The sequence below is a fragment of the Diadema antillarum genome, unplaced genomic scaffold (assembly GCF_040938485.1).
Source record: "Diadema antillarum isolate AM-2024a unplaced genomic scaffold, OU_Dant_1.0 scf00000120, whole genome shotgun sequence".
Lineage (NCBI taxonomy): Eukaryota > Metazoa > Echinodermata > Echinoidea > Diadematoida > Diadematidae > Diadema > Diadema antillarum.
Window position 1 is genome coordinate 181,937 of NW_027271009.1, and position 273,064 is coordinate 455,000.

At 39.4% G+C, this 273,064-nt stretch overlaps 7 protein-coding genes, 1 long non-coding RNA gene and 1 pseudogene across 8 annotated transcripts; 5 read left to right on the top strand and 4 right to left on the bottom strand.

Annotated features, from left to right (window-relative positions):
* The first annotated feature begins 68,204 nt into the window (after positions 1 to 68,204).
* LOC139720059 (protein CBFA2T3-like) lies at positions 68,205 to 107,086 on the top strand. The gene is made up of 10 exons (XM_071631431.1): positions 68,205 to 69,359; positions 91,432 to 91,563; positions 93,172 to 93,413; positions 94,712 to 94,801; positions 97,074 to 97,255; positions 101,160 to 101,455; positions 103,625 to 103,707; positions 104,100 to 104,331; positions 105,018 to 105,208; positions 105,976 to 107,086. Exons 1-10 carry the CDS (start codon positions 69,263 to 69,265, stop codon positions 106,366 to 106,368), a joined length of 1,938 nt encoding a protein of 645 aa, XP_071487532.1. The 5' UTR covers positions 68,205 to 69,262; the 3' UTR covers positions 106,369 to 107,086.
* Positions 107,087 to 117,435: 10,349 nt separating this feature from the next.
* On the bottom strand, positions 117,436 to 138,801 carry LOC139720060 (DDB1- and CUL4-associated factor 11-like). Its single transcript, XM_071631433.1, has 15 exons — positions 138,619 to 138,801; positions 135,006 to 135,091; positions 133,567 to 133,598; positions 133,053 to 133,148; positions 132,113 to 132,177; positions 131,407 to 131,610; positions 130,470 to 130,513; positions 126,382 to 126,508; positions 125,566 to 125,623; positions 124,630 to 124,815; positions 123,049 to 123,202; positions 120,687 to 120,799; positions 119,957 to 119,996; positions 118,861 to 118,967; positions 117,436 to 117,873 (listed from the first exon to the last, which is right to left on the bottom strand). The coding sequence occupies exons 1-15, from the start codon at positions 138,732 to 138,734 to the stop codon at positions 117,655 to 117,657; spliced, it is 1,647 nt and encodes a 548-aa protein (XP_071487534.1). The 5' UTR covers positions 138,735 to 138,801; the 3' UTR covers positions 117,436 to 117,654.
* Positions 138,802 to 143,687: 4,886 nt separating this feature from the next.
* On the bottom strand, positions 143,688 to 166,284 carry LOC139720063 (DDB1- and CUL4-associated factor 11-like). The gene is made up of 15 exons (XM_071631436.1): positions 166,169 to 166,284; positions 160,229 to 160,281; positions 158,858 to 158,889; positions 158,180 to 158,275; positions 156,671 to 156,735; positions 154,942 to 155,145; positions 153,274 to 153,317; positions 152,419 to 152,545; positions 151,111 to 151,168; positions 150,118 to 150,303; positions 149,586 to 149,739; positions 148,158 to 148,270; positions 147,298 to 147,337; positions 146,082 to 146,188; positions 143,688 to 145,164 (listed from the first exon to the last, which is right to left on the bottom strand). The coding sequence occupies exons 1-15, from the start codon at positions 166,282 to 166,284 to the stop codon at positions 144,931 to 144,933; spliced, it is 1,629 nt and encodes a 542-aa protein (XP_071487537.1). The 3' UTR covers positions 143,688 to 144,930.
* A 7,915-nt stretch (positions 166,285 to 174,199) lies between these two features.
* Positions 174,200 to 174,599, bottom strand: LOC139720029 (histone H4). The gene has a single exon (XM_071631404.1). The coding sequence runs from the start codon at positions 174,575 to 174,577 to the stop codon at positions 174,266 to 174,268; it is 312 nt and encodes a 103-aa protein (XP_071487505.1). The 5' UTR covers positions 174,578 to 174,599; the 3' UTR covers positions 174,200 to 174,265.
* Positions 174,600 to 175,277: 678 nt separating this feature from the next.
* Positions 175,278 to 175,701, top strand: LOC139720027 (histone H3, embryonic). Its single transcript, XM_071631403.1, has one exon. The coding sequence runs from the start codon at positions 175,283 to 175,285 to the stop codon at positions 175,691 to 175,693; it is 411 nt and encodes a 136-aa protein (XP_071487504.1). The 5' UTR covers positions 175,278 to 175,282; the 3' UTR covers positions 175,694 to 175,701.
* Positions 175,702 to 191,482: 15,781 nt separating this feature from the next.
* LOC139720031 (uncharacterized) lies at positions 191,483 to 194,233 on the top strand. The gene is made up of 3 exons (XR_011710144.1): positions 191,483 to 191,600; positions 192,363 to 192,419; positions 193,986 to 194,233. It is a non-coding gene; the product is annotated as an uncharacterized lncRNA (long non-coding RNA).
* A 1,125-nt stretch (positions 194,234 to 195,358) lies between these two features.
* Positions 195,359 to 199,043, bottom strand: LOC139720064 (zinc finger MYM-type protein 1-like; annotated as a pseudogene).
* A 1,262-nt stretch (positions 199,044 to 200,305) lies between these two features.
* Positions 200,306 to 201,556, top strand: LOC139720065 (uncharacterized). The gene is made up of 2 exons (XM_071631437.1): positions 200,306 to 200,484; positions 201,244 to 201,556. The coding sequence occupies exons 1-2, from the start codon at positions 200,306 to 200,308 to the stop codon at positions 201,554 to 201,556; spliced, it is 492 nt and encodes a 163-aa protein (XP_071487538.1).
* A 1,402-nt stretch (positions 201,557 to 202,958) lies between these two features.
* Positions 202,959 to 231,768, top strand: LOC139720030 (uncharacterized). Its single transcript, XM_071631405.1, has 6 exons — positions 202,959 to 203,004; positions 224,637 to 224,997; positions 227,782 to 227,940; positions 228,888 to 228,978; positions 230,315 to 230,435; positions 230,667 to 231,768. Exons 1-6 carry the CDS (start codon positions 202,999 to 203,001, stop codon positions 230,847 to 230,849), a joined length of 921 nt encoding a protein of 306 aa, XP_071487506.1. The 5' UTR covers positions 202,959 to 202,998; the 3' UTR covers positions 230,850 to 231,768.
* The last annotated feature ends 41,296 nt before the right edge of the window (positions 231,769 to 273,064 follow it).

A 273,064-nucleotide genomic window follows, 5' to 3' on the forward strand; every position in this document is an offset into this window, starting at 1 on the left:
TCATTGATTTGAAATTGTAACACGACATATCCATATAGAATAATGTAAACCTAAATATAGAATCATATAAAATGTCTTTCAGGGTGTCTTACTAAAAATTGTTTGATTAAAACATTGTTGATTTCTCCGTACCGAAACTTTTATTGATCATCACATCGCCTCCAATGTATACGTTGTTTATAACAAACGCTCAGTAAGATTTGTGTAATATGAACCATGACTCCATTCTGTCAATATATTTCGAGTTTTGCAGTCGAATTTCACTGTGGGGTGTTTGAGAGATGTACATCATGATAACTGCTAGGGAGTTGAATGTTCCAGCATGATCCTGTCGAATTTACTTGTATTATAAGTTTATGATCGGAGCTCTATTGTAGCTCGATCCACTAAACATGGGCAAGTCAGTTTGCATGCTATGCACAGTGAAATCAGTGAAATTTCGGCCACTATAATTATACTGAACAAAACATACGATCCCATCGCTGACAAAAACCTGACAATTGATATTATATATAGCATTCTAACTAGAAGTTTCCATGAAGTATAATACAACATAAATATGTAGTCAAGTCACTGCCAGGGGGTCTTACCAAAAACAATTCTCAGTAAAATATTTTTGATTCAATGATTCATCACAACGCGTTCGGTACGTGTTTACTTATTTTGTTTACACGCGCTAAGCAGAATAAAGCAGAATGAACCATTTGTCAAGCAGGTAAGTCATATTATTCATGACGTGATTGACAATACAGACTTTGCCACAATAGTTCCGTAACGGTAAATAAATAACACAAAATCTATAATCATCGTTTGATGATAAGAAACCAAGTGTTGTCTTTATTATATTCCTTGAATACTTCACGTATAAAACGTTGTGATACTATACGTACGATACCTGCCCGTAATATGGATCATTCACGTAAACAAATCCCCGCTCTTATTATTTTTTTTTTTTTTTGGCAGTTGTAACGGGGAAGTGACTGTATGTGTATCAGACACAGCTATTAAAAAAAAAGGTGATTTCATTCATGCAAACGTGTATTATTACTATTTTGTCGCATGATTTCGGACATGAATTTCATACAGTTCAGAAGCAGCAGTGAGATTGAAATATTAACATACCTATAGAGATGACCCTTGGTTGCTAAACATACCGATTTGGCAGTCCAAATCAAGGAACCAGCCAATAAATGGTACATGTATATATTTTCCTTCTCTAATTCAATTCAATGTATTAATTTCTTTATTTCCATCTTTGAAAAGACATGATTAAGAAAAAACTTTGAATTTCAGAAACTCAAGTCCTACAGGCCTACCGGTAATTGCAGTGTCGTTGATTTTCAATTGACAATTACAAATGTATGTCGCATAACTCACATTATTATCAAACATAACTCTCTAAAAAAAAAAGAGATCGAGTGAAAATATTCACTCTCGAAGGAGTGAATACAAAAAAAAAGAGTGAATTTCGAGTGAAATTGGAATGAATTTCGAGTGAACATGTTCATTTTCACTCATTTTGGAGTGACCGCAGGGATCACTCGAAGATTTTGGACTTTGCCACAATAGTTCCGTACAGTAAATTAACACAAAATCTATAATCATCGTTTGATGATAAGAAACCAAGTGTTGTCTTTATCATATTCTATAAATACTTCACGTATACGTTGTGATACCAAGGAGGTACTACGTACGATACCTGCCCGTAATATGGGTCATTCACGTAAACAAAAATCTCGGCCTCGAATTATACGATTGGTAACAAAAGCTATCATTGATTTGAAATTGTAACACGACATTTCCATAAAGAATAATAAATAAACCTAAATAAAATGTCTTTCAGGGGGTCTTACTAAAAATTATTTGATTAAAACATTGTTGATTCCTCCGTACCGAAACTTGTGTATGGTTCTATCACATCGCCTCCAACGTATACATTGTTTATAACAATATAACGCTCAGTAAGACTCAATAGGCGCTTTCACATCAGCCCGATGTTTCGAAATAGCGCGCTATTTTCTGACTTGGGAAATTACAAAAAAATATCTCGAGCTTGGATTTTTATCGGGCTGATGTAAAAACGCCTATTGTGAACCATATAACTCCATTCTGTCAATATCACCGGTGGAGCTCTATTGTAGCTCGATCCATGGCATGGGCAAGTCAGTTTGTATGCTATGCACAGTGAAATCAGTGAAATCTCGACCACTATAATTATACTGAACAAAACATTCGATCCCATCGGTGACAAAAACCCGACAATTGATAGTATATATATAGCATTCTAACTAGAAGTTTCCATGAAGTATATACAACATAAATATGTAATCAAGTCACTGCCAGGGGGTCTTACTTAAAATAATTCTGATCAAAATATTTTTGATTCAAATGATTCATCACATCGCGTTCGGTACGTGTTTACTTATTTTGTTTACACGCGCTAAGCAGAATAAAGCAGAATGAACCATTTGTCAAGCAGGTAAGTCATAATCATGACGCGATTGACAATACAGACTTTGCCACAATAGTTCCGTAACAGTAAATTAACACAAAATCTATAATCATCGTTCGATGATAAGAAACCAAGTATTGTCTCTATTATATTCTATAAATACTTCACGTACAAAACGTTGTGATACCAAGGAAGTACTCCGTGATACCTGCCCGTAATAATGGGTCATTCACGTAAACAAATCTCTGCTCGTTATCTTTTTTTTCGGCAGTTGTAACGGGAAGTGACTGTATGCGGTAAATTTTGATTTAAAAAATGATAATAAATGACCGGACGATAGATTGCCTGAATTTCACCCCAGCAATTTTTTTTTTTTTGAGGGGGGGGGGGGGGCTGTAACTTCACAATTAATTTCTCTAAAATGTAGTGTCTATACTAATGTATTTTGGCTCATTAGGAGGTTGAAATCTTGATGCAAACTTCTTTTGTTTCATGCAGGTGTGTGAAGCTGCAGCCTGCAATATAGGTGTAGCGTTTCAAATATTGACGTCGTCTATCTGTTTGGATACTTTCTGAAATGTCTCGACAAAAAAAGAAAAAAAATATCGGAAGTTACCAATCGAGTTTTTTTCCTACTTTTGGGAATTGTGAGGGTGGCTAGTCGCGATTATTCAATAGTGCCTCACATGCGCTGATCAAGCCTGTGTCAAGCAGTCATGAACATATCTCTGAGCTGGCGGTTTGAACATCAAAAATTCAATCGAAATCCATCTAGGATCTTTTTTTTCTGCGTGTGTGTAGTAGCTAGTACACGTGTGTCTAGTCTTCAAACGTTCATGTTCGAATAGATGATAAAATCGTTGATGCCGGTGGTTCTCAAGTACAGACATACGTGAAATATCTACAGTCGGTGCCATAATCATTCAATTACTTTCTTCGGACTCACAAAGTTTAGTACCCAACGGCACAACCTTGGATACATAGTATTCAATGGATGGAGCTGTACATTACTAGACACTCTGATCATTTCCATAACCAGGTAGGTAGGGATACTGGTATCGGCGACCCAACACGTTCAATGGGGTTACGATACCGGTGTGTGTTCCACCGTACACCAAATGAAGCAAGTGGCTGGGCATTGGCTTTGTGTGTGCTTCTCTGGTGTGTGTTTCTCTGGTGTGTGTAGGCCTGTACGGCGAGAGTTGGGAGAAGGGGATAGAGATTCTGCCGAGAGTCCTTGGGGAGCTCGCAGAGTGATAGGAAAGCCTAAAAATAGATGTGCTTCGGTCAAGGGGTCAGGAGGGCCTGTCGCTTGGTGGAATGGAAGGCGTGGAAGGTGGCTGGAGTTTGGCTCGCAAAACGCAGAGACAGTATCGTATTGCAATGGAAACGGCAGGTGGCGCTCTGTAGGTAACGGTCATCCTGATAGATGTTTGAAAGATTTTGCCTTCTTGCAGCAAATTACTATGTACTAAATTCGTAATTTTCTCATCTATTTTACCCTGTAATGTGAAACGAACCATCGTGGATGTTGATACTATCCTTCCTCAACACAATTTCATCAAGTATTCTGCAAATACTAGCAAATAGCATTCTGATACGCCACATAAACAGGAACAGGACCATTCCTTTAAGCACTCGATGCTGGAACAGAGGATATGAAGAACAGAAAAATTGCTGATTTCTTGTGATTTTTAAAACAAGAGAAGCATTGTTTGGTTCTCTCTTTTATTGCTTTGATTTTTCCTGCTAAAATGTTTCAAAATCCAAATACCAAATTCATGTGAAAAGCCTGACCTTGAGGCCCACAAATCCCCAGCAACGAGGGGCGAAATTTTTGAGCAAGAGGCTCAACCATATCTCTGGGCTTTCCGTGCGCAGGAGAGCCTGTGAAAACAATCAGCCACCCACTCAAAACCTATCGTTGCAGCATTGGAAAATAATCGTTCATAAGGGGGGGGGGGGGGGAGGGAGGGTTTAGCAGCGAGGTGAGACACAGAGTTGCGATGCTAGGAGAACACATGTTTTACCCATTGCTGCATTAATTAAGCTGGAATTACCTTTGCAATCAGTCAAGGACTGCGCATGCAGCCCGCAAAGTGCAACCACCAAGCGCCACAATGTTGGCGAGACGAAAAAGAAGGAAAACCAAAAAAATAAAAATAACGCATGCAAAACAAGAGAAAGAACGGGGAAAGCGACGCAAAAAAACTCTGCACGGAATTTCCGCTTCTCCGTGCAGGTGATGCGTTCGCCAGATGCGGGGCGGCATACGGTGGGCTCATCAGTGCTGCAACCTTTCAACACAGCTCGTTGATTTCCTGCTCGCTGTGTCAGAAACCATTGCATCTGCTTCCTCCTGATTTCGCGTGTATTTCCCGCCTTTTCCCCCCCCTCTTCCTGTTTCCATCGGTCGCGGCAAAATTGTTCTCATCGGAAGACAGAAAACTTCCGTGTATACCTATAGCTCCTCTGCAAAGGTAAACACAGTGCGTCGTTCCCGCCCCGAACTCGTGCATCTGTATTTGAAAGAGGTACCTGTGGTATCCTACCCAGTACTTAGCATGTAGTACAGTTTCGTGATATACCCGAAGCTCGCCTCCATCTGTTTGGATGGTGGGAGAAGCAGAAAATCTGCAGAAATACTTGCACAGACCTTGCCTCCTCACGAGCGAGCTGACGTCACACTTAGAACAGACCCAGTCACTTATTAACTTTGCAGGGAAAGTCGAAAAACACGCCCGCGTCCAATTTTGCCATGGAAAGATACCAGCGAGCCCAGATGGTTAGGTCCTTCCCACTTTCTCTTTCTTTCCCCAGCAGCCTTTTTAATGTTGTTCCCTGTTACAAAGCACTGTTTGCCACTGATAAGATTGTTCAGTTCTGATCCTCTGTGAGATATATATATATATATAAAACTCGTGGGATGAGGAGAGAAAAAAACCATGTGTGATTTTCCAGAACTGTAGAAGTGCATGATCCTTGAAAGCATTATGCTTCTCCATGCTGTTTCCACTTTAAGGCTCTTTAATATCTTGCCTTTCTGAAAGGAAATGATAATGCCAGAAATCATATTGATATAGAATAGGTAAATCATAATCTTGAAAACACCCATTGTGCTCCCAGGAAAGATTAAAAAGAAATGTATTTCTGGAACATATATAATTTCTGTTGCTCCCATTGAGCAGTTTGATCTGGAATGGCTGTACTGCTTGTGGGAGCATCTGCATATCTGGTAGCTTTTGCCATGTTCAGATAAAACTTTGCAAAGAGTAGAATTTTGAAAGCTTGCAGAATAACTTAATGCTCTTTGCTCTAATCGTTTTGATAAGAAAAAGATTAATTCATGACATCTCTATCATCATTGAAATACATTTGATTATCTTGTGTAAGAGTTTTCAATTATTTATGTTCATAAAAATGAAAAGAGCAGTCAGTATGGGGATATTCTTACCAATTGAAGCCTCTTTAGGATAATCTTCCATTCTCCCAGGTACTTTGTAAGTAGGTCTCCCGGGTTCCCTCTAAAGGGTTGCTGCTACTATTCATGCCAAAGCATTAATTGCCAGACAACCAATCACACACCTTGGTCGAAATGGGCAAAGTGGACCTGAAACGTCCTTACCACCTGCCTCATCCTCTCCATCTACCCAATCCTCCCCATTAACCCCATCCTTCTGATTTACCCCCATCCTTCCCATCAACACACATCCTCCCCATGTACACCATCCTCCCCATCCTCATCCTCATCATCTAGGCCATCCCTCCCCAGCCTCCCCACCTTTTTCCCATCCACCCCACGTTTCTCATCCTACCCCATATACAGACACTCTCCTTATCCTCCCAGTCTCTCCCATCTACCCATCCTCCCAATCTACCCCATTCTCTCCAACTTTCCCATCTTCCCCATCTATCCCATCTTCTCCGAACTGCTCCACCCTCTTGATCTACCCCCATCCCTCACCATCCACCCCTTCCCCATCATTAATCCATCCTCCCCATCTACTCCATTCTCCCCAGCTGCCCCATCCTCTTTAACTACCCTGTCTTTCCCCTATACCTTATGTATACCCATCCTACACATCTACCCCATCCTCCTCATCTGCACCCATCCTCCCTAACTAAGCTACCCCATCCTCCCCATCTACCCATCTATACGTACACCTGATCCTCCCTCAGCTATCCCATCCCCCCACCTTTAAACTGTCTTCCCCATCTAACCCATCTACTTCATCCTCCCATCTTCCCCAACCTACTCAGACCCCCATCTACCCTACCCTCTAATCTATCTTCCCCACCTACCCCACCCTCCCCATCTACCCCATTCTCCACAATTCTCTTTTTAAGTTTATCTATACCTATACTTCCCCATCTCCAATCTTCCAACATCCTCCCAGTGTACCCCTACCAACCCCATCCTGGTATATATCCAGGTGTACATAAGTCTCATGATTGAGTCTGTGAACCGACACAATCAAGAGCATGCCATGTCCACCTTTACGGACCAAAATTATTCCGTGTTTCCCATCAAATTTGAATTGTGGCTACTTCAACCTTACCAGGCCCTTATTTCAAGGATTACATTTTGTAAGTTCACTCATTCACCACTCATAAGTAGGTCTCCACTTCAGAGCGTTTTGCCTCTCTGACGTTGTTTTGTAAAGGCTTGAAAAATTCTCCGGCAAGTCGCGTGTGTGCAGCAGTGGAAGCAGGTGCCCAGCCCACATGACAGTTTTCCTGTGAGAACTGGCTCAGCTGGCGAGGCTTAGCCATGCAAATTGAGAGTATAATGAGCACGTAGCTCAGCGACTGAACAGTGTGTGTAGTGTGTGTGCTGGTCAGCTTGGGAGATGCCTGTTTTTATTTGCTCGGACAGTTGTATTTCCCACCGAGGATGAAAATTTGGTGATGATGTCCACCCCCCCCCTTTCCTTTCAGTAATTCTAGAGTAAGAAAAGATTTGTTTGCAGGATTGACCTATTTTTTAGTCATTTTGATATGAGGAATATTCTGCATGAAGCAAATGTGAAAACAATTCAAAAATATTTGAAGAAAGGAGGAAAAAATCTACATCCCTCATACTGTACTGTGTATGCCATTTATTGTGGGGTGTGTTTCTATTCCCTAATATTGAAAGTTGACTGAAAAATAATACATTGATATGCAATGTATTAAATCATGTCTAAGGTAGGTATTATCATTTCTCATGAGAAGGGATTTAACTTTTATTCTCATCTAATCATTGTTATTCTCTATATTGCAAATGCAAACACTCTCAAAATTGCCTTTCGAGTCTTGATTTGTAAAATATTATGTTCACAGCATATGTAGCATATAGGCCTACAGTATCTGACACAATCAGAATATGATGCCATATGAACGGAAGCTCTTAAATGCTCTGAGCCAACACTTTTGTGCATAGTGTGTAAGATCACCCTCTTCTTGTTGTAAAGCATTAGTGTAAGTTATTAATTTTTCTTGTTTACCTGGCAGAGATGATGTTTCAATGTTCTTTTAAAAATTCTAGATTTTTTTTTCTTTGCAGTTCTATTAGCACAAATTAAATCATGATAGTTTATTCTGGCAGACAAGTATATAAGCAAACTTGAAGCTCACTTGTGAGCTAGTAACCTTTTTTTACCCCAGGTCTGCCAGTCATGTCTTTTTTTTCCCCGAGCAAATCTCTGATTTACTGATTCCATGTTCAAGTGAACAATATGATTTGATCCAGAGGAAGTGTAATAAATTGTGTACATTGGAGGATTTTTCAGTTGGCATCTTTCACCAAGTTCTCAGGTCATTGGCTGGCGGACCATGCTAAAAGTCTAGAACATATAGAAATGTATTTATATTTCCTGCCCACGTAAATGCTCCTTAGGATCTTATCTTCTGTGTATTGCTCAATGACACGCTGACCCGATTTCGGTGATTGTCCAAGCCAGGCATCGACACAGTTACCCGCTGCAGCTGTTCTTCATTCCCCCTGACCACTTCCATCCAAGCTATGCATTGCCCAGATGTGACTGTGACCAGTATGATGTCATACTTCCTCGTGTATGATGTAAGGCCCGTTCACACACAAGGGAAAAAGTGAGATTTAAAGATCGATTTTCTTATCGCGATCAAAATTTCGAAATTTTTTCCTGTGTGGACAGAAAAATCTCACTAATTTTCGCGATCCTAATCACTATCCAACTCGCACTATTAGTGCGATTTTTCAGAAAAATCACGATTATTTTGCCAACCGTCATGTGTGTGAGCGCGATCGAGATACAGAAATCGGTATTTTGAATCCCATCATTCGTAGCGCGTGAACGTCAACATTATTGGGACCGCGGGGTCAGTCTTCGGTCATGCAAGTTTCGCTCATGCGCAATTTGGCCACTGATCATTCTTTCCTTGCTGTGAAGTGCGATTTTTCTCTGTGTGTGAACCGTCGAAAAAAAAAAAATCGAAATTTGGATCGCCATTGTAATATCAATTTTTTTGTTGTGTGTGAACGGGCCTAATGACAAAGTCCTGTGCAGCAATGGGCAACACCACCAAATCCGTCCTGCGTCATTAACTCACTCCTGTCACTCATTCCAAGCATGTCATGCCCAAGTGAAAAAGCATTGTTTTGTCTCTGTGCCAATTATGAAATAATGTCTCTCGCTTCAAGCCATTACCCAGAAAGAACAAATAAACAAGGCACATCATGTTTGTGGATTAAAAAAAAAAAAAACAGGATCCAAACTGGCAAAGTGCCATGATCATTTGCCACATAAAGTAGAGGAAAATCACAGTCAATATCCGTGCTAATGTACTGCTTTTGATAGTGAATACTTGCTATTTAGAAACACTATTATAATTGTAGTCATGCATGCACAGGACTTTTTTTTATGGAAAAGATTCCTTTAGAGAAGTGCCACATTTGTAATTGCTAAGAAGCTGAACTTTCGAGAATCATGTGTTTTCTGAGGAGATAAATCAAAAGAATTAGCAAAGGCCTCGTATACATCGTGCATTCTCTGTGCGTTTTCATCTGCATCGATGTGAGTGATGTTTGTGCATGCAGTGTCGGGTGTGACAATTCGGATGTGAACAGCCCCTCAATTAATTAGTTCTGTATCAGCAGATTTGATTGAATGAAGGCAGCCAATGCACCTGTGGCCTAAGGGGCTGATGTGAATGAGACAGATAGACAGAGGGATAGACAGATGCAGAAAAATGAGAGAGGGAGAGATGAAATGAGGTAGATAGGTTGGATGGATTTGCACTGAAAAAAAGGGAGAAATAGACAGAGAGAGAGAGATATATAGCGTGAGGTAGATAGGTTTGACAGATATATTGAAAAGGGGAGAAATAGAAAGAGAGCGATATGAAATTAGATGGATATACAGATTGGAGATAAAAAGAAATGAGATATGAAAGAAAAATACGTAATTAAAGAAAGGATATGATCAATGTTTTGGAATTATAATTCTTTTTGTTGTTGTTGTTGTTGTGCAGTGGTGCACTCAAATCAATATTATATTTAGGTCTACTTTGTTGAATGTGAAAAAGAGTCATTTCCCCCAAATAGTCCAGTAGCTAATGTCATCTACTCATTTGCCTCTTGTAGCACAATTAAAGGGTAGAATGGATGCTTTTTATGGTAGTCTGAAGGAGAGGAAGTTAACAATCCAAGGAGGGCAAGGAAAATAAAGAAACAGAGAACACTAAGTCTTCCAAGGCACTGAAGATGTATCAGTATATGGTTAACTCATACTACTGCTCATAATGTGTATACTGTCATTATGTGCTAGTTTGCATTCATAATGTGAAATTACAGTTCATTATTGTATATGTGTTAAATTTTCATTACCAAATGATTGGTTAATACTGTGATAAGAAATAGAAGGATTCACTTGTTTCTCCTTTTTTGTTGTTGTCATATTTGCTTGAGGCATAAAGTTTATTGAATGAGTAAATGCAATAGAGAGCAATCCTGTAAGCATTAGATAAACACTGTGATTAGGATGACTCAGTCCCCATGTATCCTGAAGGGGAGGCAGTTCCTGCACGTCGAATCAAAAATTTGTCACAATTCTCACCGTTTCTCTCTGTACCTTTCATCAAAGATGCTCTCTGTGTGTCTGCTTTTCCCTCTCTCATTCACCCCTCCCCTGGGAAAGGGGAAGGGGGGGGGGGGATGGGATGAGGGGAATGGAACAATGAGATGATGTCATGCTGGGTGAAGTAAGATAAATTCTGCATGTCTTTGATATTAGTATTGATATGTTACTAGTTAGTGTGTGAAACCTTGGAGGCTAACACTCTTTAGGCCCATTCACACACACTGAGAAAGCATGATTCAAATCACAATTCAAGTCACACTTTTTTGTGTGTGTGCTCTTGTTCGCATGTACACAGGCATATAAAAAGAATTCTTAACCCGTTGAGGACGGACTGATTTTGCTACAACACATATTTCCCAGAGACATCTGCCCGAGTAGACTCGGGACTCGTCCTCAATGGGTTAATGTTCTCCTTCTATCAGGAGGTTAAATGACACATAGCATGCTTACATCATACCTGCAAATCATATTTGCTGTGATAGGTCAGTGAAACACTCTTTCGTTATCTTCTTGAAAATTAATTTTTGTGCATTTCTGGATAAATTTCCTTCATATTATTCCATCAGTGTTACATCGCAAATTGTAGCAAAGTCCTATCTAGAGAGCATCAGTGGCATTTAGAATTAACCCACGCTTTCTAAGTATATAATTTTTTAATGGAATTTCTGAGTTTTCTCCAATACTAAATGAGTAATTGACTAATCTCTAAATTGAATTCAGTGTGCATTGATGTATGTTTGAGAACTCTTCAGTTTGAGTTTGAGTTTGAGCATTGTTTTGGCATACTTGGCCTCTAAAGAAACAGTTGAATGCAGAAAGCTATGACATCATTATTACCAATCAATTTCACCTTTCCTTCATAGAAATAACTCCAAGGTAATTTGAAAGGCCTCCCTAAAAAAAAAAAAGGATAGAAAAGAAAGCAGAAATGATAATTACTAAAGGGAAAGAAAAACGAATGATTAATATCAGACACACAAATTGGTGAACATTAGAGACACAAATTGGTGAACCTCATAGCAACAGATATGAACAAATAACATACATAGCACATAGATGGAGTTGTTCTTTTTCTTGATGTACTGGCTGTGTTATCGGGGGGGGGGGGGGGGGGGGGGGGGGGGGGTGGAAGGAGGGTAGATAGTGAGTGAAGATTGAAGAAGAGTCTCATGTTACCTCATCATGACCCCAAATCCAATAGCTTGATTTTTCTATTTCTTTGTTTCCGGTATACCCAACCCAAATCAATAACCAGACCCCAGAGCATATCGCCTGCATCGTGGGTATCACTTTCTCCCTAGTTCGGGGGGCAAAACCCCCGACGATGACCTAGCAACACTGACGACGGCCTAGCAACACCGGTGACGAGAACGAGTCGCACATTCCGCAGGCACAGAAAAGCGGCGGCGACGCTATTTGCACTTGGCCCCATGGAGCTGCCTTGGAGGGCCACAGGTGTACAAACTTTGCAGTGGATTGGTGGTGGTGGGGGGGGGGGGAGGATGGTAGGGAGAGGGGGCTCAGCTCGCCCCCTTGTGAGAGCTGGATGCATGTCGGCGAATTAAGGTCCTGAATAGAGTGTGAGAGACGGGATGAGATGGAGGGAAAAAGGTCTGAGGGGAAAGACAGAACGAGAGAATGGAGAGAGTGAAGGTGAGAGGAGAGAGAAATGAGAGATGGAGTTAAAAAATTTAACTGTGTATCATGCAACAAAGAGAGAGGGAGAAAGACATTCTGAGAGTGGGGGATGGATTGGGAGAAATGAGGAAATGAGAAATGAAGAAGAAAGAAAGGGAAAATGGGAAAGAGAGATAGGCAGAATCATGACAGGAGCTGATAAAGACAACAGAGAGATTTTTGCTGAACACAATAGCAGGAAAAGAAAGAAGAAGAGAAGATAAATGGTGAAGGAAGCGAAAGCAGCGCAATTATTTGTAAGACTGACAGTAACCAATAACATTGCACATGTATAATGATTCCCTGAACAAGAGAAATCATAAGTTTGACTAATGATAACAAAATGACTTGCAGTCATAAATGTCAGCTCATATGAGCATAAACACCTATTTTGCACTGATTCAAGGAGGAATCCAGGGGAAGTATTGTTTCTCTATAGCAAGAGACATATCAAGAGATAAATCGAGAGTGAAAGTCAAGAGTAAAAATATGAGAGATACAAGTGACAACACAAAATTCTCACACTCTTTATTTCAAGATATCATTCTTCAGAAATTACTGAACGATGCAGTTTTTGTAATCAGTGAGAAGTGAAATGAGTGTCATTTCCACCACAAAGATATCCAAGGAGCCCACCTGAATGAGGTCTTGTTGATCTCAATGTCAATAACTTAAGTGACTTGTTTGTCTCATCTGAAGGAGTGTAATTATGATAAACTTTGAACAAATATGTTTTTCTGCCTCATGTTTTTGTTACAGTTTGATATTTTTCACATCATGTACTTCTCACTAAAATTGTAGGTAAAGGTGGGTGGAATACCTGGTGTTTATATATATTTTTGTATGTAAATGAACCCATTTTTACTCCAGACCTCTTAATGTGTTTTGCACATCAAGGTTTTCTCTTTATTATTGACAGTGCGATTTCTTCCATGGTGAGGATACCATATAGGCCCTATGCCTTAATCAATCCAGGGCTAGACCTTTATATCAATATGATCACAAGTCTCAATAGTCTGGTGATGAGATATTTTGCAAACAAGATGTTTGCTCTTCATTAAGAGGATGTTTTGATTTTGTTTGCCCAAGGTTGGGATGTCATTTATGTAACTAACTGAAACTGGGGTAAACTCTCTCATCTAAAGTTTCACAAGTCTTCAGATTCTTCAGATGGGAATTTGTGTCATTTCTCATAAGAATGCTATGCTATCCCCCCCCCCCCCCCCCCCCCCGAGAGGAGAACCACTCACGATTCTATGTTCTACATGCCATGTCAGTTCCACCCCCTCTCTGTTAGATCCCTTCATCTTAGACCATATATGTCAATTTCTATTCTGTTTGTCTGTTTACTTGTTACAGTTGGAGTGCACAAAGATGAGAACATGAGGAAAAACCATGGTAAGTACAAATAATTCTCACCACAGCCTATATCACAGATAAAAGTGCCCTTAGAGTTTAAATGAAAAAAAAAACCAGATATATCAATTTCTATCAGTATGAGGCATTTGAGATTGAGCTGCTGAAAAGCAGCTTGTGCACTTTGTATTGTGTATTGCTGTTTGCTTGATAGAAATAAAGTAATTGAATTGAATTGAAACAAGAATATAATGAAAATGCCACATAAGTTCAATAGTACCTTCAAAAACATTCATTGTTATGTAACAAGTGCAGTGTTATTGAAAAGATTTTATTCTCTATTTGATGATGGTCCTGCTTAAAACATTGAAAATGGTGTTTATCTGTCTTTGCATTTAACTCTTCAATTGTACCCTGACATCTGATGAGCATTTCTTTAGTGACGCTTCAAAAACAGAAGTGTAAAAAATAAGAATTGAGTGCAGTTCATTTCCACTGTTGCTTCTTAGTCTGCAAAGACAGTGTTTCTTATGTATATTAATTTCAATGCCTTTTAATTCTTATGCCTCTTCTCCTCATTAAGAAATATTAACATCCATTCAGGCATTCATCCAAATCTAAAAACCACTCCGCATAGTGTTTATGATATGAGTGCTGAGTATGTGCGTATTTATGAATTTATATGTATATTAGTATGTATGTATGTGTGTGTGTCTGTTTGTCTGTACATATGTATGTTTGTATGTAGTATGAAGGTATGTGATAAGTACAGTTGCATAATTCACATACCGCAGTTCATAAGCTTGTGGTGATTAATGATATTTGAAGGGCTGTAATTATGGATATGATGCCATCCATAATAAGGATCAATGCTTGCTCAACAATCTCTATAGTTACAGGTCCTTAAGATGAGTGTACACAAAAACTGAACTCAAGAATGTTTACTGTGCAATAGCCATTGCTGAGTACATTTAGAGAGAAGGAGGTTCTTTTTTTCTGTTTGAGGGGCATCCTTGTACCCATGGTGTAGGCTTCACTTGCATCGGATAATAGTTTTGTTCTGTAAGGACATCACCAACAGATCAACAGTATAACAGATATCATCAGTTGAGAAGCAGAAAGACTGTATTTATCATATAGGGCCTATATGACTGGCCCTCAGCTTATGGCATACATTCTAATATTATGATTATGTTTAAATTCCTTATTATACTGTATAAACAGTTATTTTTGTGAGCAGATAATTTTGCAAATGAGGAAGTCATAGACATTTCTTGGGAGATGGTTTTTCGTGAATTGATGCCATGCTATTTTATAAATGCACAATTAGCCTAGCCCATGGTGACATTTTTGCATGTTGTTAAATTTGCGATCTGACAGTGATTTGCAAAATTCGTGAAAATCAAATCCTAGCCAAAATAACACCGTATTCAGTAATCTGTATATCATTTTTAGCATTTTTAAGCTAGCCATATGTGTGTGTGTGTGAGAGAGAGAGAGAGATGGAGAGAGAGGGAGAGAGATAGAAAGAGTGAGTGAGAGAGGTAGAGGGAAAGGTGTTTGTATGTGTTTACCTATGCTCATGTTTTTACCCCCTCGCTCCTGGGGTTGAGTGTGGATGCGGGGGCCTCCGCCTGCTCGCATCCACCACATCCACCACCAGGGGAGAGAGAGCTGTCTTTGGAGTGTCATCCCGAGCCAACGCAAGGACCTTGGCAGAGTGTGTGCACAGCCTGCCAGCTGCACACTCTTGAAATGTATATGATCCAACTCTCAAACAAATGCCACAACCAGGAGGAGAAGAGATGGGGAGAGAGGGGGAAGAGAGGGAGGGAGGGGGTAGAGCGTGGTAGAAGGAGGATGAGAGAGAGAGATAATATATAAAGAGAAAGACTCGCATGGAGTATATAGAGAGACATGGAGAGGGAGGGGGAGGCAGAGATATGTGCTGGAAGAGATGGTGAGTATGTGTGTGACGTAGGAAGAGATTCACGGATGCAAGAAAGAGATGAGGAAGAGGGAGGAGAAAGGGAAAACATATATACTTTGATGAAATGAAGAGACAGGTAATCAGATAGAAAAGAAAGATACATATTGGGAACCAGAAAAGATAGAGAGAGAGAGAGAGGCCAGCTGGGTTAACCCTTTCTCTGCCAGGATTGTATGTACAATAATTCTGTGGATTTTACTGTGTCAGTTGGCACTCAAGGCACTTAAAGGGTTAAAGAGACTGAACAATGAAGAGATTCATGAATACATAGAACAGATGGGCATTAAGATGTGGCCAAAAAAGAGTAAATTGGTACTCTGCAAGAATGAAAAGAATACAGGGGTAGGGGGCAGTGATAGATAAAAAGGAAAAGAGATACCAAAATAGAAAACAGAATCATTAAAAAAAAAGTTGGTTGTGAGTAGGAGAGAGAAGAGAAGGCAGAAAATCATAGAGAGGGAAAACAGCAATGAGAGAGAGATAACAGGCTATTATGTTTGTGTTTCTGTGTGTATGTATGTCAGAGAGGAAGAGACAGACAGACAGATGAATAAAAGGAGAGAGAGATAGATAGGTAGATTATACTGACAAAAAAACCCTAGAAATTGGCCGTCTTAAAAGATGTGAGCATTAGTTAGGTGATGTGAAGCAAACAAACTCAAATTAGGAGAAACAGTGATAAATACTTGAGACATATATAGCAGAGAAGAGAGAAAATGAAAGATACTTAAGGTCGAATTTGAAGTAGCCACAAGGAGATACAAGTTAATTGACAGAGAGTGACGAATTCAAAAGCAAAACTCTCGCTGTTCTTGCTAAGCTGGACAGAGAAACTGAAAATGAAGATGAAGTGGAGATGGCAGATGAGAGGCAAAGATGTGGTTGTAACTGAATCAAGTTTACCACAACACCTGTTTGTGTGACAGTGATGAGAAGACAGATTTTGCTGTGATTGTTTACAGGATGCATCATTTGCTTCACCAAACCACAATCTTTGTGTCTTCTTTTCCTCCTGGGAACACCCCTCCATCCCCCCCCCCCCCCGGAAAAAAAGGGACAACCAAACCAAGTTTAGATTGATGGAACTATTCCATTTTAGATGGAATTTCTTCATTTGTTGACCATGATGCTGAATCTTAATGGACCAGTTGTTGGATTAGGTGTATTTGATGAAGGTATTGATGACAATATTTCCCTCTCACCCTCCTAATCCATGTTTGGCTCTACCTCGCGTTCCGTCTTCTGTCATCTCTCAAGGAAACATTGTGGCACAGATCAATACAATTAGGGTACGCGGCTGAATAAACCTGGCAAAAGCAGCCTGAATTTGTACCGTGGTGGAAAACAAGACGACATAACCTGCCCTAGAAAAATGTGTAAATTCGCTTATTTTGATAATTGCTGAATTACTGGGTGACAATTCTAGTATCCATAAACTGTCATCTAACAGAATTTGTTACATTTTGATTAGGTTTTGTATCACATAAAAGCTTGACTCAATGTGTGCCATGGTGTAAACTCCCTGTGTACCACATCGTTCACAAACTGCAGAGCACAAACATTTTTTTTGAAAACATTCTGTTTTTCAAAGCCCTGTAACTTTTTTATGGAAGCTTTTATGCTAGACACGCAAATGAGCAAAGTTGGAGAAATAATTCCAAGCTTTGCTGTGATGTAAATTTAATGACAAGGGTATGATTGTTTTGTGTGTGTGTGTGTGTGTGTGTGTGTGTGTGTGTGCAAATGGTCAGTAGCTATATCATTGTCATTGAATATAATACAGAAATTTGCCCCTTTCAGACAGAACCTTCACCTTCTAAAGTGTGTTTTAGGGGCTTGATGGGTTAAACCAGATGAATGTTTGACTGTTTGTCATGAAATGTTGCTTAACTTGTTGAAGACGGACTGATTTTGCTACAACATGCATTTCCCATAGACATTTGCCCAAGTATACTTGGGATTCGTCCTCGACGGGTTAAAGTTTGATGAAATTTAATGAGGAACACATAAGTCAACAGTGGTTGTTGTATATGCGACGTTCTGATTTTCCTTCATCAACACATTGTAATTCATTACTTTTGTGATGTTACACATAGTCACAGTAATGCATACATTTGCAAGTCAATGATAATTGTGATTAACAGTATCAGTCTGTAATGCATATTTGCCGATTGTTTGCCACCTATAATTTTGTCATACATAAATGAAAGATTTACCTGTGATTTTCCAGGATCAAAATGAATTTTACATGACACTAATATAATATAACAATGATGGGGCTAGAAAAAGTACATGCAGAGTGCAAAGGCATTCAGGAATGCATGAATGCACTTATCATTGCAAGCACGTGCATTCCTCAGATCAGAGTCCATCTCCCAGATGTGACACTAGAGGGCTCACTTTCACAATTTCACCTGGGCTTCTGTTTCTTCAGAACAGATTGGCTTCTGAAGGGCTAAGGTACAGGGTCAGCAAATTCACAAGTATTACGCTTGAGGAAGGGTGCACATATTGAACATGTCCATTGCCTCATCTATCTATCTCTCACTCTCTCCTCATCCCTCTCTCCCTTCTGTTGTTGTTGTTTTATAGAAAGAAAGAAGAGAGAGAAAAATGGGGCCCTATACAAATAATTTGTCCCAGACAGCACTTAACATTAAACAGACATTATAAATCTTAGAAAAATATAAACAAGATTATTAAATATATATGTACCAAGTCTCCACGAGGGAGCTCATATTGTCTCCACAAAGGAGCTCCCCCTTCTGTCTTTTCATTCTTCTTCCTCTCCCTCTGTTTCCCTTTATCTTTCTACATCACTTTTATTCCTTTCTTCTGTGTCCATTACTTTCTTCTCACTCTTTCTCACTCTCCTTGTCCCTCTCTCCTTCAGTCTTTCTCTTCTTTTCTTCCTATCCATCTCTTGTATATAATCTGTATCTCCCTCTTTTTTTCTTCTATCCGTATCTGTTCTTCTCTCCCTCCTTCTGTGTTTCCTTGTATCTCTCTGCATCACTTTCCATCCCTTCTGTATCTCTCTCTCTCTTTCCCCGTCCCTCTCCCCTCCTGTCACTCTCTTCTTTTTTTTTCTTTCTCTCCCTATCATACACAAGCTGTCTATCTCACACACTCTCTCTCCCCTTCCTTCCATCAATATCTGTTCTTCTCTCCCTCTCCCTTCCCCTCATCTACATATCATTTGCTGAGAGCCAGAGGGGTGCTCTTGCAATTTTGGGAGAATTGAGTTAGTGGTATTACATGGTAGAGCTTGATCTCCTTCACTACATTATGGTGTCAATTCTAAATTATTTTCAGTATCAGTAAAATGTTGAAAATGACAACCACAAGGACGCCATTTTACCGGATATTTGGAACAATGCTTTGATCTACCCACTTTTGATTAAATAAAGTTTTTCTTTCATGAAAATTGATTGCTTCAATTTTATTTATGCTCAAATCTTAGAATGCTATAGTGCCCTTATGGTTCTCATCCGACGATATGCTCCTCATTCCTCACATGTGTTTCCTGTATCTCTCTGGAACTCTTTCCATTCTTTTCTTCTATGGGTACGGTTGTCTGAAAATTTTAGAGGCAGAATCACAATCTTAAACACCTTTTTAGGCATTTTCAGGCAATAGATAGACACAAAATGTTTTCAAACGCGTTTAGATATGCAGATTTGAATTCCGTTTGAGACTGTGATTGCCTTTCTGTGAGTAGATAAACGCAGTGCCGTTTTGATACACATTTCTCCGAGCGGTCAAGGTCAACTTCCAGTATGCTGTATACACCATCAGTTACAAAAAAGGGTGCTTCAGTTGACCTCTACTTTCCTGGTCAAATGGTGTAAAGCAGCTCCTTAGAGACAACACACTAATTACCACTATATGTTAGATACACACAGCATCCTGAGAATCGTGTTTCAAACCAAGTTTGTAAACAGCATTCAAAATGCGTTTTGAAATGTGATTCTCTCTCTTGAGGTAGATAAATGCAGCTTAAATCTGTCACATTTTCTATTTCTCTGTCTCTCCCTTTATTCCTCTACATCTCTTTCCATCATTGTACTTCTCTCTGTATCTGTGTCTGTCTGTGTGTGTGTGTGATTGTGTGTATGTGTATGTCTGTCTCTCCCTCTCCCTCTCCATCCCTCCCGCTCCTTCTCTCGCGCTCCGCGAATCCACCACTCTCCCCGTCAGGCTCGCGTCTTCGAACATGGCTTCGGTGTCTGGTGTAGGTGGGGCGCGTGTTTGGGCAGGGGGAGGTGACATGCATTATGGATGCGAGAGGCGCAATGTGTGGGAAAGTTATCAGCTGTAGAGTTTATTATTCATTTGTCATTGTATTAGTGTAAAAGCAATTTGTCGCTGGGGATTAAGAAGAAGAAAAAACAGAGAGAGAGGGGGAGAGAGGAAAAAAAAATTGTCCCTCAGCATTCTCGATGTTCTTCCCATCTCATAACTGGAAAGAAAATGTATATGCTGTGAAATGTCAAAGCTGTTTAAACTAAAATCCACTGTGTTGGGGGAGGACATAATTGAGATATATTGCGCATACTTTCTACGTCATCACTGCCTGTTTATATTGCACCCTTCTCTTTGACATCATTAATATGTATATATATATATTTCTTTTATGGCATCTCTGATACATATAGCATATGTATGAACAAGCACTGCAAGATGCATAACTGGGCAAGTTTCCTGTTTTATTAACCCATCTACTTTTAATCGACCTCATGTTAGCTTGCATATTGCTGATAATTAACCAGGATGAGACAATAGTTCAGTGTAGTCTAATCAAGAAGAAATTTATGATAAGATGAAATATATCCATTATTTTTTTTTTGCCCTAAGAAAGAAAAATAACAGTAGAAAACATGAATTATATTTTGCATCTATGATTTTTATCTCCAATATAGGATGTGTGATGTCTAGTTTGTAAATGTTCATGCTTGCATCAATTACAGTTCAGTTGATGCATGTAACACAAACATTATTCGTCTTGCTTCCCTACTGTAATGAAGACCCTGAACTCGTGGTGCCTGTAAAAAACTTTGAATGTTTAATTGCTTTATATTGGTGCAGTATTGTGTGTATTCATACTTGATACATTTCCACACTAATCTTTATTTTTTATTTTCTATATTTTTATGTAATTTTCCTTCTCTGCTCTCTTTCCATTAAAACATCCATATTGCATGTGTCCCATTCTGTCCATCCATAATACATTGTATATATCTCCCCTTCTCTCCCTCTCTACGGGTATATATCTGTATCTATCTCTTATCCAGGCGATCTGATAAGCTATTACTGTTTGACATGGCAAAGCAGCTTAGCAATAACTCTACCTGCCCAGCTCCAGAAATTATTATTGAATTTTAATATTGCAGCAGCTCCATACAGCCGCCCTGGTGCATCTGTTCCCGGTTTTGTGGGACTGAAGCAGGTGCCAGGGTTAGGCAGTGTGTTTGTGTGTGTGTGGGGATGTTTGTATGTTTGTTTGTGTGTGTGTGTGTGTGTGTGTTTGTGTGTGTTTATGCATGAAATGTACCAATGTGGTACATGTATGCATGGGTGCTCACTAAGCCAGTGTGTTGGTTCAGTGCTGCATCCACGCTGTTATTTAAAGAAACAAAAAATATATAGAGATATAAATTTGTGGGGTTAGGCACAGTATGTACAAGTAGGTGGGGTTATCACTTACTGAACAGTATTATTTGAGTAGCCCTCAATGATCTTGTGATTGTTTGTCAGATGATAAAGTAGTTGTAGTACTGGTAGTAGCAGTAGTAGTTGTAGTAGTAGTAGTAATAATAGTAGTAGTAGTAGTAGTAGTAGTAGTAGTAGTAGTAGAAGTAATAGTAGAAGTAGTAGTAGTAGTAGTAGAAGTAGTAGTAGTAATTTTGATAACTATATCTCTAAGCCCGCAAGGTGAAATACAAAATGGTACAAAACTAATTCATGACATTGACTCAGAGTTGAACCCCTCTGAATGATAGAAGTCCTGATGTGTTAAATCCTTCTTTTTTTGAAGGGGGGGGGGGGGGGGGGGGGGGGGGGGGAGGGGAAGCGAGAACCCTTCTTAATAATTAGTTGTGAAATCATACTTTGTGATAGTCTAAAAGATATCAAGTATTGACCGAAAACAATTGTTTCAATGTTCAATATATTGTCATGATGAGACATAGTTTGAAAATGTTATATTTTATGTTCAGGTGATTCCATCCCTCCCCCCGCCCGAAGGGTGCTGGAGGCATTATTATTATTATTATTATTATTGTTGTTATTATTATTATTATTATTGTTATTATCATTATTATTATTATTATTATTATTATTATCATTATTATTATTATTATTATTATTATTATTATTATTATTATTATTATCATTATTATTATTATTATTATTATTATTATTATTATTATTATTATTATTATTATTTTGATGATTGCCCATTGATCGGGATCGGGGAAAGTGAAAGTGGGACTGACATGTCACCAGCCCAACACACCCAACCTACATCGTAGTTTGAGGTCAAAGTGGCCAAGTATATATGAGCAAGTATTTAGACCAAGTAAGACGTAGCCATGGTTTAATAGCATAACTTGTGTGTGAGATATCCCCTCCTCATCCCCCTGTGACAAATCAACTACATGTAAACTTTCTGGAATGTAAGTAGGTAAAGTGATCAAAAATAGCCATAAGAGATTGTGATGTCATTTTTTTTTAATGTATTTTTATTGCTTGTTACCAAAGTGGACGAGTCTTACTTTATCATTCATACATTCACACAGTATTCCACATAATGATGAGATGATTTTTTTTTTTTTATTGGGTACGATACAGGAATGTTCCCCCCCCCCCCCAAAAAAAAGGTCTTTACCCCCATCAGAAAGTGGTATCCACTAAGCCTGACTGTCAAATTCTTTTGATGAGATATGTGTAATGTAGGCCTATAATGATAACCTGATAGTCATACATTGGTGCGTGTGTGTGTATGTGTGTATGTGTGCATGTGTATGTATGTTTGCTTGTTTGTTTGTTTATGTGTGTATTTGTATGAAAGAGGTGCCTGTTAGAATGTCGCAACACACCCTCGAAAACTGACGAACCTGCATCCGAAAGTAAAGCATAGGTCTCCTGCCGCTGCCACCACTTTTTTTTTTTTTATCATGCTGGCAATCGATATGGGGCTGTTCCACCTGGCACTTTTATGTGGGATCCTGCCACATGCTGCAGGGAACCGCTCTGTATGTATTGGTGTTTGCATCGCCGTGAAAAGCAATCCATCAATTTGTTTTACCCTGTTTAATTAATTACCCCCCTCCCCTCTTTTGCGAATTTTACTGCCATCAAGCATGTTTCTCCATTTGCTGTCTTTTACTCTTTTTTTTTTTTGTGCTGGTCTTATGCCATTTCTACCTGCATGTTTGATGTGAAGGACAACATGATTTATCATGAGGAAAAATTATAATATTTAGATACCTATAAATATTACTCTAAAGGTATAGGCTTGATAGATACTTGTTTTGAAGTCTGTGAAATGTGTAAATCAAGTGACATACATTGTATGTTTAAGGTAATGAATTCACCCAGCTTATCTTTAGCCGTCAGACTGCCACTGAAAAATAAAAAGGCTCACTGCGTGGAGAGTTTTGTACATTTTGTGCTTTTCTGCTGGCACGAATATAAAGATACACTGATGACACTGATATCTGCAGGGGATATTGAAATATATTCAAAAATAATCTCTGCAAGCAAGTATCACTGAAACTGATTGCTCTCTCAAAAATCCATATTTCATATTTTTGAGCCTCTGTTTGAGATGTTTACTTTATATATGTGGAGTTGTGCCCAAGACATTTTTCATGTATTTGATTATGACCGTAACATACTTTAAAAAAAAATTTAATTTGTTGCTGACATGTATTGTAATTTTTGTTGGAAAAAGGGAAAAAGAATCAAATCTTGTTTAGATTTTATTCAGTATACACTGCCCTCATCATTTTTACAGTCTTGGGGCACGTGACCGTCGACCTTGAATGTGAACTTGTCGATCTCGAAATGCAATAATTCAGCGATTCGTGCTGGTAGGAGAGACTAGGCAATGTGTTTGCGTGAGTAAACCTCGCGCGGTGGTGTTGAACATATGCTGGTGGAATCTAGATACAAGGCTGTTTGGAACAGGTGTTTTCCAAAGCCGTGTTTGCCCTTATCCTCTTCCATCATCCTAAAATAAGGGAGAGGAAAAGAGAGAGAGAGGGATAGAATGAGAGAGAGAGAGAAAGAGAAAGAGAGAAAAGAGATGGGGAGTTGTCGGTGGAGACTGTGGCAAAATGCAGAAATACACAAAAAAAAGGAAGGGGGGGGGGCATGGCTATGAATGCATCCTTATGGCATTTTAAACACGTACAATTCATCATCAAAAAGGCATAATGTGACTCTTTTATGGTTTTATACCACTCAAGCAGCTACTGCATAAATGTTGGCTGATGTGAAAACTGCCAGTTGCCGCTTCGTTTGTTTGTTTTTATTATTTTTCCTCTGCCTCGTACATTTCATCAAGCGGAAGGCAAGACACAACAACATGTGAACTGTATTGAATTTCTTGATCCCAATATTTGTTGATAAAGGGGGACAGATGTGGAAGGTTACCTAGTTATTCTGACGGGCGCTAGGAGTGCTGCTTTCAAAAGGCTTCATGTTGGTATTGACTTGCTACCTTGTTGATTCTGGAAGTAAAAGCCGATGTAAACTCATACAAGGAAGAAAACTGTGCATTGTGATTAACTTCTATCATGAATTCATGTGTATCTTTTTTTCATATACTGTATACGCAGTTATTTTCGCGTACAGATATTTTCGCGAATGACAAGGTCATAGACATTTTTGCGAGGTGTTGTTTTCGTGAATTGACCCCAACGCTTACGTTAATGCTCTATCAACAAAGCGCATGGAGATAATTTCGCGTGTTGTTAAATTCGCGATCCAACTGCAATTCGCGAAATTCACGAAAATTAAACCCTCGTGAAAATAACGGCGTATACAGTAGTGTATGTATCATTACATATCAATGATGAATTGTAGGAATGTGGGACATAGCTTTGTTTCACACAAGAAATAGAAGAATTTCCATATGGTTCCTGTTAATACAGATACATGGCATCAGTATTATCAATGTAACATTTGCTTTGTGCTGGTTCCCCAGAATCATTTTAGCTCAAAAATCATTAAAACACAATGGACCAGATATTTGGAATTCTTTACCCCCTAATTTAAAACAATGTACGTCGTTGAACATTTTCAAACGAGAACTAAAAAACACCCTCATAATCCAGTATACTTCTGACACATAAATATTCATACCACCTGGTCAACAAACACCCTAAACAATGAGTTCACGGCCATAACTGAAGTAACATTCACCTCATCACACTGATACACAAAATAACACTCAACGTACAAACCAAGATTCATCCCAACACAATGCACACCGCACTGCACCGCACTTCCTTCGCACAATTACTTCCCACTCAGTGAGTGGCAAGATTTTCTTTATGTATCTCTTCGTTGTGCTCTTTGCACAATTACCCCCCACTCAGTGAGTGGCAAGATTTTCTTTATGTACCTCTTTACCTGGGGCCATCTTCCTAGTCAAGCTTAGCTTATGATGATGGTCCCCTGCATTTCATTTTTATCATTTCCTATTGCTTCCTTTCATATATGATATTCGTTCTTGAAAAAAAGAAAATGTATGTAAGATCCAAATGTTACGAATATTAGCTGTGTAAATGACTATGTAAGTATTTTGTTGATTTGTTGATTTGTATTGATTTTGAAATGCAGAATAAAAACTGAACTGAACTGAACTGAACTTACTACAGTGATAATCTATGTCCCATATTGCAAAGAATTATAACGCATTTATACAACAAATGATGATGAATTAGATACCACCATTGGTTCCTGGCAGAGTTTTCCTGGCACTGAGATGAGTGACATCAAAACAAAACAAAGCAAGGAAGGAAATGTGCAGAATATAAAAGTTGTCATCTGGGTTTCGCAACATCATAAATATTTAGCGCTGGATTTGATGTTGCTTCCCTCATTCCAGCTGTCGTTTAGAGGTACTCTTTTGGGTGGAATTTGGAACAGTTAACAAATTGCAAGACCTTCACCTCAATAAATGGCATTTTGAAAAGTGCATGTTTGTGCATGTGTGTGTCTGTATGTCATTACCAAACTGCAATTGTACATGCATGAGATATGGTGTTGGAGCTGAGAACTTTGTTTTTACAGATTATCATTCCCCAGCAATGAGAATCTGATTAGGTTTACATGAGTCTAGATATTTGTGATAATTGATGTCAGAATTGATGGAATGCAAACTGTTAAAGCTGTGCATTTTTTTCACCTGCATGGATTTTCCCATGTAACATGTGAATCATGTTGATTTGTTCGCCCTCTGTCATGGTGTAACCTTGCTTGCCTGCTTACTCACCTCGCTGCTCATTTACTGACAAATGGTCTTGTTTGGGGTTGATAAACTTTGGGAAACTTGAGCTGTATTCGAGAGCTGTTTTTTTTGGCTAATACAGCTATCTGATGATATGATCTGAAAGTAATCTTGGAATTGATACAATTGAATTGAATTGAATTGAATTGAATTTGTCTTTCCTATTTCACAACAAAATGCTGTAACTACTGGGCAAAACAAACAAACAAACAAACAAACAAACAAATTATGAAAGCATGAGTCAAAGTATACAAATTAATTACAAAGTAGATGCCGTGATACATGCATAGGTACATAGCGAAAAGCGTATACTTCAATGAACTAGAAAAGCACTCGGAGAGCACCGGCCTCTTCTAACAGCTCATTTCCACCCATATACACACATGTGCTAAGAATAACCTGATTTCTCATACACAATGGTAAAGAACCCTTTTTAGTGGCTGTACCTTAGCTTCTTACTGTACCTCGTGCATGTGCTCAGTGCGCTCATATGCACACCTCAAATACATGCAGCCTGAATTCCCTCATTTATTGGCCCTATTTCCCTGTGACAGTCCTTCAAAAAAATTCAATGAAATTCCTGGGTCTAGACAGTGTGTTCTGAATCACTACCAAAATTTGGTCATATGTTCTTTGTGTCACTATCAACTTTTCCTGAAAATTTCATTCCAGTGAATGACTTTTTGAGTTATTTTTCAAACTGACTGACAGACGAACAGACAGACGAACAGACAAACATACCAATGCTGACAAAAACATAACCCTCCTACTGGAGAAAATATGGAACTAAAGCTCTTTGTCTAATAATGGCTTTCATTCTTTTTATCAATATCAATTTTCACAGTGGAGGTCACACCTCCAAGAGAATAAGTGAGTTAAACTGGAACTTGAGTGAGACCTAGAATCAAGAGAAATTTGGACCTAAAACCTATGTAGGAAAGTGACTATTTAGTGTCAGTAGGATATCTACAGTGCCATGCCATCTTCTGGAGATGTTAACATAGCCAGTACTAAGGCCGTGTAGCCACAACAGTCCTGTCCATGGATCTGGGCATGCATACATGTAGAAAGCAGGTTGTGTGTCTGTGCTGCAGAGTCACAAAGAAGTGTGAAATTTTATAAAAGATTACCTTTGCAATGTGTTGAGGGAGGAGCGGTTGCATGCTGATCTACTGTAAAACATGATATTTTCGCAGCATGAAATTTTTGCAAATTGGAGCCGACGGCCTTTTTTGTGGCATGAAATATTTGCGAGTTGCCTCTGACATTTAGTGCATTTAGTGTAGACAAGAACTTTCGCATGCATTTTAACTTCGCGAATCTTGGCTCTCGCGAAATTTGCAAAATTAAAATGCACGTGCACATTCCTTGTTTTACAGTAGTTGGTTTTGTAGGTCAGAAAGCAGACATGAAGCATGTGTTTTCCTGAACACACTTCTCGAGTCCTGCTCTGCCTTTCCTTATCAAGGAGTGTGTCTCTGCTGAGTTTTGCTCCATTCTGGATGTATGTCTGCAGCATGAACGGTCTGACCGCTAAGAACGCAGTTGAGGAGGTGGAACCGAGGCCGCTTTCCCGGGTCGGGAAAGATAATTGCAATGCTGAATTACAATTACTGTACGATTCAAATTCATCGTCCATACACACGACCGAGGAAGGCCTCCCGGATTCAGTGGTTTTGAATTTCAGAGTGAGGAGAGAAAGTTTGGTTTCTTTCCGAGTTTCCATCAATCACATTTGAGCTGTAAGTAGTGCGCACGTTGATTGCAGTGTGAGCATTTGAGGAGCGCTGCTTTTCTGAGGAAGTGGTTGAAAGGACACTGTAAGCTCTGCCCCCCCCAAAAAAACCAAACAAACAAACAACAACCACAATTTGGAGGTCAATCCCTATGCACAACTATTCCTTTCCATAATTCTGGAGAATGTCGATTGGAAAACACCTTTGGACTGTCATTTCAATCATGATCAGAATTATTATTCAAATCGCCTGCCACAATTCCACTTTGCATACACACAGCCAAAATGCGTAATTTGAATCGTGATTCTAATAATGCATCACTACAATCCTGATTCAAATTACACTCTTTCAGTTTGTCTGAAAGCAGTTTTAGTCATATCTCATATTCTCTTCTGCTATGTTGTTTTTATTTACACTATTTACTTACTCTTGCATGCAAGTGTATCAAAAGTTGTACTTTTAACTCTCTTTGTGCCCCATTCGCACTCCCAACTCAGTCGACAGTTTGTCGAGTTCATATATTTTGTTGAAATGTACAAATGATAACGATGCGCTCAAATCAATTAATCGCAAAATGCCATAGTATATTGAAAACGTCATAGCTGTTAGCTTTGTCATAAATTGATATCACAGTAAAGCCTGTAGTGTTCTGTGTAATTTGCTGCACTGCATTTCTAACAGGTTTGTGCTTCTACAAAAGTTACACGGCTGTGTACAACATAATTTACTCCAAAAGCACTTGTGCGCTTTGGTCTCAGATCAATGTAGGAATAACACCATGGCATGCAAGAGTTAATTGATAAGTCATTAACTTTGTGACACTGCTGTTGTATAAAACATCTTTTGCAGCTAGTGCTGAGCAGGAAAATTCATCTGAATGTCTGCACACTCTATACACATTTCATGTCAGAAATAAAGCTGTAGACAATTTATTTCTATAAGTCTAAACCCCCGTGCCCTATCTCTTGAAGGGGATACATTGAAACATGCTATTATAGATATGTCTGTTTAAGGATTAGGAACAGAATAGGCCTTGTTATTGAGCTTGACATTCACTGTACAGAGGCATTATCTATTTCACCTTTTTGTTGTGTCAACAAATTGCAGAATGTAACTTGAAGGAGAATATATGAGAGCTTCTGCATTATGCGGGCAGAAATAAGGATTCTGCTATCAGGTAAGTATGTCATGGAGTAGATGGTAGTATTGGGGTGAAATAAGCACATTTTTTTCCCCTTCATTTCTTATATCCTCAGCTTTCAGATTGGAACCCAATGCAGCTATTTATGTCTCAACAAGAGATAGCATGATGTAACAAAGATTGAGACAAAGCTATTTAAGCCCTTCAAGAGGTATAAGTTGTTGTGACAAATATATCCTGTCGTGGGAAAGCATCTTAAATCCCCGACATTTACGAGCATCATCCGGACACATACATCATCATCGGCAGGAAATACCTTTTGTCTCCGGGCATTTTTAGGTGGCTGTGAGGAGAAATATATTCAAGGTCTTTCAAATGGGAAAAAATCCCGTGCATAGATCTTCATTCAACCTTTTTCCACTTGTACAGTCACATGAAATCTGATTACTCATGTTGGCAAGTCACAACAGCTGCCCAATCATCCTCAGACCCGTCTCGAACAAGCCCGCCTTGATTGAGGGGCCTACCCCTGCGAAGTCTGAACTTGGTGGAGTTTTCCCCCTCGCCCAACGGCCGACCGACCGACCGACCGACCGACCAAGGGGGCGACGCAACCGACTCCGAGGAAGGGAACCTCACCAGGAATTAGACAGAAACCACCTGTCAGTGTGTACCGGTCCCTTCCCCAATCCCATTTCCATCACGAAATCAAATCGAACATCAGGTTTCCTGTCCAATCGGATTCCAAACTTCCTCCCTGCAGACAGGCATAAAGAGAAATGATAGGGAGAGAGAGGGGGGGCCTGGGATTTCTTTCCAAGCAACACCTGCCTTCTGCTGCTTCGTGCTCAGAAGAGTAGAAACTCAATTAATTTTTTTTTTTCTCGCTCTCGCTATTTCTTAATTTCACCTTTTCTTCATTTTCCGTTTGTGTTCGATGCAAGGCATGTGCGCACAAATAATGGCGGATGTTGCTGGTCTTTGGAGAGATGAAAGGATGAGGAAGTCAGCTTTCTCTCACGCAGGTGAAAATTGTCTGACTCAATTTGTAAGCCACCAATAGAATCCAATATTTTGTATCTGGTTTTTGGTGTGTCTTTTTTTTTCTCTATCTCTCTTTCTTTCTGTCAAGTTTTGCATCGGATGTGACACAACATTTTGTTTGCAGAAGCAATCTGAATTAACAATTCAAATTGATCGGTACGGAATACTCTTGAGGTTGCGTTGGTGGGAAATTTCCTGTGGTACACTTGTGACAATGGTTTCACTGGAATTGGCTGAAGGGATTTTCAGGTCCTTTCTACAAGCCATGACAACTTCTTTAGAGATTTCACATGAGAATGGTACATGGTATCAAATAGGTATTCACCAGATTTGAGCTCTATATTCTGCCTTGAAACACCACTGTGCAAAATGGGGGGGGGGGGGGGAAACATTGCTTGAATTCCCTTTGATTTTGTTTGAATGCTTTAGATGCTCTCCTTGATTGCAGATTAGACTGAGGAGATCACATCAGCTGCGTTTGTCTTACTTGAGAGAGAATCACAGTTCAAAACGTGTTTCGAATGGCGTTTACGAACATATTGGTTTGAATCGTGATTCTCAGGTGCCACGTTAATCTAAATGTATAATCATGATTTGAGTGTAGTCACTGCCTAGCTGCTTTGTGCCATTCACCCTGGGTATTAGAGGTCAACTGAGTTCAACTGTTTTTTGGTAATCAATGGCATGTAGACATGAAGTTGATTCTGCCCACTCTGAGATATAAACATGTTTCAAAAGAGCATTGCGTTTATCTACTTAAAGAAAGGCGATCATGGTCTCAAATGCATTTCAAATTGCCCTTTGAATGGTGTTTCAAATCGGCGTTTCTAAATATGTTTGAAAGCACTCTTGCATTATGCCTCATACTCGTTTAGAATCATTTTTCTGCCTCTGAAAATTTTTAGATAAATGCATCCCAAATGATAAATTCTTACAGTGGTGCAATATTTGATATTACAAGAAGTGTGTGAGTAATTGAACTGTATCAGCGATCATGTCGTGTTGCAGTGTCATGATTTGAATTTAAAGTGGATTGTGTGCAGCAGCAGGGATAATTGAACAATTTGCCGAGTCTTAAACAAAATACTTGTTGTTTTATGCAAGTAAGTCTTCGTGAAAATAACAGCTGAACAGCTGAATAGTCTTGTCAAGAAGTTATAGCTGTATAAGAATGTACCTGATAAAGACACACTGCTGGAGGTTACAGCAGCACACACTGACCAATGTACATGTGGCTGCATACTGTATCTGGCTGATGACATCGCCAAATGCAGCAATCTCAATCTTCCGCTGGTGTGTGTAAAGATATTGCATAAATATTGTTATATAATGCAGCAAATAATTGCTGTAAGCTTGTTATGCATAGACTGTGCAGGTGTCAGGAACCACATGAAATCAACAACTCTTTGTTAGACCAAAAAGAAAAGAGAGAAGAAAAATATGTTGGCATTTGTTAAAGGTCACTGTCACGAGCCAGCCTCACAGGAATATGAAAAGGTGAAGAAAGAGTTAGTTATGGTATAAGCAAAATAGATGCAAAAGGAAGAGTTTCTATTCTGTTTCGTCCCTCTATGGAAGCGGGCAAACAAGCGACTGGGGAGGAGAGGGGGAAGGGGAAACCGTGCACCTGTCGTGGAGTGCGGCTCGGAGCCCCTCGCGCTATCGACGAGAACAGAATAACTTGACACTCGCAGCTCTCTTCGGAGGGTGCTAGTCCTCCCTCGGGGGGAGATGGGTATTAGCACCCACCCACCACCCCCACAGCTCCCCTGTAGATGCACGGGCAGCACCTGTCCCAGCATCCTCTGCATTGATCAGCCAGGATGATTCCACTTCCTGCACGGTCTCCGCTTCTATACCTGGCCAGCTGCCATCAGATAATGAACTTGGGAAATGGGCAGGTGGTTTGGTTAAGCGCTTATGGATTTGCTGAAGAGGGGGAATACAAATCTCTCTATATTTTTGTTTTTCGCTGTTCCTCTTTTTTTTTCTTTTGGTCCCTCCTGGTCTCCCGTTCTCTGCTAGTCTGTTTAAGAGATGGCAACAACACAAACAAGAACAGCAAAAGAGCTTGTCCTACACATAAACAAGGTTTGACTTATCAAAAAGAAGTTTTGCCATGATGAAATCAGCTTCATATGATTTTCACTTTGTGGTTTTTCACTTTGAATTAAAAGGTTCATCAGACGACTGCAGAAAGTGTTGTTGTTTTGTCTTTTTCAGAGGAGGAGGGGTAGGGGAGGGGGATGAATGGTAAGGATGCTGCAGTTGAAGGAAATGGTGTGAAGTGGACTGCTCTGTAGTGATGAGATTGACTAAGAACAGAAGGGCAACAAACTGTGATGGTTAGCCATTTCTACAGCTTGTCTGATTGCTTGTTCAGTTGCTGGGAAGAGGGCGATTCTCCCAACACCTGTCCCATAGTCTTACTTGCAGGCATTTACAAAAGCCTTGTTCATACACTAAAAGAATACTGATACAAAGCAAAGTCTGATTGATCTTCTTCAGTTATAATGTGTGTGTAATGTGAAAGTGCCATCATGAAGTCTTGATCTTGTTGCAATCCTGCTGTCTAGTTTCAAGTGTGAACTGGGCATAAGTTGGCATTTTCTATCTCAAGGTGGATTGCATGATGCAAGTGTAACACTTTGCCTCATCCACATATTTCATAGCCAATATTTGAGACAATCACAAGACATCTTGTTCAAGATTGTGCTCCCTGTAGAATCATCTTGTGCTGCCAATTTGGGGATTTGCTCAGCAAGATCACAGATTCAGTGGAGTGTTCTGAGGTTACAATAATTTCTAATTCTATCGAGGCACATTCTCCAGAGGCAAGAGTAAGAGGTTGGTGTCATTTAAACAAACCCATGCATATGGTGATTGATGCTGTTGTTCTTATGTCTCTGGAAGGTATCTATGGAAGATATGGAACCATGGAGGTAGCACTGTTGTAACTGGATAGCTGGCTTTGCCCTGATTTGCACAATCTATGTAGCTATATGTGTACAGGTACACCATGATGGATGCAAGAAAACTAGTTTTGATTGCCACATAATCTGAGGCTTGTTTTGCAAACTCGTGCTTCTTGACATGACAGAGGTCTTAATTCCTCACCTCTCACCTCCGTGATTGTGATATATGTGTGAGTGTGTGTTTGATCAGGGTCCCGTTTCATAAAATTTGTTATCAGTAACAACTGCTACATTTCTATGACAAATTTGCTCTCAGCCATCAGATGCAAGGATTTCGGTAGCTTGTTACAACTATTTTAACTTATATTGATAACAAGTTTTATAAGATGGGGCCTCGATCTGTGCAACTTCATGGATCACAACATTTGAAAAAAAGTATTTATGAATCAAGTACCCAGAAGAGCTTGTTCCAATTACAGTAAGTTTCAGTGTGGTGCATCCTTGTGCTCCAAAGGATGCCTGCGGTATGACAAATGGACCGAAATGAGCAATTATCCATTCCATTCAAATTTGGTAACATCATGAAAGAACCATCCGTGACTGGAAGAGCATTCCGGAAAATCACATCTGCTTCATTTGCCAGCTAGCTCCGGTAACAGCCTAGGAACTTGGTGAGCAATGCCAATGAAATAACCCTGTGTATGTTTTTGTGTGTGAGGTCAATGGAGGTCATCTAGTGGTTGCTGTGTAGGGTCAACTGCGCGTTGCAATTTGGACGTGTGACTAGCCTTCTCAGTGAATTCTTCCATACGTCTTAGAGAGAAACTTCTTGACATAGCTATATGAAAGACTTGCCATCAGGGTATGCTTTCAGATGCATGGACAGAAATTTGGTTGAGTATTTAGAAAATGCCTCCAAAGTTTTGAATGCAGGACGCAGCTGAACAAGCCAGCAGTTATGTTATGTTCTATACTCAGTAGGTGGCAAATGGTAATCAACATCACTGTTTTACCATCTTTGTTAAGGAGATATCCTCATGGAAGAACTTGCACTCTTTTGCAACCTCTTTTTTTTTCTGAATAGCCATCTTTTACAAGTTTATGTCTTAGAGCACAAATAAAGGCTTGATTTTTTTTGTAATTATTTGTTCAAAATATCCTTCTCCTGTGGGCATTCTGCAATAAAAAAAAATAAACAGAAATATTTAAAAAAAAAGATATTCAATGAGAATTTCACCATAACTTTGTTTGCTTAGACCATGGAGGTTTTTTTTAACATTCTGCGACATTTCATCTCGTCGTCACAATGATTACATGAAGATAATTAGCCAATTTTCTCATTTCCAAATAAATACAGAAGAGAGAACATATAGACAAAGAACATCTTCATTACAGCAATGAAACAGCAAGCATTACTTTCTGACCATTGAGTTACCAAATGAAGATATCACTTTTTGAGAAAACTATGAAATAATGTTCTAAAGTCTTGTCAACATGGATACTTTCATACATCATAGCCTTTATGGAGCAATTGCAATTTCTGCATATTCATTGAGGGCCAATTTCTGAAAACAGATGTGGGAATGATGGACTTTTTATTGCACTTTTGTGTGTGTGTGTTTTTTTATAACCAATACATTTGGGTTTTTTATGGAGATTTGCCCATTTTTATTTCATTTATGGCCAACCAAAGGATACTGTCATTCAGTTGTAAAATTTCCACACAAGTTATAATACAATATTGGATCAAATTGCGCGACTGGGATGTAAAGTAGCTTCAACGTCTATGATTGACGAGCCAGGAATATTCAGGGGGGTTCGACATCCTGAAAACCTCAGGAGAATGTGATAAGGATATGTGTGCTATCAAATTAGGCCAAGATATTTGTCATGCAGAACAGCCAGTAAAACATCTGAGAATATCTAGGACATTTTATGCAGCCAATTCATTCCTTACTCTCTATGATAAAGGAAAGCATAGATATCTGTCCTTCCCCTAGCTATTTCCACATTTACAACACATATTGTCAACATGTGTTCTTAGAATATATATATATTGCATAACCCTTGTTGGCATAGTTTGGTGCTGGAATCTGTATACTGCCACCTGTGGTGAACTTTTGCACATTGTATGTGGCAGGACATTAAGTGGTCTGCTTAGGATGCAAGGCATAATGTGAAGTTTATTTTGAGCCCGATCATTCATTATTTGTGATTTGTACAGTGTGCTGGGGTTGGTTCAAATCCAATGGGGTCATTGACCCCGTGCAAGTTAGCTGCCTGGGTCTATTGATTGCCATCACAAACCCATTGGAAGAGATTGTATTGCATTCAGGAAAGCCACCAACTTTTCTGTACCTGTTTTTTTTTTCTTCTTCTTCTTTTTGAGATCACTTTTCTGATGAACAGCTGCATTTTTTTTGGGACAGAAATGACCTTTCGCTGGATGTTTCTGTTCCATTCCACTTGAAGAGTGATATCTGGATACAAATCCAGAGAACCCATACCTTGCATATTCCTCAAGTTTATTGCATTCGTCAAGACATTCAGTCCAAACACAACTTCATGTTGGGAAGCAATATTCAACTTAGAAATTATCACCATTTTAGAGTTTTGGGTGCAGTCCAGTTTAATTCTAGAGTGATAATCCCATTCTTCTGATGGGCTTTTTGAAGACAGAGAAACAAAATGCCCGACTTCCTGACAAGACAGAATGCAATATCACTGATTTACAAACGTTCTGTGTGCATTAATGTAGAATTTCGCGCAATGGCTTTGTGAGAGGGCAAAGCCATATAAGATGAAATGGAGAGAGCGAGAAATGATGTCGCAAGCATTTCATCAGCCTAAAACTTGTTTGAGACAAGTAACAGTCACTGATGACAGATGCTAGGACAGGTGAGAGATAGAGAGGAATTCTATTATCTTTCCTGAAGTGAGGAAATAGGACATCCTCCATTGCTGGCATTGTCGGTCCACCTGTCTAGCATTAGTTAGGACATACTTGTGATGATGTCATTCCAAGGAATATTTTGTTTTGTTTTGTTTTGTTTTGTTTATAATGTTCTTCTCATGAAGAGAGTAGAAGAGGTGACTGACCTCGTAGGAGACAAACTTCATCTCGTAGGCAAAAATACAAGTAATGCTCATAATACAAATAAGAAAAGCGCATTCTGGAACTTGTGCATCGGAAATGAGGATCAGAATTCTTAGTGTGTGGGTCACAAACTTATCATATTCCTCATTATAGTGTGGTGTAGTCTTTTCCTCACATAGAGTACCTGACATAGCAGCCATGGGCAGGCAGCCATAGGCAGATCTCAATAGTCTTAGTGATGAATCAAAGGTGATCAGCACAATGGCATATTGTAGGAATGCGGGGGGGGGGGGGGGGGCATCCAGAAATCATGAGGGGGTAAGGGAAAGAAACCACCTGAGGTAGATCGGGGTGGATGTGTTATGTAACGAGCCAGGAAGTTACCTCCCACATTTCTGCATTATGATATTTATCCTCGCAGACATCTGTTATTGATGCTGTTTTATTGGGAGGGGATGAACAGATAGCCAACTTGTTGCCTATGTGTGATAATGCGTTTAGTTATTTCATCCTCTTTAGATGTCTCCCCCATGCAAAAATGTTTACTCTCTGAGGTCAAAAATCTCTGGGGCACATGGCAGGACGGTTCGGTTCTGTCTGATACTGCGACTAATTGTGCCGGAAGGGTTGACATGTGTGCCTTTCACAGGCAATTGGGCTTAGACCTTAACACTGCCAGCAAACTCGACAGCTAGCACACAACATTGATCACTGGAGCCTGTCAAGATTAGAAGTGTTTGGTGCAGCATCAGTGAAAATTGTTTCCCACCATACTACATGAAGCTGGAAGCATTTTACTACATTATTGCTAATCCTTCTCCACTATTTATTGTCGTCTATTGAGCTGATATCTGTGTATTATTATTAATATTATTTTGTTCATTTTCTGGGAACAGAAAAAAGAAAGAGAACTTTTTGAAATCAGATGCCACTCCTCTGGACGCTGCCAGTGACTGAAATCTGTGAAGACTGGGATGTCCGTCAGTGTCAGATAGCCAAAAAGTGGAATCATAGTATCTTGTGGACAGAGTTTTCCTCTCAGTTGTCAGTTTGAGGGCGTGGCAGCGGGAACGACCTAGTACCAACTCTGAAGATGATGATGGTAGGATTGGGGCAACAATCACACACCATCCACATCCAGACTGTCCCACCCGTTGGTTTCTATGTCTGCAGAGCTGGTGAGTGGGATGAAGGCCTTACATGCCGTCCGAACAAATTGGTTGTAAGAGCAGTTGGTGTAGCAGAGATAGATAAATAGAGAGAGAGAGAGAGAAACACCCTTTACAAAAGCTTGTTTCAGGTAAGAAGTCTTGATTATGTTTTTCAATATTAACTTTATATGTTTGATTGATTTTATTGGTCAGGTTTAAAAAAAAAAAAACTTGAATATATGTTAACACAAAATGAATAGAAAGGTGACAATAATTAAAAAAAAACTACACAAGCAAACAACGTAATAAGGCAAAAGTGTGCATCATGATTTTGAAAAATTGTATGGGGTGTATCAGCAAAAAACCTACACTGTATGTGGCCAGAAAGACAAGGGCGCGTTAGGATACAACACAGCCATGCTCACAAGTGTTCATGTTTAAGTTTGATACTTTTTCTTTTTTTAATCATTTTAGAACTCATTACACAGACTGTAATCTGTAATCTCGTGGGCAAATAATTTGATGTTGTAGATTATGTTTCCACATGTTTCTCCTGCTTAGCACACACAAGACCTGATATTTGCCAGTGTGACATAAGGGTAAATTCAGATATTCCAGGAGCTGTATGCTGGATTGCAAGCATCCTCATCATTTTTATCCATTTTTTTTTTCTGGAGTTTTCTCACACAGTTCATTGGTTAATGCTGTCCTTCTTTCCTCAAAAATCAATCCCCCAAAAAATCATTCCCGTGCTTGAGCAGTTTTGGATCAAATACCCCTGAGAGATGTTTCTAACTTCATCTGTGGGGAATATGTGACCGTGCACCTCAAAACGAACATAAAGTCGCACACACTGATTTTGCACGAGGACCTGAGAAATAAGTGAAATGGGTCAACCCAGCCGAACTTGACTTTTTCATATTTTCTGAAAGAGCTGGTCTTCTCTTTAACATTATGCTAAAATTTGGTATCATAAAACGGGCAGGAAAGTGTGTTTCTTTAGCAGTTTATCTCGAACATTTTTGGTAGAAAAGTGTGATTAGGTGTGTCTTTAGAATCCCTTTCTCATTCTCTGAAAAACCTTGTCCACAGTCTTCACTTTCAACTCTAATAACTTTTGAAAGGATACTGCTACTGCTTTGAAAGTTGGCATTAATTATGGACAGAATGTGTTAATGAGGCATGCTTAATTTCAGTTTAATTTGATAATCCCTTCATTGTGTTACTCTGGTGGTTTACTTCCTATTTTTTGTCCCATTCATCGCACAGCCAGCACGGTTCGGTAAAGATTAAGCGCTTGAATAGACACTGTACTTCAGAGCCTCTTTTCTCAGTTAACACTTTCCTGAGTTTGTGCTTTCTTTCCAATATTTAGATAGGTTAGGAGAGTCCATTTGATTTGAGTTATACATCATTTTAAAGCTTAAAGTCTGTTCTTTCAGAATATGGTCTTAACTATAATTCATGTCTGGCGACTTTTTGTTTGTTTTGAGGTGCAGGGTCACATATATGTGATTAATGTGTTATTTTGAAATTCTTCCAGAAAACAGTGAAAAAAAACCAAAGTGTTGAATGAGATGACATCTGTGACAGCATTGCTGTGTAGCAGAAAGCATTGAGCCAGGCCTCTGTGAATGGTTAATCTAAATTATTTGGTAGCCCTGAATATGGACAGTGTGAATCCAGTTACTATAGCTGCAAGTGTAGTTGGCCTATAAGTTTCACACCCTAAGTGAGGCTGTACATGTACAATGTTACATTGGTCTCAAACTGATAAAGGATTCTCCACATAGATATGTCTTTGAAATAGGATTGAAAAGTTAATAAAAAACCACATATTATGAAACCTATGAAAGATTCAGTATTTCATATCCAACTTACAAACAACTTGTTTCACTGTGGTCCTCAAATTTGGAGATAAATCTAGAGAAGATTATGTTTTGTAAATCAAAACTTCCAACACTGTACATTGTAGGTGTGTCTGCCAAACAAGTACAATCCCTCTAAATTCAAAGGAAGGTGTGTCGAGTCACTCGTATTCCCTTCACATTTGCCGCTTGCAATTTCTTTCCTCACAAGTGTTCTTTGAAAAGTTCTTAAATCAGTGAATTAGCAGGTAATGTGCATAGTCCCACCGGTTGATTCGGTGATGTGTGTGTTTCTCCATCTTGCTGGTAGTGACAGATAGGATTTCATGTGAGCAGGATATTAGAGGAAATCATCTTTTTTGTTTGTCAAAAGAAGAAGAAGAAGAAGAAGAGAAGAGAGAAGAAGAAGAAGAAGAAGAAGAAGAGGAAGGAAATGACCAATAAGTATAGGGAAATTTCTGCTTTACCAAAGCTCAGGTCTGTAGCATATACCAGATGGGTTCTTCAAGCATAATATTTAGTTTTGATGAAGGAAGAGTCATATGAAAATGTCAAATAATAGTGACACCTTTCTTTCAGCGTGGCATTATTCTGTCCCAAGCTCACACACACATTAGATTTGGATTTGATAAACGATCAATACATATTATTTTGTTGTTGTTGTTGAAGCTGTCAAGAGACAGCTACCTGATCTTTAAATTGGGTACCTGCATTTTCTAACAGTATACCTTGGGGGATCATATTGGTTTCAACCGTATCGATGCCCTCGAAAAAGACGTCATTGGGAAAGAGGAAAATCCTGCTCCAGAAACAAATCCGCCCAACCCAGTGACAAACCCAAATAAATATGATTGGACAGTTTGCAATCCTTGCTGTAAGCTGGTCCTGCTTGTGCTAGAATATCTGCTTCATCATGTTCAAATTGTTAAATTTTTGCCTCATGAGAGCAAGCTTGTTGAAGGGACTGGCACGGTACTGGTTGAGGTGAGGATTCAGGTTTATAACATTTTTGGTGAGATAATGAGAAACCTCTTATGAGAGTATGAAAGAGCATGTCATTTCAAAAAGATTTCAACATTTATTTAATGAAAATTGGCCTTGAAATGGCTGAGGTATCCAAAAAAGTGATTCTGATAAAATTGACAGGCCATGACTTTATTAGAATCTCTTTGATTTACCTTGTTTTTAGATAGTCCCAGTCATTTCAAAACCAATTTTCATCAATAAACTTTTGATTCCCCTTAGAATTGTATGCTCTCTAACATTTAATAGAGTGGTTTCTAAATATCTCGCAAAACGTTAAAAGCTGAATCCTCACCTTAACCAGCACTGTACAGTCCCCTTTGAGGTCATTGCATGAAGGTAGATGACAGAAATTTGGAATGGCCACTGAGATCTGTCCAAGTCTGTCTCAAAGTTGTTGTTGTTGGGTTTATTTTTCAATTATCCTGAATTATTTCATGCAGTTTTTTAGTTTCACTTTTTGTTTCTCATTTTTGTGGTTCAATCAATAAAGCAGGATTGCTAAATTATTTGGGATATATTTACTTTGCACCCATAGAAAATACTGGAAAGATTGTGATGCATGCTGTTTACCCAGTACAGAATGATCTGGATAGAGACAGTAGTTGAGGATGAACAATCATCATTGAAAATGCCTGATACAAATCATTGCATATCATGTTCAGAATGGAGTTTGTTTCTTGAAATGGCACCCCTTCTCTGATCCAATTTATTTGAAGCAGTGATACAATCTGAATAAGGTACAGTATGTATGAACGAGGAGGTACTAGCCTTGTACCTTCTTGGATTAAGTAAATAATGATATGTATGTAAATATAGGGGTGAATGTTTCAGAATGTACACCCAAGTCACATGAGAGAATGAAATGAATGCCATGGAGAAACATATTCCAGAATTATTTAGAAGATGGGGCCTTGGGTAGCTGTTTCTTGACAGCTTCGACAACAAAAAATAAATATGTATTTGATATAAATATTTAATATGTTTAAAGTATTTAATATAATCATTTCCCATCTAATATGTGTGTGAGATTGGACAGAATAATGCCAGGAATGCTGTCATTATCATTTGACATGATTAGGAATCCTGCTTTACTGATTGAACCCCCCCCCCCCCCCCCCAAAAAAAAAAAAAAAGAAAAGAAAAGAAAAATGAAGAAACAAAAAGTGGAACAAAAAACTGCATGAAATAATTCAGGATAACTAGATGTTAGATGGCCATTGAGCAACGCTGTCGCCAAGTGAAATAAATTGTGAATGGTATAACCTGACACCCTGTGCAGTGCGGAGTGAAGAAGTGAATAGTCATATGTCATCACATCAGCTGAAAATGTGGCATATTTTTCCTGTCAGTAGCAATAGAAAACACTTGTCTCATCTTCTGTGCAAGGGTTGCTGTACATGTTATTTGTTTTCTAGCCGTTATTTGTTTTCTAGCCGGAAAGGGCTCTAGAAGGGAAGGGGCATGGCTGGTTAAAAAAATTGTTTGACAGTTGTTTCTAATCGGACGACGACCAAAACTGGCCATGCTCCAAATCAAGGGATCAGATTTGCATCAGCTGACTTGCAGGCAAATATGAGGGTAGGCTTGTGTTCTTCTGCAGAGATGTGATGGCACCAAGACAAAAGAATCGCCTGCTCGGCAATAATAGACATAAAAAAAACAAAAACAAAAAACAAAAATAAACCGACCACAAACATTCTCAAGAACATCTGTTTTTTTGGGAGGAAGTGATGCGGAGTGACGCGTTGTTGCGCTCATCGTGAAATTTCGTATTGTCAGCATCATCGTCACAAACTTAATGGGAGTCACATATGGGACGTTCTTTCCTTCCTTTCAGATCTGCCTCCATGTGGCTCGATTGCCGTCACCATCCATAATGCTTTGAAAGCCTGACACAGTGAAAAAAAGATATGGAAGAAAAATACTAGTTATAATAGGCAATTTCTTATTTGTTTGAAAGTGCCTGTTAGTCAGCTTAAAAACAAACAAACAAACAAACAAACAAACAACAAGCAACTAATGAATCATTGCAGGATGGGAGATGCAAATATTCCGGATGGAAACAAAGCTGAATAATGACTTGTAGCAAGGATTTCAGTTGAATGAATGGAAAGCATACGTATTGTTTGTATATTACTCAAAATGGTGTATGTTCTTTGATGCACGAGACTTGGCTTTGAAATGAACACTTTAGACTTTAGATGCATTATGAGCCAAAGTGAGTTTTATTTCAGGATGGAGAAGTGGTGTATGACTGTATGATCTTGTATTTATGCATTCATTTATGTGCATTTGCAGCTGCTGAGCATATATGGTGTAGTATGGCATTAGTATGGTGTCACTGCCATATCATGGGCTGTAATAAAAACAGTGCAAAGTGAGAGTCGGGGGGGGGGGGGGGGGGTCCCAATCATATTGTGAATATTTAGATGATAGAGGTAGGCATTTGATTGGTCAAATCAAGGGGCCAACTTCTGAAACCATGTTTGAAAAGAAATGCAGTTTGCTGGAAGGGGGGGGGGGCAGCATGAACGAATGTGCTCGGTCACTCACCCGTGATGATTACAAACCCAAGTTGATGCCAACTAATAGCTAAGAGGGAAAACTAAATGGATGTTTTTTTTTTTTTTTTTTTTAATACTCGAGGTTACATGCAAGTTCCTTAACCCTTCCGGTATCAGAGATTTTGAACAGTGCGTAAAACACTGAGGTTTTCTGTGCCAAGTGGCAACCCAACCTCACTAGGGGGTTTAGGATGTTATGTGCATCTACTGTAATTTTTGTATTAATTATCAAAACATAATCTGCCTGCTGGCGTATACTGTATGTTGATAATAAAGACAAAGTTTGACAGTGGCAGGGTACATTGATTACACATGTGAGCACTTAATATTACTCAAAATATAAACATATTCAGGCATTTAGTGTATTTCTGACAAGCAGATTCTATATATTGGTCCCAATGATGCTCAGTCATAACTCTGGGAATGGGCGTGTTTTATGGCCTTTTCGAGTGATTCCTACTACAGCTGTATTTCTACAAAATGTGCAGCTTTCCTGTATTTTCAGTGAGTTGTGAACAAACAAGATGCAAATGGTTGGCTGACTGAAAACTTGGACATCAATTAGCATTTTTTTTTGTTTTACTTTTTTTCTTCCCTTTTTCAAGTAGGTTAGAAAGTGAAGAAGAAAGTCGTGCATTGAATAACTGAAACCTCGGACAATGTACTGTTGGTCAAGCCAGCACTGACGAGGTCTTCATCCCGTATCTTTCACTGCAAACATGACCTTAACGTGCCATGTGTTCCACCCAGAATTATACTGGTACTACTTCTGATGTGTCCTTTTATCTCTTTTTTTCCTCATTTAACTTTAACTGCATCTTCAGCCACTGGTCTACCCTCACTTTTCACCAAGATGATGTTGCCTTTCTTGTTATATTCCCCTTTTCCACCCAGGGAAGTTTACTAACTGATCTGTTTCCAAGCTCAAGTTGACTGGCCCTAAACATAAGACGATAATAAATGTATCACTCCAAATTGAATATTTCCAATAATGAACATCTTTCTTTTTATTCCCCAGAGTCAAGGGAAAGATGCTGAAAATCCATGGATATCAGATACAGGCCATATTTTTAATGTCGTTTGGTATCAAATTTCCAACTTCTGAAACTGTCATCGCCAATATCCGGCCGTTTGCTCTGTCTTGAACATAATTTCTTCAGTCACTTGTCCAAATGAAATACACATACATACGTGCTGTGTGGGGCCGTCAGTCAAGCAACCACAAATAGCTGTAATGATTATCTTCCTTAGTTTTTTTTCTAACCATATGGGTGGTTTTATCCGTGCCCTTTTCATGTGTGGTTTGCTTTCAGGTCAGCCAAGTGTCCTTTGCAAGCCCAAGAGTGCAATATTTTTGATTCGCACATGCTACAGGGATCAGCATACTCTCTCAATTTAAGTGTTCATATCTAGTCAACTTTGCCTGAGTCTTCTTGGCGCAAGTCAAAAAATTGGCTAAGTCCAAATAGAATTCTACCCAGATGGATATGAATATGTGTGAGTGGTATTCTGTAAGTCAAATTCATGTAAATCAAAGAATTTTCTTTGGTCCCTTTGTTGATATGACTCAGGCAAGCTTGACTGTATTTAAACATTTTAAGCTACAACTTGGAGTAATGATGTCATTTTATAAGTGTGTGTATCCATTTGATGACCCAGCTAAATTTTGTAACTTATGCAGAACTATTTAAAGAAGCTTAATATGCATAGCCTATGCATTTCTCACTGATGGCCAAATGTTTAATCTGGCCATTTTATTGATCACAGTGACCAATGGAGTTATTATTCTTTGACTGAATTAAGAAATAGGAGTGGTATCCACTGGTTGAACTTTCATGAATAATAAGTGATCTCACAAAAAAGCCCTGATTCTGATGAATAATAAGTGATCTCACAAAAACACCCTGATTCTGATGCGCTAAGCTTTGGAGCTTTGCTAATGATCATTATAATGCAAACAACAGGGTCTTTGTAGAAGTCTTATAATGTCTGAGAGGCCTGTGACTCCAAACATCATCCAGGACTGCATATGAAATATTTCATTGCCAAACTGAGAAATTTACGTGGACTGAAAACTTTACAAATGCACGCCTCCGAGTTTGATGAATCTCACTAAAAGGGGGATAGGCTGGAAGAGGGTAGCGGATCCGAGTGATAAACTTGCTGCAGATGAGCTCTGTGTTAACAGAGTTTACTGGTACTGTTCCAGCTAGAGCTTGAACTCCGTTGTTGTCATTAAGTGGTTGCTCTTTTTTTCTTTGCATTTTTTTCTCTCCTTTTTTTCTTTTTACCACAACAGTAGTATCGTTGCCCCATTGGGTTCACATGATCGTCATCTCACAAGACTTGCTGGCAGTTGCGTAGAAATCCGTTGCCAAAGGTGCGGGCGGCCCGTTATTAAATGTTTTGGTTTGGATACTCAGTGATGATTGTGTGTTCTCTCTTTTCACTTGCCACGCATGCATTTTCTTTGCCTATCTGCTCAGATTGTTGTAACCTAAGCATAAATGTATCAAAAGAAAAGAAGACTGTACATGGGGTGCAATGTCTTTGGCATGAAAACTGATGCTTGGCCAGACGCATCAATTCTGATTTTGAAAAAAGACAAGACATATGTGAAGAGGATATGTTTACATCTTAAGAAGATAAATGTAGTCAAGGCACAGATATAGTTTTGTTGGTGTATGTCAGAGTGAGGTTTCGACAAGGATGATTTTGGTAGTATCTGGAATATTGGTGCTTGGGACCTTATAGTCGGTATTCCCGAGTACTGTAGTCAGGCTACAAATATATTAGATTTTGTGGGGGTAAATTTTGTGGGGTTTATTTTGGTGTGTGTCCTTGTGTGTTTTTTAAGTCCAGTTTTATCATCCACAAATCTCATATACAATGTACATGCTCTGCAAATGGATTTGTGTGTGTGTGTGTGTGGGGGGTGTTTGTTTATCATGGTTATTGCAAGCAGTCAAAACTACAACATGGAAAATTAAAATGTAAAAGTGAATATTTCGCGCTTGGCCGGGTAAAAAGAGTTTCGCGTGTTTTTAATTCCACGGAATCAAGACATCACACTGAGGAACATATGGCAAGCAAATATATTCGCGTGCTTTTATTTTCGCGGTAGTTTCTGGTTTGCGCGAAATGCGCGAAAATTTCACCACCACGAAAATTTCCACTTTTACAGTAGTCGGCACCCTTTTGTGGTTTGTTTCATTTTGTTTTGTATTTTTGGTTTAGATTAGGAGCATGGTCTGTGTAAGGTTTGCTGCATGTTTGGGTCAATTCCAGCTCCAGGTCTATTTCTGTCAGGATCATTTACTCTTAAGTGGATTTTCACATTTGCCTTTGTGAGGTAAAAATAAACACAAAATCTTAATTTTGAGGTAAAAATAACACAAAATCTTAATTTTCAGGTAAAATTAAACACAAGATCTTAATTTTGCTGGACAGTGTAAGAGTGATATCAAAATAACTGTTGAGTGGTGTAAAGGTCTAGATTGTGTATAAGCAGATGGAGTGGCTGTGAAGCGATCTGGGGTAGATTTGTAGATTCAGGGGTGCTCCTAAAGCGCTTGAACTCTTGCATACACAGTCATCGATGTTTAGAATGCTCCAGAAGTGATACCTGCAGTCTGTGCTGTGCATGTATTTAAAATTCCTGTGAGTGCAATGATTACCATGACAGCCGCACCTCTCTTTGCCACTCTATGCATGATCTTGTCGGGCATTGACTTTACATTTTCATAAACAAACTCAGTATAAGAGACACAAGTCACAGCACTTCAAGAGCCATCCTGTGTTGGATTTTGTTTACAAATTGGTATAACTTTCCCTCCCCCCACCCCCCTCTGGAAAATCTCCAAGAGTAAGAGAGAAAGATGAACCTGAAAGTATTTCGCTGTATCTGTGCACATGCCAATCTGCCTTGTGAGAATGGCATTATGTCACCATGGTATGATGATTTTGAATGTGCATGAACACAGTGAGTGTTTGCTGAAATCCCTGAGGTGGACAAGCCAAAGTAATAGATAGGCACACATGGCTGATAATGAATACCTTCAGCAATGTCTTAGCAGGTATGAATAATTAACGAACCGTGAGCCAGTTATTTTCTTCAATTCTTAGCTATTTAAAACATACAGCTATTGTGCAGGCTTCACAAAATGATTTTATCACATTTATTTTTCTTTGACACCCTATGCATGCGTACCAGCAGATCCTAACAGTGTACTAAATTTTAAGGCTTTTGTGTCACATGTATTAGATTGATAGCATATCAAGGAAATGCGGGTAGTCATATGAGGGCAATCAGTGACGTGTACCTCAAGGCGGTATTGTTGAACTTTCCTTTCCATCGACTTCACGTCTGTATGGGATTTTTTTTCTTCACTCATTTCGTCTATTGCCAACGTAGCAAACCACAAGAGGCTGTTCCGCCGTTTTTGCGCTTAGAAATATCTCGGGTCGTTTCTGCAACTGTAATGGAGTCATAAAGACAGGGCATTCTGCACACCAATATCTGCATTGTGGTGAGCTTATTAGCTTTGGATTGACTATTACAAGATACACAAAAGTAGTTCATAACTTTTTTTTTTTTTGTAGTAAGCCATTATGTCCCAAGAACCACTTTGTACCGTGTGTGTGTGTTTGGTTTTACCATATCCCCTGATCATAATTTTATACTTGTTTAATTGTGTTTCATTTCAGATCAAACAAATTCTTTTATTTGAACCCTCGTATCATATATATATCATATCATTTTGTGAGTCTTTTACTTAATCTTCAAAAGCCATTTAATTGTTAATTCTTAAATTTGTTCTTAAATTGGCAACAAATTTTTAAAGAAAAGACTGTCTGTTGCTCAGCTAAATCAGCACCTATTTATTATGCAAATGGAGGAAGTGGTTAGGGAAGGAGGAATAGTTGTGGCATTTGTCCCTGGGTGCAAAAGACCTTAGACTATCCATCACAAAGTCCTAGGTTCAAGTCCCCTGGCAGCAGAGGGTATGCCTCCAGGTGAGGGACTTTGTCGTCATTGCTAAGACCATATACCACAGGATTTCAAGCCGTCGGCCCAGTGGATGCTCACATACCAAGCAACCATTGCTTTCCTGGCGGTCACCAGGCAGAAGTCGGGTCAAATCCCTTCAATCAAATTTAGTTTCCTGCCTATTTTTGCCCATCGGGGTTTCAGTTTTCAGTCAACTTGATGAAATGACCGAGCAATGCAGTTTTGCCCGTCTTTCAGGATGTGTTTAGCATTGATGTTTCAGCCATGTATGAGTGAGTTTTTCTGGGCAACTTCTCCTGACAAACAATGTGATCTAAATCTGTGTATAGCTAATATCTTTCATAATTGAATTAATGTTGGAATGGTGAAAACTCCCTGTCTTCATCAAACTGAAGTTTTAAAAAAAGCGTGCTGTTTTGCAGTTAGGAAATAGTAGCCCAATGTTGAATTAACCTGTTATTTGTGCAATGAATACTCAAGTAGCTTTTATCCCTTTTCCCTACAGCTTTGATTTAGTGCATTTTCAATCCAGAATAGAAACTTGGCACCAACTTTGATTGATGATATAGCAATCATCTTAACGCAAAAATGCTTCTGAAGAACTTGTTGTCCTGTCATGTTGAATACTATAATATATCACTTCAACAGCCCCTTAGACTCCTTAAATATAGCAGTTTTCTCCATTTTTTCTTCCTTTTTTTTTGGAGATTTTGAGTTTAGATATTGAATTTGAACTTTGCATATACCATGTCATGAATCAAATACAATACATACATATACCATGTGTCAGTGGACAAAGCAGTTCTCGAAATCATCAAAATACAATTTGAAACATAAAAACTAGCTGCGAAAATGAATGTGTAAAAAGTTTGAAGTGTGATTACAATTCATAACCACTTTGGCTAATTTAGGCCAGGGTCACATGGAAATTTCCCCACTCACGTGAGTATACTGCGACCTTGTCATTGCAGAGAGTTTTTGTGCTCGATGATGTTACTTACACCTGCAGCATGCAAGGCACGGCAGCTGTAGCAGCTATACCATCACTTCTAGTAGATTTTTACTGAGGAAAGCAGCTCTCAAAAGTCTGAAGATGGCAATAATGTTTTAGTACTCTGTTGATTGCCCACTTCACAGAAAAATCCACAAAAGTTTCTTGAGCAGACAGAGAACATGCATGAGTATGGCTTTTTGCACATGATGCGTGATATGTTGTGGGAGCAGGGCACCTGTGAATGTTTCTAGAGATAAATGGGGCCATATAATGCTGTTTCATCATCATCATCATTATCATCACCACCATCATCATCATCATCATCATCATGTACAGGTTGCAATCAACATAAGGGATACAATGTGACCTTCTTAAAAGAAGGATGAGTTCATCGGAGCTAGGAATGACAAATGTTGTGGTAGACGAATCACTGGTGCTTAATAAGATGGATGCATCTTTTTTTCCTCACAGTTTGGTAGTGAAAAGAGTCATCAAATACTACCAAAGAACCAGCAAAATTGTCCCGTTATGATCGCTTCATTGTGGCATGTGGTGTGTGATGCATGTAGAGTCAATTTCCGAGGCTCTTTAGGCATGACTGCATGGATAGTACCATCAAGACCAGAAGATATGAAGCCAGCCTCTTGCATGGCATGGTCACTATGCAAAAATGACCCGAATAAAGTCTCTCCATAGTATATCTTTCATTTCTATCCATGTTAAGTAAGAGGAATAATGCAAATTCAATGGGAAAATTTCCAGAGGGAAAGAAATCAAAATGCTTTATGTGCCTGGATGGAATTTTAAGACCAAAAGTTTATGGAAGGAGAAGGAGTTGGCAAAAATGCAAACATTAGGCCCATTTACACTTGCTTGGAAAAATTTTGATTTTTCAAAAATCGCAACATTTGGGTGCAAGTTGCTAAGCAACTACACCCAAACACCCTCGAAACATTGCCAGAAAAATTGCCAGCCGGAGTGCGATTTTTTGAAACATCGCGATGTTTGAGGCGACGTTTGGCGAGTGTAAACCCAAGCCACAGAAATATCGCGATTTTTCATCTTGTGACTTTCGGTGTCGGATTGCTCCGGGCGTTTACGCGCGCTCCCGATCCTTCTGTGGAACATGTAGAGAGTGGCCGGTGGTCAGAGTACAGGGTGCATGCTGTATATACAGGTAAACGGCCGATCCTCGGCTGGTTTCTCACCTCCTTGATGAAACTATATTGTATATGAAAACTAATAACAAACCTGAAGTTCTCCAACCACACAGGGCCTATCATCACCCCGTAACGACTTAAACAATTAATGCTCTCCCAGAAATGCGTTGATTTTGGGAGTGCCCATACTGCTTTCGGTATACGTTGACTTTGTGGAATACAGCGGTATGTAACAAACTTAATGTCGGTAAAACAATGGTGAATTCTTGCTGTCGCCTGATGAAATACCAGTCCTAACTTCAAGTCCTACTTCTCATTTTCGTCATATCGGCGAAATGTCATGATCCTCCTGAATGCTACTTTCATCAACTTTCCTATACTAAGCTGAAGTTTTACACAGCTGCTAGTGCTACGTATGTCATCTATTACAGCAAGCTATATAGTTTTACTGTAAATTTACACTCTCGAGAAACACAAATTTACGTGTGCATTGGACTGATAAAAAGCCCTGGCACAGCGTTCCAACCAGCTTGCTAGCTGTGAGCAAAACTGACTGCACTGCAGTGAATACGAACAGCCCGCGCTTCCACTCGTCTACCGTGTTGAAGAGAGGTAAATTACACATGCGCACTGCTGACCAAATAATCGCGATGTTTCGTGAAGCTCAAACTTGGCGTGCTTTTACGCAAGTGTAAACGGTGGTCCCAAAATATCGCGATTTTAAAAATCGTGATGTTAGTAGGTGTAAATGCGGCTTATGCTACTTCATCAAACCTGTTTCTAGTTGATCTGGTGACTACATCAAAGATGTGAAGTGATTATTCACTCTCATCATACAATGACAACTTTGAGTATTCCAGCACAGAATAGTTTCTGCACAACTGAAATGGCAACCATTTTCTTGATATTCTGTAGTAAAATGAATATATGAGTGAATATAATTACAAAAGTTCTCAACCAACCAAACAAACTGTTTTTTGTTGTTGTTGCAGCCACCGATCTTCTCTATCAAACCAAGCAGAGCACTACCTGAGGATTGTTAAACAAAAGTTGTGTGTGTGTGTGGGGGGGGGGGGGGGGGCGGGAGACAGAATTATTTTGGGTCTCACCTGGCTGTTTAAACATACGTTCAAAAGTCTTGAGATTGTGCACAGCTCTTTCCTTATGGATGTGGCATGATTGAAGCAGCCAGAAGAGAGCTTGAATGTGGAAATGAGATTTGAAAGAATTATGGTCCTGGAATTGCCCCCAAAAGTGAAAATATATGAACACAAGTCTGGTCCTCAACAGAACATACAAAATAAGGTTCTGTTGCTTTATATTATCCGTGCTTGTAATTTATCTCAACTCCTTCCATTACTCCAAACAAAGATCAATTGCATGCTGTATGGTATGGAGTCTTCAGTTGATTCTGCCAAAGTGGCATATGGAATAATCTGCCCACCCCCCCCCCCCCCCACACACACACATATACACACTCTTTTATTTCTATGTTGCATGTAAGATACATTGTATGTTGTAAAGTTTGATTTAGTGTGAATGTGATGAGGAAAGTGTGTGACTCAGTAGAGAATAACACAGGTAAGTCAATAGTTTGGGGAAAAAATGAAATGAAAAGGATAACAAAAAAATATGACACCACCACAGGAATACCAGCAACTATATAGAAAGGTAATCATAGTATACCATGTGGAAGCCAAGCAGTACCAACCAACCCTATTGAGTTAGAAAATAAATCTGTACTTCACAGCTGGGAATAAACCTGCTGGATATAGAGAACTAACATTCAAACACAAATGAAAACAAAACAAAACATAACAAAACAAAACAAAAAACAAAGCTGAATAGAAACTGCAGACTTTTACTGCATTAAAAATGCAAAACTACAGTACTCTTTTAACACATGTCCATAGGCCTTTACTGTCAAAGTTAAACTGACACAAAAGAGAAGGTTAATTGTTGTTCTACTCTATTCTTTCTTAATATTCATAATGATTACACACTTTTGACAAATCAATGAATATCATTTTTGTAGTAATAGCATATATAACACAGCTTTATGAACCTTAGAGTATGCTAAGTAATTGCATTGGTTCCTTAGTACTGTAATTCAGCATTCCAGTGGTGCCCAAAACAAAAACTAGCCAAACTTTCACTTGATCTCTACCTGTAGTTGGTTGACAAAGTTTGGAATATACGGAATAGTGTAAAAATGAGGTCAGATGCATAGGCAGAGGGAACAGGAAAGTGAGAGAGGGGAGTGATTTGTTCATGACGAAGGAGCACTTGCCACAAAATTGTGTTGACTTGTATTCATGGCATATCCCTTTCTCCTGGAACATAGTGTGCCTGTTCAAACAGCGCAAAAAAAAAAGAAGAAAAAAAAAAACCAAAAAAAAAAAAGTGAGCTATGACCTTAATCAGGGGTTCATTACCAGCACTGAAATACTGTATGGATGGAACATTAGCTGAAATCAGTAGGCTACTTAGTTAGGTTCACAAGGTGCTAGATTTGACTTCATGCAGTGGCGGATCCAGAGGGGGGCGCAACCGGCGCACGCCCCCCCCCCCTTTATTTTTCGTAAAAAACAAAAGAAATAAAAAGGAAAACAATGAAATGAAACCCGGAAGTGGCACCAGAAATATTAGTCACAGTCACAATATCAGTCCCCCTTTACAGAATTCCAGGATCTGCCCCTGCTTCATGTAAACTTGAAGTTCACTATTGAACTTTGATGACTGCAAAGCCCTGAAGAAACTGAACCTGAGAGCGGAACTGCTGAATATGTATTTCGTGGGGTTTGTGTTTTTGCGATTTTTTGTTGGATTGAGTGCTGTTCGCAAATTCAACAACTCATGAAAATTTTAACTGCGATCCTGACATGAATGGAGGTGCATGCCCACATTTTTCCTTTCGTTTCTCTACTCCAAGATTATGAATTTAACCACTTCCGATATTATCCGGAAGGTCCAATTCACGCACACGAAAAATTTACTCCCTAAATATATAGTGTATAGGCCTACAGTATGTGAACACTTGTGCAGCTAGCTAACTGTGTGTTATCTACACAGTGTATGCTGCTAACCACAAGATACATGTAATATGGTGAAATTGTGGTCAGGTGGCTGATAAGAGCACAGATAATGTATTGAGCAAACTCGTGTGTACGCAAATATCAATGAGCACATGGTTATAAGCATGACTGCTGCAAGTGTTAGCTATTATTTCTAGTAAATAGACCCACACACCTCAAATGTTTGAACATGATAATCAACCAGAATCTAACATAGAATGCATATTTCAGTGTTCTCTGTCCAAAATAGCTAATAATTGCTAAATATTTAAATTTATTAGTGGAAAATTGAGCAAAGAAAATGGGATTCCATCAGGATTCGAACCCGAGACCTCCGGATTGCTAGCCCTGTGCTCTACTGACTGAGCTATAGAAAGCCCTAGTTCAGTGTTCATCCCAGAAACCCTAAATTCTTTATGCTCAATGGTCAGAAGCTATAGCAGTGTGTTTGTGTGTTACACACACATACACACTTGAACCTGGCGTAAACCTGAAGGATAATTCAACTTGGGGATAAATGTGAGGGATCACAGAAGTGATGCAGCTTTTTGACTATGTAACAAAGGCAAAAAGAAAAACTGACCAGAAATAGATATTATTTATTAGTGAAAATATTTAAATTATCACCACACACACTATGCTTCTTTTTTGAATTTTGAAAGTGCAGTTTTTAGTGGCTAACCTATTATTGAAGATATTAGGTGCACGTGTGAACTTGGCTATTGTATGCTATAACTCTGGCCTGAGATGACTAAGATTTTACAAGAAGAATCTTCGACGGATTGTAATTTAAAGGGATGGTATAGTATTGGTAGAGATGAGGATTGGGCTTCTAACTTTTTTTGCGAGATACCAAGAAACCAATTCTGAAATAGCACCGAGCATACCATTCTAATAGGAATTCAAAGTCTATTAGATGAAAATCAATTTTGGAATGGATGAGACATAAAAAACCCCCAAAGTACAACAAAGCCATCTGAATAAAAGGTGGGTCCCACCTTTTACTAGGATCGCTCTATTTTGGATATCTCAGCCATTTCAAAACCAATTTTCATCAAATAAATGATGAATCCCTCTTGGAATTCTATGCTCTTTCACATTTTATGAGAGTTTTTTTTTTTATAGCTCACCCAAAAATGTTAGAAACCTGAAGTTAGGTTTGACCAAAAGTAAACAATCCCTTTAACCAAGACAGAAAATACACTGTAAATGGTCTGCTGAAGAAGAAGACAAGTAGGTTGAGGTGTAATTGTGTCTTTCGTTGTCATGGCAATCTAAAGCAATGTATTACTGTTGGTAGGAAGACTGTATGCACCATGGCATATGAAGGGAAATACTTTTGTGCTTACTGCTCCTACGAAGTGGAACTTAGTTGACATAACCTTTGTCTGCATCCTTTTACAGATGTTTGATGAGTGGGATGAGTTGATAGTGTTTGCCTGACACAAAGAAAACTGAGCCGTAAAGATAATTCGATTTGATTCAATTTTATTTTTGCATTTTATTTCTGAAATTGGAATACGATCAATAAATTATCTAAATGAAATACATGATTCAATTTCTACCATCATGGAGACCTACCTGGTCACAAATAAATAAATCAGTTACAAGGAGGAGCTAATGATTACATAATTAGCAAAGGGATGAAGAAAAGATCAATGTTGGAGACCACTAGTGTAAGCAGAAATGTTGACGGTATATGCAGAAATGTTGACAGTTTATGAAGAAAATACACATAAGGGAGAAATTCAAATTTCTCCGTGACACAACTTATTAGAGGATTCAGTGTCATAATTATTGCAGATCAAAATCTTTTTGAATGTATGATTTGTCTTATCTTTGAAAAGATTATAGAATTCATGGAAGAAGGGGTGGGGGTAATGGAGATGTAGATGCAGAGAGACGTACATGTACCTCCATAACCTGATGACTGTATCCGGTAAGAGTTGGAGCGGAAGTAAAAGAGAGCAAGGATGTGCTCACTAACTGCTGTGGGACGCTGCTGCTATGTATCGACCGATTGTTTGATCACCGGTGCAGGCTGTGTGTGGGTCTCTGGTTTCATTGCGTGTTTAGGGAGCTGAGGGTCCGCGGCACATGCCACAGAGCCGCCTCGCTCGCTGCACCGGCCGTGGTTTCACTGGGCCACCTGAGTCAACAGATCTCAGCCGGGGAGATCCGAGGGATAGGGGACGGTGTGTTTTTTAATGCGCCCGCAATGTGTAGGGGAACAAGAGCAAACTTGTTTCACTACACATTTTTCCTCGTAACAGACATATTTTTCTTTTCAACTCCCTCTTTCTTCTTCTTCTTCTTCTTCTTCTCCTTCTCCTCCCCTATCATCATTGTTTTCTTCTTTTTCTTATTCATCATTTGATCGTTTTCTCTTTCTTCTTCATTCATTTATTCATCTTCTATATCTTCATCTTTTTCCTTCGTCATTGTCTTTTTCATCATCTTCTTCATCTTCTTCTTTATCTCTTCTTCTCCATCATCCTCATCTTTTGTCTTCTCTCCATCATTGTTTTCTTTTTTTGTTTGTTTGCTTGTTTGTAGTTTTTGTATCTTTCTTTTTTTCATTCAATTGCTGATTCAGACCCGACCATAATTATTATATGTAATGACAAATATCAACTCTGTTCATTCTTATTGGTGCACACTGTGGTAATCTGAGTCAATTCCTTTGGATGTTTTACCTTCCCCAAGTCCATCAAGTCTTTGTCAAATAAGACATCTTTAAAGGTCCTGGTTACCTTTGGGAACAGTGATTTAATAATTTTTTCAAGATATGACATTTTATGTGTATGTCTAGGTCTGTTGTACCACTAAACATCTTATCATATAAAATTTTCGCGATAAAGCCTAAAATATAAGAAGATATCTGTATTTTTCTCAATAAACAGTAACTATAGACAGTTTAGTCTGGAAACATTTTTATCATAACTATTGTCCTGTCACATTTTGTATATCTAACAATACTTAACATCGATTTTACCGAGTAAAATTTTTACACTGGTTGTTTCTATCCCAAACTCACATTTTAGAACTACTTTAAAGCACTAATGCTGGGTTTTTGTTTCGTATGCAAATGGTAAATTATGCCTTTAAGATGTATCTGGAGTGTTTGTGTATACTGGATGTAAAAAGGTAAGACACTCTTGAGCTGACTAACTTGCAAAGACAGAGGCGAATAAAAGCTTAATTGGTTGTGATGAACTGGGCGAGAGAGGAAGGGCCGACATCAATTAAAAGGGATCACTGTTGATTACCCATCCAACAGGCAAAATTTGTTAGACGAAGAAGCATGTAGGCCTATTGTTCAGTGGCAGGGAATCAAGCACATCTAAGGAAGTATAGTCACGGAGTTCCACACATACACATCATGCATATTCTACTTCCCAAAGCTAACTTTACACTTTTACTGTAGCTAGTATTTATATATATTTTTCCTCATAGATATTCCTGTAAGTGTGTGTGCGTGTGGGGGGGGGGGGGGGGTATGTTTGCAGCAGAACCAGCTGGTCAGATACTCTGAGAAGTGAGGTGATTTCATGTTAAGCCAAGTTAGTTGAGCTAGGAGCTCTCCAATGTTCATATTTGCATTCGAATTGTGGCATAGTGCAAACATGTAGATCAAACTAGGAAGGGGGGGGGGGGGCGGGATGGGTTACCCCAAAGCGTATAGATACTCGTTTTTATGTTTATGACTTCATAGTTGGCTGTGCTTCAGTGAGTTGAATAACATACCACTGATGTCTTCTCTCTCTGAGTATTGAATGTAAGCTACTACAACTTTATACACAACCTCATTTGCTCTGTGAATTCATTAGAACATAGGTAGGAACAGCACTTTTAGTGCGTTAAAGGTAAAGGTGAGATTGTCATTTTAAACTGAATTACTAATTGTTGTGTGGACAAGTGCTTTAAGTGATATTTGCCTTTGAAATAGAGGTAAATGAATGAATATAGGGCATTCATGAAAATTTGGTTGTTGAAGTGTCAATAGTGTTTACTTACCGAGTAAACAGAAAACATGATGTAAATTAGTAATTATAGGAACTTTTTTTTCCTCAAGAATTTTTTAAGCAACAGTTATTCTCTTTATGGATTTGTTGTGGATATTTAACAGGAAAAAGAAAGAGCAGCAATATCTATTTTGTTGATTGTCATACAATATGCAGCATTTGATTTTACCTTGATATAGAATATATCATGATATGACTAATAAGTGAGATGAAGGATTTAGCAAAAGCTTTGTCAAGCAGCAGCTGCGATCTGACTACACAGTTTGTTTACATCCATCCCCAGATCCCCCTGTTGTCACATGATTCTCAAACATTTATAGCTACCTGTAACCGCAAGAGCAGCATGTTTTATGAGCTATATGATGCGTCTGCAGGGCTTTGGCGAATAAGTTACAGTCTGTATTGGCAGTACAAAGTATAGGCCTACTCATCAAAATTCACAATTCACGATACAAGATACAAAATACCCAATACAAAATACTCTGATGTTGCCATGAGCTCATTCAGAGCAAAGATGTGACCGAATTGTCAGAAGTAAAAGGTCACAGTTGTCTTGTTGGTTACTCCTCTGTGTCATGATGATCCTAAGATATCACGATCAGCGATGGCGGTAGCAGGGCTGAAGGTGATACCATTACTGTGCTCCAATTTCTCATGGTGCATGCAGGATGTGTTTTATACCTCTCATGACCTCCAGTTGCATATCTACCCCAAATGGGTATCCCAAAGGTGCACCTGTACTTCCAAGCTGTGGCCGACCTTGTTCCCTGTGTTCCCTCGCATAGATACCATCACCTGTGTGTGTTGCAAAAAAGAGAGAAAAAAAGAAAGAAAGTGGAATGTTAGTTTGGCCTTGGTCAGGAAACTGAGTCACATGATCCCACAATTCCACACCAGCTGATCAACAAACAAATACGTGGAGAAGCAAAACAAAGTCAATATGCACGTTGTGAAAAACTTGCCAGCAAAGGGCTTTTTACACTCGTAAAATTTTGCTTAGCCCCGGACCAACAGTGGGGCTAAGGGGGGGGCCTTAGCCCCACCGTTGGTACGGGACTATCCTTAGCCCACTTTCTGTTTACACTCGTTTTTGCCAAAGTGGGCTAGCCCCACCGATAGTACGGTACTATCTGGCCCTGCAAAATAGCAGGGGTTAGCACCGCAATTGCGGTGCCAAGCAAGTGAGTGTAAACAGAACGAAAAAATAATCCTGGGCTAAGCGACGGAGACGAAGTCCAACCCTCACTGACCAATCAGAAACGAGGTAATCAAGTGCTGCCGGTGCGTGCGTGTGCGTGTACAGTACACAGCGTAATTATGAATATTCATGTGGTTTGGAAAGTCCGGGGCTAAGAAATACGAGTGTAAAAAGGTCAGTTTTCTCCTTAGCCCCGGACAAGAGATAGTACGGGACTAATTGGCGAGTGTAAAAAGCTGAAAAATTGGTACAGGACTAACGATAGTCCTGGGTCAGAGAAAGTCCGGGGTTAAGAAACACAAGTGTAAAAAGCCCTCAAGTGTGTTTAAGTAAGTGGAAGGTATAGTTGGCACCCATGTGTAACTCAGATTATAAAGATGTATTCTTAATTCAAATGTTTGCACTCTTGTCAACTTCATATTTGATAATCCTGCCATAGGCAAAAAGAATGATTGGGTTACTATTATTCTCAGAAAAAAAAAAAAGGTCTTATGTAAGTTATCACCATGCAACCAGGACATTGGCTCATGCTACTCACCATATCCTTTTGTTTTCTTGTTTTTGTTTCTTTTAAACCTCTTCATCTGTTGAGGAAGATTCTCTTGTAGTGACCAACAGTTTCATGTTGGATAGCTACGAAAAGATATGACCACATTTAATGTTTGTCATTTATCATATAATAGCAGATTTTTTTTTTTTTTAAATAGCCAGATGCCACCAATGGAAGACTCCAATTGTGTCTTGTAAATTTTGTCGTGTACACAATATGTTACTAATGCAACACTGCCAACCAGTATGTTTGAACAATGTTGAATATTTGTGTGTTTGATATGTTCTTTGAAAAAAAAAAGTTTTTTATCAGACATCATGATGCTTAGAATGTGCAATATTTCCGCTTTTTGATCTGCATAGGTTAAGCATTCTTTCAGATATTACATGTGGGTACAAAGAAGGTTTGTTTTTCTTGGTGGTGGTACTTTATGAGTAGCTTTCTTAGTAGGCAGCATGAATTATCAAAAATCCAAAATTCAATTTAAAGACTTGCAGTTTTCAATGTAATGCACACACACGCCACCTGTTTGCGTGTCCGCATCTATGCAAAGCTCACAGGGAACAACGAATAATCTGCTGTCAGTTTCTGACTACTCGGCTGGATACATTGTATAGGTGTGCATCTCGATTGTGTATAAAAAATATAGTTCTACTGGGCTCACAATCTCCACAACAAATTATGTACAGTCTTATATACAGCCCAAGAATCCTGTTCAACTGGAGTTGACCGCTGCTGATACGCATACGTTCTGGTGCACATATTCGCACTGATAACAGGCAATTCTTTTCTAGCAGCAGTGGTGATTTTGAAATTTACCATGGTGGGCAGTGAACTAATATAAATTCAGTTGAAAAACCAAAACATCTGATGACTTACTCCCTCTAAAGGCATAATTTACCATTTGCAGATGAAACAAAACCCAGCATTAGTGCTTTAAAATAGTTCTAAAATGTGAGTTATGTATAAAAACAACCACTGTAAAAAGTTTAATCCGTATAATCGAAAGGCATAATTTACCATTTGCAGATGAAACAAAACCCAGCATTAGTGCTTTCAAATAGTTCTAAGATGTGAGTTACATATAAAAACAACCACTGTAATTGTAAAGGGTTTAATCTGTATAATCAATGTTAAGTATTGTTAAATACACAAAATATGAGCAATAGGTATAATAAAAATGTTTCCAGACTAAACCGTCAACAGTTATGGTTTATTGAGATAAATACAGATATCTCTTAAATATTTTAGGCTTTATTGCAAAATTTCTATATTGGAGGATGTTTTGTGATACGACAGACCTATCTTAAATTTTTGTAAATGACTGCTCCCAAAGGTAAACAAGACCTTGAAGTTCATCATAGCTTCTTCTCTCTCTCTCTTGCTTTATTTCTTTGCAAGGAAAACAATAACGGCAACAACAAAATGTTTGAGAAGAAAAAGAAGCAAAAGTGGATAGCACAGTGGTTGTTCTGTGTTTGCCAGAATTTGACCTGTGACTTTCCCCCCAGCCTGGAAGGCTAAGTTGTCTGCCAGAAGAGATGATGAGTTTGACAGAGGCGGTAGAGATCTCTTTGTCTGCCTTACACACATACACACACGCACACACACACTCTTTGTACCAGGAAACCAACTATGCAAGGCCCAACTCCATCTCTGCGGATGAGACACAGCTCAATATTGCATCCATCTTTCTTTTTTTTTCTAAGATAATTTTTCATCTGTCATCACGGACATTGAAATCCTTACTATGGAGCGATCGCACATCATGTGTGCTGTATAAATGTGAACTTGCATACAAGCACCACAGGATGGCCTCAACCTTGGGCTTAACGAGGAGTTGGTTCTGGTCAATACATGCGCAATGAGATATTGACCTTGGGAGACGAAATGGTAGCTCCTGGTGACCCCAGAGAGGGAACAGATTCAATCATTCAAATATGTATATATATACACACACACACATATGGATAAATAGATTAGATTTCAGCATTACACAGGACTTTTTTATACCCCCGCCACACATAGTTTTATTTGAATTTGAAGACAGTATGAGGAATGTTATGATCAAAGTTTAGACCACTTGGCTGTGTTCAAAGCACTTAGCAGCTCGGGTTTCGTTGCCAGCAGGTGTGAGGGGGGAAAAAAAGAGAAAGAAATATGAAAATATGTTTCTATTGTAACATATTTGGTACCTGGATATGATGATACCAGGGTTAGGCCTTCTCAAATTGGCAACCATACACTCGGCTTGCACCTGTGCAATCCTATCGATCGGCAGCCCATCTGACGATGGCACATATTCAATGCTGACCATATGCCGCCGAGGTGTGTGGACATGGCCGCATGTGTGTCGATGTAATATCTCCCATCTCCGAATCAATCAGCACTGAATGATGAAATTGTCCTATCAGTTCCGGGGGCCTCTTTTGACATTCGAGAAGGCATTGGCAATATGTGGGAGGGGCTGAATGCTATGCTCTATAAAAACAAAACAAAACAGATGAATGCAAAACTCAGTAATTTCTCTCTGCCACAACATACATCTATATCAACAGAGGGCAAAAGCATCATGAAGAAATGGCGAAGGATTCTGAAATAAGATCTCTCTTTCCCAGAAGACACTGAGCTCCTGCAGTGCTCCAAGGTTTATATCTTGTATTCTCTCATGAAAAGCCAAATTTTACCCTCCCAACACCAGTGTACTGTTGCCTCAATACCTACCATTTGTGGTTTAGGCAAAGGTAATGATGACACCTTGCATCGTGTGTGAAGCAGTGAACTTCTGCTGCGTGAGTTGGCAGCCACTGCTTGGTTGGTAGTGAAGTAACAGGAATACTAGGTTGTCATTGTCACACAGTTGTCAGTGTTTTCTTGCACATAGGGCCTATCTCACTAGTGCAACTCACTGCTCAGACTGCTCAGACTTGGCATTACACTTGGCAACTCGACAGACTCGAAAGTGAATAAAATGGCTTATGCTCTCACCAAGAAGGCTCACCAAGACTCAAGGGTGATGTCTGAGACGTCTCTAAACAAGGTAATAATAACTTGTTTACCCAGAAACTGCGGGAACGCCACCTTGACTTCCCAGCAGTGGAAGAGACATCTCCATAACATCTTCACATCATTAGCTGGTACGTCGTTTTGGGCCTTTGCAACTGTGGGTCTCTTCGAGGTTTTAGAAACATTTCAGAGATGCCAAAGACAAAATTAGTCTAGCTACAACGTGGCTACAACTGATGGAGACATCATGGAGACATCGCAGAGACGTCTCCATTAGTCTCCACAGTATGGCCGCAACTCATGAAGGCATTACATAGATATTGCAGTGACGTCTCCAAGACCAGCTGGAGACTGGAAAGAGTCTCAGAGAGAGAGAAAAAAATCAAACATTGTGACTCTCCCCTGACTTTCTGGAGACCCCAGCTTGTCTCCAGGAAGATGTCACAGAGATGTCGTGGAGACGTCTCTACAACCACCAGAGACTTGAGTCACCACCAGGTTGCCACCTACAGAACGTATTCGGTATTCATTACTACCCACAGCATGGATGTGGTGCAAAGTTTTCCTGTTATTGGCAGTTTATTCAAGGTGACACCATTTAATGTCTTATATTTGTAGTTTGGAGAAAAGTATGGCTGACACAAGATTGGGTTGCTAGGTGTTCGACCGTCGTTATACGCCACCAGAAGAGCATAAAGTGGTACACTTCATTGTATGCTCTACACCGTGTATTCATGGTGTCACTGTTCAACAAAAATGATTGCAAATTTTTGCATGTTCAATGTATATAGGCCAATTCAGTAAGAAAAGACAAATGGGGGTGGTGAGGGGGAGTAAATTGCAAGCTATTCCAAATGAAAGACAAAATAGTTTTTAGCGATATATTCCTACCAGGAAACTGGGATCCGCATGGTGGTAGAGTTGAGATGCTGGGTGGTGGCTGAAAGTCAGGTTGGGATGGAAAGGGTTAAGGGTAGGGGAGAGTTTACTCTCTCACGCGACCTCATTGAAGAGCAATGTGTTGAGCAGATGTGGGCTGTGTTAATACTGCTCGTTATTCTGCACATCTGGCGGGGAGCGATGCCTGTTTTTCCATTTCACTCTCTGTCGCTTATGGGGTAAAGTGATTAGGTGCATCAGACAACGCGATAACAAGCCTTGCACCCGGGGCACGCACGGAGAAGGACTTGCACATCAATTACATGTGTGACGAAGCTAACTCACAGGCTGCAGTTTACAGAGAGGTAGAGAGGACACTACTTTGCCGAGAGGTATTGGGCAACCAACTAAAGTAAGGTTAAGCAGTATTCCCATAGTCCCATAGACTTACACCCTATCCATGATATTGCTTAAAGTCATGAACATTAATCTTGCCATTCTCTTTTTAATTCCTCTAGTTCCTGAGACCTCATGTTGTTGTAGATGTGTGGCAAGGTCACCAGGCAGAACATGCTTCTTGATTCAAGGAAAACTTCTTCATGGCGTGACGATTTCATCAAATAATGTTAACTCTTTTGTGGGAAGGAGAACTAAACTTTTATGAGTCAATTCTTTTAATAGAACATGTCGAGAGAATCCAGCGATCTCATTGGTCGAGAGCCATGTATCAAATTTTTTTACTGGCAGCACGCTTGATCACTGGCAATAGACACAGTAAACATGTCGCACGTACTTGTAACAAAGAGTTCACATACTTCGCAAGAGATGGCTTGCTGTTCATACAGTAAGAACAAGTAGCCCGTGTTCGCGCACTTGGCAAGAGATGGCTAGCCGTGCATCAGTACCATGCATCAGTGAAAATTTCATGCATCAGTAATATAACCGGTGCATGGTTTCATCTAAAGCAAGCCAAACAGAAAGACTTACAAATTGTCAGAAATCTGATTAAATAAAAATGAATTTCGGGCAAAATTTGTCACAGTTCTATAAAATAAATGATGTATGTGTTTTTTGTGTGTCAGAAGGAATAGTGTGCATGCGGTAACTATGGAATTTAGCTTCGCCTCATGGGTTAAGCATTCCATAGTTATGTTGTGCACACAATTCCTACTGACACACTCAGACTCATGCATCAATTGTATAATGTAGGTGGCTAACCCTACAATTGCCTCTCAGCAGTTTCAATTGCACCTTAGTTTCCTCGCAGAATATAATATCACAAATCAATGTTAATTAGATAATGGGAGAGCCAAACTTTCTACATTTTCTGTAGAAGTGAACACATACCGGAAATAGTTTTTACTGTTACCAGGTGATTTTTCTTTTTTAAGTCCACCTGTTTTCAAGCTCTTTTGTTTTGATTGTTTATGTTGTCCATGTCCCTGGGAAGAAATAGGAAGACCTCAATTCAAGAAGGGACCTTGGTCTTGGATGATGACCCAGAAACGTTAAAAGGAGGCACAAGCGAGAAAAGTGCAGGTGGTTGCAAGTTGACCCCTTTCCGTTCTCCCTCCCGCTTCATTTTTTTTTCTTTTCTCTTCTGCAGATAGGAATGAAATTCACCCTTATGTTGGATTACCATTACATTTCATTGAAATTGTTATGGTTCCTACACATTTGATCAAGATCTGTGCACATGTGATAGGCACCCCTTCCTATTCCTCCTTTCTCCTCCTACTGTACCAGCAAGTATAACAGATAGCATTTCACTGAAACTATATTTCTTTTTTTCTCTCTTCTACATTGTAACGGTATAACAACAGATGTACCATCACGTCCCAATGTACCTTGAAATATTACTTTTGTGCGGTTGTATTGTCCTCCCACCATCCTCCAGTATATGTGTAAGTGGTGATGTAAACCAGGCGTAGGTCTTGATCATTCTCCATTTTTGCTGGCAGGAGCACAGAGGTCCGTCCCTCTAAAGACCGTGCTATTTTATGAGCAATGATTTGTTCGAGTTGCAGGTAGCTGGAGAATACAGGTGATGGTTGCATTTTCTTCATACTTTGCTTTTTTCCTTTTATCCTATCTCACTCTCTCTCTCTCTCTTTCTATAGATGTATATGTCTCTCTCTTTCTGTCTCACCAGTATATCTTAAATTTCTCATGTTCCTCAACCAACCAGTACCAGCAGTACCTACTAGCATCTTGCACATCTCATAACAGGATTAATATGAGGGAAATGTCGCCTCGTCATTCGTTTTCCCTCACTTTGCTTCGATCAGGTCTGTCTGGTTTTCCTTAGCTTTACCTTGTCTCTATTTCTATCTTCTCTGAGCCTATTTTAACATTTCTCTTCTATTGTTCACTGTATAACAGTGACCTGCTTCTATTTCGAGATTTAGAGGATATTGCCTGTGAGCTTGTATAAATGCCTTCAAGCAAGGAGAAAATTTGTTCTGTGAATATGTTGAGAGAAATCATTCAGATCAAGTTCCTTGAAAGCAAAGTTGCATAACGTTCCTGCCGAATGTGTTTCTCAATTCATGTTTTGCCAAATAAGAGTTCCATTTACACACAAGTTACTGGTTGTTAGATCACGATGCAAAAATTCATTTTGTTTGCCACCATTCACACTGCAAGCGAAGGGATATTCAATCTCCAAACTGTGCATGCCTTTGCAATGACTTGACAACCCCACTTCAAGGCCTCATGCCCAGAGTTCCATTGTGGGAATAAAAAAAAGAAAGTCAACTTTTGTGTGCCATTGACAAACACTGTTTGAGGTGAACTATCATGAAGGGATTTTTAAAAAATCAAAAAAACTAACTTTTGCATCATTGACACTGATGCATATTGCAATAGCTTCTATTTGTGTGTGTGTGTCCATGCACGTGAAGCTTTGTTTTTGTGTCGTGTTACCAAAACTTTTATTTTTTTTTTTTTTTGGTGTTTGTGTGAATTGGCCTGTCATCTAAAGGCTTTTTTTCCAGTACAGTAGGGTCTTCCTTGGGTTTGGATATACCTATGTAATCTCGAATAAATTGACCGCAAAGACACTTTGAAGGAGAAGCATAGCTGGACCTTCATTTACTTCCACTGACAAACCTTTTGCTAACTGTATAGTGCTTGCATGCGTAGGCCTAGTAAACTAACATGCATTTGTGCTGTGAGCTATGTGTTTTATTTGACAGACCATGGGGCCTGCAACACAGCTGTTGTGAGAAATGTAGTTTACACTACAGGGAGATTCGTTTCAGTGTCTGTGAACAGTTTGAGAATCCAAACACAAATAATTGAAGCATTTGAAAAAAGTGATTACGAGTGACAATTTTTCACCAAGCATTTACACTATGCTGAAACCTTCTCATGTTTAATTTATGTGCGGAACAACCAAAAAAAAAAAAAGGAAAAAGAAAAGAGGAAATGAAAATGGTTTGTTTGAGAATTGAGCATGTTATTGTCAGCTGCTCGCCTGTTGTCAATAAACTGGAGGCGCTGTGAGTAATATGGTGATAAGGTTATCCCTGCTACCATGTGAGAAAGTGACACCTGTTAGCACAGGCAGTTGAGATGATGAGGAGATAAATGTCTCCATGACTCAAGGGCCTTTGAGATAGCCACTTTCTTAACGCTCCAAAATGGAAATGACGTGAGTGGGCCAAATTCACCTCCTGGTTTGCTCCCTGAGTGGAAGGGAGAAACGCCAGCAACCATTCGGACACGGGGGACATGACAGAAATGATGTTGAACCTAGCCAAACAAGTTATTGTAGCCCAGTTTCGATATCACTGCATGCTGCTAGCCAGTTTTGAGAACCAAAATGGAACCAAAAGTGGAAAGTCACTTCAGTTGAGGCAAATGATGTTTTCAAAGTTTTTTTTTAATTCATTTTTTTTGTATCTCCTGTGGGCTACCAACAAAATGATCATCATTCTTGATCTTCTCAATGTTCATTTTCATGTTTTGAGCATAGGATTTCATATTCTTTCATTAGATATATTTCCTGCATGACAAGGGCAAGTTGTAAATCAAATCTGTACTATGATCATATGTGTGTAAATTGAGTAAGAGGTGATATGTCCAACAAAAGGAGAGAATGATGTTTTTTTTTTTTTTTTTTTTTTGGGGGGGGGGGGGGGGGGGGGAGGGGGTGTCATGATTGACTTACTTCACCCATTGAAGACAAGCTGATTTTACTATAATAGGCATTGCCCATTGATTCCTGACTGGGTACACTGTAAAACTAGTGGTGTTTGCGTACATTTCAATGTTGCAAACATTTTGATTTTGAGAATCTTGCGATTGCCAAGATTCAGGAAATGTAAAATGCACATGAAAATTCTTGGTTACATTGCATGCATTGAATGCCAGTGGCAATTTTTGTTAGATTCATGCTGTGAAAAAGGCTGTCGACTCCAATTCAGAAAATTTCATGCCACAAAAATATTTTGCCGTGCAGTAGGTAGGTTTTAGGCTTCAGTGGGTTAAAGAAAAGAGGTAGGTGGTGAGTAATGAGGATAGTTGAGGGTTCCTGGACTACAGGAAAAACAACAGATAGTCTGTCCCTGCGGAGATCACATCTTCTCTGCTCTGCTTAGAAATTAAGATTTTACTTATCTCTTTGGAATGCATAAGTAAGGTGTAACAATAAATGTTTCTTCCCATTTTTTCTCTGTTGTTGCAGTCACGATATGTATTGATTTTGTTGTCTAAAATAAATTGAAAGGATTACTAGAGCACTGAGTTATATATAGGAAACCAGAGTGCATAGCTGGGTCATGGAAATCGTGTATAGGATTTGATTTAATGGGGGGGGGGGGAGGGTTTAAGGAGGGGTGTCATCAAATCAATCACATTGACTAAGCTCATCTAACTGTCTACAGCTACTCCAGGGCCACTTTAATGGGATTTAGGGTTTGTCAACATCATTACTCATGTAATTAGCACTTTGGGCTTATAAAGCTCAAGTTACAATGGACTGGGATTATAGCTACCTGTTGGAGTGGGTATTCACATTTGCACACAGCTTACTAGAGTCAAGTGCTATGGGGTCAGAGAGAGAGGGGGAGAGAGAGGGGAGGGGAAAGGGGGGGGGGGGTAGGGAGAGACTGACCTGATGACATAGTAATTACTCATTTTTGGCAGCCAAGCGCAGTTGAATGCCCCTCCTTGAGGCTAGGTTCTGCCCACCCCTGTTAAACTGAATGGGAACTGCCCACTATTTGCATATGACTAACAAAGCCCTCTGCTATGCTGACTGCCCTGTGGGGCTGTACCATTTGGTTTGTTTGAAAAGGAGTAAATTTTGCTGGTTTTTCCTCTCTTACTCCACTGCAAATCCTGAGCACTTGGTGTTGATCTTCACCACCCATTGTGCTTTGTATGTGTATGCGTGCCATGTGTATGTGAGTGTGTGTGTGTGTGTCCAATCATAGGAAACTGCGTAGAGATGTGAGGAAAGGCGAAGAGTTAAAATAACTAGCCTTCTGTTTTCTGCGCTGAATAGAAACTGCGGCCTGAACGTGTGTGTTCCGGAGGAGTGAGGGACTACAGTGGCGAGGTTATTAGCTAAGTAGTCAGATAGGCAGACGGGAGAGATAGAGGGAGAGAGAGGTGGAGAGAGAGAGAGAAGAAAAAAAGAGATAGAGTGGTAGGACAACAAAAGCAGTTTGTGTCTGTATGTGTGCGTGTGTGTGCATGTGCATGTGTTTGCGTGCACACAGAAGCACACAACTTTACGTGATAACAAGACGGGGAGGATTTGCTGGTAGTTGATGGAGGGAAAAGACCTCTAGTGGGTAAATCGGAAAATTAACAAAACAGAGAGAGAGGAGAGAGACGTGAGACTTGCAGTGAAAGGATCTATTGGTGCAGGGGCTGTCGTCAGTCCACCACACGTCCTGCCCCCAGCTTCGTTGGATCGTGGAAGTGACATGATTAGTCACGGATTCCTGCTTGGCCCGTGTGGACGTAGCTTGTCACTCGCTCTGGCGCTCTCCACTTCCTTTCCTTCCCGCATTTCGCACGTGCTGTTGTATCTCGAATGACTTACCCCAATTCTTCAACCCAGCTACCTCTGCTCTGACTGGTGAGCAGGACTTGTGGGAAGAGAGCGGGAGAGAAGAAGGGAGAAAGAGAGATAGAAGAACGTAGGCATCTGCCCGACTCGTGTTTGGAAATAACCACCCAGGTTGCCACGGCAGCATAAGATGATACGGATTGCTGTGACCACTATTTCTACTGCCGAGCGTACAGTGTGACAGCACCCAGGAATATACCTCGTTCTGTAAGCGTCGTCAGACACCATACTCTGCCGTTGGTCTGCATCGTTTCTCGAGAGTGCAGCGGCAAGACAGCCGAGACTATGTGACGGGCTTCGCAGGTGTGGAGTGTGAAGTGTAGGTGCAGCTGACGAGGTACTCACGTTGTGTGCCGTCCGTCAATGGTGTTCCGGAGTTGTGCTCTTCAGTGTACAACACAAGCAGGAGTGGATCTTGGGAGGAACATTTCACGAGGACATACACCTACAAGAATGTTGACAAGCGTTGCTGTGTTAGTTACCAGTGGATCCCCTGCAATGAATACTGATTGTTGAACCCCACACGCTCCCACCCCACCGAACTTTCCTTTGGGATCTAGGAGTCAAATTGCCTCGGATATTTACAGACATATATATATATATATATATACACATATATATTCCCGTATAAATTTGCGACCAATGCTCCTGAGCGAGGCAACGCTCATGCAATCGTCATCCCTCTTACTGCGGCCCGTCCCCGAGGTTACCATCACCACACCAATGGGCATTCTGAATGGTACGCATCACCCCCCCTGCTTTATTAGTCACTCAACCCCTTCTGTGGCCTTATTGTGAGCCTCACACAGTCGTGAGCATCTGTCCATCTATCTCTCACTCTCCTCTTTTTCTGATTCCTCAATCTCTTTTTCCTTCTCTCTTTTCATCGCTCCTCGACGTGTATCAACTTAGACTCATTTTCTACTTTCCTCGCCATAATTTGTAGCATTCAGAGCATGCAGTGGTTGGTCTTCAGCAGTGTTCTATGGCCGCGTTCATGCGAATTTCGTAGCCAGAATCACAAACATGAATCATGATTCAAAACGGCGTTTCAAATCACGGTCTCAGCGGAAGAGCGTTCATGCGGGCTTTCGCAACGCTGATTCTGGCTCTGCTCATCCTTTGCCATTGCGCAGCGCACTGCGCAGTTTCTGCAACTCGAGCCAGACCTCCTAAATGCCAACTGATCAGTCAGTTTATTATAGGCCTTTACGTTTTAATTTCGGTGAATACTTTCCAGTACTAAGGTGTAACATTTTGGCTCTTCCCACAGAAGGGAATAATCCTAATTCTTCGTCTCTCCAATTGTTTCCTTAGGTAGACACAGCGCTGCAGCCATTACTTTTATCAACTCAATCGGAGAGTAATTACATGTATTATTTTACACAGCTAACGTTAGATACTAGCATAGAATCGGTGTATGGCGTTGATGTAAACAAATAAGTGCAAGTATGGTACCGAAACACACGATTCATAAGACGTACACAAGCGCGCGAACAGAGCAAGAAGCTGTGGGATACCACTCGAGACACGCATGCGCACAACGCACAATGACGTCATAGAATCATGATTGAAATCATGGTTGCGTTCATGCGGTTTCTGCGATCGTGATTCTGGCAGAATCATGATTCAAAACGCCCCTTTTTCCGCGTTTCAGATCGGCGTTTTGAAACGCGTTTAAATGGAAAAATCGCATGAACGCAACGCAACTAAACACGTTTAGCGACTAAACGTGTTTAGAAACGCAATTCTAGTTTCGCATGAACGCAGCCTTAAAAAGGATATTGTGTTCACTTTTCCTGTCATTCATGTAAGATTGGCTTGCACAGTTAACTTGCACAGTACACCTACCACCTGAGCTGTGTGAAGCATGTTTTGTGTGACAAGATGCTTGTAAGTGCTTTGGAGCATCCATGCTAATATATCAACATTCGCTGGCTTGGGCCTCATAAATGTGCAGTGACCATTCACATTGTATATAGCAGAGCTATGGACTGTCACTATTGCTGATAATGAAGGCAGTACTCCATTTCTCAAAATTATGCTGTTATGGTCTGTAGTATTGGCTGATTCCAGGGGATTTTAATTACCTTATCATGTTAGAGACTCATTTCATGCCACTATGTTTGTATTGTCAGATATATTCTTCCAAAGTCTTGTTTGTATATCATGTACATTGTATGTTGTAGTGCAATACAACATTCATTCGATCTCATATTCAGTTTGTGTGTCTCTCATATCTTGCCATCAGTATATGTGGTAGATGTAGATAGTATATTTTCAATGACAATGTAATTCTGTCATTAGGTTTGTGTTATTGCCTCGTGTAGGGATATTGTATGCATCACATACCCATAAGGGCTGACGTGTGTGACCTATTGAAGACATAAATGTTTGATATTACATTCTTTTTGAGCAGTCCACGGTATATCTTAGCTTGTTGGACCTGATGGCTAGGGGCAGCATATTAACAGATGAATGCCATTTCTTTTTTTTCTCAGCTGCATTCAGTTTTATCTTTAAACAGGTAATCACTCTTTCTGTAGTCTTGTATATTTATTCATTTTTATGTTCCTAATGTTCTAAGGTGTTATATATATGTCACTCTCATCATGTAAAAGGCCAAATTTGAGTGGTTGAATATTACAGTGTGAACGTAAATTCATGGAGAATTCTACACAGTCAGGTCAAATGCCAACTGAAGATTGTGTGAGCTAAGTTCTGTTGGAGATGCCAGGCTGTGTTTGGCAAAGGAGGCCTCGACTACTGGCTTGTTGACATACTCAATGCCTTGGCTGTAGAGTTGTACTTCCATGGTATTGCTGCTGTTGTTCAGTAAATGATAGAAGGCTAGTAGCTTCTTAATTCTTACCACAATTTTCCACGGGCAAGGATTTGGACTGTGTTTCATTTTACCGTAACTGAACGTTTGGCAATGAGATATAAAGGGGACTTGTACAGTTCTGTAAAGGTGTCTGTGTAGAATCCATTCATCTTTTCATCATGTATGGAAATTAGGGAAATCGTGAATAATTGCTGTGGAATGGCCACATCACAAGATCAAATTCTACAATGTGTGATGCATAATCAGGATTAAAAGTCAGGATTTGTTGTTGCGGTTTCAGTTTAATGTAAACCATAAGTAAGAAGAGTAACAGACTGCAGCTTGTCTCCTGCACTGCTGTAGTCAGCTTTTCAAGAAACGCAAATTTCGACAACAATACCACAAAGCTGAAATCAGTGGGTGCGAGGTAATTACTCACAGAAAGCTTACAGAGTCTGCGAAGGCGAAAAGGAGAGTGGTTAATGGGTCGATGTTCTGCCCTGAAAAGATAGGCCTTGCTCTGATAGAAGGCAATTACGTGTTGACAATGAGTTATCCTCACTTTCTTTAAGACTGGTCTTTGTGCCGGGGACCCCGCTGGATTGCCGAGAGTGGGCTGCCAAGCCTAGAGTTGAATGGCGGGATCTGAATAGGGGAGGCTTGTAATTCATGGTAGGGGCTTCATGGGCTTCAATCTCTGGTTTAGCTCTCTCTTTTGTCTCCGGGAGAGGAGGGCAGTTAGGGGGCTTCTGGTGGCCCTCTTTTCTTGTTCTTCTTTGATCATGCTCTCTCACACACACACCAACCCCCCCTTTCCCCTTTGGCCGATGAATGCCCCCTCTGCATCATCTTTTTACCTCAGCGTTCTTCGTGAGTAAAGCCTGGTTAAGACCTTGTTTGGTTTGGCACGACAATTCTTCGTCTATCCCACTCTGCTCATTCTCAAGGTGGTTTCTCTTTCCATATCTTCAACTTCTTTTATTTTTCCCCGCTGTCTCCAGGCACAGATTATTGATTGTTTACGTTTTTAACTCATGTCCTCCCTTCTTCACGTCCACTATAGTAATGATGACGATAATAGGTAAACTCTACAATTATGCCATTTGCCTTTTGCCAGCATCATACCACACTATGGCTTTGTTCTCTGGCTTGTTAGCCACTGGAGGCCGCCACTTCTGCTCACGTCCAAGACGACTTAAGTGGTTGTACGTGCTCTAGCATGCTGTGTAATACTTGCCTCTTCATCACCAAAACAGGGCAGAGAAGAAGTGGCAGATGTAATATGACTGATATCACAAATTGTAATGTCAGAGGTTAATGCGATTGCTGCTCTTCATTTGGTGACCTCAATGGACTAAAACAGACACCATCATAACATCACAGAACTGATGGCAATACCATGGAGATAGGAATAGAAATTATGTACAAATACACTAGATAGCAGAGATTGATAGTGAATTGGACATGTAGCAACACTGTTGGAGTGCAAGTGACAGAGCACTGAACATTATAAAGACATACCCTTGTATTCATGACATATTCTGTGTGTAGTACAAACTTTAGTGTAATATGTTATGTTTGCGTTGTCCAGTGGATTTTTTCTTTTGCAGGTACTGAGGACATGGTCTGTAAATTGTGCTGTGTTAGGACACAGTCGTGAAATCAGTCCCACCGTTTTGGCCTGTAGGTAGCAGCTCCTTCAGTTCAGGAAGTGGCGTCCAATTTGCCCAACATACAGGACTTGCTTCTCTGAAGCAGAAATTGAAAAAGTTCAGCCAAGTCGTCCAGACAAGGGAGGCCAGTGTCTGGTTCTCTTGACTAGAGATACTAGAGCGATGCACAAGGATTTTTGTGGACCTTCCTTCTCCAGAAGACGAAATCCAAATGTTCCCTTGTTCTCTGCAGTGCCTTTGCCCTTTGCCCCGGCAGTGGAGTGGAGTGCTGCCAGGCCCCAGCTTCCCCACGTTGGCACATGCCCACCAGATGTTGTTTACAAAACACATGAAAACATTTCCCATGTTATGGCACAGCTGGCAGGAATAGGCAGTGAGGGTACTTCATTAGGCTCCCTAAAGGGCTTTTTACACTTGTAAATTTTTGCTTAGCCCCGGACCAACGGTGGGGCTAAGGGAGGGCCTTAGCCCCACCGTTGGTACGGGACTATCCTTAGCCCACTTTCTGTTTACACTCGTTTTTGCCAAAGTGGGCTAGCCCCACCGATAGTACGGTACTATCTGGCCCTGCAAAATAGCAGGGGTTAGCACCGCAATTGCGGTGCCAAGCAAGTGAGTGTAAACAGAACGAAAAAATAATCCTGGGCTAAGCGACGGAGACGAAGTCCGACCCTCACTGACCAATCAGAAACGAGGTAATCAAGTGCTGCCGGTGCGTGCGTGTACGTGTACAGTACACAGCGTAATTATGAATATTCATGTGGTTTGGAAAGTCCGGGGCTAAGAAATACGAGTGTAAAAAGGTCAGTTTTCTCCTTAGCCCCGGACAAGAGATAGTACGGGACTAATTGGCGAGTGTAACAAGCTGAAAAAATTGGTACGGGACTAACGATAGTCCTGGGTCAGAGAAAGTCCGGGGTTAAGAAACACAAGTGTAAAAAGCCCTTAAGAAGGGGGGGGGGGGGGGTGGAGGGGGCGTGATGGATGTTGTCACTATTATGGGGTTGCTTCAGCTCTTTTTATGGGGGTAGGGGAGAAAGTTATCGTACGTATGTGTGAATCTCTTTTTTCGGTAACATAAGCTTTATTGCAGTTTTGATTCAACTTTGTCTTCTCTCTAAAAGAAGTGCCTGTGATTATCATGACAGCTAATTAGCTGATTGTTAAGGAGGGTGGGAAGAACTATACTTTCTTGGATGGTGATTTCAGCCAACAATACCAACATGGACTGTCATTGTTCAAGTTTTTGTAGTAAGAGTGATTTTCCTACAGCTTCAGAGGAGTCAGGACGGATAGGAAAAGATGTGTATACATGGAACATTTAGAATATCATTGTCCAGATGCCTATTATTGAAGAAGTATTGATATACAGAAATGAAGCCTTAGTTTATCTGAGTGGAATGAATCCAACAAGAACAGAAAAGCACAATGAAAAAGTAAGTGAAGCAGATTACTCTAAGAAGAGTGAAAAAAACTCAGAATGCTTATTTGGTTGGCAAGTATAGCATACCATGAACATGGTAGTGATTAGCTGTGTTGATTGACTGATTAGATGTGACAGTTGCTGTAGGATTCCTTATAATTATTGAGTGACCTCTGCGGTGCAAGGAGTTTCATGGAACGTGACACTTGACTAATGGTATCCTCTTTCTTCTGCATGCATGCTACAGTTTCATTTCCCCGAATAAGTGCTTAGTTTGATGCACAACGAGTGAAAAGGTAGAAGGTGGGTTTACATTATATGGGCTTACATGGAACATGAACCTATCCAGCACACATTTAATTGTTATGTCAACCTTTCACAAAATACTCCCTCTTGTCATATTGATATAGATTTGGATTCATCCAGGTAGTTCAATGAAAGTGTGCAAATTAAATCTGTTCGACTGTACTTGCTTGTGACAATAAAGGCAGTAACAGGGCCTATTCACCCATCAGGGGTGAATAATTGCCTGCTACAAGTGTAGACAGAGCTGAAGGAGTGACACGGACGAGTCTCACAAAACTATTCTCTCCGGGATTGTCACAAGTAAGTGCAGTGGAAGAGATTCAATTTACACACTCCCTCTCATCCTTGTGCTGTTTTGACATTTGCCTAATTAGTGATGATCATGCTGTCTTGTTGCAGAGCAAAGCTCGGCAGATTTCTAGTTCATGTAGACATTGTGCTGTTACAAACACAGTCCTATTGACTTCTACAGGAATAGGACAGCAAGGACAACGTAGATGAAGCCGTGCTTGAATGTTAATTGGTTTGCAACAAATGTCGTAAATGAAGCCATGCTGGAGTGGTTGTTGACGTGCAACAAATTTCAAGTAGGAGTTTCATTTTAGAAATAGTCTGTAAGAAAGGACAGCGATTCATTTTGATGGTGACCTTTTCAGAATTTGGATTCCTTTCCTTATTTCTAGATCTTGTGCATTAAGTAAGCCTCTTTTGAAGCTTTTCTGTATAAGACCTGGTAGTGGTGGGGTGCTGTGGAGCAGAAAGGCTAGCCCAACTCAGATATATGTATATTTGAGAAACCGGGAACCGAATGTGTACAGCTTTATCGCTGATCTATATGTAAGTGCACACACAGCCGAAGAATCCTGGCTTGAGTCAAGTATTACTGATGCACGTATCTTTCGTACAGCAAGTAAACTTCCATGAATACCAGTAATATCTCGTTCTCATAAAGAGTTTGTTTGTTCAGTTTATTGAAGGCCTGTTCCATTTGTCCATATGTGTAAAGGAAGAAGATAAATTCTTCGTCCACCACAAATGAATCCCATGAAGATAAAATAAGTATTTATTGCGTGAAGCTCTTAAAGAAAAAGGCAAAGCTTTGGCTTGGTCGTTTTTCCTCCCCCCCCCCCCCCCCCTCCATCTCTTCTGTTCCTCATACACCATGGCACAAGAGACAGACTGACTGACCAACATACATTTTGACAATGCCAAGAAGCCAAGAAATTGGAAAGACTTTAATGCCCTCCCTGTTAGAGTATTTTCAGCGATGCAATTTGCCTTTCATTTCTTCCTGACGTCAGGAAAAGTAACTGGTCGCTGCGATCAAGCATGGCATTGAGTGGCAAAATATCAAAGTTCATTGCAGCACACACTGAGATGAATGAATCTGTTGCCAGGAATTATATATTTGTTTGCTGAAGTAAAAATATGTTCAAACCACTGACTATTTGCTCCATAATCCATCAAAGTGCATTGTATGGTGAGTGTTTAAGTAGGCCAGTGTGAATAGTTCCATTTCTGCAGGCCTGGAAACATTTTTGTTCCTTTCATTCTTTCTTCAATATCCATGTAGGAAATATGTCTTATCCAAGTAAGACAGGAACATAGAGACTGCACTTGGGGAGCAGGAAAATCAGCAAGTCACACCAGGTGTAGATGGAGACTTTTGATAGCTTAAGGTCTTCATGTCAAAAGGAAAAATGAATTTTGGTTCGTCTCTATGAGAACTTCATACATATGTGTTCTTACCCAGGTAGCCAAATATTGACTGTTCTGGTGGCATTTACTGACAAGCCAGAGGCATCAGTGAGCAAATAATTTTCATTATCCTGTAATAAGTATAACTAAGAGAGAGAAAAAAAATGGAACTGGTGGAAGTCCTGTCTTTTTCTAGAGAGCCCATGATATCCAACAACTGTATCATATTTGCTTATTGGTATGGTATGTGTAGGACCTGTATATTAATAAATTATAACATACACATACCAATATACACAATATATGTTGTGTAATGTCTCCCAGTATTTGGGTAAAGTTTTGTGTTGGTATGAAAAGATTGAATGGTGCATGAAATTAGAATGGGAAGGCACACGTTTCATCACATCTGACCTGGACAGCTTGCAGACAGATCAGCTATTGTCACTCTCTTGTTCGTTGCGACTGTAGTTTGTATAGAGCAAGCCCATGTCGTCAGAATGCACCTCTGCTACTAGCAAAACAAACTTACCAAATTATGCCTCGGTCGTGGAGAATGTCGCTCACTATTGAATCAATGGGGAGTCCGTTAGGGGACCTGTGAATGAGCAATTTGCATTCAATTTTGGCCCTGTTCAATGAGGTGTGGCCCGCCTGTGGAACAATTTGCTCAACAAGCGGTATGGCATCTCTTTTGCCATTTAGGCATGGGCACTTTCATCTTGTGTATTAGTGATTGGTTTTATACCTACAAAAAAACTCATTATAATTGTGTTTCTGTACACGTGCCATGATAGGTGAGGCTACTTACATGCAGGCTTGAATCACATTTCTTCCAAGCACTTTCAAAGCACTTCTGGTAAGATGTGAGCCAGAGGTGTCTTTGATTCAGATTTGCTGGATTCTGGGTGTAGGAAATTACGTCATTGGTTGGCAGGCCACAGAGGTTGTGACATAGCTGCTGTAAGCTGTGTTTTAATGGTCATTAATGGTCTCAGTGGCATTTAACTTGTACACATGATTAGAAACATGTTTCACAAACTTGATTACAAACAAGGACATTTTTATAGGCTAAAATGTCTATTTGCCCCATGAATTGTACTCATGTTTCAACTTTGTTCCATCTCTCTTCTGTGTTCAGTTGCACCTAAAATGATTTATGATCATTTTAGTTTACTCAAAGTCAAAAGTGTTGTAACATCAATCATAAACTATGCACGTATGCCACAATAAAGGAGATTTATTGGGGGGGGGGGGGGGGACCTTGCTTCTTTTCTTTTTACAAGAGAGTAAGGCAAAAAAAAAATTACAGTTTGATTAAAAATCAAGAAAAACCACTCGTTTTTAGAATGTTTTGAGCTAGTGAATGTCATATCAGGTGAAATGATGTCCTTCGATTTTTGTCTTACCGAATATTAGATGATGTACCTTAATTTCTTTCATTTCAAAATGGTTGCCATGGTCATGGGATTGTGTTATAAATCATGTAGAACTCACATTTTTCTTTTCAAAATGATCTCTGAAGAAACAATATCACTTTATCTTTTCCCCAAGACCATTTAAATGTCTACATTTTTGCAAATTTAAGAATTAACAATCTATATATGAGTTTGTCTAAAAGGCAAGTGGCATGTTGTCTAGAAGTGATGAATTGTAATGTGAGTTTTTTTTTCCCCCTTTTGATTACTTCATTATGATTTCGAGTGTTTGAGTAGAAATAATTTAAACGAAGTTGAATAGGAGTTTGATAAAAAGAGACAGTTTCTTTTCAACAAAATGCCTCACTCTAGCATCTGAGAGTACAGGGGGAACCATAGGCTTCGTCGTAGTGAGTGGAGAAGGAGGAGAAGGGGAGGGTAGTTTGAGGGGTACAATGTTAACCCTAATGCACATATTGGTTTTGCCTCCACACATAATAGAGGTAGTAGATGTACTAATAGACAAGAAACCAACCTCCCTGTTAAAAGAATTGGGAAGAGAAGGGTGGTGGGGGTGGGGGGTTGGAAAGGGAGGGAATTACCATTACTCAGTACAAGGCAAGAGGGCGGTGGAGGGGTGAAAAAATTCTATTGCTTTTGTCCTCTTTCCCCCTTCGAGCCCGAGTGGCAGATGTACCAATAAACCCATCTGGGGACAGGAGTGGTATTCTCCTCCCCCGTATTACAGCTTGAGCACCAGTGGTGCGGGGGCTCTTGAACCCAGCCAGCCAGCCAGCCGGTTGGGCCAGCCGGCCGGCTGTGCAAGCTGGGACGTCATTGTACAGCTGCTCTGTCAGCTTGCAAGGCACTGGTAATTCCCCCCCCCCCCCTCCTCCACCCTTTCCTCTCCCTCTCATGTACCCCCTTCATCATCTCTCACTGATGTTGTTCTTTGGCCCATCAAGACATTTTCTCTCATTTACCCCTTCCTCTCTCTGTCTGTCTCTTTCTCTCTCTCTCTCTCTCTCTCTGGCTCTTCGCCTGCCCGCTAACTAGCCATCTTCACAGGCCACCTGCGGGTCCATAGATGTCTGGTGGATTGCTGCCCCTCCCTGGAAAAATGTGTCCTCCTTGGTCTCAAATGAACCCTTTCCAGTTGTGTCATCATTGAGGGTATCCCGAGTGGGAATCCAATAAACAAGCGTATTTGAATGTGTAGTGTTGAGCTTGATACAGGCTAACCCTTTCAGCACCATGCTCTTTCTCAATCAGGTTGCTAAAGGGATGACAGAGTTCATGTACCAGTTGAAAGGCCTTCCATGGCCTTGTTTTAATGATTTTGCATTTGATATCAAAATGAATAGTCCTGTTTTGCCTTTCCTGTTGGCAATATGGAAACACAATAATTTTTGCTGCCTTACGCATGAAATCAAATTTTCTTAATTATCTCTGTTCATTTACTGCATATATTATATATTTCACAAGTTGTTTATCTTTGCTAAGTTCACAAGTAGGGTTCTGTTCGTTGTTCATGATTTAAAGAACATGCAAAACTATTAATTCTGATCCCGTAATGAATGTGACATTGCACGAATAAATTTCCCTGTTCAGTGCTGATCTCCACGATCGCAAATTTAACCTCTCACAAAATTGTCTGGAAGTCCCAATTTGCAAAAAATAATCATGACTAGCTAAATATATGGCGTCTTACATTATTCCAGTCTTGAACAAAAAAATGACTTTGCGGTTATTTTTTAGAAATTTCATCATGAAACATGTATGTCATTACACTGTATATCATTACACTGTATATACTTCAAATATATTAGTTTATATGCTATACCTTTTGTTATGTGGTAGATTTTTCTGTAAGTCATGCTGATATGTATTATCCTCACATGCTCAGTTTGCTATTTATAAAAGTCACTTCATTAATTGGTAAAATTCATGTTCTTTTATGCTGCCTTTATGGCACCCAAGTCCATATATAGGCTTGTGATCACGTGACCTTTTGGCTTTTGGCATAAAGCTTGCTCTACAGTACATGCTTATCATAGCCAGGAAAAGGAAGGGACAAGTTTTACCCAGGGCAGTCGCTATTTTGGGTGACGTGTATATTAATAACACAGCAGCCCTCGTGTGCCGTACTGTGTCTGTAGCGGTCCCCATTGTGTGGGAACACAAAAACATAGAGGGGGGAAAAAAGAGTTTCCCTTCTCTGGCTCTCTGCTGTCTTTCAGAGCAGGATGAGGCCCGTACGTTGTCATCATTTCTGTGCCAAAAACGATAGATTTACACTCAAAAGTACTCTAATTAAGCCTATTCAAAAAGACAAAACTTGAATAATTCTAATTTGTTATCAGCTACAAGCATTTTTTTTTTTTTTGGGGGGGGGGGGCAAAATTTACCACTAATTCATTATGATATCTACAGGGAGGGAGGGGAAAAAAGATAAGACAGAAATGTGTATATTAAAAAAAAAATGAAATTTAGGGCAAAATTGTTCTCATGAAGAAAACAAACAGAACGCCCCCACATCTACATTCTAAACTCACCTATGGTCACATACTATATTCATGAAGACATACATACATGTGTACATACATATTTATATAACTTCGAAAAATATTAGTGGTTCATTCGTTTATATGTTTATGTATTCGCATCACATTTCACCCAGCATACCAACACTCTTATGTATGTATGAATATTATCTATACAATGTAAAGAGAGATAAACTTATTGTCCTCTCAATATCTGAGAAATCTAAAGGTGCAGTCGTTTCAGGAACCAATAGTTCCCAGGAGAATTGAAGGTTTTTGAAAGGATGATTCTTTTACTTGCTGAAGTCAGTGGGAGAAAGTTGCCGTGTGACACACATTTTGGCTTTACTGTCATGTGGGAGTGTGGTAGACATAGTGTATACTTGTCTGACATTTAACTGTGAACTTAGCACTACTCCACCGTGATTCTGAGTTGTCTTCCCTCTGTCAGCACTCAAATGTCAGCAACATTAGGACAGTGTTTCTCAATCGGACAAAAGACAAACTGAAACACTGGTCAATGGAATTGATCAGCAAGCTGCTGGTTTGTTTGCTGGGCATAATATTCCTCAGACATTTCCACCCCCATCCCCCTTTGTTGCCGAGAGAAAGATGAAATATTAGCTATATGATTTGTTTAAATGATTGTCCCATTGAGCATTTCATTTTGTGCAATTTTTTAGGAAAGGCAGTTTATGATTCGTTTGAAAAGTTTGCCATTGTTGTTCTTTTCATTTAGAACCAATATGTGCCCGGATTGTATATCGAAAGGCAGGCCAATATGACTTTTGACCTTTTCAGAATTACGTTCTGTAATCAACTGCACTCGACATTTGCAATGATGAGTAGAAAAGTCCAGGGATACATTTATCTCTCTAGAGCTGTCATTGATGAATCTTTCACCAAGGGAATGCTCACAATGCCTCCCAAGCACATTTATCACACAGTCTGCAAAATTAATGTTATTGATGTTTTTTTTTAGAGGAGACAAGAGGAGGGAGAAGGTTACCAGAAGAGTATGTATTCATGATTTGAAATCATGAAAATAATGATAACAGACTTTGTGACATTTGGGAGGAAAGAAGGGTTTTGAAGATATTCAAATCAAGAAAGAAGAAGAAAAAAAGAAGATTCCATTTAGTGACATGCTAGTAGCTCCAACCTCCCTGTCTACAAACCTCCTTCTCTCTTGCTTTACTCCATTCTCCATTGGTATCTTCGTCTCCATCACTTCATGAATTCTCTCCTTAGAATGGTAGATTACAGGTTTATAATTATTTGTCAGCTGTTGAGCAATTAGCAAATCTTGATTTCATTTTTTTAGATGAAAAAAAAACAGCAAAGATTTGGGATGGGGGAAAAGTGTCATGAGTTTGTAATATTGCTAGTTGTAAAGCAGTCAGCAGTTACGACATGAGAGGGAAAAAAGAGAGAGAGATGATAGCGTATACTTGAATATTATCAGTGGCATAAAAACTACTCTCTTCCATACAATTCTGCTTCTTGAAATTGGTCATATTGCTAAGATTCATCCTTGTATTACTCCCCCCCCCCCCCCCCCTTGACTTCCTGGCAGCTGGAAGAAGGGGGGGGGGGGGAAGAGGAGGGGAGGGGGTAGATGATGGCAGCTGCCTTTTTCTCACTGAGGCATGTTTCCATAGCACTGTCCCCTAAACTGTCAATGAAGATGTGAGTGTGTGTGTGTGTGTGTGTGTTTGTGTGTAAAGGTTGCTCGTGCATGGTGGTATTGCTACCGTTCTGTATCCGTGTGCAATCCATACACATTAATTGATGGCTAATCGTGGAGCCATGTGTGCCCTAAAAAGCCGGACTGGCGCTTAAACAGGAGTCATTCATATTGTGGGAGATGTTTGCACAGTGACCACAGAAAAAGGATTAGAACTGTCTGACTCTACCAATATCCTGCAGGCCAGTGTATTTTGCCTAAGACAAGTTCTGAGTGAAACAAAACAGAAGAAGAAGAATAGAATAAAATGATACCTCATAGTCATTGCTATCATATTCATTGTACATGTGCATGCTATGTGGCTGTTCTGCATTTCGTTGTATGCAAATTGTCGCAGTGACCTCCAAGAGGAGACAGGTGAGCATAAGAGGTTGCCATGGTAACAGGGGACTGTAATGAAGCATCCTTTCTAGTCACTAGTGCATGAACGCTTTGCTAACAAGCAACCCTTTCTTGCTGCCACATAGTGATGGGATAGCGCATGTGTAGATGTGATTTCACAGTAAAGCGATGCTGGTCAATTTTTATTATGTCTCTAATTTTACTCCCTATGCCCGCTCGGGTCTTTATCTTTATTCTTTCTGGCTAATCATCATCATCAAAAAAAAAAAAAAAAATCCAGAATGGATATATTTAAATCCATTTCATGGCTGGTGTCAGCCCCGAACTCCTGATGAAATAGAAAGGTGAATATTTGGAGGAAAATGAGCACATTCTGTGAGGCAGAAAAGGGGAAAGCCCTGATGAAATGAGACACCAGATGGGGAGCAATATCTTTAATGGATGACGATAGGTCTCCCCTCTTCGCTCTCAGCACCAGTCCCCTTCATCAGGCAGTCTGCTGAGAGCCCACCAATGAGATGTGATAGAGAGTGGTACTACAAGCAGGGGGGGGGGGGGGGGGTGCTAATTTTTTTTCTTCTGCTCTGCATAATGCCTGTTTCATTGTGGTCTGCTCACTTCTGACTGAAACATGAGATCGTGGATGTCTCCATGAATAAGAATCTATTTGTCCTTCATGAATGATTGAATATACGTAGTGTAACATTTTACTTCTGCTTAAAAGTATATATTTATTATTTTTTTTTAATTTTTTTCCTGTTTTGTGGGATATTTAATGAAATTTTCTGGTAATTTTTGGTGGACATGTGTATTCATGCAAGATAGGAAGGCATAATAAAATGTCCTGTCATTAAGACTTGAGTACATTATTGGTTTCATAACTGGAAGTTTCATGGATTTCACTTTCATTGGATAAGATGGAACAATCAAAGTAATTTAGTCAGGGTCTATCTCCAGGATACGTGACTGTCTGATTTCCTATTTGACAATTTCTTTTTAGAATAAATTGTGTTATTTAACAGTTGTATTGGGGCTGGGCATTACCCCGATGCTCTACCTGGGAATCCTGGGCCCTGTTGCATAAAAAGATACAATCAAACATAAATCAGAAAATCAGACATAAGCCACTTATCAGCCAATCAGAACTGAGCATTAAGGGACTTATGTTTGCTCTTCTGACTTAACCATTTGATCTCTACTTTTATGCAACAGAGCCCAGATGAGAGAAATTATGCTGGGGTTATCCTCCCATCTGTCTATGTAGTACTGACATCTGTTACAATGTAACCATGTAGCTCTGTAAAGTGTAATACAACCTTCTGCCATGTACACACATAACCAGCTTGTCTCTGCTTGTCAATGGGGGGAGAGGGGGCATTGGATAAAATCTGGAACAAACCATTCCTTTCATGTTCAGAGATAGCTGTGTGGGTTTGTTTGTCTTTTTATATGCTTTCTGTGTCTCCGTATCTCCCATTTTCATTTTCTGTTTCTTGGCCTGGTCACATCTGTCACTGAATCTCTTTTGAATAGAGTGCACTTTCATGTCTTCAATGCCTTGCACAAATCTTTTTTTTTTTTCTGCAATGCCTCTTGTCTTCCACACATAGAAGAGAGAAGGCTTTAAAGCCTTGCATTCATCTGTAGATACCGTTCTGGTAAATGGTAGAGGATAATGATAATGATAATGATAATGATAATTATTATTATTTCATACATCGGGATGAAGATGTGCTGTGGTTGATTTTTCATGAATTGTCACTGTCATCCTCTATACAAATGTATTTGTAAGATCACACCTGGTGATCTTCATTTTAACAATCACGTACAATATGTAGGGGAAAAAAGGAACCAGTAGGATTCAAACCTGTCATCTACTGCTTTCTGGGCAAATACATTCATACAGAGGGTAATAAGGGATGAAAAAATATCAGCCTACGATGTGAAATAAAACTGCTTGCATGTACCATAGAAAATAGATGTCAATTATCCCACTGAGTGTATGGCAAGTTATCTGCTTTAGTCATTTTTAATGGCTACCTTGTTTAAACCTTACCTGCCTTCATGCTTAGTTGATGCCCATGAAAATGTGAGTTTGTGGCTCTCAAAACTGTACCTTGGCTTTAACAGTAACTCCTCAGTGTGAAGCATGTCACATAAATCTTTTGCTTGAATAGGTATATTTGCTGCTCGCATGATGAGAATAGTAATAAAGTAAGTCTAGATCAATGTAATGAATGTACTGTTCATCGTTTGAGTATTTTGTTTTCATTGGTTTGCATGACAACATAAATAACAAGAGTCTGTAGGATATACGGTGTGTTTGGTTAGTTATGGAATACAGACGGACATCAGCCATTATCCCCAAATGAAAGGGAGAGATACCCCATACCCAAATGACAGGCCTGGGTTGTCACCATGTAGCAGCTGGTGACGACTCTTCACCTCATTATATATCCCACTTCACTCTGGGCTCCATTTCCCCATCCATCTGATGCTCCTGAATCGCCATGGTAACCAGTGAGGGACTGGTGTGATGAAGTTGAAAACAGCTCTCTTGCCTGTGTGTTAATGCTGACATTCATCATTCTTATTCATATCTATCCATCTCAATTGGTGTCCCCTTTTGACTTCCAGTTCTTCCCTATGTTTCATATTTAAAGCGAAGATGACTTCAGTTATCAGCACAGACCATCTCATGTCAATCAGCAACTGCATCCTCTCTCATCATCACCATGGCAACATGAATACCCCCCTCCCCCAACATCCTGCTGATTTATGTGTTATGAAAGCAATGCCCCTTACACCCAATATTTTTCCTCGCTCTGACTCTACCGTTTTAAATTCTGGAGGCCATACATGATGAGAGGGTTTCAAGGTTTATGTCAGTAGGGGGTTTGCTCTGCTCTTGATTGGTGATGAATGTGTGAATGTCATAAACATATCTTGCAGTGGAAATGGGTTCTGCTGCTAGCTGTGTTCGAACACGGCGCAGAACAGCTGTCGACATTCTACTGTCACTACAGCAACCTCCGGGTGATGGATAGCTCTAGCTACCTGTTAGCCCAATGTCAACATGAGCAGATGTTTTGTGATGGGCGTAGCAATGGTGCATCCAGCCCCTGTCACTTTATGTGGCTGAATGATGACCGGATGGCTAGTCCATATGTCTTCAACCAATTCCTGTAGTTTCAACCTTTACTTACTTGCACATGTGGGTGACACTGATGATGTGCTGTTGCCACCTTGCATCACATATTTCTTTCTTTTTTTCCTCGTCTCTTTTTCACCATCAAAGCGACTACGTAGATTTGTTTTAGTTTTCATCCAGTCATTGGGTGTCCATATTTACTTTTTAATGTTATCAGGCTGTTATGATTCCTCTGTCTGTCAATGGCTATCATATTGCAGGCTGAATCTGTGAAGAAAATGAAAATGTGCATTTCGTAGGCTCATGGTATATTACTCCGAGAGAAAATGTAGGTCTCTTTTATTCTACTTCTCATGCAAGTGTGTCACAAATAGACGATTTATATAGTTTACAATACTTGTCTGTCTGTCGTTTCTATTGCAGTAGGTCTTTTCATCACTTCAATCCAATCCATTTTTCTTTTTAGACCGAAAAAATAATCATACACCTGCTCCGTTTTGTCGGCTGCAAGATCTCTACCTTAGGCACCAAAAGATTACTTCGATACAATTCGATATGTGGTTGGGAATTATTCCAAGAAGTGTATTTGCTGGAGAGAGACAAGCCCGATGCTTGTCGTTGCTGTTTTGTCCTTTACTCTCCCTCTCATCCTGCCAACGCTGGTTTCACGCAGCATCCATCCCAGTGTCTGATGTCCATCAATCAGACCATCTACATCATTCTTCATCATCATCATCAGTCTGGTTGCCGTGGCAACTGTGATTGGATTGCATCCTTGCATCCCTGTCCACCTCGGCTCCAACAACTCCACACTCAGAGGCCGCTTTGTCTTCCTCCCCAGCATCGATTCGAGGACATGGACACTCAGCCCATTGGACCTACCAATCAGCCCTTGAAGGGGCAAGGGGTCCTCCCCCCCCCCCCCCCCCCTGCCAACCTGTGGCAATTCCATTATCAATGTACACATCCACTTCTCATTCAAGTGGACGTATGTTTTAAAAGAGAGTAAACCCAAACACAAGCTGGTAGACGTTTTATTAAGATTGGCCGTGTGATATGAAAATTGTGGAATTTTATTAAACTTTCACGTGGAGCGATATTGGTTGCAATCATAATGCAAGTTTGACGAGGTGATGATGTCATTACCATTTCTACAGGTATCGAATCAACTTGAGCATGGCATGGCGCTGTGCTTTGAGGAAAAATTGGCTCTTCATGCGAATGGCAGTCAGTGCAAAAGTTTATCACACTGAAACGTGATGAGAAAAGGTGCAACTGGTTGTATGCTGGCTGCCTTGTTCATTTGAATGAATTTATGAAGTAGCCCTTATCTCTTTGCATATATCTTGGACCATTTGAATGACAGTTGTTATATGACATGGTTCTTCAGGATATTTGCCTCGATCAGAACACAGTAATTATGAAGTGATTTTTTTTTTGGCTAACTTGACATACTTTCTGACACAAAGATGGACTTAACATTTCATGATAAGAGCATCAAGAATAATTATAAAGAAGAAAGAATGTTGATTTTTTATTTTTCTTTCATCTTCTATTCATGTTCATTTCAACCATCTGTCTCGATGTATGCATCAAAAAGAAACTTGTTTGAGTGGGGGGGGGGGGGGGGAGGACAATTCAGTTATTTTTGAATAACCAACATGTCAAATTCAAATTGTCCTATAAACCACTCTTTGTTAGTGAGAAGAATTGCCCATTAAACAGGAGATGAGAGAATGATGACAGTTTATTTAACTCCCACAGACTGATTCCATTTTTGTTTAAAATGATATTTTTCTAAAAAGGACCACCAGGAGGATGAAGTGGGAAAAAAAACCAAACCACCCTGCAATAACAGTGGATTTATCTATGAATGCAGACTGCTGTAGCAAACATGCAAACTTTCATCCATCAAAGGATTGAACACTTCCTCCCCCCTCCCAACATGCTCCACTGACCATCTGTCATCTCCTTAAACCACTCATTCATTATGATACACCCTCATTCTCTCACCCCCTCTGCCCTCTCCGCCAGCAGAGCCCAGACCCAGTCCCACATGTGCAATTTTGTAGATTGATGTAACTCGGACGAATAAAATGAATTTGGTTCATCTGTTTGCCACACTTGGGTGCTCCCCCCCCCCCCCCCCCTCCTCCACTCCACGAGATGGACAAGAGATATGTCATCTCTGACGATCTTATCTCGGTCGTTAGCTGATTACCTCCTCTCCTCCCCCCCCCCCCCATTCCCACCCCCCAACTCTCTCTCTCTCTCTCTCTCTCTGTCATCCGTGCTCTCAAGAGTATAGACACATTCACTCGCTGCATCAAGCATATGACTGCACTCCCCAGTGGAGTGACCATCTGCTCCACAATTTCTGCCCTTACAACAAGAGGTGTTACGTACTTGTTTCCGTCCTACCGTGGATGCTGAGGACACGTTTTCATATGAACCCATCCCCTCTTCTCCCGCTGCACCATTAACCTGGTTGCTTTGATACCAGTCTCTTTCTGGTAAAACATTCAGTAACAGTTAAAAGTCAAAAGAGGACAGCAGATAACATATTGACAAGAATAGATAGAGTGTGTTTAGGAGTGCCATGGCACACCATGTTAAAGTTGACTTCAATCAAGCAGGCAGAGTGGTAGAAAAGTCAGTAAAATTGGACATAAGATATAAAGAAAGTCATAGAATATCACAGCTGCCACATTTTTCACAGGGACAGTGATGTTCAATGCCACCACATATGCAAATTTTAAGAGATGGGGATGTCATTACTTCGCAGGTCATCTCCGGGTCTGTACACAAAAACGATTTGAATCTTGATCTTGGTCAATGGTGCAGTAACTATAACCCCTTTCCCCCCTTGACATTCATAATTTCTGGATAACAACAATCTTATTGTAATTTGATATGAACAATTCAAGTATTTGTGCCTTCATCTTTTTATATGAATACAAAATAAGGAAATTTAGTGCAGGTGTGTGCTTTGATCAATGCAAGATTTGTTAGGTGCTGATACTGGCATCAGTCTTCATAAGTTGTTTGGACCATTATCATCACTCTTTTTGTTGGAAAAAATGTGACTCTTTTAACTACCACATCTTTTTTTATTTCATATCTGATTCTCGTGATAATTCTGCCATTTCGTTCAGCCAATCCTCACTACATAGATGCGGAAGTCAAGTTAGAGGTACAGTGGCAATGCACTTTTTGTGCCCGTCTACTACTAAACTTGCACCCCTCTCCTCCCCCTCAAGGCTTCACTGCACTGCCTATCACATCTAATGGTATTGGATATTTTGCTGGAGATCATCCAGGGTTAGGATGAAATTGATGCCATAGTTTGTGCCGTCAGGTTGTTTTTTGGGTATACATCTTTGTCTCTACTACATGACTATAGTGTCTGTTTGTTTGGATGATATTTACGCTGCAAGAGGACTGGCAGTATACTTACCATATCATCACCCATTCACCTCTCTGAAATCAGGTGCATTTTGTATATCTTTGCAGAAGAAAAGAGTATCATATCTGTGATCCAGGGAGTAGATGTGTCACATCTACACCTATCATGATATATTCAACTCAACTTTGTAAAGACTTCAATGTATTGTGGTGTAGGTCTGGTTTTATTCATACATGTTCAGTTCAATGCCTTTGCTCACATTTCATGCATTATTTGCAGAGATTACTCGGTATTCAAAATAGTTTCTGACTGATTGATCAGAGCTTGTATCGCAGTGCTAAGTATCAACTACCGATACTGCAAGCTGAATATCTCAGCAACGTCTCGTCTCCCTTCTTTATGCTACTGTCTCTCAAAGGCTATCGCTTCAAGTTTGCATGCTTTGTATTTCCTGGCATATCGATCACATTTTCTCTATCTTTATGCCTACACAATTGCTGTTCCTTCTGTCTCTCTCTGTCTTTTCTGGCTGTCTGTCTGTCCATCTGTTTGTTTGTCCGTCTCTTTCTCTCAGGTAACATTTCCTCTGTGAGTCCAAAGTCTTGAGATTCTAAGCTTATTAATCTACAGTTAATGATATAATATGATCCTACTCTCTCTCTCTCTCCTCTTCATATCCTTCGCTTGGCTGCTGTGATCTCTCCTCCCTCATCTCTCCCACCCCTCCCCTCCCCCTATCCATCCTCCTCTTCCTCCACCTCCTCTCTGCATCACCGATCATCCTTGTCATCTCCTGCAGCCTGTTTGTCATCATCTCGTCCCCCGCGCCAGCCGAGCCGTGAAAACTGTCTGTAATGATAGCAACTCAATTAGGATGATTGCTAATTTGTGCTTGTTGCACCCATTCACGCCTGTGTTACCCCAATCCATCATATTAGCAGTGGTGTCCACAGAAAAAGGGGAGAAAGGAAAAAAATAAAATAAAAGAGAAAAAAGGGGAGAGAGAGAGAGATCAGATGGGTGGGGGGAAATAATGAAGCAATAGTTGCTTTGCAGCTCATTCGGCTCATGTGTGCTGTCTTATGGGTTGTAGTAAGAGAGAGAGAAAAAAAAATGACCCTGGTTTATTTGTGAACACATTTTGACATCTCCTGCACATGTCATGGCTGAATTTACGGCAACAAAACCCTGATGGAGGAACAAACACGTCACGCCGATTGACAACCGATTGAGCATCATTGTGGGATGGGGAACAATATGTCCAACTGCTGCCGTGGCCCGCTGCGTTAATATTGGTCGAGCAATTTACACCCGTCTTTAATAATGATTATTAGATCGGAACTCGGTGCATAATGTATGTGAATAGGAACCAAGGAGTAAAAAGGGAATGGATCCCAACATATTTTGTCAAAGTCTATAACCATTATCGCCTCCCCCCCCCCCCAATGGTTGGCACTCTGCTCCCTGTCCCCTGAATATTGCCCCTACACATACAATATACCAATCATTGCATTACATACTCATTTTATCCAATCAATTAACTAGATGATTAAAACAAAAAGTAATCATTTTAATGCATCACTTACCGGGTTCTGTAATTACCATTCAATTAATTGTGATAAAGTACTTTACCCTCTCTTTTCCCACTCGACCTCCAGAGAGAAAGAAAAACAATAGAACAGCACTGTGTAGTCTCTGAGAAAAGGGGGTGCAAATGTTATGTACCCATGACTTTGCAAATACCAATCCAACAACAAATGCAAAGCTTTCTGCCAGTGAAAAGGCTATGAGTATGTGAGATTTCCAAGGGGTACATTAGTTTGTATGCAGTTGAACAAGTTTTATATATTTGGTACAAATAATCCCTTTGCCATGAAAAGTGTGACAAGAAAGAAATCCTAATCATGTGTAATGAATTATCATATTAACCCGTTGAGGACGGACTGATTTTGCTACAACACGCATTTCCCATAGACACCTGCCCGAGTATACTCGGGACTCGTCTTCAATGGGTTAATATGTTGATGAGTGTTATTCAGTTTTTACAATTTCTCCTGTTTGCGTGTACCCTTTCATTGTAGCAGTCACATGCTGATGGGATATTTGTAACACAAAAGGAAACACAAACACACACATAAATACGTGCACATGCACATGCACACAGAGCAGTGTAATTTTGAAGGGTACATTACATGATTTGAGCTCTGCTAGAAAGCTGATATTGAGAATATTCCAGTGAATGACAGCTTGTCTCTTTATTTCTCTTCTCTTACCTCTATGCAGATCACAGTGAAGCCAAGATGCCAGAGTCGCCCATTGAGCAAACCCTGAGTAAGTCGGCTTCCCAGCCCACCGGTCTGGCCGGGGCAAACCTTGTAGCTCACTCTAGGTCCCACTCCACCAGTTCATCGACAGGTGAGGAGGACGACATTCATCTGTGGTCATTCTCTTCCCCCTGTCCTTCCTTCCTCCTTCTCCTCCTCCTCCTTCTCCTCCTCCTCCTCCTCTTCCTCCTCCTCTTCCTCCTCCTCTCCTCCTCCTCCTCCTCCTCCTCCTCCTCCTACCTCTGTTCCGCATCTTCTACATTCTCATCTCAACAGTCTCTTTTTCCTCTGCCTCCTCCTCTTCCTCCTCATCTTCTTCTTCTTCCTTCTCCTCTTCCTCTTCCTCTTCTTCTTCCTCCTCCTCTTCCTCCTCCTCCTCATCTTCTTCTTCTTCCTCCTCCTCGTCTTCCTCCTCATCTTCTTCCTCCTCCCCCTCTTTCTCCTCCTCCTCCATTTCTTCTTCTTCCTCCTCCTCCTCTCCCTCCTCCTCCTCCTCCGCTTCTTCCTCCTCCTCTTCCTCCTCCTCCTCCTCCTCCTACCTCTGTTCCGCATCTTCTACATTCTCATCTCAACAGTCTCTTTTTCCTCTACCTCCTCCTCTTCCTCCTCATCTTCTTCTTCTTCCTTCTCCTCTTCCTCTTCTTCTTCCTCCTCCTCCTCGTCTTCCTCCTCATCTTCTTCCTCCTCCCCCTCTTTCTCCTCCTCCTCCATTTCTTCTTCTTCCTCCTCCTCCTCCTCCGCCGCTTCCTCCTCCTCTTCCTCCTCCTCCTCCTCTTCCTCTTCCTCCTCCTCTTTCTCCTCTCTCTCTTCCTCCTCTTCCTTCTCTCCCTCTTCTTCCTCCTCTTCCTTCTCCTCTACCTCCTCTTCTTCCTCCTCTTCTTCCTCCTCACACTCATCTCTTCTTCCTCTTTCTTTCTTGCCCTTTGTACTGCTTTTTCTCCTTCTCCATCTCACAGTCACCACAACCATCATCACCATTTTCTCCTCCTCTTCCTCATGGCTTTCCTCCCCATCCTTCTACTGTGCCCCATCCCTCCTCATCTCTCTTCTTCATACTGCTTGTCCTCCTTCACTTCCTACTACTCCTCCACCTTACCATCATCGAATTATCACCAAACCCACATCATCATCATCCTACTCCTCTTCCTCCTCTTTGCTTTTTCTCTCCCTCTTACTGCTTCTTCCTTCTCCTCCACCCCTCCTCCCCTTCTCCCCCTCTTCCACCCCATCCCCCTCTTCTCTACCACCCCTTCTTCCTCCTACACCCTTTACTCTTCTTCCCTCTCATCTTCTTTTTCCTGTATTGACATCATCCTTATTGAATGATGAACCTGCAATTCGTGTATTCTTATTTTCTTTAATAAGTTTCCCCCTACATTGTATCAGAGCCCCATGTATTTTTGGTTTGAAGTGAGTTTTACATTAACACAACTGGAAACCAAAACAACTAACTAGACATTGTGAGTTTAATGTTTTCACTTTTGTACAAGTGAATGTTATTAAAACAAATACATTATATATTTTTGTAATACCACAAGAATTTTTAAATGAAACAGAATTGAAGTGCAAACACCATCACATGGGATTTTTCAACAGAAAGTTTGTATAGCAGGATCCGTTAAATGCTAGTCCTTAATGAAATTCATAAGCCTTCTTTTTTTTTTTTAATCCTTCTTTCCTCTACCCCTTTCCACATTAGGGTCTCTAGTAAATGGGCTTCACTCGCCTCGCAGCATGAATGGCACCCCGTCCCCGCCGTCTGGCCTTGGGGGTGGGGCCGTTGCCATCCAGGGCATCCCGGCCAATCAGGAGGTCCCGGCGGCATGCGGGGCGCGTCAGCTGAGCAAGCTGAAGCGCTTCCTGACAACGCTGCAGCAGTTTGGGTCCGACATCTCGCCAGAGATCGGGGAGAGAGTGCGCGGTCTTGTCATGGGTCTCGTGGTATGTTTGGTCTTTCCAGTCCGTTGTCTTTGCCTGATTTATGGAGTGATTAAACATTCCATAATGACATCATACAATTCATTTCCAATATAGATTGATTGTAACAGGTTTTAGTCCTTGAAACTTTAGTCCTTGAAACAAAAAGTCAATGTCCCCTAATTTAGTTGAATTATATCTTTTCTCCTTACACGTTAGGATCTCATTGGAAATGGAGAGAATACACACTCATACACACATACACAGCCAAACACGTACCCGTATGCTTAGTCAGTTACCATTTGTACATATATGCGAGCATTAGATTTTTCAAAGGCTCCCATAATAACTCCTTATGAAATAAAGATGTTTGCCATTGCATTGTTCCATTCTTTCTCTGCCATAAACTGTCCATAAAATTCTGCTTTGGATGCCATTAGCAACAGATGCTGGGTAGTGCAGACCAATTTCTGACAAATAATGATACAGTACAGAAGCCAGATGATTTTGTTTACTCTGCTCACGTCTGTGAATTCTTATGTGATCATGTCAAGAGAAATAAAGCTTTCTTGTTCAATCCAACCTGACCAATATGCTCTATATGGCATTTTAACGGTGCAGTTGAAAAACAGATATCTTTGTCCGCTTGATTCTTTTTGTGTGTGCAATATCAGAGTATATATTGTGCAAAGTGGCTGTACAATAATACACCATATTTTCTTCTTCTTCTTCTTCTTCTTCTGATTAAGTCTGCCTCCTTCAATAGACTGAAGATTCTTGCAGACTGGTGCTATTTACATTATAATACAATTTATTTACAGATATTTACAAGCACATAGAAAATTTGACGAAAATACTAGCCACTGTGATCAACCGTTAGACGGTTTCGAAATGATCCCACAGATGGCGCTGAAACAATTTCTGACGACAGGGAATTCCAGTTCCTTACAGTTCTTGGGAAGAACGAATGGCGATGCGGTTACGTGATCACTTGCTAAGTGTGCAAATTGTTGTAGCAAGTTGAGTTTAGGTCATTTTTTATTTTAGTGCAGTCAACGTGAAATTGCTCTTTACAGTTTATGCCTTCTCTTGATAATGATTGCATCTCTAGATAAATGATTATAGAAAACAGTGATTTTATTGGATGGTTTGTTTCGTCGAAAACCAGGGAATATTGCACTCGTTAGGGCTAAATATTCCCTGATACCCCATTTATTGCCATCCAATACAATATAAGTATGACATAGTTTATGTTGCTCACTGTGCTCATGAAGATCCACACACTCACTCACACACACACACTTTCTCTCTCTCTTTCACAGAATAATGCTCTGACTGTGGAGGATTTTCACAACAAGCTGCAAGAAGCCACCAACTTTCCCCTGAGACCATTCGTCATACCCTTTTTAAAGGTGAGTACCGAGTCCGTAAGACAAGGCGAAGAGTTATTTCGGTCATATCATCCCCCCCACAGCGTCGGAAGCCATCATACTCCTCCTCTGCCTGAGAATTCCTGCACCTGCATGCATTGTCAATACCAGTCAAGAGGCATAATGTATTCAAATTTATGGATGTTTCTCTCCAAGCCACCACACCACGGGTGTGGTGGCGAGTATGTCAGAGAACGTGTAGCATACAGTTGGCATTTCTTTGGATAGTATGCAGGTAGCATCTATCAATACTCGCTTTGTTGTACAAGCCTGTGGGGGAAAGAAAAAAAACAGAAGGAGAAAAGAAGAGGAAAAAACTCCCCGCACAGAATCGTCATAGCTGTTTGCAGGAGGCCGTTTAAATGGAAGTGTGTGCATATCATTTGGCAGAGTGACAGGAAAAACGGTGCTGCTTGCAAATCGGCTGGCCTAGATGTCTTCTCCTCTGTGGCTAGCTGACTTTCTCTTACACACTGCTTGTATTATTATTATTTTATTTTATTTTTTTTTTTGGGGGGGGGGGGGGGGGAACCTGCCTGATTATTTCAATGTTTGATTTAGTCGTGATTCTGACAGGGTCTTCTTGTAATTGCTCAGGGGGCTATCCCAGTCGATCCCACCGCCCCAGGAAAAGGTCACGAGAGACACGTTGGGGTATTCACATTTACATTTGGATCTATATTTCATTTTGCCGAGATCTTTTTTTTTTCCTCTCCCTTCTTTCTATGACACAACTTGTCAGTGAATCTGTCCCACTATTTCTTGTCTTTCTGATCCAGGCAAAAGAACAAGGAAAATAACAATGAAAAGAAACAAATATGTGTGGCACCAGAGTTTGCTTGTGGGCAGATAGAATTTGATCTTTCGTCGCTTGTTCCCTTTTCTTCCTTCCTCTTGAATGTGATGGGTGTACCCGATGCCAACTTCTACTTTTCCATCTCTTCCCTCAGCTTTTTGTAATATCCCCCCCCCCCCCCCCCCGTGTCCGACCATCCCTCCATCTCTTTCTGTCCTTCCCATCTACCACCATCCTCGCCTTTTCCTCATCCTTGTCACGATGTGGTTCCCCCTCGCCTTTTTCCCCCCTGTGCAGGTCTGGGGGTGAATGTCAATAACTGTAGTAACGCCCTGCCTCCCATGGCTGCACATAATTATCACATACCACAAATGTCTAAAAATTGTACTCACGGACTACTACTACTACTACCACTACTACCACCACCACCACTACTACTACTACTACTACTACCACTAGTACCACCACCACCACCACTACTACTACTACTACCACTAGTACCACCACCACCACTACTACTACTACTACTACTACCACTAGTACCACCACCACCACTACTACTCTACTACTATTACTACCACCACCACCACCACCACCACCACCACCACTACTACTACTACTACTACTACTACTACTACTACTACTACTACTCTACTACTATTACTACTACCACCACCACCACCACTACTACTACTACTACTACTTCTGCTATTGAAAGGGCAGAAATCTCTGTACTTCGGGTCGTTAGTGGTAGTCTTATCGCATAGCTGCAGGCAATATATGAGATTATATACCTCATATATAGAATCCTCTCATCTGATTGGTTAAAAGTGGAGTCATGAAAATAGCTGTGCCCCATTTTTGATTTACTGTGCCCGGGGCAGGGGCACAGTAAATCAACTGTGCCCTGTAAATAGGTTTGGAGACAGTCGCGACCCTGTATACATAGACCGCTCACATGTACGCACCAATCATACGACCGCCGGGCATTCGATCAGCATGCTGTAAAAGAGACTAGCGGTCACTGTGCCCTTTAAATAGGTTTTGAGACAGTCGCAACCCTGTCGTACACATAGATGATCACTCATATGTACGCACCAATGATGCTACCGCCACGCTGTCGATCAGTGTTGATTATTAGTGCTGTAAAAGAGACTAGAATCTATATTTTCGGTATCTATATTTCGGAATCTATATTTTTGGTATATAAAACAAATAATGACAGCTTGATATTTGGGGCACAGTTAAAATTATGTAGGCCCTCGGTGATGTGAAAACCATAACTATGCCCTCAGCTTCGCTTCGAGCATATATATAGTTATGGTTTTCACATCACCTTGGGCCCATAATTTTAACTGTGCCCCTCATAGCAGTCATTATTTGTATAATATTGACCATATGTTTTGTAACAGAGGCAGAGGCAGTCAATATTTGTTTTATATTTTCCTCTGGAAACAGGCAAATCTGCCCCTCCTCCAGCGAGAACTGATGCACTCAGCTCGCCTGGCCAAGCTCAGCCCCCAACAGTACTACCTGCAGCACGAGCACCAACTCTTGGAGGCCAAGACCGGTGCTGTGGACCCCTCCGACCACCTCATCGAGGTCAACGAGAACGGCAAGAGGAAGACACCGGAAGAGCGGTGAGTCAACTAGGAGTCAATTAGGAGTCAATTAGGAGTCAACTACCCTACTAATCACTTACGTAGTTACTACATAGTTATTGTGGTTGCTATTATTGACATTATTATCATAATTGTTCGTACCATTGTTGTTGCTTTTGTTGATGATAGTTTTATTACCTCTGTCAAGGAGGTTATATTTTTGACGGCATTGCTTTGTTTGTTTGTTTTTGTTTGTTTGTTCTTGTTTGTTTGTTTGTTTGTCTGTTTGCAAAATAACTCAGAATGTAATTGACAGATTTGGATGAAACTTACAGGAAAAGTTGACGATGACACAAGGAACAGATGATCAGATTTATGTAGTGATCTGGGAATTTGTACGAATTACTAAAGGATTTGTTTGTCTTTTGGCAAATAGGGTCAGGGAACATGGGAGTTGAAGCTGCATGTATTTGAGGTTTGCATACGCACACTAAAGCGCGTGCTCTGCTCGAGGCGCTGCGCTGCAGGAAGCTTGATGAGGTAAACACAAGGCCTCTTTATTGGGAAATGGGGTGATTTTCAGCATGTGTGTATGGGTGGAAATGAGCTGCTTGGCAGAGGTCTGTGATCTCCGATTGCTTTTCCAGTTATTATTGTTATCATTATTATCATGATCATTCTTGTTCTCAGTCATCAGTATCATTGTTAGGGTAGGCCCTTTTCAGGGCCACAAAAGGGCCATATACATACCCAAGAAAAAGTATGTGGTGCACCGTTAGGCCTTCTACCACCCAAAGTATCATTGTTCTAATTGTGCATTGTACTTGTAACATTACCGTCCAAAATTTGAACTTAAATTTAAAAAAAGGACTTTTTGAAAAATGTCTCAAAATGGAAGGATCAGTTCTGCATATAGCCACTATAGCTTGATACCACAAGGTTTAATTGAGTGCATTATACCCCAGATACATTGGTGGATATATTGAAAACATGTGGGTTTGGCTTATGAAGGCTGTAATGCAAGGAGAAATGCTCGACATTTAACCCTAACTAGGCCGGGCTATTTAGGTAGATGATAGAGCCGGGAGGGGGGGCCTCCCAGGCCCCCCCTCCAGATCTCGGCCGTCGACCACGCTATCGCGACGAAAATTGGCACACACATTGCCTATGATGTAATCTAAAGTACCATGAAGTAAATTTTTGCAAAAATTATCATTTTCACTAAATTATGCTAACTCATGCATAATGATGCATGAAATCAGACAATTTGGTATAAATCACTAAATAAAGCTCAAAACAGGCACATTTTTTGTGTAAATATTCTTTTTAGTGTCCTTAGCAAATGTAAGAGAAAAAAATTACGCAATCAGAAAAAAATTTCCTAAGTATTTTATTGTTTTTTGAATTATGTATTTCTTTGTTTTTTCGACTTTATGTTTTCCATTGTTTTTTCAATGAAATTTGTCCGCGATATCGTTCCGAACAAAAAAATATGTTATCAATTGATTTGAATCAATAAAACCCCAAAATAATCATGCTTTTATGAAATTTGCCTGTAAACACAGTTTGCATTGAAATTGTACACAAATTCACGTTTTTGAGCAATTTTTGGTCTGACATGCTCGTGCATATTTATGCGCAACTTCGGAACCGCGCGCCCGGGTATCGCAAATTTGGTGTCAAAAGATGCGGGAGACTCAAAAGAAAAAAGTCATGAAAGGTCGCGGCAATAGCTTCTCGCGATAGCGATAAATAGTGCGAAACGTCGAGGGAGGGCCCCCCCCCCCCCCCCGGCCTAGTTAGGGTTAAACAAGTTGAAATCATTAACAGAAGGGGGGGAAGGTGCAAATTTTTGTATGAATGGCCCTAAAATAAATTAGTTGAACAAGGCTCTGTGTCATCTTTTCCTCTTTGAATATCCTCAACCCCCCCCCCCCCCCCCCAACTTTGACCATGCCACATACCACGATGAGTCAGAGATGTGGTGGCTATGCATTCATTAGCCATCCCCTATTTGTTCACCTGTACACCCTGGGGTCATTCTCATTTGTGCGCAATGCCGTTCATCTGCCTCTTTAACCCCCCCCCCCCCCCCCCCCCCATTTCTCCCTCTCTCTCTCTCTCCCTCCTGTATGAACAGTCCTCTGCTATCTGCCCGATGCGACCAAAGTAGCAAAAAGTAATTTGTTCGGTGGCATTCATATGAATTATTTTCAGCATGTATTCCAAGTATACCGCTGCATTGCAGACTGAAAAAATACAAGGGCAGAGGGGGAGACAGAGCTAGGCTTGGAGAGAAAGAGAAGGAGGGGGGGGGGGGGGGGGGGGGGCAAGGAAAATCAATTTGATTTGATTTGTTTTGCCGTGTGTCTTCATACTCGAAGTACCGGTGTACAAACAAAGAGTCCCTTATTGAATCGTCTGTGCAGTATTTAGGCTTTATTTCCTGTGTGCTGTATTCTACCCTCCTCATAGGCAAAGGGTACTTTATCATTTTTCTATTGAGCTCTGGCAGTATTCTGCCAAGGGCCATATATGATTCATTAGGAAAAAAGATTAGTTCAATATCTCTCTCGCAGCATACCACTTTATTAATTGTAAAAATCCATACATCTGATTATATTGGCAATTTAGAGAAAAGAGTGATGAAGGAGAGAAATATTTTCATAGAATTTTTATTTCTCCTACACTTCATATACTAATATTTTTTATAGCCGATGAGCAAAATGCCCGCTTTTAGAATAAAAAGTAATTTACTTGCCTCTTTATAGCTCTCTCCATTTGAACTAAAAGTGTGTGTATATCTTGCAAATATTGCATATTGTGTATAATTATATTCGGTAGGAATTCATATTCATTTGGATTAGTTTATAGTGATGACTCTAGATGCTTTCAAAATGAGTATGTTGTGAGACCAGAAAGTTTGTGGTTCCTAAGCAGGAGTAAATTGGAGTAATTGATATTCTCATACTATCATAATTACTTCCGTGGCAGGAGTAAAATGTGCACACTACAATTTCCAAGAACTCATAGTTGTCGGTGATGACTATTAGTATACCTTTTGAGACTCCTCTGTCTTGCATTGAGTTGTTTGTGTATGATAAGCACTGATACATCAAGTTCTCACAGCCTGTCTGTAACACAGGTTGCCCTTGTTATATGGCCTCTCTGGTATTTCTATTTCCTCATAATTCATCGTATTTCTTCTGAAATTACAGGACAGCAAATAAACAAACTATAATATATGCCATGTATTTTGCGAGTATAATATTTTGTGCAGTGGTACTTTTAAGACAATCTGTGAGTAATTGAACCAACTGGTGATCGTGGTGATTGAGAACCACAGTGATGAAATGAGAAATAAGTCTTATCCCTTTTTAACAGGAGAATTAGTGATTTCCCACCTTAATGATAGTATACAGAGCATTTGTATTATTACATAAGGCAATAGTTTTGTGAGTTCTTAACCCGTTCAATACTGATTTCTGAAATGCCCTTCAACTTAACACGCAGCCGCAAGGTTCCAGTTCGGAACGGGTTAATTTGGCAAATGTCATTGGACTTGCAAAAGTTGCGAAGATAAAAACACTGCGAAATATACCATGGATACAGTAGTGAGTGTATGTTGATGTTAAAAAAGGAAGAAAATTTTTAGATGGTTCCTCTTCTTCTTGTGTGGCACCACTTGCCTGGTTGACACCATTAGCTGACTATTCATTGCTATTTACCTGGGGCAATAATCATGAGGGGTCAGCATCACCCTCCTGTTTTTTTTTTTTGGTGTATTTTGGGCTGACTATGAGATCTTGAAAAACTAAATATCTTCTCTCTAAATGTATGTTTTGATAGGTGTATATTGTATACAACCATACTAGGAAGTTGGTTGACACTCCAGCCATTTCACTACGTTCCCCTCTTTGCCTCTCCCACCACCTGTCTGCAGAATGATGGTGAGACCAAAGGAGAATGGCTCCAGCGGCGGGGAGCGGGGCGAGGGACCCCACCCCAAGCGGCACTGCGGGATGGGGTCGCCCACCAACCCGTCCCAGGTGTACCCGCCCCTCAACCACTTCCCTCCGGGGCTTTCCCACCACGCCTTCCGTATGGAGGAGCTGGGCAGCCAGGGGGGACGGGACTCCCGGGACCTGAGGGAGATGCGGGAGATGAGGGAGATGCGTGAACGCCTGGAACGGGAACGGGAACGGGAGCGGGACAGGCACACGCCACACGGTAAGGAAGGTGAATATGACAAAAACTTCTTTCTACTCTTTTTATCAACCCAGCATATTTCCGAATTTCTGTCACTCGAGTCTGCAGTCAAGTTTGCATCTAAGGTTGATCATTATCTGTGAATAATAGATAAAATAGGCATTATGTTTTGATGTTGAAAGTGCATTATGTTCTAAAAGGTATTGACATATTCTCATGAGTGAATTAGCAAAATCATGTGTATTCTTGACATGTGGGAAGGACAATGCACCCTATTGTTGTTTCACTTGCCAAATACTAGCTTTCTTTAGCAGTAGCATATTTGTTTGTGGGACTAACATTTTTTCAGAAAATAAATTAGACATTTGATTACAGTACACTTTCATTATTATGTAATTTTCCTAGCTCTTCTTGTAAATTCCTGAGGTGTATAATTGTTACGTGAAGTTTTCTGTCATGAAACCATAATTTCCAAACAACTGAGTCCAAAATTCATCAGACTTCCAGTCCTACAGTCGGGATTAAGCAGACATACATGTACATTGTGGTGTGATAATGAAGGTATAAATTATTGGAGGCCAGTTTGCCCCTCCTCAATACAGGTATTGGATAAAACACCTGCAAATATATTAGATGAGTAAACTGTCTAGAACACAGCTGATTTGGAAGACTTTCCACAGCTTAAGCTGCAGTCAGTGGGTCATCATCGTGTTTTCTAGATTAGCACTCTTATCCTGTTTGGGATAATGATGTTGATTTTATGTGATAGAGCAACTGATTGAACCCTATAGTATACTAAGTATTTTGATTATATCAGCATTTTTTTTCCACAAATTAGCAATTCAGAAAACAAGTGCAGTGTGCCAATTCTGCAGGGTTGTTAAGTTAGTGACACCGTGGCTTCAAACGCTCGTCACGAAAATGATCAGAACAGACTGTGGCCCCGACCAAGGTTTCATTGTCATGCAAATTACCGCACTGTGGTTGTTTCCTTTCTTAATGAATATGCCATGGCACAAAAACATCCCTCCACACCCCAGAAAGGCAACAAATATTTCCTGTTTTCCCAGAGGTGCTCTCATGGTGGGACAACAAAAAAGTTCATTGCACACTTTTTTTTTCTTTTAGGGGGGGGGGGGGGGGAGCATATAAGCAGTGTGTATAAAGCAGATTTAGTTACAATCTGCTGTGTTAGCTGATATGCTGACTCAACGTCAAATGATGTCATTAACAGGAGAAAATAAACTCTCTTACTTTGATGCATATTTTTTGTGTGAGTAATATTTCTTCTAACTCTGGCATTGATAAGGTTGTGGAATGATATAATTATGTACATATATGCAACAGTGGCTGTGGAATATATTGTGAGCCTGATCACAGATTCCCAAACATGTAACACAAAGGGAGTGGACACTGAAGCTACAGATCTGAGGAGAGTGTGGTGAAAAATCAGACAAAATAATCCAAAAGAGTAGTGACACTACTGTCCATAAGATATTTACCATAGTATTCAATAGACACTGTAACATAGTTGCCAGATCTCCTCATTAGTGTTGTTGATTACAGAATACTCACTTGTGTTATGGAAATAATCAAGACTTCCATATTTTCTCACAGACATTATTGTCTACCAAAAAACTTAAATCAAGTATATTATGGTATTGCACATTTTTTGGAGAAAGTAAGAATGTTGATCCTGTCATACAACCAATGATGGAAAAATAAATAAATTTAGATTTTCTGTCTATCTAGGTAACACCATGGTCACAGGACCAAGAGGGTTACGTTTTAATGGTTTTTTTTATTAGGTTCTAACCTCACGTCAAATTATCTTCTTGCTGTCCAGTTGGGTGTAACTGTCATACTGTGGAAGGGATTTACCTCAAACCTTTGTTACTGGTACTTTGATTTTTCATATTTTATTTTGTGATCTTACTTCAGGAGATGACTTCTTTCCAAAAGTTCATAGGAGGTGTATTTAGGATTTGCCTTTAGAATTTGTCAGCTCTGACATTATGTGAGCCAAGTCCAGAGACAGAAATTAGGAAGGAGGTGATGATAAGTGGCCCTTTGCCCAGCCCTTAGTCGAAAAACACCCATCTTTTTGTCTCATTAGTTAGCTGTATCTTTTGTGATGACTTGGGTAGGATGAGTGACAATTTTCTCTTTCCATCCTTTCTCCCGCCGCTCCACCCCCAGCATTCCCACCATTTAGGGAGATGTACAGTGACCCCATGCTGTTTGAAGACCGGGTAGAGGATGACTGGAAGCACGTTGAGACGGTGAGTGGCTCAAGACTTTGTTCTTTGTTTGTGGTCACGATTCATCGGGAAATGGATTCACCATTGTCACAAAATTGCTATCAGTATTTGTTAATCACTTAGGCGCTGAAAAGTAATAAGTAGGTGCCCAAATCCATGGATATATGGCAGTGTGAGGACCATTGGTCTACCAATATTCATGAGAAGCATTGGGTTGATTGGATAGGGTGAACCAAGATCAGTGAATCTTATCATTGGATGTCTTAATAGACAAACCACAATTTTGCTTAGAAAATGGAGTTAAAGACAAAACACAAGTCTGACTGCCTAACATTAACAGCATCAGGAATTAACAGCCAGGAAGTTCATAATATCACTTGAGATTATTGTTTTGTCTCCGGTTTGTTGCATAGATGCTTCAGTGCATCATTGGCATGGTGGAGAAGACGAAGCGGGCGTTGGCCGTCCTCCACCAGCGCAGCATCCAAGACAGGGAGGAGCTGGCCATGTGGGCGCGGCGGCAGTCCTCCCAGGCCGGCGGGCCAGGGGCCGCCGAGCCCGGGTCCAAGAAGCGGTCCGAGGAAATGATGGCCCAGACCCTCCGACAGACGGAGGACCGGGTGACCGAAGTGAAGAGAAGAGCAGGTGAGGAGGTGCTCCAGGCGAAGGAAATGATTGGATGGGTGGGGCAGTGGGGTGGGAGGACTATATGGGAGGAGCAACACAACACTGTAGACAGGTTTTGAAACAGAAGACATGCATATATATATATATATATATATATATATATATATATATAGTGAACCACAACCAAATAATTAAATGTATGTAATGGTAAAGAGAACATCCAGAATAACAAAGTGGTAGTGACAGATTAAAAGAATGAGGGTGAGAAGTATGGAAGAAATATATATCTAGCAAACCACAAACAAACAGTTAAAGAGATGTGATGGCAAAGAACATGTCAAGAATATCAAAGAGATAGTGAGCAGAATGAAAGAATGCTGTGCCCAAGAATGCCTGTATTAACCTGTCCTCTTCTGAAACCTAGTGCATTGATCTTGTGTGATGGTATGATTTTTTTTCTTCAGAAATTCACAGGACAGTTTAAGTTTTGCAGAAAGAAAAATGAGTCAGCAGAGATGTGGCAGAATAGGACTTGTCACGGAAGAAGATGTGAAAAAGTACTCTATATTTGTGAAGAAGACAAAGAATTTTAGTTTTGGCATTTTGTTGAAGAAAAAACCTGGATGAAGCTTTAGCCTGTAGGATATGTAGAAACCAATCAACAAACACATTCAGCTTATGTTCACTCTTTCTGTGCGTTGCAGAGGAGGCGGTGAACGAGGTGAAGCGGCAGGCAGTCTCCGAGCTGCAGAAGGCGGTGTCGGCCGCAGAGCGCAAGGCCAACGAGATGGTGAGCGCCGAGAGGACCAAGCTGGAGAGGGCCATTCTGGAGGCGAGGCAGCAGGCGTCGGAAGAGGCCATGGTACTCCTCAACCACCAGGAGGATTCCAGCGAGGTGAGACGAGAGGAAAACGAAGTAGTATTGAGTCCCATATAGCTAACAAGCTCTCTGCGAGTCACTCCCATGTGATGGATAATGCTACGGCCTGATTTTTGTAATCACTGTAATTATAAAACATCACGTACATTTGTAGTAACCACGATCAGGGTCAAACCTGCTATCAGTAACAACTGCCACATTTCTATGGCAAATTTGCTCTCAGCCAATCAGATGCAAGAATTTCGGTAGCTTATAACAACTGTTGTAACTTGATATTCATAACAAATTTTATGAAATGGGGGCCCAGGTATGCTCTGAGATGGTAATACTGCCGGAGTACCTTTTTGGGGTAATATTTAGCATTTTCATCACTACCCAACCAAAATTGTGTCATCTCAGCTTTGTTTCACACATTTCTTTTGCATTTGTCTCCATTTTGAAGCAAAAATCAACAGTTTCTGCAGTCATGTGGGAACTGGGATTTACCTTTGAATTGAAAGGAACAGCTAGGGTTCAAGCCCCGCTCCAGCACTGGCGTCCTTGAGCCGCACTGTTTATCTGCACTACCCCTGTCTTTAACTAGGGCTATTGATGGGTAGTGGATGGAAGTTGGATGCGAGTGTTTACCATGTGTCGAGGCTGCCATACTCTCAAAGAAATGATGATTTTCCCAGATCGTTATGATTTCAGTAGCATTTGGCGTAATTATCATTTGTAGCTACTACAAATTGTATACCTCACAGAAGTGACATTGTTGTGTATCACTTGTGCTTTCTGTGCAGAGCTGCTGGAACTGTGGGCGTAAGGCCAGTGAGACGTGCAGCGGCTGCAACACAGCGCGTTACTGCGGTGCCTTCTGCCAGCACAAAGACTGGGAAAACCACCACCGGATGTGCAGTCAGTACGCCACATCCCAACAGTTCCCCATGCCTGGCCGAGCTACCCCCAGCCAGCTACCACCTCCTCCCATAGCCTCCGATGTCGTATCATCCCCCGCTGCCCCCGCCACGAGTAGCTCCGCCCCCGCCACCGTCGTGACAACAGCCTCAGCATCATCGGTCGTCGCCACACCAACATCAGCGGCCAGCCCAGCGGGTTCACATCACTCTACCGCCTCAAACCGATCAGGATCACCACCTGGCACGGCACTGACTGCTGTTACACAAGAATCGTAGGAGCTAGTGGAGACATTGATGGCATAAGAGGGGATCAAAATGAACCTTGATGCGATCCCTCGTAGATTGTGATATTTGTTGCTGCCTGGTCTGCCGGACCTTGAGTTCACCCCTCGAATGAAGTCTTTGCAAGTTCCTGGAGTAAGTGCTCATCTCCCTGCAGTGTGAGCTGCTAAAATGTGCTCTCTAATCTACCATAAAGTTTGTTCAGAGCACCAAAGACTGAATGTTCAGAACAGAGATATAGAACAAACACTGAGAATTCTTCTGCACTATTGCATCTGAGCAGGTGAAATTGGTGGGAATCGGTCTTTGAGCAGCAAAATATCCCGATGGAATTTCATCAATTGATTGACCAATCCCCCATGTTACATTTTTACATTCTAAGGCCAGTGAGGGATTACAGCAACAGAGGTAGACAACTTACTAGTTGTACTTTTTTTTTTCTTTTGATGAGAGCATTCTTGATGAGTAGATATTTTCCTGCTTAGTAGAGAGCAGTTGTTGATACTCTTGGTATTTGGAGTGTTTAAAAGGCAAGGGTTATTTTTACTCATTTTTTCTTGCTCATAAATCTTGAGTGTATGTGACATAACATAAAGATCTCCCATGCACTAAGACATTTTTCTTTTTGCCACTCTTCTCGGATTTTGATCAGTGTTATGCGTAGCATTTAATCATAGCCCTTGCAATGTGTCAAAGAAAGTTGAGCAGTGAGGCTCGGTATACACACACACACCCATTACCCCCCACCCCCCCCCCCCCAATATTTTTCCCCCCTGTTGGCTTAACTTAAAGACTACATCAGTCAGAGTATAGGGCTACAGTGCATGGTATAAGGAAAAGGTGGAAGTAGTCACAAACCATGACTGAAGTTTGGAGTGAAAATTCACCTAGGGTGCATTCGAGCGCTCCTTAAGTGTGCCGTACTGTACTATAGCAAACCAAAAGTAGACCACCACCTGATGTACTCCAAAAGCGTACCATAGTCTTACCAGAAAATGGTATGACAAGAATGCGCGTAACATGCACATATGTTATAACACAAAGAGTTCATTCCTTTGTTCAGGTCATCTGTAAGTATCTTATGCACACCAGGGTGAATGGCCTTGTTGTTATAAAATGTGTGACCCCCTCTAAAAATAACTTGTGAAGTACGCCTTCTCCGCAGAATGCTCAAACACTCCAAATCTGGCACAGTATGGTACAGCACGCATTGAATTGGTTCTCTGTGGTTCACTTTTGAGCACTCAAATGCAGCCTTACACATTGTCATCATCTCCAGCTTCATTTAATTTTTTTAAAGTGGTCCTGACAACATTTGATATCATGTGACACAAGGGTCATCCCTGTCATCCCAATATCAGACCTAACAATTCTGAATTTGGAGGAAAGAATCTGAATTTTGACCATTTCCAGCTCTTGTTTCAATTGGAGCTTCCTGTGTTTCTTGATCACCTAAATACACTCTCCTGTGGAAGCTGATATTCCTTTCCTACTTTTGAGCCAAATCATCCCTGTTTTTCAGTCAGAAAGGATGGAAAGTCTGTAATCTTCTCTCATCCAAAACAGTTTTCAATGTGGGTTAGTAGTACTGGGGGAAACTGAGCCATGTTGTTCGCACATTTCCTCTTATTTACAGAAATTTATAGCATTACTTGACCTTTCTCTATTGCAGAGGGTCCGATTTTTTGTAATGATGCCTAATTTGATTTTTTTTTTTACACTCACAATCAACTTCAGCATAAAGGAGATGGTAGCATTTGAATTTTTGAGGATGAACTGTAGGTTATCGGATTGAAAAATGCTGAAGAAGAGCCTTTGGAAGTGTACTTCTTTTTTGCATTGAAAAATGACATTCCTCACAGCCAACTTTTGTTTCAAATATACAATTGTATGAGAGTAGAGATGGCCATTTGTAGTCTGAGGAATTATTTGATCTGGAGTAGCAAATGTGTGTACTGAAGGCTTATGAGTAGATATTTCAGGAAGAGACACCCTCATTCCTGGATGAGTGGACTCCAAGAAGACCGATCAAGGCATGCCAGCTTGAAGGAAGTTCAACATCTGCACAAATTTCTGTTCGAGCCATACGCTGGGCGAATAAAAACATCAGGACTTCAGGGTTGTTGTCGGCTGATATTCAAGGTGCAACGTTTTGCCTGTGACCGAATTGTATCCACCTATGATGCAAGAAGGGTGCCCCCTCTTCTGATCACGCTTAACATTCCATCCTCGGGGAAGAGAAGCACCTGCAGTTCAAGATGTGTAACAAGTGGGGACTAAAGCAGGGAACCGTTCAATTTAAGGGATGGGAAATTTCCTACAAATTCTGGTACTTTGTGGTGTTTTTCAGGTTTCGTTGAAACTTACCTGGTATTGATGGTAATAATCTGTGAATTGTGCACAACTCTCCTCCCTTTTTTATTATTTTTTTTTCCTTTGTGAAGAGTGACTGAAAAGAAAAGAAAAGAATTGTGCATATATTTCACAGGCTCTCTTCATCAGCCATGGGGAATTCCTTTGCGTTGATATTTGTTTGATCATGGGATCCGTTTTTGTTTGTTTGTGTGTGTGTGTGTGTGTGTGTGTGTGTGTGTGGTTTTGCTTCACACCTGTTTAAGCATTTGTACATCCTGCTTTGTCACTTGATTTGACAAGTGATTGTTTTCTGTGCAGTTTTCAGGCTCTGCTTTAATGTTAAAGAAAGAGTGCCACAGTTTTCATAGAATTTGTAAGGTACAAAACATAAAATTGTAGGTACATAAGCTTCTCTGTTCCTTCTACGACCTTGTATTTTCATGGCATGACCAGCTCTAAAGAACCTGCCCGTACACTTCCAAGCACAATGTTGAAATCTCACCTTTTTTTTTTTTTTCATCTATTATTGATATTTTTACTGGTTCTTTTCACTGCCAACTGTTAGATATCAGACATCATGCTTAGGCATCACTTCAACTTATTTCTGCTATAAATTGTTGAGTCAAGTGTTGTATTATCCTATGGCACGTTCTTTCTTGTAGCACTCTGATTGAGCGAGAGCGAGTTACTCTTTACAAAATTGGTCTCCATGTGCGCACAAAATGCAATGTTGAAAATGTGTGCCTGTGTGTTACACATTTCACTGTAGTGAATGTATCTCAAATCACTGCCACTTCTCAAGTGCCACATGTTTAGTGTATGAAAGTACTATAGCTTTTTTCTTTCAATTTTTGTCTTCAGTCAAACTAAACCCTTTGCAAAATTTCATCCACCATGTGTAGGCAATCAGCAAGGTCACTTTGAGTTAGCCAAGCATAATTTGATGACACAAGACAAATGCACCTTTGGTATTTTTTTCCGCTTAGAGAAGGCAATTATCATATTTGTTTTGTCTTGATCTTAAAAAGAGGCTGTGTGTGTATCAAGGGGGGGGGGGGTGACTGGTGTGTGCCCTAATTTATGAGGTAATACCTAAAATGGAGGAATTTCCCTCCCAAAATTAATGTTACTTTATCAAACATAACAACCAGGACCTCCAGCTTCACAGTCTTGTTAATTTTCACCCAGGCAATGCATCATAGGGGTGTGTGTTTGTGTGTGTGTGATCTCGTTTTGAAAATGGTTCTATTGAAATGCAATCATTTTGAAGCAGCCTACCTGCTCTAGTTTTTTGTACTCCCGAGCTCATTTCATGGTGAATTGGATGTGGAGGCCCTTTTGCAGAAGGGTTGCATGCCATATGACTGAAGTGTACAGTGGTCTTTAAAGTGTGTTCCCCCAATGTTTGTGAAGCAATTTTTTCACGTGTAGATTAAAGGGCAAATGCAAGTTCAGTCCACTACAATTGTGACCAAATATACAACTCAGGCCTCGCAATGAAACAGAAGATGTTTATTTTACTACCATGAACAGTATTGTTAGGTGATTTTTTTTCCCCTGTAGGTGGTATATTCAATGCTGTTTCTGTACTTTCTAGAAAAAGAAAAAGAAACCAAGTTTCCATTTGTGATATGGAGAAAATAGATATTCCCACATGTTGCAGAAAGAGATTTCTCTCTCCTTTTCCAAGTCCAATTACTTCATAATTTTCCCCCAGCTTAGTGTTACATTTTCAATATGTACATCACCTTTTTTCTTTTCTCTCGCTTTTTTTCTGGGAGCACCTATATTGTGGTGTTTATATTTAATTCTTGTTTGTATCTTTATACCAAGGGTACAGGAGGAGCCATTTCCTATTATGTAACACATTAACTGTTGAACAGAATACAGAAGGTTGTATTTTGGGGGCCACTTCCTAGAAATGTATGAGTTCATTTGTGTTGTTTGAGTGTTTCATGAGCATCACTAGGAGTTATGTATGACATATTGTTGAAAGCTGTGGTATACTGAGATTTTTCTGTTTTTTGTTACATGTATGTGGTTTGCATTGTAAGACACTCGTGTGAGGGGGAAACACATTCCCCTGTGAAATTTCCACGTACATTTCTGTACCATTTTTTTTTTCCTCCTGGAAATTCACTCTGACTCTGGTAATAAATGTAAATTATTGTGAAGATGAACCTGCAGGCTTTGTTCAAGTGTGGTCTTTTTGAATTGGTAGAATAGTAGAAATACCCTGTGTGTGTGTTTGCATCACACTGTGTTTCTGTGTGTGTTTGTGTCTCTCTGTCTGCCTGTGTATGGCATTTGTTACAGTGCATATGTGTGCTTAGTATGAGTATGGTTAGCATAGCTTTTGTGACAAGTGATTATGAAGAATTTCTTTCAAATAGCCAGTTTATTGCTGGACAGCAGAATGTAGGTTGGACAATATAGATTCTGACTTTTGCCATCAATTGCTTATTATATTTAAGTGCATATCACTTTTAGTCAGTCTACCTCGATGTACGAAGTAATGAAATAATGGCATGTAGAAATCTTGGGGTGTATTGCATCAACACTCATAAATTTGATTTTCATGACAATCGACCTTTATAAATACCTCCAGTTGCCATTGAATTACGCCCAAACTGACCATTTGCCATCATTATACATGTACCATACCAATGCGTCAAGATGTTGTTTTTTTTTAAATTGTCAAATACAGACATAATTTCGCTTTCTAGACAGCAAAATATGAGAACTTGATAACTGGCCCTGATTATTTTTGTCGAGCCCACTGGAGGTAAGGTGCGGGGAGACTAAGGGATCGCCTGCGGCATCCGTCTGTCTGTCTGTCTGTAACCTTACAAAAACTTGAATAACTCTCTACTTGGGATTTCAATTTCAATTAAACTTGGAGGGAAGAGTGGTTATACAAAGTTACACATTTTGCCAAAAATGAAGGTCACCTCAAGGTTAAAGGTCACAGGCAGGGGTCAATGAACTTTAGGGCCCAATGTTATGTTTTACGGTGCGTTTCGATTTTGGCTCATAACTTTTGATGTATAGGTCCGTTTGTGACCAAACTTGGATGGTAGATTGGGGAGTTGAAGGTCACCACAAGGTCAGAGGTCACAGACAGGGGTCAAAGAACTTGAGGGCCCAATGTCAAGTTTTTACGGCGGGTTTTGATTATGGCTCATAACTTTTGATCCCTATGTCCGTTTGTGACCAAACTTGGATGGTAGATGTCCCTTGGGGAGTTGAAGGTCACCACAAGTTCAAAGGTCACAGACAGGATTCAACAAACTTTTAGGGCCCAATGTTAAGTTTTTATGGCGCGTTTCGAATATGGCTCATATTTTTGATCCCTATGTCGGTTTGTGACCAAACTTGGATGGTAGATGTCCCTTGGGGAGTCAAAGTTCATCACAAGGTCAAAGGTCACAGACAGGGGTCAACGAACTTTTAGGGCCCAATGTTAAGTTTTTTCGGTGCGTTTTGATTATGGCTCAGAACTTTTGATCCCTAGGCCTATGTCTGTTTGTGACCAAACTTGGATGGTAGATGTCCCTTGTAGAGTTGAAGTTCATCACAAGGTCAAAGGTCACAGACAGGGGTCAACAAACTTTTAGGGCCCAATGTTCAGATTTTACGGCGCGTTTCGATTATGGCTCATAACTTTTGATCCCTATGTCCATTTGTGACCAAACATGGATGGTAAATGTCCCTTGGGGAGTTGAAGGTCACCAGGAGGTCAAAGGTCATAGGCGGGGTCAATGAACTTCTGGAAGTTAGAAAAAATATTAATTTCTTTTGCGCGAATGGGCGAGACACATGATGGCACTTGCCTTGTTTAAAACTTTGGAACTGAATTTGCCCAACATAGAGTGTACTTAATAGCTGTATACTGTTAGATGAATCTCTGATCTGTGCCTCCATAAGAAAATGTAAGAAAATTCCCACTGGATTGAGATGTGCATTACATACACTGTATACATATATATATATATATATATATATATATATATGCATTAGATTACATATGCAAGACTAAATGCATAATTAGCCCATGTGAAGTTTTATTTTACTGAGGCTAATGCCAAGGTGAAATAGAATTGCAAAATGGCTAAACATGCTTTTGCAGTGTAGGTAATGCATACGCCGTATATTTTTCTATGTTTTTATTTTTCTAGGTTTTTATTTTTGCGAATTTCGCAAGTCAGGTGCTATTCGCGAAATTAAAGACACACAAAAATAATGACTCTGATCCCGATATGAATGTGACGCACACATATACATTTCTCCGTTCAGTACAGTACTCCATGATCGCGAATTTAACCACTCACGAAATTGTCGGAAAGTCCCGATTCGCAAAAAGACTCGCTAAATATATGGCGTATACAGTATTGGCTAGAATAGTGCATGAAAGAGCATGTAACATTCGCTATAGTAAATAAAGTATCTATTACACTGATTTGTCTAGGGTAGGGGGATTCCCGTCCTAGAACTGAAAGAACAGTTTAAGACCATGAACTATATGTAACAAAATCAATGAATCTCACATGGTACCAATTCAACCAATCACAAATCTTGTTATGAATACACTATTGAATATATATATATATAATGTATATTATATATATATATATATATATATACACACACATATACATGTATATATATACATATATATATATAATAATATATATAAATATATATATAAATATATAATGTATATTTTATATATATATATATATATATATATATATATCCAAAAGATGCTAAATCCAGCAAGATCCAATCAGAAACCAATGTGCATGCTTGACTGCACTTTGACCCCAAATTAAGGTCAGGATGGCTGGCTTTCCTGCCTGTGTAACTTTTTAGAAGACCCACATATTACTTGATCATTAGCTGTGACATGTTTCATTTTTATGCATTAATATTCCTCGGAGAGATGGAGGAAACAGGAGAAGAATGTGTAGAGATAACAAATCTTCCCTGAAAAATACATCATGTCAAGAAACTAGTCACTAAAACAACATTTATGTGTCGTACATCACTGAGCTAAATTTTTTGTTCCAAAACTTGATAAATCTACAAAATCAAAATAAATATTCTTTAAAAATCAGTGGATGCATAGATTTATCAAAGGCACATTTTTTTACATCCCATCATGGGTTACTATTATGGGCCATTTAAGACACAGCATGAAAACATTTGGATTTTACTTCTCTAGATGGCTACATATGAACAACTTTGGCCATTCTGAGATTTATGTAAAGATTTTTTACGTGATGACTTAAGTACAATGATCCAGGTTTTCTCCTTACAAGCAAAAGTGGATTTAGTACCTTTTGGAAGGGAACTCTTTGTATGTGTACTTGTGTGTTAAGAGTAATGACATTGTTACACTGAAAACTGATAACTGTATGAAAAGATAAACTCAACTTCCATATTAGATGATCATAGCAAAGAGGCCTCTGTGATATTTATTAAAAATTCGATCATCATAAATAGTGTGAACGTCGCAGAGACTCATGACTTCATAATACATCTTATGTACATGGTATGAACACGATACACCAGGTTCTGTCATCTCAATAAAAGGAGATCAAACTATTTTCAACAATATGGTACATCAAATGGAAGGAAAAACTCGAGTGCAAATGCGGTTGTACTATAACAACACTCCTATGAACATGCATAGTACAATAGCTGAGGTGAATGTTGAGAAAGCTACATCATATAACCAGAAATCTGCTTAACAAGATAATGATATCGTTGACATGATTAATTTAGGGAAAAGACTGGAGTACATATCCTAGGAGTAAATGCCTCAGTAAGCCCCAAGACACAAAACAAACACCATGCTGAGAAAAACGATGATGAACCTAAGACCTCTCAGTAATCAGTCGAATATATTCCGAGAAAAGAGTGCTTGGTAAATAAATCTCAATCTATTTACGCTGCCCACCTTGTTACAGCACATCCCATCTCCGGTTTTTTTATAGTGTGACCCAAGTGATGGGCCATGCAACAAATATCAAAGTTTGCACTTATTTTCTATCTTAGGGGGAAAACACACAAATATAATGCCTCAGGCACTGCCAAACAGCAAAATGCACAGAAAAGCAAAGGAGGAAAATACAATATACCTTTAGTTATCATATATATATATATATATATATATATATATATATATATACACATATATTCCACAGGGTCTACCAAATCTCATTATAGATAGCTCAATTTGTGAGAAATGATCAAAAAGAAAATGTCCTATGTATGACTGTGCTCGCACAATCTGCAGCACAAACTTATCTTTGGTATGAAACTGAACGGCTAAAAAAAGTAGTAAAAACAAATTATCTTTTTGCAGGCCTCCTGCAGACCTTCAAAAGGTTGAATAAAGAGGGGTTAATCAAAAACATGCTGGAGTTAACATAACAAATTTGTCTTTTAAAACTAAAATCTCATATGCACCTTCTAATTTTACTCAAAGATCTCATCGTCCACTTTGTAGTGTGAACTTTGCATAAATGACCGTGGCCAGAATGTTGCCAGGACTCAGTGATCAAATTTCTGTCAAACAATGCAAATGCACAGTTTGCATATTACAGCCTGCTGTTTGAGAATTTAGGAGAGCTTTGCCAGTGGGTTGTCACATCTCTTGGGAAGAGAGATTGCTGTATGGCACATATCTCACACATTCACTCTAATGCATACATGATTACGAAGTACTGATAGAGAAAAGAAGACCTTGTCAATGCATGCAAGGTTTAAAATACTGTCAAAGATGTGTGAGTCACTGCCCACACAGTGATGTAGTGAGTGAAGAGAAACCATTAACTTTTCATGCAAAAGTCCACTTCATTAAAGGTATGTGTGACTTCTAAAAGGAAGAAGAAAAAAAAGTCTGTATGGAAAGTGCAAGTGTCAAATGTGGGGCCAAGCATGACTTCATGCATGTATTGATATCAACTTCTCAGAGCAAACAGACATATATCTCAGAGCTTCCATTAAATTCATTGCACTTCTCATCACAAAAAAGAAAAAGAAATAGTAAAAGAAATATAAAAATACAGACACATACACACAAACTCTGTCACTTGCAGAAAACAGCATATTGAATCAGGATATGCAAACCCTTTCAAGTTTGATTTATAAGCAAGTAAAGATTATTTTTGGTACTTTGAAAAGAAAGGATGTACTCTAAAATATGACAGTGTGAGAATTTGTCTCACATAATTATCAACAGGATATTTGCTACCCTGAAGAGCAGTGACAAAGACCATATATCTTGAGCATTTGAATCATTCACTACAAGCAATGAGGCTCTGTAATTTGATGTTCATCTACATCATGCTTCTTACCTTGATGAAATCCTCCAAAATAAGCATCTTTTGGTAGTTTGGATCTGAGTGAAGAAATACTCTATGCGATATCTCTTTGTCACAAAAGCTTTAAAATCTTGTCTATAGCAAGAAAGTATGTGCAATGCTTACATATGTTCATTGGAAGACCAGTCTAGGATGTCAAAATGGTTAACTTCAATCTCACCTAAAAATGTTCACCCTCGAGAAAAAACAAAACAAGATTTTACCTCTTCAATCCTCAATACAAAAATGAAGAGAAGTAAGTAATCTAGTCAATAGGGTATAATATGCATGCCATATTTTACAAAGTAGACAAGTAGACTGCTGATTACTGTATAAGGTGTTATTCTCGCGAGGGTTCGATTTTTGGGAATCTCGTGCACCACAGTCGGATCGCAAACTAAACAGCACACAAAAATTTTGTGTTACGATACCACTGGTGTCAACACAACACCTCACGAAAACAACGTCTCACGAAAATGTCTCTGACCTCCTCATTCACAAAAATATCTGTATGCGAAAATAAGAGCTTATACAGTATTGAATTGTTGAAATATCTTTCATGAAATTATACACCCACGTATATGTAACTACCATATAGGGACGGGAAAGCCAAGATCAGCCACATGGCAGCCATCTGGTGTCTTGCAACCAGAGGTTGCTGCCATTTGCCTGCCACACGAGACTCATGTGACTAGTATGTTGCCACTACAATGTCAAAAGGCAGCAAGTGACAAAATCATTTAAACCTGAGCTAATCATGTTTTCACGTGGAGTGGACAAAAACCTGTTCAACAAGGACGCCAAAGTTTTGAGTGGGAACACTCGCACTTCTCAGAGATGTCTGATTCAGGATGTTGTTTCATTACGCTGTTGTCTTTCAGAATGACAGATATATAAAGTTAGATGCACTTTTGTCACTTGTTTCCTTTTTCCACAGTAGAACAGTAATGGTCTCATGCTGCTAGAGTGAAAGCCCCCTCCCCTGCTTCTGAAGATAATTCTGATCACACCATGATGGCAATATACAGTCGAAGCTTCAATATGCATTGACATCAAAAAAAGAGATTCTAACCACCAATCCACCCCTCCCCAATAAAAACAAACGACCTTTATAGCAAGCAAGAGCTTTGATTAGCATCATGTACTGTCTCGTAGTACTACCCTGTATCAAAAGGCCCTCATCAGGGTGGACTCATAGCAGGCAATATTGCAGTTGATGGGGTGACTCTTTACATGACGAAGTTTGGAGAGAAGTGCTGAACTTTATTCTCTAAGCTCACTGTTTGCACCAAATGAACCTAGCTATATCAGGTAGCCATGTTATATCTGTTATCAGCAAAAATTAATCCCCTGCACTGGTCTTCTTACTAGGAAATACAAAGAAGTGTAATCATTGCAGGCTATTTAATAAAACCTACGGCTCAAAGACCATGCATCTCTCCCATCATAATCTCTGTCCCTCTACCTGCTCCTCCCTTTTGAGTAATTTTCTGGAGTATTGCATCAAGTTTTTACGAGGCGGTGTTTAAGAGTACATGTAGGTTTCGCTCTCCTATCAGAAGAAGCTGATGGGAGAGTGTGACCTCCGCTCCGCCCGACGACGCCTCTGCATCCGCCGCCCCACGGTCCGTATAGACCGAAAGATGTCCCCGCCTTCCTCATCGTCCTCATCGTCGCTGCTGGACTCCAGGAAGGGGTCGTCATCATCGGAATTGTCCTCATCATCTGGGTCTCGCTCCCTGCGGTACGAGTGCATCACGTGGCAGCCGTCCCACTGCAGCAGGCATGGGATTGAACAAACCAGCATTGGAGAGTGAAGTTATGGAAAGAAAAATCTTTTGCGTGCAAGATCTAAAGCACCTGCACACTACACGATCAGACCAGCCGCATGACCTTATGACTGGAAGTGTGACATCACCAGCCCTGCTAGTTTCCAGCTGTACGACTGGGTCTTAGTGTAAGTTGCAGAGATTTGGTATGTCGAATTTTCACGACTGGTCGTGGGCTTTCAGCCAATCAGGATGCAGTATAATGCAATGACGGTTATGAAAATTTGACATGCCAAGTCTCTACGACTGGCACTAAGACCCAGTCGCACGACTGAAAACTGGTGGTAAATCGTGTAGTGTGTGGCAGGCTTTAGTCACTTCAGTCACAAGACAAAAAAGATGATGAAATCTGAATCTTCATGAAAATTTTTCACCAAATGCAACTTACTACATGAATTGGACATTTTGTAAAAAGCATTTGTAAGAAAGTAGGCAACTTATTCAATGGCATATTTCAACTCAATCATCTGTGCTTTATAACACATGCATATGAATGTGCAAAGTTTGTGGAATCAACAATTTCACTAGACACACACAAATAAAAGAAACCCTAAACATGCAATAATCAAGACTTCAACATACAGTATGTTTATATTCTGATAAAAATAAGAAGAAAGAAACAAATGATAATAACACAAACAAAGTATTAATAATGGAATACTATACGCTATATATTTTGCAAGGTCTTTATTTTTCGCAAATTTTGCAAGTTGGGTGCTGTTTGCGAATTCAATAACACGCACGCACATCATTAATCATTTTATTAATGCGACGTGCACACATGCACTTCGCCATCTACACTGGAATTATATTACTGTATTCCACGATCGCGAATTGAACAAAATGTTTGGGAAGTCCCAATTCAAGAACAATTAGACTCGATAAATATATAGCATATACAGTAAGAGGATGTGTACATCCCACAGGCTCACCCCCGAACTGATTATCCTGTTCTCATAAGGATGCCAGGACACATCACGCACACACTGCCTGTGGCCACCAAGCTTCTTGATCACTTTGCCTGTCAGGACATCATAGACTGTGGGGAGAAAGATGGGAGAATTACTACGCTCACTACTGTATACTAGGAGCGCATGAAGTTGCATGCTATCAAGCATCAGAAACAGAATTCTTAGAGGTTGTTGGAATTTCGTCCATGGATTGTGCAAATTCTGATTGTTTATACACGTGCCAGTATATATGCCACGGACACCAATTGACATCCAATAATGAATGCAAGGTGCATGACATCAGGGGGTGTTTCATCAAGTTAGTCAGCGCTGACAAGTTATCAGTCTCTGACAATCACCATAGTAACAGTCAGTGACCAGAGCATCTCAGCCAATCAAAACCAAGGATTTCACTGGAAGTGTCCCTGACAACTTGTCAACGCTGACTAAATTGGTGAAACACCACCCTGTACATTGTACTCTATGGACTAAATCTAACCCATGGATTTGATTAAAATTTCTCCTGCGAATTCATACCCATATTTCCAGATTTACAACTCAATTAATAATGGCTCAAAGTGAGACAGCATACTTTGTGCATACTGAGGAGAGGACATCATAAGACTACAGCAAAATCAGAATGGAGATGCAAGTGAATTACCAGTATATTGAAACATCATAAAGCTAGAAACAAACTCCCACACTGAGAAGTATAAAGAACTTAAAACATACATATGGGAATTGGCAAAGGCATGTGAAGTCTCCCCTTTCCTGTCAAAGTATTGTCATTCATTATAATTACATTGTTTTTTCTGAGATTGCCGACACATCATTGATAACAGGATCTGGAAAAACAGGGCCTAAAGCAATACAACCACCACTCTAGTCAAGATAACACCACTGCCATGTGATTGACTATTGTTTCCAATCCAAATACCAGTACTGTTTGTTATCCACGTCCACTTTTCCTTTGCCTTCAGACTAGACTTTGTCTTGCATTTGACAAGTCTATTGCATGCTTCCTACAATATCTCTGTGGAGAGAGATGATTCTCTGGTCAAGATAATGGGGTACTTACTAACAACGGCCCCTGTAGCACAGGCTGCATAGATGTACCTCTGCACATTTGGAAAGGAAAGGAGGAGGGGAAGGAAAATAAAAAAGACAAGACAGAATTACACAGATGGAAATAGGCAATGGTAGAGTGGGAATTCAAAGCAGTCCAAATATAAGGATATACCTATCTGGTACAGTGGAATCACATTATAACAAGTTTGGATATATAGTGAGATACCTCATTGAAGAGGTCACTTTGCAGGTCACATTCCTATATCATTCTATATTTACCCCAATACAACAACATAACTGATACAAGGACAAAATTTTGATGGTCCAAAGCACCATATCATTACGAGGATCCCCTTTAATATCTTATGCACTAATACTTGTGTAGACCACTTTTGATGTTTTGGTTTGGGTAAGGTTCTTGCGATCGTCTGTCGACTCCGTGACAGCAAAAGATAAATAATGTCTGATACAGACCTGCTTTTACTGGACAGGCATATGAGAAAATGGAGTCGTTATTTTTGTCCTGAAGTGTGCCTCATCAAGCAAATGAATCTCTTTGCACAGGACTCAAGGAGGCACTCTCATTGGCTACATGCAGTAAACAATACTTACGGCTGTACAAATTTTCCAAATCTTGATACTCCTTGAGATGAAAATAGAAAGAAAGAAAGAAAAAAAAGGGATATCCTGGTATCAACAAACTTTTCTGAGAGAAACGACGGTAAAGTTTCTGTTTTTACCTGGCCAGTTGAAAACTGTGGAGAGAAGCGACACCTGAGGAGTGTGTGTAGCACACCATGGCCTCGGTATGTCATCAGGGAAGTCTCCCCCTTGATGAAGCGTTTTCTCTTTGCTGCAAGAACAAATACAAATAAAAAGAAAAAAATAAATCAAGCTAAAAAAAAATGCCCAGTTCTGGTGCAAGAGTGGAATCAAACTACCTTTTGATGGGAAGATGTTCTCAACCTTTCAAGACTCCGATCTGGCCCACTAACAAAAAGAGTCAATTTGGACTATAATGATTTGATTAAAGCCCTTGCATTGTACCAGTCATCTGCTTGTTGATCCTTGCACTCTCGCTATCAGACTTTAAAAATGGTTTGCACACAGCTTACAGTACAGTATATGTGTGCCTCACTGACCTCTGTGATGTATGTCTCTAGTGATACAACATTTAGACATGCACAGACCTACATTATTGAGTATGCCATATATTTCACGAGCATAAAATTTGGTGAGCTGGGACCTGTAAGGCAGTTTCTTGGGTGGTTGAATTCAGAATGGAGAACCACAGTGAGAGAATGAGGTATGAGAATGCTCCCTTTTCAGTAGAAAATTTGGTAATTTCCCACCTTGAAGACAATCCAAAGCGCAGTTGTGTTAAGGGTTACAATATTCTAGCCAGCACTTTTAAATTTGCAGTATCAGTCAACTTGCAAAATAGATAAATTGACCAAACTAGAATTATCACTGAAGGTGATTAATACCCCCGCCCCTACTGTTGCTTTATAGTATGTGATGTCATGAGGGCAATGACGTTAATACCAAGTTTGTGCACTTGTCGAATTGAAAACAGGATAATTTTAGTTTACTGTACGATTACAGAGTTGACACGGGGTATAAAACTTACAGCAAATGGAAACATGCTTTCCCCCAGCATCACTACACTTAAAGACCACCATGCACACCAAATTTGACCCTCATAGCTTGAATGGTTTATTTTGATACAAAAATGAGTAGTTACCATGGCAATACATTTTCCTTAAACTAACACATTGGTGTCTTGCAAAACTACACTTCTAGATCATGATACATACTAAATTTGACTTTAATTGCTTGAATGATGGAAAAGTTATTCGATCTGCAAGGTTTTGGTAAAATTGTGGTTACCATGGAAACGGTTTGTGTGACAAACACAAAAATTAGGTGTTCCACATCTATACCTCAGGGCCATAATGCCTACCATATTTGGTTTCAATTGCTTGAAAACTGTGGAAGAAGTTCACTCCACAGGATTTAAAAAAAAACAAAAAACATGCGGTTACCATGGCAACGCATTGTCTGATACAAGTACAAAGGACATTTTGCAAAACTACACTTAAAGAGCATCATACACACCAAATTTCATCTTCATAGATTAAACGGTTCAATTTGATACAAAAATGAGTGGTTACCATGGCAACACATTTTTCTTATATTAACACATTGGTGTCTTGCATAACTATACCTCCCGATCATCATACATACTAAATTTGACCTTAATTGCTAGAATGATGTGGAAGTTATTCAATCCACAAGGTTTTGGTAAAATTATGGTTACCATGGCAACGCTTTCTCTGACAAACACAAAAATTCCACATCTATGTCTTAAGGCCATAATGCCTACCAAATTTGATTTCAATTGCTTCAAAAGTGTGGAAGTTGTTCACTCCACAAGATTTCGAAGAAAACATGCGGTTACCATGGCAACGCTTTGTCAATTACAAACACAAAGAGTGTCTTGCATAACTACACCTATAGATCATCACAGATACCAATTTTGAAATTGATTGCTTAAATACTATGGAAGTTATTCAATCCACAAGGTTTTGGTAAAATTATGGTTACCAAGGCAACGCATTGTCCGACAAACACAAAAAACATGTCTTGAACATCTATACCTCAATATCATAATTTACCCTAAGTTTCATTTAAATTGCTTCAAAACTGTAGGAGGAGTTCGCGATGCAAGATTTTGCAACAGACCGACCAACCGCCCGCCCGACCAACATCACGGTGATTCCTATATACCCCCGTCACACTGTGTGGCGGGGGTATAAATATACCACACTTGCAGCAGATAAAAGTATGCCCTCAAGATCAGAATTGCTTCCAGCATTACTGCCCATAAATAACATTTTATCCAGCCTCCACATTAACAGCAGGTCCAACTGCCTTTCTGAACATTTCAAATTTCATTTTGTCCACACCATCAGTGCCATCCTCAAAGAACGTACCATCCCTGGGGTGACAGGCCTCATATCTCAACAATTTTATTGCTGTTGTTGTTGTTTGTTTGTGTGTTTTGTTTTTGTTGTTGCTGTTGTTGTTGCTTTGACTCACATCTCTTTGGTGCCTGCTGCCACCTGTAGTCCCAGTGCTGCTGGGCCACAACCCGCCTACTGGCCTCTATCACGTGGTCCGGAGAGAACTTCCTCATGTCCCACAGCTTGATGGACTGGTCCTTGGAGTTTGTGATCAAGTGTCTCCCATCACCCTGGCAACCAACACAATGATGGGCGAAATATTGTACTCACATTTCATTTCATTTCTGAGCCATTTGATTTATGAAACATGACAACACCATGCAAATATTCATAGTATTGTACCCTTGGTATACTCCCAACAGAACGTGCATAGGAAGTGAAATTTTTAGGAACGTGCATACATATAAAGTGCCATTTTTAGCACATCTCTCCTATCTGGCCCGATTACTATCTACTCCTAGCAGCGAATCTACTGACAACTCCTTTGATCAAATGCGATGGAATACTTGATGGGACTGATCAGCTGACGAATCATACATCAGTTCATCTGACTTGCCTTGTTTAATCACCTGACTGTAATTACAGAGGTTCACCTCTTTATGATGACCTTTTCTGTCAAAACACCTGACTCTCCATGTCAGATCACTTGACTTGCTGTGTCAGATCACCTGACCTGACCTTGTCCAGACCACAGTTATAAGAGATCCCCCTTAGGTTTTCCCACAAAAGCAGAGCAAAATTAACATAAACAACCAGCACTCTTGGCAAAGATTCAGAAAAGATTTACCCTTAACTTGTGTATTCCATCCCCTCTCAGATCTCAGAGGAACAAATTAAACAAACAAAACTACAACAAAACAACATATTAAAGTGCAACCATTGTCAAAAACATGCAGGATCCCAAACTATAAGTATTTGAACTTTTCAAGTCTGTAAATGTATATTCATCATATTTTTCCCATATTCTAAATGTTGATCCCATCAATTGTCATACTATAATTGACTGTCATGACTGTTACTAGCTACCTAAGCTATAATGCTGGAGCTATGAATGGTTATTTTTCATTTAATATTCTGATTACTTTACAACAGTATCATTTTTATTGTTTTTTTTTCAATTTCCCCATTGACACACCAGAACATTTCTACCAACACATTTCTAGTAACTGATTAAAAAAAAAACCCTTCATGTATTTTTTTTTTAATCCTTTAAAATTTTCAGTTATCAAAAAAAAAAAAAAATTGCACTACTACAGCAGAGCATGAAATGAGTGAAAATTTTACACTTGAAAATGCCCAAGTATTTCAAAGATTTCTAGCTGGCTACTCGTCTGCACCAGAAGTTTTATGTCTCAAACTGTTTGTTGTAAAATGTTCTTTGTTTAAAATGCTGCATGACTTGTAATAATAATCACAGTGAAACAAAACGACAAACAAAATGACAAAATGATGATGATGATGCAGATATGACGCCAACAACAGTATTAACCCATCGAGGACGAATCCAGAGTATACTCGGGCAAGTGTCTATGGGAAATGTGTGTTGTAGCAAAATCACACTGTTCTCAACGGGTTAAATAAAGATTTTTATAAAGACATTAAAGATAACAAAAGATAACAAAGATATAACAAAAAGAACTGATCAATATGTACGCACCTTGGAGTCAATGAATGTAATGCCATCCATGTGACCTGCTAGGACCCCGACAGGCTTAGCATTGGAGTCACTCAGCATCCTTCGGTCCCACACCTTGCAAAGACCGTCATCTGCCCCAGAAAACAGAATCTGGGAGCTGCTATCGGCAAAGCACACGGCACTGACGTCGTCTTCATGCGACTCTATCTGCACAATGGGATTGGGGCACGTACAAAATAGCAGGCATAAATTTCTGGCAGAGTCTGACTAACACTACATCCAGAGCGGACAACTATTCTGTCAAGGAGCAATGCATCACAATAAGCATGCATCAAAAAATGGGAAGGTTTCTGTATCGAAAACAAACTAAAGTTTGATTTAGTGACCGACCAGGTTGTGATTACAAAAACTTAACATTTGGAGGTTTGAGGTTCCAGTCAGACATACAATAAACTAAAAATAAAACAAAACAGATGAAAACAATACCCTTTGCATCCTTGAGGTGGAGGCATAAAAAAGAGCTGACATTCTATCAACCCCCAGCATAGACAAGAACACACTGGGAAATGTGTAAAATTATTGTTTTTTTCTTGCTTTGTTTCATTTTTCTTTTTCATTTAGTTGTTGTCTGACCAGTAAGGATACGATATCAATTTGATTTCAGTAACTTTGATCTCATATGGATGTCTTGCTCAGCAATAAAATCATAGATCTAAGATGTATCACACATCTTCCTGAAGAGAATGGTGAAACAATGAAACAAAACTGAAAGAATAATGTGAGATTTTTTTTCCCCACTTTCTTTTCAATGGTGGTTTTTAAATAACTGGAGGATGTTTGGATGTACATACACATACACATCCACCAATACAATAAATACATAAATACATAAATGTACACATACATGTATGTATACACATACACACTTCAATTTGGATTTGTCAAATGATCACTTACTCTCATTACTCTGTCATTCTTCTCTCGGTCATAGATGTATATACACCCATCGTTGGCTCTGTTAAACAGGAAGACAGCCAAATAAAAAGGAACAACATAATATTCATTATTCCAAAACAGAGAGTTGGATGGTCTCTTGTCAATATCATGCCAATAAAAGAACATACTGTAAAGCAAAATATTTTTACAGTATGAAATTTTCTAGAATTGGAGTCGATGGCCTTTCTCGCGGCATAGAATTTGTGTAAATTGCCACAGGCATTCAATGCATATAGTGTAGACAAGAACTTTCACGTACACTTATATTTTGCGAATCTTGGCTCTCCCTAAATTCGTGAAACCAAAATGCAAGCAAAAATATCTGCTTCTACAGTATCATGTCATAAGATCATTACTATTCTACACATTGATTTAAAACACAAGCACTGGTCCACTACAGATTTGTTACATCACTTCAGCCAAGACTACTTGGATTGTAAGACATGATCTTGTGCCACAGCTAATAATACTTTGGGTAATGAGCTGCACATCAAAGTATCTAAGACATACTTATGAATTTGGGGGGTCCTTTTCTTTCAAAACCATGAGATACACAGACTTTTGCAACATTTTTCCTGCACCTGTACAGCAAACATAACTTTATGTTTGTACTGCATAACTGCTTCAGTGGCTTAGTCCAGCCTCCAACAAGATTTGCCTTCACTGTGAGTGTTATTCATGATTGATTCCATGGCACAGTACAAACTGCCAACCTGACCTCAAGCCAGTGTCTGAGATGGTAGGGGATGCTGCTGCTATAAATTCTGTCATTCTCACCCTGCTAGGATCTCCTTGTTGTCGTTGGAGAAGCGGATGGAGAAGGCACAAAAGTGACCCTCGATGTACGGCTGTAGGTTGAGGGCAGTGTGTGTGTCGTAGTCACCGTAGATATTGCATATGTGAACTGGGCAGGAAAAATAAATGATCAGGCAAATGAACAAATGATAGTGTACCCACATTTGTGCTTCTCTTAACCTCACAAAGTAATGATGAGCTGACTTCTACAGCACATGTTACAAATGTATTCAAAGTTGTATAAATTTACATAACATGGTTGCCATGGTAAGGCTTGAGACTTGCCCATCCGAACACAACATGGTGAGTGTTCATGACACACAACATACAATGATGAAGGCACAGTTGAAATAAAAAGAGAAAAATGCAACTAATATTCATTGTCTCTGATCTATTTCTTTGCCTAAAACAGTGTTCTTAACCTTTTCTAACCTGAGCCCCACTTTGGCTCCTGCAATTTTATTAGGAGTCCCAATTAGATCCAATTAGACGAATGACAACACAGAGAAGTTGCGCGCGTGTCTCGATTGTACAGATTGGAATCTATTTCTGGACAACGGACAGTCACTAGATGAGCAAGCAGATGTTATATCAGAGTACATAAATTTTTGTGTTGAATTGAATATCCCACGGAGAGCACTGAGAGTGTTTCCCAACAATAAACCCTGGTTCACGATAGAGTTGAAGAATCTTATTAATCAAAAGAAAATCGCAGTGGTTCAAGGCAACAAAATTGCAAAAGAAAAGTTGCAAAAGCAGATTGATAAGAAAATTGTAGAATGCAAAAAAGATCAAAGATTAAGAATTGAAAAGGGTTTCCAAAACAATGATCCAAAGTTAGCCTGGAAAACATTGCAAGATTTGACTGGGTACAGAAACCATAGGAAAACGCCAATACATGACCAAACAAGTGAATTTGTGGAAGGTCTCAATGAGTATTATTGCAGGTTTGATGATGACTTCAGTTATGAGAATGAGAAAGCCGTAGACATGATACAAACCATGTTACATGATTCTCGAGGTGTGTCAAAACTGACTATCGAAGAACATGAAGTGAGGAGATTGTTCGGTAGCTTATCACCACATAAAGCCCCAGGCCCGGACAGAGTATGTAACAAAGTGTTGAAATGTTGTAAGGACCAGCTCTCATACGTTTATACAAAACTATTCCAAAATTCTGTTGACCAGGTGTCGGTGCCAACCCTGTGGAAAACCTCCACAATTGTGCCTATTCCTAAAAGTAGCAAACATGCTGAGTTCATGGATTACAGGCCGATATCCCTTACATGCAGTGTTATGAAATGTCTAGAAAGACTCATGTTAAAACTCCTCATGAACCACGCTGGCAGTCATCTTGATAATCTGCAATTTGCCTACCGCCAAAACAGAGGAGTAGATGATGCCGTTTTAGTTTTTCTTCATGGTATATATCAGCATCTGGACGTTAATAAGAATTTTGTGAGAACTCTGTTTGTAGATTTTTCAAGCGCATTTGATACAATCAAACCGCACCTCCTTGCAACTCAACTCGTAGAAATGAATGTACCCCCACAAATTGTGCTGTGGACGCATAACTTTTTGTTAAACAGACCACAGTCGGTCAAGATGGGAGTCACTGAGTCAAGCACGAGAATAAGTAGCACAGGCGCACCACAAGGGTGTGTGTTATCCCCCGCATTGTTTTCTTTGTACATTAGCAAATGTGTAAGCAACAATGAAAACTCTACCACAATCAAATATGCTGATGATACTGCAATCACAGGATTTTTGACAGATGAGAACTCCCATGAGTACGTGTCAGCCGTCAGGGTTTTCTCTGAATGGTGCGACTCACACTTCCTACGTCTAAACACGTCAAAAACCAAGGAAGTGGTGTTCGACTTTCGAAAGAAAAGGGGACAACATACGCCTCTCGTTATAAATGGTAGGGAGATTGAACAAGTGGAGGAATACACATACTTAGGAACAAAACTCACGGGCACCCTTGATTGGTCTGATAATGTCACAACATTGTGTAAAAAGGGAAATCAGAGGCTTTACTTTCTGAGAATGTTAAATAATCTGCATGTTGACCGATCAATCCTGAAATCATTTTACCAGGCCCTCATCCAGAGTGTACTTATTTACAATTTGATCTGTTACTATGGAAACACAACACAAAAGAACCAGAATCGCATTGATCGCATAAGACGGGTGGCACAAAGGGTAATAGGCAGGGAACTGCCTGCAATGAAAGACACTTTTGAACAAAGGCTTTTGTCAAAAATCAAAAAGATCGTTGGGGACAAAACGCACCCTCTCAATGTGCACTATGTGTACAATCGCTCCGGAATCAGACTGCGCGTGCCTCGCACCAATCGTGCACGTTTTCGCCAGTCATTCGTGCCAAATTCCATACACACGTTTAATCGCCATGCCATCAGGGAATTCCGTTCATGAATGAATATTCCAGGTTTGTTCGTTTGTTTTTCGTTCGTGGATTGAATAACTCTCATAGTATTTAAGTAATTAATTTTTAAAATTGGTATTTATGATGATTCATAGGTGTAGTCATGTAAGACACTCTTTGTGTTTGTATTTGCCAAAGCGTTGCCATGGTAACCGCATCTTGTGGAGTGAACAACTTCCACAGTTTTGAAGCAATTGAAATTAAGTTTGGTAGGCATTATGGTTTTGAGGTATAGATATGGAACACATCATTTTTGCCGGGTGTTTGTCGGATAAAGCATTGCCATGGTAATCATAATTTCATCATAATTTTGTGGATTGAATAATTTTTATAGTATTTCAGTAATTATTGAAATTGGTATTTATGATGATTTATAGGTGTAGTTATGTTAGATTTTTTCTCAGTTTTGAAGTAATTGAAATTATATTTGGTAGGTATTATGGTTTTGAGGCATATGTGAAAAAAAAAAATTGATTAGAAGTGAAAGATTTGTTGAAAGTTGAATTTTTGATAATAAGTATAATAATTATAGAATTTATTTAAATGAATGAATTGAATGAGATATATGTAATATGTACTATGAATATAATGGTTATTATTTTATTTTTCTGTAAAACAAGTAATGCAAAACATTTATGGTTTATCTTATTAGTAATCTGTGACGTACGTGTTCAATGAACAATTGTTATCTGTTTGTATCTCTTGTGTGTAACGCTGGTGGTAGGCGCATTTCCACTTTCGCATTGTGGACAACAAAGCAATCAATTCAATTCAATTCAATTAATTCATTTTCGGCCAACACTGCGGCCAACATGAGAGAGCTTCACCGCCCACCAGTGGGCTGTGGCCCACTGGTTGAAAAGCGTTGGCCCAAAACATCCCTGTATCCACACAATCGACAAAAATCATCCTTTTTCTCTAGCAGAAAATGATTTGAATATTAATATTTGCTCAGCAGGTGATACTCCTGCAAGATTAATGTTTACCATACACAATTTTTTGTAAAGCAACCATACGTGTTGTGGTGTATGCTGTATAGTTTGACACTCGCCATATGATACATGTTGTTTGAGTATAATACTTATACACACCAGCATCTTTTACATTCAGTAACAGTTGAAAACAAGTTGCTGGTATTACACAATGAAGAAGGAGAGATTCCTTGCATGTGCCTGTATCAGTGCTGATTTGGCTCATTAGATGGCAAACAATCTTGAACACCGAAATCATGTAAACACACATAAAAATATTTGATGCAAAAAAAAAAAAAAAAAAAAAAATCAGTATTATAAGTATATGAATATACTTTTGAAATTCATACAGCAATATGGACACTGTCGTGTGTTGCAATAATCCATGTCTTCCTCTAAAAAAAAAATAAAGAAGAAGAGTGATCCTTTTTGAATCATTGGTGATGACTTGAATATATGTATAAAATTAATATTGTACAAGGATTCAAACTTAAACATTGTTAGGAAGTCAATCTGCTGGGATTCAACTGTAATTAGTTCATTTAGGGTGGGGCTTCGTTTTTTAATCGGAGGGTTGTTGTTGTTGTTTTAGGGCTAATATTGTTATGACTATCACTGTTTGAGAATTAGACCAAGAGTGGCGCTCTTACCAGACTGTGACCAACTGGAGTAGATGAGGTACTGGCCATCAGGACTACAGTAAGAAATAGCAAGCAGACATGAAGTGATCAGTGTCAAATTTATCAAGGTATCATTTCTTATTGCAACTGCAGTGACACTATGATAAACATGACAGTTCTTGTAGATGGTAGCAACTGCCTTTGATGTCCTTTGCATGTGCAAGTCTGCTGCCCAGTATCATAACAGTGTTCTTGAGCTCCAAGAGCATATCTAACATGATAGGTTGTTGAGAATACACACACACAAGCACAAACCATACATGCATGAATATATATACATATCGATACATACATACAGACAGACATACATTAAACTAGCAATTGAACCATAAATAATACAAGATTATACAGAAATTAAATGTCTTTATCTTGTGTGGATACTACACAGTGTATTGAAAGAATTTAATCAAAAAATAAAATTAGACCAGATATTAATGGGGTTAGAAGATTAAGATTTATCACTCATGGGGAAGGCAGGTTTGCAGCCTACCATGCCCTGGTCAAACATGCTAACAATAAGATATCAACCAGTTTGACACATGTTCAAAACTATCCCTCTAACCCTTGCTTCATCTCCTACTGCTACCCACCGTGTTGACTTTATGCTGTATACACCAATAATGTTGCACAGAAAGGTTTCATATTCAAGAAATCTAGAGAGTTGACTGAAATAAACATGCTACCATACTGCCTCCCGAGACACAATTGCTGGGAGGGGGGGTTGTAAGGGGTAGGGATATTGCTTGTAGCAGGGGTAAAGGGGTAGTGCTTTCTTGCCCCCTGATAAGATGTTGGGGTGGAACCCTTGGCCAGTCATACATGTAGGTTCACTTTTAAGTATATTTTTCTTCTTTTTCTTCTTCTTGGGTGGTGGGGGGGGGGGGGGGGGGGGGGAGAATGTCTTTACCTGAATGCTGTGTCCAGGACACTCCAGCCTACGTCCCTGGCCCGAATCTCCTTGAACTTCTTGAAGCGGTTGTTCCTCACGTCGTATATCCTCAGGTTCTGGTCCTGGCAGGCGGAGAGGAAGATGGAGCCATCCATGGAGAACGTCCCACAGAAGACCTTGGCCTGATGCTGGCACAGGGTGCGGTGGTAGTTTGGGAGAAAGCTGCATGCATTGAGAGCGAATTTCAAAGAACTATGTAATGCAAATGCACGACGATTTAAAAACATCCATAAAGAATTGCAGCCTGCAGCAAGTACTGCAGGTCTGACTAGTTACCGGTAACCCCCTCCCTACTTGAATGGCCATAATACATGTACACTATGCATTCCGTAGCCTGAAATTATATACACCTGTACATTCGCTGTTGCTTACAGATTTCCGACCTTGTAAACAGCATTTTAGATTTCTGAAGGCTGAGTAGGCTTTCTTTTTCTTTTCATTTTCTCATTTTTTTTTTTTTCTGCAAAGAGTATTTTTACCTCTTCTGCAATAGACATGAGTAGTAATAAAATTTGGGAAAAACAGCATTCTCCATGAAACATGCAATATTTTGGGTAAAGAAAAAAAAAAGAAAAGCAGGACAAAATACTGCACACACAAAAAAGGAAGTTTACGTCTGGCTGCTTGAGACTCGTAAGGAAAATTGGTGCTTTGGGATACTCACACTGCCCCGACCTCACAGCGATCGTTTGGGGAGAACCCTCTCCTGTGGCAGCTTCCAATCTGCCTCTGGGGGACGAGAACATGAGAGGAAGAGGGTCTTGAGTTGTCCTTTTGTAAGTACGGTGGGGTAGTCATTTGTCATTGTGGATATCTATACCATGCCCATTCTCATATCCATGCAGTGATATCTGAACTCTAGGGCCACAAATCCTGACACACTTGAATGAACAACGGGGTAATGAGCATTTTAAAATGAGGGAGGTGTGAGAAAGAACACTCTCACATCATGACACCTTAAAACTTTTAACACTTGTTCTGAAATGCATTAGTGGCACCCTGAAACTTCATAGCATTTGCTCTGGAAATGTTTTGACTATTTATATGCATCAAAAATAAGTCCGTGCCAAATTATAAATAATAACTGGCAGTTGAGATAAAACAAAGTCACATAACTCTCACAATTGTAAAACCCAATTGAAAAGTTTTGTGGTGTATTTCACTTGGATGAGTTTATATTGTTCAGTTGTCCATTCTGTTGAATAAACTATAAATTCTAAATGATCCAACGTTCTTTGTTTTTTGAAACTACATGGGCAACTGTTCCTGTGTTCCAACAAGAATATGGAATGAAAAACAAAGTATATTCCACTGTGATAAAGCTTCATAAAAGCTCCACTCTATTCCAAAAGAGTTGATGATTTGCATAAAACTTTTTAAATTTTGTACCACATTTCGATAGTGGAATTTCATATCTATCAACCAGCAATTTTCACACAAAACTTACAGCTGATGAACAGGCTAACATTTGTAAGAACCCATGCATGTTGTTAATGAAGTCAACATACTGGTAAACACATCTTCCCCCGGCAAACGAAAAACAAACAAACGAGCAAACACATAACTTCATTTTTCCCTCGGAATTGACATCTTTGTGTGCATACCTTGTGTAGCATTTGAGGGACCGTCGCCCCCATTGACAGCGAGGCATTGTGGGTAGCGCCAGCATTAGTCAGCAGTTCCTGCTTCAGGTCACTCACCTAATGCAAAGATCAAACAAACGAGCATCTAGTTCTCTGCTGAGGGGAGCAAAGGTCCATTAAACATTGCATTGTCTTCAAATGAGAGTTAAACCCTTCATGTTTGCTCTTGATATACATGCCCTCTTTCTTCTATCTACCTTTTTCTCTTGTCCATCTCTCATTCTCTTATTCTATGCATCATTTTAATATCCATCCACTAATTCATCTATAGATCCAACTATATATCCTTCTTTTTTTCTTTCCTTTTCTGTTATCTATTTTTTAAAACTCTATATCTATTTATATATCTCTCTGTCTATCTAGCTATTCAATCTACTTATAAATAAATGTATATTTCATCTGTCACTCTGTTTATTTATCTTTCCATCTTTGATTAAGTCATAAAGAATATACACCAATATGTGCATCAACTTACATCGATTTTACTGGTATCAGGAAATGGGTCACCTGAAAAATAAAGACAAGTAAAGATGTTAAACAGTGCCCAAGAACTAATAAAAATCAACGGATGTTAAAAGTGACAACCACAGTTCTTCTAAGCATTAGAATACGCAGAATACATTACTCAATGGTGATGAAAATGACCAAATATGATACCATAACATGCAATGAAGAATTGCAAAATAATGCAGTATGATGCAACAAAGTTTGATATGTACACTCGTAGTGCCGTCTCAGAAATTCTACTTTTATGCTTTGCCTTGATTTTTTTTTTTTCTGATACCCAGACTTCTGGATAGTAAATAGTGCATCATGATCATGGGAGATAATTCTTTATAAGAACTTTGTTGTGCTGAATCTTAAGATTATTTTGGAGCTTAATTATTTGTGTACTAAATACACATATTAAACTTAAAATCACTATCTATCATTTGCAGAGAAAAAAAAACAGCTTTAGTGCTTCAAAATAGTTCTAAAATGTGAGTTACGGATAGAAACAACCAATGCAAAAATAATAATAAGAATCAATATTGTTAAATATATTAAATAATAAGAGCAATAGTTTCATTAAACTTGTTTCTAAAATAAACCATCTACAGTTGTAGTTTATTGTGATATTAGTGATATCTCCTTATCTTTGTGGCTTTACTGCAAAATTATCACATGGTAGGATGTTTTGTGACACAAGTGAACTACTAAGTATACATATGTATCAAACTTGAAAATTTTTTTTTATCACTAGCTGCTCCTAACAGGATTTAAACCATGCCAAAATTTAAACATATCAAATGACATATATCACTTGTGTTGACATGTGTGTGAAATATTTTGTTATCCCAATAGCACCAGCATGAACAAATCAAGCAACCTCATCAAATGCACATTTATTTCTGCTGGCCAAAGGCCGGCAGACACATAGTACTGTAAAAGTGGTTTCTTTTGCGGTGGTTTTATTTTCGCGCTTTTCGCGCTTTGAGGTTGAACCGCGAATTTAACATCTCGCGAAAATGTTTTGAACTCACCGCTTGTTGCAACGCTATTGCGCACATGCACACATGAAGATTCCGTGCATTGAGTGTATTGATGGTCAACACACACAGCGATACGGCGCAATGTAGGTACAAGCATGTTAAAGTACTAGAGAGACGGGATTTCAGGTAAGCCTGCACTTAATTTGAATGTCTATTTAGTAAATAAAAGAATAATTGGATTATAGTTTGGGTTTTCATGTGCAAAATAAAAGTTTTTGCTGACTGTGAATTCACAGATTTAGCCGACCGCGAATTTAAACACTTGCGAAAAAGTTGGCACTGATGGAAACCGCGAAAGTATCTGTACGCGAAAGAAACCACTTTTACAGTAATGTAAGAGTCTGTAGCAAGCAAACGGAGAAACCAAAACCTGCAAACGTACTCTCTGGACAGCATTCGATGAAGTCATCTTCGTCACTGTCATCCAGGAAATCAGCAGAATGTGGTGAGAGCAGTCGAATCTGACCACTGTAGCAAGAGGGTAGATTGAGAAAGGGCATGGGAAAAAAGCACTTTAATTGAAACATTACACATGGTCATTCTAATTTTCCATTCAAAGTGAAAATGTGCCTGAAAATGTTAAAAGAAACATGGTAAAATCACTGACTGCTCCACCGATTAAGATACTTTTCATTCCATGATAATATATCAAAATTACAAAATGGCATCCATCCTTAGCAGCTTGAATACCAAAGAAGATATGATGGGTATGCAAGACAAATAATGACAATAATTAAAATACTAACAATCATCAGCAGCACCAGACGAAGACGAAGAATCATAATCATAATGATAACAATAAAGGACATTTATCGGGCAACTACCATAAGAATACTCTACTGGACAATACAAAATAACCGTCATAACATACACAATTGAAACTAAGGTGAGTTTTATGGAGATATACATTTGTAAATATACTATTATGATGTAGTATGCAGTCACTGTAATCTCTCCTGAAGGCATTCAATGTTTCCCTTTATCAGCCAGTTTTCTTGTGTTATACTTCATTCAGTTCAGTAGTGCTGGGGCCTGTCTTATAAAGACTTGTGATAGAAATCAATCACAAGTTTTTTGTGTGCTGCAATGCAAGTTGCGATTAATTTGGGGACTTGTAATTGATTTGAAGGCTTTATAAGACGGAGCCCAGATCAACAAGTTATAAAATTACACAAGTGTACATCTTCAATTGTTAGCCTACAGAAGTGTACATTGTTATATAAAAGATAAAAATTCTACACATAATTTTTTTTCCTTTTTCCCCCTTTTTCTTATTTCTTTCTGACTCTGGAAAAAAAGACAGAACCAGTAAAAAACAATTATGCATTATGGCACTTGATATTGTCATGTACCGCCCATCAATCTTTACACTTACAAATGACAATACTGTACTTACTACCTTTGTATCATACTATCAAATGTTATTTCAAAAGCTTCCTTGAAAGTTTCTGTACCATTTCATCTTGTGCTTCCACTTTATGGGTGGCAGTCATATTGATAGCAGATTGTATTAGATTCCATGCAAACTGTGTTTGATGCAATGCATGCTTAATTCCCTACATTCCAAGCTGGTTATCAAGATGGCTTTAAAAAAGAAAAAAAATGACACCCTCCCCAAAGCGAATTATATAAAATTTAGCTGAATGAACATAGTACACGTATGATAAAGTCACTCTATCTCAAGATAATCATTTTGTTTATAGCCATTTGATTTACACATCAGGGCCCTTATTTGTTACTATATAACACTAACATTTGCAACTATAGTAGTTGAATATGTTCACTGTTTGTATATATACCTCTTTGACGAGACTCGTAGCATTTAAAAAAAAAAAGTTTAAGGAAAGTTTGGGAGGATGACAGGCTTACAAATATTTTACCTGTATATAAAATCTCCGAACAGCATATCAATATCATCATGGCCATGGGAATGTGGCTTTCACATGTAGTGTATGCATGGTACAGCTGTAGCTAGGTCACCATAAACATAAAACACATCGCCACGGAACACTGAAATGGACACCCCTCTATTTACAACATTACCACTATGTGTAAAGAACAATGCAAAAATGCATGCATGGGACCTTGTGCAGTGGTTTTTCATTCTTCACTTGGGATTTGAATACTGTAAAAGTGCAAATTTTTGCAGTGTTGAAATTTTCGCGCAACCAGAAACAAGCGCGAAAATAAAAGCACGCGAATATTTTTGCTTGCCGTATGTTCCTATACTTAGTGTCTTGATTCCGCGGAATTAAAAACAAGCGAAACTCTTCTCACCTGGCCAAGCACAAAAAATTAATCGCGCGAAAATATCCACAAATACAGTATCCAAAATTTACTAAAAAAAAAATGAAAATAAATAAGAAGGGTAACATCCCCAGTATTCGGTCACTTAAGCTTTTTTGCAATATTTTTCAAACTAAAATAATACATACATACATCATATCTACAGCAATGTATGTGAAATATATCAAATTTCTTTATTCTCAATTTTCATTTTGTTTATCATCACACAGAATTTCACAAAATCCCAAAATATATCACCTTGAAAATTCCCCAGAATACGGTCACCGCGACCAGTATACAGTCACGCGATATACGCGTCCAAAGTCAATGCGTGTTCAAGGCAGCAGAAAAATGCGCATGCGCGCTACCTTGTTGGCGCAAAATTGCATCGGGGACGTTGCGGCGCCTGTTGGTGACCGAATACTGGGGCCTCAGCACTTGCACTCAACCCTTGTACATTGAGACACTCTATCAGCACGTACGGAAATTTTGTTTTTCTTTTGCGTTTTTGAGGATACCATCACACTCCAAGTTTGTGATAAGCAAAAAATCCCGTGAGAGAAGGGCCCATTTCTCGATTTTTATCGCTTTTTCGGCAACCCATACTCTTAAACCTGGGCCTTATCCGTGCGCGCTTTTGGAACGTAGTGCTGATTCTGCGCTTTTGACGGTAAAATTTGGGATTTTGGATGGATTTTTGGAGGGGGCTAAGGGAGTTTCCTGTTGTGAATGAGTGTGCAAGTATGTGAATTGATGTGATTTGCGTGTGTTGTGACAGTTGAACTTACTGTCTGGTGACTAGTGATAAGTGACCGAATACCAGGAGCTGACCGAATACTGGGACTCTTACCCAACAGCAAATTAAAATGATACCATGAATTATAGAAATATGCTAAAAAATCTTTAAGATATGTGCACTTCACATGCATTGGCAATTTATAGTAACGTTAGAGGTGTCAGTTTCAAAGTAGATCTCGATCTACAGCGCAACTGAGTGTGGGAAGATAACACCCCACGGGTTTGAAGCTGCCGTCTCGGAATGGGTACCCTAGCTAGCATTCAAAGTAGCAAGGGCTCCTAACGGTACCTCACATGCACCCCATTTTCAATATATGGCTTGTGAGTTTAGAGTATTTTCTCCACAAAACACATGTGAGTAATATTTCTGGCAAATTGTTAGATACAATGACAATGTATTAAGTATTCTATAAGTTTCTATTGATATTGTATAACCAAATGTTAACGTTAGAAAAAATGTTAGGGCATATCTGAGGTATAAAACACCAAACGATGCATGCATACAGAATTTCAAAATGCCTTTGAAGTTGGTAACGTTAGGGGCATAATCGTGATGTGGTAGGTTGAATTTGATTGAAACACTAGAGTGTCTAGCTAATTTATAGCTATGTAAGCTAACGCTAGACCTTTTGGCATTTTTAGGCACTGTTATGACCTTGACTGCCTATTGCTAGGCCTACCACCTGTCTAAACTGATTACAGCATATAAGTGTCTACCAGCCCTATTGTGGTGCAAAGTACCGATAACCCGGTGGCACAAATAGCACACAAGGCTCATGTTTACGTAGCCGTCATCCTGGACCCCGGGTACCGGTTGCCTCGATGGACCATGGGAAAACTGGGCAATAGGCCTAACCGTGGTTACACAGTGAGATACAACTTACAAGAGCACTACATTCTCTACATAATACCTTCTCAATAAGTAAGCGAGAACAGCGGTATAGTCATCGGAGTCTTGAGACATGGCAGCGTTTCTGTCGCTGGACGAAGAGTATGATGAAGATCTTCTGGATAGGCTGGAACCCATTGGGGTAAATCGAGACAATCCGGACGTTGATTGTTTGGCGTTACATCATCGCACGTTTAACGTCGTTTACCTTTCCCCCGTGCTCATAAATGCCTGCCTATTATAAATACAGGGCTTGCCTTCGTCAGTCGTCAGCGTGCAAAACAACAACAGTGTTTGGGCTACCACACACGCACCACGCACTACATTACCCACCAGTACGATTCACAGGCAGCTTTTCGCGAGTGGTACGGTGCGTGCATGGGGCCCCCGGGCGCGAAATGTAAACAATTACCAGGCCAAAGCTCGCGGGGGGGGGGGGGGGGGGGGGGGGTGGAGCGTATGTCCCCTTTCTCATATTGGAATTAGAAATTGTATGATTTTGATTGCATGATTCTCTGCCCTCATCTATTTTTTATGTAAGATGGTTCTGCAAGATGTTATTTTAAGCATCCCCCAAAACTCAGGCCAACTCAAGGGGGGGGGGGGGGGATTAGCTGACATGACATATCCTCAGAGACCTCTTTAGAGTTTACAAAGGATAAATATAGCTAATATAGATCCATGCCATCTATAGGTATCCTCTGACAAACAAAAACAATTTCCTGTGACCTAACAGCATATTGAGTGAGCTTCTTATCCAATTTTTATGACTGATGTAGTGTACCCGACACTTTTTCTTTTCTTTCTTTTTTCTTTTGTGGTTTAAGCTTTGAAGTAACGAATAACTCAATTCAAATGGGCTCTCCCAACAAACGTACATGTATCTTGAAGGGGACATTCCAGTCCAAATATAAGTTAGTCTGATAAGAATGAGTAAAATATGACAAGTTCAATGGTATCATTTTGATCAAAATCTGATGAAAATAAGGAAGTTATGACATTTTGAAGTTTCACAATTTTTTCGGGGAAACGGTTCTTGAACAGTCAATATGAATACGCAAATGGAAAAGTGAGCATGCCATTCCCTCACAACTTACCACATAGTTTGTACATAGATTTTTGAAATTTCCAGTTATTCATTCAAATGCAATTATGCCAGAAGCTCAAATCCTCATATACAAAATGTATATCTAAGGCTGCGTTCACATAGAAGTATTCGGTATTCGGTATTCGGTAACCAAGTACACTACCACCCACACCGTCAACTCACCATCCCATGCAGTGAGGATTTCTTCCTCCTACATCCCAGCAAATCTTATTAACAATTTCTAAACTGCATCAGAATGTCAGTCTACATGCTTATTTTTGCTAAAGGGCAAATCCAGACCAAAAGTGTCATTATTTCATAAACGAGAGACGGTATACGCTGCATGAAAATCGAACAAGCTCGATTCCCACTTTGCTATACTTTTCGCAGCTATTCGGTTCTTTCGAATAGTGCCCTCCTATGTGAACCGGTGTGAGGAAATCCTATCGTTCGATTCAAGCTATTCGCATGCCCTCGAAAAACGAGCCCGAATACCCGAATAGTATACTTCTATGTGAACGCAGCCTAACTGATCACTATTGTGAAGTTACTCAACCAGGAATAACATGTTTCAGACTTCAATGACAGAAATAATGAATTTTCGTCATTTTCTTTGTACACGATCAATGGAAAATTGTGTAGGTTATGACATGGGTAGCTCACTCATTTGCATATCCATATTCACTGTACAATAACTATTTTGCAGAAATTAGCAAAACTTCAAAATGTCATAACTTTCTCATACATGTATTAGATCCAATTTCAGTAAGAATTTTTACCCTTGAACTTGTAGGATTTTACTCTATTTTATCAGACTATAACTTAAATTTGGACTGGATTTCCCCTTTAATATTGGAAAGAATGCACACTCTGGAAAAGCATGTACATTGTTTTTCTTCTTCTTCTTCATCTTCACCGGCCTGCTCCTTCTTCTTCTTCTCCTCCTTCTCCTTCTCCTTCTCCCTCTCTCTCTCTCTCTTCTTTTTCTTTTTCTTCTTTCTCTTCTTCTTCTTCATACTCACTTGCAGTGGACAGCTACCAGCGGACAATCTTTGCTTTTTCATCTTTTCTTGCGGAAATATTTTCACATTATACATAGAAAGATGTGAAGAGTATTGCTGCAACACAAAATATATGAACAGCTACAGCACACAAAACACAATAACTTTTTATTTTCATATATTTGGTAGTCTCAATATATATTCTACATTCAGTACATAATATGTACAATAATGATTTAGAGATCATACGCATACAACATGTATGACACAGTCTTCATGGTCGTCAGAGATCTGCTTGCCAACCTCGTCAAACGTATGTCTTTACATGACTGACTCTTTCTGTGGATATAGTATAATGTGTACACAACAAAATTATCAAATCCTTGTGGTACAAAAAATTACAACAAAAAGAAGACAAAATGCCTTTATTGCACCTACATGGTTGCTGTGTAAAGTAGAAGTCTAGAATATCGGTGGATAAGGCGACAGCATGCTTGTGAACAAATGGGTCAATTTGTTAAAGAAACCTCTCTGCATGAAACTTTAAGGCCCGAATTCACGAGGGTGATACAGATGAAAAACCATGGAGTGCCAAGTGTCGCATGGAATATTTCGTTACGAAATCAGTCATTTCGTCAATGAAATTATCATTTTGTGACGAAATGACAACATTTTGTAACTAAATAAATATTTTGTCCATGAAATGATAATTTTGTTAACAAAACGGTCATTTTGTTGACGAAATGACCAATTTCGTAACAAAATATTCCGTGCCACACTTGGCACTCCATGGTTTCATTTCTACCACCTTCTTGAATTCGGGCCCTAGTGTATCAAAACCCTGGAAATCAAATTTGTATACAGGTAGAATACACAAAAAAGAGCCAAAATTCACCTGTGATAGTCCCTGAAAGTACAATGTATGCACATTTCAATAAATCAGATCATGGCCCCATTTCATAAAGAGTTTATCTGATGACAACTCTTTGCTGGAATGACTATTGTCATGGTAACGACAAAAATACAGCTTCCTGATTGGCTGTTTGCTGTGGAAAGTTGTCATTCCAGCAAGAGTTGTCATCCTAACATCTTTTATGAAATGGGGCCCATATCTCTAGAACAATTTGGCACTTGTGCTCCGCTAGTTTAAGTTCTGTACTGCAAGTGCCAGTACTGATGTGTGTGCGTTCTAGCTATACGTGCACGCTCTTATGAATGATACTGAGATTCCAAGATGACTGGTTAGCGATTGCGAGCACGCATTCCTCATCACTATTCTCCAAAGACTATTTTGGAAAAAGATATCGATAGTGCAATCATTTGATTGAAAGAATCTAGTGATCGACTAGTCTATTTCAAGTCTTTTTTTGTGTGTGTACTTTCTAAAATTTTAATAAAAATTGGAGTGACGGAAAAATTCTATTTGCAGAGGGCATGTCTCAAGCATATTCTACAAATATTGCAAACATAATACTCGGGGTATTGGTATGCTTCAATGGCCTCCAAGGAGAAATGCTAAAGGGGTAAGGAGAGAAGGAAAAGCAAACTCTTTATCACTATATACAGCCTCACTTGACAGGAGGAAAACTATACAAATGTATTTACCAAAGGCACTGAGATAAGCTCCCCTTTCTTAAAATTCAAAAGGTGGACACACGGCAACATCGGGAGGTGATTCTCGCCTCTTGAGTCCTAATTGAGGATCAGAATCAGATCTGGCCAACAAAAATGAAGTCCCCACTGCATGAATGTGTGACATTAGGGAGTATAACATTTGTCCCAATTAACTGGCAATTATAGCAGGTCAAAGACTTGGCAAAAGGCTAGGTCTTGCGTTGCTGCACAGTGTACAGGAATGGTATGGTTGTGGTTGGGATGGGGACTTCAAATTTTAACTTTTTGTAAGATAATTAGAAACCATTTATAAAATATCAAAGAGCAGACATTTCAAAGAGGAATTCAAAGTTTGTCAAACAACAAAGTGGCCCTAGTTGGGTGGGTCCCACCTTTCACCATGTTTTAACCCTGTTTTAACTGGGGGGGGGGGGGGTCAAATTGACCCCCCCTCGACATTATGCGCCATGATTCTGAAACGCGCCAAGAATTTTGCTGCGTCGTTTCATGACTTTTTTCATTGAAGTCTCCCGCATATTTTGAGACCAAATTTGCGACGTCCGGGTACACCGTTCTGAAGTTACGCAATGTTTTGCATATGCATGTCAACCCGAAAACAGCTCAAATTCATGATTTCGTGTGCAAATCCAATGCAAATTGGGTTTTTCCGTTTGATATAAATTAGACTATTTCAACTTTTGAACATTGAAATTAATCCATTTTAATGTAGATAAGCTTGAAAAAGTGCCTGCAACAAATTTTGGCAAAAAAACAATAGAAAACAAAAGGTCTAAAAAACTTAATACATAAGAAATTAACAAAACAATAAAAAACAAAAGAAATGGATTTTGATTGCGCTATTTTTTTACAAGAAAATTGTTTGATGTGTCTTGAGGAACTCTGACACAAAAATTTAGCAATCCTTCATTCTTTTTGATGGAGTTATAGGTGAAAATATGATTTCATGCATAAATTTGCATGATTAATTCATTAAAAAAATATAAAATCAACATTTTTCTATTGTATGACCATGTAATCTTTTAGTTGACATCCGGCTCTATGTTCAGGTAAAATTGACCCCCCCGGTAAAAACTTGGTCTCAAATAGCCCAGTTAAAATAGGGTTAAACGTTATAATTTGAACTTGCTTCTGGATTCAATTAACTTCTTTGCTACTCATATATTTTCAGAATCTATGGGGGCAGTTAAGTATCTGTGTGTGTGTGTGTGTGACACAATGAGAAACCTCTTATGAAATATGAAAAAGCAGATCTTTCTAAGAGGAATTCAAAGTTAATTTGATGAAAATTGGTTTTGAAGTGGCTGAGATATCCAGAACAAAGCGATGCTAATATGGCAACGAAAAAATTATCAAATTCCCTTTGTTTTATTTCTTTTGATATCTCAACCATTTCAAAACCAATTTTCATGAAATAAACTTTGAATTTGAGGGTATTTACATAAGGTACTTAACGGCAATATACTTTGTGTGAGATATTCAGTGATCTCTGCAGTGTAGTCGATAGATAACCACATAATTACAACTGATTCCTTCTGCTGAGACATCTTAACTGCGGCCATTCAAGCTATCTCACTATTTACACTCATTAGTCCAACCAATACACAGGTGTGCTTGCTACAGTGTCTCATAACAAATTTGAGTGCTGTGGTCTCTATAAAGTTAAAAGATTTACTTGATAAAACAGTATCAAGGTTAGAGATGATAAGACATGACTTATTTCTGTTGTGATAACTGTCCTCATTTAGATATGTTCTTTTTCTCAGCAAAATACTCATTTTTTAAATAAGTTTGCATAGACCAGCATCAGAAAGACTTCACAATTCGAGTGAACATTTTTTTCCCCACAGAAAAAAAAAAAAAAAAAATGTTTGTTCCAAGGATTTGACGATAATGCTTGCAGTAAAACATATGGATGCCATTTTGAAAGAAACATGCCTAGAACTTAAAACAGCAACAACAAAACACACACACACACACACACAAATCATATCTCAATCATATCTCGGTTGTGACTCTATTTTTCATTATCACTTGTCTCTCCTTTCATTCATGACAGTAATGACCTTTCATGTTAATCAACCACACCCCATCATCATCTTCATCATCATCATCATCATTATGGTCTTTGAAAAAAGTGCAGAAATCATGAAGCATTAACATGTTTCTACACTGCAGTGATGACCTAGCTGCAGTGTCAAAGTGATGAAGTAACTTACAACTAAACTTTGAACTGAGCTTTGACTCAAGATGCATGTGTACACCAAGCTCACACAGGCATCAATGAACTTCTCATTTCATTCTGTTATGACGATAAATAGAACAGGCCCCCTAAGTCTCAATGTGTTATCAATGAGACTCTGGTTTAATCTTGTCTAGGGTGGAAGACTTGCATATTTTGAGGACTTGACGAAAGCACATAACTGCAAATCTGTGTTTTTGATTGCCAATCATTACCGCTTCTGCATACAGAGTACACAATGCGAACAGAAGTGTCACACAAGGTTCTAACATCGCAGAGAAGACTGATCGCTGATGTTTAACCATCACACAGCCACAATCGATTTGAATGCAGTTCACTTTAGACTGGGCATGATGCCATCTGTTTTCCTCATCATGGGCAGCCATGTGCGGACCTGAGACGTCTCTGCGCTGCGATGCGACGGCTGCGACGCCGCCTCTGGGTACTCCGCACAAACTCAAAGACGTCCATCAGGTAATCATCATCGTATTGGTCGTCGTCGTCTTCCTCACTGCTGCTCTCTGGAAAGTAGTCCTCGTCTGAAGAGTCATCGTCATCCAGGTCCCTGGGCCTTTTGTAGTAGTGCAGTATTTGGCTGCCATCCCACTGCATGAGCAACGAAGACATTATTCACATATTTGATTTCTTGCTTTGGTCAAGGGAAACTGCAATAGACACTACTAGTATAGTTAGCAGCGGTTAAATTGTACAATTTAACTGACTAAAAGTGAAAATTTGTATTGACAAACTACCGATGCAAAAAATTATGTAGATTAACAGGTCATTTGTAAACCCATATAACCATGGGCAAAAAGATTAAGGGATTGTGTCTACTTTATCCTGTCTTTCACAGATCTCAATACTGATAATTCTATTGACTACAAATGAAAATTTGTGGTGACAAACTAGTATGGATGCACAAATTTTATATGTAGATTAACAGTTTATTTGTAGAGCCATATAACCATAGGAAAAAATTTCAAGGAATTGTTTCAACCTTACCCTGCCTTTCACAGATCTCAAGACTGATAACCTATCTTTCTTCTTATTCCGCAGAGTAAATTTTCTGTGGTACGTTGTACAGGAATACACTCAAAATATTCAAAGGCACCCAGAGATAAATGAGTGACTGATTGATGCATAGTGACATAAACTTAAAATCCCATACAGTCAACCTTGCGTAAGTCAACCTCGCCTAAGTTGAATAATCACCTAAGTTGAAGGTCTATTCAAGTCCTCTTCTCTTTATATTCTATTGATCTTAATACCTCTCACAAGTCAATTTTTCTCTATGCCAAAGTATTTCTTCAGTCCAAAAAGATTCAACTTTAGGCAAAGTTGACTGTACATACAATCATCACTGCTCATTCTGATATTGAACACAACAGACATCCCATCTTTTCCTGTAAGTGATGGGTTTAAACTGGAGAAACTGATCTTCCACTATACAAACAACTAGTCTGAAGCTCCTCCACATTAACCCTTTGAGACTCAATCCCATCTTCCCATGATTGAATACATACCCCTGAGCTGATGAGCTTGTTTTCGAATGGATGCCAAGACACATCCCTGACACAATCATCGTGACCAGGGAGCCTGCTGACAATCTTCCCCGTCAGTATGTCATAGACTGTAAACGAGAAAAGGACATGCATCAAACGCTACAACAATACAATAGTAGGCTCCTGCCCCCAGGAACGGCATAACCTTGTAAAGTGGTACAGGAGTAGGCAGGCGACATCTGTTTTCCATAAAACCTATCCACTTTATTTCCTGTAGTCATTTGATATATGAATATTAATGTTAAATATAACAAATATTAGTTCTTATTAATATATAGTATTGTAGGTTTGGCATTTGAATTTACTTAATTAGACTAATGGATTGTATTTTTTTGAGGAAATTGCTCATCCGGAAGGGCTTCATTGAAATAAAAAAAGCAACAATAACATCAAAGATTCAGTATTTCAATTGAATTGTACTCAGTATTGTATTGAATTTAATTTAATCTAATTTTCATATTGAAGGGACGTGAAAACTCATCCCTGTTATCATCCCTTCCTTCATATTACAAGCATAAATAGTGCAATTTCATTAGTAGTGTCACTACTGAATAAAATATGGTTAGGACACATTACTCGCACAGATGTACCATCAGTGATCCATAAAGTGTTAAAAAGAATAGATTCAAAAGACCTCTAATTGCAAATATCAGAGAAACCATAAAACATGACTTTAAAGGTAGCACATAATTCTTTATGACGCAAGTGTTCATGACATGTGAATATGCTACTAAAGCAGTCTGTATGACAATTCTGTGCCAATAATAGCATGGGATATCCCAACTTTCAAAAACAAACATTGCGTCTTTGTAGAGGACTTAATCAAAATGGTTTGTGTGCAAAACTACAGAAAAAAAAAAATTTAACGGTAATCAAGAGATTGTTGGTCCGAATCCAACTCAACTATGCATGCCCATGATTTTTTTATAATGGCTGTTATCATGCCTATTAAAACACAGCATAGTTGGTGCTTATTTACATCAATAGAGGGCATGTCGTCAGTCAGTTGCAATAAACATCTATTTGTCTAATATGCATTAAAAATGGATCTCTACTTAATTCTTACAACAAAACACTGAAAAATGTTGAAAAAAAAAATCTTTGTCATTTGGAAAAAAAAAATCTTATCTCTATGCATAACAATCAAAGTGCATCACAGGACACACTTTGGACTTACCTACAACGGCACCTGTAGCACAGGCAGCATAAATGTACCTCTGTAAAAGATAACAAAGATTACGGATAAGGTAGGTTGACAAAGTGCGGTAACTGTGCCCAGTCCTGCCCTCAATATGCTTCATACCATTAAGTGTACACCTTTTTAGCATGAATCATACAAAGCATACATGTGTATTATCTAATATAAAATACTATATCAAGATGTCATATTTTGCGTCAATTCAGAGAACTCTGTATTGACAACTCTGGAGATAACCCCCTCCCCCCCCCCAAAAAAAAAAAAAAAACACTAAACAAACAAACAAACAAAAAATCTTGAATGCTTCTATTCATGGTGAATGTCAAATTCATTATAAATATTTCTTTTGCATTAACATGCTGAGGATGGTTTGATTTTACTACAACATGCCTTTCCCATAGACACCTGCCCGAGTATACTCAGGACTCCGCGTTAATAGAGCTTCAATGTTTTTCTATTTTAGTTTTTTGGCCCTCTTGGGGGGGGGGGGGGGGGGGGGGGGGGTGGGGAGCTGTTGGATTGGGGGAAAATTGTTTTTTATTCTACAGTGTGTTTTTCCTGAAAGGTATTGCACAATGCAGTACAAAACAGAAGGTATATTTTTGGATGATATCTTTCTTCATTTCTGGCATTAAAGTGACATAAAAACATGTGTACCATGGTATCCACAGCTCCTTCAAATCGCATTGTCATGTTACAACTCCAAGCCAACAAGCAATAGATTATCATTGCTACGTACCATTGTATTGGGGTGGAATATTTTGTACTTTGATTATTCTAAATCAAGATATCGGTAGCTCTAAGAATGCAGGAGGAAGGAAAGTTGAACCAGTGCTCACCTGCCCGGTGGTAAACTGTGGAGAGAAGCGACACCTCAGCAGTGTGTGGAGCACACCATGACCCCGGTACGTCATCAGGGAGGTGTCTCCTTTTACGCCCTTCTTCCGCTTAGCTGAAGCAAAACCACAACACAGATCAAATCTTACCACTCAAAACTGAAATGACTTCAGTTATTAAGAACTGAACCTGTGCTTGGCCAATACTCTCATGGTAATCAATCCACATCTACAACTTATCTGTATATAGAAACCCCATTCCTGAGTATCTGCAGACACACAAAAATTTTTAAAAATATATCAAAAATATATTCAGGCAACCCCCGCTATAACAAAGTACTCTGCAGTTTCTGTTTGTTAGTTGTTGTTTTTTTGTTATATTGAAATAAACAAATTTGTATAACGCAGCTACTATGTAAATATACTCTACTGCGCTGTGATGTAACAGAGCTCCTGACATTGTTACTGATTAGACACATGAAAAATAGATATCAAATTAATCAAAGGCTTCTGAAAAAGGTAAGTCTTCAATAAAGATTTGAAGACAGCAAGTGATGAGGCCTTCCTCATTTTCTCAGGTAATTTATTCAAAAGTTTTGGAGCAGCACAGCTGAAGGCACAATCCCCAAGAGTTACTTTTTATATGCAGATAATCATTTTGGTACCTGAATTTTTACTTTGCTATAACCAAAATTTCATTATAATTGTGCATGTTTTAAAGAAAATGCACCACAAATGAAGAGAAGTATATCTCAATAGTGATAGATTTAAAATCAAAACAATGTAACAAGTTAAATCAATGAAGGTATGAAATATTTAAGTTGCACAATGGCTAGAAATTCTGTGACCCAGGACATATACAATGGGCTACATTTGTTTTGCGAACATCTGCACAGTGACTGCCACAACAAGTTCAACAAGTTTCATTTTGATGTTAACATGTTTTCTTCTTCTTCTCCTTCTTTTTCCTCTTTTCCTTTCTCAGGGGTGCATGCGAGCACTCTCAAGCAAACCACAGTAAACTGAACTAAAGCGTACCACACTGAACTGTGCCAGATTTGAAGCATTCAAGCGTTCTGTTGAGAAAGCGTAGCTCATTAGTTATTTTTAGAAAAGGTCACACATTTTGCAGCAAGAGGGTCATTCACCTGGTGCACGAAAACTACTTACAGCTGTCTCAAACAAAGAGAATTAACCCTTTGCATTATGATGTATGTGCATGTGACACACATTCTTCACATGCAAACTTTTGGTATACTTTTGGTACCCTTTTGGAGCACATCGCAAAGTGGTCCACTTTTGGCTCAGTTCAGCTTGGTACGGTACACTTTAGGAGTGTTCGAGCGCTCCTCTGGCGCGGAGACAGAACGGTTCGATTTGCTTTAGGAGAGTGCTTGGAAGCACCCCTAGACCAGGATAACTAAAACTTACTTCTTTTGGGAGCCCGATCACACCGGTAGTCCCAGTGCTGCTGTGCCACCACGCGCCGACCGTCCTCAATGGCATCGTTGCGTGAAAAGCACCTGATGTCCCACAATTTGATGGACTGGTCCTTGGAGTTGGTGATCAGATGTCGGCCATCCCCCTGTACGACAGACGGACAGGTGACATGGAGATGACCAAGAGGGAAAAATGTTGAAAAGTTTGGAGAAGGGGGGTGGGGGTGGTGGTGGTGGAGGCTACAGCATATTAATTGAGTTCATATTCAATATGGCAAACATGTATCCCTGTAATGAAGCATTGTCATGTACATAGATATGTGACCCTGCATCACAAAACCACCTTTTTTTTCTTTTCTTTTTTGAAATGCTTTCTGCTCCAGAGACTATGGAGAGTCTGTACAATGTTATGGGTTTGTTTGTTTTTGTGCCAATCAGCACTCAAAGCACACATAAGGTTAAGCCTTACGATAACAGGGACATTACATTTGATTTGAATCCTGATATCAAATAGGAGAGATTACCTTGGTATCGATGAAAGTGATGCCATCCATGTGACCAGCCAGGGTGCCCACGGGAGCTGTGTTGGTCTCACTCAGCATCCTTCGGTCCCACACCTTGCACATCCCGTCGTCACCCCCTGAGAAGAGGATCTGGGAGCTGCTGTCTGCAAAGCACACAGCGTTCACGTCATCCTCATGCGCCTCTACCTGTGAAGGTTTTTTTGGGGAAACGACTTGTAATACTTTATCCCTTTGAGTGTTGCAGTGTCCATGCACTTGCCTGTAACTTGCCATGCTTTATCATCAGCACTCGTTTAGTTCAATCACACTTGACCTCATTAGTAAGTTAAGCCCGCCACACACTATTCGACTCACGACCTTACGACTGACAGACTTTGGATCTGAAATAAATCATTCTGAGGATACTGTGATTTATTTCGGATCCAAAGTCTGTCAGTCGTAAGGTCGTGAGGTGTTTAGTGTGCGGCGGGCTTAAGTCAGCCTACTCAGGCATCGTGTTGTGGCTCAATTCAACGGGAAGGCTATCATGACACACACAGGATTAATGGGGAAAAGGTCATCTTTATTTTTTTTTGCAATTAGTTTCCAGACGTCAGTACTAACCAGAGAAGAAACACTCCAAAATACAGTTTGTGCTAAAGGGTGACAAAATTAAAGCACAGCAAGGGTTAAACAAAAGGACTCATCTTTATTGCAACTTTACATACTCACTGATGAAAATACATAAGTTTCTTGAATTTCAGGTCAGAAAATTGCTAAAGTCTACCCACATTTCACATTATTAAACAGCCTTGCACATACTGGTACACTCATCCGGATTACATAGAAGATCATCTCCTAATATAACAATCTATGCATGATAGTTTCCTTTAAAGCAGAATGAAACTCATGAAACAGATTGCTCAGATGGATCATCTTGTGATCTACATACATAATTATCCAAAAGTCAAAAAGAGCATTACTTTTGCACAGATCAGCCATCTGCCTGCTTACCCTCAAGGTTCGCCCATTGTTTTCTCGATCATAGATATACAGACATCCACCATTCGCTCTGTAGTATGTTTTTAAGCAATGCAGCGTTCAGGAGGAAAACGAGAAGGAATGGCGAGAGATTAAGCATGTTTGAACACACAAGGATATCAGATATTGCAGTATTAATAAATGACAACTCACTACAGAAAATTACACAAGTGCTGTCAAAATGGAAATCTTAACTGAACACAAAACCAACAAAAAAAAGCATGCACTTTTTGGGAGTATCATATGTCACAGCACTTCAGATCTCTGATTTCAAGGTAGGTATAGCATTGTAGGGGTGTCTATTACAATATTTGTAGTTTTCTTCATTTTTACTAGTCCGGCAGTGTGATTAGATTTGCTGTCATAATACGGACCAATTACCTTTCACTGTAGTATGTGCTGCTTAAGTTCTGAACCACTGTGGCAGCAATAAACTCTTTAAAGTGCTTGCTCAGCTGTCATGACCATCAGAAGAATTCATCTTACCCAACCTGGCACAAAAACTTACTCGCACAAAAATTTATGCTTTTACAGTACTTTGACTGATGCATTTATTTGAGAGCTATTACAAGAACAAACGTACATAGCATCGGCGGACTGCTTTACAGAAAGTCTCCAATGGGGTCAAAGGGGTGCATTTTCTGATCCTTGATATGCGTAAGATCAAATAACTGCAGGGCACAGGGAGACAACATCCTACAACACTTTTGCCGATCAGAAGTTCATATGACTACAATATCACTTCCAGAGTGCTCTGCCTACTAAATATGAGGGCTATCAACTGCATTCATCAAGCACAACTAATACCAATGTTACTATAACATAAAATAACTGACATGATGAAAAGAAATACAACATTAACCTTGTATTAAGAAACATACAACACACCAAAACACATCATGAGTTAGGTTTCTGTCTTGCAGCAAAAGATAAGAACATTGATGCATTTCTTAAGGAGTCTTCTAGCTCATGGGGGGGGGGGGGGGGGGGGGGGCAGCAATGGCAGCAATACATCACTGTGAAACCAGAAACATTCGTGGCATACAAATTTCGAAAACGGGTACTGGCGACCTTTTTCACAGCTTGATTCCTGAATCCCCAGTGGCATTTGATGCCTTGTGTGAACAAACACTTCTGTGGACATCCTACTTTCGTGAAACATTGTTCCTCGCAAAATTCATGAATGTTTTTTACACAAAAAAATTTCTGATTTGTGTCCTTCCTTTCTCTGTTAATGTTCTTTATGGTTTATTTATTATATTTTCATTAATGACGACTCACCCTGCTAGGATCTCCTTGTTGTCATTGGAGAACTGTATGGAGAAGGCACACATGTGGCCCCCTGCTAACGGCTGCAGGTCCAGGGCAGTGTGGGTCTCATAGTCCCCATAGATGTTGCAAAGATGAACTGGAGAAAAGATTAACCATTAAGTAAACGCATTTATTCACTCATCTGCTTACAGACCATGTCATAAAAATAGTATACCTACATTGTGCAAAGCAAGCCACATGGGAGACGAAACAGCTGCGAAATAGAAAGAGTCAAAAACTGCCCAAAGGATTTTACACTACAACATCTGAGAAAGTCTACATGGATGTAACTGGAGCTCTGACTCACATGACCACAAGAAGTAGTTAATGTCAAGCTTTGAATGCAAAAGTTCTCACTCAGTTCAACACATCCTAACTTGGTGCCTCCAACACATACTATCCTTTCTTGCACATTAGCGCAATAACCTTTTTTTTTTTTTTTTTTTTTTTTAATTAAATTGATGTATCTATCTCTTGATGCAGATGCCTTTGGAAGAGATCCCTTCTCACAACACATACACTAAAGTAAACTATTTCTTATCTCTTTCAAATGAGTCAGATTTTGATTGAATTCATGGATATCAACAAGGCACCCTTCCTGATAACTTTCTCTTTTTTTTACCTTTTTACCTGACAGTGCTAAATCATAAGAAAGCTTAATGAAAACTTTGAAAAGAGTTCATAAATGACTTAAATTCATCAAAAGTAGGGTATCACGGAAGGAATGACATCAACATAACTATTCCCTGTTAGCTGAGATTTATGCAGAAAAATAATGAAAGAAAATGTCCAGGATTAGGATTACTCTTTTTACACAATACTCACTATAGTCAGACCAACTGGAATATATCAGGTAGTTTCCATCAGGGCTGTATAAGAGATAGAATTCTCAGATTTATTTGAACGTTACTACGATGGATGAACACTTTAGCACAGGTAATATATACTGCTTTATACCAACATCAAATGAAAGAAAGAGAATCAAAGAAACAATCAAAATACATGTGAAGTATTATGAACTTTGTTACATATTCACAGCACATACATGGTAATAAGCCACCGCTGACAGTCCCTGTATGCTGCACATGAGCATTGCACGATCAACTGGCGTTGGAACCATACCATAAGAATGAGCAGATGTGTCTTCTTGGTGTTGTATTTTATCCCGTTTTATATTAAGCAAAAAGGGGGTTCTGAATCCTCTTTGAGCAGCCTCCAGCAGCCTTTCAGCTCAGTATAAATAGACAGAATTCAGAAAAGGAAATCCCATTAGATGGGGTCCTGAAACCATCTACAGCTTTGAAGGGCCTTGGCTGCAGTATAAACACTTCAGTTTTCGAGAAGCGGCTTTTTTTGCTGATTTGGAAGTTAACCCTAACTAGGCCGGGCTATTTAGGTAGATGATGGGGGGGCCTCCCAGGCCCCCCTCCAGATCTCGGCCGTCGACTGCGCCATCGCGACAAAAATTGGCACACACATTGCCTATGATGTAATCTAAAGTACCATGAAGTTAATTTTGCAAAAATTATCATTTACACTAAATTATGCTAATTTATGCATAATGGTGCATGCAATCAGACAATTTGGTATAAATCACTAAATAAAGCTCAAAACAGGCACATTTTTTGTGTAAATACTCTTTTTAGTGTCCTTAGCAAATGTAAGAGAAAAAAACTGCGCAATCATTTTATTTTATTGTTTTTTGAATTTCTTATGTATTTCTTTGTTTTTCGACTTTATGTTTTTCATTGTTTTTTCGATGAAATTTGTCCGCGACACCGTTCCGAACAAGAAAATATGTTATTAATTGATTTCAATCAATAAAACCCCAAAATAATCATGCTTTTATGAAATTTGTCTGTAAAAACAGTTTGCATTGAAATTGTACACAAATTCACGTTTTTGAGCAATTTTTGGTCTGACATGCACATGCATAGTTATGCGCAACTTCGGAACCGCGCGCCTGGGTATCGCAAATTTGGTGTCAAAAGATGCGGAAGACTCGAAAGAAAAAAGTCATGAAACGTCGCGGCGATAGCTTTTTGCGATAGCGATACATAGCGCGAAATGTCGAGGGGGGGGGGCCTCGGAGGCCCCCCGGCCTAGTTAGGGTAAATTACAGAAGATCACAGCCAGCATATGTAAACAAGCTAGCCGTCATGACTGGTTACCACTGATAAACGGTGCACAAATTAGCACACTGTCGCTATCAATCACACTGTGGTTATGTAAGAAATTCAAAAGCCTGTGCCGTTTGTTGGAGGGGAACTCGGTTACCATGAAAATGAGCCAGTCAGGGCCCCCTTTGGGGCAGGCGGCCTGAGCAGTATAAACAGACAAGAGACCACTTTTTTCTAGCAGGCATTCAAACCTCCCCAAGGAGGCTCCAAATTTCACCCACAGTATAAATGAGATATAAGTTGCCTAAAACTAAGTACAGATATCATTAAGTATACACAACAAACACATTGCCTCATAACCACTGCAGCTCACCTGAACGCTGTGTCCACTACACTCCAGCCAACATCCTTGGCCTGGATTTCCTTGAATTTCTTGAAGCGGCTGTTCTTGACATCGTATATCCTGATGCTCTGATCCTGGCCAGCTGACAGGAAAATGGAGCCATCCTTGGAGAAGGTACCACAGAAGACCTTGGAGGGATACCTGGACACGATTCGGCGACGGTTTGGCAGGAACCTTGGTAAGGAGCCATAAAAAGGATAAAAAGGCAAAGCACCTTCAGTTTCATCTTCAGTTTGCTTTATTTCTCCACTTGTACAAATGAAATCCTCATGACCACATCACCAATTTTTACGTCAAAATATAAACAACAGTACCAAAAAGTACAGATATATAATTACATGTATAATATATGTACATACTTTTGAGGCGATTACCAATAAGTAAATAGGTCAACACAGTCAATTTGTTTTATTTTAATATTTTCTGACAGAGCTTTTTTCCTATATATTTCTAAAGTTGGGATCATAAAACAAATGGAAGATTTCTTATATTTATGTGCAGTTTTTCTAAAACATTTGTTTGGGTCTGATGTAGGCTATCTTAGATATTTTACAGACTCAGAACATGAGAAAAGCATCAAACACTCTTCACTTTAAACTCGAATAACTTTCGATGGTGCCATGAATATAATGAACATAATAGGTTGCAAACTTAGTTTAGTTCAACAATCCCTTCAGTGGTTGCTTTGAAGTTCTCATATCCTGTTCTTTGTTCTATTCATTGCACACAGCACTGCTGGGTGAGATTCAGCACTTAGATTTTTAACCCTATTCGCCAAAACCTCTTTTTCTCAGTACACAATACTCCAGAGTGTGTACTTTCTTTTCATTATTTAGATGGGTTAGGAAAGTCCATTTAGATATTGAACTATATGTCATTTCAGACCATATTAAACCTCACTCTTCAGAATCTGCCTGTAGCTAAACATCCATGTCTGGTGACAATTTTTATCTATTTATTTCTTCTTCTTCTTCTTCTTCTTCTTTTTTTTTTTTGGGGGGGGGGGTGGTTTAGTGATGCAGGGTCACATGAAATGGTTCCATCTAATCTTCACTGCAGGGTTTCACAAAACATGTTTATATCGAAGGATAACATGCTTGGGGGTAGTTAACTTTACAATTGTAGAAGCATTGATGCTAGAAAGGCAGTATCAGCAAAATTGGAGAGTAAATAGCATGCTTATCTGCAATGCAAATCTTGTGATAAGCCTCTGGCTATTTTTCTTGCAAATGGCCGGTATTCAAAACAAATAAATTTGTGCATGGTTGTGTGTTTGAGCAAGCTATGCAAAGCTGGCAAGCAGTCGACTGAGTCATAGAGTGCTATGGTTATTGTCTTTGGCAAGTACTGTAAAAGTGGATATTTTCGCACGAGCAATTTTTTGTGCCCAGATGGGTAAGGTGAATTTTGCATGTTTTTAATTCTGCAGAATCAGGACACTAACTACAGAAACATATGTCATGCAAAAATATTTGCACGCTTTTATTTTCGTACTAGCTTCTGGTTGCACGAAATGCGCAAAAATTTACACATCATGAAAGTTTCCATTTTTGCAGTACATGTCAGCAGTGATGTCAGGTGAGAAACACAGTACAATATTTAGAAAATTGGTCATTTTTGCTGCATCTCTGGTTCTCATATGCTGACTCAGAGCAAGAAGCAAGGACAGGGTCTAAAGACAAGCCAGTATAGAACTTACAGAGCTCCAAGACCATGTCTGTCACTCGCCGAGAATCCATGTGATGGACAATCACCAATTTGTCTCTGTTGAGAGATTGATACAAAAAAAATATCACAAAAAAAAAAGAAACAAACAAGAATATATCATCAAAGGCCATTAACCTGTTGAGGACGGTTTGATTTTGCTACAACACACATTTCCCATAGATACCTACCCGAGTACAATCTGGACTCATCCTCAATGGGTTGATACCCCATCCCACAGTAATGCCATGTGTATAACAACGGCCACAAAGTAACTTACAGGTATGACACTCCTGTAATGATACCCAAGTGAAATTGCAAAATTTTCATGAAACAGTGAGAAACGACCGAATAACTATGGGTATACACACATGAAAGATTGTTCTCAATGCATAACTTCATGCAAAAGAATTACTGCACATATAACTCAAACTGATATATGGATATGCTGAGTACACTTTGCAAAATTTTTTCCTAAGGTTGTTCTTAATGTTAATACCATGACAATGCACTATCTGCCACCCTTGACACACATGTTAATACCTAAAGATCAACATTTGTTCCATCTTCTATTTGAACTGCTTACAGACTGAGAAAAGTCACTTGCTCTGTATTGTTTTCCCCTGACTTGTAAACCACAAAATGCCATTACCAATAGAACTATCCACACACAAAATGAAAACAAATATGAGAATTCAATTTGTAATCAATTATGTCAAAGCATGGAAAGTCTTGTACCAATCCAATCAATTTCTACTGTTGCACTAACTATTAATATGTCCAGGCACATGGCTTCAAAACTTGCCAAGCTTTTTAAAAAGCATTAAGCAATACATCCAAACTTGAGCAAGTTGTGAATTTAGCAAACCAACTCTGGTGTAGCAATGTACCCTGGCTCAATGGAAGGGCCATAGTGGCACAATATGGATTTACCTGGTAGGGGGAATATCGAAACTCTCTATTCATTAACAATTGGTTCCTAAATGTCTGTGCCCATAGGTAAAGAAAGCATTCCAGTGTGCATGCCAAACGCCAAACGAAGCACAGAAAGGGTTAATAAGCAAGCTGCTGCATGACAAATTGAATTACTATTAAACAAAATGCATTTTATATTAGGGTTCAATACCTACACCCATCAGAAGGGGTCAAAGATTTTGCTTCTGTCAGTCTCTTACAAGAACAAACATCCCCCCCCCCCCAAAAAAAAAAAAAAAAAAAATGCTGTATAAGCTGTTATTTTCCCGAGGGTATAATTTTCTCAAACTTCTTGAATCACAGTTAGATCGTGAATTTAACAACACGCGAAAATGTCTCCACGCGTTAGGGTAATAGTGCATTTAAGTTAACATTGGCATCAATTCACGAATTTAACAACTTCTAGCGAAAATGTCCACGACCTCCTCATTCGCGAAAATATCTGTACATGAAAATAATAGCGTATACAGTAATTAATCACAAACTAAAAATCAAAGCATCCAAAAAGTGTTACATATGCATCGCTTACTTTTTGCAGCATCCGCATGACCTTTGCCCTTGGTGGTTTTGTAGCATTGTGAGCAGCACCACCTTGACACAGCATTTCTTGCTTTAAATCACTGGCCTGTGGATAATCACCAAAGAACAGCCAATTAAGCCAGTGAATTTCAACAGCAAAGAACATATACACACAATTCTGTCTTCTTGAGGGTCGTGTACATCTACATTTTAATAACTTACACTTTATTCCTAGATAAGTCAAAACTGAAAGTGCTTGAAAGAGAATGGTGTGCTGTGATCTGTGCATTGTACACAATGTATAAACTATTGCCTGGATATTGCTACTATACAGAGTTGTAGCTGCAACACTATGCTGATAATGTGCAGCACCATTTTACTCACCGTGATATGTTTGGTATTATCATTGATGGCCACTTTTCACACGGATCTATTCCATAAAGGTATATGCACATAGCATACACATGAAATTAAAAACCCTTGCAAATGACATATTCAACAGTGGATCATTCTGCCACTTCCCCCCCCCCCCCCCCCCCCCCCCCCCCCCCCCCAACTTCCTCCTTTATATCTCTCCTTTTTTTAAATGATTACTTAGATTTTGTCAGAGCCCTTAAAGAAGTACCTACGGGATGTGTACCGGAACCACTTCAAATTCAATTCAGGTATAGGAGTAATGTATACTTACATCAAGTTTGCTTGTGTCTGGTGCAGCATCCTCTGTTTTAGGGGAAACAAAAACAAGAACTGTCCCAATATATTTCGTCTGGAAAGAAATATCTGCCAGGGGGCATTTATGAAGCGTTTTCGTTGAATATTTTTCTGACAAAATGTTACAAGCCACTAAAATTCTTGCATCTGATTGGCTGAGGGCAAATTTGTCCAACAACTTTGTCAGACAAAATGCTTCATGAAATGCCCCCCCCCCCCCCCCCCAGCATGATTATAACTCTATGGGGAGATTGATTAGCTTATAAGTGCATCTTATTGAATAAATGTGATCTGTCGAATATGTGACTGCTGGACTACCTGCAGCCACAATTTCACAAATCTACAAAAGATATGAAATTAGAATCATCAATTTTTGAAACGCACTCTGTACATAATGAAAACTAATCAGCACAAAAACTCATAACCAATCACTGATAGTAGTTTGTTGATATTCTACAGTGTTTGTCTATGAGTTGATCACAAAATGTGCAAACTTTCCTGAAAAAAAAAATCACTTCTACATGGATGAACAATGACACTTGACTGTTCTCAATGTCACCAGAGGAGCAAAAAAAGAAAAAAAAAAACCCCTAGAAATGTCACTATGGCGACCGGTATGCCTCTGCCAAAATGCATGGTTCTCCCAATAGGTTTATGGTATGCCCTGATAGAGTGTGATGACAGTTTCATATAATTGGCAAAATATCAAAATGACACGTTCGTCACAAACGTGTCGAATGTTCACTTTCCTTGAACTAGGTTTGGTTGGATGAATGGTTATATTTAATTGTCTAAGAGAGCAGGTATTTGGGAATTTGAGGATTTTTACTGGACTTTTGACTCTTTCAGAGATAGTTTACGCATTGAGTAATTTCCAAGATATGGAAAAGTGAAAATGTGTTGAAATTTTCTTCAAATTGTCTTTATATTGTTATCCATATGTGATGTCACAAAGTATTCTCATCTTCTCATCCTGCAATGGCTGCATCAAAACTTTAAAACTTTGTAGCTTTTGAATGGATTGTCTGACAAGTTTGTTAATATGTTCTACTATGTTGCCGCATTCCCTACTATTTATACACATATTTGGGTTTCAACTGCCTTTAGCATGGAGTGTCTGAGAGTACACAAAAACATGCAAAAAGTTTGGGAGATATTCTATAGTGCATAAAGATATTCACCATCATAAAATCAAAAACAAGCAGAGTTCATTGAAATCGGAAATATACAGGAAATTAGTATAGCAATCAATCGTTTGCTTATTCTCAGTAATCATATTATTGCTGCACAATACACCTTGTAAATAAGACTTGGGGAAAGCCATGAGATTAAATGCAAATGGACTCACTTTCTGGATGGCACTCAATGTAGTCCTCGTCATCCTCACTGCCAAAAACAAGAACATATCAAATGTTGAGACAGAAGACTTCAACAGAGAAATGGGCCCAGAGTCTATATGTGACCGTGCACCTCAAAACGAACATAAAGTCGCACACACTGATTTTGCGTGAGGACTGAAAATAAGTGAAATGGGTCAACCTAGCCGAACTTGACTTTTTCAAATTTTCTTAAAGAGCAGGTCTTCTTTTACATTACGCTAAAATTTGGTATCAGAAATCGGGCAGGAAAGTGTGTTTTTTAGCAGTTTATCTCGAACATTTTTGGTAGAATAGTGTGATTAGGTGTGGCTTTAGAATCCCTTTCTCATTTCTGAAAAACCTCGTCCACACTCTTCACTTTCAACTCTAATAACTTTTGAAAGAATAATGCTACTGCTTTGAAAGTTGGCATTAATTATGGACGGAATGTGTTTATGAGGCATGCTTAATTTCAGTTTAATCTAATAATCTCTTCATTGTTGTTACTCTGGTGGTTTACTTCCTGTTTTTTGTCCCATTCATCGCACAGCCAGCACGGTTTGGTAAAGATTAAGCTCTTGAATAGACACTGTACTTCAGAGCCTCTTTACTCAGTTCACACTTTTCCAGAGTTTGTGCTTTCTTTCGAGTATTTAGATAGGTTAGGAGAGTCCATTTGATTTGAGTTATACATCATTTTAAAGCTTAAAGTCTGCTCTTTTAGAATATGGTCTTAACTAAGAATTCATGTCTGGCGACTTTTTGTTTGTTTTGAGGTGCAGGGTCACATATGCAAAATAATCTGTGCATGCAATACAGTGGACTCCCATTACAACGAAGTCCTCGGGACCGGCAGGTTTCTTTCGTTATACATGTATCGAAATTTAGTTATAACGGAACAAATAAACAACTAGAGAAGCACTCTGAGAATGCAGACCTCCACCAAGCATGCAGCTCATTTCCACCACTGATCTTGTTCTTCCATTAGAGATACTGTATCAGTGATTTCCACCTATACGTACTTGTAGCATGAGCTGAAAGTCACCCAATTTCCCAATATAGAAGCCTTTGTTACGTCATAAACCCTCAGCTGCACGCGTGTCTCGATCTCACCCTTGCAGAAACTAGAGCACGCACTTTAGTGCGTGCATACAAACCTCAAATACATGCAGCCTGAACTCCCAAGTTCATTGACCCTACCTGCCAAAATATCAAAAATCCTTCATATATTCCCCAAACATTCTCGGATCACTACCAAAGTTAATCGTTTGTTACTTGTGTCATTCTCAACCTCTCCTGCAAGTCTTTTTGAGTTATTTTGCACTCGGACAAACTAACTTACGAACACGCAAACACGCAAACACACTAACCAACGGTAACGAAAACATAACCTCCTCCCTTGGCAGAGGTAATAAAAATACATAGAGTGGATAGTGTTGCGGCCTGAATTTAAACTTCGTTGTAACCGGAATTTCGCTATAACCATGTCTGTTATATGTATATAACAGACACAGTATATGTGCAAAATATTCAAAAGAAGATGCGTGTCAAAAATGACTACCATACACACAGTCTCTTCTTAATTCTGGATATCTCATATGGCCGATATCCAGCGATATCAGCTATCGATAGCAAAAATTCCCTTCAAAGTACCCGGATGTGCTGGGAAGGGTAGTTGGCTAGTCGGCGATTGATGCATATCATGCACATGCATGGCCGGCCGGCTGGCCGGCTTTCTTGCTTTTATATGACGTTATCAGTTTACGTGCTGTGCAAATTCGATCTATGCGACACTGTTTGTAATTATTGATTTCACCTCAAGCAGACAAGCTTGGTTGTTTTTTTTCAGGAGCGAAGAGATGGGGTTTCCTGCGAGGCAGCCTTGTGTTGGGCAGATTATGCCAAGCGGAAAAATACGATGAAATACCCATTTCAAAGCTGTTACCAGAAGTGAGCTTCCCAGCAAAAATACGCGGATGTTGATATCGATAGCTGATATCACTGTATATCGGCTATATGCGATTCATTATGGAGAATTATCAGGCCCTCTCTTATCCAAACGCCTCCACACATTGAAAACAAATACAGAGTAAAGAAGTGAGTTCAGATTCAATTAAAACTCACATAAATGTCATGCAATTTAACCTATGAAATTTCCTACAAAAACATGTTATGCCTTTAGGCCTAACTGTGACAAATAAGTAAGATAGAATAAATCACACTATTGTTGTAGTGTAATAGCTACCACTGGTTTGGCAGCCTACTTGTATTCGTACATAAAAGTTTGACGATCCTCACCCCTAATGGTACGTTATTTCATAAACTCCCAAACGACCAAAGTTTGTGCATGCAATTGCGCAATGCCAGACTCAGTGCTATATCCATAAACGTGTGGGACAATGCTGCCACTGAGACACGTGGATGTGTGTGTGTGTGTGTGTGTACGCATCATACACAAACATTGTGACCGCGAGCTGCGGTGATTGGAGGAGAGAGGCCAGAAGACGTGTGGCTCTTTTGGCCTCTCTTCATGCGCATGCACACTGAGAGTGTGCGTCCATTCGGAAGCTCGCGTGGTTCAGACAGCCATTTTGGGTCCAGGTGATTTTGAGTCTCAGTGGTGTTCGCTGACCCATTGAGCCAGCACTAGCACTATTCTCATTCGGTGTCACAACATTTGATACCGGTACAGAATGGGGGGAGGCAGCGTGTTGCGTTCATCTCCGTGCCGCACAAACCACTCGCCACAATTGTAAATCTTTAAAATTGTTCTCCATATCTGGCCATATCGCTTATCCGGACTAGTCTGGCTTCCAGACCCTCTGCCCATACTATTTCGCTCAAAGGGTCTGGAAACCAGACTAATCCGGACAGGCATCGGTCCTGCCATGGCCAAATGACAGAGGACAGACTGTAGGTCTACTTAGTATCTCAGGAAGTACCGTAGTACGGTCATGGGGTTGGTAACAATTCTGAAGTCATTCGAACTCAGCTCAAAACTCTTTTCTTTCAACTCATTGAGGATGGACTGATTTTGCTGCAACACACAATTCCCGTAGACCCCTGCCCGAGTATACTCAGGACTCGCGCTCTACAGGTTAATAGTTTAATACTGATAAGACTTTTCTGAGGGGGTATGGCCATGCCATGGGTCTATCAGGGGTGTACAATTGTACTTGCCTTTATAGTTAAAGAATAAATAAATGAATAAAAATAAAATATTGGGGGCTTATCAATACCGGCATATAAACTCTATATAATCTCCATTAACACAAAAGAAAAGTTGGCAAACTCTTTTATATGTGCCATACTCACCATACTCGCACACGCGACACAGTCAATTGCACACCAAGTTAGAATATTTTGCCAATACATGCACAAACCCACCTAAAAGCTTTACTCACAATTCACTTCCTCTCCCAGCTACAAGTAACTTGCATTGTGTGGAGACTTAACATGTGATGTTTTCTATTACTACAAATGGTAGACTCTAGACTTTTGAGTAAATAAATTTGTCACTGTTTTGTGATTGTGTGCAAAAGTCATGCTGACACAATAATAATAATGATAATAATAATGATAATAATAATGATAATGATAATGATAACAACAACAACAACAACAACAACAACAACAACAACAATAATAATAATAATAATAATAATAATAATAATAATAATAATAATGTTTTATTTACCCACGGTAACCTCTTCAGTGTTGCCACTGCTCTACCAGAGGGCCCTGCTATCATTATTATTACCCTAGCATTGCCACGTACCCATTTATACACCTGGGTCGAGTGGGACACAGTGGGTAAAACTTTTTGTCCAAGGATGTAAGCACTATGTTATGGGCGGGATTCGAACTGGGGTCTTCCGATCGGGAGTCAGGAGTCTTATCCACTATGCCACAGTGCCCCCACGACAACGCATCTAGTGCGTAGCAGTGCTCACTTGAAACCATATAATCATAGACTTTTTATAAAATGTACGTCAAAACACCCAAAGCAAGGTCTAGAATTTTAATTCTTCTGTACACTGTACAACACCACTCACGGAATGTCCAGCATAACAAAAATCTATAAACAGTATCCATGGGGGTGAAAAAAAAGAATAATTTTCCAAAGCATGTCTGCATTTGATAACCCTGGTACGCTGTACGTGTTACTAGCACGCTTTCAAAACACAACGGTAGGCCAAGGAGTACAGCCATTTGGCCATGCAATGGATTTGTGCATGCGCGAAACCACAAAAGCTACCGTCCCCTGCAAAAAGACAGCTATTCTTGGGGAAAATAGCATTCCACTCGTTCTGTAAAGACAACAATATAAGAGTTGGAATTTCGTCTATGCACCGACACAACAATTAAAATGAAGGTGACTGAAAAGCTGAAATTCCCCAAGTCATTCAAATTTGTGGACATGGAATCAGAAAACACAAGTAGAGCACAGTCTACTTGACTGAAAGATTGGCCTTTATCTGGTCGTTGGGGATGTGTTCTGCAGAGACTGCATCTGGCTTAATCAAGGAAACCCCTCCTAAACAGTGAATTAGAGAGCTGATAAAGTAAAAAAATAAATAAAGCCTCCTCCGGACAAGAGATTTTTCTGTTTATGTCAATGTGTCTACCATGCTCACGCCCAGTGAGTGTGCTTTTTTTTTTTTTGTTTAACGTGCTGAACGTATACTTTACCTGTGTTTAATTCTGCCAAAAGTATATAACAGTTGCGAGTGTTGAAGACTAATGTAATGAAGTGAAGCCATTCATTATGTCAACATGCATGAAAACGTGCAGTGGACTATATAGGTTGTATCATATTCAGAATTCATATCGTATTCGGGCAACTACCCCCAGAGGGCAATATACACTACTAAGTACCCCCCAGCTAAATACTGGTTAGTGGTACCGGTAAGGTTTAAAGCTCAAGATTAGGGTATAAGGCTGAGGGTTAGGAGCTTTGGGTTAGGGTTAGGATTCGGTTCAGCGTTCAGGATTTATAGGATTAACCTTAGGATTAGGGCCAGGGGAAGGGTCCGGGGTAATTGCCCAGGCACAGGGCCAGTGCGGCAGGGGGTAATTGCCCTAACGACAACGGTATTGTAGACCTGTATCACTATCAGTATCAGTAGGACTAGCCCCGGAGACCGCGCCGCCAGGCGCGGTCCTGGCGGCTTCCCCGCAGTTTCGCTTATGTTAGTTCAAGTATTCTGTGCGCTTGTGCAAGTGATTGTGAATTCTGTGAACATCGGTGAGCTGCTTATAAGACATCATTTTGTGCATCACAAGCAATGAAATGCATCAGTCGCCGATGATAGTCATTTAGGTTTCATTGACCCATGTAAGTATTCCTAGTAGTTTCTGTTGAAAAATTAAGGAAATATAGCGCCGCAAAGGCAGCCGTTTGTTCAACATGAAGATCTTTTATGGGAGCACGGCGCAGCCGCCACACTGCGTGTGGCGGCTGTCGCAGTTACAGTAGGACCTACGGACATGGAAGGACAAGAACTAAACATGTTTTTCCAGGGACCTGTTTCATAAAACTTGTCATTAGTGACAAGTTGTCATAGATGTGACAGGCTACTGAAATTCTTGCATCTGATTGGCGGAGAGCAATTTTGTCATAGAAATGTGGCTGTTGTCACTGATAACGGGCCCCTGGTCAAGCCTGCCCCTGGTCAGTCATTTTTACCACGTTTACCCCTTAGTCACTGCGACCAGCCCCATACGCATAGCATATATGCGTATGGGGCTGCTGGTCGCAGTTAGTTTACCCCTAAGTGACGTTTACACACATGCATAGGCCTACATCTACAATCATGACAATGTTAAAATACTTGTTTATACAAATATCAATGACCAGATCAGTGACTGTGAGTTAATTAAAGTTTACAATAGACTGATTGATACTGTCTGTCATTCCCATAATTTACTGGTAGTCCGAGTCACTCGGCTGGTTGATGTCGTACAGCAGCAGGAACTCTTCGTCGTCCAAAATATCTGAAACATATGCGCTGATAAGTATTTCTGAGATGTCGAGATTCGCCATGTTGATTAACGTTCGTGATTGCAAAATTGGCGCGGCAGGAAGGTGTTTGCACTGTAATTACGTCATGCATCACATCGCCATTCTCGTGGCAAATCGAAACATCGTCGAGTGTGATCGAGATGGCAACGCAATCAGCAGAGCCGCAGCAGATCGACTGACAACTGCACCGGTTACCGACCGCCCGGCGATTCGAGCGACCCCAACAGGATCGTCGAGACACCGGGCAGCAGGGTCCGTGCAAGCGATGCGAGGACATCACGGTCGGTTAAACTCCGTCCACTTTGCGTTGCGGATCGAAAGCTCGCTTCTACTACTGTACGTATTGCTAGCGATGAGACCGCGGCACATACGTCATAAAGAGATGCATATCATTCGATTCATGTTCATGCCCAAAAACAGTTTACGCCACGGAAATTGGATGAAACATAGAGCTAGTCTCAACCGTATGCAAATGTAATTTCATTGCGTTTTCAAATGAGAGGAGCACGAGCACAGCCACAACCTCAGCCACTCACTACTGTACAAAATCCCAATACATAATTTAGAATATACAGCTACCGTATAACCTGTATCTATTGTCATCAAACGTATATACCGTACGTCGCGCGATGCTCAACCACTCGGTCCAGGGAGGCGAGTCTCGCCTCCATGGTCGGTCGGCCAGGTTGGTTTACACTGGGCTAGGTTTGGTTGTTGTACCGTACCTTCTCAAGAGGAAAGCGAGCATTGCTGCATAATCCACTGGGACCACAGTGTCAAATTCTTCAGTCGTCATCGAGTTCTCTCTGATATTATACAAACATGCACATAAAGATCCAGTCGTCTGTGCGGTTGGGCGAATGTATAATTCTCTCCCAGCAGTGGATTCGTGAAATCAGGGAGGTGAGGGCCAGGGTTTGTTTGCATGAGTTGTGCAATATTATGAAAACAGAGCGTGTAGGCGAAAGCAACTCGGCCCCTGCAAAACTCGCCAAACCCGCCCTCTACGCTCTTTGCTCTTGATCTTTTTTTTTTCTCCAAGACTGCAAGGACATGTAACTTGATGTAAGTAATATACATGTATGCGTTTTGAAGTTTTTTCTTCGTATTAAATGAATTTGACTTTACGCTATCTTATCGCATCACTTTATCATTTTGTCAGCAATAGATAATCATGGATTTGTTTGTCATACAGGGTTCTTCATAATCATAACTCTCCATTGAAGAAAGCATGGTCAGACTTTAAAGGGAAGATAAACCCTAAGAACAATGTGGATTGAGTAAAAGCAGCTACATTAGTAGAACACATCAGTGAAAGTTTGAAGAAAATCAGACAATTGATGCAGAAGTTATGAATTTTTAAAGTTTTGGTGTTGGAACCGCTGGAAGAGGAGACTACGAGTAGTTATGACGTATGAGTGGACAACAATACAAAGGAAATATAAAGAAAATTCTACAACAATCCATTTTTCATGAAAATTACAAATTCTGTCAACTTGATACTGACATATGTTAAGGGTAGCAATGATTCCCCCTGCTTCCTGAAAGCGGTTAGTCAAGTGATCTTTCATAATGCTAGAAAAATGAATTTTTGTTGAATTTCCTTTATATTCTCTTTGTATTGTTGTCCTCTCATACGTCATAACCTCTAGTAGTCTCCTCATCCAGCGGTTCCAACACCAAAACTTTAAAAATTCATAACTTTTGCATCGATTGTCCGATTTTTCTCAAACTTTCACTGATGTTTTGTACTTATGTTGCTGGTTTTACTCAATCCACATTGCTCTTTGGGTTTACCTTCCCTTTAATCTTTCCCGAAATCTTATCTTTGACTGTTTTGTCTCGAGTTTCCTGTCCAAAAAAAAAAAGAAAAGAAAAAAGAAAAGGATATCACCAAGGCTCTAGCTCCCTCTCTTCTGTTACCCATTGAACCGGTTTCAAACACATCTAAGTAGTTGTTTGTTTGTTTGTTTGTTTTGTTTTGTTTTGTTTTGTTTTTTTTGTTTTGTTTTTTTTTTTGGGGGGGGGGACTTTTATAAAATTCTCTTCCCGTTACCTCCCGCTGGCCTTTTAGCACATTTTCTGTACCACAATCAAACATAAACATCGGATGGTTCACTATATTAAAACCGTGAGACCTTTACTCTAGTGCAATGCACTCCATGATCAAATTTGCACCATTAAACCTCGGAATGTGGTAAATTTCGTCAAAATCGGACGAAATTTCTCAGCGATTGTAGTATGTATGCAGGTATACTTTTAACATTCTATTTGTATTCTTAACCAGAAACTCGGAATTAGGCAAAATAATACATTTGTTTGTTGTTGATTTTTTTTTGGTTTTATTCAAAAAGTTAAGCAAAAAAAAAGGGGGGAAGTGGGGGGGGGGGGATGTGCGAGGCGAGAAGTCGTGCCTCGGGTGTGACATGAAGGCACTCTGTGGACCCTGAGAAGCCGCGCACGATGCCAGAACTGTTTTGTGGCGTTCAAAGAGATTTTTCTCCGCACTGGGGAAAATCTCTTTGGTGGTGTTACATCTTTACATTCGCAGAGTGACGGTACGAAGCAGGTACGAAGCAGTGCGCAATGTCATTATTGCTTTGTGACGTCACAATAGTTTTGTTAGAAAAATGTTACATTAATATCACAGAGTGACTGTACGCAGCATGCAGTGTGCAATGTCGAAGTTGCTCTGTGTCGTCACAATCATTGCTTTGTTAAAGTAAAGATTTCACAGAGTGATGCGCAGTGCGCGAAGCGAAGTCAGCATTGCTTTGTGATGTCACAATTGTTAAAAAATTGAAACATTAGGGAGCTTTTAGATTTTAGACGCGCGGACGTTCAAAGAGTTCTTTCAGCAACGTGCTATTAAATTTTTGATTGGATGACGTCATCACCTCGTAAAAATGGATTTAAAGTTAAACCTTGTCAAATTTGATTAGTTTACGTGTTATCTCTATATGGGAGTGCAGTTTTTCTGGAAATGAAAATTGACATGACTGTTTTATCGAGCACTATTTCACTTACACTTCAGTGAATTTCTCCCAGATTTTAATATGTTGTAGCTGAGACCTTGAGCTATCGTTTCGTTCCTCTTTTTTTCAATAGATGTCGGGATCACGTCGAAAAACTTGGTTGAAATTGGCACTTGGCTTCGACATAATGTCATTTTGCTTGATACCGTCAGTGACTCATCCCTGCCAATTCTTGAGCTTTTTTTTAACACTTTTTTTCTTTTTTTTTAATTAGTCTTATTCTCCCTTCCTAACTTTATCTTTTTCTGATTTTTTTTTTTTGCTTCTCCTTCAAATTTCTAAACAATACCCTAATTTTTTCTTTATTTTTCTTTCTTTCTTCCACTTTCTGTGTATACTACAGTAGATCAAGAACACAAGTCCTATTAACCCCACATTTTGCACATGTTTAGTTCATGTCACGAACATCATTTCATAAAATAACAACTAAGCCTACTTCCTCCGACACAATTTTGGGTAGGTAAATTAGGATCAAAGGTCAAAAGTGTTTAATCCTGTATCTTGGTGAATACACGTCCAATCTTTCCCACATTTTGCACACGTAATGACCATGTTGCGAGAATCATTTCACAAAATAACAACTTTGCTCAGATGCCATTAGGATCATTAGGTAAAATAACGACGCTTTGGTCGGACGCCATTTCGGCTGTGCAAATGAGGTATCGTCTCTATGGGAGTATTTTTTTTTTCTTGAAATGAAAAATGACATGACTGTCTTTATCGAGCACTATACATAGCTAATTTTTCATTTATTGAATTTCTCCAAGATATTAATATGTTGTAGCGGAGACTTTAGGCTATCGTTCATATGCTCCATTTTCTTTATTGGAAGTCGGGATTATACGTCCAAAAACCTGGTACGTAGCTTCGATGTCGGGAGATATTTATGTCTTTCTTTCGGTGACTTTCTTTTCAATTTAGCTCAAGAAAAACACCCCCCCCCCACATTTTGCACATGCTTAGTCCATGTCACGTTCATTATTTCATTTTAAAAAAAAATTATAACAATGAATTCATCTAACACCGTCTTTTGTAGGTACATAAGTATGGTCAAAGGTCATAATGTTTCGTCCTGTATCTTGGTAACTAATTTGTCCTATCTTTGCCATAAACAATTTGTACACGTATAGACCATGTTGCATGAATGATTTCATATATAACAATTTTTTTGCTCAGATGCCATCTTGGGTGTGCAAAGTGGGATCAAAGGTCAAAACATTATGTCCTTTCCGTAAATCTGTAGAGTCTAACAGACTGTTTAGTCATGACAGGTTTGATTCCCTTTTCTTCGATGAGAATGTCACAAATCTCCTCAATAAGACAGGATACATATTGTAGGCCCCTATATCGGATCACCTAATTTGTCAGTCTTGACAAATTCTCGAATCTGGTTGCTTTGTGCAGTGGCGTACCGTGGGTCAAGACATTGGGGGGCACCTCATGGCAGCAACATCATAATTGCATAACGGTACACAGTACATAAATGCGAGCGAGCGAAGCGAGCGAGCTTGAAAATTTTGACATTTTTACATAGTCACCAAACTGCCGTTTCAGCTATAATAAAAATATATTATATGTATTTTTTTTTTTGGGGGGGGGGGGGATTAAGGGGGTTGCACCGGGCGCAACTGCTGGCGATGGCAGTAACATCAGTAGAATGGCATAACGATTAAATGCGAGCGAGCGAAGCGAGCGAGCTTGAAAATTTTGACATTGTGTGTAACAGTCAAAAAACTGCCGCTTGTAGCTATATTTTTTCGCTTTGGAAATTACGGGAAGGGGCGCACCGGGCGCAATTGCTGACAATTACTGACAGCAACGTCAGGAGAATGGCAAAACGATTAAACGGGAGCGAGCGATGTTGACATTTTACAGTCCAAAAACAGTTACTGTCGTTTGTAGCAGCTACATGTACTTGTCGCTTTGGATGGTAGTCAAGGGTGTCGGTTTATGTTCATGATTGGGGGAGGTATGACCAGCGAGGGGGCGTCGAAGTGACGAAGCGGGAGAAGGATGTCCAAAATCTGCACTTTATATACAGAGCATCCCCTAATTTTTTGTGTTTGTGAGTGTGTGTGTTTCATATAGATGGAAAAGTTAGGAAATAGCCAAGGTCAAGTCTTAATATTGGCAATGCAAGGCATTTTAATATAGACTAGTATGTAAAGCAACACTGCAAAATCAATGATTAGCTTTGATAGCAAATGTGTACAACCTACGTCAGATTGCTCAACATTGCAGCGACTCTCTGCCGTTCGGATGCTCTGCGTACACTGCGCACATCCTGCTTATATTCAGAATGCGGACCAGCTTTTTAATGTTTCACACTATATACCTCTTTAATTATGGTTAAAAGAAATCTTAGAAAAATATATTTTTTCTTGATCACCCTTTCATGTCGATTTCAAAAGCAGTTTACTAACCCTTGAATTACCATTTTGGTAGGTTTTTTTTTTTTTTTTTTTTTTTTTTTTAACCAGCGGATTGGGGGGGGGGGGGGGTACCCGTGCCCCCCGTAGTTACGCCACTGGCTTTGTGGCATCATTTTGCTATTCAACTTGTATTTTTTGCACAAATAGATAGGCCCTAGGACCTATCTGTATAGGCCTATTAATGAACGTTACTATAGGCACCTGTCCTACTGGCTTAACGTTTAGACTTTAAACGTTGCTGGGTATCAGAAGCTCTAACTGTTTAAGTATATTATTATGTACAAAAATACTATTAACGTTAGAATCGTCAATAAAATAGAGTCTAGGCCTAACGTGGTCGTTTAATAGGCCTATTAAGTATTAAACGTTAGGTGCCTAAATCCATGAAGAGATGGATCGTAGAAAAAAATATTAAAAGTTTTGGTTGAGGTTTTTATCATTTTTGCAGAAATTTTGGTGAGATAGATTCTAACGTTAGTACTATACACTGTAATTATAATTAATAGTGAGAAACATCTTATGATATAAAATACGAAAGAGCATGTAGACCTACAAATAGACCTAGAGTAAACACACAATTCCACGAGGATTTAAATTCAACGTTTATTAACATGTTTAGGTGTCGTAATGAAAATTGATTTTGAAAGGGCTGAGATAGACCTATATATCCAAAACAGAGCGATCCTAGGCTAATATGTGACCCACACTAATAGCAGAAGTCTATATCATTAACTTGAGAGTTACGAATACGATTGTTTTCTTTTTGTTTTTACTTTTTTATGTTTCAGATACTGTACGAGCTGAAATTTTCGTGTAGAGATATTTTCGCGTTATTCACGCGTTATATTCGCGTGTTATTTTCGCGGTTCAAAGGCGATACACGAAATTCGCGAAAATAAAGCCACCACGAAAATGTCAGCTCGTGATTAAAAGTTTGAGTTCTTCTTAAAGGACAAGTTCACCTTCATAAACATAAGAATTGAGAGAATGGAGCAATATTAGTAGAACACATCATTGAAAGTTTGAGGAAAATCAGACAATCCGTTCAAAAGTTATGAATTTTTGAAGTTTTTGTGCAGTACTCGCTGGATGAGAACAATATAAGGAAAATATAAAGAGAATTTCACAAAATTCCATCTTTTGAAAAAAGTACACATTCCTCTGACTCGTTACCGACAAATGTTGTGGGTAATATTATTCCCCCTGCTTTTAGAAAGAGGCAAGTCAAGTGCTCTTTTATTATGTGAAAAAAGTGAAAATATGTTGAATTTTCTTTTACATTTTCTTTATACTGTGTACGCATATGACTCACAAGCTGTAGTAGTCTCCTCATCCAGCGGTTCCAACTCAAAAAAATGAAAAAAATCATAACTTTTGCATCGATTGTCCAATTTTCCTCAAACTTTCACTGATGTGTTCTACTAACGTTAAAGGTCCTGCTTACCTTTGGGAGCAGTGATTTTAAAAATGTTCAAACTATCACATTTAATGCATATGTGGAGGTCAGTTGTATCACAAAACATCCTACCATACAAAAATTTTGCAACAAATCCTACAATATAAAGAGATACCACTGTTTTTCTCAATAAACCATAACTGTAGACGGTTTAGTCTGGAAGCATTTTTATCATAACTATTATTCACGTTTTGTATATTTAACAAAACTTAACATTCATTACACTGATTCAAATTTTTACATTTTAGAACTATTTTGAAGTGCAAATTCTGGTTTTTTGTTTCATCTGCAAATGGTAAACTATGCCTTTAATATTGTTGCATTTTCTCAATCCTTATGTTTATGCAGGTGAACTTGTCCTTTAATGTTAGAAGTGGTAGACCATCTATGCTCTTTTACTATCTATTTCATAGGTTCTAGACGTTTATAACGTTAGGTGTTTACATGGTAGAACTCCCGCCAAAAATAAAAAGCCCCATTTTCATCTCCACCGTGTACCGATATGTTGTGTTTCTATGCTAGGTCCTACTCGATTGGCCTAACACAATCTACTACTACTGTACTAGTACTCAGCTACTGAAGCTACTGTGTTTTCTACTGACCTGTACTGTAGGTCTGTATCTAACCGCAGCAGCGACCCCATACGGACAAATACGTACCGTAATAGGTGTTACAGCGCCCCGCGACGGGGTTAGTCTGTATCTAACGTTAACTGTTGGTTAGCTATTGTTAGACATAAAGATCCGTCTGTCCGGAGGCCTCTTTTTATGTTTTGCCACTACTGATGACAGCGTTGAGGTGGCTGTTGGTTTCCTCAAAGAAGTGGGACAAAAACTGACAGAATTATTTAACGCTGTCCTAACGCCAACGGAGGGGATCCGTAAAGCCAGACGCAGTTCTCCGCGGAACATTCCCTGACGGACAGATACAGACCGATCTTTCGATCAAGTCGGTACCATCCCTTGGCCTTAAATGAATAATTTTTATAATTTTTCTTTAAAACTTGAGTAACTTTGATTCTTTCTTGGATATGTGGTGGCTCTGAAAAGAGCCGTTGTTGTAAGAAGGCTGGTAGCTTCTTAACCGCCGAAGCCGTACAGGGTGCGTCCCTGGCGCTTCAGGGCGTACACGACGTCCATGGCGGTGACGGTCTTGCGCTTAGCGTGCTCGCAGTAGGTGACGGCATCACGGATGACGTTCTCGAGGAAAACCTTGAGGACACCACGTGTCTCTTCGTAGATGAGACCGCTGATACGCTTGACACCTCCACGGCGAGCCAGACGACGGATAGCGGGCTTGGTGATTCCCTGGATGTTATCACGCAAGACTTTGCGATGACGCTTGGCGCCTCCCTTTCCGAGTCCCTTGCCTCCTTTGCCACGTCCAGACATGATGTATTGCTGCTCTGCTAGAATAGTAGAACTGATAAACATTGAACGAGAGCGCCGAGTATAAATAATTCTTATGCGGACGTAGATGACAGCGCTCCCTTCTGATGACGTCACTCACTACCGGCGAACCTCATTTCGGACTTCAATCCCGAGCAAATGTTCATTTAACACTCTTGAAGAATCGAATATGCATTGTATATATCTCTTGTTAGTCTGCAAATGATATGAGACACTGAATCTTTATAATATATCTGACAGACATTCGTTTCAAAGAAAGGAAATATTGAACAAAATATTCACAGCTTCGCGTGTTTCTCTGTAGCGGCTTGTGGAGTTTAGGTTGACCAATCATGACACCGGAGACACGGCTTGTAGGTGGAGCTTATGGAACTCTCATCGAATACAATTTTGATGAAGTGAAATTATAAAAATTGGCTTTTCATCTTGCTACGCATGGTATTAGCTATTCGACAAACTTACTAGTTCAATGTAATATGCTATTATGGTATTCACTTTTTCCCTCTGAACGAATTTATATCTGATAAAAGGTGGCTTCACGGCGTTCAAGCTCCCCAAATTCGTCATCGACGACGTAAGCCAATCAGAGAACAAAACGTCACAGTTCACTTTGGCGCGCAAATGTGAAGTATATAAACGCAGGTCCCGCGGTTCATGCAGTATCATCATTGTGTATCGCAAGTCAAGATGGCCCGTACAAAGCAAACTGCCCGCAAATCTACTGGAGGTAAGGCTCCACGCAAGCAGCTGGCCACCAAGGCAGCTCGCAAGTCCGCCCCAGCCACCGGTGGTGTCAAGAAGCCCCATCGCTACAGGCCCGGAACCGTCGCTCTCCGTGAGATCCGTCGCTACCAGAAGAGCACCGAGCTGCTCATCCGCAAGCTGCCCTTCCAGCGTCTGGTCCGTGAGATCGCTCAGGACTTCAAGACCGAGCTCCGCTTCCAGAGCTCTGCCGTCATGGCTCTGCAGGAGGCCAGCGAGGCCTACCTGGTTGGCCTCTTTGAGGACACCAACCTGTGCGCCATCCACGCCAAGCGTGTGACCATCATGCCAAAGGACATCCAGCTTGCCCGCCGCATCCGTGGCGAGCGTGCTTAAGCTGGTCCTTTTTGTGCTGACCTTACTCAATTCCAAAGGCTCTTTTCAGAGCCACCACAATTCCCAGAAAGAAATCACAAGATAAACCCTCTTATTACTTCTTACGGCCTAGAATCTAACAACTCTAACTGTGTAGCTGTGTTAATACGTTAGGTAGGTCTACCCTACACGTAAGTTTTCATTGTAGGCCCTAGATTTATTTAACAAGTCATGAGACCGAGAGTCTGGAGAGTGGGTGAACTGGGTGTGCTGGGTGCTACTTGAGTCTGTGCTGTGCCGTCTAAAAAAAAAGAAAAATGCGCCCGGGTATGGGGTGTGTATGTGGGACGCACGCAGCTAACACTAAGGGCGGACTCACACTGTGCGATTTTTACTGCGATACGCTGCGCTGCGACAATGTGCGATATCGCAGCCTGTTGCACTCTGTCGCAGGTGCTGCGATGCATACCCACACACTATGCGATTTGTGGCCTACGATTTACATCGTGCACATGCGTACAACGTACGTTATGGCAAGAACGGTAACCATGAATGAAGTTACTCGTGACAGGCTTGCTTGTTTTGTTGTTTTTTGTTTGTTTGATTGTTAAGTAACTATTCAGAAATTACTAGATATGAATCGAATAAAACTATATTCTAAGAAATAAAGTTAATAGTGATAGAAAAAAGAAATATGCAATATTTTGGTATTGATTTGGATCACTGCCTGTATCAAAGCCCCCCCCCTTTTTTTTTTTTTGGGGGGGGGGGGGGGGGTGGTTAAAGGATTCTTGATCATTGGGAAATAAAGTCATTTCCAGCATAATCATGCATATATGTAACTATAACAATCGGTAAAAATCACAGTAAGGGAGAAAATGTACTACTGCTTGGCGGAGGTCTGTATTCTCTGAGTGCTTTCCAGTGGCTATGATAGTGGAATTCTGACATTGTGGTTTCTCAAACATAAAATATTGTGCTGACCTATTTTGCAGGTTCGCCCTTGAAAAATTCACTCTTGTTTTGTGTATTTATTTACCATCCGGATGTAAGAGAATCACACTTATTTACAAAATCGATTCACAAATAAAGAACGTGACAAGAATAAAGAGAATGATATATTCAAGTCATTAAATTTAATATACAACGTAGATTCATAGATCACTCTTGCTGTACACCAATTCAATTCAGTTAAATTCAATTTTTATTTATTTCCATCATCAAAAACAGTAGAAAAAAAAAGGAAAAAGAGAAGATGATACAAAGCGGTACAAGCTGTCGATTTTTCTTTCAAATACATGTCTATGCTTAAATTAGTTAAATACAATTGTACTGCCAAAACAAAGCACAAAAATGCAAAACTAGTACTTTAACAAAGCAATATCATAATTGTGGTGTACAATTCACATACACTAAATTATGGATGTCATAATTCATAAAAATAGCACACAAAGTGACAAAAGTCATCATCTTCCATTTCTCTTCGACATAAAAATAAATAAATTCAGTCCACTTGAACATCTACAAGAAGTTCCGCTATATGAGTGACCATTACAATTTGTACGAGACAAATATCTATGCCACCACAATTTCCCAAATCATGTTGCAAAAAACAAACAAACAGCACATAGCAAATTGCTGCAATCTAACATACTCTACAAGCAATGTTTACAGCTAGTGCTTATGTACAAAGGTACATAAACGCTAACTGTAAACATACAGTGTATTTTGAAATATACCAAAATGAAATGATCACACCAGCATCTAAGGGGTGCTTGGAGATGCACTAAATGTGCTACTGGTCTTAATCCAGATTAATCAGAAACTGCATACACTGCAAAATATTGTGGCCAAACAGACATTTGAATTGAAATTCCAACTCTGTGTGAACGTTGTCAATTGTATACCTTAATACAAATAATATCATTACAGGAGGTCTCATCTTCAACATTGTCCATTTTCTGTTCATCCCAGATTATGTTGGTGCCTACCGTAGGCATTCTTTACAAGAAGATGATGTGCTGATAAAATTTGTGAAAGGAAAAAAAAAGGTTGAAAGCTAGTGTACATGTATTTTGGTGACACATTTTACTTTCCAGAAATGACTTAAGCAAAAAATATACAATCATGTTATCAATAAATCAGGCAGATACCAATGAATGGACATTGAGTTGCTTTGAATGGTAAGGGTAAGTGCTAATATTGTAGCCCACAATGTAGCAAAAAAAAAATATAACAATTTGCTGATTCAAACCCTCCAATGTTGAGTCCATTAATAAATGTTATACATTTATACAGATATTGATACATAAAGAGATATAATAAAACACAAGTAAACAAACAAACATAATTTTGTGCAGAGGGGGAGATCAGCAGTTAAAATCAGAAGACTTTTTTAATATCTATGAATGAAATACCAAGAACTGGTAGCAGAGTATGACTGCATAAGGAAAAATAGCTATCTCAGAGTGCTGACTGCTGCAATCACATTGCTCTAAATTTAGAATTGCACAGTAACATGATTTCTTGTTTGCAGCCACAGTACAATTTATTGCAATGATACATGGGCCATTCTCCATTTTTCTAGCTCACACATTTCCGGCAATACATGTATCATTGTCAGACTCACATTTCAATACGCTAAGACGAGGGCAATGAAAAGACACTGTGCAATTCATTCATCATTGATCAATGATTAAGACCTTGTTGATGTAGACTGGCATTATTAAGGTGATTAATAAGTTTTAAAAAACTAAGTTGTTCCATGGTCAAGTTTAATTAATATTAGAAAACTTGAAATAAGCTCACACTCCCTCAGGCTATATAGGTCTAAGGTGTTTTTACTCTGCACAGTCTTGTGAGTGACAAAGAAATATGATGTCATGTCTACCATTTTGCGAGAGTACAAGTCATACAAAAACTTCGGGGTAAAACATCTCTTGAACTTCTTCTCAAGTTTTCCATCGTTTCAAAAGAAGTTTGGTTTACACGTTCAGCTCAATGCAAAGTATGTTGCCATGGTAACAGCACGTGTTGCCCTCAAAATTACGTAAAGACTTTTGGAACAGCTTTCTTCCCCAGTTTTCAAGCCATTGAAATAATGTTTGGCACACATGTTGAGTTTAACTTATAAAGTTGCGCAAAACATACATTTCTAAACAGTAGTGGAAAGAGTGTTGCTACTGTCACAAGACATTGTAATGGCCCTTACAAATCAGGCAAAAGCTTGTGGATTTTTTCCCTCTCCAGTTTTGCAGTGATTCAAACAAAATTTGGTACACTTGTTGTACTTGATTTAAGGTTGCAGGATAAATTTTAAAGAGAAAGTAAATGTGCATTGCTGGAGTAACAGTGCATAATCGCCTTAAAATCATGACAAAACCTTGCACATTGAAATTCTTCAGCTGTTTGTAGGTATTTCAGATAAGATATGGCACATGGTGATTGCAATGTAAATTTGAGCATGACAAGTTTTTCAAGAGTAGCTGAGGTTGTAGTTGGTGGGAAAACAGATATCAAACCATTGTAAGTTAATATTAAATGCATGTAAAGTTCATGGAAACTTGCACTGGTCAATCATAAATGAATGAAACAAGTCAATATGTCAGTTTCTTCAAGTTCCATCTTCAGGACTGCCTCCTAAATATCTTTTTGCACGAGTAGCTGCCACTTTCTTGATTTGAAAAATCACATTTTGTTTCCAGTAAGTCCCAGACAGACAGCAATGTCATCCTACACCAATCTTGCAGTTACAGGTGTAAGCGTTAAGGTGAACTGCATGACAAGGCTAAACAAACAAGAAAAAGAGAGCAAATGGAGAAAAGAGGGGAAATATTAAGAGTTACAAAAATGCATAAGGTTCCCTGTGTAGCAAATGTTTGTAGATTATGATGCCTCCAACATTCCGCCTAATTTCTTAGTGTTTACAGCACTTGAACTACATACACTAGCAACTTACAACCATGGTTGAGTTACTGAGTTGAGTGTTTATGACGTTCATCAACCATGGAATTGAATGTGGAATTTGAGTTTTCTTGAAAAAGTAAAGGAACAATGTGGCATGTTTCTTTTTTATACTTAGTGAACTTACGCCTGAATAGTCCTTGTTGATGTGATAACTTAAAATCAGCAAATTTAGCCAGTGATCTTAGATTCTTAACCCCCTGACAAAAAGAAGTATCCCTGGATCATAATTCTTTGAATAAAGCCTACTTAACAATGTTCTTTGAAGTATGCAAATCAAATTTGAGATTTAATACAGACTGTACACCCCAAATACGTAAATATGTTGCATTTGTATGTAGAGAAAAAAAAATCAGCAAGCATGTTTTTTCTTTCTTTCTTTCTCTATTTTAGGGACAAAGCAAACATTTTCCAGGAGTGCATGAGTAGGGTACCTACTGCTGATAAAATTCTGGTTTCCTTTGCTTCTTGACTCCTCCTTATCTTCTTAGGTATTGCTTTGACAGTTCCTGCATCTCCTTCTCCTGCTCCTTCTCCATCATCTTATGTGTAGCATTTCAGCCTATGACGCCTTGCTGGCAGAGTCTTCATCATCTTGTAATTCCTTAATAGGAGAAAAAGGAAAAAACAAACAAAAAAACAAACAAACAAACAAACATGAATACATATTGTATTGAATTAGAATGAAGAGGGATGCATTTGCCACATGTTTTACAATGGATTCATTCTTTCAGAGAAATAATGTTTTCATTAATTTCTAGGAATTGCTTATGATGAACTGTATTGAAGTTTTATGAATAATCTATTCATCACTTTTAGGCTAGCATGAATGGAATTTTTTATTTTCTTTCAAAATAATGTAAAAGACAATTAAATTACACTGTTTGAATTGATATCTTTCTAGCTCTCAACTTCATTTTTTTTTAATTGTGAAGCCACCATAAAAAAAAAGAATCTGATGTTTTAACACATGCAGTCACATAAAAATTTGGAAGTATGAGTAAGTGTTTATTTCATCTTCTAACATATACCTCAGTCTCCAAATTGGTAAGTGATCCTCTTGGCATGTGTGTCCTCAGGAATTGCAGGTAAGAGAGAATTCATTTACTTCTGCAAGACAACCAGTTGCCAGCTGCTCCTTTTCCACTCTTTCTTTTCAACATTGTGAGAAGCCTCCTGTATGAAGTCCTTGGAGATTTCATTTTTACTCAGACCTGTTTAGGGTGACAAAAAGGAAGAATTTTTGTTTTAGGTTTTTATGACAATCAGAGTAGACTCTAAATATACCATTTGGGTAAAAAGTACAACATTTGGGAGTGAATAGCTTTATAGTTAACAAACACATAAAGTGATAATCAAATTTATTCAACTATTCACCATTGTTAATCATTGGACATATCAGAAGCATAGTTGCATATAACCCAGAATAATATTCTATAGGCCTAGTATGTGCTTCATAAATTCATATATCATAATTATAATGATTTCAATCAATTACTAAAGTCTTAGGGCCCAAAAGCTAAACCAAATTACACTACGCATCACATACCGGTTCATTAAATACAACTATGTCAATATACATGTGCAACACTTGACGCACACAACATTTGTTTTCTTCAGTCTGCAATTTTGGGTAATTCATGAATTCCATTGAATGATAAGCATGTTTTATATTCAGCAATCAAACTGCAAGTACAATTTGTACACCCACAGATTGGGGCAGGATCCTTTAACTTGATTCCTATGATTTCAGACTGAGAGCTCATTTGATTAGAAATGCAATTACAGGACAATGTTAACAGAGAGTATGGCATGTATGTAGCCTGACCAAGTGCTGTGCACAGCACGGTGTCCTACTGTGCGCAGTACATTTGTGACTTGCCGAGGTAGCAACGACAGGGCTGTGTTTATTATTCACACAGATCAACAAATGAAACGCTACCAGATAATCAAATAGTACTAACGGTTAGTCTGCAGACCTGAGCACGAACATAGGTTACAGCCTCATGGCCGCACCAGATACAGCAACTTACAGTTTGGAGTGAATGGTCATCATATAAAAACTCCAACCACGCAGTGACACATACACACTGTATAGATAAAAGGTAATCACATAGAGAGGGTCACTTCACTGCGATGTTTTTTTTTTTTTTTTTTTTTTTTGCTTTTTTTTTGCTTTTTTTTTTAGGGAGGGGGGGTTCAGACTCAATCAGTAAATGATCATCATGTAGTACATGTACATCACACAAAATCAGATGCTCTTTGCATATATTATAATGTAGCTGCGCAAGCTGTAATTAGTAGGTGTTACTACAGTACTGCACAAACCCACACCAGATTAGACTACAATCTCACATTTGGTCAACTTGTCTTTTGGACTCAACCTCCACATCTGGCCATTCTGGGCATTAGGCGTTTTACAGCCTGCCCAAGATCTAGAAAATGTTCCTGTAGCTCTGAATCTCGAATAGGTCCAACGATTAAAGTTCTAAATTCTCTAGGCCTAGGTCTATGCCTACAGTCTAAAGAGCTCTAAACCACCAAGGTCAAAGCCAAGGGCAGGTTAGGCAAGCACAGTTGATATCTAGATCCACGATTAATCTATGCAGCGTGACAGGTCTCTATGCTGTAGCCATGTTCTGCTGTTGGAACTGCGAGTAGTGCTAGTCCGTAGTAGAGTAAGCCGCCTAAGCGTGTTACGGCTAGGTCTCGACTAGTAACTACTAGGGTTAGGACTAACGACTACGTTAGTGTGCTGAGACTAGCTGCTAGTGCTAGACTACTTTGACTATAGTGCTAACAACTTGTTAAGAATCAAGATGCTAACGTTAGAGTATAGATTTCTAGAGATATAACACTAACAGTTACATACTAACGGGCTAGACTTTCAATATCAACATCTTATCAACGTGTAAAAAATTATCTGGAGTCCATGGACCTCTGGAAACCCATTCAACGTTAGACAGAGAACCTAGACTCCTACTAATAGAGCTGGACGCGATCACTAGACTACATCGAGTCCAGTGCCAGTGCAGTGGCAGTGCAGTACATGAGTAGGGCTTAGACTTAACAATGTTTAGATCTAAATCTAGTACAGCTGAAGCCTTAATGTTTAGAGCTAGCTTTAGTAGCTATGTCGATAATATCGACTAGCCTAGATAGAACACTCTTGACTACTCGTAACACACTAGATCTGTATAGGCCTATAACCACTGCACTGTACTAAGGCTAAGCCCATACCGCAGCGCGACGGGGTTAAGCCCATACATGTATGTAGCTAGATATGTATTACTCAGTATAGGTCTAACAACAGGTGTGTTTTGTTTTTATTTCTGTTTTTGTTTTGTTTTGTTGTTGTTGCTGTTGTTGTTTTCCATTCTTTTTTTTTCTTTTTTTTTTTTTTTTTTTGGGGGGGGGGGGGGGGGGGTGTTAAGGCCTAAACTTTGCATACAAGTAATTAAGGCCTAACACTAGGCCTAAAGCTAGAAATCTAACATGTTCGACAAAATTGGGATTACCGGTACCCCACCCCAAAGACTGTTTAATCTGCCCTCGGTCAAACTCTATACATGGGACTACGTATGGACCAAACAGCTGCGATGGACGCGACAAGCCCATATTCGTGGTAGAATTACTCACGATTGCATTCTAAGTCGTTGTAGAACTCCCTCCTAATTTCATCTTCGTCATCATGTTGAGGCAGATCGGTGAACAAATGTGGAATGAAGGAAGCATATCCAGCCAAATCTTGATTAGTACTTCTTCTACCACCTTGCTTCACTGAAAGTTTTCGATCATCGTCGCAAGCGATTGTCGCAGAATTTTGAACATGTTCAAAGTTCTGCGATGGGGCTGCGATGGCTGCGATAGCCCCAAATCGCTGGTTGTCGTATCGCAGACATCCTCACACTGTGCGATTTCTCGTCGTCGGACATCGCAAAGGGTAAATCGCAGTAAAAATCGCACAGTGTGAGTCCGCCCTAACACTGCAGTGAACAAAACACTGTCCCACGGTCACTTCTTGACCTCCCTGTTGTAAACGTTATAAAAGTCTAGGGCATTTTAGGGGTCTAAACGAGCATCAAGCGCCTATTTAGGCCTAGGCCTATTCAAAGTTATGATAAAAATATCAAAGATTTTCTACTAGACGTCTAATTATTTTCTTTAAGTTCTGGATGCTTTCAATACAAATTACAAGTAAACTTATACAACTTTCTCTGAATCTGATGGACCATTAATGCCCGAATGGATTTATTTATTTGTTTACATTATATTTATTTTTTTTTTGGGGGGGGCAGAGTATTAGAATATTCAAACACACAGTCCACACGCACACACACACACACACACACATCTGATAAGCTGTAACTAGCTAGTCTAGTTGTCCCACTTCACCCCATCCAATGACAAGTCCCATTTCTAATTCTCCCACGGGGTGGCCTCCCCATTCAAAAGCCGGCCTTTTTTAAATGAACCATAACTATGACACAAGAATTGATACTGTATGAGACTTTTGGGGAATAATCTATTAAATTATGTATACATAATTTATAAAGTACTAGTATAGTACTACTACCCCTAACAACCCATCATATGGCCTAGCCTCAGTAGTCTGGGTCAGAGACACGAGTGCCCTTGGCCCATTCTAAATACAGAAAAGTTTTATAGATCATACATACGAGAAAATTCATAAAATCACAATGGTGTATCGTTGTTCCACTTCTTACAACTCTCGATCACTTACAAAGCCTATGTCAGTGTTGAGGGTCATCAATCCCGGCCGGAGGACAAGGGGTCAAAAACATGACATTTTAACCCCAATAATTCATGAAATGATATGAGGAACATTTTCGTTCTTTCAACTGTCAAAATAGTTACCCATTTGCAACGGATTGTTTAATTTCAATTTAGAATTCAATTATAGACATTCATATTCAAAAGTTTTTAAATAGTCATCGTCTTTAATTTACGTTTCCCCCGCTCAATTCCTATCCACAGATTTAGACTCAGCACAATGGAGGACTGACAATTTCGGAATATTCAACAGAAGTGTGAATCAGATCGTTCTACAGTATTTCAATTCTATAAATACCAGTATGCAAAAGCTCTGCCCTAGCTCCAGTCCCACCACATTCCCTCTTTATGACGTCAACTTGTCCCACACGCGGAGCAAGAATTGCTAGTAGTCTTTCAATTATCTTTTTCTCATTTTTCATAGCAAAAAAATTAAAAAAATCACCAAACAAACGATGCACCGGAACGCTGAATTTCAGGTCTGAAAACGCAAAATACCCCCTCCCACAACCTTCCTCACTCCGCTCCCTCGCACAGATATTTTTACCAATTCCAAGTTTTGCCCCCCTACCCCCCCCCCCCCCCTCCCCCCATAGTGAGAACGGATCAACGCCACTGGTGTTGTCTATGGAATTTGACATTACAGTACAGGTGTATAATATACTGCATAACTAGTTCACTTCAACAGCATAGAAAACCTGTGAAATTGGATATGAGTTGAAACAAATATCACTAATGGAATTTTGAGACTTCAAGTTCATCAGAGGAAAAGCAGGGAATGTTGTTTTCTTGAAATGCTCGGGGAACCCTGCTGATCTCCAATACAATTGTATGTTACATATCCACAATAAATGCATGGGGAAGGGGCTACATGTACAGTGGGGAGGGTGCGGAAAGAATGCCTCCAACCCTTTCCATACGAGGGGATCGTGGCTTAATTTGCATTGAATTACGAATTTCAATGAAAATATTTTTATCGGCACATACAGTACATATTTTGGGAGGGAATAGCCTGGGAATTTGTGAATCAAAAAAGTGTACCACTAGGGCATATAGGCCTGCATACTAAATCTATAGCCCTGCATACTAAATCTATAGCCCAGTGGGTAAGGTAATAGGCCTTGGCATAATCATAGGATATATATCCCCTAGGCCTTCCCATATACTTAGTACTGTGAGGAACTTTGTTTGATTTGAAGTGACAGATCTGGTCCACACTCTGGTGAAATATTCAGAAATTTGTAAATTTGGAAATTTCCAAACTTTATAGGCCTACCAAAGTGTTAATGGAAGGTGACCTCACCGGGGGAGAATGTGAGAGTGGGAATCCCCCTTCCCACACTTCGAGGGAGATTTTGCATTTGCACTGTGGGCGAATGAAGTATTTGGACAACTTTCTATTCAATTTTCCGCATCTCGGAAACTATTTTGAGGCAAAATGATGAATTGACCCCCCCCCTCCCCCCATTGTCATGGGTACTAGTAGGCGACACACCAAAATACGACAGATTACAAGGGAGTCTTGCATTTTTAGAGTTCAAATGCAGTCTGTCTCGTAAACACATTGAAATTCAGGATATTGTCAATCCCAAAATTGTATAGGCCTAAGAATAGGGGAACCTGCAAGGGGGGAAAGGGCTTAAGGGGTGGCTTAGTTTTGGTCGAGATGAGGATGGTTTTCAACTTTTTTTGTAAGACATTGAGAAATTGAATTCTTATGAAGTATGAAAGAGTAAGCAATTCAAAGAGGAATTCAACTTTTGCTTTGTTTCTTTTTGTTGTTGTTGGTTTTTTTTTTGGGGGGGGGGGGGTTGATAAAAATTGGTTTTACGTATTAAACAAAGAAATCCTAACAACATGTGATATTCATCACTAGGATTACTTTGTCTTACTTTGTTTTTGGATATCTTAGGCATATGCTCTGCCATTTCAAAACTGATTTTCATCAAATAAACTTTGAATTCATACCGGCATACGGCCGGTAAGGACTGTGGAGTGGGGGGGGGGGGGGGGGGGGGGGGGGGGGGACTGGGCTAGTATGTAGCTACCGGTTGTCTAGGTAGGGTGGGTTAGCTAACCCACCACGTTAGCCGGCGCGGCCCCGTCGTGCCGTGTGTACCCACCCGGCCCGGTAGCGTGTTTTTTTTTAAGACGGCACAGATTGGGGCATGGCGCGTGTTAAACCTATGGGAAAAACGTTGGGTTAGGGTTTTTGGTTATGGTTAGGGTTAGGGTTAGGGTTAGGGTTGGGGTTAGGGTTAGGGTTAGGGTGAGGGTTTGATGGTTAGGATTAGGGTTAGGTTTAAGGATAGGGTCCCCGATAGATTTTTAGGGTCCCCAATCTGCTGCGCCGTCTAAAAAAAAAACACTCGACCCGGTACATCGCATCGGGTATAGTCTAGCTTCTGGACTCTTTTTACTCGTAGCCGTGATTGTACGCGACAAGCCGTATGAGGGCGTGACACCCGAGGATTGTCGCAATCAGAAAATTTGCGCCCTCTCTTGGTCGCACCAAGGAAAAGGGGACGGAGCCCAGACTACATCGGGTACTGAGTACCCTACTGTCCTACATAGTGCAATGCAGTGCCAGGTAGTGCTGGCAACGCGAACAGTAACACTAACTCAAAGATCAGTTCTCGTTCGCGGTCTGTCGAAGTTTGCAATCTAATTTTATTTCCTAAAATGTATTTCATGTTGGCTCGTCTGATTTGTGGAGCTCGTAATCTCAATGCATCATCACTGCACTGAGATATCCCTTATTTAGACCCTTCTTCAGAATAGCAAACTTGACGTCTCAGTCCCACATGCACATTGTTGTGTTTGTTGATCACCTCCGTGAGTATCCGTCTAACGTTAGAATTTTCTAACGTCTGTAGCTGTCCGGAGGAGTCTTTTATTATTTTTTTTTTACGTTCTCACTCTCCTCCATAGAGGGGATCCGTGAAGCCAGACGCAGTCTCCGCGGAACATTTCCCCGACGACCAGCAGATGCAGACCGATCTTTCGGTCGGTCAACTCCGTGATTAGCCTGACCAGACCGCTGTGGCCTGTGCTGTGTGCGAAGCAGTTGATTGTAAGTGTATTCATTTGTAGCATCATGGTTTCTGTTGGAGATCTCTTTATTTTATTTTTTCATTTTTTTATTTTTAGTGCCAGCATTATGTTGATGGTATCCTGGTCCAAGAATGTCCCTTGTGATTTGTGTGTTTTGGAATTTCTGGTTCATTCTACTTCTACAGTACTAACTCAGTTCGGGAAACCCACTCACAAGGGGGGCCCCTCCTTATAAGTAACCCGTCCCCCTTATAAGTAACCCCGTCCCCCTTATAAGTAACCCCCGGGGCACCCCTTATAAGGAGTCTCCACGCTTTTTTGCAATGCAACGCGAAAATGAAAGGACTGCGGCAATTCGCTTGATTATGTCCATAAAGCTTGACAAGTTTCCTAGTTACTCACGAAATTTGAGCAAAATCGGTTTGAGGCATCATATCTAAAATCATGGATTTAAATGCGATGTCAAACGACCCATGCGAATGCTGAAATGCAAGCGATTACTGGCGTGAGAGTCGCCAGGCGCGGCGGCGCGGCAATGCTTGAGTGCAGACGTGGCGACTGAGTACGGTACTCAGTCGCCACGTCTGCACTCAAGCATTGCCGCGCCTGGCGACACTCACGCCAGTAATCGCTTGCATTTCAGCATTCGCATGGGTCGTTTGACATCGCATTTAAATCCATGATTTTAGATATGATGCCTCAAACCGATTTTGCTCAAATTTCGTGAGTAACTAGGAAACTTGTCAAGCTTTATGGACATAATCAAGCGAATTGCCGCAGTCCTTTCATTTTCGCGTTGCATTGCAAAAAAGCGTGGAGACTCCTTATAAGGGGTGCCCCGGGGGTTACTTATAAGGGGGACGGGGTTACTTATAAGGGGGACGGGTTACTTATAAGGAGGGGCCCCCCTTGTGAGTGGGTTTCCCGAACTGAACTGTACGTACGCCACACATCACATGTTTATATGCACACAAGAAAGGCCGGCCGGCAGGCAGCCCGAACTAGAAGTTGTTTACAGGATTGACTGCGTGTAATAGTAGCGCACAATGCACTTGTAACAACTGATTGAGTGCGCACTGCTAGTGTAAACATTGTGACGTCAGGCTGTGGATGTTAGTGAGAAATTAACCCACGCACACGTGACTCATTTCAGCGCTTCCAATTGGCTACATTCTTGAACCCATTTTATAATAATAACTAACAGTGTTGACCGAAAGATCAGTCTGTATCTGTCCGTCGGGGAATGTTCCGCGGAGACTGCGCTGCGTCTGGCTTCACTGATCTCCTCCGGAGGACAGCGTTAATGGCAAAATATAAAAGAGTCCTCCGCACAGACGGATCTTTCTGTCTACTAACAGTGTAGCAGAGTAGGTCACCTCGAGGTGTTGCACAGTTTAACCCATTGAGGACGGACTGATTTTGCTACAACACCCATTTCAGACCCTTGCCTGAGTATGCTCAAGACTCGTCCTCAAAGAGTTAGTATGGCAAATTAGCCAGGGGTGTGGTATCCAGGATTTTTTTTCTGGGGGGTCATAATCAAAATTTTTGGACCTTTACCTTTGCGAGGGAGCAGAGCGACTGAGTGGAGGGAGGTGTGGAAGGGGGGTGTCCCCCACGCCCACGGGAGGGAATTTTTGAATTTTATATCTTAAAATGGGGCCATTTGGTGCATACAAAAGTGACTTTTTCGGCATGGCAGTGTGGCTTAGAAGTAAGGTATGGCATATTAAGTTACGAAATTTACAAGGTTTTAGACAATTTGCTGGAACACCACCTGGTCACTTTTTTTTTTCCCGTGTTGTATATAGGGTAAAAAGCCCTCGAAAAACAAAAATGTCTTTTTCAGAAAGCGGACATTTTGAAGATCTTTTTATTGGGGGGGGGGGGAGGGGGGGGGGGGTGTATGACCCTCCCGACCCCCCCCCCCCCCCTTTGCATACACCCACGCTAGCACACCTACAGTGTAACTCACAGTACTAAGAATTCAGAATAGGTTTAGTGTATAACATGTTACTGTTATGTGTCTACTACTTATCAATTACAAGGTATCAAGAAAAGGGTCTGAGAAAAAAGTGTCCACCACCGTGGAATTTTAAACAAAATCTTGATGTTGTCCATCTCTCCCCAGGTAAGATGAACCCTCCCAAAAAGAAACAGAAAACATCCTACCTTGACCGCATCGAGAAAGATTGGTCAGGCTGCAGTGCTGGGTTTGAAGAACTCCACAAGTGGAAGGAAAAAACGGTAACAAAAGGTATGAGTGGTGGATGGCTAAAATCGTTCTCAGATGAATAATTTTGCAGTCATTCCTGTAGGAAAAGTCTGAACTGAGCATATGAAAGGATGGTCGTGTCACAAACAAGTATTTATAAATGTTTGTGTATGACCGACGCGTCATGCATTGTAGACTGCATTAAACAGACGACTATTTCCAATTTCCAATTTCAATTTTCAATTCCATTAATATGCCTGCTGGGATTGTAGGAGAGTCTCCCACCACATCTCCCTCTTAATAATGATAATAATGGCAACTATTTTGTATTTTACATGCTTTTTCAGCAAACCGAACAGAGTGCTAATATTGCAACTAAAGCAGTGAGCATACATGGTGCATCTTACCCGATCCTGATGATTCTGTTTGAAACTTTCTTCAGTATTACACAGAAGGAGCTGATGCTTTAGCTGCTGCTGCTGCCTATGTTGTTGTTGTTGTTGCTGCTGCTTATGTTGTTGTTGTTGTGATATATAAAGTGTTTCATGCAGGAGGTGCAGGATGCAGTAAGCTGCTGATGAGGTACACTCTGAGACACAAAAAAAAGGCTTCTTCTTCAAGGGCAATTTTTGGTATATTTGTGTGGGTGGAAATGAGCTGCTTGGTGGAGGAGGGTTGCACTCTCTGAGTGCTTTTTTAAGTTTCCTTTTGCTTTCATCTCCATACTATTTACAATTGTTGCAGATGTTAATGTGAAGAGATGGAATCCCCGAACTGATGAGTGTTCCAGAGAGGAACAGGAAGAGGATGAGGGGGTGGAAGAAGAGGCAGTCATTGATTGGTCTTCTTCCAGTGATGAGGATGCCAAAGAAGCGAAAGGCTTGCGGACACTAGGCATGGCTCCACTGAAGAAGAAAAGTCATTTGCGAAGGAACCCCTCGAGACCAGCGCCTCGTCGGCAGCAAAGGGGCCCAGCATTGGTGGGATCTTGCAGTGAAGAGAGAGGAATGGTATTTGGGGCCAAAACAGGGCAGAGAACGCCACCCATGGACTCTGAAGAACTATGCATTAGCGATTCCAGTAGTGACTCTGGGGACCTGGGAATCCCAAGGATACCAGTGTCTGCTGTGCTGCATTCTCAGTATTCTGAGGAGGTTGCTGGGTTAGAGAGAGGGGAACCACTGATGCCACCTTCCAAAACTTCCCCTTGTGAGAGAGGTAATGCAAATGTAGATTACACAGACAGACAGATGAGAAGCCTGTGATAATTGAAGGATCTTGCACTGTCAAAGGAAATTTTCCCCCCCCCCCCCCAAAAAAAAAAAAAAAAAAGAGGAAGAAAATAGAAAATTATTTTTGAGTGAGAGAAGTTCAACAAGAGAAACACATCACAGGAAATTCTGAATGATTTAACAAACGTATCCAAAGCCATTCTTAGAGCAAATCTGATGAAAGTCATACCAGTAATTATTTTGTCCTTCAACATTCAAATGAAGGCTGAGTGATAGCACTGGTTAGATAATCAAGAGACATTTGAACTTTCTTCTAGTCAAATGTCTGTATTTACTATTTTTCAAGTGCCCACTGGATGTTGCAAGGTGTTTCTCTTATATTATAATATCATACTTGTTATCATATTTTCATTCAACTGAAACTCATCTTGTCTTTAAATTCTCCAAAATGTTATGTAGGACCTACTGGTATGTGTTTCTCGAAAGTATGATACATCACATGAAACTTTGCCTGTGCTTCTTGTTGGCAGGAATAAACATACACATTGGGCAGGAAGAAAGTGTTGAGGAGAGTGGACTTTCAGGAGACAAAAACACTCAGAGGGACAAGACATTCAGACAAAGCTGTGGTCATCCCAGACGGAGTAATGCTCAGTCAACCAGTCCCAAGGTGAGAAGTGAAATCATATTGATTTTAACTCGTTGAGGATGGACTGATTTTGCTACAACATGCATTTCCCATAGACACCTGCCCGAGTGTACTCGGGACTCGTCCTCAACGGGTTAATGAGCTCACACAGTTTTGTGTATGAACAAACCTCTGACTTTTGATAGTTATTTTGTGACTACATCTTGTCTGAAAACAATCGTGTGCTGACTTCAATACTGTGAGTTCTTCACTGCAGAAGAGTACATATTGTATGTCTCTACTGATGTTTGAGACATCTTTTTTTTTAGATCAGTGAATGTTCATCAGCTATAGAAGTGAGTTGTTGGGTTTTTTTTCACACATTGTCATCAAAAAGGGAAATGAAGAAGCAGATACTAACTGTAAGGTTGAGCTATGGTATTTGATCCTCAGTATCCCGTATGTGATAAATCAGTTTTCTCAAATACTGACTTTAAATGTTCTAATATGTGTTATGTAGTATGTATGACTACTAATCAATACACCAATAATCTTCTTATGCCATGTTATGTAGAATTTATTGACAAAGACTGATAACATTCCAAACCTATGCAACCAGCCCAATTTCTAGCTTTCTTCTGGCTATACTGAAAAGATTTGACACCATTAACAAGTTTCTAGTTGATTCACTGCGTGGTGATATCAAGTCAAATGATGTGATATTTCATCCTCAAAGAATTCAGGATATGTCAGCTGTTCAGCTTTTGTATGTGTTTTTGTGTTTCTCATGTTTTCTGATAACAGAGCTCATGTGAACCAGAAATCCTGGATTATGAGTCACCTGAGGAGTCTATCAATGAAGTAAGTAGGAAAAAAATGTGTCTCCTTCCCCCGGCTGACACACATCATTGTAAATTGTTATACAAGTGATGCACAAAATAGAGTGCGTTAGTGGAGATGTAGCACACTCGAGGGTATTTACAATTGTGAAACATGCACAAGGCGAAGCCGAGTGCATGTTGCACTACATTGTAAATACCCGAGAGTGAGCTGCATCTCCACTAACGCCATGAAATAATCCTGTGCATCATTTGTTTTATAAAATGGGTCGAAAACTAACAGCATTTTTCACGTACCTTTGTAAGATGTCCGAAGATGTTCGTCCCAAACATTTCCTTTACGCACTTCGCACTCGGAAATCCCACACATATAAGTACTGTACGTATAAGAGTATACGTACGCCACACATGTTATGCACACAAGATCAGAAAGGCCGGCCGGCAGCCCGAACTAGAAGTTGTTTACAGGATTGACAGCGCGTATAGTAGCGCGTGACGCACTTGTAACAACTGATTGAGTGCGCACTGCTAGTGTAAACATTGTGACGTCAAGCCGTGGATGTTAGCGAGAAATTAATGCAGGCACACGTGACTCATTTCAGCGCTTCCAATTGGCTACATTCTTGAACCCATTTTATAAACTATGTTTATACTTCTCTGTGTAAACGATGTCTCGATTGATTTGATATACATAAACCATCAGAATAGTGTGCGGCACGCTTCACTTTGAAGTCAGCGTGGAGTGAAAAGAAAACATCAATTCATTTATGAAGGAAAGGTGTAGATAGGAATTCAGATTTTATGATGCTCACATAAATGGAATGACACAATAATTAACACATATTCCTGATATTTAGACTGCCTGCATGGTCTTGCACATCTTGTTCATGTCTACCCGGGAAAGTGCTATGACCCTTTTTCCAATACAAGTAACTCAAAATTTTGCCATGCATTTCTAAATGCTCTTCATTCTGCAATCCAAGATTTCAGCCTCATTTAATGCCAGCATACAGATTTAAGTTGATAATTGTGAAGACAACAATGTATGTTGTGTTTCAAACATTAGATTATTATCCATATATATTTGAAAAAAAATAATAGAGAAACAAACTCTAGTGTTTTCTTTTTAGTTCTTTACTAGACACCTTCATTTAGAGAACTGGAAGAGCCCACTTAAAGCTGTAGCCTGCTGTGCTATGATGATACAAAACAATCGTGTACCACGCTAGTAGAGATAAAAGACAGAGTGTTACTACGTCAAGCTGGCCCAATAGTACGGCAAATATCTTTGAAGGAGATATCATAGTACAGTGACATTTGAACATGAACTGTTCAGGGAAGCAATGTTCCTTTTCATGGTATGGCTAGTGTACTGGATGAATACTGATCTTATTCACACACACACACACACACACACACACACACACACACATACACACCATTTTGTCAGCTCTTCCTAAGTATCGAGATATTTTGTTTTACTATGTACCATATGGGTAGTGATTTTAAGGGTACTTGTAGTTTCGTAGACTTTGTAATTTTTTCATGTGACATATTGTCTACTAGTATTCAAAACTCATCCTTGTAGGAACTATCCATCAGCACCTGTGTATCAGACGCCTCCTCCTTGCCAGCCCAACACCAGAGGCACGCACTGAGAGGCCCAGACAATGCTGATGCCACCTTACCGGGTGCCAGCCCACGTACTGGCAGTGAATGGGTCAAAAAGCTGAAGCTCCAGGCTGCAGTCACACCAGAGAAGGCAGATCACCGTGCGGGTGCTACAGCGACAGCAACAGCATCAACATATACCTCTGGCCGAGGAGACGCGGGGGATTCGGCGAAAAAAAAGAGGAAATTCCTGAAGTAAGTGTTTGTCTCTCACACTGCTCGTGTACTTGTTATCATTTTTATTCATTAAAGGGATTGTATAGTTTAAGGTTGAGACCTAACTTCAGGTTTGTAACTTTTTGGTGAGAAAATGAGAAACCTCTTGATATAAAAATGTGAAAGAGGATATAATTCGAAGAGGAATTCAACATTTATTTCAGGAAAATTGATTTTGAAATGGCTTAGATATCCAAAATCAAGTGGTCCTAATACGATCACTTTTATTTACTTTGTATTTAGATGTCTCAGCGATTCCAAAAATGATTTTCTTCAAATAAACTTTGAATCCCTCTTAGAATGGTATGCTCTGTACTATTTCATAAGTGGTTTCTTGGTATCTCACAAAAAGTTAAAAGCCCAATCCTCATCTCTACCAATACTATACCATACCTTCAATATCTTCCCCACTACACTCCCTTCTTTCGCTCTCATTGCCCCCCTCCCCCTTATGCTACCAACTGAACTCACCTCATGTCTTCAAAATTGTACAAAATCTGTTCTATCAGGAAGATGTTCACATGAGATAAGTTATATAAGGTTCTAAAACAAGCTTTATTCACAAGCCAAACTTGAGGGTGAATGTGGATTTTACATACCATTCTTTGTCAAGGCGTGGTTGTGAAGTACATGTAACAGGTAATAGGTAATAGATGTTTAAAGGGGATGGCTAGTAGCTGATCAGTGGGAATGCTGGGGGATGATTGTTTCCAATTTTTGTGGGATTCATTTAAGAGTACATTATATTGTTGTGTGAAAACTATTTGCTTCAGAACAGTCTCATATTCAAGTAATGTGCAGTTTGATGCCCCGTCACTGTACGGGCATGCTAACCTGGAAACATTAAACTGCACATTACTTGAATATGAGACCATTCTGAAGCAAATAATTTTCACACAACAATAGATGTATAATGTACTCTTAAATGAATCCCGCAAGGATTGGAACAATCATCCCCCAGCATTCCTACTGATCAGTTACTAGCCATCCCCTTTAAGTGTGTGTAACAATTCTAGTCCCCAGCCCTGGCCAGATCTACTGACTACTTACTTTGGCAAATCCTCATGTGCACTATCACAAGGTAATCACAAGATCGCTCAAGTTTGTGATTATATGACCTTGTTCATGCATGGATGGGTGTGTTTTACAATACAATAGCTCTCTGGGCATCATACTCAAATGTATGTAGCCAAAAGTTTAAGTTGGTTCACACGCTAACATTGAAATAGGTGTCATATAAATATGTCACTTTGATAGCATGGTTAGTGTTTTGTGTAAAACAAAATTTACACAGAATATTAACATATGTAAAAACATTTGTAAAAGCAGTGATGACTGTACATAAGAAGGGCTTTGTCGTTGCAAAATCGTAGATGAAAAGTATAAGTTTGTTTGTTTGTTTGCTTGTTGTTTTTTTTTGTGTGTGGCGCAGTGTGTTGCAGTGCGTGCGTGTACACAATATTAGCATGTATGGAAAAGGATGCTTTAGTGAACTGAAAAAAAAAGCTGCAGTGTTCAGTGTGAAACTTCTTAGCATGCGTTGCAGAGGGAAGCCTCCATCTGTTAGCCAGTCTTTGGTTGGTTCCCTTGTGTTTCTAGACTCGGCCTAGCAGAGCGCCTCCAGCGGCTGGTGAACAGAGAGAAGTCCTCGGTGGCCATGTGGTACCATAACCAGCATGATTCACAGGGTTCTCAGCAAGGTAGGAAGGCCTGTCAAACACATTCACTTCGATCATTTTGTCTTTGTTGACGACAGAATACTAACCCAGAGGAGCAGTGACCAGAAATAGGGGCTTCATATCGATGATTTTGAAAAATAAAGTCAAGTTTTAATAGATTAATACATACCTACATGTCTTCTTCTGCTTTTTTAAGCGAAGACCACTCCTTGTATCATGGTATTTCAAGCTCTTACCGACTTGTTTTATTTACAAATGAATTGTATAAGGTGAATGAAATCTTTCCAAACTGGCACATTGTCACTTGAACAAAATACTGTGAGATAAACCCATATAATATGATACTTTAATCAGGGAAGTGGGAACCCGCTGGTTTAATGGAAGGATTCACACAACACAAAGAGTCACAAGTCTCGTGGGTCTGATATTAAGTGGAATAATTTTAAGACATCTGGATCCAAATACAGTTGTAACTATGACAAGCAATTGAAGTGCTTCATGTGATTGATAGAGTATGTGATAAAACGATCTAACACAGAGTAGTTGGCTCATCAAGGAGTAACTTTGACGGATGTTTGAAAACTGAGATGAACAATTTTGAAGGAAGTGATTGACATGCAGTAAAATCATCACACTATCTGATTTTTTGTTCTCTATCTCATTAAATTGTATCAATCAGAGAGCAAGAGGAAGTCCAAACTTGTTGTGCGAGTCCTCTCCCTAGACAGTCACATGGGTCTGTATGCTGCCAACTGCCTCCTCCTCCAAGGAGAAATAGGGCCAAGGGATGCAGTGGGAGGGGATGCCTCGGAGTCCAGGACCAATGCCAGGGGTGGAGGGAGAGGAGGAATGGGGGAAGAAGGAGCAGGAACAGGAGCAGGAGCAGGAAGGAGAGATGAAGCTGTGTGCATCCTGTTTGCACGAGCTACAGCACAGCGGCTTGGTCTGGGCAAGGACTCTGTGATTGCTATCCACACCCCATGGTGAGTTGTGCTGAAAATATGGATATACAGTTAACCTTACCTCAGTTGAATCTATTGGACTGAAGCAATAGCTTCGACGTCAGAGAAAATTTGATGTATTAGGGATTAAAATCATTAGAATATGAAGAGAAGAAAACTTGAAAAGACCTTTGACATAAGCAATTCTTCAACTTATGCAAGGTTGACTTTAGCAAGGTTGACTTTTTGATTCTCTGGCTTTTCAGATCTCATCTTGGGCAGTTCATAATGTTTGCAATATCCAGAATGCATGTAGACACTTTTTTGTTTGTTTGTTTTTGATGGAGGGTTCACAGAACAAATACCACAAATTAAAGAGTTCTTGGAGTAATAAGAATTTCTCATATCACTAGCTTGAAGTATTTTTGTTTCTTCCGTGGGTCGTCAAACTATTGCATTTTGTGAAATGTTGGGCTGCCATACATCAATTTCATATTGCTGGTGTCCAGTGCACCGGACAACCGATCATTTAAAACTTTTTCTCAATCTCTGCAGGCAGAAGCTATCCATACCAAACTACAGCAGGCCTGTCATTTTGTGCACACACTTCTGCCGACCTCTGAACTCAGAAGCAGACCATGGTAGTGCGACTGGTGAATCCTCACAAGCACAGCCACAACTCATTCCTGACAACACAGACAAAGAAGAGACAAGAAAGGTGAGAATGGGTGTCAGTCTGTTGCAAGAGTTCTGAGCAAGCGGGCCAGAACACTTAGTTTTTGTTTGTTTGTTTGTTTGTTTGTTTGTTGTTGTTTTGTTGTTTTGTTTTTGGGGGGCCAAAATCTCAAGAGGGGCACATTTCTGTGACAGTGTGAGATCTGGGGGGGGGGGGGGGGGGGGGTTGTGGAAGGAAGTTACGGAGCTTAGGCACATTCTTGACCATGTCTTGGACTGCTAAGTTAATGCAGTGCATGTGGCAGTGTGTAGTGGTGATTCTCTCATTTTCCTCTTGCAGTCGGCTGGCAGCACCACTCCTTTCTCCTTGGAATGTTGCTGCTCCATCAAAGCTTTGCAGCCCAGCACAGAGAGATGGGGAGGTTATACCTTATCAGAGCATCTTTGATAGTCTTGTGAAGTGACTCTGAGTCACACTCATCAATCGCGTACATACCAAGGACGTTCTCTTCTCCCAGCAATTCGTCTATTGCAACGCGAACGCAAATACACAGTTGCTCCAACTTGGACACGTCAGTGGCTTCATCAGCAATGATCTCATATACTTTTCCTTGCATTTTTTTTGCCAACTCATGCATCACAGATCTGGACATCATGTCAATCATTTCCTGTTGTATCTTATGTGAGATCCATGACAACTTCCTTTCGAGCCACCGATCGAAACCCTCAATGTCCCTACATCGCAATGTCAACAAAGTATGAAAGTTGCTGTTATGGTCAGTGTGTCCTCGAATTGGTAATCCTTGTTTGGTAAGATACTGCAAAGTGGAGAAAATAGCATGAAGATACTTTGTGTTCTCTTTCATCTCTTCCTTTGCACTATGGTCAAGTCTCTCAACAATGTTTCTCCCATGCCAGATCTGGTTCATTTTGTACACGAGTAGGTGATGACTTTCACTTTGCTCATGCTTTTGGAATGCCTGAGTTGCCTTCTTCCAATTCGAAAACTCGTTCTTGCTGAAACTTTCTTCCTCCCTTCCACCACCAGGAATTTTTCGCAGGCAACCTTGTTGGCATACGTGGCAGAATGCCGCTCCGTCACCGTTGTTTGCAGTTTGTTCCCATTCTAACCATGGGTATGAGGTATACCACTCAGGGCGAAACCGCCTACCCTGATGGTCTTTTTTTAAGTTAGCTGAAGTCGGTTGATTCGGTTTTTCCCTGAAAGGACCTTCGGTGTCTTGTCCCTTCTGGCTATTATCTATGGCAGGGTTTTCATGGGTTGTGGGTGATTCTGATAAATCAATCTTCACTTGCCCGGGTTGATTCTGCAGTGTCTGTTGGCTCTTTCTGGTTTACTCAGGGGAAATATGCGAGGAGGGATCGAGATCCCTTCGCGTTGTCATGGAGTTCTTTTTGCTCCTTTTGTTTCCTCCTTTCTGACCCAGACTGGTGCTTCTTCATGATCAGGATTGACTGTTACAGCAAATGAGATTGTTGAAAATCAAATAGTGATGTGAGCCTCATGAAGATTACAAATGCTGGGATGAACCAATGCTGGGATGAACCAAGGAACCTGCTTCTCTGATAATAATTAACCTCATTTCATGTTACTTTGATTGGTGTCACATATCAAATCCTTTCACGCCAAAAGGACCATTGTGCGTGCTAGACGTGCACCACGATTATGCACGAGCCAGAACTCACAGCTGTTTACTGTGCATTGGGCCTTTGTATGTAACAGATGAAATCTGAGCAATACAATTAGGTGTTGGAGGCGTCAGTATGAACACGGATTGTTCTAAGTTAATTATATTAGGCCTACCTTTGAATCTTTATTTGGTTCTGAGAATTAAATGGGGCACTTGAAGGCATGTTTGCAGAGACCTGATAATGCAGAAACAGTAAACCTTGCATTGCTCCACATTGCCCAAGTCGTTGCAATAGAAACCCGTGATTTTTTTTTTTTTTTTTTTGCTTGTGTAGCTTTGAATGAAATTAAGTGGCCTATAATTTTTTGGTTACAACGGGAGAAATCCTGTGTTATTTATGTGGCATAAAATGACAGGATTACTCCCAAATTCAATTTGATTGGCTGTGTCCTTCAAATGTAGATTTCATATGTGAAGAAGTCTTATATTTTGCAATACAATTAGAAAGAAAAGAAGGTTTATGGAATTGATATTACCTTACTACCTTGTCCTTTTTAACAGTATCTAATGCTACTTGATTTGAATGAGAATACTAACCATGCCAAGCATTTGGTGCATTAGGTGCGTGACTGAAGTCAAGTTATCCCTCTGAACATTTGCTAGCCCATGTAAATGATGATCAGTAGTTTATGTTTTTACTCTTTCATTCTCTCCTTCAACATCCATCCATTCTGTGTCATATTTTCCTCTCTTTTATTTTTTATGGAATGTATAGTTTCTACTTCCTCTGAAGCTGTTCAGTCAGAATATGGGAATGTCGCCCTCTCTTGGTGGTGCTCCTTCAGTATTTGTCTGTTTGTACCATATTTTGCTTTTGTTTGTTTTTTCATGGAATATGTAGTTTCTACGTCCTAGGAAGCTCTTCAGTCAGAATATGGAAATGTTGCCCTCTTTTGGTGGTGCTCCTACAATATTTGTCTGTTTGTACTATATTTTGCTTTTGTTTTTGTTTGTTTTTTTTCATGGAATATACAGTTTCTTCGTCCTATGAAGCTCTTCAGTCAGAGTATGGGAATGTCGCCCTCTCTTGGTGGTGCAGACGAGCCAGGCAGAAGGCAGCCTGTTTCCTCATCCATTATGGCGTGTGTGAGCGAGACTGGTGGATGTTCATCATCTGGTATCAGCTTCAAGGCTAGAGTACAGAGAGTGGTGCAGAGAAAGCAGCAGAGAAGTGTTCTAAACCAGTCTGCTAGGTAGGGAACCCTCCAATGTCTTATAACAAGATAACTGACGCATGGCTTTTCACATAATATCATTGTGAATAAACAAAGACTGCAAGGTATTAGATAGTTGAACCGTAATTCAACAAAGGAGATTTCAGGCAGTATGTTTTCACAAAGAGAAATTTACAAAGAGAAATTAACAAATGATTGGATAAATCCTATAGGCTTTAATTTACCAAAAGAGTTATATACTACATGGGTTGCATGGATTACATAATTTTTATCCAACTTCTATGCAGAAATGCTTGGAGCTTCTCATGCTGGTTCAAAAGTGAGAGAATGGTTGTTGTGTATGTGAGTAATCATCTTATATAAGTGTATGAGATGAAGTGTCTAGTATTGTATCATTTACATATTAATTTTCTATCTCTCCATCTAATCATCCATCTATCTCTCTATCTTTATCTATCTATCTATCTATCTATCTATCTATCTATCTATCCATCTATCTATCTGTCTATCTAAGGAAGTTGTTGTCTAACTACAGTGCACTCTCGTTATAACGAGCACAGTTATAACGAAATTCCGGTTACAACGAAATAAGAATTTAAGCAGCAACATTTCAAACTCTTTGTTTTTTATTGTTTATTTGATCGGTTATGACAAAATTTCGATTTTGATTTCGATTCGACAGAAAACTGCCAGTCCTGAGGACTACGTTATAACGGGAGTCCACTGTATCTCTGAAATCAAATATGCTTTTGATGTTTCCAAAACTCCATTCTTAAGGGGACCATCTACATCTCAAAGTGGGAGCCAATGGCAAGGAAGTCCCGCCCCAATTTGGTCTCTCTTGCTGCAAGATGGTGAAGGTGTGGTCTGCGAACTCCAGCTGTCCAATCAGATGTCGCAGACTTCCACCTGGCAGCCAATCATCCAGTCAGGAGAGGGCTGCTCATACATATTCACGCGGTTGAGGCTGACCCAGAGACTGACCCGCGCCAGGGCCCAGGGGCTCTTTTCCATGGTGGACATGCTGACTGGAGCTGGGGGCTCAGTGGTGGGTAATCTGACATTTCTGCAGTCACACTTGTGTGCATGACTCAAGTGGGGGAAAACCCAACAATGAGGGATTTCTCTCTTTCAGGTTGTATTTTGTGTTTACTGTGTGAAAGTTTGGCGTAAGGGTTTCCCCCCATCACAGACACATCTTTTTAGGGACGGGACAAATCCCAATGAGTCTTGTTGAGCAATGTGTTATCTTGCTGTCCCCTCCAGTAGAGGCAAAAACACTCTGTCCCTTGGATAGAGTTGTTTCAATTTTTCACGCGATTGTTGTGACCATCAGTGAATTAAAAACATCAGAAATTCATCTTATTTGCCTGAGCACGAAGAATAACTCACATGAAAATTTCCACCTTTTCAGTATCTTGGACAAGCCACATCACATCTTTGCATGCACTGATTTCGACCAGTGATTGCAAAGGGATGTAAGATCGAAGTCATAAAATGTTATTCAACCCAGGTGCAAAGTAGGTATAGGTATTGCAGTGTGAAGGGGACTGTCAGTTTGAGGAAGACTTTGACTATCTGTTTTTGCTTTCAAACTCATATCAATGAAATAAATGATGCATGGCTATGATATTTGTGAAGAGAAAAACCACACGGAATTTATCTTGTATGGAATTTTTGTGGAAACTTTTGTTTGTTTGTGCCAATGTGTAAAAGTGTCAGTGATATGTGTACATTCAATGTTTAATGCTTCTAAATCATTGGGCGCACTGTATCAGGATAATAGCCAATCATGGGCTGCACACTCTTACATTCAGTTGGTGTACGCTAGCTATATTATCACGATTGCACCAGGATGATTGCAGCTTGATGCACGAAGGGGCCCATGATGTATCAAATGATGTATTGTTACAGAGCATCAACCTGGCAAAACATGATGCAATCATTGTTTTTTTTCTCGAGTCTGTGTGATGTTTGAGATGAAAATACTTGAGATATACAGTCAAACTTGGTTAAGTCGACCCCCCATAGGTCGAATAATTGCCTAAGTTGAAGGTCTTTTCAAGTTCTCTTCTCTTTGTATTCTGTTGATTTTAATCCATTATAAGTTGAATTTTCTCTATGTCGCAGGTTACTCGAAGCTATTTCTTCAGTCCAAATAGATTCATCTTTATTGGCAAGATTGTCTGTAGTGTGTGTTTGTTAGTGGCAAATCTACCATGTAGCAAAAAGAAAGTCTATGCCTGAAGGTACCCTTTAAGAAGTGATAATGGTGCCATAGATGGTGTATTATAATATGCAAGTGTGCACGAACACTTCATAAGTAGAATTCAGTCCTTTGTTCCTTCCTTTGTGACTCGTATCTTTGAAAATCACGAGACATTCATTGATGTATCACAGGGTGCACAGGCTGTATGTTACATCTTGACCAGTGAGCTTGGAGTGACCACTGTGGAACCTCTTGACCAAGGGTCAGATGGCGGCATCCCTCCCCCACCCAAACCACCTGTGCTTCAAAGTCTGTCAGACATTATGAAGGTAGGATGGCCAGATTAGATTGTCATTTCCTTTCTTTCTTCTTTCCTTTCTGGTTTTTCATCGTCATCATCACCATTTTCTTTTCCTTCTCCTTCTTTTCTTCTTTATTATCTTCTGTCTTCTCTTCGTCTTCTTTTTTCTCTTTGTATTTTTCATGGTCTTCATTTCTGTCTTCTTTTCCTCCTATTTCTCTTCTTTTCTTTCTTTTGTCTTTGTATTTATTCTCTTCTACTTGTTCTCATTCTTCTCTTTTATGTTTTCCTATGTTGTAAGTATTTGATATGAGAAATTCTGATATCATTGGCATGAATGTCACCATGATTCTTCTTTGGTATGGTTATTCATTTGTTCAGCGTGAAATAATCTTGGTTTGAATGTGCAGTAGAGCTGCAAATCAAAGACAGTTAATACACTCCAGTGTACACTATGGTGTGACAGACCACACTGTCAATGTTATTTCTATGTTTGCGATTTGTAACCAATTGTGTGTGACTGCAGTGTTGTCCAAAGTAATATTGATTGGTGTCATTACTTTGTTTGTTTGTTTTTATAGTGTCCTGTGCCGATCAGTCTATTGTAATGTGTCATACTGCAAAGTCACAAGGAATATAACTTCAAGTTTGGATTTACCACTGACAAGGAAAACGAATACCCCCATTCAAAAAAAAAATGTAAAAAAGTGCAAAAATCTGTCCATGCTACTAACATGGTTGTCTGTTATTGGCTGGTATGAGTCTCATTTTTATAACAAACTCCAATGGTGTTAAATGGATATATCACAAGTAGAATAACCCATAAAGATGTGAAATTTGGGAAATGTATGGTAGTTGTAAACATGTACGAACATGAGTGTGCATGCTGTTATTTTGTACACACGTGTCAATGTGTTTGAAAACTGGAAGATGTGTGTATGCAAAAAGTTGTGCACACTGAGTTGACTCTTCGTGATTTTTCTTGGATTTTTCTTTTTAATCTGAGACACAGACATAGTCAGAGAGCTATGTAGATTCACAGACACCCCATCATGTCCCTTCTCTACCTTATTAAAGAAGGGCATGTCATGGCGTGGGAATTCCCCCAAGAGTACATTACATCAGGGGAATCCCCACTGTGATTTGAAGCCAATATGTGGTCACGTGCATATGGTTTGTTGTGGCTTGGCACCTGGTATTGCTTGTTCAAAAATCAAGTCATTGTTTTTATTGGCATGTACTTTGCGTAGTCAGATATTAAGGGAAACCAAAGCCTAAATATAAATGTGGATCAACTGAAAGCAGAACACATCAGTGAAAGTTACAATCCATTCAAAACTAATGCATTTTTAAAGTTTCGGGGCAGCCATCACTGGATATAAGGAGACTGCACGTAATGATGTCGTATTGGACAACAATATACTCTATACGCTGTTATTTTCGCATACAGACACTTTCGCGAATGAAGAGGTCATAGACATTTTCGCGAGATGTTGTTTTTGCGAATTAACACCGACGCGAACATAAACACACTATCACCCAAGTGCATCAAGGCATTTTCGCGTGTTGTAAAATTCACAATCCAACTGTGATTCGCGAAATTCGTGAAAATTAAACCCTCGTGAAAATAACAGCTTATACAGTAAAGAAAATACATAGAAAATTCAACATTATTTCACTTTTCTGGCATAATGAAAGAGCACTTGACTTGCCTCTTTCAGAAAGCAGGTTGAATTATATTACCCTTAACATATGTCCATAACATGTCAATGAAATGTGAACTTTTCATAAAAAATGAAATTTTGTGGTATTCTTCTTACATTTTCTTTTTGTATTATCACTAGTCCAATATGACGTCTTGAAGAATAGTAGTCTCCCTATCCAGTAATGACAGAATCAAAACAATTCATAACTTTTGAATCAATTGTCCAATTTTCCTCAAATTTTCACTGGCATATTCTACTAATATTGCTACTTCCACTCAATCCACATTTAGTCGGGATTTGGTTTTCTTTAATGTTTCCTGCAGAAGTATAACAACTTATGCTTAATAGTAATATGTGTGTTAGACAGATGGTCAGAAATAATCATGCCCAACCAAAAGCAGACTTCTTGTGAGTATTCATGAGAGTCAGAAGATTGTGGATCTTGTTGTCTGCAAATGTCTGCCAGTTTTAGTAAATTGAGTGTGATGTGGTACGTTCATACTACGTCACAAAGATGAATACCTAGGTCGGCTAGATCAGCAAAATACATTATTTGCACCCCTATGATATTGGTTGTACTATAACTTACAAAAATGCCAGCAACATGTTGAAACAACAAGACTTTCTGTACAGTGCTATGGCGGCTAGAGCTTAATACCAAGCTAACTTGGATAGTACAGCCCCAAGATATGTTTCATGACCATGCATCTTTCATTATTTTTGGTTTTAAAATTGCTTGGAGAACATAAGGAATTCTGTAATTACAATTTTCAGGTTTATTTTATCAGTATCATCATTATTATCATCATCATCACTGTAATTTGGCATTTCAGACGACATTTTTACATTTTTAAAGTTACAAGGCAATTTCCATTCAGCATCGAGAAACAAAATAAAATTGTAACAAAGCTGAACGTATTAAAGGTTTTATACTCATTGAATGATATCATCAAAGTTTCTACCCCCTACCCTCCACTACCGGTAAGCATAAAATCAAGTTTATTTCCGGGTAAGCAAAGGTGTAACTACATTAACTATGAATGCAGACACAGCCAGCATTAGATATAGTCATGTGGGTCTTATTCATACTCTCTATCATTATGCTCTCTGTCTATCTATCTCTCTTTTTGTCTCTGTCAGTCATACCCTCTCGACTGTGGACTTTGAAAGTTGTCAAGTTTTCTCTCCTTTCTTCAAGAGCAGTGTTATCCTTAATTCTTTCTACCAGAGCTCCCAAGTCTCCTTGATTCTGCAGGAGACTTCCTGAAAACTGAACAATCTCTTCATGTCCAGATAGAGGAATATGGAAAAAAAAAAAATTCCATGATTTGGGACTTTATTTTTACGCGTTGAGATGCATCTAACACCCAGGATTCTCCCCAGCTATCCTTTGGAATCATCCTGATGTTGAAAGTGGCCCCCTTCTGTACATACCTGTATGATGTCACATGAACACAGACCAATGTGGAACTGAAAGTGATGTGATGGGTTCCCCCCCCCCCCCCCCCCCCCTACTCCCCAATTGTCTGATGATGTCTGTCTCATGTTGGTCTCTGGTAAAATACACACTGTCACAAGACCTGTACCAAGGAGCAAATCATGTGACCGCATCTTACAATCACTGTACTCTTATGAAAGCACTTAATGTTTTGGATGTTCAGGATTAGCTCTACTTAGCCACGAAAAGCTAATATTTGTTGAAAGAGTCCCACTTTGTAGATTGTTTTTGTTTTGTCTTATTTTGTTTTTTTAAATATTTCTCTGATGACCAATCTAGAGGGATCAAGTATCTAATTGTAATCTCCAAGAACCAGGAACTTTGTCCCAAATAAAACACACAAAAAAGTAGAAAACAATGAGCTCTGGAAGAAGCTTTAGTGTTGTGAATTTTTTCCTTTCCCTTGGAGAAGAAGAGGAATGTGTATTCAGAAATAATATGCAAAGTGTATCGTAATCATGTTGGGCTATTTTTACTTCTCTTAATGACCGCAGTTGTTATTGTTATGGAACTAACGATGGCTGGGAGCAGATCATATCTCGAGCCAAAGGTCTTAGAGAGACTGCTATGGCTTTATTTCTGGCATGATGAATTATGACAACGCTATTGGTTAAAAGGCAGTCACATGACACACACAAAAGTCCCCAATTAAGTCAGGTGACCTCCCTCTTGACTTTATATTGAGCCTCTCATGAGGTACTTATACCGGGGAAAAAGTTACTCTCACTTTAATGATCGTTAGTTGTTATTTTTTTAGCAGGTCATGCAACCAGGATAACATGCTACATTCCAATGGGCTCAGCATGTGCTGTTGGCATGTGAGCTTTCCAATATAAGTGCTTCATCCATATTGATTGAATCGCCCCATGAATCCTGCACGTAAAGATCTTATGCCTGGCATCATATACATCATATGACAAGAAAGACATGATATGTGCAACATGCAAAATATCCAATCCATCGCACATGGCCATCTTGATTGTTTACCCCGGTGTATGTATTGGAGAATACTTTAGATTCAGCAGTGTTGTGCTGCCGCTGCCCAATCACATTTTGTGTGCGCAATACTAGCCTCATTCCTTAATGGAGTTTATTCAAATTCCGATCGGAGGTGTACCATTAAAAGATCGAGCTTCTTGTAACTTTGGTGGTAGCACCCTTGCTTAATCCATCTTTTTACATACTGGTTAATGTTATTTTTGTTCTTTTTAGCATCTGCTTGTGTGCACTCTACTAGCCACACTCCTGGACAGATTGTGTGAAAAATTTGTGCAGAGTTTCAACATAGTTGAATATGAATCCCTATAATTTTTGGTGATGCTACCCCTGATTTTGTTCCATTACTGTGCTGTACAATGCACATTGCTAGATCATTTTCTTCAAAACTCATAATGGAGGTGCATCATGGTGAAATTCAGACCCCTTTATTGTTTTTAATGATGCTGCCCCCAGATGTCTGCCTTTTTTATAAGGTCAAAGGTCAGATTTTCGTCGGTGTTGTGTGTGTGTGGCCTATGGGCTGAGTTTCTTGACGGAGGTCATTCAAGTTTGTTATAGAGTCATATCTATCAATTCAGTGGTATTATTTCAAAATTTAGCTCTTTATTGTAACTTTTGATGGTAACTTGTATGCTTGTTTTGAATATAATACAATGTAAAATGGTTGATTTTAGGGGGTCTAGGGCAATTACCCCCTGGGCATTTACCCCAGACCCTTCCCCTGACTCTAACCATAATCCTAATCCTGAACCTAATCCTAACACTTACCCAAACTCTAACCCTAAACCTAGCCCTAACCCTAATCTTTACTCTAACCTTATCATTAACCAGTATTTAGCTGGGGGGTAATTGTCCTTGGGAGGTAATTGCCCTGATACAGATTTTAAGAGTCTCCTTGTCTGTACTCTACTGGCCACATATCTCAGTGGACTTCTTTCAAGTTTTGCACAGACATGAATACTTGTAATTTCTTGAAGCTGTAGGTCTTACCCCAGTGATTAAAGTGGACAAGCTTACGGTAAACCCCTTTACTTTTTCATACCAATGACGTAAGATAAATCTAGAAAAGAATTGTACCAATAGGCCATACCAGCATGTTAGAAACAAATAAAGTGTGTTTAATGGGGAATCCCTCTGTAAAACATACCTCATTTTGGAGGCTGGATGCACTTTCTTTTAGATGTGGGGGGAATACATTTGTTTTTATGTAGATTCAGAATACCCATTGAACTTTTGAGTGGTAAATCCAGATTCTTTTGTTAAGGACCTCTGAGGGGAGTTTGAACAGAAAATCTTCCCTTTTCAGAACTAAAGTGAAATAAATGGGCCTACTATATGAAACAAAAAAAGACTGAATCTGATTGTATTTTAAATATTTTCCTAATCTGAAATGTTTTTAGCACATGTTTATTGAGAATCAATTACAGATGTGAGACCTGTGCTAATTTTGGTTATGCTGCCCTCAGTGTCCTGTCTTTTATTGGGCCAAAGGCTGCCACCATATTTAATTTCTTGTGTGTGCTCAACATTTCATATTTCTTGATGGATTTTTTTTTTCAAAACATATGGATCTGCACCATGGTGAAATTTAGACTCCATTGTTTCTTGTTATGCTGCTTCTAATGTTCTGCCTTTTACAGGGTCAAAGGTCATACTGTAAAAGTGGATATTTTCACACGACTAATTTTTTATGCTCGGCTGGGTATGATGAGTTTCGTGTGTTTTTAATTTCGTGGAATCAGACATCAACTATTGGGACATCTGGCGAGCAAAAATATTCACATTGCTTTTTATTTGCACGCTAGTTTCTTGTTGCGCGAAATGCACAAAAATTGTATTTGATGGATGTCTTGTGCGTGCCATACAGTTAGTTTTTCATAATGGATATTGTTGAAATTTTGTACAGATATCATTGAAATTTTGTATTTGGGTATATGATGGTCAAATGTAGATTCCTGTGCTTTTTGGTAATGCTGCTCTCAGTGTTCCATCGTTTATAGGTTCAAAGATCATTATATCTCTGTAACTGACTTAGAGGTTACAAAAAAAAAAAAATTGATGTCTTTAATAGAGGAGGTGTTTCTGGCTTGAAAAGGAACCGAAACCCAAAGAGCAATGTGGATTGAGTGAAAGCAGTAACATTAGTAGAACATATCAGTAAAAGTATGAGGAAAATCGGGCAATCGATGCAAAAATTATAATTTTTTAAGTTTTGCTGTTGGAACCGCTGGATTAGGAGACTACGAGAGGTTATGACGTGTGAGTGGACAACAATATAAAGAAAATATCAAGGGAATTCCACAAAAATTAACTTTCTAACAAAATGGAAGAGCACTTGACTAACCGCTTTCAGAAAGCAGGGGGAATAATTGTTACCCGTAACATATGTCAGTATCAAGTTGATGGAATATGTAATTTTCATGAAAAATGAATTCTTATTGAATTCCCTTTATATTTTCTTTATATTGTCGTCCACTGATACGTCATAACCTTTAGTAGTCTCCTCACCCAGCGGTTCCAACATCAAAACTTTAAAAATTCATATAAACTTTTGCATTGATTGTGCGATTAGCCTCAAAATTTCACTGATGTGTTCTACTAATGTTGCTGCTTTCACTCAATCCACATTGCTCTTTGGGTTCCCTTTAAAGTCGTCGGTCCCAAGGTTGCTTGCTTAGTTACAAGCACACTCTGTTTCCTTAGTGGCCATGTAAAACAAATGAATTCAATTTATTCCAATGTGCAAGACTTTCTGAGAGCGACAGAAAGTGTGTTAGTATACTAACATACTGTAAACCAGAAATCCAAGGATCGCGAAATTAAAATGCATATATATGAAAGTCGTTGTCTACACTGTAGGCACCTATGCATTGGATGCTTGTGGCAATCACAAAATTTTCATGCTGTGAAAAACATCTTGCTCTACAGTATTGTGGCAACCAAGCAAAGAAAAGCTTTGTGGAGAAAACAACTTCCCCAGTTTTTTTTAGCGATTCAAGTCAAGTGCTACTTGGCACACTTGTTGGTATTGAAAAACTGATGAGCAAAACAGTTGTATCTCTTGAGAGGGTGCCAGAAAGGTTATTACCATGGGAGCGAGATTGTGTGACCAAAAATGTGGGAAAAACCTTTGCCGCCGCAAACGAGTTCCCAGTGAGTGTTAAAGCATTGTCAATTACTCTAGCACACATATTTGTATTGATATGTACCATACATTTAAAGGACAAGTCCACCTTTATATACATGTGGATTGAGTGAATGCAGCAATATTAGTAGAACACATCAGTGAAAGTTTGGGGAAAATCGGACAATCCGTTTGAAAGTTATGAATTTTTAAAGTATCTGCGTAGTCACTGCTGGATGAGAAGACTACTACAGAGTATGATGTCATATGCGTACAACCATATAAAGAAAATAAAAAGAGAATTTCACAAAACTTTACTTTTTGAATAAAGTGCACATTTCTTTGACTTGTTACTGACGTATGTGAAGGGTAATATTATTCCCCTTGCATTCTGAAAGAGAGAAGTCTCGTGTTCTTTTGTTATGCGAGAAAAGTGAAAATATGTTGAATTTTCTTTGTTCTTTCTTTATATCATTGTATTCATGTGACATCAGAAGCTATAATAGTCTTCTCATCCAGTCTGGAGTGAGCAGTAACTTCAAAAATTCATAACTTTTGAACGGATTGTCCGATTTTCCTCAAACTCTCAATGATGTGTTCTTCTAATATTGCTGCATTCACTCAACCCACATCATCTGTCTATGAAGGTGAACTTCTTAAATATGACTGGCAGAAAGTTCAATCCTGTGAAAGCAACACATCAAGGAAAAAAATCGTGCATAAAAAAGACCACTTCAGCATATTTTGGGGCAGGGGTATGATATTTGTAGTTGAGTGATATTTCTAGCTTGAATGCAAACCCAAAAGCAGTGTCATCTAAAGAAGCATTTCCAGGAAACGCCTAAGGTTATCGTGATATTAAATATCTGAGATCTTGCCAAACCTGTTTTTCTGTTGCTGTCTCTGCCATGGAGATACTATAAAAGTGAATATTTTCGCGTGACTAATTTTTGGCGCTCGACAGGGTAAGAAGAGTTTCGCGTGTTTTTAATTCCTTGGAATCAAGACATCAACTACTTGAACATATGGCAAACAAAAATATTTGCGTGCTTTTATTTTCATGCTAGTTTTGGGTTGTGTGAAATGCATGAAAATCTCAACACCGCAAAAATTTCCACCTTTACAGTAGTTGGGAAGACTTCAATGGGAAACACAGGGGGGTACACCAGGCATGCAACCCCTCTTTATTTTTTTTATTTCAAACAAAAGTGATGAAAAGAAAAAAAAAAATTAGGGCACATGCTCGCCCCCCCCCCCCCCCTTTAATTTTGTAAAGGTGCCTCGCCTTTACGGAATTCCTGGATCTGCTCTTGAGTATAACTTGAGAAAAGTGTCAATAGAGACAAAGCTGCTAATAATTACTATTTTTTTTTGTGATTTTATCTATCTGTTTTGTTTCAGTAGGGTAGCTCTGTCAGTGGCTAAACACTGTTATTCTCAGAGGCCTTACACATACAATAACGTACATCATGAAATACGTATATTGTAGACACATAAAAAGAAAAAAACATAATACACAATTACGGTACACTGACAACATGGCCAGATAGCTGAGTATTGTGATACCCTTGATACCCACTAGTTGTCACTTTCCTGGACTCAGTATGCCATGATAACTGTCGAAGATCACTCTACATACTGCTTGGATGATTATGAACTCTCATAAAACGAATAGAATTCTACCATTCTTGGTGAACATTTTTGTAACATAGACTATGTAGTGGCAGTTTGAGAGCCATGTATGGGTTGAGGGGAAAGTAGAGAATAACCTAGGCTGGGGATTACCATCCATGTGGGAAATTTGGATCTATGCAAGCCAGAGTTGTCCTCTTGTTGTTAGGACATTTGATCGAATATTGTTACTAAAATGTTCTTCTAAAGAGGACATTCTGCCTGACAATGTTGCAAAAGTAAGATTTTAACTCAGAAAAGACAGATGTGCCCGGCCATGAGAGATACTGTAAAACACAATATTTTCACGGCATGAAATTTTCGTGCAAGGGAGCCGACGGCCTTATATTCGCAGCATGAAATTTTTGTGAGTTGCCTCTAACATTCAGTGCACATGGTGTAGACAAGATATTTAGCATGCGTTTTAATTTTGCGAACCTCGGCTCTTGCGAAATTTGCGAAATTAAAATGCGTTCGAACATTCCTCGTATTACAGTACCTTAGTAGTATACCTAGAAATTGTCTTTACACACACACACACATACATGCAAACACTTAATGCACACCCACATAGGTACACTCACTTACCAAGTGTTATGCTGTGAGATTCAGACAGTCAATAGAATATTGGGACATGTTCGTTTCACAAAGCAGTGTCTATTAAAAATCCATCTACACTTTGCCGATTCAGATACTACACAGTGTTCCACATATATGAGGGTCAGTGGCTACCAAGAAGTAGGTGGGCAAAGTTGTTCCACATGTAAGGAAAAAAAAAATAATAATAATAAAAAAAACAGAGCCACAAATCAGTCCAAGTTTGAGCTAAATGGGGGGGGGGGGGGGCATTTCATGAAGCATTTTATGCGATAAATTTGTCCGACAAATAATTCTAGGGAGGACCCCTATGTTGATGATGTCACATTCACATTTTAGACAAGACGACTACTCCAACTCGGCACCTTATAACAGAAAGTAACCACACCTTTTCTGTTTGTTATCCGATATCACTGTACTTACTACCTCTGTGATTCACCTACTTGTGTGAGCGTAACGTTCCTCCTATAGATCGTGAACTGTACTTCACGTTTTGCAGCTATCCACCCATAACTGATTTTTTTTTTTCTTTCAATCTCAATGTGACTGTCATACATTTTCATGGAAAAAGAAGATGATACATCATGAGTAGTCAGAATAGCAGTGGCATTAAATGCACAATTCTGAATATTTATGTGCAATCCCATTGGGGGGGGGGGGGATGATTAATTACACTTAGTAGGACAGGTAATGAAATGTATTGATTTTGTTATGTAGAATACTACTTCTACTGCTACTACTACTATGGATGGTAGTGATGCTGCTAATAATGATAGTAATGATGATGATGATGATGATAATTATCATCATCGTAATAACAATAATGATAATAATAGTGATAATGATAATAGTATTAGTAGTGGTAATAGTAGTAATAGTAGTAGTAGTAGTAGTAGTAGTAGTAGTAGTAGTTGTTGTTGTTGTAATAATAGTAATGATAGTGATAATGATAATAATGATAATGATAATAATAATAATAATAATAATTATGATAATAATAATATCCATTCATGTTTATGATATTGAAATAATAATGATAAATCCGATGCTATTTCTGGTAAGCTTTTAAAAACTTCATTAGCCATTCAAACCTGTTATTATCAAGCTTCTGTATAATCCCCATCTTGTTAAAAATCAACAAGCTACATTATACCTGCATCTGTCATCTGTATTTGCTTTTGTCTGTCTGTGTATATTAATATCTTGCTCTGCCTCCATTATGCCAAAGCTCTCACAGTAGGGAATTCCCCCGTCAAGCTATTTTTGATTCCAGATCCTGCAGCCTATTTTGAGGCATCACTCGCAGATGATTTGATCTGTACTGTATGCAGAACCACTTCAATCAATATGTCATGATGTCTGCATGTTTGTTATCTTGTGCCTTCAGGATTCTGCAATGATTGATTAAAGAATGGATACCTTGACTAAGAAGAGGATATGATGAGACAACATGTTTCCGCAATTTGCATTGGACTGTAGTGGTGGGTAAATTTGGAAGAAACATTAAGATTTGGTGGTAGGATATCTAAGTCTGTTTAGATTACCTCATTTGAAAAAAGATGTGATATTGCCCGGAAGTAAAGGAAAATCATGAAAATCAGGTACGAATAATAGCGTAAAAGTTTCCACAGTATGCCACATAAAAATATACCTTATACCCCTTTCATGCTACTCATTTGGGAAAACCTGAGAGATTCAATGGGGACTCGAAACGTGGAACACCTGCAAAAAAAAATTCGTTCACACTAGCGAATGAGCTCCTGGTTGAATTCTCTTGTTCGCTCTTCTGCAGTGGAAGTAGACATTATGACGCGTGCGCGAACTGGCCTGCGAAATGTTGTTTTTACATCGCTGATCTTCACTTTTCACCTGGGAGTTTACCCACAATGTCTTTCACGCTACACTGTCGTGCGGGAGTTCCCGCAAGATCACAGGTGTAATTTGCTAAGCGTTGAAGGGGGTATTAGATGAGATAAGATGTAATAGGATAAATGGGAATGTACGCATGCAGTCCCCAAAGTTTGTGCCAAGAAAGTGTACATTGTATGCGTAGCTTGGTCCTTCTTAATGGTTGTGAAATATTGATTATTTAGACAAAGATTGGAAGATGAATCTGGAGACAGTACAGATGTTTTTGTTTTGTTGGGGTTTTTTTTTACAGAAATACTGCATATATCATGGACTGATATATTGTATAAACTGTTATTTTGACGTACAGATATTTTCGTGAATTAGGAGGTCACAGACATTTTCGCAAGATGTTTTTGCGAATCGACACCGAAGCTATCACAAATACATTGCTACCATAGCATATGGCAACATTTTTGTGTGTTGTTAAATTCGCGATCCAATAGTGATCTGAAAAATTCACGAAAATTAAACCCTCGCGAAAGTAACAGCTTATACAGTATGACCAGTGATGAAGTCTTCAGAAGAAAGGGAGTTATACCTTCCCTCATCAGCACTGTTAGGAGGAGACAAAGTAGTATTACAGGACATCGACTACAGAAAATATGGACTTTAGAAAAGGCCAATCAGAAGCATACATCATCTCCCGTCTTTCAGAGCCTCAGCATTTTGGCATCAGGCAAAGAGATAAAGCAAACAACCTTTCTTAAAACTGGAGGAACTGCTCTGCTGTAGATGTTATAATTTCTAGTACCAGCTACTGTAAAAGTTGAAACTTCATGCATTTTGTGCGATGTGAAGCTGTCACAAAAGTACGCAAAGTTTTGTTTTTGTAATATATAACATTATCTCATATCTTTGATTCTGTAAAAATGAAAATATTTCAGTGTCTTGTGTTTTTGTTTACTTGCAGAGGTAAAAACCCTTAAAGAAAACAGAAAAAAAAATCATACATACACACAGATATGATGTAATGTCGCAACCAGGTAGTAACAATCTCAAATGGTGTGAAGGATTGGTATTTACTATGTGAAGGGGGAAATCCTATTCCAGCCAACATACCCGAAATACAAATGGGAATTATGTGGCTGTGTCCTGTATTGAAAGGAAAACGATTCTGTTTTTTCATGGCAGTGAGTCCAAAATAGTATTCACTGTCAATACCACAACCACACTCTGGCATCCAGGATCCATACCAAGACATGGTAAACATCTTTTGTAGTTGGAGGGGGGATAAGTCAAACAAAACAAAGGCATGTAATGTTTTGATGAGGTGTTTCTTTGGTTGTCTGCGGTGGAATCAGTTTGGTGTGACTCTTCTTTTTTATTCAAATATTTTTGTTTGTATGTTTGATTTTCAGGAACCTCTGTACCTCGTTTCTAATATGCTGCATGTACTGCAGGCGAAATTTGGAGCCTCCTCAGTGAGGTTCGAAAGCCCGCTCAAAAGAGTGGCCTCTTTTCTGTTTATACTGCCCGGGCCATCCACCCAGAGCGGGCCCTGACTGGCATCGTTTTCATGAGTTTTAGATTACCCTTTGATAAACGGTGCAGGCTTTTGAATTTTTTACATAACAGCAAACATGATTGAGGGCAAAAGTGTGCAAGTTGAGTGGCGTTTTTCAGCAGCGGTCAGTTAGGACTGCTGGTTTGTTTACATTAGCTAGCGTTGATCTCCAGTGATTAACTTCCGGATCAAAAAAAAAAAAAAAAATGCTTCTTGAAACCATAGTGTCTATACTGCTGCTGAGGATCTTCAAGGCTGCCACAGGAGACTCTGAAACCACCCCCTATTGGTGGTTTCAGAACCTGATCGGATCAGATCGGATCTCCTTTTCCGTATTCTGTCTGTTTATACTGCACTGAAAGGCTCTTCAATTGAGGCTGCTCGAGGAGGCTTCAAAACTCATTTTTTGCTTAAGAATAATTGGGGTATGATATTTGATACTGCCAATCTAAAAAGGGATATGAATATCTTGTGGTCTGAAAGAGTATCCTTAGTATAGGTTTCAGTTTCGGGTACCTGTGTGGTAAGCTCTCCCCCCCCCCCCCCCCCCCCACCCCCATCCGCTCATATAGAGGCATCAAAACATTTATCTTTATTAAGGAAGTTTGTTGCAGGTCAAGCAGTATGTGATGAGCTGTGAGACGAATGCATGTCCTGTACGGGGCAGAACAGATGTCATAGTCCTTCCTATTCACGTTGTTTTGTTGTTGTTTTTTCCTCCCACAGTGTATATCATTTGAATTCATAGGTACAGGCACAGAATTTCCAAACAAAAAGAAGGGTAATTTAATTTTGCATGGAACTTGCTGCAAATTAAGGAATGTTTTTGAAATAATTCCATCCGTGATCTTTTCAAAACTTTGTGTTCTTGTTTTGGTGATATACTTTCAAATGTTTTGTCAGTGAGATGACGAGATACACAGACACACTGAAGGCCTTGGCACACCAAGCACGGCAACGGCAACAGTTCGGTTTTTTGCTATGGAGTGCCAAAAGGAACCATGTCTGATTCTGTTTTTAAAAATTAATGATTTGATACAAAATCACCCAAAATTTTATTCTTATATCAGAATCAAGAGCAACAAAGTCTCCAGTTGAAGATTTATTTGGTAGCAAAATTATTAGCAGGGAATTAGCATATTCTAACACCATAGCAAAAAAACTGGACCGTTGCCATTACTGCGCTCAGTGTGCTGAGGCCTAGAGTCCATGCAGCACAATAGAACTTCCAGTGAAAGTTATGTTGGGGGGGGGGGGGGGGAGGGAGAATCAAATCTTTATGTTACTCTCTGCACCACCATCTGTCTGTGTCTGCCATATTGTTATTGCACGGATATCCCGCTGTATATCCAGAAAGAATAGCAGAGCGCTGTCACTTTCACTTCCCATTCATGTGAAACTCAAATGGCCTGTCGGACAGTGATCTATTTGTGGTAACTAACATATTAATATGGGGGTAAACATAATGTTCAAGGTGTGACTATAGATTTGAATGCTGCCAATGAGGCCAATATAGAGTTAGATCAATGTTAGATTTCACATTGGTTTTGATTTTTTTTTTCTTCATATTTTTGTACTCTTTCCATCAATTTCCATTTTCTCCCACCAGGATTTTTATTTTTCTTTGCCACAAATGCAAAATTCATCAAACAAATACATATCAAGATAGTTCTGTTAAAACAAGCAAAAGGGCACTTTTGAACATGCGATGAACTGTAGTGTCAAAAAAACAATCATTACCTAACATGTCAAGACTACTTTTCTTAGATTTTTTTTTTTTTGTGGTGATGCTGATCATTATATTCATTTCTCTATGATCTATTTTTCTTTAATTCTTTGTTCTGTCGATTAAGTTCTAGGATACTCTATCTGTCACCAAAGGGCTCAATATTCTGCCACTAAGTGTGTTTATGGAAATGGTCAGTGTGCTGATCATCCCTTTCTGAACATGTGTACCTTCTTTGTTCTGTAGGCCTATATCTTCTTGCTAGTACTGTAAAACGAGGAATGTTAGCGTGCGTTTTAATTTAGCGAATTTCACGAGTGCTGAGATTCGCGAAATTGGAATGCACGTGAAAGTTCTTGTCTACACTTAATGCATTGAATGCCAGTGGCAATTCGCGAAAATTACATGCAGCGAAAAAGGCCATGGGCTCCAATTCGCGAAAATTTCAACATGCCGCGAATATATCGTTTTACAGTATGCGCTTTGTTCCTACAGGTCACTGCCTCCTTACTCTCATTGTGGCCATGTTCAAAGCTGCTGTCGGTGAAAGGCACATCTATCTCCTACCTACAAGTTACATTCATGTGGTTCTTAGCAGTGATGACAGGGCCTGTAGTTTATTGTAGTTACAATGAGCAACGCTTTATGACAAAATCCAGATGTGCTTTGCATCATCAGATGCAATGACCCCCCATTTAATGCATAACAGAGTGTTTACACTCTGGTTTTCATTAATGGAAAGTAATTCAGCATTCACACAGTCAAACCTAACCACAAGTTCATTGCAAATGGCGTTCACGTGGACCCACTAACTACATATGTAGAACCTTTGCCAGGAGTTCTGTACAATGTGTAATTATCGATCCGTGCGCATGCTAGCCACAATTTTTTTTTGTGGTTAGGAGCGTTGTGCTAATTTTAATCTAGCTAACTACAAGTTCCATTCACACAATCCCTCGCTTGAAGTTGGGGGCCATTTCGACCAGCTCTCACCCAAGATACTGTAAAACGTGCTATATTTGGTGCATGAAATTTTTCCGAATTTGCAGCCGATGGCCTTTTTTATGGAATGAAATGTTCGCAAATTGCCACTGGCATTCAATGCATATAGTGCAGATGAGAACATTTGCATGCATGTTAATTTTTTGAATCTTGGGGCTGGCGAAATTTGCAAAATCAAAATGCACGTGAACAGTTATACCTCATCTTATAGTAGCTAACTACAAGTTGACGTAAAGTTTCAAGCAACCCATAATGTAAAGTTTCATTACCAAGTTATAAACCATACTGATGGAGCCCATTAATCAAGACCCATACTTTTGGGGAACATAAGAGAGTTGTTCATGCCATGGCAGTGCAAAATATGGTCCCTTGGAGCCTTGTTAAGGACCAAATCAGCCTTGCTGTTGAATATTGTCTTTAGATTTAACAAGAATCCTTCTGATGGGTAAGAGAATGAAGGATTAATCATACAGCAGTGATGTGGTCTCCTTAGGAGCTATCAAACTGGGCTCCTTACGGCCAGAACACAATAGTTTCATGCATCATATCCTCTGTATCTAGAAATGATACAGGTTACAGTTTCAGTGTATTACATGATAGTATATATGTAAACACCTTAGAGAGTAAATGTGCACAGGACTCCAAGCAAGATAGTCATAGCTTTATACAGTCAACAGCATCACAGGGAAGTCGCATTGATCAAGGATCATTAGTTTTTATTGAAGCCCAAGTGCATATCAAAACTCCCTTGGATGTTTTTGTTTATGTCACTCATTTTCGATTTAGTGTCCTGTACATAATGTCTTGTTCAGTTTTGCCTTACTTTCTCTTTGGTCAGTTTCATATACAACCCAAGACCCCAAGTGAGTAATGTCTCAGATGTTCCATCCCTGAATTAAAGTGTTCTTATATATGGAAGTTCATGTGGATGCAAGGGATCCAGTTGTGTTACATGGCAACAGATTATCTCTAGTTTTAATTGGGACCTTCCATTGCATGCTAGAGACTGATGCATAAAATCATTATAACATATATGTATGTAATAAATCAACATTTATTTCCATAATGCATGCAGATTTATTTCCACAATACATGCACATCACATCCTCTGCCTAAGGAGCATATCTGGCCAGAGTACCTTTGTTTTGATGGATCTGAAGAAAACTTAAGAAGGATGAAATCGCCAAGAATCATTGGAGATTTTGGCGATGAAAGGAAGTCCCCATTAGGGCATTCTTGCTGAGCCATTGTCTGTGTGGGGGTGTATTGTTTCACTGTGGTGTGGTTCACATAGAGACATATCTTACTGCAGTGCACTCCTGCTATAACAAACATGGTTGTCACAGAATTCTTGTTACAATGCAGTAAAAAATCAGGTCAAAAATATACCTAAATCTTTATATACTGTATAGTTTGGCTAGAACAAAATTATTACCGGTATATCAGCAGGGCTGCACACTAACCCATATTTCTACTGTTCCTACCCGTCGGACCAGTAGGTACCCAGTTTTTCAATTTTTTACTGGTCCATTTCTGAAAAAGTTATGGGTCTGACAGTGATTTTACAGGTCAGGGACCATTGGTCCAGTGACAGTGTGCAGCGCTGATATAAGGAAAGAAAACTGCCATTCCCAATGACTTCGTTGTAACAGGAGTCACCTGCAGTAATTAACTGTGTTACCTAACCTGTGATTATCCCTGGTTTCCCTGATAGGAAGTTTGCAAAAAGCATTTCCATAATTTTGAATTTTTTTTTTAAAGGTTCAAAACACAGACACACACACATACAGTACACTTGATCTCAAGAATAACAACTTAATTTATTAATTTTCAGTGCAGGGGCGGATCCAGGAATTCTGTAAAGGGGGGGGGGGGGGGCAACTAATATTTCTGGTGCCACTTCCGGGTTTCATTTCAGTTGTTTCTTTTTATTTCTTTTGTTTTTAACGAAAAATAAAGGAGGGGCGTGTGCCGGTTGCGCTCCCCTCCGGATCTGCCACTGCAGTGCCATCTGTAGTCTAAATAAGACCCAATGCACCAATACCAGAGATTTGAAGAGAGAAGGCAGTCTACATTTGAGATGAAAAGGAGACCAAAAGGAAATTGGTATACAGAAGTTAAGCAAGAGGTGATAGGGATATAATTAAAAGAAAGTAGATCACCTAATCAATTCATACCTGTCTGTTTCATCATCTCCAGAGGGTACGGTAGACTGATTACTTTTGGCTTCGTCTTTCTTCAGTGAACCTGCTCTCATTTAGAAATGTTGCAACATGCAGAATATTTCATTTTTAAGCTTTCACTTCATACTGCAAAAATATCTCGTAGAGTTCAATTCATATGAAAATAGCATATATCTATGTATTATATGCGCAATTGGCAGGGCAGTCTCTGGCACCCAACTATGGCTATGATGTAATGATGGCCTGGGTGGCTGGTTGCCCATTTAGTTCATGCCTCAGTGGGAGAAATCTAAAACATCGAGTTGAAGTCACATCACAAATTTTGTGATTTTTGTATGATGACGATTATAATTTAGAGATCAATGTTACAGAAAACTTCATGCAAAGTTTGAAAAATCGCCTCAGGTGTACAATTTTTCTGTCAATGTTTTGGGTGGCTTTTTCGTAGTACAGAAGCTTGGCGGCATTCACTGAAATGTCACAATTTGTTAACGTTACAATTTTTGCACTGGCAGTGTAAGTGGTCCTAATACTTCAAACTACTATCTGCAGTCCAAGTTCTTGGCTTGCATGTGTGATAATTTCTATAGGCACATATTTTTTAGATTTTTTTACTTTCATTTTTTTATTAAACAAAATTAAGCAAAACAATTGCAAAAATAATTTAATACAAGATTACACAAGACAACAATATGTGGTGTGAAATACTTTGCAGTAGAAGAAAGGCAGTTCATTACCTGTTCAAACATCAAATCAATTCTCCACTTTTGAAAATGAAGAGACAATTCATTGTCCTTCTTTCTGACTAATACTCTAGATCCTTGTTACGTTTCAGCTCAGTTTTGAAGCCAACGACAGATTGTTTGCTTGGAATTTGCAAAAATAACAAATGTAATATTTCAACAGCAGAAATAAGTTCAAAAATTGTCACCAAGCAATGGAAGATGCAATGTTTTGATTGTCTTTCTCGTTGATAATCTACTGTTACTGTCTTGGGTGCACCAGGTGGGTTGGGGAGGATGGCCTGAGGGCCCAAGTCATAGTTAGCTCTTCCAGACCTGCCCAACCTGGCGCACCCATAACTCTTCATTGTATGTTCTGATTTTGTATTATGTAATGTTGGTAGTTGTGATTAAAAGCCAAATGAATAAAAATGATAGTGATACTACTACTACTACTACTACTACTACTACTACTACTACTACTACTACTACCACTACTACTACTACTACTACTACTACTACTACTACTACTACTACTACTACTACTTCTACTACTAATGATAATAATAATCATCATCATCATCATCATCATCATCATCATCTAAGTGATAAAATTATAAATTGGCTTTACACTGGGACATTCTCACAAGATATGAATCCATATTTCATGGTCTTTGCCACAAAATGTGTAAGGAGACATTCTTTTTCTTGATTTTGAAGAAGAAGTCAGTAAAGACAAAAGTTTGATGGAATGCTTTGAAATAAGATGCAAGAAGACAAGTATACCTGGTAAGCAATTATTTGCAATGCTCATCCCCATAAGAGCATTTGATTTGCAATGAGTTGTGTGTGTTTTCTCCCAATTTTTATTATCTGGCAAAGAACAAAAGTCCTTTAAAAAAGAAAAAAAGGACTGTTTCGTCAAGGACTCATTGAAAGACACATGATGTTAGCCCAAAAACAATGATGTGTTGTACCTTGTGGAAATGACACAGATGAGTTTGCTCCCAGGGCCATGGGTAGATTATGTTCTTCCGCTGCAAACTTTGCGAACACTGCCTTTCCTGTCATGCACAGAATACATGGCGTCGACATAACATGTTTTTGCAATGCATGCTGGGGGTAGGGTTAAAAAAAATCAGAAGTAGGTCACTTCATTTTTTTTTTTTGACCTCTAATAGTCTAATTTGCAGTCCCTGTGCTGGATTTTCTCTTTTTTTTCTGCTTCATTATTAATTGATGAAAATTTGCACTAGAAATATCTAAGTGCCATGCTCCATATACTGGTCCATTAGTCAGATTACTGTTGTCAATATTACATAGAATTATGCCTCAAAAGTTTGCATTTCCCAAGGATTAGCATTGTTTCAGTAAAAATCTGCTGCAAGTAACAATTACCATGGCAACTGGAATTTCTTTAGCTGTTGTTATTCTAATCATCATCAGAGCTAGTCATTTTATCCCATAAGGTTTTGTCCCATTACTGCCTTGGCCACCTGGGTCAAATTGTTTTACATTCTGTCTCATAAATCTGATTGCAGTGGGTATTTAGAAGCTCTGGCAGTTTAGTGTATAGTGTCTAAAATCAAAACTAACAGGTGTTGCCTCTTTCCAGCTCTAGAAAAATTGATGTACTTTCGCCATCTTAAAAATAGTTCCACAAATTATGTCTCCCCTGTGTGTGAGAACTGATGTCCATATGGAGAGGAACATATACGATCGTAGATGGATAGATGGGTAGATAGATTGTATAGATAGATAGATGGATAGATGGATAGATAGATAGAAGATGGATAGATGGGTAGATAGATAGAGAGGCAGAGGTAAAGAAAGATTGGGGAGGGGAGGGGGGGGGCGAGATTGACAGATGTTTTTCTCCCGTTCTAATATCCATATTGTCTGTGTGTTCATTAGCAGCTTGTGAACAATTTTGAAACACATGGAATAATTTTGCTTATGATGTCTTGAGTTGGGCTGTTCTCAATGCCTTTGTCATAGCTGGTGACTTTGCTTGCTAATAAAGATTTCCTTACAAATGAAGAAATGGAAAAAAGTGCCCTCCCCTCCCCCCCCCCCCCCCCCCAAAAAAAAAGAGAAAAATAGAAAAAGAAAAGGAAATATAAAAAAGCTAGAGATTATGGTGTTGTTGTTTTTTTTTTTCCAGTTTACTGTAAAACCAGAATTTGTTGCATGCATGAAACCTTCGCAAATTTTGCAAGGAGCCAAGATTTGCAAAATTCAAATGCTTATGACGGGTTTTGTTTACACAGTGCATTGAATGCCAGTGGCACATCACAATGTTTCATGCCAAGAAAATGGCCATGTGCTCCAATTTGTAAAAGTTTCATGCTTGTGATGTATTAGAAGGCTCGCAAAAAATATGATAGCCACTAGCATACCATGTTAATTCATGCATTTATGGTAAGCACAAATGTCTATGTGAAAGTGATACATGTTTTATGATGGCAAGATTTTTTTATATCATACCACCAAACATAACTCCTTTTCTTACATTTCCAGTGCCTTGATCATTCATGATATGTTTACCGTTTAACTGTAAAATTGACCTTCAATTTAGGCTTGTTCTAATACTCTGATTAAGATTTTTAACCCTTTGAGGACAAGTCCTGAGTATACTTGGGCAGGTGTCTATGGGAAATGTGTGTTGTAGCACAATCAGTCCGTCCTCAACGGGTTAATATCACACCACCAAACATAACTCCTTTTCTTACATTTTCATTGCCTTGACCATTCATAATATGTTAACTGTTTCACTGTAGATTTGATTTTCAAATTGGGTTTGTTCTAATACTCTGTGGCCCGTTGCATAAAACTTACCATTGAATTTCAATGGTAACTACCGTCAAAATTAGGCGTCACAGCCAATCAGCATCAAAGATTATAAAATTTACCGCTAATTTGAAGACTAACCGCTAGAAAGGAGCGGTTAAGTCCAGCGGTAAGGGTTTTATGCAACAGGGCCCAGGTCTATTCTTATTTCTCCATTTTCATTCCAGATATCACGGTCATTAAGGGAAAGAGTGAGTTTTCTGGCTACAGCCCTCCTCATGGTGCCATCCGGCCAGGAAATCCAGCCACTGCCGGGCCCCTGGGCCGAGAGCCCTACAGGGAGCTGGCTGCTGTTCCTCAGTGGCCCATCCCTGATCACAGAGCCAGTGGCCAGGGGGACCCCAGTGGGGGATTGGATCGCCGTGCCTGCAGCAGCAACCAGGGGACATGGTGGGGCCAAGGACTTTGTGTGCCTGCAAATTCACCAGTCCTGCACGGTGACGGAAGCCGTGTCACGCACACTGCAGACTGGTGGGCGGAGGGTGGTGGTACAATGCAAGGATGTGGTCACGACCCTGGGACAACATGGTGAGGTGCTCATTTGGGGTATAGCGGTTATCCTCATACAATATATACCACATTACCAGCGATAGAAACCTTAGCCCTGTGTGAAAAGGTGTCCATTTGACAGATAATCAGTCTGTTCCTCCTGTTGTCAACCAGTGAGTTACAATGCATTTTTATATCACAAGTAAAGTCATTTTAAATACAATGTGGGGGTGGTGAAAGGGGGCTAGCTGACTGCAAACAAACAAGAAAGTGTAAAATTCTATGATTTCCATATACCTTAAATGGGAAACTATTAAAGCTGCTAGAGCATGGCCCATATTGAGGCAGTACAACAGGCGACTCCCATTATGACGAAGTCCTCAGGGCTAGCAGTTTTCTTTCTATTTATATCAAATTTTCACTATAGGCAAACAACAAAGTGTACAAAGATACATAAAAATCATTTGATTGTGTGAATTTTTACTTTGTTGTAACAAGACTTTCGTTATAGCTGTGTTCATTATAGCTGCAGGCGTATCTAGGGGGGGGGGGGGGCAAGGGGGGCACGTGCCCCGGGCGCCACTCCTTGGGGGCGCAAAAAACGGAAAAAAAAAAAGCGAAGAAAAGAAGAAAAAAGAAGAAAAAAAACGAAGAAGAAGAAGAAGAAAAGAAAAAAGACGAAGAAAAAAAAAAAAAACTTGCCCGGAAGGGGGGGGGGGGGGGGGGGAGGGAGAATGGTGGGGGGGGGGGGGGGGGGCAGAAAACCAAATCAAACAAGATAAAAACAAAACATGATGATGACGCGGACAAAATGACAATGTTTATTTTGTTCACACAAGAATTCCATGTTCCGTAAGCTGAAATACAAAAATTTTCGGCGCGCTCGCGCGCCAAATATATATAAAAAAGAAAGTAAGAACAAAACTTGATGATGACGCGAACAGAATGTCAATGTCTATTGTGTTCACACATGTCATTTAATATTTAGCAGGCAAAATGTTTCACTGAGCAGCGGCTGCAATTTCTTTCGTTCTGAAGGCGATCGCCGATTGGATCAAAAGAGGACGCCAACGGTTTCGAACATACGGGGGGGGGGGGGGGGCGCAAAAAAACAAACAAATCAAAAAAGGTAAGAACAAAACGTAATGATGACGCGGAAATATACAAATTTCGGCTCACTCGCTCGTACTATTAGAGTATTTTTTCAAGTCCTCGGTTTGGTGGTATAAATCGTTATCTATAAGCCGCCGTCACTATATCTTGATTAGAATTGTAAGATTTAATGAGCAAAAAATGACAAGAGTTCCATGTTTAGTAAGCTGAAATATAAAAATTTTCGGCTCGCTCGCTGCGCTCGCTCGCCAAAATTTATCAAAAAAGGAAGAAGAAGATAAGAACAAAACGTGACGATGACGCGGACAAAATGACAATGTCTATTGTGCTCACACATGTCATTTAATATTTAGCAGGCAAAATGTAAGAACAAAACGTGACGATGACGCGGACAAAATGTCAATGTCTATTGTGTTCACACATGTCATTTAATATTTAGCAGGCAAGATGTTTCACTGAGCAGCGGCTGCAATTTCTTTCGTTCTGAAGGCGATCGCCGATTGGATCAAAAGAGGACGCCAACGGTTTCGAACATACGGGGGGGGGGGCGCAAAAAAACAAACAAATCAAAAAAGGTAAGAACAAAACGTAATGATGACGCGGAAATATACAAATTTCGGCTTCAGTTTGTTGGTATAAATCGTTATCTATAAGGCCGTCACTATATCGTGATTAGAATTGTAAGATTTAATAAGCAAAAAATGACAAGAATTCCATGTTTTGTAAGCTGAAATACAAAAATGTTCGGCTCGCTCGCTGCGCGCGCTCGCCAAAATTTATATATATATATATATAAAAAAGAGAGATAAGAACAAAACGTGATGATGACGCAGAAATATACAAATTTCGGCTCACTCGCGCGCACTAATTTAGAGTATTTTTTTTAAGTCCTCAATTTGTTGGTATAAATTGTTATCTATAAGGCCGTCACTATATCTTGATTAGAATTGTAAGATTTGATAAGCAAATAATGGCAAGAATTCCATGTTTTGTAAGCTGAAATACAAAAATTTTCGGCTCGCTCGCTGCGCTCGCTCGCCAAAATTTATCAAAATTTGCTGCATTTAAATAACCCTCAAAAGACCCCTTTTAAGTGCTTGAAAAAAGCATATCATGTAGACTTCGTTTAAAGTCACTACCGGGATGGGGTTGGGGTTGAACACTTTTTCAGAAATTAGGGGCGCAATTTTCGCGCTTGCCCCGGGCGCCGTTTCCCCTAGATACGCCACTGAGCAGGAGTGCACTGTATCACATGATGTTCCAACTTCAGGAAGAGCCAATCAATATCATATTTAGCAAACCTTTTATTCTTGTCAGTTTGTCAGGTATAGAATAGAATTAAGACCAACAAAGAAGAATGTTTCAGTGACCAAATGTTCTAAACTACCTAATACTTTAATATGATATTGTATACATTATTTCAGGGTGTTCACCCGGTGAAGTGGTCCCACCTTACATCCAACTGGACCAATGGAAGACCAGCTAGTGCAGCTGAATATGGGCTATCCAGCCATCTTCTTAGATTGAAAATGAAACAAACAAACAAACAAACAATTTCATCCTGCATCAAAACTTGAAAATTTTGAAACATTCTCTGTCTGATTTCACTTCACCTTTTCCCAATTTTTTTAAACAATTATTATGTGTTATTTTTGCAAATAATGTCCTTCATGCAGTAATTCCCATTTCTTATGCACCATTTCTATCCAGGCACAGATTTTGGTGCTGATGGTTACAGCAGTATCATCATGCAGATGGAAGGGGTTGAACTTGGTGAAGATGACTTCCAGGCCTATATCACCATGGCAACCCCTCAACCACAATCTCTTAGTGCAGTCTCTGCACTGTTTTCCTTGGTCACTGTGGAAGGTCAGTCCATGGATAATGATTGCCTATTTTGTCATTGTTGGTTTTGCTATGTTGCTTGTTTGTTGTTGATTTGGGGGAAAGGGGGGCAGGGGGTCATCAGAAAAAGTAGCACCTGCATAAACATAGTTTTTGCTTTTGCATCCCTTTGATTGTGGAACAGTTTATCATCAAAGTATCAGTAGTTCACTGTCACTGAATCTCTGCATATCTTAGCAGGAAACTAGCCTGGGTGATCAACAACAGACAAGCTTGAAAACTCAAAACACTCAGAATCAGAAGCATGTCTGAGGTTTTGAAGTAAGGGTTCAGCATATGAACAGGGTACTAGTAGTTGTTGACTCATAAACTCAGAATGTCTTTTGTTTTTGTTTTTTGTTTTTTGTTTTGAGGAATTCAAAGTCACTCACTGGAGCACATTGGTGTGAAAAAAAGAAATCTGCAAATTGGATGAAACAAAGCAATATTAGGCAAAATATTTGTGCCATCAATCAGCAGACCTTGTATTTGCCATATTTGGTCATGAGGAAAATTTGTGTTTTGTGAATCAATTTTAGTCGCCAGTGTTCTCAAAGAAAAAACATAAATATTTTCTCTCCGTTATTTTGTGCAAGCTGCATGGAGCATATTGAGTTTTATGCTACAGGACACTCACTGAGAAAATCAATTGAAGAGGTTGAATGCAATATCAATTTTCTTTTCCTCTGAGTACCTCACATGTCATCATAGACCATAGGTGTCTAGTGTTAAGGCTTTTATTGAAAGCTGAAATACTCCCTGAAAATGTTATCCTTTAAGATTTCTGTTATCAAGTGTGTTTCCTCATCAACCACCACAAGCCTTGAACACAGCCTAACAGTGTTGGCCTAGCATAGCACAATTTCCATTTTCCATTGTGTATGATATGATGACACACATACATACTTACACAAATCCACCCACACACACAGGTTTGATTACTGGTGTGGAGGAGGAGTCTGCCTTCAGCTGGCCCGCTTGTCCACACTGCGGAAACAACCATTTGGATGGAGGGGAGGGCAGGTTGGTATTTGCTCCGTCTCTATATCTGTTACAGTGAAGACAAAAAGAAAAACAGAGAATGTTATTCAGTTTGTCTGCAGAAAACAATCCTATTGTCTTTCAGTTTTTAGAGTGTTGACACAATGGACCGATAACGACCGACAAAGTGGTCATTAACGACATAAGGCGGGTATTATGTGAGAGTTTTTGTTCTTATTTGTGTTGTCATTTTTTTTTTTTCTTTGGTGGCTGCAGTGGTGTGCCTTTGAAATCATGTAGTCTGATATATCTCGATGCTCTTATACCCTGGCACTATAACAATGTGCCTCTGAATTAAATGCTGTGTTAAATTTTCACCTCATGAACTTGGGATAGTGATTGAGACTGACTTTCATTGTAACCTTGGGGGGATGTGTGGTAATAAAGCAAAATGGGTCTCACAGGATATATATTACTATTTCCACTGATCCTAACAAGTTCACTCTGCACAGCCTTAAAGTGAAAAGCCATGCCACATTTAATTTGACTTTATTGACTAAGTTAAGATCACAGCAACAGATGATGAAAGTTTTCATGAGAATCAAAGATGCAGTAAGATAATCATAGAGTTGCAGATTTTCATATGTTTTCAGGGAGTAGTGGTGTCAGATACATAGCATATGCAAATAGAATAAGGGATTTTTTTTTCACTTCCTCACAAGTTTCTCATTGACCTACACATAAATCCTTGCTAAAATCCACTTGTTTGAAAGATATAGATAAGAGTCAATCATATCCATCATGTTAAATGATTGTGGATTAATTTAGTTCTATCAACTGCCAATACTATTTTAGTGATGTTGTTAATTTCTGCAAAGAAAACAAGGTACTGGTAATCACAAAACATGGACAGGTCTCACATAGTGCAAATTTCCAGATCATGAAGTGTTCCACCTGTTAACTGTCTACTGTCTACTGGTAGGGAAGGGGTGTGCAGTTGCTGAACTATTGACATAAAGAGTCTAGGGCAATTACCCCCGACCCTTTCCCTGACCCTGACCCTAATCCTAATCCTGAAACTAATCCTAACCATAACCCAAACTCTGACCCTAAACCTAACCCTAATCTTCACTCTAACCTAATCACAAACTAGTATTTAGCGTGGGGCAGGGGGGGGGGGGGGGGGAAATTGCCCTGATATGGCCGTAACACATACCACATGTACGATGTAAGTAATACTATTATGTACAGGCTAGTGTTGTCAGATTTCAGTAATATTTCTATTATTCTCTTGATGAGATTTCACTCAATATGCTGAATGCGTCTTGGACAGTGAGTTGGTTTTTCACTTCAGACGGTTCTGTTCTTTCTATCCCAGTGGGTTCACACTGCACTGCTCTGGATGCCGTCAGGACATCCTGTCTCCGCTGACCAGAATGCACCTCGTCATCTTCTTAAAGTGTGAACAGCCCCTGGCTATGCATTCAGTGAGGGTTCAGGTAGGGTTATATCAGATTGTTGTTGTTGTTGTTGTTGTTGTTGTTGTTGTTGTTGTTGTTGTTGTTGCCTTGTTTATACTTCTCAATCCACATTGAAACATTTTAAGGGGGTAGAGTGCATTTGCTTCTTCTCACTTGCATGTTTTTATGGATATTGAAGCAAGTTTGATTATCAGCCATTTTGATCCGAGAGGATTGTCAAACAGTTTGCTTTGATTTCTCCTTTTAAAGGTGCTGCAGTCGACAATAGAGGGCCTCCTGTCCTCGTCCTCTGCATCTGAAGGCGGGCATGATCTCCAGGGCATCCTGGGTGTCCATTTAGGCCCCCTCAAGTGCCTTCTAAGGTCTACATCGGGCAACTCCAGTACCGTAGAACAGAAGGGCTTTATGTTGGAGGAGGTTCACATTCCCTGAGCTTGCGGGAATTTAATAGTCAGCAGGTAGTTTTGATGGTGCAATACAGCTAAAGTTGAATGTACAGATGCGATCTTCCTTTGCAATACCAATGATAATTTGCCAAAAGAGTGTTTTTTTTTCTTCTTCTTTTTTTAAACTTTAGATCAGAATTGGAAGGAGATATTCTCAGCTTCCAAGTTGTGTATAGTTTATCAGAATTGAAATTTCTTTACCATGAATAACTGATATAAACTGGTATTTATCAATTGACTTCTCTGTTATGCTTCCACAGGAGGGAATTTCTTATTTCTGTAGCAACTGCTGTGAAGATCTTGTCAGATTGCCCTGAAATGTTACGTGCTCATATAGTACATTCCATTCACGATTATTCCAATATTTCAGTCCTACTGCTTGATATTGAGAAATTAGTTCTTGTAGGAATTTCACACACTTCCAATGCAACTCATGAGTCAAGAATGAAGCATCTTACTATCGTTCAGATGAAACGTGATTCTGAAAAAAAAATGAACAAGTGGTCTCTGTACTGAATTTTAGACATCCAGATTTTAAGATTTTATACTAACAAATAAAAAAGGACTACTTCCTTCTGCAAAATAAACATTTGTGGTATTGATCCCAAACACATAATTTTTCTGGCCTACATGGAAATTGCCCATTGTGACTGCATGTAGGTTTGAGGCACAGGCATGATTACATTGACATTTTTTTTACGTGCATACATATGGCAGGCCTTTGTGTGTGTCTGGTATGGGTATGACATGTTTGTAGTTATACATGTAGCTCACAAGTTCTCAGATTTTAACTCCTGCACTTTCACACTTGGTTGTTCCATGTTAGAGTTTGCCCACAGAATTACAAAACATTATTTGAGGAAAAAAGATTGAGAATTGACAGCCAAGCCTCTCTCTAAGGGATATTAAAAGAGACTGTCTAATGATGAAGGCCTACAATTACAACAGAAGTTTACTGAATATGCCAAGTGGAAACTATAGGATGATACCACACAAGTGTCAACCTCTTGAGCAGTTTCTGCTAGTATTATTTGCAGCGGTCTGTTCAAGAGCTGTATATCTGAGGCATAATCGTTGATTATTTGTTCGATTCCACATGATGACAAAAGTGTAAGGTGTGGGTAGCCACACCCTCAGTTTCAAATGGAAGTGAGTCGACAGATCAGACGTCTTCCCTCGCCGCCCATGAGTCAGTCTTTACAGTGGTTTTGATGCATTTTCCTCTGTTAAGTGCTATCTCTGGTGAGATAATCTAGCTATGAAGGTCATCAGAGATTTTATTTTTTGTTTTTATAAATATATTTGTATGCCATGTGGACATGTAATGAAATCAGTGAAGAACATTGACATGCAGGTGCACATATTTTACCATTCATGTCTACAATGATGTTGTTTTAATGAATTGTGCTGTGAAATGATTACATGACATACCGATGAATGCAATTGCTGTTGTCATCAGTAAACCTTGGGGAATTATGAACTTAAACATGTACTGAATACATTTATTTCTGACACACACTTGTCTCTGGCTGTTCAACTTCTGCATTTTCACTGCTTTCGATGCAAGTACATGCACGTTCATGTGGGATAAACGTCTCCACAGATGTTAACATGCCTGAACGTGTAACTGTTGTTCTGATGAAGTGGATCTCATGCTGTAATAGAATAATTGACATTGCTATGAATTCTGTCTTTTCGATGATTTCATTCATGAACTAAAATAGGCAAGACATGTTTAACACTCCACCGTTTTATGTGGTCAAAAGAACAAACAGCTCATTCAAGAGGGAACAAAACTCGAATATGAGTGGGGACTGAGTGAATGCAGCAATAATTCACTTATTATGAAGAGAACTGTACACATTCTCTTTACTTGTTACTGACTTATGTGAAGGGTAATATTATTCTCCCTGCTTTTTTGAAGAGATAAGTCAAATGCTCTTTCATTGTGCTCAAATGGTGAAAATATGTTGAATTTCCTTTATATTTTCTTTATATTGTTGTCCATGTGACACGTCAGAAAATGTAGTAGTCTTCTAATCCAGCGATAGCAGCACCAAAATTTAAAAAGTTCATAACTTTTCATTGAACGGTCAGATTTTTCTCCAACTTTTGCTGATGTTACAGTGCACTCCTGTTATAACAAACACGGTTATAACGAAATCACGGTTACAACGAAATGAAAATTCAGGCCGCAATATTATCGGCTCCATGTAATTTTATGGTTTATTTGTTCGGTTATATCAAAATTTCGATATAACGAAAGAAAACTGCCGGTCCCAAGGACTTCGTTATAACGGGAGTCCACTGTATACTAATATTGCTGCATCCCTTACACCATATACATGTACTTGTATATATGGGTTTAATCCTCCTTTAAGGATTTTTTTTCTGACACATTAAAGACACATTACTTACTAAACCGCTCTCCATTACTGGAGAAAGTCAGGTGGACCATGTCCTGTCCGCCTCACCTTGCAGAAATACTGTATGTGTTTTGTACATAGCAGAGAGTGTGCTGTTGCTGTCGGGTGTTTCAGTTTAGAATCACCGCTCATGAAACCAATCTCTAGACTCCAGAAACCTATGTGAGCCTCTCAATGGGCTTGTTTGTTTGGTGTGAAACATTTAGTGTCATCCACAAGACATCCGCCAGGTTCTGCAAACAGCATGGCATCTGGCCAAACCCTGATAGGTGACGCTAAAAAGAGTGTCGTAAAAAACGATGCCAGTGCATTCGGTCGCGATGATGATCCGGTTAGAGAGATTGAAACCACGAAGCAGTTATTGTAATGTGTCAGGGCGGAATACCACTTGATGGATTTTTCGGTTTCGGTTCTTTGGAGTCGTTCGGCATATTTCCTTCCAAATGACAATTGTTCCTTGATAAAGAACATTGCACGAGATCTATAAATACATGCCATGTCATTGCTCAAATACAATCATTATCATGTTGTTGGATATCACATCTGCAGCAAGCAATAGTTCTGTTGTGGGATGTATTTTGATTTTTGCATTATTTTGATGTATGTATGCTGGTTCGGTAACTTAATCCAACCCCCCCCCCCCATTACTATGAGATAGTTAGCTTCTCTTACAAGCAATCTTTCTTCCAACAGCTTTTCATGTTTCCACTGAGTTCCCCACTCTCTGTTCCAAAAGGCTAATCTGCCATAGCCTGATTTGTTTCAAGGCCTGTTGTAAGTAAGTTGTTGAGTTCAGCAGAAGACTTCTACAGGGGGAAAACAAGTACTGTATAAGTTGTTATTTGCAAATTTTTTGCGAATTTTGCAAATCACTGTTGGACCACAAATTTAATTAGCAACATGCGAAAATTTGACCATGCGCTAGGGTAATAGTGCACCTACAATAACCTCGATATCAATTTGCGAAAACAACATCTCGCAAAAATATTTTTATGCAAAATTAACAGTGTATGAAGTGAATATAGTAGCCCCGGAAATTACCCCAAAGCAGTGATGACAGTCAGAAGGTGTACAATAGAGTACCAAAGTGGTGATGTCACAGTCTTATTGTTATAGCTTGGGTTGGAACCAGGTGCAAGTACTGTAAGCACCAATAGTGTTCAAATATGTTTGGACCAGGTGAGGTTGTTAAGAACCAGTTTCCATGGCAATGGATGGGTATGACATCACACTTCAGTTATTGAACTTTATGCTATCTGCCAAGATAGCATAAAGCAGAGACAATGACCACCATGCCAAGTCGGGGGCAGATCCAGAAATTCCGTAAATAGGGGGCACCTTTACAAAATTAAAGGTGGGGACGCACTCGCCCCCATTTTTTTTCCTTTTTATTTCTTTTGTTTTAATAACCAAAAAGAAAAAATAAAGGGGGGGGGGGATGTGCCCTCCGTGCGCTCCCCCTGGATCCTCCACTGCAAGTGCAGATATATTATGGGTGTTTGGCACTCTGTGAGAGGTGAGCATACTTGGATGTGATATGTCATGAGATGAATTCCACTTAACAGTGGCTTTTGTTAATTAGAATGTAATGTCAGTTAGATTTCCTGAAGCGACCTACAGGTTCTGGTCATGTATGGAACTAGAATGTTATGTGAATACCCACCCTTCCATTTACCTCAAACAACAAGGGCATCATCCGCTTGACCAGAGGGTAAACAGTTTATCACTGAATCAACAAGTGTGATGCATTAACCACATGATTCAGGACTTCAGGCAACCAACAGGCCTGATTCTTTATTACCAAGAGAGACCCCCCCCCCCCCCCATCCACCTCTGTCTTACAAATAAGACCCAAAACAGAACCAAACTCTCCCTCAAAGACCACAAAGTACCCCCACTAATATCTGTAATACAATTTAAAAAATTAACTCCGTTACCTTTCCAGCAAAATGTCACAAGTCCTAAACAGGGCTCGACACTAACTTTTATTTTTTCAGGTGTCCCAAACAGACATCTTTCAATCTGGAATCTCTAAGTCTGAAACTTTGCTGGCCCAAAATAAACAGAAGCATAAAAATCTCTTTTGAGCCTTGGTGCAATCAGACCACCAAAAGACAGCCTTTTGGGAAATTTGGTCGCCTGACATTGATTTCTAGTGGTAAATATCAACATTTCCAAGAAAAAAGTTAACAATTTTCCACCATTCAGAAGTATGTATTGCAATACTTTTGGATGTAAATGTCAAAAATCTCAGTTGATTTACAAACTCTATGAAAGTATTAAACCACCCCAGAGTATATGGTATGTACAGTTTTTGTCTCGCCCACCGGAGGTGAAGGCGAGACTAAGGGATCCAAATGGCGTCCGTCCGTCGTCCGTCCGTCGTCCGTCCGTCATCCGTCCGTCGTCCGTCCGTCGTCTGTCGTCCGTCCGTCGTCCGTCGTCCGTCACAAATGTTAAAGTTTACCTGCAAGACTCTCTTATGATGCATAACTTGGCATCTGTTACAGCAATGGCAGCCACACTTGGGTGATAGAAGCACTAGGGGTATCTTCATGTTATGGTGTTGTCAGAGGTCATGTGATGATGTCAAAGGTCATTTGAGGTCATATATTAAAGAGTATGTGCAAGACTCTCTTTTCTATGTTAAAGTTTACCTGCAAGACTCTCTTTTGACAAATAACTTCACATAAGTTGCTTGGATTACAACCTAACTTGGGTCATAGATGCACTTGGGGTACCTTCATGTTATGGTGCCATTGGAGGTCACAGGATAAGGTCAAAGGTCATTTGAGGTCAAACGTTAAAGTTTACTTGCAAGACTCTCTTATCACATGTAACTCGACACATGTTGCTACAATGGCAATCAAACTTGGGTGATGGATGCACTGGGGGTACCTTCATGTTATGGTGCCGTAAGAGGTCACATGATAAGGTCAAAGGTCATTTGAGGTCATACGTTAAAGTTTACTTGCAAGACTCTCTTATCACACGTAACTCAGCACATGTTGCTACAATGGCAATCAAACTTGGGTGATGGTAGATGTCTCTTGGGAAGTTGAAGGTAACCACAAGGTCAAAGGTTACAGACAGGGGTCAACAAACTTTTAGGGCCCAATGTTAAGTTTTTAGGGCGCATTTCGTTTATGGCTCATAACTTTTGATCCCTTTGTCCGTTTGAGACCAAACTTGGATGGAAGATGTCCCTTGGGGAGGTGAAGGTTGTCACAAGGTCAAAGGTCACAGACAGGGGTCAACAAACTTTTAGGGCCCAATGTTATGTTTTTAGGGCGCGTTTTGATTGTGGCTCATAACTTTTGATCCCTATGTCTGTTTGTGACCAAACTTGGACGGTAGATGTCCCTTGGGAAGTTAAAGGTCATCACAAGGTCAAAGGTCACAGAAAGGGGTCAACAAATTTTTAGGGCCCAATGATAAGTTTTTAGGGCGCGTTTCGATTATGGCTCATTACTTTTGATCCCTTTGTCCGTTTGTGACCAAACTTGGATGGTGAATGTCCCTTAGGGTGTTGAAGGTCACCACAAGGTCAAAGGTCATAAGCAGGTCAATTAACTTGTGGGAGTTATAAAAAATATTAATTCCTTGTACGCGAATGGGCGAGACACAATTCGGCGATTGCCTTGTATAATCGAACATTTTCTTCAACTTTTCCCATTTTTCCTTCGTCAGAACAGTACTATAACTTCACCAGCAAGGTGCCTTTTACAAGCACTTACACATTGACGTGTCACTTTTTTGTCACTTGCATTCATTCTTGTCAATTACAGCTATCTGTTTGTGTTGTTTGTGTTGATTCTTACTTGACTTGTGTATATAGTACTCCCCTTTCCTTGGTCCATCTTTTTCCATTACATGATTTTGTGAATCAAGCTGTAGGGCCTACTAGCACTGGTATGACCTGCCAAGCTCCACCCACCCCCTCAAAACAACAACAACAACATAAAAGCATAAAAGTAATTATTAGAAAGGAAAGAGGAAAAAATGTGTCAAAATGCCTGTATCAAATTACTCATTGACACATTTGTCGAATGGAGCCACCTTCTGAGCTGAGGTGATCGGTTGACATTAACTGTTTTGATGATTTATAATACATGTACATGTGTTGTGTAAAAGAATATTTTATATTTTGAAATATATTTACTGTGAAAACCAAACATTTTCTCCTAGTGATTATTTACTCTATCATTAATATTGGTTCGTTTGTTTGTTGGTTGGTTGGTTGGTGGTAAGTTTGTTTGTTGGTTGGTTGGCTGGTTGGTTGACTGTGAAAATCAAACATTTTCTCGTAGTGATGATAATTGTTATCATTCTTGGTTTGTTGGTTGGTTGGTTGGTTGTTAAGGGGCATTAACTCTTGTTAGTGAAGATGAGTAAGCAACTTTGCATGAAGAATATGTGAGCAGGTTATAGAAAATTCATACAATTGTGAACTGCAGCACATACACACAAGATATCTGTGCACACAAATGTATAACGGGTACACACTCACACACACGTGCACACACACACACACACACACACACATTGATCCAATACTATAGAAGTCAACGAATCTAGGATGAGTATTATGTCAGTGTATGAGGTCCACGTTTGTCTTCACAATTTCTAACCTTTTTGTCGAGGGACTGTTGGTAACAAACTTTTAAATATTACAGCCACGCTCATTTAGGCCCCTATTTGGTTGATAGGTATCTGTGTGTGTGAGTGTGTGTGTGTGTGTGTGTGTGTGTGTGTGTGTGTGATATGATTGTGATATATATTTATGAGTCTAAGAGAGAGAGAGAGAGAGAGGGAAAGGGAGAAAAATTTGATACACATGTTTAGTCAGAATTGATTACCAGCTGACAGATCTTCAGGAAGGGACTAAAAGGGGAGGGGCCATAGTATACTTGATAGATGTTTGAGCCAATGAAAAGCCAAGCCGTGGACAGCCATTAACAGTAGTAAGTAGGGCTGACAGGTTTTTTGGTTGTTGTTGTTTTTTTTTTTTTGTCAAGTCATCTTGATTGAGATGCTAAGGATGATGCAATAAGTATGGGAGCTGATTCAACTCCCGTGTTAACGTGTTGCCCTGCTTAAATTATGTTTGCATTGTGCTGCGATCATCACTGCTCCACATAATGCACTCGAATATGTAGGCGAAATGTCCCTAGCATCTTTTGACTCTAAATAAATGTCAATATATAGTTCCTCTACCAAGTAGTAATGTGTCACCACTAACAATGTATTCATGGACTGATTTTGCATGTTTTGCCATTTATCACATCGGTGAGATAACTGCACAACAATACATTATCTAATTCTACAAACATACTTAAAATGTAAGATAATGATGATAATAGATGAAAATCATATGAATAAAAGACCTATGATTGATACATAGGTCTATAATTACTTGTATGTGCATATATGATAGAGGAATTAGAACGGTAGAAAGGTAGATAGATAGATAGATAGATAGATAGATAGATAGATAGATAGATAAAGCTAACGCAAGGAGTTAATACTCCTTTGTTTAAGATTCAATTCAATTCAATACAATTCAATTTATTCTGCATGAAAAAAAAAAATGTGTGCATACATACTTGTGTACAACAAATTAAGGCTGGGACACCTTTGAAGCAACTATATAGTGCTTGTAAGTGGGGACAAAAACAGGATTTATACATAAAGTAAATGACTAACAGTAATACGCATGATTAAAAAGTACCTCACAGCAGTTCACGCTATCAATGAAAAGCAGCGTTTTATATGCCTGCAACTCGTTTACCAACTGCGCTTTTATCACGCACACACACACACTCACACACACACACACACACACACACTTTTTCGTCAATCTTTTATTTTTCTTTCTTTTTCATAGAAACAATATGCAAATTGATTTATTACAAGATAATACAAATTTCATTATGACAACATATATTCCACATTGTCAATATTACGAATGAAAAAGAAAGAATTTTGTATTCAAAAAGAGAATAGGAAAAGGTAGAGGGGAAAAGAACAAATTCATCAAAACAGAACAAAGGCACCCCACCCAGCCCCATATCTGCCGAATCCGCTCACATTCTCACTTCCTCATACTTAAATGCTTAAATCACAAAGTTACAGTGCTGATACTGGCAGGGAAGCATTAATTATGGTTGTGTAAGAAGGTAGAAAAAAAGCATAAAAAACAACAAAAACCCAAACAATCACATCCTAACAACTGCCAAAAATTAATCGGAAAAGTTCAATAAAAATAGAGTACTACACTAAAAGGGGATGGCTGTAGTAACTGATCATTGGGAATCAGTGGGAATGCTGGGGGATGATTGTTCCAATCCTTGTGGGATTCATTTAAGAGTACATTATATATCTATTATTGTGTGAACATTATTTGCTTCAGAATGGTCTCATATTCAAGTAATGTGCAGTTCCGTCAGTGTACTGTACAGGCATGCTAACCTGGAAACATTAAACTGCACATTACTTGAATATGAGACCATTCTGAAGCAAATAATTTTCACACAACAATTGTATAATGTACTCTTAAATGAATCCCACAAGGATTGGAACAATCATCCCCCAGCATTGCCACTGATTCCCACTGTTCAGTTACTAGCCATCCCCTTTAAATTCCCTTGATATTTAGTTCTTCCCATTACTTTCAGTAAAACTAACCCAATTTTGCAAGTTTTATCGCTAATTCACTTTCCTGACCTTTATAATATATAATCATCATTAAAATTTTGTTCGTTGAAGGGAGCACTCCCTTTGATCTGGAAAAAGTTTTATAATGAAAATAATTGAATTGCACATTTTGATTCTATGAGATCCCCATAAAAATCAAATTCCAGTCACTGATGTCTATTTCCTTCAAATCTAATATATTGATTTCTGCCAAGTTCTTTGAACTTGTTCACAAAACAGAAATATCTGTGAATACGTCTCCTCCTCCTTTTTACAAAAGGAACATGATTTATCAGATACAAATCCAAATCTATATATTTGTTCTTTAATATGGCACCATGCAATGTAGTACTTATCTTGAAATTCCCTGTACTTAATACAAATTACTGTACATCTTATTTAAAAAAAAAAAAACCACTTCCTTAATTTCTTCCTTCCCAAGATTATATTGATTGCGCCCATCTCGTATTTTTAAGTTATAATCTTCCTGAAATTGTCTAATAAAATAATCATATATTTTCTTAGAATTTAAATTAGACAATGTGCCTATTTGACCCCAATCTTTAATCTAATACCAAAATTATGAACATCAACCTGCATAATGATCTCTCATTTTCCCAATCGTGTTGGAATAACTTTTACACATATCATAAATTTTCAGTATTTAAATCCTTTGCTTTCAATACTTAAATTCCAAATATAAACAATCACACACACACACGCACACACACACACACACACACACAGAGACACAGTAAAAAAGGACAAAAAACACCCAAAGGTTCGGAATTAAGTGATGCAAATGAGGATCAGAAAAGTTGAAAGAAAGAAATGACGTCTTTTTAAGAGCATACTGTTTTGATTAGGTTCTGAATCAAGAAAGAGTGGTGCTAGACTTCAGATCCTCTCAAACTGAATCCCATTCATGTACACCTGTAAAGCGAATGGAATGTGTCGTAACCGTTGTGGGCAAGTGATATTCGAAGAAGACAATTCAAAGGAGAGCGTGTAAGAGGTGCTCACCATGACTCAGCGGTTTCTCGTGTGCCGGGGCGCGTGCATTTTGGTGTCGCTCATAAAGTTGGTTGGAATACTTCGCATGTGTACAGACGACCCAAATATAGGGTAGTGGTTGAAGGGTATAGGTAAATGGCATATTTGGGAATACCTGAAACATTAATCCCCTTACAGTTGTCGTCACCACTTTGAATAGATAATACACGTTCAATGCAAACGTCAGTTTAGCCTGGGTGCATGGTTACACGGCTCAGTACCTGTTAGTCCAGACCAGTTTCCTTTCGAACAATCGTACAGAGACAAAATAATGTAGGCCCAAACCTCAAAACAAATAGGCCCTACACTCTGATTAATTTTTCAACTGCATTATTTCCCAAAATTGTAGAAAAATGTAGATGATCACTGGACCGTTATCAAAGAGGCAAGGAGAGCTGACGTTCATGCAGATGTATGAGAGCGTGGGGGAAGGGGGGGGGGTCGGTTGTAATCACTACAGATAATTGCGTTAGTGCAATATAAACTACTGGAATATTGCTTCATCTTTTTACGGAACGCTGCCCATCCTACAGTGTACGTTTGTTTGTTTTATATGAATGCATTTTAATTCCTTTTTCGAAAGTAAACATAACCCAGCCATTAGTCACGTGAAATCTCCATTATTTCTAATGCTGCGTTCACACCATGTTCAACCACGACAGCCACGTTTCAGGCCAGCGTGGACAAAACGGGATGGACGTGAAGCAGCGCGGTGAGATGGGATGGGCAAGCGTGGCAGGCCGTGATTGACGTGAATGCCGTGTCAGATTTTTTAACTGTCAAAAAATTGCCACGGCACAAGGTCCCGGTGCTAATTAGGAATGCGTGTCGTGATAAAACGGGGTGAACGCAACGAAACGCGACGACACGTAGTAGGCCGTAACTAAACTTGGAGGCGCTCCGCAGCGAGACGCGACCGGAGATATTGGTAGTCTAGCCTGACCAGACGCAGTGAGAACAGCGTCTGATAGCTATTATGTTCACCGGGGCGAGGACTGGAACAAACAAGACCAGAATGCGAATTAAGGGGGAAAACAGGAAAATGTGTTATCTACCCACGGCGCACTATACGTTTCGGGCAAATGGGGCTGCCGTGGCCTCCGGGAACACGGTGTCAATGCAATGCGAACTTCTTTGTGTAGCTTTCGTATTCATGGCATCACTGCGTGGCATGTTCTATATATATATATATATATATATATATATATATATATATATATATATATAATATAAAGTATATTGTACCTTTAAAAATGCATTTGTGATGGTATTTCATATGACATGAAAGTTACTGTTGTTGATTTAGATCCTCTTCGGGACAAGCTAGTCTTGAATGAATTGCCCCGGGCCGCTGGCAATACATTCTGTTTTGTTTCATTGTATCATTTAATTGAGTTGTAGATTGTATATTTCGATTCAAATTGTTGAAATTGATTATCTATTATTCGCGTCTGTGTAGGGTACCTGGTCAATCAGTTTTGTTTTCGGTTGTTTTTTTTTTTTTTACTATTCTACAGTAAACCTATACATTGCAAAATACTGTGCGCTTAGTGAATTATTAAAGTCGTGATTGTCTTTCTGTGTATATGTATACTGCATGATATTATGACTGGTGAATCAATGGAGGAAAGAACACATTTCGCGAGTTACACTGATTTTTATATTGATGTCATAGATTGTATCTCCTTGTTATACATGGCCATTGGATGTGTACGTTCTTCTTACAGCGTACCCTGTATCATCCCACAGTGCATAGTGGCTGTCACATACAACAGAAACGACCTTCGCACAAGTCCTGTTGTTTTGTTGGTTTGTTTTATTGGTCAAAGCCATTGTCTATGTAGTCACGGTGAGAGGAAGGGGAAAGAAACGTGAAAAGAGAAATAGAAAGAAGGATACATCGTTAACTTGTCTGCTGTGGTTTCGACTCCCCTGGGAACTTTCCCCACCACCGCAAAGGTGTTTTTGCATTATCAAACCACGGTGAACGAATGAACATTAAGATTATATACGCATATTGTGTCTATGATTAAGCAGTTTTCTTGGGGGAAATTGGTGTTGTCGTTGTCCCCAGAAACCAAACCTGTGGAAGCGGCGCATTGAGAGGAAATTGCCCAGATTTGCTCTCGTTTAATTCATTTTTTGTTTCTTTTCAAACACACACAGAATATCACACACAGACACACAGGCACACACAGGCGCACACCCACACCCGCACGCCATTACACACAAACAAAGAAACTAACAAAAGGTATATTGTGGGAGTATACTCTTTGTTTTCTCCTACAGACAAATACTTCCACAATGTCGAATTTTACCCCCATGCACAGTCACCTGACAGTGCTGACTAAATAAAGCGAAACACTAATACCTCTACAAATCACTTCTTACTCGCCCACAGACACACAGACCTTCTATAGTACATACGCTTTCCTTGACTCACACAAACACACATGCATAATTACTAATTACATGTACACACACAATCAAAATCGGTTGCTCTAAAATCATTCAGCAGCGCCTCATTTCTTCAGGTTGTTGGATTGTTTTTTGTTAGTTGTTGTTGTTTTGTTTAACAGGAGCCAGGATGAAGAAATCGTCCAGCACGAACAGTTTAGACGCACCGTAACAGGTAACCATGATGTGTATTATACGTCCCCATATGATGATGTATAGTAAGTTGTTGATCATCAGTGATTGTGATGATTATATGCGGTGTGTTACTCTTGCCTCGACAGAGCTACCAAGTCTCACGCATTCTGCGTGAGACTCAAGCATTTAGGGTCTGTCTTACGATCTCACGCATGGCACCCATTTTTCTCACGCATTGGGCGAAGTCTGCAACTTGGGCCTACAATAAGGAGCATAGCTCCAAAGATTAAAGTGATAGTTGCAACTGAAGATATATTTCCCTTACGTCTTTCAAAATAAGTAAAAAATGGTCACTTAAGTATGCACCTGATCGCACCATTAAGAGCTAAAAATTGAAAAAGCTCCCTACCTTTGGAGGCACAGAGGGAAAAACCCCTCCTTTATACACTCTCGCTTGCGCGCACATTCGTGCGCCAAGATGCCGAGCGATGCCGAGTCATGAAAATCTCACTCATAAAAATTCTTTGAACTTGGCATCCCTGCCTCGAGTTGCGAAAATGACATGTGCTTTCCATGGAAAATGATACCTGATTATATCTCATACCGTTGATCACTGTGTCACATCTGAACAATTGTGATTCTGAGTTTCGCTCAGCGCATTTTTGTTTTTCTGTGTTGCCATGCTGGATGCATGTATGCATACGCCAGGGGTGGATCCAGGAATTCCGTATAGAGGAGAGGGGGGGGGGGGCACCCCCTCCATTTTTGTACTTCTTCTGTTTTAACGAAAAATGAAAGGGGCGCTCCCGGTGCGCTCCCCCTTGCATCCGCCACTGTACACATACAAGAACCATGAGGGAACTCTTTGCTAAAAGAGCTAATAGACACCATCAATATTGTCAATGAGGTGATGTCATGCGGGATAATGGTTTGTAAAGTTTTGATTTTCTTTAATAACCCATTTAAAGGGTTTTATCAGAACAATTACGTTGTTATGAAAGTTTCAGTTTTGTTGATGTCTATGATAGGTGCCGAGGAACAGTTTGTGTATGTGTGAGGGGGATGGATGGGAAATTTCAAATCAAACAAACAGGTAAACAGAACAAAACACAAATACTAAAAACCCAACAAAGGAGAATATGAGGGCAAGATCCCGGGAAAATATGAGTTTGTGATTATTTTAATTTGTTTCAGTATCCAAAATTGTGTGTGTGTGTGTGTGTGTGTGTGTGTGTGTGTGTGTGTGTGTGTGTGTGTGTGTGTGTGTGTGTGTGTGTGTGTGTGGAAGGGTCGGGGCTGGACCCAGCCCTTCAGACCGCAGCTGGCCTAAAAATCAAACAAACAAACAAACAAACAAACAAAGCAAAACAAACAGAACACAACGCAACCGTTAGATTTAAAACAAGGAATGACATAAGTTCGCGCAGGATAAGGGTAAATCATCGATCTTTCTTGAGTTTGCAATTCTTTCTATGTTTTAAAGACAGCCGTGACATGTATGCGTGTGTGTGTTTGGTTTGTTTGTTTGTTTGTGTTTGTTTGTTGTTTTTTTTTTTTTTTTTTTTTTGGGGGGGGGGGGGGGAGGGCTTTAAGATAGCCCTTCAGCCCCGCCAGTTTCGCTACCCGTAGTATATGAGTTGAAGCGAACCGTTGAGAGATACCTTACAAGCATCAATGATCGTAAAAGTACTGTTTTTCAACCCTCATGTCTCACTTCCCTCCGCAAAACAAACAAACAAACAAACACACACACACATCAACAAACACAAAACACGTACACACACACACGGTTGCTTTAGAATTATTTGGCAATGTTCACGCATAAATCACTTTGTACAACATAATTTAAAGAGACATAGCTCTGATCAAGCATTCGTTGTAGGCCTATAGCAATAATTGCAACGTGTAAGCTCACTCTTGCGTTGTGGTCACGGCCTTGCAAGTATTGCAATTTTTGCTGATTTTTCTTTTATCGACGAATATTACATTTAGTACTATATTTATGTGGATTTTATGGATCTGGCTGCGTATGAGTGTGCCGTTTCTGAGATGGTAAGATAAAAAGTGAACAATACGTAGCACTAATGAATGGGAAAAGGGGGAGGGGCCACATCAGTTCGCATGGCTGGCCTGTAATTAAAACATCCACGTTGACCAAATTTGGGCAGTCTCGTCTGCTCATGTAGCTGACAGGTACATTCGAAGATACGACGTCATTTTGATGGGCAGCCCTTCTGGTCTGCCAGTTAACCTCTAACATCGATTTGGGCCATTACGGAGCATCCATTTCTGATGGTGAACAATTCCAAACAGCAAATTGAATAAGGATGAGTATAAAATGTGCCTCCACAAAAACAAAAACAACAACAACAAACACGTGATTGAAGCATATGACAAGAATACACACAACATGAAGAAAGAAAACAATCACCATGTCAAATCACCGTGGCTCTTGTTTCCACTTCTGCGCTTATAGCCTAGATCACAGTGTCCTTGCATACATCCTCTACACTACATTTCCATGTGTAGGAATATTTAATGCATTTCAGACTTTTTTTACGATGATACCTACAAAGAACTTGTTATGCTACACTGAGACTCATCACAATTAAGAGATGAAAAAGAAAGCAAGACAAGACCGAGACAGATTATGATAATAATTGCAATTCCAGGGTTTATTCGACAGCATTAGGAACATTAATGTGTTCGAAAAAAAGAGAACCAGTGCGACAGTATCATAGGCAAAGAATAAAATTGCAACAACAAAAAGAAAATCTGTCTTCTTGCTTCGAGTGCCGTGACGGGCGCTATGCGCATGACTGAATCACGACAAATAATAATGATGATGATAGTAATAATACCTCGTAATGAAATCGACGTTTTATATGGTAGCTATAAGTGAACAGTACTACGATTGAGTCACAGCTGTTCATAGGAAAAGGACTATGGGAACACATTCTATCGTTATGAAAGCTTACGCCACGAAAGAAAGACGAATAGGTCACGTGATCACCTCAATGTATGTTGTTGACAGTGGAGTGATCTTTCCCCTCCCCTTGCGAGGTGCGTTGACAAAAGCTCACATGACTCATCTCCATAACAAGTGTGTGTACCTGCAACGTGGAGGCCTCGTGGAACTTTTGACTCACTGTAGTCGGTGATCACGCGCACACACAGCCAACACCCGGGGATTACCCTTCGCGATGTGCTGGGCTATTTTTAGCGCGCGCAATTCGCCTGCCACACCAAGCCAGTGCGATGCATCTAGCTGTAATGACGTCATTGTTGAGAATAGATCGATACGCGCTGATGCTATCGATCAAAATAGGAACGCAGCAGCGAGTTCCTTGCTTGTTTACGCGTTTCTTTTTTCAAACATTCTACGTCATTTTCATTTTGGTGATGGCTCATTATTATAAATTTTAAATTGAACTGAGCTGATGGAACTGAATCATAATGAAGATCTAGGATGAACATACTGTTTTGAATCTTAAACATGGAATGCGAGAAAACTTTTTTTATGCTCTTCAATTCTGATAATGGAATATGAAAGAAAAATAGTGTGCGGTAAATGCGGTCTCTCACCGATCAGTCACTTATCGTCTTCAATATTGTCTTTTTACATCCTCTTCATTCAAGCACAACATCGGAGACCTTGGCAGGCCAATAGTATGGAGAATTCCATGCAGCTTAGAAAAAAGCACTGGAAAACATTATGCATGTTGATATGTCTGTGTAGATTTATGATACCCTCAACATCACTTTTGCGGTGTAATGAATATCTAGAAACACTCTATATAATTTTTAACTAATTCTTCTTCTATTTTTCTTCAGATTACTCGGATATGCCCACAAGAAAAAAAAAATCCTTCCCTACCAATATTCCAGTTGTGACCTAATCTGCCAATCATTGCTAAAGTACTGATATGTTTGGTAAAAGACATTGGAATGCACTTTTCCCTCGACTCAGCATAACTTGCATGTGAATTCCCTCGATATGTCTTTTGTTAGTCAGATTAAAATCACAGAAACATATTCTGCATTGCGCTTGATTTAGCTAAGACCCAACTTGTCTTTGAAGCGATTGACTCAATACAACTGTGATACATGTATCATTGTCTCGCTATTCGGACTAATAATGATGCAATTATTATTAGACAGCACAATCCAACTATATTATGTAGGCTGCTGGCGCTGAATTCATAAATTGACTCTGTTTACTAAGGCTACCCAGCCTACGCTCACACATGAATAGATATATGCATAGTATACAGAGAAATGCCCGCGAGAAGGGTCAAAAAGGTGAGAACCCGTAGATGATGGGAAGTGTGCACTAAGATTTATTCTTCCGTAAACCAGCACAACTATGGTAAATCCTGTCCAGGAAGATGGGCGCATGTATGGAGGTGGAAGAGTCTCTATTGCACCCACCTCCTACATAGATGCCAAGTTTTTTTTTATGAGTGAGATTTTCATGACTCGGCGTCTCGGTGCACGCGCACGTGCGTGAGCGAGGGAGCGAAGCGACGGAGCGAGGGGAAGGTGTGGGAGGGGGTGTCCGCCCTCCCACAGTAGGGAGCTTTTTCAATTTTTAGCTCTTAATGGTGCAAGCTGGTGCATACTTACGTGACTATTGTTTACTTATAAGTTATTTTGAAAGACAAAATGGAAATATGCCTTCAATTGCAACTCTCACTTTCATCCTTTAAGCTATGCTCCCGATGCGTGAGAAAAATGGGTGCCATGCGTGAGATCGTGAGACAGACCCTAAATGCTTGAGTCTCACTCAGAATGCGTGAGACTTGGTAGCTCTGCTCCTAGCGTTTTGACCAGGCCGTGTGGCTAAAAAAGAGATTAACTCGGTCTCGCGTTCACCCTTTTCTCGCAACGCTCGGCGTGGCAAGTTAGTCTCATTCCTCGGCCACGACGTCTTGTCAAAAGGCTACCCACCTCTCTGTTTGACGTATGCTGTGAGAGGGTCATTTTCTGTCGTGCTGCCACCGCTACGTGACAAGTGTATTCAATTTTACTGTGTCATTCTAGCAAATATGGCGACTATTATGATTACCCAACCAGATCTGTTTAGGGTATTGCTTTGAGTATCATTTTACAAAGCTATACCGTAAATACACTTGAAAAGAAATGATTAATGTTATCAATTTTGGTGGGATATATTTTCCATTGACATGCACGCATGGGGAATGGAATTCATACTTCAAAATTCATGTGATGGTGTGAATAACTCGTGAGTTGATTATTTACTTGAGCTTGTGAAGTCGTATAACAGTTTTAAAAATACGTAATTTGTCGTTCGGTACCAAAATAATTAACTGTTTAACTTTGAGTCCTGAGATATGGGGGGGGGGGGGGTGTCTCTCTAAAGTTAGCTCCGGAGTCCTTATGATATAGATATAATTTTACCACTCGAGTACTGGAGTATATTATAGGGTATTTAGTAAGTTCAAGTTCAAGTGCAAATTCAAATTTCAAGGCCTGTGATAAGACGGTAGAGTCTCTTTTTTAATTCTGTGCAGCCAGCAAATGGGGTTTCGGTATGTAGAGGAATTTACCAATTACACAGCTAACTTGATTTACCGGGTTGGAATTTATTGATGTAAAATTGTCTTTCGATCAACCTTGGTATTGGTTAAATGACTGCAGCGATGGTTTTCGATTAATTTTATAGCATCGGAAAAACCAAATCAAACAAGACAGAAACAAAACATGATGATGCCGCGGACAAAATGACAATGTTTATAATTCCAAGTTCTGTAAGTAAGCTGAACTACAAAAATTTTCGGCTCGCTCGCTGCGCTCGCTCGCCAAAATTTATATAAAAAAGAAGGTAAGAACAAAACGTGATGATGACGTGGACAAAATGACAATGTCTATTGTGTTCACACATGTCATTTTATATTTAGCAGGCAAAATATTTCACGGAGCAGCGGCTGCAATTTCTTTCGTTCTGAAGCGATCGCCAGTTGGATCAAAAGAAGGCGCCAACGGTTTCGAACATACGGGGGGGGGGGGGGGGGCAAAAAAGCCCCAAATCAAACAAGATAAGAACAAAACGTAATGATGACGCGGAAATATACAAATTTCTTCCCACTCGCGCGTACTAAGTTAGATTATTTTTTCAAGTCCTCAGTTTGTTGGTATAAATCGTTATCTATGTAAGGTCGTCACTATATCTTGTAAGCATTGTAAGATTTGACAAGCAAAAAATGACAAGAATTCCATGTTTTGTAAGCTGAAATACAACAAAATTTTTCGGCTCGCTCGCTGCGCTCGCTCGCCAAAATTATATATAAAAAAAGAGATAAGAACAAAACGTGATGATGACGCGGAAATATACAAATTTCGGCTCACTCGCGCGTACTAATTTAGAGTATTTTTTAAAGTCCTCGGTTTGTTGGTACAAATCGTTATCATCGTCACTATATCTTGATTAGAATTGTAAGATTTTATAAGCAAAATATGACAAGAATTCAATGTTTTGTTAGCTGAAATATAAAAATTTTCGGCGAGCTCGCTGCTCTCGCTCGACAAAATTTATATAAAAAAAGAGATAAGAACAAATCGTGATGATGCCGCCGAAATATACAAATTTCGGCTCACTCGCGCGTACTAATTTAGAGTAGTTTTTCTAAGTCCTCAGTTTGTTGGTATTAATCGTTATCTATAAGGCCGTCACTATATCTTTATTAGAATTGTAAGATTTAATAAGCAAAAAAACAACAACAAGAATTCCATGTTTTGTAAGCTGAAATACAAAAATTTTCGGCTCGCTCGCTGCGCTCGCTCGCCAAAATTTATCAAAATTCATTATATTTAAATCACCCTCAAAAGACCCCTTTTAAGTGCTTGAAAAAACACATCATGTGGACTGTGTTTAAAGTCTCTACCGGGATGGGGTTGGAGTTGAACACTTTTTCAGAAATTAGGGGCGCCGTTTTCCCTAGATACGCCACTGATGTCATATCCTCCATCTCCCCCCCCCCTCTCTCTCTCTCCCTCTCTCTCTTTCCCTCCCCCCCCCCCCTCTCTCTCTCTCTATTATATATATACATATATACGTGAGATGGAAGGAAACTTGCAGTATAGACGTTGCAGTGGTGTTCAGTCTTGCCTTTATTCCCCGAGCTTTCGGCTATTTCACTAGCCTTTTTCAAGGGCTTGATGAGACATAACATAAAAGCAAAATAGCAACCAATTTGCATGCATTTGAACAGAAATAGAAATAGAAATGGTAATAGCAAGAAGCAAATCAAACGGAATGTAGGCAGTGACACCAATTCGCATACATTTCAACAGAATAAGGCAAACAATAGAACAAAAACAAAAAAACAAAAACAAATCAAAAGAAACATGGGCTGCAATATTACATTCGCTCCAACGGAAAGGTAGTATATTATCACATACACTTGCAGTGAAAGAATACAGTTGTAGTAGTAGTTTTTATTTCTATTTCTGTTCAAATGCATGCAAATTGGTTGCTATTTTGCTTTTATGTTGTCTCATCAAGCCCTTGAAAAAGGCTAGTGAAATAGCCGAAAACTCGGGGAATAAAGGCAAGACTGAACACCACTGCAACGTCTATACTGCAAGTTTCCTCACATATACCAATGATGCAGTACCCACCACGTACGAGGCCAAGCCCGCTTCACATTATATATACATATATATATATATATATATAATATATATATATATATATATATAATATATATATATATATATAATATATATATACACATATATAATATATATACATATATATAGAATATATATATATATATACATATACATATATATATAATATAATATACATATATATATGTATATGTATATATATATATTCTATTTTTTTTTTTTTGGGGGGGGGGGGGAGAGTCAACCTCCTAATAGATGCCAGTGAAGATACCAACAACATTACGGTATATCCATTATGTTTACAGTAACAAACACAGAGTTTGTGTTTGTGATTCATACATTGAAACTTCTTTGCATTTCAGCATTCTGTATAATATTATGATGTCTGATTAAGTCAAAGCACATTGTAGTCGTTACTATAAGATTAATACACAAGAATACTCTGGCACGCACGCACATCACACACGCACACACACACACACAAACTTGTATCGGTATTCAAACCGATGACTCGGGAAAAAAATCTATATTGAATTACCTCACAACTTCCATTGACGGAATAAACCGCAATGATTGTTGACAACTACTGATGACCTATTGAATTCCAAGTGGTGACGGTTTGTTCTCTTTGTTAGAGGTCACCAGTTAGAATACCAATACATGTACACACACACACACACACACAGTCCACACACAAACACACACCTACTTCAAGACCATACAATATCAGACATTAAAATCCAGAGGCAATGCAGAATGTTCAAGGCAACGAATAAGATGGCATACATTGAAACTTCTTTGTACTTCAGTATTATACAATGTCTGATTAACTCAAGTTACATTGTTGTCGTTTAGGTCAAGGTTGGGTCAATTCTATTAGCTGCGAGGAGACACTCTTATAATTTCAAGCATCTATACTTTAGTACTTAGAAACAGTTCTGACAACAGAGAAAGTATTTAATGATAATATTAACGGTTGCGGGTAAGTACATTATACAATAAACGACGGAAGAAAATCTCACATTTATAGATCCTTCGTCGTGATCTTTGATCCAAATCGATCAAGACGTTCACACTACTCATGTGAAAATATCCGGGAAACCCCCTTTCAACACAATGTTGACATGCACTCTCTTCTTTTTAGCTTCTTGGGTTGCATTTCAGTTAAAATTGGAATATTGTACGTTTTAAGGAACATACTCATAGCTTCATACTTTGAATTATTCGATATTCATCACGATCATTTGAGTTTTGTCGGGGTTTTTTTTTTTCAGGAATGCCACAGAATCAGTATGGAAATCGAAACCAATGTTGAAGGACATAATTCTTTAACGTGAAATGAGTTTGATGTTATCTCATTGCCACTGAGCAGTGTACACAGCCCATCACGCAAAACTGCTCATGTGTAAAATGTTTTGCAAGCTATTTATAACATCACTGGGGAACTCTTGATTTGGCTCCCTGTGATCAATCAGTGGTAAAAGATGTCTGAATCGAAACCGGCATGATTGGGAATAAAGAGGACGCAAATTCACAAATTTAGGACAAACTGGAAAACGATGTTTGTTATGAGAAGAACGACACAAGCAGTTCTACAATGAGCAAATCAGTCACAGTAATTAAGGTCCACAATCCTATCTAATGATGGTGCTTCTAAAAATACCTACCGAAGCAGTGTGAGCAATAAAGGTGAAACTTTATGAATATTTACAGCAAGTATCAAACAGTACCAAGAAAAAAGTGAACTGATCTTTACTTAAATGAAGCATGATATTGGCCTGCTCATAGAGGAAGAAAGACAAAGAGTCATCAAATGACAGTTAAACAATGATAGAACATTAACGCATTATCAACTCGTCACAATTAGTGCCTTTAATATGATATACATCCTTGCATGCATCTTTACTTCATTATGATTAATTGTTTTATAATCTGTTAGCGTCATACACCATGTTTGTTTGTCGTTGTTGTTTTTTTTTGTGGTACTTTGTATCTCACGAAGTTTGAATGCTATATACCGAGTGTTAAAACGTAGAATTGCATGCAAACAATACGATAAAGATTTACAACAAAAAATGTTGCGGCTATATCGTAACTGATTTCTCTTTCTGACCAATGATAAGATAGAAAGAAATGACTTCACTGAGTAATCTCTATCAAAATGCGAGACAATTACTGACTCGAGCCGTGATTGCAGTGCATGGAAAGAAAATGACATGATTTAGTGCATACATGTAGAAAATGGAGATAAGGCCTTCTGGCGCAATTTGGACGAACTCACACACGCACATTTAACTACCTGTATACGCAGAGTCGTATTCATTTGCAGTGCTGTCACTATGAGTGTCTTTCATTTCAAATTGTTTAAAAAAAAGCAAATGCGTCACACACAGCCTACAAATTTCAAGAGATGTCAGAGTCCTATTACCGAAAGTCCAAGCTAAAGAGTAGGCCTAAATATAACTGACCGGGCCTTTCTAATCCTGACATGTCACCTCTCATTCCGCCAAGATATCTACCCACGGTGTGCTAAGTCTATGGACCTGGGGATGTCGCCATCGCTTTACCTCATACAGTGTACTCCCGTTCAATATTACGAACACGGTTATAACGAAACTCCGGTTACAACGAAGTAAAAATTCGGGCCGCAGCGTTATCCACTCTATGTGTTTTTATTGTTTATTTGTTCGGTTATAACGAAATTTTGATATAACGAAAAAAAAACTGCAGATCCCGAGGACTTCGTTATAACGGGGGTCCACTGTATAGATCACCACGCATACTGCATACATTGATGAGGTGATGGATGGTAATGAAAGTGGAGTGGAGACAAACACCACAGCCAGTGACAACGATATCAAGGTTTCATAAAGGATGCATTGCAAAGGGAATTCGATTCGATTTCACGTTCTCTCAAAGATTATGCGAGTCAAGTAACAACCAGACACTTCGAAGTTATTGCACGGGGATATTATGTACCAACTCAGGTTCTGGCTGCATTAGCAAAAACCTAAAGAGTATTGCAGGAAGAAGGGGTCGGCGGTAGAATTTGTGATTTTCTGAGATGCATTACAAATTGTGTCCGAGTTACTGGAATTATGAATATCTACGGACTACACCCTCCTTTCGGGAACAACTTCGGCTTCAGCAGACTGACTTAAGTTACTGCTCTGACGATCGCAAGTCTGGCACCTTTGCAGTATATTAGGCTAAAGATACCAGGTAGTCGTACATGGACTCTGTTAACTCTTATACATGTACATGGAAGCAGGAGCCCATCAGGACTGTAGAACTCCTAGGGAGCAATCAGGAGACCGATGTTCGATGAACTGGAACAATGCACGGGAATATGGACTGGGACTGTCGGCAACGTCACGTCCAGAGTTCTCTCAGCACTATAGGCCTAGTCCTACTCGATGCACCATTATCGCACAGAATTATGATCGTGTGCGAAGAGAAATTCCTTGCGTCGGGGAACATTCCTGCTCAGCGCAGTACGTTCTGATATCTGGTCTCTAGATGATTTTTTGACATGGAAGGCGTCAATTCATAGTTTGCTTTTTAAGGGTGTGTCGATGTATGCCTGTCCAAGATCTCATCCTTGTTTTCAAAAATTATTATTTGTCCGCGCTACGATTGTTGTTCTCTTGAAAGAGCAATCTGACCACAGTTAGCTCTTTTGACATCTTGTAGTTCTCCTCTCGCAGACGCTTGTTGTCCCTTTCGAGCTCTTTGTTCCGCTCCTCCAGCTCTTTTGTTCTTTGCTTGGCCTTTTCTCGACATTTTTTCACGGATTCGTTGTTTTTGGCCCTCTTCTGCTTGTAGAGAGCGCTTCTTGGAACGCTCGGCTGCTCTGCCTGCTCCCCGTTCGGCGGGCTGGTCGAGCTCGATGGAATATCGTGCGCATTGTCTTCTTCAGGTAAATCCTCTTCTAAACCGTTTCGAAATGTCGGATCCATATCATTAAAAATACTCTGGAGAATATTATCGGCCTGCTCGTCATTGCCAAAGTTCAGTGGCGAAAACTGCTCAGATTGGCTGCCGTTGCTTAGTATCTGTGCTTGATCTTCCATTCTCGCTTCCACCAAAGTGATACACAATAGATCTAGTTATCAGCAGGAAACACTCCAAGATCCTACAGTCAGTATCTGACAGTATTGCACCTTCCTCAATATATCAGCACCCGATAGATTTAGCACAGTCGAGTCGTTGCCGTTGCTGCCGTGATACTATGTCTGGAACCAGGGAGGTGACAAACTACAACTCAGATTTAAAGCACAGAAGGGGAAGTTCTCGAGCAGGCAACATCCAGACAAACCAGTGATCACGAAGCATTCGTTTTATTTTGATCCAGCACTCGCCCTATACAAGCATTGCGATTCTCTGAGTGGAGCTGCTTTTGCTACAATGTGTTCGTGCCATTGATGTAGCTAATGCAGTGAACGTGGAGGCGGAAGTATGAATTTTGTCTTCCCCAAGTTAGTGAGCCTACGCGTCCATAATATTCATCCGCGGGAATTCCCGTTTCATACCACTTCATACAAAGACCTCTAGCCAACAACTGTTCTGAACATTTCATAGCCTGTACACCATACATGCTCTATGCTAACACAAGGCATACTCAGTATGTCGGCAGTGACAGTCTGCTTAGGGAGAGACGTTGAGGTGTGTGTGTGTGTGGGGGGGGGGGGGGGGGGGATAATGAATTTACATGTACGTTAGGCCTAAACGTTACAGCTCTGTATGTATGAGAATTTCCATATGACAGAAGTTGCCGTACTACCCGGGCGTACTACATGAGGACAGCTTAACACAAATGATAGGGATTGTTGTATGATAGGATCGAGGTACACGAAAAAAAAAAAAAAAAAAAAAAAAAAAAAACTGTGATCAGAGAGATGAAACCTTGTGCGTGCATACAGACATCAAGTGTTATTGACAAAGTGCTGAAGTATACAGTGTACAGTGAAAACACACTAGACATCTAATCCTAAACCAATCATGATCACGGGGTAGGTCCCTACGCGTGACGCAGCACTTCCGATCCACGAGAGGGGAATCCCTACCAATGCTATTTTTAGTACCATTAGCGTAGTTTCATATAGTCTTTACAATCAGACCCACTTTCTATAGTTATGCTGTGGTACAATGTTTGCTATGAAAACGTTTACTATCAACGATAATTCAGTGGTTTCAACAAAATGATGACATTACCACAGCATCCTCTTATCATTGGATTCCATTATTACAAAATTTGATTAAAAAAAGACAATATTTAGCTTTATTCATTGTTTGATCATGACTTGTTCACTGTTTTTTTTTCTTGTTTCTTTAGATAATTCGTTCCTTTTTGATGTACACAATAACCTATTCAGAGGACGAAGAAGTACTTACCACACAAGCCAGCTGTCCGTAATATACGCCATGACAGGGTGGGAGAGAGAGAAGGGGGAGGAGAGAGAGAGAGAGGGGGGGGGGGAGGGGGAGAACTGCCCAGAACTGGGGTCTAGGGCAATTACCCCTGGGCAATTACCCCGGACCCTTCCTCTGGCCCTAATAATAAATAATCCTAATTTTGAACCTAATCCCAACCCTAACCCAAACTCCTAACCCTAACCCTAATCAGTACTCTAACCTTACCATTAACCAGTATTCAGCCGGGGGGGTAATTGCCCGGATACTGTCCAGAACTGTGCTAGTGAAACGTGGTTTTATGCAGTTTGTACGAGCACATTAACAGTGCTTCACTGCTATCCAGAGACTCCAACCCCAAGTACCTTCTGATCTGGAGATTCTCCCGCCTGAAACCCCTAGCAAATGGGAGACTCCAACTTGATGTGCGCGAAGCGCATATCACGAGCGCGAAGTTCCCTGCGGCCGCGGGGTCCAGGGCCCGCTTGAGCTCTGGAATCTCTGATAAGGTTCTTAATGTTCTCTTGTGCTATCTAAGGCTTATTTTTCAACATATACGAACACACAAAGTAAGAAATCATTTCAAGTGGGAGACACAGAGCCAGGGCAGGAGAAATTAAATCTCAAAAGGGAGAACGGGAGATTTTGCAAAACGGGGCCGGGAGATCTCCCGTCGAAAGCTGGAGAGTTGGAGTCTCTGAGTGCTGAAGATTAAAGACAAGCAGTCTGAAGTTGTTATAACACTGCTTTCAGAATGAGGCAGCACTGTACAGATCTCAGAGTCTCTCTTGACATCATACGCAAACACATTCCCTCAGAAAAATAAAATGGTGGTAGAATTCATCTACCATATATAGTTCATCTGGGTTAACATGAAAAACTTTTAGGCATTGTTTCCATTTCAGATATTTAACAACAGGAAGTGAGGTGGTCCCTTTTTTCCACTTTCCCCTTCCTCATGTTCTTTCTCGGGTGAGGGGACTGAAAAGTTTGTATAATATCGCTTTTAGATAATGTAGAACAGGACAGGTAATTGGAAATCTCATTGTGTCATCATCTAGGATTCAGCCTTTTAATTCAGTAAATCATCGTGAATATTATGATATTGAACACTCCAGGCAAGTAAGTATCAAATTGTTCATGTCTAATAATTCCTGATAAACGATCTTGATGTTGGCGTCAATTCAAGCTTTGGTGGGTTTTTCCAGATTTCTTGGGAAAAATTCAGATTGAGGTAGCAAATCTGGATATTCGCATCAAGGAATAAAATAGCTTTTGTTAGTAACAATCCTCTAATTCATAATCAGCACACAAATTGATAAACAGTGTACCTGGGTTGACAGAAAAAAAAGGAAATTTATTTTTTCCATGTACACTTTGCCGCTCATATTGTGCTGGGGTATATGAGTGGCTTCCATTTTGAAGTTTTGTATTAAGAAGAATATAATAAACCTAAAAACAATACATTTTCTGTTTGTCTACTTGTTTGTTGGCTTGTTTTGCTAGTGGCACTCATCAGATTTGCATGGCACATGCAAAATTTGATAAAAGCGTAGGTATGTGACTGAAAATTCGTCTTCTATTTCTATGCATATTTTTTGCCATTCATATAGTACATGAGTATAGGAGTGGCGGCCATTTTGGATTGAAAATAAGCTTAAAATACTAAATGTACCTCTTCAAATGAAAAATTTCTTGCAAGTGCAAGTAGAATTACACAAGGAACAAAAATTAAAAAAACTTTGATGGAATAATTGGTCATAAAATTGACATAACTCGGATTATCATGGCCAAATTAGCATATCTGGCGGCCATTTTGGATTTTTGCATTTTGCCGAAAATGCTCAAGGTTACGCGAGTGGGCATCAATCGGATTTGGAATCAGCACCCTCGAATTGACAAGAAACCATCAAAAAACATTGTATATATCAAAAAACAAGGTTAGGTGCACTTTCTATGGAGCCTAGCCTGGACTATAGGTTTTGTACACGGACACTCTTTGTTGAAATTCAAAATAAATGAAATCGTATCAAATAGTACAGCGTTTACTGAATTCACATGTCTATATGGGTCGTTATTTAAAATAAATATCCCCTTAATGAAACCGTAAAATGGTGAGATTTGGGAAGGCATTAGCAACCGGCCTTCAATTTGTATGGCCTTCCCTTTTAAACATTCGCAATCCCTTTGAGAAGTTACACTGACCAAAATGTTCAAGAAACATATGCAAAAAGAAGGCCCATCGGAACCTATAACCTGATAACGATATACATCGTGTACATAGTCTTCTCTATAAAAAGGAAACTAGTGTAGATTCTGTTTGAACGTGATACTGGCATAACTTACAATGACAACATTCATTATCTAAATAAAGTTAGTCTGTCCAGCTTGTGAATACACTCATCTACGTCCACATCGGTCAGGTTCATTTCATTCAATTTTGAAGACCACGTTATGAGTCAAATAAACAGGACTGCTTGAATTAACATTCTATCGAAATTAGACCCGAAGTATTGGATTTTGAAGTTTAATCTGTGTTGGTGTTTGTAAAAGGATGTCACACAGGGGCTGGTCCAGCTGAAATTCCGTAAAGGGGGGGGGGGGATGGGGGTGCACAATGCTTACATTGTATATCAGAGCTACCAAGTCTCACGAATTCTGCGTGAGACTCAAGCATTTAGGGATCGTCTCACGATCTCACGCATGGCACCCATTTTTCTCACGCATCGGGCTAAGTCTGTAACTTGGGCCTATAATAATGAGCAAAGCTCAAAAGATTAAAGTGATGGCTGCAATTGACGGTATATTTTCCTTTTGTCTTTCATACAAAATAAGTAAAAAATAGTCGCTTTTTGGTGCCACTTCCTGGTTTAATATTCTAAGCTGACAAGCAAAAAAAAAGATGATAATAATAACCATACAAATATGAATTAATTGCAAATTTACAAATATTTTGGCGCAACTATAATGGTCATCGTGGGATTTCATGCATACTTTTATTTAAAAAAAATTAAAAAAAAATCAAATAAAGGAGGCTTGCACCTAGTGCGCACACTCTTTCTTTTTATTTCTTTTCTCAAAAAATAGATAAATAAATAAAGAGTCACGGGCCCAATGCGTCCCCCCAATCAGCCACTGTTACAAAATCATTCTTCTTTATATCTAAAATGTTAAAAAATGGGCAACTACTAGTATAGGACAGTATAGGCTGTACATTAAGACGCTAAAGGTTCTCGGGGTGTGCCTATCCAGTAGGTGTGGCAAAAGCGAGTAAACCAGTGATGAATTAGCACGAGTACAAAACCTGTGAACAGATTTGTGACATATTTTGAGGAGTTTGTGTTTAAAGGGTGTGTACAGTTCTGGTTGAGGTGAGGATTTAGCTTTTAAAGTTTTGCAAGATATTCAGAAACCACTATATGAGATGTTAAAGAGCATGCAATTCCATGGGGTATCAAAAGTTTATTTGATGAAAATCGGTTTTGAAATGGCTTAGATATCCAAAAACAAGGTGAAACAAAGAGATCCTAATAAAGTTGTGGCATGTCGCCTTTTTTTGGATATCTCAGCCATTTGAAAACCAATTTTCATCAAATAAACGTTGAACCCTTCTTAAAATTACATGCTCTTTAATATTTCATAGAGGTTTTTCATTATCTCACTTAGGAATGTGCAAAACATGAATCCCCACCTCAACCAGTACTGTACAGTCCCTTTAAAGGACAAAATCACCTTCATAAACATGTGGATTGAGAGAATGCAGTACAGTGTATTGCTAAAACACATCAGTGAAAGTTTGAGTTGGTTTAGACGATCTGTTTCAAAAGTTATGAATGTTTGAAGTTTCAGTTCCATGATCGCTGGATGTGAAGACTACTACCGCTTGTGACGTCATATGTGCAGAACAATAAAGAAGATTCAACATATTTTCACATTTTTTTTTTCGCACAATAAAAGAGCATATGACTCGCTTCTTTCAGAAATCGGGTGGGGGGGAGGTAATATTTCCCTTAACATGATTATGTCACTTGCAAGCTGAGGAAATTTGTATTGTTTTTAAGTAATAGTTGATTTTGTGGAATTATCTTTATATTTTCCTTATATCGTTCTACGCATGTGACAGCATCAACTGTAGTAGTCTTCTCACCCAGCAGTGACTGCACAGAAACTTAGAAAATTGTATAACTTTTGAACGGATTGTCCAATTTTCCTTGAACGTTCACTGATGAGTTCCACTTATATTCCTGCATTATCTCAATCCACATGTAATATGAAGGTGAACTTGTCCTTGTGTGTGAGATGCAGGTTTTTGTGGAAGTCAGTAATTGAGAGTTGTTGTTTCTCTCATCAAGTCATCATTGGTTGTTATTATGATACTATAAATTTTGCAAATGAGCCACTATTTGCAGTGCATAACCTGTTTCCAAGTCCTGATTATAAAAAGACTAAACTTCAGTGTGTGTGTGCGTGTATTTTCAAATTTTAGATCTGCATGGGTTTTAAAGCAGATGAGCTGCCTATAACGGAAAGAATCTGAAGTGCTGAGCACATTTTCCATCATGCAGATCTAATACGTTTTGACATACCATTCCGTATTTCGGGCAGAAAGTAAACCTATACACGTATTATTTTTAAAATCTTGAAGAATGTTATGTTATGAGGTTTTGGCGGAAGATTTACGGTTGTCAATATGTTTTACATACATTTGTGTTAAGGATGATCACATATACTTATGATGAAATGGATTACACAAATGGAATGGTGATTGTTGCATGGTGTAGTTTACACAAAGGAACGTTTAATGAAGTTTGGTTTGTGACAGACAACTTCTGTTACTTTTGCCAACATGAATCAAAAACTTAATCGCACTTATTTTCACACTGTGCTGAGCTTTAATTCATAATTCATTATTTTGGAATATATGAATTAAGTCACGTGGATTAAAAAAGATATGTTGTTCTGTGGGTTTTCGGCCTATTCAAAATGATCAAAGTGTGTGAACAGTTGTGATTAGTTTCTAGAAACATAATTTGTTTTAGATAAACAAATGAATATATATATATATATATATATATATATATATATATATATATATATATTGTATAGTTGCTCCGCGTATTGGCAGTACTAGAAATAGCAATAATAATGTCACAACAGAGGAATGCATTAAATGCCAATCTTGATTTTAATTAAAAATCCGAATTTTCCGGGGTCCTCCCCCTTCGTCAGGGATGATACATATGACAGTGCGAATGAATTTTTCACAGTGATATTAACTGTTAATATCACTGTGAAAATTCATTCGCACCGTCAGATGTATCATCCCTGACGAAGAGGGAGGACCAGCGAAAATTCAGATCTTTAATTAAAATCAAGATTGGCATTTAATGCATTCCTCTGTTGTGACATTATTATTGCTATATATATATATATATATATATATATATATATATATATATATATAGTATATTATATATATATATATATATATTTAGATATAATATATATATGTAGATTTATATATATATATATATATATATATATATATATGATATTTATAATGAATATACGTGAAGAAGAGAGCTGGTATAGGGGAGTGGGCTTGTATGGAATATACATAACATGATTCCATTCTGTTATGCTGCACAGTTGTTGTTTTATTTCAATTGTTATCAATCTGACAAGTGAAATATAGGTGCGTGATACAATCAAGCTAGAATTTCTATTACTTCTCTGAAAAAAAAAAAAGATATACGCAGGAAGGATCGCTTTTGTTGACTTCACAGATGTCAAAATTGTTCCTTTGTATCTTGTACAGCAGTACCAGTTTATGATATTGCCTTTGTATTAATTGAATGTAATGAATAAATACCACTGAAAAAGTGTGTGTGTGTGTGTGTTTGGCGGAGGTTGTAGTCTTGTTCTCATGATAGTTATTTAAGTTTTATTTTGGAGGTATATTTTTGCAACCCTCAAGAATCCACTTAAGACAAAGATACAGAAGTGATGGTGTTATCTTTATCTACATGTGTCATGTATATGTTTTTAGATTCAATTCAAAATTTCTGGAACTCCATTTTGTTTTCTACTAAACACAGAATAACCTAGAATCCTTTTTGAACGTGCCATGAATGATTGTTTGCCTGTTTGTTTGTTTGTCTTCGCAATGTGTTTGTCTTTTCGTATCTTTTATTATAATTGCATGTTCATTAAAAGAATATAAAGACATGAAGTGAAATACTAATTAAAATAAGTGTCTTCAACTTGAGATCTACCAAACTACAACAACTCCATCCCTGTTAGAAACGTCGGGTGAAGCTTAAAATGAAGTTCAATTTGTACCTTAAGTTCAAGAGTCAGTTTCACTGTATTAGACATCTACACATCGCTTCATCCGCAACTGACGAAATGTGCAGAACCCGAATTTCCCCCCAATGAGAGTGATCTTATAGCGTTCGCGTCCCAGATCTAAAGCTCCCTATTAATTTTGATGAGAATGTTGTTATTTATTTGTACAATTTGAGTTTGGTTGAGCGCACATGCATGCTGCACATGCTTTTGCTTGCTCTCCAAAAAAAGCTTCTGATTGCTTGTTATTTTGACATTTCACTTGATAGTACTATTACCACCACCTGTGTAATAGTGCTCAGAAACTGCTAGACAAGTTTCTATCAGTGAAGAGCAGGTTTTACGCTGTATTTTGATATATTCATTTCTGCATGGATTTGGATTTGGATTTGGTTGTACTCAGTGTGCCCTGTGCTTCCTACATGCATCACTGTGTAAGTAGCACATTCTGCTATGCTGTTCCTGCTTAGATGAACGTGAACATCTGGATTACAAGTCAGGCACAATGCAGCCTATTTGTTGCTCTTTGTCTCTGTGCTTTTCTGAGTGATCCAGTGCATTGCAGTAGCCAGTCTGCCTTACATCCTTTTCATCATGGATCATTCACCAGAAGGCACTTTCTAAAGAGGAGAATTTTATACAGTCCAAACTGCCGCACTGCCTCCTTTCAACTAGACATTCTCCATGACGGGGATGTCCATCCAAACCCAGGACCCAACACCCAAAATGGAGAGATATCGCCTGCATCAGGTTGCCATGGTACATCTCACCATGCCCAACGCCAAATCAAATACACCCCAGGTGAACTTCTGCGATGGAGACATACTCTCTAAAAAAAATCGAGTGAAAATTTTCACTCTAAAAAGAGTGAATACCAAAAAAGAGTGAATTTCGAGTGAAATTGGAGTGAATTTTGAGTGAAAATGCTCATTTTCACTCATTTTGGAGTGACGTCAGGGATCACTCCAAAATCTTCGAGTGATCCCTGACGTCACTCCAAAATGAGTGAAAATGAGCATTTTCACTCAAAATTCACTCCAATTTCACTCGAAATTCACTCTTTTTTGTATTCACTCTTTTTAGAGTGAAAATTTTCACTCGATTTTTTTAAGAGAGTACCAAACTGCAACAACTCCCGCGAGATGTTTGCGACATCATCAAGTCTTGTGTCATTCAACGGAAGAGAACACGGAGAGGAACTCGAGGAGGCCGCAAGAAGAATACTGTGTCACGTAACAACAAGCCAGTATCATCCTTGAATCTCCAGTTGTGTTCCATGAATGCCCAGTCAGTGTGTAATAAGACCGCTCTTGTTCAAGATTTCATCTGCGACAGCAATGTCGACTTGATTGCCATGACGGAAACCTGGTTAAAAGACACGCATTCGGCAATCTCTCGTGAACTTGTCCCTCCCGGATATCGTTTTGTTCATCGACCGAGGAGTGGCCGCCGTGGCGGTGGAACTGGCCTTGTCTTCAGAGAGACAATTGATGTTCATATGGTAGCTGCTGGTGAGAAGGACTCATTTGAATTCGCTGAGTATTATATTTCATATCACACGTTTCATATGAAATTGATCAATATTTACAGACCGCCGTATTCAGAATCACATCCCGTGTCAGTTTCATCGTTTATACCTGAATTTGATGATTATATTCACTGTCATTTGCTGTCTAATGCCCCCTGTTAATTACAGGAGATTTCAATATTCATGTAGATATTATTAATGCTGAGTCAAGATCTTTTTTGAATCTCCTTGAGTCTCTTTGCTGCAGGCAATTGGTTGATTTTAGCACACACACACGTGGTCACACCCTTGACTTGTTGATTAATTTGTCGGCAGTCAGATGATATTGTCATCGGCCAGCCCTGGCCACATGGTTCTCTGTTGTGTGATCATATTCCTGTTATGTGCCGTCTTAAGTCATGCAAACCTCCATTGCCTTTCAAAGTATTGTCATTTCGCAGGTTGTCTGCGATTGATATTGAAACCCTACAAACAGATGTTGTTGGAAGTGAACTGTGTAAGCACATACCAAGTGATGTCAATGAACTGGCTGCATTGTATGATGCTACACTGAGTGACATCATTGATAAGCATGCACCTGTGGTAACAAAGAAAGTTGTTTTGCGTCCCCAAGTACCTTGGTTCACTGATACTGTCAGGGCTGCAAAACGGAAGAAAAGGAAGGCTGAAAAGTGTTGGTTGAAAACTAGGAAAGACAGAGATTGGAATAGTTACAAGTCAGAGCGTAATTCCATGCTGTATTTGTTAAATGAAGCCCGCCGAAAGTATCACAATGATTTAGTCATGGAAAACAAAGACGACCAAAAACGTTTATTTCACATGGTGAAGTCTTTGTTGAATGTAGCTAATAAGCAACCTGTAATACCACAGCACACTGACAAACACGCCTTTGTTAATGACTTAGGCAGGTTTTTTCATGACAAAGTAATGAAAATTCATGTCGACATTGAGTCAAGATTGAATGTGCTGAGCAAACCATTCACAGATTCTGTTCAAGAGACCTCACACAGTGCACCAATGTTTACAAGCTTTAAGCTACTCTCAGAGCATGATGTTGAAAAACTCATATCTAAGCTCAGTAAAAAGTCGTGTGCATTAGACCCAATGCCTATTAAGATTCTCTTACAATGTGATGCCGCACTGGTTCCTGTGGTAACGTCCTTAATTAATCTCTCTTTATAGCAACTGGTCAATTCCCCTCACAGTGGAAACATGCTTTAGTCAAACCCGTTTTGAAGAAGGCTGGTCTAGGTATGGAATTTTGTAATCTGCGGCCTGTGAGTAACCTGAAGTATGTATCAAAGTTGGTTGAAGGTGCTGCCGATCAGCAAATTATTGATCACCTTAATGTTAATTCACTTCTGCCTTTTAATCAGTCGGCTTACAGACAATACCACAGTACTGAAACAACACTGTTAAGAATTAAGAGTGACATATTGATGGCCATGGACAATCAGAAAGTAACCATATTGCTTTTACTAGATCTGAGCAGTGCTTTCGACACCATAGATCATTCTCGCTTAGTGGAATCACTGAACACTCGCTTTGGCATTGATGGTGTTGTTCTGAAATGGATTAAGTCATACTTAGCAGATAGATATCAACAGATCGATATTGATGGTATAAGTTTCTGATTTTTTCCCAGTGCCCTCTGGAGTCCCACAGGGGTCTCGGCTGGGCCCGCTGTTCTTTACTTTGTACACAAGCAATCTGATCAAAAATGTGTATGATAAGTTTCCTGGTGTATCCTGTCACTGCTACGCAGATGACACACAGATGTATTTGTCGTTCACACCTGATGCACTTGCTCAGCAGCAAAGCGTCACTCACATGGAGATATGTGTCAATTATGTACGTGAATGGATGCTGCTAAACAAACTCATGCAAAAAGACTGAACTGTTATTGACTGGCACAAAACTTTCTTTTGATGGGATATCGGTTGGAAGTTCTGTCATAAAGTCATCTTCCATTGTTAGGAATCTTGGAGTGTGTTTTGACACGCATCTGAACATGGAAGCACACATCACAAATGTGTGTAAATCATCATACCATATGATATATAACCTTCGACGTATTAGGAAATATTTTGATGAGAACAGTATGAAAATGATTGTCCAAGCATGCATTGTTAGTAAATTGGATTATTGTAATGGGTTATTATATGGACTCCCTGATTCTCAAGTTGGGCGCCTGCAGCGAGTCCAGAACTCCTGTGCAAGGCTTATTTGTAAAAAAACCTAGGTTTTCAAGGATTACTCCTCTTCTGAAAGATTTACACTGGCTTCCGATTCGTAAACGAATATTGTTTAAGATTTTGTTGATTGTGTATAAGTCACTTATCGGTCAAGCCCCCAGTTACATATCCGAATTATTAGTGTTTAAATCTCATCGACATACTCATAATTTGCGCAGTTCTAAGGACACTCTTCTTTTACAGATTCCAACACGTAAAACAAAAGTAACTTTGGGAGACAGAGCATTTGCCTGTGCAGCTCCCAAACTCTGGAATGATCTACCATTAGAAGTCCGGAAATCCCCAACAGTAGCAGTCTTTAAATCGCGACTCAAAACACATCTTTTCATTTAACTGTTCGTTATCATTAAGCACATCAGAAGCTTTTGCAGCGCAGAAGAATATAATATGTCTATAGGTTTTGCGCTTTATAAATTGATATATTATTATTATTATTATTATTATTACAAGTAGAGAAATATAACAAACTGAAACTAAAACTGACGTCATCCTTACCCAATTGTTACCTTTAAGTCGTACTATGATTTACAAACCATCTGTTTCATTGGAGACAATATTATGCATACACGTCAAAAATAACCAACAACTTCATGTTTGGGTTCATTTCTCCATTCTTTATTTTCTTGACGAATTTTGGACATTGTGAGAAAACCAAAAACCAATGCAGAATTCATAGAAGACAACCTTCACAATTCAGTGAAAAATGGAGGAGAGGAAAATCTGATGGAGATGATGGCAACTCAACAACATGTCACACATAATAATCCTCAGTGAAATCAAACAGATCACCACCATACCATTCTTTCCTGAAGTAACAGAACCGAAATTTATTCCTCCCCTCGAACGCCATATAATGTCAATCCACCAAGAGCCTCGAAACTTCCTCTGCCCCATCATGTGGGGTGAACACGTTACACTATTTTTTTTTAATATATGCATATTCATATGCTTTCAAATGGACAATCTATCACTTTGTTGAAAATCCCATGTACACCCTATACGATGTCATGTATATTTTTTAATAAGTCCTCAACAAAGTCGATTTAAATCAATATGCATTCATACTTTCGGTAACTGTTTGATACAAGTTTATAGGAAGGAAATAGAATATTTTGATATAAAAAAAATTAGAACATTTTGACTTTCCGAAGATTGTTGAGCATGATTGTGCATATATTTGTACAATGATATACCTTATCCTTTATATTCTGACTTTTTTCATGCAGCATCTTCCAATGCAGCTTACACATCATTGGGGTCTTATAGTTAAAGCAGAATGATGCCAAGATATTATATGGATTGAGTGAATGCAGCAGCACACACATCTGAGAAGTTTCATGAAAATCGGACGATCCGTTCAAAAGTCACGATTTTTTTTTTTTTTTTTTTTGCAGTGGCCATCTTAGCTGATGGATGTAAAGACTATGCAAGAATTTTCATTTTGTAGCATTGTGTAAGTGAATTTGAATTACACTGCATCTCTTTCAGAAAGCAGGGGATTAAAGTACATACTTTACATGACAGAATATAAACCTGATAGTAGATCCATGGTGTCCATGCTTGAAGATCAACACGTTCACATTCTTCTTGTGAAAATATTCGGGGACCCATCCACACCACGTTGACATGCACTCTCTTCTTTTAATGAATTAAGTGCATTTCAGTTATAATGGGAATACATTTTAAGAAAACATCCATAAAGGTTTATGCGTTGCATCGTTCAATAATGTTTACGACCATTTGAGGGTTCCTTTTTTATTTCGAGGAATATCATAGTATCATGAAAATCATAACCATTGTATTCTGATGACACCTTCAAACGTGGGATAAATTTGAAGCTATCTTTGATTATTGACATTGACCAGTATATGTGCACAGCTTACTGCCTTACATAAAACAACATTTGTACTAATGTGGAAAATGCTTTGCTATAGTCATAATGTATCTATACACGCGACTCTCGACATATCAAAGTCTTTGGGAACGGCAGTTTTCGTTTGCTATATCGAAATATGTTATAAACCGAAGGAGTGTTTGTCATGCCTTTATGAGGTGTTTTCGTGATGATAACTTTTATGTTGTAACGAAATTTCGTTATACACGTAACCGCGTTCATTGTATTTGGGCTTCTTGTATACCATCACTGGGAAACTTGTGACCAATCAGTCGCAAAAGATGCCTGAATGAAAACCGTCATAAAGATTGGTCATAAAGAGGACGGAAACCCTAACTAGAAATGTCGCTACGGCGACTGATGCCTCCGCCACAATGCATGATTCTCCCAATAGGTGTATAGTACAATGTCTTCACAATGTGTGATGACAGTTTCACATAACTGGCAAAATATCGAAATAACAGGTTTATCAGAAATATCTTGAATGTTCACTTTCCACGAACTGGGTTTGCTATAATTGTCTATTTAAGAGTACAGGTACACATATTTGGGGAATTGAAAATTTTTACTTGACTTCTGACCGACCTTATTATAAGTTTATGCATTGAGTATAATTTTCAAGGTATGAAGAAAGAGTGTAATTACAGTACAAAATATATCTTTTTTTTTCATTTAAACCTAACCTGTGACCCTTAACCTTTGACCTTTGACCTTCTGGCTGGAAACTTCCAAGAGAATCTCCATTAAGTAATACATGTACATATATTAAATTTTAAAACTAATAATGCAATTATTGCATATATGAGGGAAATAGTAACATTTTGAGGAGTTGACCTTGACCTTTGACCCCTGACTATTGACCCATGACCCCTAAATTCCCAAGATAATCCCTGCCAGTCAGTACATGCATATGTACCAAGTTCCATGAAGATACATTGAACCATTTGTGAGAAATATGATATTGCAACATTTTCACCTAACCTTTGACCTTTTGACCTTTGACCTTATGACATGAAACTCTCTCTGGAGAATCTTTATGCAGTAGTACATGTCTACACTAAGTTTCAAGAAAATAACTGCGGGCATTGCATAGATATGGGGGAAATAGCAACATTTTTAGCATTTGACCTTGACCTTTTGACCTTTGACCTCTTGTTGTCAATGTCACTAAAATCTACTCAACTAATTGTCCCATCATACATCATCCTTGGACCAAGTTTGGTGAAAGCTGCTTCATCCAGTTTTGAGTTATCACGTAAACAGATAAATTTTAGGATTTGACCTTGATCTTTGACCTTTGACCTCTGTCCGATTTCACTGAAAAACTAATCAAGTAATTGTCCTATCATACATCATCCTCCAAGAAAGTTTGGTGAAATTTGCTCCATACAGTCTTGAGTTATCGCGTAAACGGATAAATTTCATGATTTGACCTTGACCTTTGACCTTTGACCTTTTGCCGATTTAACCTAAAATCTAATCAAATCATTGCCCCATCATACTTCATACTTGGACCAAGTTTGGTAAAATTCCAGTAAATATTACTCAAGTTATCGCGTAAACGAAAGCGGACGGACGTACGTACGGACGTACGTACGGACGTACGGACGTACGGACGTACGGACGGACGGACGGACAACCCGAAAACATAATGCCTCCGGCACCACTACGTGGCGGAGGCATAAAAACAGTATTGTAGTATAAGAGGAACGACACGATGAAACAGTTCTAAGAGTTCTCAGGCATGATAATGATCTATTATCTCATCAAATGGGGTACATCTAAAAAAAAAAAGTATTATAACGCAACAAAGTGAGCAAAGTGAAAATCTATTTACAGCAAGTACCGAGAAAAAAAAAACCTAATACGCCAAGAAAAAAAAAAGATCCTCAGTTAAGTAACTGAAACATTGAACGTAAAAAGGAAGTAAAAGACATAGATCTATTAAATGATAGTTTGATATCAACATTGCCATCACATAATATTGTGTCATTATACAAACATGAAATAGATCTACATTCTTTCATACATCAGTACTTCAGTGTTAACACTGCATTTCTTTTGATCTGCTAACATCATACATAAAAATATTTTCAAAATGATTTTTAAGTTTCATACATAATAGATTTCTTTTCGGCCATTATGGACTAAATTGTCACTAACAAACCAGTGAGAGCCCTACCGTGTTAAAACGTAGAACACCGCACATGCAACCAACATAACAAATGCATTGTATGATATACAAATGTATTAACAAGATGACAAAGATTTACATTAGATATATCGGGGCCACTGTTTCTTTTTCTGACCAATAGAAAAAAAATTACCTGATTAAGTGTTACCATTATAAAAAAAAAAAAACTGAATTACTGACTTGCCATGCAGTTTTATTATGCATGCTGGACAAACACATATAAACATATAATGTATGTACATGAACATGTTCATGTACATGTATATAGCCAAGGAATAAAGAGTCGTATTATAGTAATGCATATAGTATACCATCATTCTGATTGTCATGCGATATATATATATATGCATACAAAGCAAAATCTTCAAGATTTCAGGGTCTAAGCGAAAAAGTTCCATGCGTTGTCTCTCCGACACTGTTGTGCAAAGTCCGGGGATGTCACCACACATATACCACGAATACACTGTCGAGATCAATGGCAGTGAATAGATTGGAAGGGAGGGGGGAAGACTCTATGCGTTTGAAAGGAAAATTTACTAAAGCTTTCGCAAAACCCTGTATCTTTTATTTTATTTTTATCTCTCAAAGATTACACCCGTTTATCAGATATACAATATACCAACCAACCCACCATTATAAGCACAGTGTATACAGCTAATCAAACAGGACCTAAGTATAAATAGGGGGTTCTGGCTTCTTGCTTCAGCAGATCACTGATCGGAAAGCAGTTACTATCAAGGGTAGCAAAGGACAAAGTCCACCACCTTTCCATGCAGTATATGACTTAATTGTATAACATGGACTCTGTGAACTCTTGCAAGGAAGCAGCTGAAATCCGTCAGCAGTTGTGAGACCTCGGGAGCGACTATGATGTTCCATGAACTGGAAACGGACAGAAAGCAGGGAGCTACTTCCCTGCAGTAAGCAAGGGAATAGACTGGAACTATACATACACGGTGTACATGTATCACGGCCACGTCACGTCCAGATTTTGTAGCTCCCGTTATCATGGTTATACCTTTACCATATGATTACATACTGAGTATAGGGCCCACACGTTTTGTATGCGAAGAGGAATTCCTCGTGGCGTTTATATCCATTTCAGCGCAATGCGTCCTGATATTATCCGGTTGATGTTTTTGCATGGCATGTTTGACGTGACAGGCGTTAATTAATTCATAGATAATGCTTTTCATGTCCGTGTCGACGCCTCTCTAGATTTCTTTCATTCTTGTTTACAACCATTAATGGTCGCTGCGATTGTTGTTTTCTTGGAAGAGCGATCTTACTACAGTAAGCTCCTTCCTCATCTTATGGTTCTCCTCTCTCAGTCGCTTGTTTTCACTTTCGAGTTCTTTGTTCCGATCCTCCAGCTCCTTGGTCCTCTTTTTGGCTCTTTCTCGACATTTTTTAACCGATTCGTTATTTTTGGCCCTCTTCTCCTTGTACCGATCACTTGTTTGACTGCCCGACTGCTCGTGTTTCCCGTTTGACGGGTTGGTCGAGCTTGCTTGGCCAGTGCCATTCGCATTGTCTTCTTCATCAGCTAAGTCCTCTTCAGACACATTTGCAAAAATTTCATTAAGATCCTGATCACTGGCAAGGGCAGTTGATGTCGGAATCTGACCGCCGAGGTAGTCGTTGCTTGATATCTGTGCTTCCATAATTGCTTCCACACAATACACCAGTGGTTATCGGCAGGAAACCACGATAACTCCACACTATTGCACCTTTTTCAATAACAGCACACGATATGTTTAGCGTAGTCAATCCGTTGCTGTTGCTGCCGTATGTCTGCAACTAAATTTCAGCTAAGATTTGGAGCACGAAATGGGATGTTCTCGAGCAGATAAAGTCCAGACAAACCAGCGATTACTGTTTTCACATTGATCCAACACTCGTGTACATTCATTACGGTTCTCTACCGAGCTTATGCGGTACTGTATTCATACAGCTACAGTACATGGAGGCGAAGTATAAATTTTGCCTACCCCAAGTTAGTGAGCCTGCGCACCCAATGTATTCATCCGCGGGAATTCCCGTTTTCACACAACAGACCTCTACAATGAAAGCCGTGTTTTTAACTTCTTGTTGCCGTACACTACATGTACTAGTATATTCCAACAGTACACAAAGTACAATGTATGTAC

Excerpts from the sequence above, each read along its gene's own strand:
- LOC139720060 (XM_071631433.1), bottom strand. The coding sequence starts at position 138,734 with ATGGGTTCCAGCCTATCCAGAAGATCTTCATCATACTCTTCGTCCAGC. Across the intron at positions 126,509-130,469 it reads CTCCAGTTGGTCACAGTCTG|TTCACATATGCAATATCTAC; the intron begins GTAAGAGCGCCA and ends TTTCCTGCCCAG. Across the intron at positions 118,968-119,956 it reads TGCTACAGGGGCCGTTGTTA|TCTATGATGTCCTGACAGGC; the intron begins GTAAGTACCCCA and ends TTCTCCCCACAG.
- LOC139720030 (XM_071631405.1), top strand. Across the intron at positions 224,998-227,781 it reads CACGACCCTGGGACAACATG|GCACAGATTTTGGTGCTGAT; the intron begins GTGAGGTGCTCA and ends ATTTCTATCCAG. Across the intron at positions 230,436-230,666 it reads TGCATTCAGTGAGGGTTCAG|GTGCTGCAGTCGACAATAGA; the intron begins GTAGGGTTATAT and ends CTCCTTTTAAAG.
- LOC139720027 (XM_071631403.1), top strand. The coding sequence starts at position 175,283 with ATGGCCCGTACAAAGCAAACTGCCCGCAAATCTACTGGAGGTAAGGCT.
- LOC139720029 (XM_071631404.1), bottom strand. The coding sequence starts at position 174,577 with ATGTCTGGACGTGGCAAAGGAGGCAAGGGACTCGGAAAGGGAGGCGCC.
- LOC139720059 (XM_071631431.1), top strand. The coding sequence starts at position 69,263 with ATGCTCCTGAGCGAGGCAACGCTCATGCAATCGTCATCCCTCTTACTG. Across the intron at positions 101,456-103,624 it reads CACGCCACACGGTAAGGAAG|CATTCCCACCATTTAGGGAG; the intron begins GTGAATATGACA and ends CTCCACCCCCAG. Across the intron at positions 104,332-105,017 it reads CGAAGTGAAGAGAAGAGCAG|AGGAGGCGGTGAACGAGGTG; the intron begins GTGAGGAGGTGC and ends TGTGCGTTGCAG.
- LOC139720065 (XM_071631437.1), top strand. The coding sequence starts at position 200,306 with ATGTCGCCCTCTCTTGGTGGTGCAGACGAGCCAGGCAGAAGGCAGCCT. Across the intron at positions 200,485-201,243 it reads GTTCTAAACCAGTCTGCTAG|GGGACCATCTACATCTCAAA; the intron begins GTAGGGAACCCT and ends TCCATTCTTAAG.
- LOC139720063 (XM_071631436.1), bottom strand. The coding sequence starts at position 166,284 with ATGGCGAATCTCGACATCTCAGAAATACTTATCAGCGCATATGTTTCA. Across the intron at positions 151,169-152,418 it reads AACAAGGAGATCCTAGCAGG|AGCGAATGGTGGATGTCTGT; the intron begins GTGAGTCGTCAT and ends AACATACTACAG. Across the intron at positions 149,740-150,117 it reads TCACTTTCATCGATACCAAG|GGGGATGGCCGACATCTGAT; the intron begins GTAATCTCTCCT and ends TCTGTCGTACAG.